The sequence below is a fragment of the Microcebus murinus genome, chromosome 10 (assembly GCF_040939455.1).
Source record: "Microcebus murinus isolate Inina chromosome 10, M.murinus_Inina_mat1.0, whole genome shotgun sequence".
Lineage (NCBI taxonomy): Eukaryota > Metazoa > Chordata > Mammalia > Primates > Cheirogaleidae > Microcebus > Microcebus murinus.
In genome coordinates, this window is record NC_134113.1 from 45,236,166 (window position 1) to 45,466,435 (window position 230,270).

The 230,270-nt window shown below is 38.7% G+C and overlaps 2 protein-coding genes and 1 long non-coding RNA gene across 7 annotated transcripts; 1 reads left to right on the forward strand and 2 right to left on the reverse strand.

Annotated features, from left to right (window-relative positions):
- Positions 1 to 28,290: 28,290 nt before the first annotated feature.
- MYRFL (myelin regulatory factor like) lies at positions 28,291 to 142,166 on the reverse strand. The gene is made up of 28 exons (XM_012788736.2): positions 142,121 to 142,166; positions 131,523 to 131,633; positions 130,967 to 131,162; positions 121,363 to 121,385; positions 115,891 to 115,981; positions 100,016 to 100,083; positions 99,651 to 99,915; positions 98,800 to 98,891; positions 92,641 to 92,791; positions 87,596 to 87,791; positions 85,202 to 85,278; positions 83,756 to 83,866; positions 81,747 to 81,837; positions 75,174 to 75,374; positions 67,907 to 68,015; positions 67,035 to 67,144; positions 51,276 to 51,439; positions 50,225 to 50,288; positions 45,949 to 46,034; positions 43,089 to 43,163; positions 42,958 to 43,010; positions 42,655 to 42,831; positions 34,661 to 34,723; positions 33,947 to 34,034; positions 31,726 to 31,800; positions 29,076 to 29,196; positions 28,674 to 28,748; positions 28,291 to 28,556 (listed from the first exon to the last, which is right to left on the reverse strand). Exons 1-28 carry the CDS (start codon positions 142,164 to 142,166, stop codon positions 28,470 to 28,472), a joined length of 3,066 nt encoding a protein of 1,021 aa, XP_012644190.2. The 3' UTR covers positions 28,291 to 28,469.
- On the reverse strand, positions 138,809 to 203,919 carry RAB3IP (RAB3A interacting protein). 5 transcript variants are annotated; one of them, XM_012788729.2, is made up of 11 exons: positions 203,698 to 203,919; positions 187,718 to 187,993; positions 186,611 to 186,869; positions 171,868 to 171,963; positions 162,008 to 162,085; positions 160,877 to 161,080; positions 157,686 to 157,814; positions 156,252 to 156,364; positions 154,423 to 154,522; positions 154,264 to 154,333; positions 138,809 to 152,024 (listed from the first exon to the last, which is right to left on the reverse strand). In XM_012788729.2, exons 2-11 carry the CDS (start codon positions 187,966 to 187,968, stop codon positions 151,942 to 151,944), a joined length of 1,383 nt encoding a protein of 460 aa, XP_012644183.1. In that variant the 5' UTR covers positions 187,969 to 187,993; positions 203,698 to 203,919; the 3' UTR covers positions 138,809 to 151,941. The 5 variants fall into 5 exon arrangements, with proteins under 5 accessions (XP_012644183.1, XP_012644184.1, XP_012644185.1 ...); XM_012788730.3 differs by lacking the exon at positions 203,698 to 203,919 and adding an exon at positions 202,829 to 203,330; XM_012788731.3 differs by lacking the exon at positions 203,698 to 203,919 and adding an exon at positions 189,612 to 189,696.
- A 94-nt stretch (positions 203,920 to 204,013) lies between these two features.
- Positions 204,014 to 221,470, forward strand: LOC142873277 (uncharacterized). Its single transcript, XR_012921327.1, has 3 exons — positions 204,014 to 204,168; positions 212,659 to 212,816; positions 220,700 to 221,470. It is a non-coding gene; the product is annotated as an uncharacterized LOC142873277 (long non-coding RNA).
- The last annotated feature ends 8,800 nt before the right edge of the window (positions 221,471 to 230,270 follow it).

A 230,270-nucleotide genomic window follows, 5' to 3' on the forward strand; every position in this document is an offset into this window, starting at 1 on the left:
CAGCCCAGGGAAAAGACAATGTTTCTATATAATGAATTGGGCATTTTTCTGGCAACATAGTAAAAAGAGAAGAAGTTTGGAATTACAAAAACCTGAATTTGAATCCTCCTGCTCTGTCTCTTCGCAGCTAAACAAATATGTAAAAATTACTTAACCTTTTTAGTTTTCTCATGAGCAAAAAATAGGGATGATCCTAATTTTATAGGGGTTTTGAGAAAATTAAATAAGATATAGATAAGGTATATTATATAATGATAAAATATATTTACAATGATAATAGCTGTTACTGAACAAATATTTGCTAAGCACTTTACTTGAATTCTCTTTTATCCCTAGTACTTACCTCATAGTACTTAGAACAGTGGCTAGCACAAAAAGTACTCAAACAGTGTTAGCTATTATCATATAAGTATCCCTATTTTACAGATGAGGAAATTGGGGCTTACAGAGGTTAAATAACTTGCCCAAATACACATACCTAGTAAGTGGCAGAACCAAAATCAAACACAAATTCAACCTCCATATTCTATGCCCAGGGTAGTTTCTGGCACCCAGCAGCGCTCAAAATACGACAATCTCTGCTCCCCTCCCACCCACCACACATCTTCTACTTTCCTCCCTCAGGAGTAGTTAGCAATGAAGAGTTCCATAAAGGCCTTCAAGCGTGGACAGAACTGTTAGAGAAGAGAGCATCTAAGTGTTCCTCTTTACACACAGAAAAACACACACACACACACACACACACACACACACACACACACACACACACACACACCCCTTACAGATATTTCTGTCAAATGTGGAGGGCAGGCCATAATTATCATAACTGGTCCTAAACTGACACAACCAAATGTATCCAGGTTACTCTGAACCTTTATGACAAACAGCAAACCTTCATGACAAATAGTGGGTTTCATAAGCTGCATTTAAAACAGATATAATTTACATGAAAAGATACTGAATCCCTTCCTTACTTTCCCTTAAAGTAACAGGAAAACTCCATTATAGTGCCTGACAATTACTACCTATTTAATACAAAATTGGGCAGAATCTAGGTTGCCGAATCTTGGGCAGTCACTGGAATTTTATTTTAAACAAAATAAACCCAAGGAATAAAGAAGCTTAAGTATTCTGGGGAGAGGATAAATCATTTGAAATAGACATATGGGAGCTCGAAACATTTTTTCCCTCTCTCTTTGTGCAATTTATTTCCCAAGGAAGATTTCACTCAGATGGAGTAATATGTTTTCTGAGAGAGTCCAGGAATTCTCTTGGGGTCTCTTGAGGATCTGGTTGAAGGTACAGTGATTAAGTAACTCAGCCTAGATGAAGAGCCAAAAGTTTTCTATCCACTTTTCCCAGGCTCTGTTCCCTGTTTCCTCCATTCCCCCAGATCTTCAAATTTCTAACACTAGCACATGGATTTTCGGGGACTATACTAACCAGAGATGGAAAAGATTTATATTACAAGGTATATTACAAAGATCTTGGGCTTCCAGCCAGGCACAGAAAAGACTTCTGAAAAGTGTGGAAACATGCAGACCCAGGCAACAAATAGAAATCCTCAGACACAGTGTGGAGTGATTCCTGGCTAGATTTATGGAGACTTCACCCATGCTCTCAGAAAAGGGCTGGAGTCTCTAACAAAGACTAATGCTAAAGGGAAATTGCTGAGGACACACACACACACACACACACACACACACACACACGGAACAGGAAAAATAATACGGAGAAGAAAACGGAGATGGTTGAAATTGGATGTAGTTCATATTAATGAGATATATACTAGGCAAGACTTGAAGGAATTGCATGACAAGTTATGAAATAAATCTAAAATAAAATAAATCTGAAAGAAAATACAGAATCTATTTTTCAGTGTGGGTATAAAAACTCAGCTGGGGACAATTATTTAAAAGAACTTATATAACAAATCCTTTCTATCTCTGATTAAGACACTCCCTTTTCTCCTAAATTGGAGCTCCATAAACAATGAAGGGTGTGTGTGTGTGTGTGTGTGTGTGTACATGTGTGTTTCTGTGTGTGTTGAATTGCTATCTAGATAAATGTGTACTACGTGTCATATTGATTTCCTGGTAATTCAACACTAATTCCTGGTAAAGCATACTGGGAAATTCCAGACTTATGAATGCCTCTTTGGAAGGTCGAAATCAAGATGTGCAGAAATCCAACTGTATTTCAAACAATTCCTGGATTCTTTTTAAAATTGGGAAACAGAGCTTCTGCATTGCTTTTTCTAATCTTTGAGCAAGTATCTTTCATTAAATTGCTAGCATTTTAAGAATTTGACCTAATCCGTCATGCAGGAAATGTGACAAGTGTTACCACTACAATTCTCCAGAGGTTAAAGAGAATGCACTCAATAGATCAGTGGTGAAAGTGACATAAATACTGAATCTCATGCCTCATGGTTTAGTGAGGAGTCCGTTACATGTGATCATTTTCTTGCCTCTAGAAATCAGAAATAAACTGTGCTTCACTTAACTTTAAAGCCTGTTTTCTTTAACAATAATAAAAGGATGTTGTACTATCAGATTTTTTTCACACAGCACCAAATCATTTAGTCAATTCAGTGACAAAAAAAGAGACAATCTAATTCATCTGGCATTAAATAAGCAAAAATACTCTAAATTTGGATCCGTTAGCTGCAATATGCGAAGGAAAGTACTTTTTTCACCTGAGTACTCTCACCCATTTCCTTAATTCCATGCAATTTTATTTTTGTTCATTTTAAACTACAGCTAATGGATATGAGTAATACCAATACTACTGCTAAGAAGTAACAATAGTAAACATGAGCCTGTGCCCATCCAGGCTCTTTCCCTATAGTAATGGGTATTATTATAATTCCCATTTTATGAGGAAATGGGCTTAGAGTGTGTTAAGTAAATTGCCCAATGTCACAACACTGCTAGTGTAAGTGGAAGAAGAGGTTCCCAAGTTCAAATCTTTATGGTAAGCTAACCCTCTGCTCTAATTAAACAGTTTATTGTATTATGAAGCCTCTCATGCTTACCTGCATTTCAGTAAGGACTTCATTAGCGTGCAAACTCCATGAGGGCAGAGACTTGGTCTACTTTTTTCATAACCTCATCCCAGTGCTCAAGAGGTAATGGATGCCCCATAATCAGGGCCAGCTTCACACAAGACCCCCACTGAAAGGGTTCCACACTTGGATTTAATGCTCTGTAGTCTCTGTCTTGAGATTCTTAATAATTCTATCTTTGAACTTGTGTTTTGTAGATGAAATCTGATGGAGCAGTTGGGGCACAGCTTGGCACTCAGAGCCTCCGCTAAAGTGGGGTCCCACCTCCCACCACTTTTGTGCCCTGCCGCCTCGCTGGGTTCTTCGGCTGCTCATTCCCCCGACTCATGGTGATCTGCCTGGCAACCAGGTCACGTGGGGGGGGGGGACGCTGACTGGCCAGAGTCTGGGCGTGGAAGAGAGAAGGGTGGCCGCTGGGTGCACGAGCCAGGTGGCATCTTGCGGAGGGGCGTGGCAGCGGCTGTCCACCCTCGATGGACAGCACCACAGCGCCTCCAGTGGGCGCAAGCCTCTCACCCATGCCCGGTGCGGTGCCGCGTGCATCTTGGTGAGAAGGTTGCGGTGCCTGGGAGCATTGACTTGTCCCCAGCCTTTGCAGGACACATCAGGTATGATGAAAGTTTCGTGTTTCAGTACCCAAACAGCACTTTTACCGCTACTTTTTGTATGGGGGCCACATATTTTCATTTTGCAAAGGGCTCTACAAATTATGTAGTAGCTGGTCCTGTCAATAATTATGTATTAGGTTAATAATTTGTATTATTGGAGATCAAAACTTTCAGGTCTCAAAGGACCAAGGCACCGAGATGCAGAAACAGTGGAATCTTGGAATGGGAAATTTGCATTCAAATGGTATTCCTAAGGGAAAATGGATAAGAAAATATTCTATACTCAAGGACTTCTTGCCCATTGGCACTGGAACCAGCCACCTAAGTACATGGAGGTCAAATCTCCCACAGGAGAACCTCCACCTGTGTAAACAAAGTTGGCCTGTAGACATTTATTGTTTAGCCAATAAAGTATTTAAAAGAATCAGTTGGTTGCTTTTGGTATAAGCGTGCTGCTTTCTAGTTGGGCCCATTTCCTAGAACCCCCTATCGTCTCTCCATTTGGCTGCTTCTCACGTCGCTTCCACTTAGGAGTGTGAAGCCTGGAGCCTGGAACATTTGTGTTCTACTCCTGTTAGATCTGCCACCTCCCTTTTAAGGCTATGGTTCTATGAATATGTAATAAAGACAGGTCGTAAATACCATGATGTCTCTGAGAGGAGTAACTATTATAACTCTCATGGGGTGTGATATTTTTACATACCTTTCTGCCCTACCAGACTGTGGACTTTTTTTTTCTTTAGGACACACATATTAGTCATGGTAGTCTAACTGCTGAAACAAACAAGTCTCAACTCTCAGTGGCTTAACCCAATAAAGGGTTGGGGTTTTTTTTTGCTGCTGTTTGTTTTTGTTTTGCTTTGATTTGTTTTTTCCACACATGTCATAGTCCAATAGGAGTGTCAGTCAGGGGTGGTTTATTCCACACAATCATTCAGGGATTCAGGCTCTCCTATCCTCACAATTCCTTATCCCTGAGGGTCTTGGAGTCTTCCACTGTTTCATTAGCATTTGGCTGGCAGATAAGGAAAAAGAGAGCCCATGGGGGCTTGTGACAGAGGTGTTTATAAGTCAGGACTGGAAATGACAGACACCATCTCTACTCACATCCTACTGGCCCAGACCCCATAATAGGACACAACATAATTGCAGGGGAGGTTACCAGCCCTCATCAACTTTACTTTCTAGTGAAGTCTTCACTGCTATTCAGATCGACACAGGATTTATATAGGCCATGTCAGCTAATGGTCTGCTTTTGAGCTTAACCATCTACATTTGAACTTTGTTCTGCCATAAGTTAAATCCCACCCTGCAACTTTACTGGCTGTGTGACTCTGGGGGCAACTTACTAAACCTTCTCTTAGCCTGCTTCCATTTAGCTATGTGTCTAAAAAGAACAGGAAACAGGGTTTGGCACTACACTAATATTGTCTCTGTTACATCAAAGATGATCTGGTGTTTTCTTTGTATATGTGATGGCTGCCACCTAGGAAGTACTCAATAGTTATTTGCCAAATGAATAAAGTAAATGAGGTGAGTTAAATAAGATGGGCTGGATTCCTGTAGTAAAAGGAAAGTTCTGATCTGGGTAGATTTGAAATAAGAGGAGTGTTATATGGAGAAAATGAGAACTCAAGGAGTGACTAGAATTGTTGATTTGTCTTCTTTCCCAGTGGCTAAGTGGATAAAGCGTCTTCTCTAACTCAATTACTTTTCCCCTTTTAGTAAATTGCTTCTTTCCCTATTAGATTCCTTTCTGCTTATATTTGTCCATTCTCCAAAGGATAGACTAAAGGTTTTCCAAATTCTGATCCTGCTTTATCAGTAGTGTTATCAATTGCCTTAAAAACACTTCTACCCTGAAAGTCATTATTTAGCAGAGCATAATAAACTTCATTTTGGCTTTGGAATGAAACAAATGACACACAGACATACACTTCAATGACACATCTTCCATAAAATAAGCAGTCCCCTAAACAGAGAGAATACAAATGCCATACCCATTAGTATAGTAGCAGATATTCATCTCCATCCCCAAACCTCAATGTGCCAGCATTATTCCCCTTGCATTTCCTCATTTCCTTTAAATCAATTTTATTTTTTCTTTCAGCTCCCATTCCATCTGGTGGAAAGTTTTGTTTTAGTCCTCATTGATGCCTGAATCTGCTCCCAGAATAAGATCAGAAAGCAAGAGAATTCTTGGGACCCAGAACCAAGAGAAGGGTCTCTAATCTCCAGTTTGTCCTAGTTCCCCTTGAGTTTCATATCATCCCAACCTGAGTACAGAAACTCTCCACTTTCCTACCATGCCTGTGGGTAGAGTGTCTTTGCCTGCACTCAGTATTTAAGAGGTCTAACCTCCCAAAGACACTACATGGCCACCCCATACGAGGTCTTGCCTTACATGGAGGTGTTTAGGGAGCTAAGGTTGGGAGTTATTGGTGGTGAAGAATACAATCAATGACTACTAGTAATGTTTGGTGCCACTGCCTTTATTCGTGTTCCAACATCATCAATTTTACCCAGATTGCTTTTACAATGCCAGTGTGAATGTCAACGTAGTTACTATCCACAGGTGAACCCCAGATAAATTAATCTTGCTGAAGGATACTTTAGGAAGACAAATTCAATAGCACCTAATAATCTAAGTAAAAGCTATATAATGTTAAAGCAGGGAAACCTAATGCTGATTAGAATGGGGTGAGCTCCAGCCCAACGTACAAGAAGCCTAAGGAACCTTTAACCCAACACCTAAACTGGGATTCCTCCAGTCCAGTACTCCCGCTTGCTTTTCTACTTGCTTTTCTGCTCTATTTCATTCACCTGCTGTAACAATTATATTTATGTATTTACACTACATTATTGTTACCTAATCTAATTATAGTTGTCAGTTCTAAATATGAAAGTAGTATGAACAGACAAGAAATTCAGACCTTACTTTAACCCACAAAATAAATATGACCAATTCCCAAAGAATTAAACTTGGGTTTCTCAACAACATTGTGTTTTAATCTTTACCACATGTTGTGTAAAAGTCTCACTAAGAAAGATTTCACACCCCAGTCACTCGGTAGTAATAATAACAATCACAATACCTTATCTATGTAGCTAAGCAACCAGCCAGCTGGTCATCATCACAGCTCACTGTGATAGAGGTAGAGTAAATTATTATTAATCCCATTTTGCAGAAGGGCACACTGAGAAATTATGTGGCTTGCCTCTGGCTTCATATTATGAAGAGACAAAAATGGAATCATAACTCAGGCCATTGTCTAAAGCCTTTAATCCTTTCTGTTTTCTGCTTACATGCATCTTGACTCTGTTAAGTTACATTGGTTTATTTTCCCACTTGCTCAAGGACAACATCTTAAATGAACATCTGGATACAATATTCTTTCCATAAACTCCTCAGAATTTATTTATTTAAATGAAAAATTTTTGTCAACAATTAACCCTTTAGACCACCTCTCAGCAAAGAAAAGGCAGAGCTGTAACAGGTTTGGAAGAGACATTTTTAGTAACCAGAGAATAGGAGTTATTTTATGTCATTCTACAAGATGAGTCATGTGCAAGATTCAAGACAAACCATTGGAACAACTTTAATCTGTCTCCAAGCTCCAGCCATTTCCAGAATCCAGAAAGAAGAAGGAGTCAGCCACTGAGGCCATATATTTATTTGATAACCCTGATCAGGCATCCACAGATTGGAGAAGATCCAGGAAGTCTAGGATTCCAACGTACCTGCAGGGCCAGGCACAGACCTGGAGTCTGAGCACAGGAGGGAGGCCAAGGGCGTATCAGTCCTCTGAAGGAGAGGAGGGCAGGAGGGCAATGTAGGAATCCACAAGTAGGTCTAAAAACAGGCTGTATTCATAGGGGATGGGACAACTGGATACCAGGATGAGTGGCACAACAGGAAAATGGCTCAAGCCAAGATCTTTGTCTTGAGTTCTTTATATTCTGTTAGGAAAGATTTGACATAGCTGGCAGGTGTAGTAACCAGGATTGCACCTTAGGCAGTCTGGCTCCAGGGTCCCTGGGCACTTAACAGTCCAAGGCATAATTGGTAAAGGCCTTAAGTGAGGTCCCAATTGAATGGTACATGGGGCCAGAGGGAGGGAGGGAGAGAGGCAGACCTCATTTTGCTGGGAGAGAATAAGGAAAGCTTTAGGGAGTAAGTAAGGCTTCCCAGAGAGGTACAATTGAACTAGGCTTGGCGATTGGGTAAATTTTTAATAAATGGAGAATAAAATGTGAATGACAGAAAAAAAGAAAACACCCAAAATGATTAAGGCAAAATGGAAACGTTTTAGTTTATATGCCTGAAAAATCTAGAGGGGTAGGTCTGGCTTTGAGCTGACCTTGATCAGGGCTCTCTGACTGCATCTTCAGGACCTGATTTTAAATCGTCTCTTAGCTCTGCTTTCAGCCATGTTGGCTCCTCCTTCCAGCCACTCCTTTCCTCCTGGCAGCAAGATGGCTGCAGCAGGCCAAGGGCAGGGCAGACGGTCGGTCCACAGAACATTCTCAACCATTGCACCAGACTTTCTCCCTAGGCAAAGGAGCTGAGACTGAATCTTGACAGAAGGAGTTTTTGTGTGGAAGTAATAAAGCAATTGTGTGTATGTTTCTGTACCTCAATATTAGAAGATCTATATTCTGTAGTCTGAATTTACCTTTATACTTGCTCGAATCTCAAGCTACTATGGCCTGCGTGGGTATATGGGTTAGTGGGAACTGAACTTTTTGACCAGGAAACAATCTACAAATGGTACATCAACTCCAAATGATTTCAGAAACCCTTATGCCAAGAGAAACCACAGTTAGAACCATTGGATGGGGAACTGGGGACCTGTCAGTGAACACTGGAGTGGCTCTATTAACAAGGCAAATGAAGTAATCTGGACTGGTGCTAAATTTGCAGGCAAAACAATACAGCAAATTGCTTGAGAATTTAGATTTGATGAGGTAAAAAAATAAAATAAAACCTATGCGAGGCAGAATTTTGTAGTGGCCACTTTCTTATTTTTTATACACTGCTTACTTAATAAAGCCAAATTAGTCAACCTAAAGGTTTTTCATGGCCCTAATTGTTTTTCTTCAGTTGTGTAGTAGTTTTTGTTTAATCTACAGAGAGGAGCAACCAATCTACCAAAATTTATTTATTCCACAAATAGGGAGTCACATAAACGCATGAGGACTCTGCCAAGTCCTGAAAACACAGTCCCTGACCTCTGGTGGGAATAAACAAAGGAGGAAAGACTAACTGGTCACTGTGGAACCTCAGTTAAGAGCAACTTCAAAAGCTTAATTTAGAATCTCAGAGCACGCCTTTCTCCTTACTGTAATAAAAGCCTGTCATCTGGCACTATATGATTAATTTCTTTAAATGGCAACCGAACAGAATCCAGCACCCATTCCTGAACAAATTGTATTCTCTTTATTGTATAAGTTAGAACTGGAATATATTTGTAATCCTGGCTGTTTCAGGATCTCTGCTACCATTTTGTTCATGAAGAGTTTCATGGAGGGTGATGGCTGAGAATCTGGCTCTGGACTCAAGAGGTCTGGATTTGGTTCCCAGCTCCATTACGGTTGTATAAGAATAGCAAGTACCTTACCTCTCTGAGCCTCAGTTTATCCAAAGATGAAATGATGATTACAAGAGTATCCAATTTATAGGGTATTTTGGGAGGGTTATTAAATAATATGGAGGATATCAGAGTATGTCACCTCAAAATCTGCCACTTTGGTGTAAAGATTATTTGAAGTATAGGGCAGTTAAGGCACAGCAGACAAATAAAAAAGCTCTCTACACTCCCCCTATTTGTCTAAAAGAGGGGAATAAATTTCCCTTCATGCAGTGCCCCCTTCCCCTCCCTCATACCTGGAAGGGCAGAATGACTCAATAGCCAGATAGCTCTAGACTCTGGCCAGTTCAGAGACAGAGGAATCTGCACAATAAATCTTACTATTCATGAAACAACCCTTGTTTCCACCACACATTTACCTTTCCCAAATGTACTGCTCATAGAAGTACAAACGCCTTAGCCTCCCCCTTGTCACATCTCCACAATTTATCTCTTTTTGTTAAAATGATATATAAGCATCCGAGTCTGACTGCCTCTTTGGGATTGTCACCTCATTTCTGTGAGGACCCCCCATATGCATATGAAATGATGCTTTTTCTCCTATTACTTTGTATGTTGTCAGTTTATTTTGCAGGGCCTCAGTCACTGAACCTAAGGGTAGAGGAAAAAGCTTCTCCCCAACCCCCCCTCACAACTATCACATATGCAAAAAGTTTTGTTTATATCTTTGCATAGTACCTGTTCAATAAATGTTGGTAATTTCTTCATGCTCAAGAAATACAAAATATTGGAAGGTACAAGCATGATCCTACATTCATTTCTGGCTAATGCTACTTTTTCCAAAAATGGCCTCTAAGTTATCTTCATCTGCCTGTGAAGAAAATTATTATTATCTTTTCCATAATATTCACATTTAACATGTATTGGGAGCTTAGTGTATGCCAAGCCACCAGGATGTTGTAGGCACTATTACAATCCCTGTTTTACAGATGAAGAAACCAAAATTCAGAAATGTAAAATAACTTCCCCAAGATTACCCAGCTTGCATTGTTACCATGATGTTATATTACCTTCCTAGTGATGGAGTTGAAGACTAGGTGTAGAAGAAAAGATAAGAAAAGAGGTGAAGGAAAAGAATTCATAGAAATAGTCTCTTGATGAACAATATCTTGTATTTAGCAGGTATTTAAATATTTGCTGAATGAATGATTGATATAAAATAAAACTGAATGAATTGCCAAGGCGGCCAGTTCTTCCCTTGGCCACACCCCTTTAGCCATTTCAATATTATCAGAAAGGGCCAACCTTTCATCTCACCCAGAACTTTGCAAATATTGATTTCCCATCCATTTAACTTTAAGGCATTTGCAATCAGGGAATCACATGAAATTGCTTTGTGTCACATTATGTTTTACATTTTTCTCTTCCTCTTCCCCCTATATAACCTAGATGCTAGACCAGCTGGCTGAGTAGATTAAAATCTTTTTCTGCTCCACAGTTAATGCAGTTCTGTGGCTTTGTTCTACAATCAAGGCCGGATGGAGTGTTTGTGCAGTGAAATCTCTTGGAACAAAATGTGATCGCTCTTGCAACCGTTTTGCCCCAAAGCACATTCATAAGTAAGTAAATTCCACTCTGTTCCTTTCAAATTCTTGTCTCCATCAGCCAAGCACAGAGCTCTGGAAGATTAGATTATTTTAAAACTATTTGAATGTCATTTGCTGACACCATATGCTAATATTCCTGGGCCAAAGGGTTCAGGTTCATTCGGATTAAGGACTTCCATTAGCAGCTAAGTAAAGTCTTTTCTGTCCTTGACCCTGTAATTAAGATAAATGAGGCTGTGACCCTGGACTGCAATCTGAGGAACCTATATAAATGTCACTAAAGGGCCCCAAGGGACTTCCAGTTCTCTGGAGAGTTGTTATGTACAAGAAACTACTTTGCTTATGATCTACAGGCTTAAGTGAGATCTCCCTTAGACCAAAGTTTGGTAAGATAAACTTTGTTAGAAATGATTGCAGTTTTAGATAGCTGAGCTAGGTCATCCCAAAAGGTAGTGTGGTCACTCCTGCATGTCCTTGGAGTGGGGAAAGGATGATCATGTGGGCAGTATCACTGTTAGAACTGGGCAACTAGGTCCCTTGCTCTGGCTTTGCTCTGGCCAAATCCCCCTCCACAGGGTGAGAAGTCCATAAAACCATGGAGATCTGTTCACCCCGAGGTCAACCCCTCACCCTCAGGCTATCTTCAGCAAATGGCCTGTAGCAAGTGCTCGGTCCTGCTTGGTCCTCCTTGGTTCTATCCTCCCAAGGGCAGCCATTGCCATATGTGCATCCTGAGGGCTGAAAGATGGCCAAGGGGTGGCTGTTGAGCAGGCAGGGACTGAGACAGACTTTGGACTTGGTGGCTAGGAGGCTTCGTGCATGCCCACATAGCCCTTGATGTGAATGAAGGTTAGAGCCATCAGTGAGAAGAGAAGGGGGGTAAGACACAAGCCTGAGCCATCCATTTGTACTTTTGCCCTGGGCTCTGCAAATGCCAGGAATAGACCTGAAAAGAGAAAAGGGAGTAAGTTAGTTCAATCACCTCAAATTTGAAAACTAATTAATTTGATTTTGTTAGTGTACCAGGACATGCTATCTCTCTGTTGGTTAGACACATGCAAACCCACATATAAGTGATGCACAAGCCAAGGGCAGGTCATTTGCAGTCAGAACCAAAGCTGCCATGCTGACCCAGACGTCCATGTCAGTTGATCAAATGCTTGCTCCCTATAGGAAACTCTGTAGGGAAAGCCAGATTACAATGAGAAGTTTTCTTGACAAATATGCAGAGCAAGGGGAGTTAGGGCAAGTTCCATGCATCAGGTTGGTATACGGAGATAGCCATCTCTAGTATATGGATACTCCTACCAAGAGGACCCAATGCTTATAAAGCCAGCTTATTATCATCTTCTCCTAAGAACAATGCTAAACACTCACTGACAATTATTTGATCTTTGGATCCTCTGTAGGCCGTTCCAATTTGGCTTCTGGATCACAAATTCTATCTTCAAATGATGAGTAAAACATTTCTTCTTCCTTTTAGATAAGTTTGAATGCACTTACTTCTGCTTTATTTTTTTCTGCTTGAAAATCATGCCTTTTAAAAGTTTCAGAAAAGAAAAGTTTCAGAAAATGAAAAGTTTCAGAAAGAAAATCCTAATTCATGCTATACTGGACTAAATATTAATATTAATACCAGTAAGAAGGCTGGAAGAAATCTAGTCTTCGTTGGCCATGAGAAGCCTGACAACTTTGAAAATCTTTTGCATGTTATTCCCATCCTTAGTAGGAGCATAAAACAGGAAAACTGAAACAGGAAAATGTTCAGTTTTTATTAAAATTACTTACCAGCATTTTCTATCCATGTTTTTCACTTATGATCTGGAATAACTCGCATTGATTATTATAGATGATGTTTTTTCTATATCCAGGGTTTGAAAGTGAAAATGCAATAGCAGTGGTCTTTTTCAAGCTTCTCCTCATACCTTCCCTGCCAATTCTTCCATCCTTTGTTACCTTTTATATTTCTCTAGCCATAAGGAAACAGAAGGGAGATTCTGGAGTGTTTCTCATCCTCACAGAAATTAAAAATAAAGTTTGGCAAATAACATTTATCAAATGATATCTTCTTATATATCCCCATCTCAAACTTTAAAATCTGTTCTGATGTGTATACTCAAAGCCTTAATAGAATCAGAGATGGTTAAATAAAAGTGCAGAGAAGACCAAGGTGTGTGTGTGTGTGTGTGTGTGTGTGTTTGTGTGTACATGCTTTGACTCCCTTTGTGCTTGGTACCTCTGTGTGTACGTGTGTGTTTGCATGTGTTTTGATTTCCTTTGTGCTCAGTTCTTCTGAGGATCTGTGATAGAGGTTGGAATGCAACTACAGGTAGGTGCTTGACTTTACTCAAATAGTGACAAGAAAAGGGGGAGGAGGACACAGCCAAAGACAGTCTGATGGCTCTAAATTTTGTGGGTCAAATAGTGTATTTCTGAATGAAATAAATGTTTTAGTTTGTACAAATGTGTATGGCATATTTATGAAGAAGACAAAAAACCCCAACTATGATGATGTCCACATCCACACTATGGTAAGACTCAATAGCACAAAACATCTAAAGATCTCAGTAAACTCTTTCTAGATAATCCCATGCTCAAGCTTGCCTCTTGCCTGTATGTATGTTGTTCTCTCTTCTCTCCATCTCTGAATCCTACTTATGAATCATGGGTCAATAATGAGCCCTCACATTTTGCTGCTCAGTGAGGTTGAGCAGAAGCCAGAGAGAATCAATGTAGATGAATATGCTTCCAGAGGAGATGCGGGTAGTAGAGATGTCCATTGACCACAGTGCCCGGCAAATTCTGGTCATTGGCCTAATGAAATAAGTAATTGTGCCTGATGAAAAAAGTCCCAACAGATGCAGAAAACAGAGCCCAGAAAACAACAACAATAATAAGCACTTATAAAAAATATAATTATAATTCTAGGCTCCACTATGAATGATATTTATATAGTCAGAATAACAAAAACACAAAATTAGAATTGTTACAAAATTTTGAAATAAAAATATTGGAGAATGGGGCGGGAAGTAGGAAAGCTAAAATCCTCCTCTACTTTAATGTCTAAAATTGATGAATAATAGCAGCATGTGCATATTATTTATAAAAATAGATCCAGTACAATAATGAAGAGCTACAACAATAGAAAAGAGTTGTCTCTGGAGAGTAGGAGGGTATGCATGAGAGAACTGTAGTTTCAGTGATAAGCTTACTAGTCCTATTCAACTTTGGAAACCATGTGCATGTATTGCTCTGATAAAACAACATTTTTAATTGAACTTTGTCCAACTCCATAAATCAATGCATTGGGAAGTCAGTCAGTATTATTAATTTCTCATTTCCTGTGGAAAGGCAAAGAACCACAGCATCTTCCACCTTGCACACCTTGCAACTTGGAGCCCTTTATCCCATGTAATCCAAAAACACTGTATCTGGGGCAGTGAATTCCTCTGGGCTGTGGAGACTATGAAGGTTTATTCTCAACATTTCTGGGTTTTCTGCAGACACAGGCTTCACACACAGGAGGTATTGTGGATAGTATCATTTAAGGAGGAATTTGTGTAATAACATTGAAATAATTTGCAATAAGAGACAAACATTTGCAATAAGAAGCTTAGTTTTTAAGGGAATATATTCCTTAAATTACCACCAATGACCGTAACTTTGGGTTCTAAATGAGGATGAAAATACAAAATAGCAAAAACGTTAAAACAACTCTTGGTTTTTTAAGACAGGTAATAGCCCCTTGAGAGTTTATACAATTCCTCTCTCAAATTCATTTGTGCTTCTTTATTGTTTATTTGCACATACTTAGCTTCACGTAAGTAATGACAGATTTTTATTTCTCTCTGTGCTTATCTCTTAGTTACACACCAGATGCCTTACCTGAAACTTGAAGATCAAGAAGAGGCTGCTCCAAACTAAAGTACCAACACTCAGAGCCAGAGCCTTCTCCGAAGACAAAGGCTTTTACATCTAGCTGAAATAGAGAACTGCAAAACGCAGCAGGAGAGCCGGCAGCTGACAGTGTGCCCCAGCCCCTGGGCCCAGGGCAATCAAATTCCTCACCATCCTTGGGGACAGAAATGTGAGCAGCAATAACTTCAGCCAGGTAAACTATGCTGCTTTTAAAACGAACAATCTCTGTATGGGGCTGGAAGCTCAAACCCCAGGGCCAGCCACACCAAGCCCTGGGACTTTAAGAGCCCTCCTGTCCCCGCATGGCAGACCCAGGTGCCTCTTTAACCAGTCCTGCAGCACCTTTGGCTCAGCTATCGCCGCCTTCTCTTTCATTCCACATGCCCAGACTTCTCCTGGGACAAATGGGAAAAGAAGATAAAGTTTGGTGGCTACCAGAGTCAGTAGAGTCAAATGAAACATTGCCCATGGAACTGTCGGAAAGATCCGAGGACTATTACAGACCTGGAGTGGCAGTAAGCGTGGTGACAACATTCATACTCACATAATGGAATAGAAATCAGAGGGTCTGCGTTCAGTTGTCAGCTGTGCTATTTCCCAGCCTATAATATTAGTCTAATCACAGACTAGCAAATATCTCTTACATAGCGAAAGCTCCATAATTGTTTGTTAATGAATGTTGAAAGCATTTAAGCTTTTTGGGCCTCAGTGGCTGTATATTTTTAAATAAGGAGGTTGAAATATATGATTGGTATTAATGCTAGTCACTAATATTTATTGAACACTTAATATGTGCTGGGCACTGTTGAGAATTAATTAAATCTATTAATTGTCATAAAACCCATATTATATACATGTATTTTGTACTCCTCACAAAGCCCATATTATCTCTTTTTAACATATAAGGAAATCAAAGCACAAAGACGTTAAGTAACTGGCCCGAAGTCACACATTTGGTAAGAGGCAGAACCAGGATTCAAAACTCCAAAGTCCATGTGTTTTCTTACCATGTTTTTGTCAACTTCTAGCTTATACTATAATAATTATTCACATTTGTTTACTGTTGCTATCAATGAGAAGAGCTTAATCTCTAATTCTATATATACTGCCTGTATTACTTGTTATAGGATTGGTCCTCTATGTATCCACCAATACCTGAGCCTCCAAACATCACTGAAAAGCTTGTATTTACAATTCAAATAAGAGAAACCAGAAATTTTATACCTACTTGCAGATGGTATGAAGTGGAGAGGGATAGCAGATATGTTGGCTGGAGGAATCACCACCCTAAACATGCTAACGAGCAACAGAAAGGAGCAGATGTAACAAGATACGAGGAACAGAAATAAATCCAGCGGTATACTGATGAACGAGCTCTCTGAAAACAAAAGCCCTGCTGTGTAGCATTTCCCTGAGAAATGTCATGGTCCAACATGTATGCAGAGGAGGCCACGGTTTTGTGGGAGAAGAAAACACAGGACTTGGATTCAGATGACTCATGAGGGTTGAGTGGGATGACATAAGAAACGCTTGGCAAACTCTAAAGTCTTGCTTCTCCAGAGTGGGCCCACAGGCCAGCATCCTCATCATCCAGGAGTTTGTTAGAAAGGGAAATGCTCAGGCCCCAGCATGCGTCTCCTGACACAGAGCCTGCATTGCAACAAGATCCCTAGGCGAGTTGTATGCACACTAACGTGCGAGAGGCCCTGTTCTAAGGGACTCAGCAAATGTTGTGATTTTGGACTCTGTTTTCCTTTCATATTCTGCCAAGGAAATATAACATGGCCAAATTTAAAGAACTGGGCCCCTCTCAGAGGTTTCCGTAATCCTCCTTCCCCGGGTCCTAACGAGCTCACCAGGTGTGGGGGAACAGATGCCAACCATGTGACTGAGGGAGTTATTCCTGGAGAGCAGTTCCCTTTGCTCAGGAAAGGGCTGCTTGAGAAAGGCATTGCCTTGTAAAATCCCTCCTCATCCTTGAGGGAGGAGAACCAATAAAATGCAAATCTACATGTACAAAACTGTTTCAGCCCTGGGAGAGGCTGTTAAATTTGAGACTGAGAGTAAGTGAATTTTAATTGTTTCTGCTCAGAGAGCCTGGGAACAACAGCTAAAGGAGGCAACTCAGAGTGGGAGGGTTCCTTATCATAAATTTGTCTTTTATTAGATCCCCTTTATGTATGAAAGACACATAATAGGTGCTTCACAAATACCTGTTAGACTGAGTTGAACACCATCAGCTTCCTAACTACAAAAAGGTCTTTAATATAATCAAGAGCCTGAAAAGGCACCAGGAGGTGGATAGTTAGAATGTAAGAACTTCTTCACTTTCAGCTAGCTTAACTTCATGTTATGCGCATAGACACATACACACGCCATTGTTCCTTTTTTCCACTGTAATTATCATTTTCTCCACTTCCCATTCCCCTGATCAAAAATTAATCATGGGAACACATATATTTTTGTAATCTGTCAAAGTGTCATAACAGAAATGGAATGATTCCATTTGTAAATCACTATTTACAAAAAAAGAATTCTTTGCATCTCCAAAGTGTCTTACATAGATGTCCTAAATTTGGTTTAAGAAACAGTCTATTCCAGAAAGTATATGACTAAGACATGAGTACAAAACTAAAACTTATTAATGAAGTATTAGCACACAGACCTAAATAATTGTGCATTGTTCTGAAACTTCAAAGGTCAGAGATCTGTACTGAGGAGAAGTGGGTCAGGGGAGAGAAAAATCTTCCAGTTAGAGAGGATGCAACTGGAAAATATTCCAGTTGGGTTTGTGTGCTCCTCAGGAGTAGTGGTATTTTAAGTTTTTTGTTTGTTTGTTTGGTTGATTGGTTGGTTGGTTGGTTTGGCTCTTGCTACAAAAGAAGAAAGAAGCAAGCATGTTAGAAGGGCATAGTGCTCTCCTTTTGAGAATTAGCTGCTGAACACCCAGCTGTCTGGGTGTAAGATATAGAGTTGCCTGGCTCACCAAGATTTGCCAAAGCCCAGAAACATGGGAGCTAAGGTAGAGGTATACATGTCCTGGGGTACATTTGCTTTTCCAAAAGGTCCAATAGGAGTTGCTTTTACTCTCCCTCAGAGGTAGGATTATGTAAAGAACTATTTGATAACATTGGAAAATTTGTCAGAAGGTGCCCATATAGTCACTTGTACTTGGTCATATTTTGTTCTAAAATCTATATTCACCTAGGATTCAAGTTTCTAGGGTCTTCTTACATGAACTATCAAGGGGATCATCCTAGGGGAAGCAAAAAGAGGTCCATGGCTCGGCTCTTTCACAAAAACAGCTGCTGGGAAGGAGTATTTATAATACAGTAGAGTCCAGTTTTCAGACTATCCCCTGATCCAAGCAGCATGAATTCCATCAAGGCTGAATCCTAGAAGAGGCTGCCAACTAAGAGCTGCCTTAACACAGGCCCCGTGGAGGATGGGCACTGACACCATTGGACCCAGCCCTTGCGTGCCGGGGATGGCAGATGCAGCCCTCAACACAGGCTTGGCAGAGGCTGCCAAGTCATGGACCCTGACGGCCAGTAACAGGAAGACCCTGAGCAGCTATTTGTGACAGTTTTGGTAAGTGTCAATGAGTGAGCCACTAAGTTTGGCAGTGGTAGTGACCAAAGATAACTTCCTAAGGAGCCACGAAAGAGAGAAAGAGAAGAAGGTTAACTGTCACATCACAACCAATGACAGACTCTCTGGGACTCTCAGAATTATTTTAGGTGGGATTTGAGAGCTTTGGGATGAGAGGGGAGGATGAGTCCTACAGAGCAGGTCACGACAGAGACAAATTTTGCAACTTGAGCTTTACAATTCTGTGATTGTATTAATGAGGTTTTCCTTTCCTTTCCTCATGCTAAGTCTGATGGAATATGGGAAACAAAGGATAGAATAGAAAAGCCTACGTTTGTGGAGCATGAGCTACCCATCTGACATTCAGCTTTCCATACTTACAGAAGCCCCAGACAGGACACTTAATAACAAGAGCCAGCATTCCATTAGCAGCAGTTAGCACTCGAACCTCAGTCAGGACTCGAAGTCGCAGCCATCTGAACTACTGCCGAAGCCTCTGCAGGGGCCAGGGAGCCACACGTCTGCCCCAGGCATAGGGGCCACACGTCTGCCCCAGGCATAGGGGCCACACGTCTGCCCCAGGCATAGGTCCACCCTTCTCCAACTGCGTTTCCCTTTGAACTTTTCCCCACAGAATTTTCACTCTTTCTTCCTTCTTCATTAACAGATAGCAGTGTAGCAGCCAAGGTCTGTGGTTCAGATTTTCTTCCACGACGTTCTCTTTTTGGACCACCACTACACACGTTTTCTTTAAAATAATCAGTTAGTGCTATTAAAACAAATCCTTGAAAGTCAAGGATCTAGACTAGATCTATTTGTGATGCTCAAGAAAGTGAGACTGTGCCATTCCACAGCGGACAGAATAGCGCTGAGGAAACCACTTGAGATGTGAAAAGTCTTCAGCTTAAGACCTTACAATGGTCACCTCCTAGCTGCACAGCCTCACAAAGCCGCTTACCCTAAGTCTTTGTGGAATGTGGGTAATAATAATTTCTGCCTCTCAGAAATATGAAGCTCAAATGAGATAAAAAGACTGTACTGAAGGTTCATATAATTTTCTTCCCTCCCATACACCCTCCTTAGAGGATCTATCCACCACCACCCCAGCCTGAGAGGGGCAGCCCGACGGACTGCATGACCCTTTCACCCAGCAACAGCTGACTAAAGCCCAGGTGAGTAGCTGAGCTAGGCTAAACCAGTCGGATTCTCATTCATGTGAATTTAAAATTTGAAAGACTAAGTCATTTAGCCCTGGTGAACCAAGCTGGAAGTTGATAGAGTTTTGGGGTAGCCATAATGAGTGCAAGAAAAGTTGGTCTGAAGAAAGAAGAATGAAGCCGCCTTGCAAAGAGAAGCAGGGAAGGTGTCATGTGATCCCCTAAAGCTGCGATTCCCAACCCCCAGATTGAGGACCGGCACCCATCTGTGGCCTGTGTAGGAACCAGGCTGCACAGCAGGAGATGAGCAGCAGGCAAGCAAGTGAAGCTTCATCTGTATTTATAGCTGTCCCCATTGCTCGTATCATCACATAAGCTAGTGTCACATCAGCAGCGGCATTAGATTCTCATAGGAGTGCGAACCCTACTGTAAACTGCACATGCGGGAGATCTAGGTTGCATGCTTCTTATGAGAACCGAATGCCTTACGATCTGAGGCGGAGCTGAGGCGGTGATGCTAGCACTGGGGAGCGGCTGCAAATACAGATTATCATTAGCAGAGAGGTTTGACTGCACAATAAATGTAATGCGCTTGAATCATCCCCAAACCATCCCTACCCCCATTCCATGGAAAAATTGTCTTCCATGAAACCAGTCCCTAGTGCCAAAATGGTTGGGGACCACCACCCTCAAGAGAAAGAGAGATGATGGGATTCACTTATGGTGACTATCTAGTTCCCATTAAGGTTGGTTATACCTCCCACATTTGTTATGTAATTCTTCTATATTCTTATATAATAAGCCTACTATTCATTAATTACTTTGAGGTTTAGTTCCTTACCAAAAAAAAATCAGAGAGAAACAATTGTAAAATTGTAAAATGGAAAGCACCATACAAATATGACATCAGTTTTTTTTTTAATTTTTTTTAAATTTTTTTTATTTCAGCATATTATGGGAGTACAGATTTAAGGTTTCAATAAATGTCCATTTCCCCTCCTCCCCCCACAAGTCTGTCCAGCATGACCATCCCCCAGATGGTGCACATCTCACTCATTATATATGTATATACCCGCCTCCCTCCCCCCTCCCACCTGCCCAATACCCTATTACTGTAGTACCTATGTGACCACTTAGGTGCTATTCAGTTAATACCAATTTGCTGGGGAGTATATGTGGTGCTTGTTTTTCCACTGTTGGGAAACTTCACTTAATAGTATGGGTTCCAGCTCTAACCAGGAAAATATAAGATGTGCTATGTCACCATTGTTTCTTAGAGCTGAATAGTACTCCATGGTATACATATACCACATTTTATTAATCCACTCTTGGATTGATGGGCACTTGGGCTGTTTCCACAGCCTTGCAATTATGAATTGTGCTGCTATAAACATTTGAGTGCAGGTGTCTTTTTTGTAGAGTGTCACTGGATCTTTTATGACATCAGTTTTGTCTTTGATTTTCACTTAGGATTTAGAAGCTATTAGGTGAAGGAGGAAGAAGTCAACATCCTGGCCTTCCAGCCAAGTGCAGTTCCATGTGCCACCTCCCAAACCCTGAATAATAACCAACACCTTCATAAACAAGGTATCAGGATCAGGAATCAGTCAGCTGGGCATCCTGTGTGGAAAGTGTTTAAAGAGTCTTGACAAGGGCTAATATTCATCAGAATTGTTTTGGCTATGTGGCAGAATCCAAATTCAATCTAGCTAAAGCAAAATAGAAATGTATTAGTCCACCTAACTGCCCATGGGGACATAACTGGCTTGGAAACCTGTCCTCACATCTCAGCTCTGCTTTCCTTTATGTTGGCTTCATTCCCTGGCAGGTAGTTCACCATAGTGGCAAAGGGGTCCCCAGAAGCCCCAGGCTTATTCCTACCCGCTTAATAATTCCCACAGAGAGCCCCTCTTTGCTTATCCTTTCAGTCAGACTCCCAGGGCTGGTTCTGATTGGCCTAACTGGGGTCACATGCTTACCCCTAAACCAATCACTATTGCCAAGGGAATGCCTCAGTCATGAGTTCTTCTGCAGAGTGAAGGGAAGCTATCAGCCTCACTTGATTCATAGAGATTGAGAGCCAAGGCAGGATAGTCCACTGAAAGAACAATCAGGGCGCTGCTACCAAGAGAAAGGGGAAGAAATGCTGAGAGGACTTTTCTCCCAGCCTTTCCCACCAAGAGCACCTGAGACTTAAAAATGAGAAGTAAACTTTCTTTCAAAAGGAAAGCCTTTTATAATAAAAATGGGCAGAGTGACCAAAAGACTTGTAGCCCTTGCTCAATGCACAGATTTTTTTCTCCATGGCAGCACAAAGAGGGAACAGTACCTGTTGATGAATCAGTCACTGTCCCAAGGCACAGCCTCCCCACCCACAGGCTCGTGGCCAGCTCACTGAGTCATCCCGGGCCCCACCCAGCTGTTTTGCTTTTCCCACAGTTTCCTTGACTCTCCTGGGACAGATGGCTGGCTCTTGGAGCTCAGGAAAGGAACTGGTGTCTTTCAGAAACAAGAATACTTCTCCTCTAAGAAGGTCAGCTCTCGGAGGAGCTGGCTAAGGTGGGTGGGGGTGGAAATTACTCACTTTGCAATTCCTAGTGAACTTAAAATCAGATTCCTTCTCACAAAAAAACCTGATTCATATGTAACTTATACCTTTATCCTTTTCTCTGTTTAACAGAAACCCCAAAACTCTTATCATTTTTTTAGACCTAGATAGCTCAGATGTCTCTTTCTGCTTAAAGCCTCCCCTTTCCTGCCTTCCATCCTCTTTCTCACTTGCTGGGGAGGCAGCATGTATAACCTCTTCCCTGCACTCCTACGGCGCGGGCCAGGGCCACAGCTACAGGCTGTTCCAGTTGTGTGACGGCTCACGGTGTGGCGGTCTGGCTAGTTCATGATGTCTCAAAAAAGGTCAGGAAGGACGCCCACTTCTTTTGTACCCTAGCACCATGTACAGAGTCTGGCCCATAGAAAGTCCTCTACAAAGTTTGTTAAGACAGCGAATGAATGAATGAATAAGTGAATAAAAATGAACAAACTATTACAGAGCTCAGGGGCTGAATATGTAAAGGACCATTTATATTGGATTCTGGAGGTTTTTTTTTTTTTTTTTTTTGGTTGGTTGGTTGGTTGGGTTTTTTTTAAATACCTCCAAGAAGTGACTAAGCCTTTTTCTTTTTAACACAATCTTGAATAGCTTCTCTGTAGGTGATTCCAGATAATTGTAGAGGCCTCAAGGCCACATGTGTCCCTCCAGATTCCTGAGTGTGGCCCCTCAACTGAATCCAAACTTCATAGAACAAATCCAGAGATTTGTTCTGGAAATTTTGGATTCAGTCAAAAGGCCACAATCAAGGATCCAGAGCCACATGTGGCCCCAAGGCCACTGGTTCCCCATCCTGGGAAGAATGTCCACACTTAAAAGGAAAGCTTTTTTAGTAATGGAACAGGATGTCTGGTCTTAGAGCTTCCAACTCTCATCAGGGGAAATACTGCAGCAGCCTAATTACTGACATAATGCATTCAATGTTTGGAGATAATATGAAACATTCATTACATGCCTTACAACTAATCTGCAATTAATTTAAATACTTATGCAGTTGTGCTGAACAGAATTAAATGCAGCAGTATAAATATAAATAATGAATAATAAGCTGTAGCTATCAGCATTCTGGAATCCTCTAATAGAAAGACAATAGGCCATTTGATTTTCCAGTTTCTATGGGAAGTCATGTAGAGGTGTTTTAAATGTGCTTGGGAAAGAAGATAATAATCTATTATTCTAAATAATAATAATACAATAATTATCCTATTATTCCAAATAGTAGCAATAAAAAAAATCACAGTGAGAGAGGAATTCAAGTCTGTTTCAGTGTGCCATCTTGTCATACTCCATACTGTATGGTGCTTTCCATTTTACAATTTTACAAGGAAAATGTTTCTATTTATCCACTTTTCACTTAATAAATGTTAATTGAACCTAAATTAATAAAATCAAACTAAATTTAAATGCATCAATAAAACATTATTCTGCACTTGGCAAAAACAAATAAATAAATAGATGTTAATTGATCATCTATTATATGTCAGGCAACATGTTTTCCAGGTAAGGAAGATGGTAGATAGAAATGTAATTAACTCACCCTAGGCATAATGAGCTGAAACTCATTAAATAAAGAGAATTTCCAACTACTCATTCAAAATAATGTCTTCCCAGAGACCATTCTTAATGAATCCTTTATTCATACAGCATCTTCCACTTTACAAAGAAATTTCACACAAATATCTCATTTAATGTTCACAAAAACCCTTAGTGATGGTCAGGACTATTACGAATCCAATTTTTCAATTGGGAAAATGAAACCCATAGGCGTTAAGGTAGTTATTTGAGACCACGACCATGACAAGTTATTGAGCCAGGACTATGCTTAAGTCTGCTGGCCCTGAGTTTAGTTCTCTTCCCAGTTATTTTTGCATTTAAACAGTAGGTCAGACTGGTGCAGCTAAAAATGGCTTGAGAACTCAGCTCTGGCAAAGATGTATGATCAGAATGTTTCTAAAATATGATCTCATTTTATATTTGTGTGGAGCCATAAAGAAATTGAAGGATTGAGACTGTGATCCTTGGCACCCATCCCTTCTCCAATTATGTGTCTTAAGAACTGACAACCACTTTCCCATTCACAGAATTCAACCAAAAAGAGATGGAGTTTGCATGCTTAACACTGTGGGTACATTGGAAGTCTCTGGGGCTGCCTTTCTACAAGCTTTAAACAACTGCTGATCAAAAATGATTCTAAATCCTTGGATGCTTCCTCAGAGCTCAACTGGCTCTTTAGAATCAGACACAAAAATCAATGGCACATGCCCTTGAAGAAATGAAAGCCAAAGCACCTTTAGCTTTGCCAAGTAAAGATTTCACCGAAGTGTTTCCCAGAGTGAGGTGGATACTGGGCATTCTTAAGTGAGCTGTTCAGCTCTGGCACGATATAAGGGAGATGTAACTGAGTGGCTGGTGACAGGAGATTCCACTCATCTGTGTCCCTCTGCCCTCCCCCTATTTCGCGTTATGACTAAATGGCCCCTTATAAATCCCATCAGCTTAAGAAGCCTGAAGAAATGTCACTATCAGAGCCATTAGTGTGTTAGTGCCTTCTCAGTGGGTCAGTAGCAGAGTCGCCTCTCACAAACTCCAAAGAGTCAAGAAGAATGGAAATGGTTCTCAAAGGATAAGGGAAGCAGTGCAGCAGAAAGGGATGGAATTTAGCACCAGAAATCCTGTCTCACCTCTTGTCCTTGCTTAACCTTTCTGTGCCTCAGTTTCCTTATCTGCATAATAAGAAAATATGAATAATTACCCTCACTCATAACATCACAGGGTTGCTGTGAGAATCAAATGGGAGGTCTGTGAAAGTTCTTAAACTGCCAACAGAATTCTTTTTTTGCTTTTCTTTTGAAGGTCCTCAGTTTCATGACTCACAATGTATTGTTAGGAATCTGTCACTAAAGTTGAACTCCAAAAATTGTATAGAAAAAATAAACTAAAATAAAAATAGAAAAAGAGGTAGATTATGAGCACTATAGCGTGTTTTTGTTTAAAAAATGCTGGAGAGTTGAACACATGCCAATTGTTTGTTGTAAGTGAATTTTTACAGTTCAGTTGTTTAAAAAAAATTCTTTTTTTTTTTTAATAAATAGGGTCACAGTGTGTCACCCAGGTTGGAGTACAGTGACTTGATCATAGCTCACTGTAATTTCAAACTCCTGGGCTCAAGCAATCTTCCTGCCCCAGCCTCCCAAAGTGCTGCGATTACAGGTGTGAGCTACTGTGCCCAGCTTTCAAAATCTTGTTTGAATAACTTTATTAGAACTATGTCAAACCTAATAGCTTTTCAGATAAAACAAAAAACAAAGAACTCATGAAAACGTTATTGTAATTCTATTTGTTTATGTTGTGTAGTGATTTTATAATACTCTACGATATTTGGGGAATAATTAAATTGATACACAGAATCTGACCTTAAATAGTTGGCAAAGCAGGGAACTAAGATACTTGGAATGACCTTAAGTTAAAAAATGATACATGATGAGCTTAAACTTACGTTATCACAAATGCCATCTGTTGGGAGCACGTGATATTTCAGCCCAGCTTCTGTGGACATTTTTTATGACTTAAAAACAAATAAGCTTTTTAATGTAGAGCAGTTTTAGATTTATAGAAAAATTGCAAAGATAGTAGTAGTATACAAAGTTCCCATAAACCTCATACTCAGTTTCCCCTATTATTAACATCTTATATTAGTATGATATATTTATCACAATTAATGAACCATAATTATTAACTAAAGTCCATACTCAATACTTTAGTTAATACTGTATTCAGATTTCCTTAGTTTTTACCTAAACATCTTTTTCGGTTCCGAGGTCCCATCCAGGATACCACATTACATTTAGTCATCTTGTCTCTTTAAGTTCCTCTTGGTCGTGGCAGTTTCTCAGACTTCATTTTTGATGACCTTGATAGTTGATAGGAGTACTGGTCAGGTATTTTGTAGCATGTCTCTCAGATGGGATTTGTCTGATGTTTTTCTCATGATTAAACTGGGGTTATGAGGTTTGGGTGGAGATACTTACAGACATTTAAATTTACTTGCATTTGGCGATGTTCCAAAGTCAGAAAATTCTCTGGCATAAGGAAAAGACTTTTGGCCTGAAGCAGCATGGTCGACAGTTGACATCTCACAACTGGGAAGTGCTGCAAAGACAAAGAGAGTCTTCCAGCAAAGTCTGTTCTCCCAACAGGCTTAACTAATCCCAGCATGCCACAGATGCCACAGGTCTGTTCCCTATCTTAACTCTTCTCTTTCTGAAGGCTCCCAGCACAATCTCCTGTAGATTTTTCTATGTGAAAAATACTTCCAGTTTTTTAATGCAATTTAATGGGAAAACAGTACTCATTTTATAGAAATCCCCTCATAGGCAATATTACTGAACTAGTAATACATTAGATATCTGAAACTCCTGTACTACCATGAGTATAAGTGCATAAAAACGAACATGGGGTGCATGTGCTGAAAAGAAGTCTTGTTTCTCTGCTGCTGACAAATATTTATTTGGAGAAGAGTCAAATCAGTAGACTCTCTTCCACACCAACAACCTGGGATCCTATTTAAGAATGGGGTAAAACTACAGTATCTAGATCTAAATCATGCTGGGGTAGGCTAATTCTACAACTCAGGAGAACCACATTTGAATTTGAATCTAAGAAACTGGAGGAGTCCTGAAATACTCCTCCCACGAATTAACTGCCTTATTCCATTTTCTACAAAGACTATGCCATTAGTAAAAGGGAAAACAATTTTCAAATATAGAAAACATATAAACCCTATGTGACAGAAATGCATATGCTCTACCTGCAGTTTGGTTTTTATAGTTGATGAAAATGCTTCAATGTAAGTGTATTTAGTTTCTCAATCCCTTTATAATCCCACTGTAATCTTCATAATGATTCTATTCTATGCAAATATAACAATAATGACTCCTATTTATTTAGAATCTGTCTGTGCTTTACATAGTTTATCTCATTTAATCCTGTCTGTTGTAGATACTCACTGTCCTATTATATAAATTGAGGCTTAGGGAAGTTAAATAACTTGCCTGAGAAAACACAGATAGAGTCAGGATTTGAACTCAGCACTGTCTGAGTTTCAGCTCCTAATTACTGGGTTAAACTCCCTTCATGTTAATATGTTTATTTTAAGATGCCTTCTGTAAGAGCAAGGGTGATAATTTTTCTTTTCTTAGTTGCTGAAGTCTCACAATTAATTTTCATCCACACGGCAAATATTTAGTAATATCTGAAAATAAGGAAGAGGAAGATATGATACTACTGCCGATTACCACCGTGCAGGTAAAATATCAAATAGTCTCATCCTAATTGACCCAAGGAACAACAGTAAGATAAGGGAAGGCCAGCCATTCATCACCCCTGTTACCTGGGACTACAGTGCGAGTGGCTTGGCTCTCCATGTTCTAAAATATAGTGTATTAATGGAAAATTTGAGGTATAGCCAGACCAACAAATCAGGAGATGATTGGTATCAAAAAGAGAGTTTGCTACTCACAGTTCCCAAACAAGGGGGCATGATACACCCCAGGGGACCACATGTAACAGCTATAATAGCGCCAGGGGCAATCAGAAGGCAGGAAAGAACTGTGGACAAGAGCCATTATTATGGAGGCGCAGGGCAGGAACCTGCAAGGCAGTGTCAGCAGACCTGGGATTGGCTAGTTTGAATAATTTCAGTGGGCTCTGAGTCATAGGAGTTTCCATCTTCACAAGGGGGCATGTCCTATTCACAGAGAAAGTTCAGTGTCCATCAAGCATTGCAAAACAGAATTGAAACTATTTTTTTAATCCATTTCATTGGCAAGCTACATTCTATACTCTAGTGTATGTGTGTATATAATAAACAGTCACCCACACACACCCCACACACACAACTCCCACACACACCGCATCACACATTCTTGACAGTCTGTTTAATAGGTCCAAGATGAGATGGCCTTTTCATTTTTTCTCAAAAGCTTTAAGACACATTAATACAAAATAGAGCTAGACCTGCTTATTTTGACCTGATAGCTTCCTTAATACCAGAAGCAGTATTTTCAAATCCAACAGTACTGTTTACTCTAGGAAATGTTTTCTTCATAGTCACAGCAAGATCAAATACCACATTATTTCAGGTTTCAACAAACACTTTATTCTCCTCATTAATGTCTCAAAACTGTTGAAAGCCAAAGCCTGAACAAGTCTTTCAGCAATAAGTGTAAATATTTTATGAAAAAGAAGTTGCAAGAGGATATCAGTTTCCGTTAACTGTGTTTCTGAGTATTTTTCTGTGGTAAAGTTCCCAAACTTGAATAAATTAGGTACAATGTCGATAGAAGTAAAAGAAGTAATCTGTGAAGAATATCCCAGCAAAATAGGGATCCGTTGAACAGTCAGCTAAATCCTGTCAGAACAAGAAAAAACACAGAAAGATTAACATAAAAGTTAACAACAGTTAAAGTGATTGATTGATTGGTCCATTTCTTTCTTGCTGAAAAGAAAAAGAAAAAAGCAATCTCACCGGTGCAGCTACACGGAAATGGTATGCGCTGTCAGAGAATCGGGCTACAGGGAGGCTCCAAATGTGCTGAAATCCCTAAATAATGAATGAAAGAGAGTCCATTTCATAACCACATTTCACACTCGCAATTGGAAAGAGTACAGGCTGAGAAAGCATTTCCTCAATGACTGCAGGAGAGGTATCTGGGATAACAGCTTTTAAAAGGTGTCACTAGAACAGTCTGCAGCTTCTTAGGGACACAAGGAAGACGCTGAGGCCAGCCCTGTGACCAGGGCCAGTCAGCAAGGGGAAACGCAGGCATTTAGCTCGTGCATCCCTCTCTTGGTAGGGAACAGAAGCCACAGTTCCAAAGACAATTCTACTGGAACAGGGACAGAATGCTGAGGAGCCAGAAAACGTTACCTGTGTCATCTCCTGGGAGACTTCCCTGTGGCTCTGGATCCCTTTGGCTTCCCTTGTACTATGGAAACATATATTTCCAAGGGTGAGTTTGCACTGGAAGACTATCAATGGCTCTGTTGTGCTTCAAGAGACAAAGGAAAGAAAGGGCAAATTGAAAGCGGTTACCAACTTCTCTTAGGCCACACCTTGGCAAGAAGAAGAACCGATGGGAATGTAACTTGGAAATCCATTCAAAGTTCACAATAGGCATTTAATTACATAAAGCTCACTGATGCCAATAGGCTAGCTCACATCTCATTATTACAAAAAGAAACCCAATCTCAGATGATTAATGGAATAGCATTTGATGGTTTCTAAAACTTAATCTCATGACAATTAAATCATCTCACATTAGAACTTCTTATCGCCATAGATTTTAAGTAATTTTTGGATATATACCTTCTCTTTTGACTGGCAACTGAATTTGCATTTATCTGAAGCTTCCCGGATTGTAGATTATGTAAACTCATGGTCTGAATAGATGTGGTTTGAAACAACAAAGCAAATAAATACAGGTAGGAGTCTAGGAGTGAGTTCCATTAGATATCAACAGCTATCAGAGTAGAAGGCCTTCAATAAAGGATGCTGCTTCTTCTCTGGAAGTTGACTCAATAATTATTATCAAGATGATGAGATCCATCTGCCTTTGGAAACAATCCTTTTGCACAAGTGGTGACAACCTACAATCTCAGTTGAGTATATGTGTTATTTTTAAATCACCCGTATGAGAAAAATTAATCATAAAGTAAAAGGTCTGATTTAGTGGCTCATCCCCCTGAAAGTGATCTTTTGTCTCTACAGGGGATGTAGCATATAATCTTATTTCCTTCCATTGAAAGCTAGAAATGAATAAGAAAATGTTTTTCCAGGTTACTTACAGAGTGTTAGAGATTAGTACGTTTAGCTCATACAAATAGTACATTTAGAGACCAGAATGGTGATTCATGCCTGTAATCCCAGAACACTGGGAGGCTGAGGCAGGAGGTTTGCTTGAGCTCAGAAGTTCGAGACCAGCCTGAGCAAGAGTAAGACATGTCTTGACTAAAAATAGAAAAATTAGCAGGGCATGGTTGCATGTACCTGTAGTCCCAGCTACTTAAGAGGCTAGGGCAGAAGGATCTCTTGAGCCCAGGAGTTTGAGACTGCAGTGAGCTATGATGGTGCCAGGGGGACAGAGCATGACTCTGTCTCAGAAAAAGAAAAGAAAAGAATAGTACATTTAGCTTCTGCTCTGTCTTGAAATAGGGTAGGTTCTGCGTCATAAAATATTAGCTACTAATATTGAAACAAACCTTTCCAAGGCAAGCAGTTGGATTGAGTGTCATTATCTCCTCATAGATACGAAGTTGTTGGGAAAAGGAGTAGGAAGCCTGAGAGAAATGGTGGAAGAGACAGGGGAGTGTGGTGAGTGACAGGAGGAAGGACAGAGCTGGACAAGCGGAGGGAGAGAGCAGGGGACATACGAGAGGGGAAAGAGAGGAAGAAAAGGAAGCAGAGAATAGAGGAAAGTGGAGAGGGGAGAGAAGAAGAGACTAAAATCAGGAGACAAAACCATCTATCTTTATGGTGAGTAGCTCACTGCATGATTTTTTGAGTGAAGTGAGTCAAAAGTCTTAAAGTACCATAATGATTTAACATGTCTGATAAGAATGTTAGAGTTTTGTGATTTTGGAAGAAAGGTAGTCATAATAAAAGCTACCGTTTATTGAGAACCTACTATGTGTTAGGAGAGGGCAATATCCTTACATTGCACCTCACTGGGGAGGCCAGACAGTGATGGTTCAAAGCATGGGCTGGATTTGAAGCCCGGCTCCATCACTTACAAGCTGTGAATTTCAAGATGCATTTTTTGACATGTACTGAAACTCTAAATCCAAGTATTTGTGTCTGAAGCATATAAACTATTAAAAAAAAAAAAATACCCACCTGGGAGGGTTGTTGTGGCTATGGTGAGGATTTATGACCCAGTATTAAAGTGTATGGTGTCTGGCAGATAGTCTGTGCTCAGCAAATGGTTGTCATTAATTTCACTATTATCAACAATAATTCCCAGAGCAGCTCTACATGCTATGGTATAATGTAATACTCATTTTACAAATGAAGAAATGGTAACTCAGAGAAAATAAATGGCTTCTCCAACATCACAGCATGAGTATGTGACAGAACAGTTGAACCCTGGTCTGCCCAATGCAAACCCTGGCTCCTTCGATTTTCTCTCTCCTGAGTGAAAGTCATGGTGTCTGTATTAGCATTGCTACCAGGAACTCACCAAAATGTGCAGTGCCCTCTCCCAACCTGGGGGCCATGTTATTACTCTTGTTCCCATCCCAGTGCAAAGGGAGACTGGGGAAGGCTGCAGCTTGTGAGCATCAAACCAAAGTCACTCCCACTTGGCAGGCTTGAGTGTACAGTTTAGAGCTGCGGTTCCATTCCCTGGGGTAATCCCAGCCCTCATTTTGAGAACCCCTCCCTCAACTGGCCCCAATCTGTCATTAGTTATCATGAACTGATAGCTTTCTACCTCCTAACTTATGGGTCAAATAGTGAAGTCAATTCAGACTTGCTCCTTAAGTATGACAAAAATGAAGTTTTTTTATAGTCATGAACTTACTTTATTTCCAGAGAGAATTTGACATTGGTGGGTGTGTACTTATTAACAGGAATATTGTAATTGTAATTTCCAGACCTAATTATGGGAAAAAAAATAAAACCAAAAATCAAAATATGCAGGAAAGGCTTCAAAAGGCTTTTTGTCATTCATCATATACTATATAAACTGTGAAATAGGGTATAATAAATAATAAATACAGAAAATGGAGTTTATCCTGGTATATATAGTTTTATGTCTTTCGAGATATACCTGTCAAATTTCAGAGTGATCTCTTTCAGGTCTTAATATAAAATATATCACAAAGATTTATAGTATTTTAGAACACACAGAAAAAATAATGGAAAATCAAATCCCATACGCACATAGGAAATGACTTCAGTTTCCTTTAAGGAGATACAGATTTCAGAAGCCAAAGAGGCAAAGGCCACAAACTAACAATCTCCCTGGAAAGGAGGATTGGAAATAATAAATACCAGTTTTTCTACCATAAATCACTCCTTTTTAAGCAACACGAGCAGGAAATATGTACTTTTAGAACCTGAATCTGCTCAAATTTGCATAGTTCTAATTATCATTTAGAAATGGAGAATGCTCCAAGACAGAAGTGCTTATACATGGATTCTCCCCCCAAGAGATACTTGGATAAGAGGGAAGTTTCTTTGATTCATACTGTAATGAAAAATGCCAGCAACAAGGCATGTTGTATCTAACAAAAATTCTCTTTATGACCTTACCATCCTTGAATTATAATGGAAAAACAACTTAAAATCAGATAAATCAGAAAAATGAGAGCTGGTCATTTTAGATTTTCTTTATATAATACTAAACTCAGTTGTTAAAAATGTGAAAGCAAAAATAAAAGAAATCAAAAGGTCTAGTATTTTGCAATGTACAGATCTATCAAAACAAAACATCACATTGTATACCTTGAATATATACGATTTTTACTTGTCAATTATATTTCCATAAAACTGAAAAAAAATGCTTGCTGTGTGCATACCAACTTGAGAACAGTGTTATTTCAGTGAATGGATGTATCAAAAAAATAGAAAGATCTGTGCTGGGATCAGGAGTACTTTGTCAGATGGGGAAGCATAGATAAGTGGAGTTCACTTCCTCCCGATGTCTGCATGCTTCACAACAACCCAGCCGGGTTGATAACATCCCCATCTTATAGCTGAGAACTGGATATGCAAGGAGAATAAACATCTTATCAAAATTCTAGGATCTGAACCTGAATTATCCTGCTGTTCTTCATTATATCACCTTACCACATTAATTGTCTGTCTCTGACACTCACTTATTAGATGGGTAATGTTAAGCAAACTTTTTCAAGCTCACTGAAACTTAACTACAAAATGGGGATGAATAATACCAACCTCATAGGGATGTTGTGCGAATTCAATGAGATAATGAATACAGAGATCATAAACAAATCATAAAGCATCATACAGGTGACTTGTATAACTCAGGACCATCAACTTAAAGCCTAAGTTATACCAGGTTAAAAAAGAAATAAGGCTCAAAAGCCATAGGATTCATGACACCAGTTCAAAATACAGTTCTTGCTTTTAACCTAGCAAGCACCCAATAAATACTTATCAAATTAAGAAAAATAACTCCCATCCTTAATGCCTACAACTTACATATTGTGCTTGCTGAAGCAACTTGCACTCAGCTTCTAGATGTATCATTATCTTGATAGAGGAGATGGGAGATACACTAGAAATGGATGTTGCTGATAACTTTTGGAATATCTGATTTTTTCTTCATAACTGAAAAAGCTAAGATAAGCTATATTTTTTCAGCAATTAAAATAATGATATCCCCTTGTTATTAAAATATACAAACGTCAGCTCATTTATAACTCGGAGCCGTCAGTAACAATGTCTTTCTTGTCTATGAAATTAACTAGCAGCTCTGTGCCTCTGGTATGTGCCCTCAGAGAGGCAGCGCAGAGCTGTTCCCAGGCTTTTTGCTTTGGACTTATCCATTAAATCAGGAGACTGGAATCATTGGGGCCAGGGTTTATTGACATTTGCTAATACCAACCGTTTTATGATTCCCTCGTCCACCATGTAACAAATGTGTTTTCACTTAAGGAGCAATGTAAGCACACATTGATTTTGCCACGTAGCTTTAGCTTTCATTGCAAGCTCAAAACCCAGCGCCCTGTGTAAATTGCAGAAACAACCGGGGCATAATGGGGAGGCTTACCCACCCGCACCGCAGGCTTCTGCTGCAATACCGATGATCTATTATTTGCTGGATTTCCATAATCTGAATAGAACTGATGGTTGTATCAATCCCTGAATTTAGAAGAAATAGAGAAAAGAAAGTAAATCTTCTGCAGGGGATAAATAGGATTGTATTCCAGCACAGTCCCCAAATTATGGGACGTGAAGTAAGAGTTTCCTGGATAGATTCCATTTGCATTCAGATGAAAAAAGGAGGAGGAGAAGGAAGGGGAGAAGATTTGGGGTTTGGGTTTTTTTAGTTATAGTAAATTTTAAGAAAACTAATAAAAATCCAGGCTCCAATAAATAGCCCTCATAACATCCAAAAGAATTTCTGGACCATGGAAGTCCTACTAAATCGAAATTTATTGAAAATGGAATGCAACGTGAAATGCAATCTGTTCCAGAAAACGGAAAACAAACTAAAAATATAGTCAGAATAGAAGAGGTGGGCAGGAAGTTTAAACAGATATTAAAATCTATGGAGAGCAACTGCAACTGGTCCAGTAGTGAGTGGCTGTTTGTAATGCTTCATCAATGTTTAGGCTGGCGTGGATTGTGAAATGTAAACCCATGGACATGCGCGGTGGCGGGCACAGCCATTGTCCCTGTTCCTCACTTCAGTAATGCTTTTACGACTTGCTGCTCTGCCTCACCCCACAAAGCCAAAAAATAGTGTCACTTAAATGTCAACTTACAGTCACTCCTCCAGTCAGGGCTGGTGAGAGCATCTCTTGCCAGGAATGATTTGCGTTTGTATTCTGAAAAGGAAAAAAATGTCTATTAGTCTTGAAGGCTTGTTCAGGATAAGGAAAAACCCCGTGTGTGCCCTAGTTTGTCTCTGTGAGTTGAATGTTCCCCCCGCCCACTTCCCTCTCCCACCTTCCCACCCATCCAACCGCTATCCCATTTCTTAGAGATCTACTTTAGTCTCACCTTCTCCCAATGCCACCTGCTACAGGCTGAACTGAGTCCTCTGTCCACCACCACCAAGTTCCTATGTTAAAATCCTAACCCCCAGCACCTGGGAGTGTGGCTGTGTTTGGAGACAGGGTCTCTAGAGAGGTGATTAAGTTAAAACGAGGCTGTTGGGTGGCCCCTAATCCAATCTGACTGGCGTCCTTATGAGAGCAGGAGATGAGGACACAGGGGAGACACCAGGGGGACAGGTGCACAGAGCACAGACTATGCAAGGGCACAGGAAGAAGGCAGCCATCTGCAAGCCAAACAGAGAGGCCTCAGAAGAAACCGGACCTGCTGACCCTGATCTTGGACTTCCAGCCTCCAGAACTGTGAGAAAACATGTCCGTTGTTTAAGCCACCCAGTCACTGGTATTCTGTTATGGCAGCCCGAGCAAACTAAGGTCCCGTCTGCAATTAGGTCCTGCAGCTCTCCGCTCCCCCCTCTCCAATGCCATAGCGTTTATTACTGAGCCATCTCTGTGGTCACCAACCAGCAGCATATCTGTCACTATACTGAAGGGCGTATTACCTCTGTGTTATTACTTAACTTTTCATGTATTTTTGTTCTTTCTTGACCACTCCTGAATAGGGAACCTCAGTTAACATTTTTGAATCCTCCTATAACTCCTGGCATAATGCCTTGCGCATACTACGGAAACCATTTTTTCTCAGATTAAAGACAATCTAATGGCAGTTTTATTTCTTACCTAGCTTGTGAATTAGTAATATTTTTAATTGAAATAATTAGGTTTGGATTATATGGGTTCTTTTCTATGTACTTAAATGTTGCTCTCTCAGGATTATACATGCTTATGTAGGAAAAAATGAAAAAAAACCATCATCAGGGAATCCCTGTTTGAATACCTCCAGGGACAAAGGACTCACTAACTTCAGGGTAGCCCATTCCTCCGCTGGGCAGTGCTGAGTGCTAGTTTTCCCTTTTACGGAGCCAACATCTACCTTCCTGTTGATCTCCTTTTGATCCTGATATTACCTCTTGAGTGAATATAACAGGTCCTGAAGGCAAATGCTGTGCCCGACCCAAAGCTGGCTTATATGCAATTGCTGGGCAGCAGGGACACACTCATGAGTCATATTTGTTTTTCTGAGTGAAAACAAAAGTCATTAAAAATATAACATTTGGAAAGTATGAAGGAGAAAGGAACAATAATATGGATGTCTGGAAACTGATTTCTGAACTATTCCTGGAGATCCCAGGGGAAAACAAGGAGACACAACAGTTTAGTTAAATAATCCCTTTAGATGAGTTCAGGTACCACAGGGACCTGGTGTCAAGTGTATATTGGTCCCCACTGGTTTTTCAACCCTGCCTACTTCCATGGCCTCTCTGCCGCTTAGTAGACCCTGTTAAAATAGAGAACAGGTTCAAGGGCAATGGAAAGAGTAGATAGAAATGAAGAAAAATAAAAGCAAGACTTTCTCTACAGTTAAATAATGAAATATTAACCTTCTTCATGCAAATGGAGTTTGGGGTCTCTAAGGATAAGCAAAACTTAGCAAATTGAGCATGTCTTCTTGACTGCTTAATAACTTGAATATGAAACATTAAAGGAAATTCTATGGGACTTACATATTTTGCACTGAGGGACAATACAATAGTTACATCTACTATCCACTGACGCCTACTATTCACTGAATATTGTTCTGAGGGCCTTATAACAGTTCAGGAGGGAGGCTATGCCCACTTGGCAGACAAGACAACTGAGGCACTAACAGTCACCCTGTGTGTAAGGAATAGAGAAGGGATTCCAATTTAAGCCATCTCATCCCAGAGTCCACAAATTGCTAACCTGGAAATTTGTGAAACGATATCCATGCAGGAAAAAAGAGAGCTTAAAGCCTAGGGTAAGGACTGAGCTGCAGTCCACTGAAGAGAGGAATTGGGTCACTGGTGCAGGGCCAGAGCAGGCTTCGGGGAAGGGAGCCAGAGGAGTGGTGAGGCCCCCTCATAGCTGAAAAGGCATTTTAAAAGCAATTTGGAAAAAGTAACCATTCAGGTGATTGCTGTTAAGACTATAGGAAAAAAATATGTATCTTTTAAAAGCGGACAGTGAAAGCAATCATTTAGTGGGTTGCTAAACAAACCTAACAAAAGAATTGTGTGAACTTTTGGCAGTCACGTGTTTTTAAATTTGCAGATTTAGATCTATGTTCAAGTTTCTGTATCAAATTTCAGGATAGAATCCAAAAGCGACAGAACACAGTATGTGGGGACAATCAGTCCTAAGCATCTCTGTCCTAGTCAGTACTCCTTGCACAAGGGGGAGGGCTTTGGTCACTTGTCTGCTCACCTGGCCTTATGCTCCTTGAAGACTGTGTCCTGTTCACTGTTGTGTCCCCACAGGGGGCGATGCTGGGCTCACTGGGGGTGCTTATAAACATTTGTGGAAGAATGGAAGGAAGAGAGCCACAAGGCAAGGGGAAGGAAAAGAAGAGGGAAGGCCAACTGATTAACCTCTAGAAAAATGTTTTCTCTTACATACCCAAAGGGAACTTCCCAGAGGGGTGGATGCAGAAGGATGCTGAGAATGAACATGGGACGCTGGGCCCTGCACCCTGGTTGCAGGTGGAGTGAGACCGAACCTGAAGGCAGGTTTCCTGAGTGTCCTGCCCAACACGATGCTTTCCATTAAGAAGAAATGGATCTTGATATATGAGGACTTTCTAGAAAATCGAATATTTATTTCCCTTTACATATATATATACTGCCGAAAGGACTCCAGATTTCTTGGAGTCTAGCTATTCCAATAATAATTTTCAAACACATGTCTCCTACTATTAGTTCTGCTTAAGATTGCTTCCACAGAAGGCTGTAAATTTACAAGGCAAATGAGGCATAAAGAGAAGTAGAAACCAGGACTTCTCTATCCTGTCTGTTTTCTTTTACCTTTTGTTCTACTTGCCTGCTGAATTTTCAGGAAAAGAGCTCATTATAAATCCTGGCAACAGAACTACAGATTTGTCCCACTTCCACAGAACTACATTTTCAGGTTCTGGAGATACGGAACCCTAGGAATAGGATCGAGTATCTGAGGGGATAAGGTATTTTTTTAACAGAATAAAAAAGTGAGGTTGAGAAGAGATAATCTTGAAGATCAGAATTATAAAAGTGATTTTTTCAAAAGCAGGAAATAAATTTTAAATGTCCTACAAAACATCTCCATTTTGTCACTTCTCTGAAGCAGGACTATTTGACTCTGAAAGGCTGGTTATTGAAAAGTCATAAATCCTCCTTTGTCACACAGGGGTAGCTCTCATTTTATAAATACCTTCCAGTAATATTCACTATAAGCTTAATATAGTACATTCCCAGTGGTTTTCATGAAAAGTTGGAGATATATTTCACAATTGGTAGATGAGACCTCCCAATAAACCAAATTAGAAACTTCTGGAGAGTAGATATTTAAGATGCTATCCAACCAAAGCATAGCCCTGTCATAGTAGAAGGTGTATATTGCAGTACTTATAAAACTATGTTGATAGATGAGTCCAATACTGCATCTTGGATATCTTTCTCTTGACCTGATTAAACCAGACTGGTGCCATGAAAAAGCTAACAAGCCCCACCTTTCAATGGCTGAGTCCTTTAACACAGGGATACATTTTCTTTTAGCAATTTGCTCTTCTCAGAGTTCTGGTCTCCAAAGCAAAATGAGCATGAATTTCAGATGCCTTTCTGCTTTGTGATATTTTAAAAACCTTCACCAACTCTCTCATAATCTGTAGACTTCCATAGATTGTTTTCCCCCACAGGCTTTTACTTTTTAATATCTAACGAACTCCTATGTCGACTTAAATCTCTGTGAGATCCATGGATTAAAAGCCCATCCATCACATTCAGCTGGTTCCTCAGAGTGGAAGCTCAATATTCCAAAATACTCGTTTTCCACTTCCTGATTACTCTTACTCAAACCTTTTATTAAGTGGGGGGGAGAGGGGAGATAACCTTTCTGAAAGACACTTTACCCAGATACAATCTACTTAGTCCCAAAAGGAGCATAATGACTTGGGCTCAGCATGTCATAAAAATGCTGATTTCCCTTCACTTATTTTATTGTAGTCTTGCTCCTCAGGGAGGAGGCTCATAAATGTGTTTTTGGGCTTAGTAAACTGCTAGATATTACTCTGCCTCCCACTGAGAGTTTTTCTAAGTTTCTTTTTTAACCATTGAATTTCTTGTTTATTTTTACTTCTTAATTTTTAATTGGTCTTTAATGCCTCAGAAACAGCTGGTTGAAAAGACTAGTTGCCTGGCATTCTCCTCGTTTGTATTTAGGAGCCCCAGTGTTATACACTGCCCTGAACAGAAGGGAGGCATGGACCTGCAGCAAAAAGCCCTTCCTCAGCCCTCCAGAAATATCCCACCTTGGGAACATCTCAATGGCTACAGGCAGACTAAAGAGGGTAAAGAAGAAGGGGCTTTCTGGAACCATAGAGTGGATATTTTCTACATCTTCTAGGTTTGATCTCAGGTCCATTGTACATTCATGTCCAAACAAATGGAGGCAGGTTGGTGGTGGGAAGGAACCCAGGGCAGGGAAACAGGGGACCCAGATTTCAGTTCCAACTTTGCTAGTAACTCAACTGGGGGATCTTAAGCAAGATCCTGTGCCTCCATTTCTTCAGCTGTAAAATGGATAATTTGGTATAAATAAGAGGTTCCCCTGACTTAGGGCCTTTGAAACCCCATGTGATTGCATAGAAGGGTCTCTGGTGTTGTCTGTAGACTTGAAAAGTAACATTTCTCCCATAGATTTATGCTGTTTTTCAAATGTTGCTGTTGGAGTAATAAAGCTTAACTTATTTACATTCTCCCTTTTATATTTAATAAAAGCTTAACTGAATTTATACTTACATTCTTTCTCCCTTTATGTACTTTCTCAATCAAATCATGGTAAAAGTATGTTAATAATCGATTCTCAGAGTGCCACAGGTGTAGCTGCTCTCTGAGATCCTGTAACTCTAAATCCCTCAAAGTTTTCAGGTTTTCTAAAGGTAAGAGAGAATCAAACACTTAAATTCTTTCCATTTTTCTCCAGTTGAAAGAAGGAAGAGGAAACAAGATTCCTAGTGTACAAGGGAGCCTGGTAAGGCAGAACTTAAATTTCATTTTTAGACAGAGAAGCTGCTAGTTCTGTTTAGGTGGATACAGCCTGGCCAGATCTTCTTTCTTTGGGAGTTTCCATAGATAAAGAAACATGAGATGAGCAGACACTCACTGTCACAGAGAATAGAGCAACAAACCTTCATCTGGTTTGGTAAAGGCTGTTCTTCCCAATATAGTCACTTAACAAGGGGATAAGCTCTGAGAAATGTGTCATTAGGCAATTTCGTCATTGTACGAACATCGTAGTACATGTACACAAACCTAGAGGGTATAGCCTACTACACAGCTAGGCTATATGGCATAGCCTATTGCTGTAGGCCACAAACCTGTACAGCATATTACTTACTATACTGAATACTATAAGCAATTGTAACATAATGGTAAGTATTTATGCATCGAAACATGTTTAAACATAGAAAAGGTACGGTAAAAATATAATATAAAAAATTAAAAAATGGTATACCTATAGAGAACACTTACCATGAATAGAGCTTGTAGGGCTGAAAGTTGCTCTGGGTGAGTTGCTCTCAGCAAGTTTGTGGTAAGTCCTTGTGCAAACTTTGAACACTACTGTACACTACTATATACTTTATAAACACTGTTCACTTAGGCTGCACTAAATCTATAAAATATTTTTTCTTCAATAACGAGTTAGCCTTAGCTTACTGTAACTTTTTACTGTATATACTTGTAAATTTTTAAAACCTTTTTGACTCTTGTAATAACAGTCAGCTTAAAACACAAATACAGTGTATAGCTGTACAGAAATATTTTCTTCCTTTTTATATTCTATAAGCTTTTTTCTATTTTAAAATTTTTTATTTTTAAATTTTTTTTTTAAACTAAGACACAAACACACATATCAGCTTAGGCCTACACAGGGTCAGGATCATCAAGACAAGATTGTCGTTAGGCAATACAAATTTTTCAGCTTCATTATAATCTTATGAGACCACCATCGTATGTGTGGTCCATTATTGACTGAAATGTTGTGTGACACATGACTGTATTCCCTTACTCTGAAGGGCTGATGGCTACAGGAGTGAATTCGCTCAAGGCTCAAGAAACCCTTAAAAATGAAGAGTGGACCAGCCCACAGCCTCTTCCTGTTCAGGAGATTTTGTTATCCATACATTTCTCGCAGGTGAGATGCTTCCTTCTGAGGATGGCTCTGATAAGAGGATATCACATGTCCTAGCATAGACCCCCAAGGTAAGAAAAGGGTTTACCAGCCATGAGATTGCATTCGCTTTCACAAGGGATGAGGCTTTGGGGATTTTTGTGATAGTTCTGGATTTTTCCATATTTAAAAATATTGAGAATATGATGACTGAAATTCATTCCTTTCTCCAAAATGAAACTTTATCCTCACTTTATGCATCTGTTCCCAAGTTCAATAAAAAAATTTTCATGAGAAAAATAGTACAAGCACTGCCTCCCATAGGTGTGGGGAAGGAACTCTGTGTGTCTCAGCTTCCTCGTTGGACCAAGATGGGGATAATAACTGCCTATGTTCTGTGTCAGTCACTAGGTTTGCTTACAAATATTCTGGTTCATCTTCTCCAGGTACATGTTAGGTCTGCATTTCTCCATCCATTTTTAAGTTAGACATGACTGACCTGTTTTGGCCAATAAAGTATAAGCAGAGGTGACATGTGTTATACCTAGGCAGAAGCATTAAGCGCCAGTACACAATTTGCCTTGTTCTCTTACTACTGCTACAGAGACTGTGGAAATATGTAATGAGATGGAGTCTCCTTCAGCTGGGTCCTAAATGGCATGATGACCAAGAACTCTCTTTTGGTCCACATTTAATATATAGAGTGAATGAAAATAAATTTTTGCCCCATGAAGCCACTATTATTTGGGAGTTGTTATGACAGCATCCTAATCATACTAATATGTATTCTTATTATTAACATCATCATTAATATTATTTTAGACATTCATTAATATGTGTGTATAGAAGGACATGTCTAAAACAACAATGTATATTTGAAAGAATCATGTATAATCTTACAGAGATAATTATACTTGTAGTCCTTGATCAAGTTTCTATAATTTTTTAACATGAAAATTCTGTTACTTGAAAAACAGCTGTGTGTGTGTATGTGTGTGTGTGTCTAGGTGTAAGAGGAAGATATTCTGAAAGCAAAACACCAACTTTGTGTTGTTTCACTGACTTAAAGCTTTACCCTGAACTCTAAATCAGAGTTTCCAAGGCTCTTACATTTTGCCCTAGTTGGTTTGGGCAGAGAGCCCAGATACCACATCATTTTTAAAATTCTAAATGAGCCAAAAAGTCAATCCACGTGCATGCAATTACTTCACTTGTGCTACTATTACTACCTTTGTTGGCAATGGACAAATGAGGCCCTTCTACTTGGTGAAAACTTTAAGCAGTCAAATCAACCACATTTCCATCCCTGAACATGGAACTCAATATTATAGAGACTTGCCATTTTCTGTATTTGTGTTTTAAAAGAGTTTGCCACCCCAAATAGAAGAGTGAAACCATTAACAGACTATCCAAGTAAATATTGACAGGGAAAAAAGCCTCAGGTTCAATGCTGTAGTTGTTTCTCTTTGAACATCATTTACCTGCCCATCGCCTCTGACGGAACTCCTCCTCGAACTGTCTTTGCACAGGACTTGAAAAGACTCCTTTCATTCCCCAGATGGGGCAGCAATAAGTCTGCTCACATGGCAGGATCTCACAGAAAGTAACTTCAGGTACTCGTAAGGAGGTCTGTGTGGTTGCCAGGGATGTATTAGACGCTGCAAGGCATGAAGCAGAGAGGAGGGAAGCAAGGAGGTTAACCTGAAAGGCTGGTTTCTTCTGTTGACAGTTCACATGAAATGTGGCCTGGGTTTGAGCACCAGTGAGGCATGCAAAGGCCTTACCTGAGGAGGAGGCTGTGGGCGGCAGAGCTGGCTCCTGGGGGCTTGTGAGATTGCTGGAGGAGAACGAAGTGATTAATGAGGGGCCTGCAAGAATAATTCTCCCCAAAGGAATATGACATCTGAACTCTCACCTTGGAGGGAGACTTGAGGCATTTCGGTCTTGATCTTTTAAGCTAAGTATGTAAAGGGAGACTATCGTCAAGGCACTGTCAAAAAAAAACACAAAAAACCACACATTATGTGGCAGATTTGTTTCCAGATATATCTCACACATCCAGCTGGCCAAAGATGTACTCTCAACAGGCCACACAGATGGGAGCAGAGGGGGAGGGGGCGGCCATGGCTGACAGAAACACCATGGAAACCAGCACAGTATGCTTTCTGCCCTGGCGAGAAAAAGCCCCGGGCTTCCTGGAGCTCAGAGGCTCCTGGGGTACTCCACGCTGATAGATTTTTCCACCCAGCAGCCCCCCGGCCCTGGCAAGCTGCCGCAGAAGCGTCTGTCACTAGTGGAAGATTACGGGAGGAAGCGTGTCAATGGCTGCAGGCAGCCCTCTGCGCCTCACAGGAAAGAGTCAGAGCAGGGTTCACGTCCGCCGGCGGAGGGTCATCTGCGTGGTCGCAGCCACGCAGGTTCAGTCAGCTGTGGATGCCAAACCCTTTGGCTGCTTCTCTGACATCTTCCTTCTGGCCGCCTGTCTTTTCAGAGCACAATGCACCAAATTGGGCAGAGGAAGGAAAAGAAATGCAATAAAGCATTCATTTCCACACGGTGTGACTTCAAAATAATGAGGATGTCTTTCCCCACGATTACCAGAACTTATATACCCAAATGGAAGCTTTCCTTAAAGGTTCTGAGCTTGGGGAAGCTATTCCCATCAAGGCGCATGCCTCCAAATACTTAGCACTCTCCTCTTTTGGGGGTGTCTTCAGGGCTCTCTCATAAGCCACACAAGGAAGTCTGATGAGAACTTCACAGTCTCATTTTGTGCTGGGCTTGTCACAGGGTTACCTGACTCCAATTCTTGACAGCTTGACTTCAGACCTGGTTCTCCAAACTCCACTCCTCATTATATTGTTCCCCATCAAAGGTGGTGGCTTTACCGTCAATAAGTGTGCACAAGGAAATGTGCCACACGTTGGAATTCCACTCATAAAGGGTGAGTTCCCAAAGCGTTCTCAGCAGCAGCTGGTTACTGCCCAGCAGGCGCAGCCCAGCCCAGGAGAAGTGACGCTAAGCCCCCAAGATGCCGTCAGGCGGAATTTACAGTGTCACCTTGGTGACTGTTTGCTGTGTGTGGTCCAGTCTCCCCTTCTTTGTGCTCTCACATCTCCCACTCTCCATCTCTTCAGACTAACCCTTAAATACTCTTTCAGATTTGTCTCTGGCATCTGCCTCAATGCATAGCCCAGACACTTGCAGAACCATAGGATGAAATAGGTATCTGCTCCCATATTTGGGAGCAAACTCTGGTTTTGACCCTTCTCAGATATACCACAAGCAAAACAAGATAATAAGCCTAACACCTCTCATTTATGTTCTTAGTGGTCAACAATTTTGAAAATCATAAGATCTGATAAGCACGTTTAAAAAGCAGTCTCTTCACCTTACAATTAGACGTCCCATACCTTTCTGCTGTGCTGGGAATCTATTTCTCTAGAGAATGTTCTAGAGCAGTGGTCCTCAACGTTTTTGGCACCAGGGACCAGTTTCATGAAAGACAGTTTTTCCATGGACCAGGGATGGGGCTGGGGGTGCGTGGGATGGAGTTCAGGTGGTAATACGTGGCCCTTTTCCTAACTGGCCGCGGATTGGTACCAGGCCACGGCCCGGGGGTTGGGAACCACAGCTCTAGAGAACACTCAGTGTGTCTGCTGAAGGTAGAGGTTCTAACACTCCTGAGTTGGGAATCCCAGCAGAAGAAGATAAGCACATTTAGGAAAGTGAGGAAAGTGCAAATTCTGCGTGGTGGCGTCAAATACTTGGACATCTCCCTATAGTGGTCAGTAGCAAGTCAAAAGTGAAAACACTGAGGGGAGAGAAGGGCACAGAGACCCCACTGTCTTCTGTAGAGAGGAAGCTGCGTAGAGCAAGGAACAAGCAGCGCCTTGGCACCATCGATTGCTTTGCCTCTGAGAAAGACTGTCTCACCTAAGATAAGGCCCAGAAGCCAGTTTTAAAAAGCATTTTTTCAGGGATAAACATGGCAGTCACGATATGGAGAGTTAGACAAGAAAGGTGTGTGCAAAGGTCTAGAGAAGACAGACAAGATAAGCAGGGCCCAAGGGCCGGGGGCATCCCAGCAGTAGTGGGATCCCAAAGACCAGAGGCCTGAGGAAGGGCCCTGCGTTCTAGCGAGGCATGATTCCCACCTCTGTGCAGAGGAGGGATGGTGTCAAAAGTTACCTAATTTGCACAGCAAATACTGTCCTCCTTACTTTATTTGTTTGGTTTAACTGCTTAGTAGATTTGGCTACAATTTCATCGTATTGTACGTCTTGGTGTCCGTTGGTAAAAAGTCTTCACTGAAGAATCCAGAAGAATCCTAATAAATATGAGTTGCCAGGGGAGAGTGGATTGTCCCTGATTTCCTGCTCACTCTTTCTCCCAAGTAGATAGAAAGGAAAACAAAGAATCTGAGAACATTATTTGTAAAACTAGGAAAGATGTGCACGTACACACACACACACACACACACACACACACACACACACAGAAGGCACCGTTTGCTGCTAAAACACAGCAGTGGATTGAGAAAAAAATCATCCTTCATCTCACATTTAAGTGCAGAAAGCCTGTGTTCTTTTCTTCAAAAGGTAAGTTTAAAAAGAGTTTCCTCACCTCTGAGCTATCAAAGGTCAGTGCCTGATCTAAAGGGCCTCTTGTCTTCAAAGTAAATAGAAGGTCAGTCCCCAGTTCATATGTGAGGAGAGAAAGATGGAAAGGAAAAAAAAGAGCTTGACATAACACAACATTGAAGTTTTTCTTACCAAAATGTCATCACAGCAATTAGAGTTATAACCAAGGTCTGGAAAACCCAGTTAGGACACAACCGTCTTTTTCCTGAAAAATAAACCTATAAAAAGGTTCAATAATGAGCAATGATAAATTAGTGATTTTTAACTGTGAGAAGCAAGCCTGAAGAATTGCTCCCAGTAGGAATCATTGCTGCTCTCTTGGGATGGATGGTTCCAGAGCTTGCTTCAGTTTACATCTCCCTCCTCCTCTCTCTGGAAACAACATTCTTCCTAAACTTACCTTACATCCCTCCCCTTCCTTGATACTCCGGGCTACAGATTCTCTTTTCCTGATATCCTGCAGGGCAATGGTCTGTGCCATTCATTTGGCACATACTCTTGAAGTTTTATGAGAGAATAAAACCTATGAGATAAGATGCTGTCAGAACTCAGATGTCCATCTCTTTTAACAGGATACTTTTGAAAATCGAAAGATCTTCAAGACATGAAGGAATAAATTCTCATGGAAGAATTTCAGGGATCATGACAAACCATGGAAAATATTTTTAACTCCACTAAGCACTCCTTAATTATTATAACATTGGAAACCAATGTTATAATAATGACAGTTCTGGGCCTGTGTCTTATCTATTCTTATATTCTTTGAACAAATATTTATTGAGCACTATTATGTACAACACTACAAAAGATATGAAAATTCTCTAGGATGTGAGTGAGACAAACTTTGAGTACTGATACATATTGGTGTAAAAACTTGCTTGTGGGGAATGGGCCAAGAGCTCCAGGACAGATAGCTGTGGAATTGGTAGGGAATCTGGCTGAAGAGATAAGAGAGGTTTTCTGCCCACTTAAATAAGGTGCTCCTTAAATATGAGCTTCCTATGAATGCAATAGGGGGTATTCTGTTTGCTTCCTTCTAGGGATACAGGGTAGAATCATGCTTTTGGTCGGAAGGGTATTAGAGTTTGGTGGTAATTAAGAAACAGCTTTAAACTAGTCTTTGATTTAATTTCTTGGGCTGATTATCTGACTAAAGGAAATGCTCTTCAATGTCTCATTGGGGGGAGCTACACCTTTCCTAACAAGTATGCAAACCCTTAGGGCTATTGTAGCTGAGTCATCCATAAGTACAGCTGGAAGCCACTCTGATTACCAAGAAGTCAATGGTTTATACTGTTCCTATGTCTCACTAGACTGTTCTGAGGATGTCCTAAATAGTGTGCTGTACAGAGAATGAACTTGTTGAAATTTATTGAATCGGTTGGACTTAAATAGTATTAGTCTCAGGACAAGCACTTCCCCCTTCAACCTACCCCCTACAGCTGTTGGATTATTTTAAATCTCCATGCTTTTGCTCTAAATCCTTTGACCTAATTTAGGGAAATGGCCTAAGACCTGGAGTCAGACTTGAAGTTGAGTCCTAAAGTTATCTAAATGTCATGATCCTCATTTTCCATATCAATAAAATAGGAATATTAAATAATGCCAGCTTATTTTTCAGAGTTATTGGGTAGAGCCATTCAACAGTGTAATGGTTCTCAAATTCAGGTTTGCATAAACTTACTATGGAGCTTGTTAAAAGTTTAAATGTCCTGGAAAATTCTGGTTCAATAGGTTTTATTTGGTAGGGTGCGGGCTGGAAATTCAGAGGTAGGGAAATTTGGAGGTAGGGTGGGGGCTGGAAATTCGTAAGAGGTAAAATAGTGAAAAGTATTTATCCATGTTTGTTCTTTCCCTCTCTCTCTCCTTCTCCTCCAAATACTCAGTGAATTCTCACTTGAACCCTTCCCACCTCACTCTGATCCCTACATATAAGAGTAATCACCCACCTGCCTCTTAGAGATGGAGAAAGAGAGGAAGGAAGAGAAGCCCTATGTATTGGATGAGAGCGGGAGCAGGAGATCTCAACCTTCTTTCAGAATGAGCACCATGTTGGCCAGCATTGGTAGCTGTGTGGAAGTCGAGGCAGGGCCCAGCCAGGCTTACATTCTAGCAATGCCTATCAACAGCCCACAGCAGGCACTTTGCTCATAAACACCCCATCCAACCCCAAAGTACCACCCACACCCACACCCACACCACCCACACACAAGCATTGCAGTGACCCAGTGAGCCATGGAGGTCCCAAGGAACACAGGACACCTAAGAGCCTGGTGGTGGCATGGCAGAAAAAATCAACCTCACAGAAAGAGCTGAGCTCTCCCACCAAGACAGCACAGAGGGAGCAAACACTTCCGTTATTTGTACTCTGTCAAGCTCCCTGGACAAGTCTGGCATATGGCAAAGTGTGAGAATCACTGAAATAGTGAGTTTGGAAACATTAATAACACTGAACACTTATCCAGGACTTCTTATGTGCCATACACCCTTTTGAGTGCTTTACATATACTAATTTCTTTAATCCTCACAATAATCCTCAACCACCCTATGAGGCAAGTGCTTTTCTCATCCCCATTTTAGAGATGGAAAAAGGGAGGCACAAAAAGGCTGAATTCCTCACCCAAGATCACACAGCTAATAAATCACAAAGCGAGGATTTGAACAACACCAAAAAATTTGGCTCCAGAATCTAGGCTCTTAACCACAATGCTATGCTGCCTCCTTTTTTCTGCCTATGAAGATTAAAAAAAAAAAAAAAAAAAAGGAAACTAAACAACTTAGAGATTATTATTATGATTCAAAAGGTCATAGCTTATCAAATGAACTCCATAGCCTGATGGTCCAGGAAATCGGAGCCTAACTTGTATTTCCAGACTTATCATCCATTTTCTTCCCTACCCAACTCCCACCTAATCCTTTAAGGAAGCCAGTTCCAGCTCCCAGAGCTTTGTTTATGCCATTCTGTCTGAACCTCTCCTGCAGTTCCTTTGCTGTCTGGCCAAAGCCTACTCCTCCTTTAAGTTTCAGCTCTCACAAAACTCCTGCATGCTCTGAGCCTCTGCAACATTTATCACATCCAGGTACAACTGTGCTTTGTATTTTCTTCTAATCTTCCCTGGCTGTGTTGAAATTCCTTGGGAGAAGAGACCGCATCTGACTCATCTTTGCCTCCCACAGGCCTTCTACAGTGACAGCAGGAGGTCTCTGAGTTGAATGGATGCTCTTTAAGTCCTGTGTAAGTCCCCACCATGTGTCCACATGCCCAAGACACTGAACCACTTAATGTTTTTAATTTAAATTGTGAGGCTTCAAGGCCGGGCGCTGTGGCTCACGCCTGTAATCCTAGCTCTTGGGAGGCCGAGGCGGGCGGATTGCTCAAGGTCAGGAGTTCAAAACCAGCCTGAGCAAGAGTGAGACTCCGTCTCTACTATAAATAGAAAGAAATTAATTGGCCAACTGATATGTATATAAAAAAAATTAGCCGGGCATGGTGGCGCATGCCTGTAGTCCCAGCTACCCGGGAGGCTGAGGCAGAAGGATCACTCGAGCCCAGGAGTTTGAGGTTGCTGTGAGCTAGGCTGACGCCACGGCACTCACTCTAGCCTGGGCAACAAAGCGAGACTCTGTCTCAAAAAAAAAAAAATTGTGAGGCTTCAGGGAATATTTGCAGGCTGGGCTCTCCAATCATGCATTCATTTGACAAATATGTCTTGAGTGCCTACTATGTACTAGTTCTCAGCGACACAAGACTGAAGAAGGCAGACACAGGGTATGGTTCTCATGGACCATACATTCTATTAATAGTTAATATTCTGAGATAATTCTCCCTTACTGACGCTTCTCTGTTATGAAGAAGCTGTCCTTCAAGTTCATAAATGATTAACCTTCACTTTTTACTGTAAATGTTATCCTACTTAATAAAAGCTCTCTTTATTCATCAATAAAACTATCATACTTTAACCTTCGCGAGTAAGTGAATACCTGTTATTTCATTTGCATATTTAGTATTCAATATCAAAGGGAAACAGGGGATTTAAGGATTAATTCAAGTTCCTTTGGTATTTTCTGAAGCAAAAGATAAGATGGGGTCATGGCAAACACACAGATCTTGCAGCCTAGGGCCATGTGTATGTGGGAGCCAACGAATTTCATCTGATGAGGCAATATAAACAAAACTGGCAGATAATTATGAAATCGACATGTTCTGTACTCATTTTCCTAAACTTCCGCTCTTTAAAACACCAGTTGACGTCTATCAAAAGGTTAATATTTAAATACTTGTAGTGCATAAGGATGAAAACTAGGGAATATATCAACAAATAAATAAGAAAAAAAATCTCGATCAATTTCTGTAAAAACTTTTTAATAGAAAACGTCATATCTTTTCATCATAAGTTTGTCCATTTACCTTGTTGGGTTTTTTGTGAATGGCTCTTCTTGGAGAAGATGCACTAACAGCTCTGCTAAATTTGCTTTAAAAGAGAGAGAGAATTGGTTACTACTCACAAACCTCTCCAGGAGTGATATGACAAAAGCCCAGGCTGTCACCAACACAGCTGTATGACTTTCTTTTGTAATACAGTGATAATTTGAAAAAGGAAAAGCTAAGGTGATTGAGGGTTTCTTTTGTGGAAAAGAATTTTAGTAAGCATAAATGAATGCACTAAACATTACATTTCTCTTTTTCTCAAAACTAGACCCCAGGAAATGAGCATTTACCTCCTTAAGCAATAAAAAAAATAATGAAGTTTTTTTCCCTGAGGACCAAACATGGTTTTCTAAATTTAGAAATGGCCACCTCTCCTCATTAAAGGAGAAGCTACCCTTTTGCTAAAGTTTAGCACTTCCTATAACAACTGTTATTAAACAGATGCCTCAAGTTTTGTTTATTTTTAAAGTAGCAACAGAGAAAATAAGAAAGTTATCCACTAAGGCAATTATGTTCCAAAATACTCTAAAAGAAAAATAGGGACTTCATTATCAAAAGTAATAATGGTCGTCATTTCATCAAAAAGACCATTTAGGCCGGGCGAGGTGGCTCACGCCTGTAATCCTAGCTCTCTGGGAGGCCAAGGCGGGCGGATTGCTCAAGGTCAGGAGTTCGAAACCAGCCTGAGCAAGAGCGAGACCCCGTCTCTACTATAAATAGAAAGAAATTAATTGGCATATATATATATATATATATATATATATGTAAAATTAGCCAGGCATGGTGGCGGATGCCTGTAGTCCCAGCTACTTGGGAGGCTGAGGCAGAAGGATTACTTGAGCCCAGGAGTTTGAGGTTGCTGTGAGCTAGGCTGACGCCACGGCACTCACTATAGCCTGGGCAACAAGCAAGACTCTGTCTCACAAAAAAAAAAAAAAAAAAAAAAAAAAAAGACCATTTAGATCAATCTCATTTCAGAAAGAGCCCACTCTCTCCTTTTTCCAAATTTCTATGGAGATCTTAGAGGTACCTGATTGAGCTTGCTTCACTGGCTGAGGACTTCCAGCTACTGAGCCGCTTTAGCCTGGCCAGATTTCTGTTCCATATTTCTAACTCTTCTATTCTTTCTTCAAGGTTGTTAGTTAGTTTGCAGAGCTGCTTCACTGCACCTACATTTTCCATAAAGATCTGGTCCTAAAAAGAAAAATCATATGGACTGCATAAATTTACAGTTTGAGACCACCAGGGAGCTGTCCATAGCCCATTCAAAGACAGTTGGAATACACCATTGTAAATGGTTATATGCATACACATCCTCAAGTTCATTCAAGATAAATCTGCAGAGGTTTGAAACTTAAAGAGGTCTTGCCAAACCGCTGGCAGTGTAGTAAAACTGCTTCTGCTCAATTTGCAATAAAATGGAAATATGCCCTTGTAACTCAAAAATGGAGCTGAAGGACACTGTTGAGTTTGGAATCCAAAGATTTATTTTCAGTTGCCATTATGCTATAGTTAAAACTCATAAACAGAAAGAACAGGCTTCTGAATGTTGATTTGTGTGTTCATCACCAGATCTCCGTAAGAAATGACTCCAGCTTTCCCTGGCAAAAGGTGCATCAAATTGCTCAGGTGAAGGAGGAAGAAACACCTGGCTTTTTTCTCTGAATACTGCCACATACTAGTAATAAATGTGAGATCTCAGGCAAAACATAATAACCTCTCTGGGCTTCAGTTTCTTCATCTATAACTGAAAGGATAATTCTTGAGATGTCAATTTCTGCTCAAACATTCCAGGAGCTGTCATGTTCAGTTTATATTTCAGCCTAACTTCCAAGCAAAATTAAAAAACAGAAAGTACATAGTTCTTCCTGTTCAGAAAAAGTCACTGACATTTCAGAAAGAGAAAGAAAGGGGAAACCAACCAAAGCCAGGAGTCCAGGCTGTACCCTTCCTCACCCACACACATCAGTGGTCACATGAACACGTGCATTTACCTCTTAGCCATAGCAAAAACCCTGGAAAGCTCTGGTCAATTCACACCCCAACCCCAAGACTAATCCTCTGCTTTCCCTCTCTCTGTTTATTTGTAAACAAAGTTCAAAATCCCACAGCACTCTCAGAATCTCACAGAGGCTGGTCTACTAATGTAAAGTGATGAGTTCAAGGTCAATAGAAACTGTTTTGTGGTTAAGGGTCAAACCGAGGGCTGTGTGTCTTTGAGATTCTCATCACCCAATCCAAAGCTCTGAGTGTTTCAAACACTGAAAAACAATCACTTAGAACAGCATAGATTTAAGGCTTAGTTTATGCAGTTTAAAGACAGGTATGTCTCATGAAACATTGGCAGACTCTCTTAAATAGATCTAATGCAGTCCTCTGACACCCTGCACTCTCCCATGTCTGAGTCTTTATTGTAATAGTTAGCTCTGATACAAATGGCTTTTTTCAAGGCCAGTTCAAACCTCATTGTACCGAGGATCTCCCCAGAGACCACTGGTCAGAGGGCCCTACTCTCTTATACAATGTCTTCAAAGCAATTTGATCACTTGGCCATTTGTCTTGTGTCAGATATTATGTGTTTGTCTCCCAACCGGGATCGTGAGTTTGTGGAGGGCAGCAATTATGTTGATTCATTTTGTTGATTCATTTGTGTATCTCACCACCATTTAGCACATGCTTTTGCCCATAAGAAATGCTCAGTAAGAATGGATGAAAATGAATTGAAAGGTGCAATGGGTTAGCAGTTTAGGAAAACAGAAAGCCTTCCTATTTGGGGAGCAAAATGCCCAAAAGCTTGATCTTAGAGACCTATGCTTTCTTTAAGAAAACTTACCAGAAAAAAAAAAAAAATCCCCATATTGGCTTCTCAAAAGTAATCAGAAAACCCTATATTATTCCTGAAGTCTTACCAGATATATTTCAAAATCTATCCAAAGAACACAAATTGATAAAGCCACTTGGAGTAGAATTTAGCAATATTGAGCAAAATTATATATGTTTTTATTTTTGAGCCAGTAATCCCACTTCTAGAAATCTAGTCCATAGATCTCCTGGTAAAAGGTAAAAAATAAAAAGATGGACTTCAACTCAAATGTCCATCAATAGGGGAATTGATCATAAACGATGGCACATTGACATAGCAGCAAACCACACAACTATAAAAAGAAATGAAGAATATCTCTATATACCATTATGGAACAAAGTTTAGGATATAATAAAGCAGAGGTGCAAGAGAGTGTGTATAATATGCTACCTTTTTTCTAAGAAAAAGGGAGAATACAAAAATATTTTCATATTTTCTTACATTAAAAAAAATGAAGGATAAGCCAAAACTAATTTAAAATTATTACACATACTGGGAAGAAAAAACAAGGTGGACAAAATGGGTAGAAGCCAAGCTCTCTGAATATACCTTGTTTTATAAATTTGCCTTTAGAACAATGTGAATATTTTAAATAATTATAAAATATAAACCAAACTTGAAAAGTATCCCTTAAAAATGAAAAACAAGATAAAGCAAATGAACCTAACTGGGGATGGAGTTTCTGGTTTAACCTTACAGAGAAGATTTATTTTAAATGACTTCAAAGAACAGTAATTTGACTATTTACTCCTAGAGGAATATATTCTAAAGACAAACACAAAGAAACAAAAATAACCAACAAAGAAATCCTAAACTTTTCAATGATCATATTGTTAGTAATCATAATGATGATTACACATGCACACATACCACACACACACATAATTGGATAAAGCAAATACAAAATTAAGTTAATAGTATTATAAACCAATATTTTTAGCATTTAAGAAAAGAAATATAAAATCAAGACAATAAGTAAAAACCTAGCAAAGCTAAATTTAGATTAGAAATACTGCTGTGAAATCCTGATACATTCTATTTTAAAAAAGAAAAAAACATTTTCTAGCTATGTCTACTAAAACGGACTACTAACGATGAACAACATTCATTGTTGTCTCTAAGTAATAATACCATTCCCACTGAAAGGAACCAGGACCCTTCCAGGTTTGGAATAGGAAATGTATGAAATGAACTTGGAATATCTTATATTGAGAAAACAAGGAAGCTATCACAGAGTATTACAATTTTGTCAAAATGACTCCAGGAGCTCGCTGAAGAAATACCCATTGGCCAAAGATAGGACATCAAAGGACTATCAAAGAATCAAATGTGTTTTAAAAGCATCCAATTTCTATTCAATTTTTAAAATATTTTATTGGCTACATTTAGAGAATATTAGGTGTTCAACTCACTTTTCTGAAAACTTGTAAATAAAGAAAAAAATCAAGTTTTATCCTGCCTGTCCTATACATAATTTACATATTTGATAAGCGAAAGTTCTTCATTTTAGAAGAATTCCAGAGAATTAGTAAAGAAGAAATGACAGAGTGTTACTATTTTCCAACCCCTAAGGAAACATCACCTAGGCAATAATCCTCAATGACTGCTAAAACCATACCCATATATCTGTTTCTTTGTTATATACACACACATGAAAACAATTGGGGAAATTTCAACACCAACTGGATTTGATGATAATACAGAATTACTGTAAGTTTTTATGTGTGATAATAGTATAATGGTTCAGTTTTTAAGTGGCAGTCATTCTCTCTAAAAAAAAAAAATACCGAAGTACCTCCAATGAAATGGTATGATGTTGGAGGTTGCGTTAAACAATCCAGTTGGTGGGGGAGGGTAGTTGGCGAGGGATTTAAATAAAATAAGACTGGACAAGAATTGATAACAGTGAGATCTGAGTGAGGCATACATGGAGCTTCATTACTCTTCTCTCTTATTTTGTGTATGCTTAAATTTTTCATTAAAAATAGTTTTTAAAAAGCACAAAACAGAAATAAAAACTCCTGACAAAAGCCCTTCTAAATGTTCTAATCTCAGTGCAGGTTTTCCTTTACTTCTAAATTTGTTTTAATAAAAATGAACAGAAATCATGAAGATAAAAATAGCCTTCTATGATTCTAAATCATAATAAATGTTACCTGATTATTTACTACGTTTGCTCTGTAGAGAGCCTTGTACTATAATTATAGCTGTGTTGTTTACAGCAGAGCACGCGGCCGGTTGTTATTTGCCCGGCAGTCCAAAACAGATTCCCAGATGGCCTCTCTGACCCCTTCCCACATCCTGCTCCCGGCAGGCAATCTAACAGGCAGTGTGCTGTCAGTTCCACATCCTAAGTCTCCCACATCGACCCATTTCTCTCCATCCTCATTGGCACTACTTATACTTTTTTTTTCTTGGCAACTGGCTGCTTTTTCTTTTGTAAAAATGTTTGATTGCTACATTAACTTATGGGTTAGCCCAAACCAAAGCAGACTATCGAGAATGATGATAAAGTCTACTCTAAACCACAGTAAGTTCTTTCTGCAATGTCTTTCCCGACAGGACTTCCAATACTGCCTCATGCCACACGAGCAATGCCTGCAATTGTCTGGTTACTTGTCAATAATGATAAAAAGCCAGCTCTAATGTCTCCAAATCAAATTTGCTAGCACCATATATCTTCCAGGTCCAACAGGCAAGGAGATAATTCATATGTTTTCTTATTCAAGAGGAAATAAATCTGGAGAGGAAATTTACTACTACCTTCCTGATTATAATTGTGGCTGGCCCTGACTTTATAGATCTAATGAAAATGACCAAAAAGTAAATTTCCGGGACATGTTTTAGGGGATGACTCTTAACTAAAATACTTATGAGTTCTGACTTCTGTCTTCCGTCATCACATTGCAGTCAGTAGCAATATGTTCAAAAATATATTCTAGCATTTTCTAAAAATATCTTTTTCTATGCAAGTGATAAGGTCTGTATGAGCAGTTTTTAACTAGGAATCCAGACTCCATGTAGAGGTTTGGATTCATTAGGGCTGAGATGGGTATAGGCCAGGGCATTTTGAAAAGTTTCCCCATTTGATACCCACCCTTGGTTAAGGACAATTTTGTAACTGAACCTAGTTAATATTCGACTCTGTCAGCTATTAACAGTTTAAATGGGGCCCACTACCTCAGCTGAAACACAATGTAAAAATGATTAAACCAGCTTGCCACCAAAAATTGCTAATGAGACCATGGAGGAAAAAGTGACAACTGCTTCAAATCACCCAAGGATCTTTTACCCAGTGTTTGAAAGAGTTGCTTTGGGGCCAGTATACACATGGACAGAATGAGCATATTTTCTAAATGGACGCATGGGGCAGTTTGGCAATTTTATGTGCACATGAAAACAACAGGGAGGCATTTGTGAAATCAGAGCTATTATCTAGCTTAGAGTGGGTCCCTAATATTCATCTCTCACCATAGTCCCCTTCACGCTCTATGCTCTCATCATCTCTATCCATTCCCTTAACATTGCGCACTTCCTCTAGTCTCTGCACCTAGCACGTGCAGCTGCTTCCACCTGAATCACCTGTCCCGCCTTCCTTACACCTGGTGTCGGATTTACCTATGTTATAAACACCTGGAGAGTGGGCTCACCAGGGACAGGGCTCACATCTCATCCACACTTGGTTCTCCCGCAGAGTTGTAACTCAGTACGTATCTGATGATTAAACCACTTCGGTACGAGCATCGACTATAGTCGATAGCCACAGATGAACCGAGCATCGACTTTAGCCGATGACCATGATATGGCTTTTCTAATTTTTCATTTATCAAAATAAAATTGTGAACATTTAAAAATAACGTAATGAAAACATATATGTATATGTTACCTATTCTGATTTACTTTACAAGTAAAAAGCTGCCTATAAAGTAAAACAAGCTTTCAGTGCTTTCAAGCTTTCCTCATCACACAAGAGCAAGACGGATTCGTGGTCAATGCACAGCACAGACTATCGTGCGGACCGTGAGTGCGGCTGTGGCAAGGTTTCTTGGCCGGTGAGCGCTGCACCGAAGTGGTTAAATGAATGAATATTCTTACGGAGTTGGTTCATGCCATGAGGCATTGAGAGATCGTAGTGCTGCTCTCTAGTGAAATGAAAAGAGGGACCAATTGCCAGTTTATTCTTTTATCCGAGACTTCTGTTGGAAAAGTAAAAAAACTAAGGTCCAAATTCCTTTTCCGTGTTAGAAAATGCACGTAGAAATGTGGGTGAATTAAACAGGCATTAGTGTTTATCACCTTCAGCGCCATCGACTAGTGGTTCGATTATACCCAACAACCCCAGTTTGGTCCTTTCCTTTTCGGGAGAGGACTGGATCAGGAAACAGACGAAATCCCTTAAGTTCCCCCTGCGCCTGCACCCCCACCCGAGGAAGCCTGTGGACTCTGCAGAACACAGCTTGGCAGCTGAAGATAACGAGCCTGCAACATGGAGGCGCTGCGGGGCAGAGGAGTTGATTTCTCTTCTCCTTGGGCATGACAACTTGTCCTCTTTTCAACAACACTGAATGAGGGTAGCTAAGCCCGACGGCAAAGAACGCTTCTCAAAGATGAAATGGGCCCTTATTTCTTTCCCAGTAAGAGAGCATCGCAGACTTGAAAATCTCTCCTTGTGGTGAACGATGCATCTGATGTTGCATGGACTGATGTTTTATAATAAAATCGTGGGAATAAAACAGCCTGTAATTTAAGCATTGTAAAAATCATTGCCAAGGGGAGCAAAACTGTCTTGGCCAATGGGTGTGTCTGGCAATTGTTTGGGCTTTGAATAAACTCAGCTTTAGATCTTTGTCCAAGAGTTTATTTTGTGGAGAGCTCACCAGGCCCTGACAGGGGTTTCAAAGAATAGAATCCCAAAACCAGAAAAGCAGGCTGCTGAGATGGTGTGGAAGCTCAGGCTTCCAGCTGAGTTTTCAATGGGTCCCTGGGGGAGAGGCTTCCCTGCATGGATATTTCTCTTGCAAAGAGTAACTGTTGGGCTCATTTCCCTGGGTGGCACGTTTTGATGTTCTGCCTTCCATGGGAAGGGCATGAAATTCATAAAAGTGCTTAAAATTGTGTGTATTATTGTTGCCCTTGTTTGTTTGCCTTAGAATTCTCGTTTAATTTTTGTTACTTTTGTTTAAGTGCAATCTTCTGTGGAGAGGGCTTGAATCCTTTGACTGAGATGAGTTTTCAGTTAAACTAGCCCCTGTCACAGTTGTAATTATTTAATTTCTTGTCTTCTCAGGTGACCAGTGAGTTCCTTTTGGAGGCAGCAACTTTGTCCTGTGACTCCCCAGAGCCTACTCAGTTCCTACATGGCTCAATATTCAATTAATGAAAAGAATCAATAATTCTGTATTAAGCACCTGTGTGCTATGCTAGACACTCTCCTAAGTGCAGGGATTAAACAATTATATAAAGCAAACAGGGGCCCTGCCCTCATGGAGTGTGTTTTCTAATGGGGGAGATTGACCACCAACAGGTAAACCACAAATAAATAATATAGTTTTAAGTTGTAATTAGCACTGGGAAGAAAGACAACAAGGCATTGAAATAGAAAATAATGGTCACTATCTTAAGCTGCTGCCATAGAGTTGGTATATTAGATTTATTCTGAGAGTAGTGAGAAAGCATAAAATAAGAGTCAAGTGGAAAGTTCTATTCTCATCCTGAAAAAGACCCAAAACAATTCATAGAAGGAGAAACCTAAAGCTAACATGAGAAAGCTAACATGAGAAAGAGATGTGCAACTTTAATGCTAATCAGAGAAAGGCGAATTGAAACAATATGATGCCACTTTACCTCAATCAGGATTGTGAAATTTAGAAAGTCTGATAATGCCAGGTGTTGATGAGGATATAGAGAAACAGCAAGTCTCATGAGCTGCTATTATAAATTACAAATGACCAGCAATTAGGCGGTATTTTGTAAAATTAACTCTGTGTGCCTCCTACACCCCACTCCTGCTGTGCACCCAGGGAGAACCTCCTGTCTCACCTGTCTCCTCCCATTTCCCTACTGGTCCTTTTTGCTCACTTGTTGACACCATGCTTGCCCCATGGTCTCCTACTTGCACCCAATCTTCTCAGCGCTCACATGTCCTCTTCTTGCTCTGCAGGCCCGAACTGGGTGTGTTTCTCAAGGTGTTGCTTTGGTCCTTTTTCCTTCTCATTCTATATGAACTCAAAAGCCCATAGTGCCAGGCAGGTGACAGGAAACAGTGATGTGAGGGCACACGAAGCGCCACCTGAGACAGCCACCCCCAGCACCCTGGACCCTGACTTTCCAATATTTCAAGGGAGGCAGAAATCTGATATCTGTATGAAAATCTCCTAATTTTTAAACATAGGCAAAAAATTTAAAAGTTTTTAAAATACCATGAGGGGAAAAAAAAAATGTCTGCCAGCCAGGCTAAAACCACAGGCTTCCAATCTGTGACCTACGTCCATAATCGTTCCCTTCTTAATTAATATCTTCATCCATGGTGGCAGCTTCCTTTCTGTCCCCATTGCTCTCCCAAACTCCACACTCCAGTCATCTTCCAGACATTTTCATCTGAATGTTCAGTTGACAGCAAGTCAAAATTGAACTTATCTTTCCCCCAGAAAATCACTTCTCCTTCAGACTTTCTTACAATAATAAAACCACTTCTCTCCCTTCCTTTGAGAGTCTACAACTCAGGCATTAACATAAGTCCTTATCAGGAGTGTGCACAATGTACCAGATGCTGTAGTCTCTGGCCTCACAGTCAGATTGTAGAACGTCACAGTCTAGAGGAGACAGACAATGGAAAGAGAGTGACCACACAATGTGATAAATGCTGGAGAAGATGTACTGTACATTCAGAGGCCTAAGGCAGTATAGAAACCAGATCAACCAAGGCATCACAGAATTCATTAATTCATTCTACCAATATCTGTGGAATTCCTACTGCACTCTGGGCCCCTGGAGTAAAAGCCCTCAATAAAGTATTGGAGAAATAGTTTTGAAAACTACAGATTTCTGTGCTCACACAACTAATTGGAGAGATTGGCAAAGAAGTGGGCAAATAAACAAGATATTTCAGTCAGGGACAAATATTCTCCAGACTGCTAGGAACAAGCCCACAGTTTGTTCGCAGCACACAGCCCCGCCCGGCTGAGGGGGCGGATGGGTCTGCCTCGGCCAGAGGGGCAGCTTTTTCTAATTAGTGCAAAGCCACCATACGCCCTCACAGTGGCCCTGAATCTGACAAACAGAACGAAACCAGGTGATGCAGAGACTACTTCAGATGGGCTGGTCAGGGAAGGCCTGGGCAAGGAGACGCAAAGGATGAGATCATCGAAAGAGAGTCTTTAGGGCAGGGAACTCTCCATGAAGCAGCCGGAGGGAGAAACGCACTTGGCAGGTGTGTGAGGAACAGAGCAGAGGGCTGGCGCGGGAGGGCCCAGACAGGAGGTGCCTGTGAGTCTGCACAGGGGAGCGATGGAGCCCCAGGAGAGCGAGGGAAGGCAGCCGTCCAGGGAAACTCGGGGCTTTGGGGAGGACAGGCAGGAGCTTTCAGCGCGGAGCCGGGAGAGAGGCAAAGGCTTCCAGGTTGAGGACACGCACTGTGCTCTGAAAGAGCCGGCTTACTGGAGAAAAGGTGAGAAGGTCGTTGTTCCGTCAGGCTGCACCGAAGGTGTCGTGGGGTTGAGGAGTTGGTGGGAGTGTTAGGAAAGAGAAAGAGAAGATTTGATCCAGATTGTGGGGTGTTGTCACAGTTGGCAGCCAGTGAAGAGCCAACATGGGAAAGGGAGATCCTATGATCGGAGATTTGTTTTGTTTTGGTTTTTAAGGAAGATAATTCTATTGGTGCCTAGCGGGTCAGTTAGGAAGTCATTATAATAGTTAGGGAGAAAAATGGAAGGAATAAAGAGAAGAAAGAAGGGAACTGATACACAAGAGATACCGCCAGAGGAAGAAAAAGAGGAGTGGTGTCTGATTGGATATTGTGGGTGAGAAAAAGGAAGGTTTGAGAGGCCGTCTGTCCTCCCGTGGCCACACCTTCAGTCCCCAATGTCCTCCCTCGCTGGTCTCTCAAGTCCTCCCCTCTCTTTCCCCTGTTGGGGGGCCTTGCCTGGCTCCCTCCTCTGCACTGATGGCAGCCACAGCTTCCCACAGTGTAACCTGGGAATTTATTACCTGTGCAGCTGTCTTATCATCTCCCTCCTAGACTATCGGCTGCTTGAAGACAGGAACCAAGAGTTACTCGCCATTGCATGATTCAAGCAGACATTTCCTGGCACATTATGATTGAAAAAAATAGAATCAATGTGTCAAAAGTAGCTACATATTAAGCCATAGTAGTGTGGTTTACAGTATCCAATCTTAAAAAGAGAAAACCAAAAACTGTCTAAGAAATAATTATTCACAAGACACACCTCATTTTTGCCTAGGCTCAGTTGTGAGTTGCTTTCAGGCAGTTCTTATATTTTATTGGGTAGGATTTTCTTATACCAAGCACACCTAAATAACAATGCTCAAGAAATGTGTAACCACCTGCTCCCAAATAATCACAGAAACAAAAAGTTGCCAAGTAAGACGATGGATGAACAAAGCAAAGGGGCCAACCCCCGACTGGTCTAACTCAGGGTTAGACCATGATGCCCACAGCCTACAGGCCCGATTGCTCTCAGCATCATTCCTGGCTCCTCACTCCACCTCCCTGTCACTGGGCCTTCACTGGGGCATACAGAAACCATGAAGAATTTATAAGAGGCAAATGACCTCAGATCAGAGAAATTTATCTTGCAAAGTCATCTCTCCTGATAAGTGGAGAAAGAAAAACTGCTTGTACCAACTTTGGCAAAGATCACTAATCTCCAACTTTGGCTACATGGACCATCTATAAAGATCCAGACATTCTTTTTCCTATTTTGGCATCAAGTCGCAACACACATGTGGAAATGATAATGATATAGCAATCATGGACAGCAACATTTTGACATTTTCATAAGCATTTCTAGTTTGCATTTTAGCTTCAATGAAAATTTATTTTTGAAAAGGATTAGGAGATGGGAGTGGAATGGAGTGAAGAATGGAGAGACTGTACCTTAATCTAATCGCTTCCAGTTACTGTAGCACATGAAGTGTAAAAAGCCCTGGCAAAGTTTTCCCTAAGACAAGGAACGCTGGAGGTAGCAATCAAAGCCACCACACTGCCCACATGAATGGGCAGGAGGCCAGGAAAGCAAGAAGCTCTCTGGACATTTTGCTTATTTTACAATTAACAAAGAGCATAGGACAGCAGGAGCCACAGTCCCTGCATTCTTAATGAGAAAGAATAAAGGAGATGCTCTGTGAAGCTCTCATGATGTAAAGGAGGGATATCTCAGTGTTGAGAGTTAAACAATTAGGTCATTAAATATTAAATGTCCAATTTCAAATCAAAGTTCAGTTTATCATATCTCAAACAAGAAGCAGTACAATTAGTCAAAGTATGTGCCTAAACTGACAGTTTTGCCATCTTAACAGCAGTCTGTATGTACCAGCAGCAAAGAAGCCTGTAGAGTGAGTATCCATGAAATCACAAAGGGCATTTTCCACAGCTTGTTGAGAATTGAATACTTTTCCTTGCAAGAGGTGGTCCAGCCGGGCATGGTGAGGCATCCCTGTAGTCCCAGCTACTCAGTAGGCTGAGGCAGAAGGATTGCTTAAGGCCAGGAGTTTGACGTTGCTGTGAGCTAGGCTGATGCCACAGCACTCTAGCCCAGGCAACAGAGCAAGACTCTGTCTCAAAAAAAAAAGAAAAAAGGAGGTGGTCCAAAGCCTGGAACAAGTGGTAGTCAGTTGGTGCAAGGTCTGGTGAATACAGTAGATGACAAGATTTTCCAAGTCCAGGCTCGGTAGTTTGAGTAGCATTGTTTGTGCAACATGTAGTCAAGCATTGTCTTGCAAGATGACTGGCCTGTCTCTATCAACTGATCGTGGGTGTTTAATCGCAAGCAACCTCATCATTTTGTCCATTTGGTTGCAGTAGACATCCGCTGTAATCTGTTGACCAGGTTTCATGAAGCTATAGTGGATAATACCAGGGCTGGACCATCACACAGACACCATCAGCTTCTTTTGATGAATATTTGGATTTAGACTGTGTTTCAGCCCATCATCTTTATCCAACCATTGTACCAAACACTTCTGGTTGTCAAAAAGTGTCCATTTTTCATCATGTTACAATATGGTGTAGAAATGGATTCACCTTCATTGTGACAGCAAAGAAAGGCAAGCTTTGAGTTGATTTCTCTTCTGACACGTGTTTAATTCATGTGGAACTCATCTATCCAGCTCCTTTACCTTGCCCATTTGTTTCCAATGGTCCAATATTGTTGGAATAGTAATAGTGACGTCAAACCTTGCTGCCAATTCATACATAGGTTGAGATGGATTCGCTTCCACTACAGCTTTCTGCTCATTATTATCCACCTTGGTCTCAGGTCACCGATGTGGCTCATTTTCAAAATTAAAATCACCAGAACAGAACTTCTCAAACCACTGACATACTGGGTGTTCATTAGCCACATCCTTCCCAAACACTGCTGATATTTTGAGCTGTCTGAACTGCATTGGGTCCACGATGGAACTAATATTCAAAAATAACATGAATTTTTGTCTTATCCATGATTTCACAAAATTGCTCTAAAACAAACTTTGAAAGATAGTCACAATCCAAACCACGCATTTGAAAGACTGAGGATGTACCTTCACAACAAAAATAAAACCAGAAGTGTCAAACTGAAATGTCAGAGATATCAACTGTCAAAATTAGTTAACTTAAGGAAATAAGACATTTCATACTTAATAACCTGATAGCACATGAAGTCCATCTCAGAAGTGAGCCCAAGAATATGGCCAGGCTTCTCCTGCATCATCAAAGTTTGGAGATGTTCACCTGCTTTGGTGTTAACAGATTCTGGAAGTGAGTGTGGCCTTAGTGACATCTCCATAGATTGTATCAATACGAGGTCCTGTTACTTTCCACTCTGGACCCCTGTCAGTTTTATTTATTTATAAACTGAATGCTCCCTTGGCATAGTTTTCTCCTCAGGTAACACATGAACCTAGCTACCTGGATTAGGAATGCCACCCCTACTTTCCCCACTTTCCCACTTTGCCTTCCAGGGAATGACCTTGGGTTGCAGCCTCTCCTAGAAGGAAGGTGACCTTGGAACTCCTGTTGCTAAAAGTGCCAACTGTTCCCATTCAACTCAACTGGAAAATGGGAAGAAACTAGGGAAAACAGGGAGAACTAATTATTTGACTGAATAATGACAGTCATAAGGCCCTAGGAAGACATTATCTACACAGATATTACCTACACATTACCACTCAGGAACACTTCTTTCCTGAGTGTTTTAGGGGAGGGCCACATCAGGAAGTGTTATAGCTGCTACCAGATGGGTAACCCCAAGAGCCCCCATTTAAGTGTCCCCTCCCAAAAAACAACAACTACAACAACAAAAAAAAAAACAAATGAAAGACAGAAAAATAGACCAATGGAATAGAATGAACAGCCCAAAAATAAACTCTCACATATATGATCAAATGATCTTTACAAGAGTGCCGAGATCACTGAATGGGGAAAGGACAGTCTTTTTCAATAAATGGTGTTGGGAAAACTGGATATCCACATGCAAAAAGATGAGGCTGGCTCTAACCTAACACCATATTCAAAAGTTAATTTAAAATGGATCAAAAAACTAAATTTAAGACACAAAACACACAAAGAGATGGTTAATATCACTAATCATTAGGGAAATGTAAATTTAAATTATTAATTAATAATTAATGAAATATCACCTCACACCCATTAGGATGGCTACTATAGGAAAAAAAAAAAGAAAATAACAAGTGTTGGTGAGGATGTGGAGAGATTGGAAGCCTTGGGCACTGTGGGTGGAACATAAAATGATAACAATGGAAAACAATATAGTGGTTCCTCAAAAAATCAAAAATAGAATTACCATATGGTCCAGCAATTCCATTCCCGGGTACATACCTCAAAAAATTGAAGACAGGGCCTCAAAGAGATGTTTGTACACTTACATTCATAGAAACATTATTCACAATGGCTAAATCATGGAAGCCACCCAAGTGTCCATCAATAGATGAATGGATAAGCAAAACGTGGAATAGACATACAATGGAACATTATTCAGCCTTAAAAAGGAAAGAAACTGACACATGCTGCAACATGGATGAACCTTGAGGACATTATGCAACGTGAAATAAGCCAGTCACAAAAAAGACAAATACTATATGATTTCATTTAAATGAGGTATTTAGAGTAGTCAAAATCATAGGAGTAGAAGATGCCTGCTGGGGCCTGGGGAAAGGCGGGTAATGGAAAGTTATTATTTAATGGATACAGAGTTTCAGTTTTACAAGAGGAAAAGAGTTCTAGAGATGGGCGGTGGTGGCTGTACAACATTGTGAATGGATCCAACACCACTGAGTGGTACACTTACAAATGGTTAAGGTTGTAAATTTTATGTTTTGTATATTTTATCACAATAAAAATACTGAAGAATAAATATATAAATAAATTTCTATGATATACCTCTTAAGTGAAGTGCTAGCCTAGGTCTGTAAGAAAGACCAAAGAATTTCTTCTGTTGAATATGTGTTCCTGGGAAGCAGGGTATAATAAATCAAACTTTGCCACTCAGCTCTGCAGCCCAGGGCTGAGCAAGCCTCCCAGACCCGGTTATCTAAGTGTTGTGGTACAACAGCTTGCAGGCAGAAGATGGTGGAGGGGCCCGACATGAAAAGGCACACTCTACTTTGCTACTCCAAGTGTGGCTTGTGACCAGTGGAGTTGGCAAGATTGGCATCACCTGGAGGCGGGTTAGAACTGCAGAATCTCTGGTCTCACCTCACTCTTGCCAAATCAGACTCTGCATTTTAATAAGATCCCCAGTGATGTGTGTGTGCTTCGAAGTTTGGGAAGACAAATTATTACGTAGTCTCCACTCAAACATCTCTCCCCGTGCCTACAAAATCCCTATGTCAACTGGTCTTTCCTCCCAGCATCAAATATAATAATGCAATGTAAAGCAAATCAGCAGCAGAGTGGATCTGCAAACCTTGCAAAAGATGCAGGAGTTCACAGAATCGATGTACGTGGTAGCAAGGAACTATTCACATCACACACACAGCATTGACAAGCCAGGAACTGGCAGATTTAGATCCATTACCAAGTGATGAGAAGCTAATCTACAGGCATGATGACACTCCTTCAAAAGAGAATGATTTGAATATCAAAGAATTAAGACAGGCCTTTGGGAAAAAATTATGAGGCCCGTGAATATTTTGTAAGAAATGACCCACTTTAGGATGATACTGTAAAAGTCAAACATAAGGATTCATCAAAAAATTATTCTCAAAAAAATTCAACACTTTAGTCAATCTTTAATCATTCTAGGAAGGAGCACATTGTATAATTATAATTTAAGTTTATAATTGTATAATTATAACTTAATTATAATTTATATATTTCACAAAATAAGGTACATTTTCGTAGGTTTTAGTTTCATTTTTAAAGATGGAATCTAATCAAAACTTCTCGTCAGTATGTATCGTGATGTGACCCTTCTTTAAGTGCATTCCTGCTACGTAGACTTTCCCAGTCGATGCCAGTTTTCCTCCAACAATAAGACCTGCTGAACTCGAATTCTTACTATTGCATATTCCTTTTTCCTTTTCACTTATGGGACTTCTTTTTGGTGCTTGTGATCACTGTGAGATAATTGATCCCAACCCACGCCATGGCTCAGGGGTTAGATGTTTCAGCCCACTGCCCTCGCACAGAAGGGGGTCTATCCGTGGGGGGACAGGTGTAGCAGTGGACGTCTATTCGGTGATTACCTTATCGACCATGAGGAAGTTCTCCAACTTCTCTCCGTTTTCACAGGTGACATCACCAACCTCTCTTACGGCTCTGGGCAGGATCTCTTGCACCTCCTGGGCAATCATTCCTGCGTAAAAAACACTCCAACAGGTTTAATCAAAGACCTTCCAGGAGAAAATCCTCATAACCCCACATCAGAATGAATCACTGACAGCCACATTTGAAAACAGATATTCATCCCTTTTAAGCTTTTGCTTTGATCTACAATGCATTTGCAAGGAAGGAATTTTGAGCCAAAAACAACTATAGGATTAAAACTCAGAGTTGTATTTTCTCTAGTTTTTTGAGACTCCAGGCCAAATGTTGGAATGGGTGAGTAAATACCTTAAAATCCCAGTTTATAGAAGTAAGGGTGGCGCATTACCTTAATTTCCTTTATTTTCCTGTAAGAGGACTTTGCCCTTAAGTATTCCTTCTTTAGGATTCCTGGATTGCGGTATAAAAATCATCTTGCTTACCCCTTCTCTTAATAGACCTGCCTACCTTGCTACCTTATCTCTCCATCACAGGATGCCGAAGACTGCTCCTCATATAGATTAAGCTGTCATCTGCCCCTGGACACCTATACCATGAGCAAAAGGACTCCAGTGACAAGAAACTATATATCCAAAATCCTCCACCTGCAGCTTGGGGTACAGGAGTGGGGGTATGGAGTAAAGATGACACAGAAATTCTTTAACCTTTTCTGTTCTAGTGGCTATAAGTTGCACAGAGAACCAGTCAGACCAACATGATGTCAAATGCCATAGCATGCTACCTCCAAATGAAGAGGAAATTAAAATTTTAATAGTTGACAATACAAAATTAAAAAGGGAACATGTGTCTGTACCTGTTTGATGGGCAGTGTTTATTCCCATCGCAGATGCAAATTCAGGTTTGTAGTCATATTCAACAATTCTCATTTGGGCTATTCTTCTCAGCTGTTCATTTGTGTCAACCTAATTTAATTAAAGAAGAGCAGATTTCACCCGCTTAGATATTTGCGATTCAAATCGATGCTCAGAGTGACCCAGTGACATCACTGAATTGCTTCTGGACATTTTGCCGGGGATAATTTCTGCAAGTGGATCACAAACCAGGGTACCTAGCTGCTGGTCCTTCCGGACACACACCTCTCCCTTCTCTATGAATCTCCTCCCCCAGCCCACCCTGGTCATCAGGGCAGCCTACTTTGAGAGCATTGCTCTTAGGTAGTAAAAGGCCTTCCCAACTGTCACCAAGTGTTCAAACAAATTTCACTGGGTCTCGGCAAAATGATAACAAGACAATAAAGTGAATTTTCCCCAAAGCTAAATGAGTTTGATCCACATAAGAGGATTAAAGGAGTTCCCTTTAATTTGAGGGTTTTTTTAAAAGTAAATTGATGGTAATAACAGAATTAATTCTTGTTAATTTTATCTGACAAGTAAAAAGTTGGCAGCCCTTGGCAGGTCCCCCAAATTTTCTTTTAGAATATAATTGGATCATGAAACCAATGGGGTCTTAGCAATTAAAAATATACTGCCTGGGCATTCATCTTGTGTTAGAGGAACCAAAAGTGCTTGTTGTTGTTTTAAGAAAACTACTGTCGTGGCTCTCAACTCCTCCCTGACCGGCTCCATGAGGGGCGGGAGAGACCCCACCATCATTTAGGGCTCTCAGTTCTTCACTAGTTTGACTGGTTGTGAAGAAGGTGGCTTGGTGCTTAACCTGGCTAGATGGACTAGCTGTATTTCAGGTACTAATTCGGGAGTATAACTTTGAGCTTACTGTTAACAAAAGTGTAGTTCAATTCATTCATTTGTTTTTTTATTTGACTAACATTTACCAATCAACATATCATGCATTACTAAGTGGTGGGACTTAAAAAATGATTGCCTTTTATAAGTCTGTGGTCTAGCCAGGAAGACAAACACAACACAAATGATTATATTACAACGTAAGAAACGCAGGGCAATGAGGGAATTATGCACAAAGAACCATGGCAGCTCCGAGTTCGTACATAAAATAGCTTAGGGGAGCATAAAGGAAGACGTCCCAGAGACCGGGAAGCCCGACTGAGATCTAGGCTTGTTCCAGTTCCTCAAACATGCTCTGCTCCTTTCACTTCAGGGCTTTTGCACACGCTGTGTTCCCTGACTCAGAAAGCTCTTCCTTATCACTTCCCCTACCTTTGCCTCCCCCAGTCTAAACATCCCTTCCTCCCAGAAGCATCTCTTGACCACCAAGACTGGGAAGGGTCCTTCTGCTTTATGTGCTCATAGCACCTGTTCATCACACTTATCAGACAACTAACAGTGTCAACTTCATTTCCTGTCTTCACCTAGAGGATATGCACTCCATGAAAGTGAGGACATATTTGAGGTTTTCTGTTCATCACCATATCACTGGTTTTCTAGTGCAATTCTTTGCATGTGATAGGTATTCAGCTAATGGTTATTAAATACATGAATAACTTTAAGATAGGCATTAGGGAGAGATGTAGGGTAGAGAGGGGGGTGGAAAGGATGAGACTAAGACAGGAATGCTAGGCAGAGGGACCACCAGGAACCAAGCCCCGAGGCAGCAGATGCCCTGCTGACATCTGCACAACCAAGGCAGAGTTTGGAGTTGCCAGACTGTAAAGGTTACAGCCAGAGCAGGGAGGACCTTGCAGGTCACGCTAGAAAGGAACAGTTGCAATTTCTTGTTGCCCTGTGCATATATCCATCACAGTGAGCTCCTTCACTCATTCAACACATATTTTTTGCGTAGCTATTATATGCCAGATGCTCTCTCCTAGGCACTGGAGATTCAACCAATACATTTTGGTAAAAGTTCCATTCCTGAGTTTAAGGTTTGTGTCATACTCTTCTCAGGACCTGCATAGTGCCCAGCAAAGTATCTGACATATCACAGGCAACCAAAATCTTCAACAGAAAAAAATAAAAATAAGAAGAGGAATAAAGGCAAGAAATGGCAGGCCAATGCCTGACACTAACAGAATTGAAGAAAGGGAGTCTGTCAGGTGCCAGCCTGACTGGCCTTGCACTGCCAGGTCCTCACCCCCAGGCCCCTGGCAGTCCTGCACCCACTTCCCATCTTCCCCTGAGCTCCTGCCCAGCCTGTGTGAGCTCCCACTGGAGAACAAAGTAGAGGCAGCGTCGGTTCCTTTGCTGCAGATAGAAAGCAGAGGAGGGTGTGCCCTCGCCCTGGCTGTCCAGGCTACAAAGAGGGAAAACGGACCCTGGTTTCTAAGTTGGACACTTAAAGGCATTTTGTCAAAGACGTGTCACTAAGCATAGCAATTCGTTTCTCTAGTATTATTATCATTGTCCTTTAGAAGATTTTTGGCCAAAGAAAATATTGAAGGTTAACTTGGAAACCTAAACACTTTATATAACAATGTTCCTTGGGCTAGTCCTAGTGTAATCCTAGCACTCTGGGAGGCCGAGGTGGGAGGATCGTTTTGAGGTCAGGAGTTCGAAACCAGCCTGAGCAAGAGTGAGACCCCATCTCTACTAAAAATAGAAAGAAATTAGCTGGACAACTAAAAATACATAGAAAAAATTAGCCAGGCATGGTGGCACATCCCTGTAGTCCCAGCTACTCAGGAGGCTGAGGCAAGAGGATTGCTTGAGCCAGGAGTTTGAGGTTGCTGTGAGCGAGACTGACACCACAGCACTCTAGCCCAGGCAACAGAGTGAGAAAAAAAATGTTCCTCAAAGAAAATACTGTTCCGAATCCTAATGTTGGCTTTTAGACTTCCCAAAGCTAAATGTCAACAGTCTGTTTGCATGTTCCCTATGTGTACACTTGGCCTAGGGAAAACCTTTGAGGCAAGGGCTGGGTCTTCTTTGAATCCTCCTCAGCAACCCTGCACAGACCAGCACTTACCTGCCACACCTCGCTCATCAACGTCTGTGGAGTAAGAAGCTAGAAACCGAATTTGACTGTCTGATTTGACTTTGCTCACTGGCAGTTTTGGAAAGTTTTGACTCTGAATGCAAACGGCCATCACCTTCATGCTGCCTCACGCTCAAGGTTTCTATATCATTAACTCAAGAATTGCATCACAGGCCGGGCGCGGTGGCTCACGCCTGTAATCCTAGCACTCTGGGAGGCCGAGGCGGGCGGATTGCTCAAGGTCAGGAGTTCGAAACCAGCCTGAGCAAGAGCGAGACCCCGTCTCTACTATAAATAGAAAGAAATTAATTGGCCAACTAATATATATATATAAAAATTAGCCGGGCATGGTGGCACATGCCTGTAGTCCCAGCTACTTGGGAGGCTGAGGCAGAAGGATTACTTGAGCCCAGGAGTTTGAGGTTGCTGTGAGCTAGGCTGACGCCACGGCACTCACTATAGCCTGGGCAACAAGCGAGACTCTGTCTCAAAAAAAAAAAAAAAGAATTGCATCACAGAGAACACCTTCCAGTCCATGGGACTCAGTTGGTTCAGAGAAAGCAGTCTCACTATCCGTCAGTCACCGGGTTGTGGCCACAGCCCCACCTCAGTCAGGCGTCAGGAGCAGCCCGAGTGACAGCTGCTCACCCTGAGCTGAGCAACTTCTGCATTCAGTTCACGGCCCTGAGGGAGACTTTGCATGTTTGACTTTCTCTAGTTCGTCACATGTCCACTTTTGTCTTCAACTAACACATGGCTGGTGCAGTTAAGAGAAAAACAAAACCACCTTTGAGCATTTCATCTTAACTGATTTCCTTCCTGGCTTTTATTTTTAAGTCTCTTGCTGCCTTTTTCAGCCTTCATAGAATTTGACTAATGCATTCAACTCTCAACTTCCTCTTGGTTTTTTTTTTTGCATTGACATTGACATTCTTCCTGTGCCTTGGGGTTTCAGCATGCTCTTTCCATCCTAATTTTGCTCAGTGCCCACCATCAGAGCTGCATTTCCTTCTCCAGTCTACAGTCGCATGAGTAGATGCAATGCTGCTGTCTGGGCAAGTTGAGCTGCTCCTCACTTGGGCCGACCTCATATGTACAGTGTCTCAGTTGCACAGGTTTCAATGGTATCTGTGTTATCTTCTCTATGTCTTGGATCTGTATCCCTGTGAGCACCAAGATCTCCTTTACCGGGACTCAGCAGACACTTATGTGCTTAGCAGCCACAAAGCAACCTGTGTTGCCTTGAGCAAGGAGACACACAGGCAGGGCAAGGCAGCAACCTATATTCACTTTCCTTGATTATAGGATTAGGCAACATATTTGGCCACTGCATTTTGCAACAGCTTGCCCAGAAGCCAGCTTCGGGTAGCATGCATCCTTAAAGAATGAGAAATTGCCTCCAGTTCTGTGCATGCAATCAAATCAAACAAGGGTAAGATTCCAAGAGTATTTGGAAGACTGGCTCTGTTTTTAAAAGTTGGAAAAACTGAGTCAGGGCAGAGTGAAGATGAAGTTCACACATCCATCAGCACCATCATCAATATCGCCATCATCTCTTTCATCTCTGTAATGAATGGGGAATGGGACAGACAAGATTTCTAGGAATATATGTTTCATAAATACAGATAGACCATGCTGGACTCATGCCTGTGACCCCAGTGCTCTGGGAGGCCAAAGTGGGAGAGTCACTTAAGACCAGGAGTTCAAGACCAGCTTGGGCAACATAGTGAGATCCCAGTACTACAAAAAAAAAAAAAAAAAAAAAAATTAAAAATTAGCTGGGTACAGTGGCTCATGCCTGTAGTCCCAGCTACTCTGGAAGCTAAGGCAAGAGGATCAATTCAGCCCAGGTGTTTGAGGCTGCAATGAACTATGATCAAGCCACTGCACTCCAGGCCAGGCAACAGAGCAAGATCCAGTCTCAAAAAAAAAAAAGTGAATAGACCTATTAAGAACAAATATAGTAATATGAAATAATTTAATAAATTTATTACATACAATTTTCATTATGTACAAGTAAAAAACAATACTCATTTGCTGAGCCTTGTACAGCTAAAAATTGCTTCACATATATGAACTTTGAAAAATCCCTTAACATGGGTAAAATGATATATGCATCCCCTGTTCACAGACAACAAAACAGAGGCATAGAACATCTCTGGGCCACAGTTCTTGGGCTGGTGGTTGCCAGAGTCAGGACTAAACTTCTAGCCTTCTACCCACAGAGTGGGATTCTCTTTATTCCATCACACTGCTGTGAGCAAGAAGAGGATACAGAAGTTTCATATTTAAAGCTTAGATTGAGTTGACATTTCATTTATATAGAGAAGGCTTCCTAGAAAAGATCTGAGAAGTTCTAAAGAAACTTGTTATTTAATGCAATATGTTTTCTTCAAACAAAAGAGCAATATCTGAAGACTTTTGGTAAATGGAGTTCCGTGATATGCGTGGTGGTAGCAGGAAGGGTTGTAGAGGATTTTCCCCTCCTCTTCTATTTCATTTACTTTTTTTTTTTTTTTTTTGAGACAGAGTCTCACTCTGTTGCCTGGGCTAGAGTGCCATGGCATCAGCCTTGCTCACAGCAACCTCAAACTCCTGAGCTCAAGCCATTCTTCTGCCTCAGCCTCCCAAGTAGCTGGAACTACAGGCATGTGCCACCATGCCTGGCTAATATTTTTATATATTTCCAGTTGTCTAGCTAATTTCTTTTTAATTTTTAGTAGAGACAGGGTCTCGCTCTTGCTCAGGCTGGTCTTGAACTCCTGACCTCGAGCGATCCTCCCACCTCGGTCTCCCAGAGTGCTAGGATTACAGGCGTGAGCCACCGCGCCCAGGCTCCATTTACTTTTTAACAAGACTTGGTGGGGAACTGTATAGCCAATTTCAAAGATAAATTTGAGTTGATGTGATCTGAATGCAGACTGTTTCTCTCTCTCTGAAGTTCAAAGGCATGCTATCTAGGACCAATATCTGGAAATGTATATGAGAACACTCTAGCTCTGAGTTCCCATTTGGCCAGTAGGTCACAGCTCCTCTAACAGGAACTGCAGCTTCACAATCAGCATAAAAGTCTACAATTACAGCCATCCTTTGGAATCCTCTCGGCAAAAGAGGACATTCCTTGGCTGGTTTAGAAAAACCAGCGCAGATTTGCACTGGGAAAGGAATGCAGTCTGGAAGAAGAGCCAATGAGTAACAGATGAGATCTCCTATTAGCTAAAAAGGAATAAGAAAAGGAGGGGAAATGAGGTTTAAAAACACAATTCTGCCGCAGCCTCAAAAAATGCTTAGAAGTAGTATGAGTGAGATGGGGAGGAAGTGGCAGCAGCAATAAAAGGGAAACAGAATTACACTGTGGAAGAGTTGGAACCAAGAGTGTCCTGGCTAATGAATTCAAATTTTAATCCTAATCCCTTTGGTCTACACAGCAGTTGTAACTTTCCAGGATGATCCAGTACTTACTGTCTCAACTGGTTAAAAAATAAAAAAGACTCAAGGGTGTCAGGCAGTCAGGTGTCACTTCCATCTTACAGAAGAAGACACTGAGTTCGGCAAGGCAAGATAGAGCATTTTATCCGGGGTCACATTGTTGTGGAGAGCCCAGAGCGGAGCAGCAGTCAGTCTCTTCATATCTAGGCCTGATTTCTGATTTCCACCAGCTGACTGTCTCTCCACAGAGGGCCACGGTCTTCCCCTGGGGCCTGGGGGCGATGAAATTGACCATGTACAGACGAGAAGAAGGAGCTTCTCAACTGCTCCTCAGAGCGAGAGGAAGCAGAGGAAGACAGGGGCTGGCAGGGCTGGTGCCAGCGACTCTGGGAGGAAGAGGCTGGAGATGTCCAAGAGAAATATGATCAGGAACTGAACCGAGACAGTGCTCAGAAGATGAGCAGGGAGGTGGAAAGAAAAAGGCGAGCTCTGGCAGTTGACAAAGAGCATGGAAGGAAGGGCAATGGCCTGTGGAAAATAACTCTGAGGCTTGCTGCTTGGGAAGCCAATGACACGCTGTCACTGCACACTGCTCCTGCCAGGTAAACCCATTCCCTCGGGCAGGAACTGCTTTACAACTTCAGCAGAGATGCACAACGGCCCAGCCATCATTTTGAAGCAGTGTGTTCGTCTCACACCAACAGGTGACAGATGCCCGGTGCAAGGTGTGTCAGAGGCCAAGAGCGCCCAGCACCCCTGACTGAGGTGTCAGAGGAGGGGCCCAGGCCTGCCCCCGGGCTCACCTCCTGGATATTGTGCTTTGCCCGGCTGTCAGAGGGATGCATGACTGTCCCCATCACTTTCATGTTGCCACAGACAACCAGGGCTTCGTCCGGTGCATCTGTGTTTATTCCCACTCGACCATGACAGACAACAGATTCTGGAACTTGTCCTCGCTGCCATAATGCATCACTGTCATTTTCAAATTGCCCAGGGTTAGAGGCCTGGAAAAACACAGAAATATATAACAATTAAAATTACAGTATCAGGAAGAGATGATCATGTTAGTTTTCAGAGCAAAGGAAAACAGAATGTTCTCTAAGTCTTTCACATGAGACTCCTACATTGGATGGGACATTCTGACACAGCCAAATAACTCTGGGGCCCCAGAGAGCCGGGAAGGCACCCCCAACCACTCAGCCCCCACTGGCAGGGACTCTGTATGCCGTGGTTTGAAACACCTAATCTCTATCGCATCTATCTGGAATTGAGACTGTGATCAGTTATACTAGGTGGATAATGAAGAAGAAAAACACTAAAAATTATTTTCAGGGATCATAACAAAAATGATTTAAAATCAGAATCTACATCAGAAAATAGTACAAGTTTATTAAAGCTCAGATAAATAAACATACCTTGCATTTAGCTGACCCATTTAAAGTTTCAAAACACTTTTATATTTATATCATACATAATTGATAAGCAAGTGGTAATATAAATATATTTAATACACCTCAACTATTCCCTAACCACAGATGGGACTGAAGGAAGAACAATAACAGCTGTATTTGTTGTCTGCTAATTGATCCTGCAATTCTATGTACTATTGTCCTCATTTTATTGATACTGACACTCCAAAAGGATAAATAAATTACCAAGGGCCAAAAAGCTACTAAGTTCTGGAGCTAGAATTATACTTCCTTTGATTATTAAATAATAATTCTAACTTTGCCTGTTTTATGGTGTTGCCTAAAAGTAGACCTGGCAGTCTTTAAAAAAAAAATACAACTGAAACTATTGAATTAGACAAGGTTCTAGAGATTTTACTCTTAAACAAAATCCTTTGCCAAGGATTTTTCCACCGTATTATCTTTTCTCCAGCTTGCTTCCTTGCAGCCACTGAATATATTTTCAAATATCTTTAAGTAGAGATCTCTAAATCTTTCAAAATCCTCACAACAAAATTAATTTGTTTTTAAAATTATGAGATTTTTCTAAATATGATTTTTGTGTGTTTAAGGCAGGTTGTCACAACTTAGACAAACAGTTGGGACCCTGACCATCTAAAAAGTCAGCACTAATGTAACAACTTCACTTTTTGCCTTTGTGGTGGTGAGTGAGCCACTGCAAGCACAGCAACCAGAATACACACAGATGATCTCTGAAGACTCCTCAGGAAACAGTAATAACAGTTTCCTCAAGGATGGAGACTGGCGATGTAGGAACTGGGTGGGAGGGAAATTCACTTTCCACTCATACTCTCTTGGTATTGAGTGCTTTGCCATATGCACCTGTTACCAATTTTAAAAAATAATTTTAAAAAACCCACAAAGTTTATTTCTTAGTTTGGGTTCAGTTAAGGAACTTTTAGGTATCTTCAACTTCCAGTTTCACTCCCACCTGTCTGAACCCTGAGCTACTTGGAAGACTCAACCATTGACACTTGACGGAAAAGAAAGTGAAAGAATAGAGAGTACCAGGGTGGGAGAGTGGAGGGGAACGGAATATAAAGTAACAACTTTGAACATTATTTTGTGTGAATTCATTTGAACAAAGAGCTTTCCTGCAAGTCCCAAGAGCCCCCTTGGTTGTGAATCGCAAATTGGCTTTGACTCAAATCCTTTTATAGCAAGCAATCAACTAAATCCAAAGGTATTCCATATAAAATGGTGATGTATTTTGCTCTATTCTGAACATAATGAGCCACTTCAAGAAAATAAAAATAAGACAGTGATGGATTTTTTTCTTAATGAGATTTGGGATAATTATTACCATGGTGGTAACTTGGTACTGGAAAAGCAGATATAAGTAGATTCAATTTTTTTGGAACAATTGCAACATTCTCAATTGGTTTTCTTCAGATGAAAACTCACATCCCTAAAATACGTTCAAATCATTTTGGAAAGGGCCACAGATCTACAACGTTCTCGAGATATAGCCCTAGGAAGAGGTCCTCATCGGTAACAGGAAGTGTTGTAAGATCTGTGAACTCATTTCCCTTCTCTGGAATCCAAAATCTTCGTATGTCAAAGCAAGCTAGTATATACTACCTCTTTCTGGAATTATGAGTTTGTATTCACATGTAGCCCAATAATGGTTGATGGACATCAAACACCAAAATTAATTAAAATTTCTAAAATAATTGTATTATTTGTCTCATAGCCTCATATATTTAGGGCAGACCCGAGCCTTCCAGTCTGTTATAACACAAACTGGCTATGTGACCTTGGGGCAGTCGCTTAATCTTTCTGTACCACTGTCCTCCTCTGAAGAATAAAAAAAATCATGTCTTCTTGATGCATCTCACAGAGTTACTGTGTGATTAATTAAAATCATGTGTGTGTGAACAGTTTGCACAAAATGAGGATGAATAGTCCCAAATTCATTCTCAACACACTCGGCTGGGCCCCAGCAGCCACTGTTTAATTTACACTTAATCTGCTCTCTTCAGCAACACACCTGCACAGTTGCAGTTTCCAGGCAAAAAAACACCATGGAAATGGCGCCCCCTGCAGGCACTTGAAATAGGAAACAAGAACTCTAGTAATTTGAGGCCCAGTTTGTTTAAGTTTGGAATGAAAAGTTGGAATTTCTTTGTTTTGCTATTGTTTGGGATTCAAAAGCAGCCATCAAAGAGCTAATAGGGGGCTTGACGGGAGGAAGCTCTTAAGAAATCAAGCTCTTAAGAGATAGCTCTTAAGAAACCAATTTGCACACCTTTTAAAGGGCTACAGAAAATGGGAGTAGAAATGCTCTCTCCTGGTGCAACTCCACGTGTGGTCTGCAGCCCAGCGGCATCGGCATCTCCTGGAAGCTTGCAAGAAATGCATACATACTCTCAGGCATCCCTGACCTAGTGAATCAAAAGCTCAGGATGGGACCCAGGTGTCTGTGTTTTCATAAACTCTCTGGGAAATTCTTATTCATAATACAGTTTGAGGACTACTTTTGATGCCATGTACTCCTGGTCATGAGTTACCCCTTCCACAGCTGACAGAAAGCTCTGATGAGTCCCAGCTACAAAGTGAAACAGACGTTACTCCACAAACTGACTCCTTTGGGTAAATAAAAATTCATCTGATCTCCAGAAGAAAGGTGTGTGTGTGTGTGTGTGTGTGTGTGTGTGTGTGTGTGTGTGTGTGTGTACGCGTGCGTGCATGCACATGTACGCTGGGGGAGAAGGAAGGTAGGTTTGTGGTAAGAAGTGAGCAAGAGCCAGTGAAAACGGAGATGGTGCTTGGGGTGGCTCTGTCCTACCCTCGCCCCTTGCCACCCTTGCAACTGCACCATTATGTAGTCTTCCCCACCCCAAGTGCTGGTTTCCCACCTCATGGCCGTGGGATTTGCAGAGCAGTAAAGGAGGATTCCTTAGGGACATGCCCATTTCTATTCTTCTGGAAGAGAAACTGGAATAATTTACTAGTTTTCAAAATGAGGACACCCTAGAGTGTCTTTGAAAGGCAGACAAAAGTAATCATCCTTCCTGCTTTCAACATAGCACTGCAAGCCAGGTGTAATTAAATGTTTTAGGAGGAAAGTGGAGCTAAAGTAAAGCCCAACCATTAACAAGGGGGAATCTGAAGGAACTCCACTGGGGAATGCTCCCAGAAACAAAGACCTGGAAAATAAATCTGTTCCTTGGAGTAAACTTTAATTTCCTTTAAATTGGTCAATTTATACTACAGGATCATAATAAACTTCTAAAGCTGTTTCGATTGACAACCCAGATAAACAAATACTGGGCCCTGCCTGCCATTCCCTCCCCCAGGAGAATTCTGACAGGCTTGGTGTCCTGGGCCCCTCCTGGAGGCCAGAAACTCATCTAGGTCTAACCCTCGTACAATCACCCTTATCTAATAGCAAAACGTTAATCTCTGACATTTGGAGGAATGGTTCTTAGACCACGAAATGACTCTGGATTTGCTCAAATGAAGTTTGCAATTCTCCATTTAATGTGGTCAGGGCTTATAATGCCTTACTGTCAAATTCTTTCCCCCATCCTTCATTCTGGAGCTAAGAACCAGACCATGGCCTAAGAGGCCACATCTGGCTCTTTTGTAGCACGTAGGCTGGTCTGCCCTCTGCCCCGCCCATATGCATGTACCTGTGTAGGCCCCTCTACAATCTTGGGGGCAGGAAATGTATTCTGTGGACATTTCAAAAACTCACTGATTCAAAGAATAACACTATCTCTTAAATTCAATTTTTCTCTTGGCTGGTTTAAACATGAAACAATGAAACAGACTGAAAATTCTGCATTCATTTTAACTTCTGCGTTTGGGGTTAGAATAAAATAATACCAACTGGCCGGTTAGCTCAGTTGGTTAGAGCGTGGTGCTAATAAAATAATACCAATAAGACATTTGCAGTTGGGAGGATGAAGGGTTTGTGTTAATATCATTACTCTTCTTCTCATTGCTGTTAGAGTAACCTTTGGGTTACCCAGCACACTTATAGGATAGGGTATTCTCTTTAATCAAAAATTATGGCTAGGAGAAAGCTATCGAATCTGGAATACAATCATTTTTTTAAATAAAAATGTAGTGAATAACATGACACCCAAAGTATGCTTAGTAAAATTCAATCTTTTTGGTATTCATACTGAAAATGAATTGCAACAACTTTCAGCTTCCCAGAGTCATCATTATGAGCCAATTATCACTGTGCTCTGGATTCGAGGCAGTGCCCATTAACAGAGAGTTAACAGCGTGCTAGGGAGCGGGGCTCCCTCCCTCTTGTACTGCTGCTGTGTGGGCCTGCACAGCAGCCGTGTTTGGCTTTGCAGGAGCTGCCAGCAGCAAATGGAGAAACCTTGTCGCTAGGTAAATTATTCAAAGTCTGCAGGTGACTAGCAGACTGTCTGACTCAAGCATAAGTTACACGACTCAGGACAGCACCGTCGCACCGTCATGACAGCTAGTCTATGCTAACTCTGAAAAGAATGGCATTAGCTGTCTTTATTCCATCCTAAGAAAAAATAAAAAATAATAAGCAACCTAGGTTTCCAGACTTGACTTTAAATCAGATTTGTTATGCAGCTAGGCAATCCCAGAGCACATCAGGTGAGATGTCAAAGATGGCCCTGACCCCTGCTGAGGGCTGGACAGGCACCTCTGCGATTGGCCTGTGACCAAAGGACAGGGCCCCGCCTGCCTCTGCCCCAGGGGACCTTCCCTCACCGTAGGTTATGCCTTGCTCCACAGAAATGCAGCCTGGGACACGCATGCCCGGCCTTCACCCTGAGATAGCTGAACACGTAAGTGTTTTACCTCATTGCTATCATTACTTCAGCCCCATTAAAACTTTGAGACATAGTCACAGGATTTCCACTAATAGGTGGCTTATTATTTTTAATTGACTATGAGAATTTACAGAGGACCTTTTGTTTCAGAACGGCTCGAGGCAGACAAGGAGAGACTCCACTTCCCCAAATGGGCAGATCTTCTCCCCAGAGCCTCAGGGTAACAGCCACATACGTGGGCGTGCCCATAGCGAATGATGGTCCCTGCTGGAGTTTGCATGTCCTCCCTGTGTCATCTCAAAGACCCATGACAAACAGCCCTTCCCACGGCCGCCAGGCCTGTGGTTACCTGTTACCTCATGCCCCCGGCATTCTCAGAGGCCGCCAGCCTGGCCTCACACAGCTGCGGCTGCAGCTGCCAACAGCTTTATGCTTCTGTGGCTGCCAAGACTTCCCTCCACAGCTGTGACCCATCATTCATTCAGCAAAACGCGCTGAGCCGTTGCTATATGGTAGGCAGTGGCCCAGAAACCTGGGTGTCACCAGTCACTCTGAGGCATGGAATGCCTCCTACCACTTTCCCACCCTGTGGGCTCTGGGGTCAGAGAGAACCAGGTTATTTTCCAGGCTCTATCATTTACAAACCATGTGATCATGGATGAGTTACTTAGCCTCTGAAGCTTCGGTTCCTCTGGGTACAAAGAATATAATGTAAACGTACGACAATGCAAAATGATGTCATGTGTAAATTATTTAGCTCAGTGCCTAGAACATAGAGTATTTCTCAACCTCAGCACCATTTAGGGGAGGTGTAATTTGGGGAGGTGTAATTCTTTGTCATGGGGGTTGTCCTGCACGTTATAAGGTGTTGAGCAGCACCCCTGGTCTTTACCCACTAGATGTCAGTTGTGACAACCAAAAATGTTTCCAGACATTGCCAGATGACTCCTGGGAGACAAAATTGTCCCTGGTTGAGAACTACTATGTAAAAACGAAAATAATAGTTTCTGTTATTACTATCATCATCATCATCATCAAAATAGCATATTTCAAGCATGCCATTGAAAATTCAAATTCTACCTACGAGGGAGAAAAAAGCATGTGGGATCCAGAAAAGTCAGAGAACTGGGCTTACCCTTACAATGATCCTTTCAGAGATGTGGGCAGACAACAGATAGAACTGGTCTTGGTTAGCAGCATACAGTCCAACCACCAACATGAAGTATCTAATTCAGAGATAGCAGACCAATGCCAACACATCAGGGAATGGAGAAATCATTTGAGCAATCAAATACCACCCAACAGTTAATCGACAGTGAATTTAGCTAGATGAGTTTCCTTATTTAAAGATTGCCTTTTCCCTTCTGCTCTAAGTTGTGCGCCCGCCCCCCCAGTGAAACAAGAGAGCAGCTGATTCACTTGCTGTTGTCCTGTGTTGGCCCTTTGCACAGTTGGAGGTGTCTGTGAGCTGTTCTGCAGGCCCCAAAGCAACAGGAAAGCGGCCCCTCCCTGGGGAGACAGCACACTGGGGGCCTGGGCTCAGCACAGACTTCGAGCTACATTGTGGAGGGACATCACAAACAACAGGAAGCCGCCTTAGAGGTCCCTTTGTTCAGAGCCACCCAAGCTACATGACCTAGGCCTTAATGGAGGCGGACCCAGCAGGGTTTGCCCCCACGCTGGATCCTTCCCACCCCAACCTGCTCTCACTGTGTATTCTGAGCCTTCAAAACCCTCAGGTCTTGACTCTTGCCTGAACCTCCCCTCCAATTACTCCCAAGCCAATTTTCATCACTATGATTTGAATTGCTTCTTCATATGTACCACGGATGAGATCATTTTAAGATGAGACCATTGCTTGAAAGTCAAAATAAAAACTATTCCTTTCCAAGAAGCTTCTGCCCCAAGAACTGCATGAAAAAACTTCACCAACTTTCCTCTGTAACACTGTAGATTGTCCAACTCCTAGAGAATAAGAGTTCTCCTCTGCATCTAAAGGAAATCAGTAATACTTGGTATCATTATTAATATTAGCTACCATTGAGAGCTCAAAATGTGTCATGTATTGGACTAAGCAGTGCACCTACATTATTTTATTTAGATCCTCAAAACAACCCTATTAGAGTAGGCTATGTTATTGCCTCTATTTTACAGGACAGGAAAATGCATCTCAGAGAGGGTAAGTTCTGTGCCTAAGGTCACCCAGCTAGTAAATGTCACTATCAAATATTCAAACTCAATTTTGTCCAACTCCAAAACCTATGTTCTAAAGCCAGTTGTTCTCAAACTCGAGCATGCAACAGAATCATCTGGAAGGCTTGTTAAAATACAAATTGCTGAGCCCCATCTCCAGAGTGTTTGATCCAGTAGGTCTTTGATGAGGCCCAAGAACTTGCATTTCTAACAAGCATCCAGATGTTGCTGTCTCTGCTAGTCCCGGGACCACACTTTGAGAATCACAGGTCTAAATCAGAAAGGCAAGGTTTTTTTGTTTTGTTTTGTTTTGTTTTTTTTTGGGGGGGTCTGTTTGTTTTTTAATCAAAAAGGTTGTAGCAGAGCTTCAGGACTCAAAACATTATATGAGCAACTATCATAGCACACAGTTCTGAGAAATGCAGTCAATCCTCAAGTCTTGGATGGCAATGAGACATAAACACGTGGTCACTCTAGAGCTGTAGTCCCCAATCCCCCCCCAGCCACAGCCCAGAACCAGGCCGTGGCCTGTTAAAAAACAGGCCTTACATCATCACCTGAACTCTGAACTCTGCACCACCCCCCATCCCCAACACCCACAACACCCCACCCCTCCCCAGTCCATAAAAAAGTTGTCTTCTATAAAATCAGGCCCTGGTGCCAAAATTATCGGAGACCACTGCGAGAACAATGGAGGGTGTCGAGGCAGGCGCAGTTAGGACTGGCCAGGGGAGTGGGCATGGCAGGGCGTGAGGACGGGAGAGGAAAGACGTCTACAGGTAAAGGACATACGCTCGTGAACTGGGGGAGCCAGAGAAGAGAGGAAAGTGGCGTAGGGAGGCCCAGTGTGCCAGCTGGTAGTGCCAGGAGGATTGGAGACGCCCCAGGAGGGCACACCCTGGTCAGGTAAGGTCCCCAGCCACGCTGCGGTGTACACAGGAAAGCCAGTACCTCTGGTCAGGATTTGGTTTTCCTTTCTTTCTCATGTTATTTGCCGTGGTTTCACTGAAATGTAATCGTCCCAGTGTTACTTTGGTGACCTGGTCGGCCAACAGGTTGATTCTAAAACAAACAGCAGAAATACCAAGAGACGACTGTGAGAGAACACGGAGTCTCTGGTCACATCAAATCCAATCTCAGCCTCTCAGGTATGTCTCGGCCCCAGTCTGCATCACACTGCGGAGGAGAGCTTATTCCAGGCACAGATTATTAATCACCTATCCACAGCAAGGTCAGGAATAGGTGCCAGGCAAGGCCATGGAACAACACAAATGGTGTGACTGAGAAATGCTCTGTTAACAGAGGCGAGAGCCTGGGGTTTCTGACTCAGAAGGGCCCTATGCTCCTTACACCACCGCATTTGAGTTCTTTTTCCACCACTGAGGGGAGAAGAGACATTCCATGCATGCCGCCGCTGCTGTGGCAGCACTCGCCTCCTGACTGAAGCACTTCTCTAGGTTCCTTGTGAATTGCACCTCAGTCACATATTTGCCGTCTAGCCTAGCAGTGAGAGACAGCTTCCCCCAAAGGAGGGCCACACACAGCCTGCCCAGGCAAGGGAGAACTGGATGCACCAGGCGAGTTTAGCGCTGTGTTTGTACAAAGGGCTTATGCTCTGTCCAGGCTGTGGGACCATCTTCTTCTCAGCCCACGTGGGATTGACTCGGGGTCAAAATTCTGAGATGTCTCTCCTCCATACCAGCCAAATCAGTCAAAAAGGAAATTTTACTTCGAGTCATTCTACAGACAGGACTCTGGCTGTGGACTGCCATATTGCTTTGGCTACTACCAGTTGTATGTGCTCTCTGTCTTGGAACCCACTCAGCCATCTATCAATGTATCTTAAAATATAAGAAAAAAAATGAATTGTAAGCACAGCATGGATCCAGACCTTGAAATTAATTCAATCGGCATCATGCTGATTTAAATGAAAAATTAGAAGGAAGATCTAGCCATAATCTATCTCAAGGCACCAAAATTGTTAGTAAAGATGTTAGTAAAATTGTTAGGAATAAGTGATTATAAAAATAATGATTTTTTTGAATGGATCTTTTTATAAATAATTTTTTATAATGATTTCAATGCATTTTGCCAGATTTATTTTTGTTGATAAACATACGTTCATAATATTAACATATTATTACTAATCTGTTTTATAATTTTTTTGTAGAGATGAGGTCTCACTCATCATGTCCAAGCTGGTCTCAAACTCCTGGCCTTAAGCAATCCTCCCACTTCAGCCTTTCAAAGTGATGGGACTACAGACATGAGCCACCACAACCAGTCCACTAATTTATAATAGATTCTACAGTGGATTTCATTTTAAATAGGCAAAATAAATTAGGTGATAGGTCTTCCCAAAACATTCATGAAGGAATTCAGAAAAGAAATTCTTACCTCACAGGATTGAAAACTCTTTTGCTCCTATCTGCTTGTGACTGTTCAATGGCAATTATTTGATTGGTGGCTTCTACCTGTATGGAACAACAAAAAGTAAATGAATTACTTAATAAATTAATTATTTATAAAAATATTAATTAGTAAAGAATATTCAAATACTTAAAAAAAATTCTAAGGCTAGTTCTCCACACTAGGCACTGAGCAGGAGGGGCAAGTTACTGAAAAGATATATAAGACAATGGTCCCTACCTTAAAGCAGTTTACTGTTGGTGAGGAAATAAATAAATACATGTGAAATTAAATGATGAAAACACAAGACAACAGAATATTTCAAGTAAGCGATGAATACAGAGTAGGCTAATAGATGATTAAAACATCAAGAGCGAAACACAGGAGCAAAGCAGCTCATAGGACACATGCATACAGTCATTCATTTATTGAGCATCTACTATGTACAAGGCACTATTCTAGGCATTAGAGATAAGAAGTGAACAAAATTAATAGAACTCCCTGCCTATGAGGAGCTTACATTCTAATATGAAGAAATACATATGATATAGAATACAAATAAATAGAATATATAAAGTGATATTTATTCAGCACCAGCTACATACTCTTCTTCTTGTTCTGAGAATAGTGGCAAGGTCATGTGAGACCAGCCCTACAATAGACAGCCTGTGGGTGTTCACAGTGTAACCATCTTTTTGGAAAGCAATTGGGCAGCCTATATTAAAAATTTTAATAATGTTCACCTCTTTAATGTGTAAATTCCCTTTTGGGAATTTATCCTCATGTAAAGATGAATGTTCACTGTAGTTTTATTAACAATAAAGAGTTAGAAATAGGCCGGGCACTGTGGCTCACGCCTGTAATCCTAGCACTCTAAGAAGCCAAGGCGGGAGGATCGCTCAAGGACAGGAGTTCAAGACCAGCCTGAGCAAGAGCAAGAATCTGTCTCTACTAAAAATAGAAAGAAATTAACTGGACAACTAAAAATATATAGAAAAAATTAGCCCGGCATGGTGGCTCATGCCTGTAGCCCCAGCTACTCAGGATGCTGAGTCAGGAGGATCCCTTGAGCCCAGGAGTTTGAGGTTGCTGTGAGCTAGGCTGACACCATGGCACTCTAGCCAGGGCAACAGAGTGAGACTCTGTCTCAAAAGAAAAAAAGTTAGAAATAAACAAAACTTCTAATAATAAAGGAATTCATATGATACAATCTTACAATGGAAAACTATATCATCTTTTTAAATATTTTATGGAGTTCTTAATATCATGTAATGTTATTTTCACAATATAATATTAGCAATGTGAGATTAATTTTAATAACAGAAAAATTAGGCTATCACATGGTGGATCCCAAAGATGAATGAATTTTATCTCTTCTTCATAAATTTCTATTGGTCCAAAATTTTCACAATGAACTCATATTACTTCCATAATCAAAAAAAAAATTGTTGTTTGTATTTATTTTTGATTTGGTTTGGTTTGGTTTAAGAGCTCAGTTTGGAGCAAGAGCAACTGATGTGTGCAGTAGCCAAGCCATATTTTAGGAGACTCCGTGCCTAACCCCAGGTTAGCCACCAGAATAAAATATGCAGAAAATGAATGCCCCTCCCCGAGGGAACTGGAGACAAGGCAACACTTCAATATATACTTTTTGACTGCTCAGAAGTCATACAAGCTGTGTTCTAAATCTAGGCCCATCATTTACTATCTTGGATGAATTGTGTGATGTTACTGGGCTTCGGTCTCCCCTCTTTTAAACTAAATTAGGGCTTCCTTGTATTTTTTTTTTTAAGTCAGAGACTTTTTTGAGAATCTGGTAAAAACTATCAGTCTACTGCTGGTGAAAATGCACCAGCATCAATAAAAATAAAATAATTAAGAATAAGTTTTGTAAAAGAAGTGCAAGATTTGTATACTGAAGACTACAAAACCATAGTTTGAAACCATGCCGTGCCATTTTCTGAGCCCAGGCTCAAGGAAGTGGCGACTTCTACTTCCTGTGTCTTGGAACACTCACTCTCAGAACCCATCCACCATCGTCTGAGGAAGCACAAGCTATCCCATAGAGAAGTCCACAGGGAAGAAAGCTAAGACCTCCCAGCTAGCCACATTTAAGCTCCAGCGGCCAGCTGGCCCAAACTTGACAGGCATGTGAGTGAGCCATCTTGGAAATGGCCCAGTTGAGCTGCCCCAGCTGTTGACTGCTGAACAGAGATGCATTTTCCTAGCCAAGCCCTGACCATGTTACAGATTTGTGACCCGAATAAAGGACTGTTATTATTTTAAGTCACTAAGTTTGGGGATGGTTTGTTATGAAACAATAGACAACTGGAACACTTAATAATGTTGACTGAAGTAAACTGAACTAAATAAAAGACATACCTTAATTCCAAAAGCTTTCAAGTAAAACATTTCTATTGGCTTTACACCCATTTGGGTTTTAACAAATTTTGGACTTCCCCAAACTTGGACGTGGATGGTTATCTGAAAATGGTTCTTCTTTTGACAAACAAAAGCTTCATCTGCTAGTGAAAAGTTAAATCCCTTGTCTGTTACAACTCTGTAGCCCACATCAGGTCTGTGAAAAGAGACACCAGGAAACCGGTTTTACAAATATTTTCTACACATTTCCTTTCATTAACAATATTAATTGTATAAACATTTCAAGAAAATGTATTGTGAAAAGTGCTTGTTCTATATTTAATCAGCTGATTTCTTGAATTTTTAATAAGGTAATGAAAACAATATTTCAAAGCACAGCTGGCTGTCTCCCAGCTTTTTCTCTTCTCACGAGGAAGAGGTATAATTCTTGCCAAATGGAAGCACTGTTTCCTCAAACTGCCTTTCCCCTGGTGCTTTCTAGACTTTTAACTTGACTCCACAACACAATAGAAAGATGTAGGCTAACAGTTGAACAGTCACATGTTGCAGACTTGTGAAATATCTAGGATAAAATTAATCTCTTTTCTTCTTTAAAAAAAAAAGTCTCTAAATTTCATCAGCAACACCATACTCAAATAATCATTCAGATGACTGAATATTCAGCCTATTGGTGGTCTTGTGAAAAAGCAGAGTGGTCATAATTACTAGGAACAGCTTTTAAACCCAATTAGCCAGAACCAGTCATACTACCAATTGGAAACCTGTTTTCACTAGAGTCTGGTAATTTACTTTTTATTCTCCCGATTAGGTAATAGAACTGAAAACCTACTAGAGTGGTTACTTCTGCAGAAAAGAATGGGATAGTTGTGGGGTGGCTAATCAGACTTTTTGCTTTATTTGTTTTATCCTTGCTATTTTCAGTAGTAATGCTTTGTGTATAAAGGTTGAACATCCCTAATCTGATAATCTGAAAATCTGAAATGCTCCAAATACTCCAAGACCTTTTTGAGTGCCAACATGACGCTCAAAGGAAATGCTTATTGGACCATTTCAGATTTTGGATTATTGAATTAAAAATGCTTAACTGGTAAGTATAATGCAAATATTTCCAAAATCTAAAAAAATCCAAAATCAGAAATACTTCTGGTCCCAAACATTGCAGATAAGCAAAATCCAACCTGTAATCTGTTTAATGAAATACTTTTAAAATGTCAATACAGTCGGAGGCAAGATGGCAGATGAGAAACACCTCCAGCCAGAGTGTCTTTGCAAAAAGGAAAGATTTTAGACAAAAGTGAGGGAGACAAACAGGCAGACAAACATAGATTGGATGAGGGTTGGAAGGAAGGTTGCCTGAACCAACAGGAGACTCCATGGGAAGAGGTATGGAACAGAACTGGAAGGAGAAAGGCAGGGTCTAAATCCTGAGAGGCTTGGGGACCAGCAACAAGAGTAAGTGGAGTGGTTAAATTCCCCTGTCCTGGCTTCTCATACTGTTGGTGGGCTCCAAGCTGCTGGAGAGACCTGCCGACACCAGCCCAGAGATGGCTGCCACCTGAGGTGTGAGCCTCTTGCAGACAGGGCACCAGGCTCCCAGCTCCCTCACCTCCCGACCCTCAGACCCAAGCTGATGAGTGGGTGACATATTGCTTCGTTCTTCCCTTCCTCTCCCCAACCCATGGCTGCCAAGAGAGACACAACCCCATTAAAAAGTGGGCAAAGGACATGAACACAAACTTTTCAAAAGAATACAGATTAATGGCCAAAACACACATGGAAAAATGCTCAACATCTCTAATCATCAGGGAAGTGCAAATCAAACCCACAATGAGATATCATTTAACTCTAGTGAGAATGGCCTTTATCAAAAAGTCCCAAAACAATAAAGGTTGGCATGGATGCGGACAGATATCCTATCTGTCCACATCATATGCTGCTGGTGGGACTGCAAACTAGTACAACTTCTGTGGAAAGTAATATGGAGATACCTCAAAGGGCTACAAATAGAACTACCATTTGATCCAGTAATCATATTACTGGGTATCTCCTCAAAGGAATAAAAGACATTCTATAAAAAAGACATCTGCACGTAAATGTTTATAGCATCACAATTCACAATTGCAAAGATGTGGAAACAACCCAAGTGCCCATCAATACATAGTGGAGTAATAAAATGTGGTATATGTATACCATGGTGTTCTACTCAGTCACAAAAAACAATAGTGATCTAGCACCTCTTGTATTATCCTGAATAGAGCTAGAGTCTATTCTAAGTGAAGTATCACAAGAATGGGAAAAAAAGCACCACATGTACTCACCATCAAATTGATATTAACTGATCAACACATATGTGCACATATAGTAGTAACATTCATCAGGTTTTGGGCAGGTGGGAGTGGGAATGAGAGGATATATTCACACCTAATGGGTGGGGTACAGTGAGCACCACCTGGGGGGAGGACATGTTTGAAGCTCTGACTTGGGTGGGGCGAAGGCAATATATGTAACCTAAACATTTGTACCCCTGTAATATGCTGAAATAAAAAAATATTACAAATAAAATATATTAAATGTGTAACATTATCAAATAGAGAATATAAAAGTTTAAAACCTCTTTGGTGAATTTTTCCTATATATACTAAAGATACAAAGCATAGTTTTTAATTCATCAAGGTTCCTAAATGTGGGGTTTTTTTTCAAAAGAAAGAAGTTCTTTCCCAGGACTACAAGCAGAGGAGGGCAGTACTCACTACTCAACTACTATACAGATCTTTGCAACCTGGGATCTCAGTTTAGATGGCTGTCCTTATAATGAACAACATAGAATTTCTGTACTTTCCTCTAATTCCAGAAACAGAAGATACTAAAAAGTCTCTTGGGAAAAGAGCATTCATGTTTTTTGCAAGTTGAACACCTCTTCAGTGGATCAAGTTACTGGGTCATTGATTACCCTCAAGTAGCCAATCAGTCAAAGGCTCCACAATCACAGTGCCTGCCAGCAGCAAAAAGAAAATCCATGGAATGAAGAATTTGATAACAGTTTAAAGATCACAGTCTTATGCCATCTGGGAACTTTATATTGACCCAGACTTCTAGAATTAATCTGCTAATTTGCTCATCTAAAGACTAGATGGATAGAATTATATAGCTTTTACTACAAGGGTAATAAGAACTGTCTTGGTTGAAAGAAAAGGAAATTTTTTTAAATGATATTCCGTGCTAAACTGTCAAAAACTCTGAAGGAAGAAGGTTAGGCTCATGGCTCAGATATGAGCATTAGCCTAAAATCTAAGGATGTGAGCAGAAGCTTAATCAACCAACAAGAATTATACTGCTAAAGATTATTCTGAACCTTAAACACCAATCTCTGATTATAGAAATCTATTCTATTTACCTAAGAATGGCAATTATGCTTTTGATATCAAAAATTAAGTGTAAAGTCAACTAACCTTACTTTTTAAAAGCTCTTTGATAATAAAGGTTTAAAATATCATTAAAAAAGATTTGATAAATGTTTAATGCCCTAACTTTATTGTTCTTAGGTAATTTAGGGGAATAATATTTTTGTAACAAGTTAGACATAACTATTGAAGAAAAGACAATGATATTTCTGTCTCAGTGATATAAGTAATAAAATCAGGAGGGACCCAATTTTAATCTGGATCAATATTGCCTTCCTTTTTTGCTTAGGAAAAATGAATTATGGCTAAATATCCAACATAAATCTGCTTCTATACTTTTGAGTTGATACCTTCTGTGTTCTTTTTTTCTAGATCTAGGTCTATCTCTGGGGCAGAGATAGGCTGTACAATAAACCTAAATATCTCTTTAAATAAGAAGAGAGAGGACAGTTACCGTGAATACTTGATGAACTTGGTGCATAGAGGCTGGGAGGCATTAAGGGTTTTAATTAAAACAGTGTGCCTGTGTGTGATGGTTTCATACCTCTGTACTCATATTTAAGATAGAACATGGAACAATTCTCAAAAGAAAATCAAATGAAAGTTAAGACTCAAAGCCAAGACGTATGGACCCTTCATTTCTTTTTCTAATTGGATACAGTGGAAAAGACATAAATTCACGACATTTCAGTGATACAATAAGCAATTATCTTCCTTTTGCCTCCTATTAAATATACCAACTCCCAAAGTCTCATTAACTCTATAGATTTTAAGGAAACTATTCCTTCCTTCTAGTCCATACAACATAAAATTCCTAGTGATAAGTTTTACTATATTTGAATTTGGAAAATATCAAGAAGACCTTCAGGTTTATAGCCCAACATTTCTCACTTTGCATTATATTTATAATTTGAAAATCCTATTCTTTAGCCATTAACATTTTTTAGTGTTTCAAGAAGGATTTATAACTAATGAAAATTCTAGAAGATTTAGGTAGGTAAATTATAGCCCAAGGAATAAAGAGAAGGTTTAAAGGATGTTTAAGGGCAATAATGCATGAGTCTACATTTCTTTTTTGAAATGATAATGTCATAAAAATAGGGTGAAACTTTTCCAGTTTTAGGATATATCATATAATTTGATTTTGGTGTCTTAATACAAAGAAACCACCTAGTACGATTGCTGCAGGATATTTTGTCAAAGAACTCGACAATGCTGATCTACAGCACAATGTCGAGGATGGTCATGGGCTAACCATTTAATATGGTCCCAAGAAAAGTATCCTATGATATTGTAAGTTAACTGCAAGATTAATGTCAGTGATTTCGGGAATCTCCATGTTCCAGCTTTTAATTTAAACTGGGCGTGTGATCCCGGAAAGACTTCCTCTCCATTCATCATGGAGTGAGCAAATTATAATGAGATACAATCACCAGTCTGGATTCCTGAAGGGTGGAAACCCATGTCCCAGCTCTTCATTTGTTAGGATGCAAAACATGAGGAGTAAGATACTTTCTCATTCACCCGTCCCTTTGGCCAGGGGTGGCATCAAAGCCCCAGCGTTTGCTTTTAGCCCTGAGATTTAGTATCACCTTTCTCCCCTCACCCTCCAGCCCACCCTAAGGCGTTGCTAAGGCCACTTACAGTTTTTCATAGTGACTGTTTAACAAGCTGTGCCAAGGATCATTCTGGTATGGCTGCCACTTCAGGACGGGAGAGCACTGGTCCATGGGCATCCTGTTCTGTCCCTCACTGTCGTGGTTCTGTACTTCACTGCTGTGGCTCCTACTTGTCACTGCAAAGAAATAGGTGGATTAGAGATTCCTACCAGACTGTTCTCCCCAGACTCACAGACAGCAGCAAGGAGCTACTGAGTGGGCCATACATGGGGCAGAGTGACCACGTGGGAAGTGCCAAGTGCTAGAGAGAGGACATGTGCTGCTGGCCTCAGTTCCTCATCTGGGAAAGCAGCAGCTTGGGGTCCATGATCTCAAAGGGAAGGTGGTGGACACTTGTTGGTAACTTCATCCCCAATGTCTGTCTACCCTACTTCCTGCATAGCTTTTCCCCATGTCCAGTCTATGTGGTTCCGGTGAAGTCCACTCCCACTGCCAGGAGGGCAGGGACTCGGCTGATCAAAGGACATCACTCAGTACTTGCATCAGTGATGGCATCAGATGTGAACGTGCGGCTCAATCCTATCCAAGCAGAGTGGATCTCCGCACTTCAGGAAATGCAGGTTCAAGGATGCTCACTCTTTCCCATGAAGTTTGAACCTGTGACATACATCCCAAGAGCCGCTGGCACCATTTTGGTGAGAGAAAAGCCCAGCTGGGAATGAGGCCCACACAGCAAGCAGAAGGCAGAGTTAACAGTGAAGGGCGCCCAGTCCTGATGATGCGATCGGACTTCTGGGATCCAATCCTAAACTCCTGGGTTACAAGAACCAATAATAGATCCCTTGGTTTTGTTTTTTGTTTGTTTGTTCGTTTTTTATTTTGCTTGTTTGCTCAAGGCAGTCTGAGGTTTTTGGGTTTTTGTTTTTGTTAACTGCAACAGATATATTCTAATTTTTACAGGTCTTTTGTGGCACCAAGATTCTGTGGTTCAACTAGCTTTTGGAACTTAGAGGAGATATTTACTCACTTAAAGTATTACTTCCCTCAACTGCAAAGTAGAAATCAAAATATGTGTTCTGCTATCATGCAACATTACACAAGCAGAGAGAATGAGATTGTAGAAGTGAAAGCACTTTCAGAAGCTAAAACCAAGATAAAGTAACAGAGAAGACCCTGTTAGTGTGCAATATCAATTATATGAAATTGGCACTTTTGTATGTCAAAAATGGTCAAATAAGAGCAATTTCGCATGTGCAACCTACTATTTTTGCATAATCTTTGCAAGCTGTATGTCTTAATTTGAATATGCTTCCTTAACCATACAATTCAACCTTGGAAAATTTTTATGTAAAGTGCCATTGGTATGTTTGCCATTTCTCTCTCCTCCTGACTCCCCTACCATCACTCATGCCTGACCTTAGGAGGGAAAGGGAAATAGTGGGCATTCAAAAGCCCAGGTGCAGGCTGTCAACAATAACATAGAAATAGGACACTGGCTCCTATTGAATGTGTCCACTTAACCTGCAGTTTGGAAAATGCAGGAGAAAGGGGATGGACTGTTTTTTTCTCATCTAACTTTTCCTTTCTTTATGCTTCCATTGAAGATGTCCTAAAATAAATAGAGCTGCGTCAAGTTTCTTTTGATCCCAAATATCACAAAAAAAATCTGTTTTTCATGGGGTATCACTATTAAACGTCACTTAAACAAAACATGCATTCTTTTTGATTTTTATAAAACATCCATTTTGTAAAGATTTCTCAAAATCCAGAACAACTCTTTTCCTACTAAGAACCCTGGAGGTGAGCAATGCAAGGAGCTCCTTGTGCTCTCGCTCCTCCAAAGTTACCTGGTCTAAAATCTTTTCCAAAAGAGAAACTCTTTTATGATTATCCTGCTTACACCAAATTCAGAGAAAGGGAGAAACTAATTCTTCCTTCTTTCCTTCCTCTCTCCTACAATAGAGAGGGTCAAGGAGGGGTTAAGAGCTTGGAGTTCAGGAGGAAGATAGACCTAGGTTTGAACCACAACTCTACACTTCATGGCTCAACAATCTTAGGAAAATGATTTAAGCTCTATGAGCTTCAGTTTCCTCGTCTGCAAAATGGGAGTAATGCTGTGACGTCTGTTAGGGTTGGTGAAGGGGTTCTATGAGGGGTTCAATGTCTGTAAAGTGTACATACAGCACAGTGTCGACCACCAGTAAGATTTTAAACAATAGTGCCTTTGGGTATCATTACTGGCACTGTCATTATCACCTGTGCTTGTTTCAGGTCAAGGGACTCACTTATCCCTAAGAAGCCTTGGGAAATACTTCTGTTCTAGGCCTCCATGTCACTCTATCTGATGTGAAATAACTAACCACGCACTCGACTAAATAGCAGCTAACTCAGGCCCTTTGTGACTCAAGCGTGGCAGCAAGGTCTAGGTGGCCAGGTAAGCAGCCGAAAGCCAGCTCTGCTCCTCCAGACACCGGTGGGGAGGGTGGGCGGGAGGCAGGGGGCATTGTCCTCAAGGACAACGGCATCGCCTGCCCTTTCCTGTCACAGCAGCAAGGATACCAGAGCAGCCACTCCAACAGGCGTGACAGAGCTGTGGCTTCCCTGGGAGACGGCTATCAGCTGGTAAAACCCCGGGGACCAGTAACTGAGATCCCAGGCCCACACTGGCATTCCAGGTGCAAGCCTGAGCCTAATGCTGGGACTTGTTCTTATTCACACTACTAAGAATATCTGCTGCTCTGGTGCTTTCTGCACCACAGGCACCGTCCCGGACACTTCACGGGGTATTTCGTCAATTCCTTAAATCATCTCCAAGGTAAGGATCCTTTAGTTTAATAACTGTCTTTACCGAAGTGTACGATACATGAAGAAGAGTACACAGATCATGAGTGCACAATTGTATACTTCTGCTTAAAACAAATTCTCTGTCACTGCCACTAGATCAAGGAATAGGATGCTTCTGACGCTCCAGGGGACACCCCCACGTCCCCTTCCAATAATTACTGTCTCCTGCCCAAGACTGACCACTATCCTGGAATCTAACACTGTAGACGAGTTACAAAAATGGAATAATACTACAATATGCTGTGTACACTTACATGCTGGCTTCTTTTGCCTAACATTATATTTATGAGATTCAACCATTACTGTTGCAAATGGAAATCCTCTGCTTGTTTTCATTGCCTTGTTGCACTTTATTTTATAAATACACCACTATTTATCATGCTGTCAATGGCCATTGGGGCTATTTTCATTTTGTGGTTATTATACATAATGCTGCCATGGGCATTCTTAAGCATGTCTTTGGACAGGCGTGTGCACACGTTTCTGCCAGGTATGCTCCTGGGTGGAATCATCGGTTGTATTATAGGATATGCTGCAGCGGATACCGCCAAACGTATTTCTGAAGTGGCTAGGAAGTAAAGACTCTTAATCTCACTTAGCAGATGTGGAAACTGAGGTTCAGAGATCTGAAATAACTCTCCCAGCATCACAGCTGTGACGTGGAAGAGATGGGATTCAAACCCTGCTCTTCCCTTCCTGCTAGACTGCAGGTCTCTTGAGAGAATCTAACAGAAGAGAGAAATGTGAAGAAGGCAGCAAATGGCCCAGTCCCAACCTTTTGGAGAAAACTCACAGCTGGAATTTGAATGCCTGTCAAAATATGTTCGTACACCTTAATTTTAAAAAATCTTGGAGATGGGTAGAGTAAAAAATTATGATTCTCATTTGATAATCAAGAAAAGTCAGGTTCTGAGAGTCCCCATTTCCTGGAGAGAAGAGACAGGTGATTTTTCTTACTCCACAGTGTGAATTCATCCAGTGTACCTCGTCGTGGGCCAAAAGCCATGACTCCGGGGCTGGAAAATGTTTTCATATGTGAAGTTTAAAATTTAAGAGTATTGAAGCCTCCCAGGAAGGCAATGAACCTCTTATATTTGGGGTTCAGACCAGGTGGGGCCAGGACCCAGCTAGCAGAAGCCCCTCCACCAGCAGCTTCCTTGCTAAGCAAGATCTTCCATATGCTCACACCAACCCAGTAAGCTACATTGTCAGCCCTATAAACGGGGCTCTTGGAACCCTTGGTCAAAATGTACTACTTGGGAGAAGGTCACCGGAAAAGCCTTCTGGGCTGATTTAGATTAGAACATTTCCAATCAGTCTTACTCCCCCCTGTAAGACTGGCACAAGTTCCTCCTTCATCTACCAATGTGCTGTTTCCCCAGGTCCTTTCTAAAAACCCTAGGCTTGTGCAATATCAAATAAGAGTTATCCACTGGAAAGCTTTTGCTAAAAATATAAACTATAACGAAAATGTGGCATTTGGGTTAACTAAGTCTTTGCTTTTTGTTTGTTTTTGTTTGTTTGTTTGTTCGTTTGTGTTTGGCCCTGGGAACCTGCTAGTTTTCATTGTGGAACGATTGTCTGGAACCAATTATCTTTAGTCAGCTTTTCAGGGACCTTTGAATGGAACTTAAACAAGGAATACAGGATTTCCTATGTGTTGAGACATTTCAGTTACTCTTCCACGGCTGTTCTCTGAAGATGGTGAAAACTCCATGCACTGGCAGCATGAGAACCATCACAGGATGGCGCTTCACTCTGGAATGGCTGGAATGATTTGAGCAACAATCTGATATGGTGAGGAAACTCTTGGAAGGTTTGAGTGACTTGCCCTGTATCCCTTAGTGAGCTGGTGCATCTGTAGGAGAATGAACAGATGGTTCCCTCGTCTGGCTACGAATTTACTCAGCCTTTTATGTTGGAGAATCATGAAGAAGCTAGCTTCAGGCTAGCCGCAGGGAGCCCTAAAGAAATTAGGATAATCTGGCATAGGAAGGTGGATAGAGAGCTCTATTCTGTATTATCCAAAAAGGGGGCTTTCATTAGCATCGTATTTCTGGGGTTGGAAATAGAAAAGTCGAGCAACTGCCAGCCATGCTGGATCCATGTAAAAGGAGAAAGGAAGCAGTTAGAGGTTTCGTTTATACAAGGGCCGGATGCCCAGTGCGATTCTGACACGGCAGTCCCAGGAGATGCTCATGGGTGGGACCTGGCGGAGAGGGTGAGTTGTCGTCCACAGCCCATGCTGGAGCTGACGCCAGATGTCCCTCAAAGCATCAGCTCTAGCTGTGGGGCTGCTAAAGGCAGAGGAACAGCCCCAGCTGGTAAGGCTGAGTTTCCCCCACCCCAGTGTGGCCACTCCAGTGTGGACACACCACGTGTCTCCTTTCAGGGTGGTGTAAACCTCTAGAGTGTTGGGACAATAGTGGGAGGGGGTGCCCAAGAGGGAAATCTTGGACTTCTTGCCAAGCTGACATATCTGAATAGAAGAGATGGGACCCAGCACCCTGAATTCAGGACACTGTACACACTGCCGACATTTTGTTATATACAGCGGATAACAGAATTGGCTTGGAGTATTATCCTTTTTCCTAGTAAGCGCCATAGCATTTAATCTGAAAATTCTGAAGTCCAAGTCTTCAGACTCCGAAAGACCAATGAGTTTGCAATTTCATCAGGTCACGTCAGATGTTATATAAGGCAAAAAACTAGGTAGGCTGATCACCTGGGCATCAGGTTATTCCAATGAAAGACTTCTAAAATGATCATACAAAATTTCAGAGCTCTACTAGACACTCGCCAGTCTGCAGTGAGTATGGGGAACCCTCAACTTTCCACCTTCCTGCTACACTGGAGAAACCCTCCAGAGTCTCGCTTCTCAGAGTGCCTTCCGTGAACCAGCAGGATCGCCACCACCTGGGAGCTGGTTAGACATGCAGACCTCAGGCCCCAGAGATTGCTCGGGAATCTGCATTTACCAGGACGGTCCTCACATGGCTCTGTGCACATTCAAGTGAGAAGGATTGCACTGAACGATGCAGTGGGCACGGCGGCGGGTCTTGAGGGCACTGCCATGCCACACGGCTGCCACAGGCCTGGAGCCTGGGTCCTCTGAGACACATGGTGCCTGAAACCAGAGAGTGGGAACAGCCTCTCTTCCTGGAGCCACCTGTGTGATGTCGCCTGCAGGAAAGACATGTCAAGGAGGAGGAAACAAATTCTCAGATCCTATCATTGCCCATCCATGGGAGAGAAAATTTTCTAGGGCCGCTCAAAGGCTGGTAAGAAGCCCTGAAAGGCTTGGATGGCCTTGACCTTGTCACCAGCCCAGTCTGCTCACTTGGTCTGGAGTGGTGGGCCCACACTCGGCAGTCCCCGGCGTCCTCCAGTGCCTGTGTGTACTTTCTCTTCTTGGTCGGAGGCATTGAGGCTCTAAAATCAAGAAACCAAAATGAATGTTAGAATAATTCCTTGCTCTCCATGTTACATTAAATCAAATTTAATTTCCCAGGTCTCTCTTCTCTTCTTTCCTAAATCTCATTCCAATTAGTTACGGTTCCTTGAGCCCTACTTGTCTGAAACTTAAGGTTTTGGGTTTTTTTTTTTTTATCCCAGCGGATCTGGGAGATTCACCTGCCTGAAAAATACACAGACATTTCAAAGGCAGAAAGGCAGAGGACTCATTGAGACAGAGAAGTTCAGACATAAAATATAGGTATACATTTTACACCTGAAAATTTTTTTTACCTGGAGTTTTACCACAATTTTTGATGGCCTTTACTCTTTTACTACCCTCTATTTCCAGAGAGGGGACTAAAAGGGAGAAAAGAAGGAGAGGAGGGAAGAGAGAGGAGAAGACTATAAGTTACTGCTTAATTGACATTTTTCTAAGAACTCACTCACAATTCCCTTGAATAGTCTAGCTGAGGCTGCATAAGCCAACACTGCATCCTCAATCACCCAGAAGCTTCCTATGTATTAATATTTCTGACACTGTAGCTTTTCTTTAAATGAGGACCTTGGGTTTAGTGGATTTTTAATTAAATGATTATCCGCGCCCAGAACACCGGGGCCTTGCCGTGTCCTATACACGTCTCAACACTGCCATCTCCTGGACAGGCTGGTCACTGCCAGAGGCCGCGCTGGGGCTGGCGGCGGGGGTCTTCCGCAACTCAGCATCTTTCCCTTTACCCAGGGCCGTGGCACAGCGGCTGCTGATGGTGAGGACCACTCATCCCCGGCTGGCAGGACACGGTGTGGCCCAGGGGGGTGGCAGGATGACTGGCGTGTGGGTAGCAGTTGTGAAAGCCGCCGTGGGTTTGGCCAGGCTCGCCCGTTCCCGAGGTGCTCTGCGGCGGGCGCGCGGGCAGCGGGCCAGGTGCGGCGGCTGCTGCGGGGTGCAGGAAAGCAGCCGGAGTCTTCCCCGCGCCGGGCCTCAGGGTCCGGTAGCATGCACCTGGGGGAAGACACAGCGACACGTGCCTCTCTTTCTCACCACCCAGAGTCCAGGAAGAAGAGTAACAGTGCAAGATGTGCGGAAGGTGGGTGGCACTCACCTTTGACCTGAAGAGGACAGTATGCGTCTGATGCAGAATAGGGTGGGGTGTCTGGGAGCTGGCGTTGCCTGGGGATTAGAGACATGCATTGCTCTTTTGTTCCACTCTATTCCATCAATATTTTTATCACAACAGGAGGCAGCCCTCAGTGTACAGCACCCAGTGATGGCTCCAGGTGTTGGGGACACGGGGGCAAAGCCCATCAGACCATGCCCAGTGTCATGCCATGGTTAAGGGAGCGGACTCTGAGTCCCAGCTCTTCCACTTCCTAGCTATGATCCACCGACGAGTACTTAACCTCTCGACGCCTCCATTTCCTCGTCTGCAAAATGGGGATAATTACTATACCTGTCTCACAGCATTGTAAGAACTAAGTAAAATAATGTACACAAAGCCCATAACATAATGCCCCAAACACAGTGAGTGCTCGATAAAGTTTAATTCATATTATGGCTTCTTATAAAAAAAGAAAAGAGAAATATTTAATGTGATGAATATCCCAATTACACTAATTTGATCTTTACAAATTATATAAATGTATTGAATTATCGATGTGCCCTGAAAATATGTATATCTACTATGTATCAATAAAATATTTTTAAAAATTATTGCTGCTTAATATTCTCAATGCACTTATACCAGAAAGATGGTTGTATACACTCTCTGGGCTAAGGCAATGTAAATTGATATCACTCAAGCAATGATTTTCCATCTGTGCTCCAGAGGATCCCAAAGTTTTTAAAAAGAGCTCAGGATTTTTACAAAGGAACATTTTTAAATGGCTGGGGAGAATATAACTTTTTTCTGTTTTATATATTGAAGTGCAAGTAAAATTTCATTTTAAAAAAAATGTATACTACTACTAAAAAAGTGTGACAACTTCTGTCCCAAAAGATCTACAAGTTCCTTAAATTTCAGAATCTCTGTGATTCTACATCCATACATAAGCACCACCACCCTCTACTTGAATCTCTTGCTTGGAGAGTATTCTATCTTATTTTCTTGTTTGATTAAAATTCCAACATAGTACAATGAAGAGAAAAGCTTGCTTTTATCATTTACTAGAAAAGTTATATTTTCTCCTCAAATTGGTTCTTTAGAATTTATTCACTTCCTATTAGTAAGGAAAGGGAGAACACACATTTACCTTCCTCCAGACACACCATCTAAAGGAATATGGAGGCATAAATGCAAAAGGACATCGAGTACATAAGCTGACCACAGCAGACTATATTGCAATAGCATGGCAGCAGACAGAATACAATGGATGGTAGCTGAATTAGTAGAATAGAAAAAGGAAAAACAAAACTGCCTGGAGATGGTGGGCTAGCCAACAAGAAGTTTTCCAATCAAACAAAACTCCATAAAATCTCAGGACACTGAGTCACCGTGATATTCTGAACTCAGGAATAAGGGTAGACCTGAAAACAAAAGGGTTGGCTGAAAGTTTGTGCAGGAAAAACTGGACCCCTAGATCAGCTTCCCTGCCCCGTAAAGCTACCTCCATCACCCAACACTGCTAGAAAGGTTCACTCTCTGGAGAAATGGACCCAGAGAAACTGTGATACAGTTCAACAGGCAGAGTTAAGGCCTTGCGTCAGCTGCTGGGCTGCAAATGGAAGGATTAATAAAAAATCTAAACACTGAACTGTGCGACCCTTCCTCAACTCTGCTTTGCAGATTTCCCACAGTAAGAAATTGGAATATTGTTCCCAAGGAAAACTGAATGTACTCAGGGGGGGAAATGATAATTTGAAGTTACCAGGAAAATAGCCTGTCTCTGCCTGATCACTCTACTAAGAAATTCATCCTTTGAGAATAATGGCTTGCACACAGAACTTCTTAAACAGCAACAAACAAGGAAGGATCAGACATTTTCAGCAAGCCTTTCACATTAAAGACAGAGAACCAACAACCAAATAAATAAGGAATGCGAAAGAATCACAAGGAACTCTTTTACTTCTGATATGACTGGTAAACTCCTTCTAGACCTGACCTTCTCACAGATAAGCACTCTAAACTCAGGAAAAATAAAAGCACAACAAAAATTAGCTAAAGAGGACACTGGAAAGTTGATAAAAGCAAGAAGATTCTGGAGCGGTGATGAAACTTGGAAGTCACTCGTATAGTGAGTTACTCGTTCTCAGCATTTAGCCTGAGGGCTGGTTGAAGTCAAAACCACAGAGCAGCTAAACATCCATTAAAAACCCACAGTCTTTCTGGCCCCAAGAACCAGAAAACAGAGTTGAGGGCAAACATAGCTGCTGAAAAATAAAAAGGGAGTCTTGGAAAAGAAAGATACAGAGAGGGGGAACCCCAGATTCTGTAAATAACTCTGCCCAAGTCTCTTGCTGACTCCTGAGCCCTTGATGTATGGGGCTAACTGCACACAGCCAAAGAAAAAAAGCACTGAACTGAGGAATTGGCCACTTCCCAAGACACAGAGTTTGCAGCTCGAGTCTAAGCAACGTCATCGCCTGCTGAAGCAAAAGTATATATAATCTTAGGAGGAATATGAAAGAATCCAGGTATGCACAATGTCCAGGTACTCAACAAACAAAGAACCAGGAAAAGGTGGCCTGGCCTGGAGGCAAAGAACAATCAATGAACACCAATCTAGAAAGCACCCAGATAGCAGACAAGGATCTTAAAGCAGCCATTATAACTGAGCTGAATATAGTAGAACATGTGCTTGCAAAAAAAAATTTTAAATACAAAATCTCAGCAAAGAAATAGAAACTATAAAAAAAGAAAATAGAAATTCTAGAATTGGAAAAAGTCTAAAAATAAAAATAAAAATTCACTGGGTGGGCTTCACAGCATAACTTGAAGGCAGATCAAGAGACATCATCCAATCTAAAGAACAGGGAGTAAAAAAAAAACACCCAATTTTTAAAAAGAGAGAGAAAAAGAGATTTATGAACCCATGGAGAGGATTATATAAAAAAGATATGTAACTGCATAACAGTAAAAAACTTCACAAATTTGGCAAAAGATATAAATGTATAGGGTCAAGAAGTTCAGCAAATCCCAAGGAAGACAAATACAGAGAAAAACAACACCTCGTTCATCAGATCGCTATAAGCCAAAAATAAAGAGAAACTTTTGAAAGTAGCTAAAGAAAAACAGCACATTAATATAGGGTCATAGTGAGTCAAATAATCACTGATTTCTCATCAAAAGCCCCAGAGGCCAGAAGACAGTGCAAAAACATCTTTAAAGTGCTAGAGGGAAACAGAACTGGCAAGCCAGAATTTGATATCCAATGAAAAGATTCTTCAAGAATGAAAACAACATAAACACATTTTGAAATAAAACTAGGTGAATTTATCAATAAACATAGACAACAAGAAATGTTTGGCCGGGCGCGGTGGCTCACGCCTGTAATCCTAGCTCTCTGGGAGGCCGAGGCGGGCGGATTGCTCGAGGTCAGGAGTTCGAAACCAGCCTGAGCAAGAGCGAGACCCCGTCTCTACTATAAAATAAAAAAAAAAAAAAAAAAAAAAAAAAAAAAAAAAAAGAAATGTTAAAGACAGTTGCTCAGGCTAAAAGGAAATAATACCAGATAGAAACTTGAAACTGTAGGATGGAATGTAGAGAATCAAAAATGGCATATATTTGAATGCAAACTGTTTTTTCTCTTAATTTCTTTAAGATACATATGACTATTTAAAGCAAAAATTATACCATTATATGGAATTTTTAATGCACATAGGTGTAACATGACAACTATAGCATAAAAGATGGGAGTGGGAGATAAATGGAACTATTGAATATATAGTTGAAGGTTTCTACATTTTACATAAAATGGGGCAATATTAACTCATTAAGTAAACTGTGAAAAAGTTAAATAATGCAAAAATGTATAGCTAAGGTATATCTATTGACTTTAGTCAATAGATAAAATGGAATTCTAAAAATTATTCAAATAATAAAAAAAAAGCCAGGAAAAGATTTACAGAGGAATAAAAAACAGAAGGGATCAAAAAGGTCAAATAATAAAAGGGCATACCTAAATACAATAATCCCTCCTTCTGAGGTTTCAGTTACCCACAATCGACTTCAGTCCAAAAATAATAAATGGAAAATTCCAGAAATAAACAATTCATAAGTTTTAAATTGCACACCATTCTGAGTATCATGATGAAATATCACACTGTGAATCATCCCCTTTTCAATCATATCTACACTGTATACACTACCAACCATTCAGTCATTTAGTAGCCTACCTAAAACAGACAGACCACCTGTCACCATATCACAGTGCTTGTGTTCAAGAAACCCTTATTTTACTTAATAATGGCCCCAAAACTCAGGATAAGTGATGTTGGCAATTCAGAAATGCCAAAGAGAAGCTATAAAGGAAAAAACATCATATGCTGAAGTTGCTAAGATCTACTATAAGAACTAATCTTCTATCCATGAAATTGTGAGGAAGGAAAAAGAAATTTATGTATAGTATGTATCAGTGCTATCTACAATTTCAGGCATCCACTGGGGTCTTGGAACATATCCCCCATCGATAAGGGGTTACTACTATACAACAATATCAATAATTACATTAAATGTTAAAAGATTAAACACTCCAATTAAAAGGCAGAGATTATAAGAAGAGATTTAAAAAAAAAATACAAGCCAAGTATCTGCTGCCTTCAGGAAACACATCTAACCTGCAAGGATGCAGTTAGACTAAAGGTAAAGGGGTGGAGAACAATATGTCAAGCAAATGGAAGCCAAAAGAAAGCTGGCGTGGCGGTGCTGATTACAGATACCTTAGTTTTTAAATCAACAAAAGTAATAAAAGACAAAGAAGGTCACTATATAATGGTGAAGGGTGCAGTTCAACAAGAAGACATAACAATTCTAAATATATATGCACCCAACCTTGGTGCACCCAGATTCATAAAGCAAACTCTACTGGATCTAAACAAATGGATAAACAACAACACCATAATAGTCAGAGACTTTAATACCCCACTAACAGCACAGGACAGATCTTCCAAACAGAAAATCAACAAAGAAATAATGGACTTAAACAGAACTCTAGAACAAATGGGCCTGACTGACATTTACAGGACATTATACCCCAAAACCACTGAATATACATTCTTCTCATTAGCTCATGGATCATTCTCTAAGACTGACCATATCCTAGGACATAAAGCATGTCTCAAACAATTTAAAAAAATAGAAATTATACCATGTATCTTTTCAGATAACAATGGAATAAAAGTAGAAATCAACCCTAACAGGAACTCTCACTTCTACACAAAGTCATGGAAACTAAACAAACTTCTGCTGAATAATCACTTCATAAATGAGGAAATCAAGATGGAAATCAAAAGATTCTTTGAACTAAATGACAAAGGAGACACAAGTTATCAAAACCTATGGGACACAGCTAAAGCAGTCCTGAGAGCAAAGTTTATTTCCGTAACTGCCTATATCCAAAAGTCTAAAAGATCACAAATAGACAACCTAATGAATCATCTCTAAGAGCTAGAAAAAGAAGAACAGACCAATCCCAAACCCAGCAGAAGAAGTGAAATCATCAAGATCAAATCAGAACTAAATGAAATTGACAACAGGGAAACCATATGGAAGATTAATAAAACAAAAAGTTGGTTCTTTGAAAAAATAAACAAAATTGACACACCTTTGGCTAGACTAACGAAAAGCAGAAAAGAAAAATCTCTAATTAACTCCATCAGGAACAATAAAGGAGAAATTACAACTGATGCCATGGAGATACAAGATATAATTCATGAATACTACAAAAACCTCTATATACACAAACTGGAAAATGTAGAGGAAATGGACAATTTCTTAGAAACACACAGCCTCCCTAGGCTAAACCAGGAAGAAATAGAATTCCTGAACAGACCAATATCAAGTACTGAAATTCAAACAGCAATAAAAAACCTTCCTAAAAAGAAAATTCCTGGACCAGATGGTTTCACACCTGAATTCTACCACACCTACAAAGAAGAACTAGTGCCTATCCTGCAGAAATTATTCCACAACATTGAGAAGGATGGAATCTCCCCAACACACTTTATGAAGCGAACATAACCCTGATACCAAAACCGGGAAAGGATGCAACAAAAAAGAAAACTACAGACCAATATCCCTTATGAATATAGACGCAAAAATTCTCAATAAAATCCTAGCCAACTGAATCCAGGTGCTTGTCAAGAAAATAATCCATCACAACCTAATAGGCTTCATCCCAGGGATACAGGGAATACATATGCAACATACGCAAATCTATAAATGTAATTCACCATATAAACAGAAGCAAAAACAAAGACCATATGATCCTCTCAATAAACGCAGAAAAAGCATTTGACAAAATTCAACACCATTTTATGATAAGAATGCTCAACAAAATAGTCATAGATGGGGCTTACCTAAAAATGATACAAGCCATATATGACAAACCCACAGCCAATATCATACTGAATGGGGAAAAATTGAAAGCATTCCCACTTAGAACTGGAACAAGACAAAGTTCCCCACTATCTCCACTTCTATTCAACATAGTGCTGGAAGTCCTTGCTACAGCAATCAGACAAGAGAGCAGAATTAAGTGCATCCAAATGGGAGCAAAAGAGATCAAACTCTCACTCTTTGCTGATGACATGATATTATACCTAGAAAACCCCAAGGATTCAACCAAGAGACTCCTTGATCTGATAAATGAATTTGGTAAAGTCTCAGGATACAAAATCAATACACAGAAATCAGAGGCATTCATATACGCCAACAACAGTACAAGTGAGAACCAAATCAAAGACTCAATTCCCTTCAAAATAACAACAAAGAAAATAAAGTACCTAGGAATATATTTAACTAAGGAGGTAAAAGACCTCTACAGAGAGAACTATGAAACACTGAAGAAGGAAATAGCAGAGGATGTAAAAAGGTGGCAGAATATGCCATGCTCATGGGTTGGCAGAATCAACATTGTTAAAATGCCTATACTACCCAAAGTGACCTACAGAGTCAATGCAATCCCTATTAAAATACCATCATCATTTTTCACAGATATAGAAAAAATAATTTTACCCTTTGTATGGAGCAGAGAAGACCCCAAATAGCAAAATCAACCCTAGGCAATAAGAACAAAATAGGAGCTATCAATTTACCAGACCACAAACTATACTACAAGGCTATAGTCATTAAAACAGCTTGGGACTGGCACAAGAACAGGGACATTGACCAGTGGAACAGAACAAAGAACACAGATATAAAACCATTCTCATATAGCCAACTAATCTTTGACAAAGCAGACAAAAACATACACTGGGGAAGAGAATCCTTATTCAATAAATGATGCTGGGAAAATTGGATAACCACATGTAGAAGACAAAAACAAGACCCACACCTTTCACCTCTCATAAAACTCAACTCATGCTTGGTAACAGACTTGAACCTTAGGGGTGAAACTATTAGAATTCTAGTGGAAAACATTGGAAATACTCTTCTAGACATTGGCCTAGGCAAAGAATTTATGAAGAAGACACCAAAGGCAATCACAACAGCAACAAAAATAAATAAATGGGACTTGATCAAATTAAAAAGCTTCCGCACAGGCAAAGAAATTGCCATGACAGCAAACAGACAACCTACAGAATGGGAGAAAATTTTTGCAAGCTACACATCTGATAAAGGGCTGATAACTAGAATCTATTTAGAACTCAGGAAAATCAGCAAGAAAAAATCAAACAACCCTATCAAATATGGGCAAAGGGCATGAACAGAAACTTCTCAAAAGAAGACAGAATAATAGCTAACAAACATATGAAAAAATGCTCAACATCTCTAATCATCAGGCAAATGCAAATCAAAACTGCAATGAGATTATCACCTATCTCCAATAAGAATGGCCTTTATCAAAAAGTCCCCAAACAATAAATGTTGGCTTGGATGCAGAGAGATAGGAACACTCCTACACTCCTGGTGGGACTGCAAACTAGTTCAACCTCTGTGGAAAGCAATATGGAAATACCTTAAAGCGATACAAGAAGATCTACCATTTGATCCAGCAATTCCACTACTGGGCATGTACCCAAAAGATCAAAAGTCACTTTATGAAAAAGACACCTGCACTCGAATGTTTATAGCAGCACAATTCACAATTGCAAAGCTGTGGAAACAACCCAAGTGCCCATCATTTCATGAGTGGATTAATAAAATGTGGTATATGTATACCATGGAATACTACTCAGCTTTAAGAAACAATGGTGATATAGCACCTCTTGTATTTTCCTGGATAGAGCTGGAACCCCTTCTACTAAGTGAAGTATCTCAAGAATGGAAAAACAAGTACCCCATGTACTCACCAGCAAATTTGTATTAACAGATCACCACCTCAGTGGACATATAGGAGTAACATTTATCGGGTGTCGGGCAGGTGGGAGAAGGGAGGAGGGGATGGGTATATACAACCACAATGAGTGAGATGTGCAATGTTTGGGGGATGGTCATGCTTGAAGCTCTGACTCGAGGGGGAAGAGGGACATGGGCAATATACATAACCTTAACATTTGTACCCCCATAATATGCTGAAATTAAAAAAAAAAAAGACTTAATAAAAGAAAAAAGAATTAGAAAAAAACAAACACCTAGCTGTATGTTGCCTGCAAAAAAGCACTCCAAATATGAAGACTCAGATAAGCTGAAAGTTAATGGCAAGAAAAATGTCTATAGGAAGGGAGAAATGGTTTCATGAATAACAGCTAAAATAGACTTTAAAGAGTACTTTGTGGTAAAGAAACTCATTTCATAATAATAAAAGTGTCATTTTTATTAAGAAGGCATAGAAAACATGATTATTTATATGCCTAATAACAGAGCTTCAAAATACATAAAGCAAAAATTGGTGGAACTAAAAGAAGGCATAGACAATTGGACAATCACACAGTTGAAGATTTTAATAATCTTTCATCAACTGATAGAATAAATTGAAGAACCATAAAGTCAGTAAAGACATAGATCATCTGAGGAAAGTCTTTAAAAGGGAAAAATAACTGATGTGTTTTCATATTGAGACAAATTTTCAGTTCTTTTCAGAGAATTTGAGGAAGAAATTAATGATAGCTGCATCAAAGCCAAGCAAAATGTGAAAACAAGACAGTGATTCAAGAAAAACAAAAAGAAAGAAAACATCATCATAGTAAATTACATACGAACACTTAGTGATCATAAGGTAAGCCCTGGATACTGGCCTAACTAAAAACCCTTATACAACTTTATGGCATTGGGAGGCTGGGGGTAGAAGTGAATGTAGGATGTGGTGTAAGAAAATTAAATCCTCTTAGATGATACTAAGTTCTTTAGATATATAAAGCAAGAAAGCAATATAAAAACATCATTGAGAAATAGGGAAGTAGAAAATATCTACCTATAACAGGAGATGGAAAGTGACTACCTCTGGGAAAGCCAAAGGCAAAGGCAAGAGAAGAAGTAGGGCAGGGAATTGCTAGCAATGCTGTATTATATGCCATATAAACAGTATCATTCAACTTCTTAAATTCTGCACATGTATCATCTAAACATTTTTAGTTACAAGTTAAATGTAATTGACTCTGAGATCTCACAGTTTCACATTCAAGGCCCTAGACAGTTATTTACTTACCCTTACAATAGAGGTGTCACTGAATTAAATAATGTTAATAAAAACTGATAATCACAAGCAAATTGTCAATTTACTGGAGAAATATGGCATGGCATATTGTAAACAGGAATGCATGCTCCATCCAGCAGTCCCCTTATGGAGAACCAAAAGTCCCTGTGTAAAATAACAGCAATATGTGTTGGTGGTTTTAATATGAAGCTTTAAACTTTTAAACGCTTTCCTTATAATTTACTCCCCCTTCCAAAATTCACCACAGCTACTACTATATTTCATTGTATTACATACCCTTCCATGCTCAATGCATTTACATATATTTAGAGGAATTTTGCAGTTCGGAGAATTTGAGGAAAGAATTAATGATAGCTATCCTCAAAACCAAGCAAATTGTTAAAATAAGGGCAATGATTAACTTCAAGGAAAACACTGTTTGGGATTGTTTCTGTACTTCTAAACTTCTCCCTACTCACAATCGCCATGTCAGGAATCCCACCAATGCACATTTAACCATTTTTGGCTCTGAACTTGTCTACATGTCAAAGGCATTTTTATAAAGTGGACAGACACAAGAGAGCAAAAGACACCATGGGTCACACCCTGAGTGGCCAACTCTGTCTCTAGCTACGGTAGGAGACAGTTGTGAAGATCAAGAGATTCTTAGCAGCAGTTAAAAAATAGAATAATTTGCTTTCTAAACCCCTTCCTCTCAATCATACAACTTGTATTTTGGAGGATGAATAGAGAAACACAGTCCCCTAGGGGTTGGAAGCTACACAAACCAAAAAAGGAGGCCTACAAAATAGACTCTACCCTCCAGCTGACTGAGGTTTTACATACCTCCATGACATCGGCACGCTGTCCCCAGAGCAGCCCATATTTCTTTCACATCACAACTAGGTGATACGATCAAGTATGCACTGAGTGCCTACTATGCTCGTGACTCTACGAGGCACTGTGCAGGACACACCCACCGCGTGAAGACGTGATCTTCATGTGAATATCCAGGTGGGATACTGACAATTCAACAGTCCAATCTCCAGTTTTCTCCAACGACTCCCCTGGTGCCTTCGCACGCCAACCACCCCTTGCGCAAAGCTCTGCTGCACCTCACAGCGAGCTCAGCTCAGCACAGCGCCTGGTACAGAGTTGGTGCTTACCAAGTGTGAAAGACTGTTGTAAATTACATGTGGCTATCAACATAAATTCATGTATCAAGAGAGGTCTCTCCTGACCACCCAGTCTAAAATGGTAGCTTCCCCCACCCTCAACTTCTCCCTCCTTACCTCACTCTTACTTGTCTTCATCTTACTCAGTGACCTTAGACTACCTGCCCTCGTCTTGCTGTCCCCACTGGAGTGGCATGACAGCGGTGCAGTAGGAGGGTGGGGGGATGGGACTGGCCCACTGCAGGAGCAGGCAATAAGGAAATGCACTGTCTGCAGAGAATTTAAAAACAATACTTAAGTCTATGAAGAGTCAGTCTGTTTTTTATTGTCACCCTGCATCACCAATTCCGAGAAAAGTGCCTGGCGGCCTTGCCAGGGCAGACTGCTCCCACCACACTGCCCTTGGTGAGCTATTCACAGGGATTTCGTCTGTTGTGTTCATTGTTGCATCCCATCCCCCCCCCACTATATAAATGGTATTTATTGAAGATATTCCCTCTAATTTTTCATGTGTATGGTTTATCTTCTCACAGGGACTTTCACATTAAGAGCATGTCTTAATACTCTGTGTGTGTGTGTGTACACATGTATGTAGTGCCCCAGTGGTACGAGTGTGGTAGGTACTTGGTCAAGGTTGGCCAGGGTTTGTGTCCACCGCCTGGAAGGTGGGATGGGAAGATGCCCTGGCAGAAATATTGTCAGTGGATAAGGTAGCCCAGAAAAACCTTTTCATGATAGGACAGCGAGAAACAAGGCAAGGAAGATGCCACTCCTCCCCTCCAGCTCCATGTCGGAAACTGCAAGAACCCCGACCCTCTTGCACCTTTCCCCTGCTGCTTTAGACACAGAGAACTTCCTCTGAGAAACTGCTCTGGGCCAGGTGCCAGGCTAACCCTTTGCCTGTGTTGTCCCATCTAATCTCTACAACGCTCCTATGAAAAGGTACTGTTGTTGACCCTAAGCCACAGGCAATGAAACCAACGCTTGATGAGGTTAAACAATGTACCAAAGATTATCATCTGGCTATTAGTCAGCTAGAGCCAGGTGGCCACCAGAGTGTATCCTTTAAAGAACTGGGTGTTTTAAATACAGACCAACCTAATCACATTAATTATCAGAGGTTGTTTCATTTTGCACAAATATCCTTAGAAACAAGGAGTATCAGCTAATGCTCTAGCCCAGTCTTTCTCTGACTACATCAGTTTAAACCCAGAAGTCAAACCAGTCGATGAACAGAAACCACAGTTAATGAGCTCTTATCACAGAACGACATGTGCTATTTCACTCCCTTCCACTGCTTCACAGTAACAAGCTCATCAGCCCCACTCTGCTGATGGCAGAACCAAGCATGCAGCTGGGAATTGACTCCTAACTCATCTTGTCATCCAACCCCAATAAGCCAGGTCCCAAGTAAAACCCAGTATATGAGATGCTTAAGCTCAACCATTGCAATGAAATAAAACGAAACCTATAGTTGATTCTTTCACAGATGTAATGTGTCCCTAAGGCCCCTCCTGTAGAGTCACTTACTCAGACACCAGTGCTTCCAGCAGCTTCCCTCTTACCCAACATGCAGGACCCCAAGGCCAGCCTGCAGCTCATTGTAATATCTACCCGCACTGAGCATGCTTACTCAAACCAAACTCTATTACTTATGTGGCCTGGGACTTAGGAGGTAGTAAGGAAAGAAGCATGGTTATGTGACCTAAAGCAGGGCTTCTTAGACTATCGTGTGCACATGAACCCCACAGAATCCTGTAAAAAATGGAGATTCTGATTCAGCCTTTTTGGGGCGGGGCCTGAGATGCTACCATTTCTAGCTCCCAGGTGATCCCAATGCCATGCCTCCCTGGACCACATATTGAGTAAAGGAAGGAAGCAGGTGAGCCTCTGGGCGTCTCTCAAGGAAACGAAGCCTGTCTTGAATATTCACTAGTCTGTTTTCCAGAGCCTTCCCTCCTCTACACACACAGACACACACAGACACACATAGACACACACACACACACACACACACACACACACACTTCTTGTCCTTTTACTCTATAGCCTCTAAGGTTTTATGCTGTCCCCTAAACCTCTCACTCCCTCTCTCCAAGCAGCATTCCATGCCTGGACATTTCCCAGTCTGTCCCACACCACAGCTCACCTGTGTACCTAGTAGGCAGCTGGCTGGCTAACCTAGGAAAACAGAGAGGACCTCAGCCTGTTCCTCCTAGGCGACAGCCATCCTGGACTCTACCACACAAGGAAATACTGGGTTAAGGACAATTTTTGGAACACTTCACATGCTGACAGGACTACCCCCCAGCTCTGCATACCAGTTACGTTCACACAAAAAGATGAGAAAGTCCTGAGCAGCGTATCCCAACACTCATACATGAGTGTGTCCCTCCTACAAGGGACCCATGGCCACATAAGTTTGAAGAACACTGCATACCATTTCCCTTCCCTAGTTGTACCTTAATACATCAAAGGCTCTGAGAACTCTTGCAGAAAAGACACTCATTTAATGTTATTTAAGCCAGTGAGTCACAAGTTTACTTATTGATCATGGAACTTTAATTTTTTTCCCCCACAGCATCTCATGAACAAGTTTCCCAGAGAGCATTTAAAGAAATCATTTTTTACAAGGCAAAAAATTCCATCTTTTTATATATTTGAGATCTGAAGATCTGCCTTTGAGATTCAAACTAACTCTCAGCAATGTTGCAGCCTGGTGATCTCTTAAATCATTTAGATAAACAGTTGTCACTGGCATTTTTAAAAGCACAGTTGGTAAGCAACGTAGTAGAGGGGCAGTACCTCATGGTTCCTAGTAAACTCAGGTCTGAATCCCAGCTCTACCACCCCAGGCAAGAAAACCTGCATCCCAGGGCTATTGTGAGCAATGCTCCTAACCTGCACAAAGAGCCTGGTATTTAGAAATACTCCAAACTTGGAGTATTTGAACAGGTTGTACTGATGTAATGATCATTGAACCAGCCCGGCGTCCCTGCGGTCATGGACTGGGCCTGTTTCTGCTTGTTCTTGCTCAGATTTTTATGGCAGCTCCACTTAATTGCACACAGCTGAGCATTTTTTTTATCAAATAATGACAGGTTATCTGATCACAGGACCTTTCTTTAATGAACATGAACTCTGAAATCTTTACAAACTATGGCTCAGATCTATTCTGAGTCACACCTTTTAGTAGATAATTTTAGATGCATTTAATATAGTTCCCTGAGCTTCGCATTACTCCAAAGCATCCCCTAAAATATCAGTTAATCTACAAGTTTCATTTAGAAGGAACGGCATGGGTTCCAGAGCCAGGCCAACTTTAATCTCAGTTTTGCCACTTACTGACCTATGAGAGCTACTTAACTCTCTGCACCTCAGCCTTCTCATCTGTGACATGTGGGTAATATACCTACTTGGCAAAGTTGTTATGAGAATGAAATGTGGTGACATCAAATATGGGCTAGACAAAACCTATATTTCTTAGCTATAAGCACAAGCCATATAAGAAAAATTTAATAAATTGGACATCATCAAAATTAAAACTTTGGTTCTGAGAAAGACACTGTTACAAGAATAAAAACATAAGTTACAAACTGGGAGCAAATATTCACATCTAACAAAGTTCTTACATTCAGTATATTAAAAAAATTTTTCTAAACTCAAAAATAAGAAAATAAACCCAATTTCTTAAAATAGGCAAAAGATCTGAATAGGCATGCCACCAAAGAAAACGTATGAATGGCAAACAAGCACATGAAATGATGTTCAACATCATTAGTCATTAGAAAAATGCACATTAAAAGATAAGACACCACTATAATAAAATTATTTAAAAACTCATAATATCAAGAACTGCTGATGAAGAGAAGCAACTGAATATCTCATACATTGCTAGTGGTAATATAAAACAGTACAGCCACTCCAGAAAATTTAGGGATTTTTATAGCTAAGCTTATACTCACAACATGACCCAGCAGCCTTTGTCCTAAGTGTTTACCATAGAGAAATTAAAAATTTGATCACACAAAAACATGTACATGAATATTTATAGAAGCTTTATTCATAATTTCCCAAAAAATGGAAATAATTCAAATGTCCTTGAATGGGTGAATGGATAAACAAACTATGTTATAACCATTCAAAAGCATCTTTCTCAGAAATAAAAAAGAATGAAATATTAATCAAAGACATTACGCTAAGTGAAAGAAGGCAGACTCAAAAGGTTTATACTGTATAGATTAATTTATGTGACATTCTGGAAAAAGCAAAACTACAGGGACAAAGAACAGATCAGTGGTTACCAGGAGTTAGGGGTGGGTGGTGGGTTTGACCGCAGATGGGCAGCATAAGGGGAATTCTTCAGGTGAGGAAAGTGTTGTGTATCACAATTATAGTAGTGGTTATGTGATTCTATAAATTTGTCAAAACTCACAGAACTTTATACAAAAACATGAATTTTACTATATATAAGTTAAAAAATAGAAAAAGAAAACTGCAGTGGCTATAATAAATCAGAAAGTAAGAGCAGAAATCAATGAGACAGAAAACAAACAAAAAATATACAAATTTAACCAAAAGCTGATTCTTTTAAAAGTTAAGAAAACTGATAAACCTCTTGCCAGATTGATCAAGAAAAAAAGACACAAATTACTAATATCAACAACAGCAAAAGGATCATAACTACAGATCCTACAGACATAAAAAGTGTAATAAGGAAATATGAAGAACTTTATGCCAATGAATTTGACAACTGAGACGAACTGGACAAATTCACTGGAAGACACAAACTACCTAAGCCAGTAACTACCAGTAGATAACCTGAGTAGCTCTATATCTATTAAAGAAACTAAATTTGGTAATGAAGTGAGGAGCAGGTGGAACTTCCCACAAAGAAAACTCTAGGACCAGGTGGCTTCACAGCGAAATTTGTCAAAAATTCATAGAAGAAATAATACCAATTCTGCCCAAGTTCTTTTGGAAAACTAAAGAGGAGGGAACACTTCCTAGGGCATTTAATTAGTTCATAATTTTTAAAACATCAAATGGAGAGCAGTGCTCTCATTACTTACAAGGCCCCCAAATCAAAGTCATTGCCCAGGAACTCTTCCAACAGGCTCGTGTCCAGGGCCGGGTTCTCCAGAGTGCCATTGGCCCCCTGAGCTGCAAAGGCAAATTGAAAATCTTGAGAACCATGAAGATTTCAGGACAGCCAATGGCTAAAAACATTGACAAGTCTTTAAGGGCAAGGACTGTGTCTTTCTTATTGTATCCACAAGGATCTATGGCATAAAAGAGGTAAAAAGTAAAAATTTATTGCACAGATGGATGGTTGAATGGATGGGTGGATGAATATATAGTTAATTTGTTGGTTGGACAAATTATTTCCAGTTAAGTTCAACAGGAAGTTTAATATCTTGTTTCACATGTTTGTTAGACTTCCCAAAATGTAGCACAAGACTTCTGTCCTTTCTTTGGTTTACAAAATGAAAATAAATGTATTAGTTTCTTTCTGATTATCATAAATATGTTAGAATTTTTATATCATAAAACATGTGGATATATTTGTATAAAGAAGACAGAAATATCTTTATTTGCAGATAACATGACTCTATACCTAGCAAACTCAAGACAACTGACAATCAGAAAATTAAATAATGTAGTTGGTTAAAATCAAATATGAAACTACTTGCTGTTTATAATGATAACCATTCAGTCATTCAGATAAACATAATGAGAAAAAAAGATTCCATTCAAAATAATGAAAAGCATAAAATATCTAAATATGTATTTAAGGACAATGTTTTAGCTAAAAACCTCTACGAAGGACCTCAAGAAGAGATTTAAGTAAATCGAAAGACCTACATTGTTCTTAGACTGCAAGACTCAATATTCCAAAAGTCTTATTAGACATTATTTAGGAAGTTTGCCAAACCCACATATTCATTTTCTAAAATTTCCCCAAACAGGAGACAGTCCCTAGCAGCCATATTTGTAACACATAACCCCAACAGCCACCTGAGTCAAGAGAACCAATCGATGGTTGGCCAGTGACCCATTCAGTTATTTCTTCCAAGAATTTGAACTAATAGACTTTAAAGCTGATGGCCAAAATTAAGTCCTACAATAGCTAAGGCAGAGGACTGGAGTAATAGTCTATAAATATTTATGCTACGTTTTCCCAGATCCTGCTTGTTTTTTACCCTTACTGATGCCTGGTTGTGCTACTTTTACTCCAATTACATGACAAACTATATACACCTATAAAACCCTTTTGAATTGGTTTGTGTGCTTCCTAAAATCAAATAATCTACAAGTTAAAGTGTTTTGAAATTCATCTGGAAGAAGAAAAACACAAGAATGGCCAGAAAAATTATGCGGAGTAAATAAGTACAGAGAGACACATGAATGGACACATCAAAGGAACAAAAACAAGCCTGGGATATCCACAGAAATAGTATATATATGTATATATACTCATACTTATGTATGGAATTTTAGTATATGATAAATATATACTTGGACACCAGTGAGGAAATATCAGAAAATTGGCTAGGAATTTAGGGGGAAAAAAAATCTAGATCATTTTCCCACTCAAACATCAAAATTCCAGCTAGAACAAAGATTTCAATGTGAAAAATGAGACCATAGAAAGAAAACATGAGTGAATATTCTTATGATATTGAGATAAACAAGGCTTTTCTAAGCAAGGCATGAGAACCAGAAACCATAAATAAAATGAATGATGAATTTTACTTCATATGTTTTTGAGGGGGAAAGAATTTTTAACATTTCATTTTGAAATAAGTTCAAATCTATAGAGAAACTACAAGAAAACAGATGTACCAATAATTAACATTGTACTACATTTGCATTAGCATTCTCTCTCCCACCTTGTCATACACAAACACACACACATGCATACATAAATACATATATACATTCTCTCTCATACACACATGCACACACACATGCACATCCACATAAAACATAAAAACACACACACACATATATACACATAATCTCCAATTATATCCCTCTGAACCACTTGGGAATAAGTTGCCTTGATCCCTGAATATTTCAGTGTATATTCCTAAGTACAAAAGCATTACTTTCACTACCACAAATCAATTATAAAAATCAGGAAAACTAATATTGGTAGAGTTTTATTATATAGCCTGCATTCCATCTTCAAATTTTGCCAATCGTTCCAATAATGTCTTTTATCTCAATTTTTTTTTTCTGGTTCAGAATCAAATCCAGGATAACATAATGCGTAGAGTTGTCATGTCTTTTTAGATTTTTTGAAGAGCACAGACTAGTTGTTTTATAGATGTCTCTTAATTTTGGTTTGCCTCGTATTTTCTCACAGTTAAATTCAAGTTATGTACGCTTGGCAAGACTTTTACATAAGTAATATTGTGTCCTCTTCTCAGTGCCTTAAATCAGGAGGATAAAAATGTCCTGTTACGATTGTGATCCCTTGGTTAAGATACTGTCAGCCAGCTTTCCCCACTGTAAAGTTGCTACTTTTCCTTTTGTAATTTGTGGGGAGATACTTTGAGATTGTACAAATATTCTTTTCTCATCAAATTTTTACTCAGTAGTTTTAACATCCTTTGATGGTCATAAGTATTTTAATATAAGAGAAAATCGAGAGCCAGGAGCAGTGGCTCACGCCTGTAATCCCAGCTACTCAGGAGGCTGAGATGCAGCCAGCCTGGGCATCATAGTGCCACTCCATCTCTAAAAAATAAAAATTACAAAAAAAATTAGCCTGGCATAGAGTGAGCACCTGTAGCCCTACCTACTCAGGAGTCTAAGGAAACAGGATCGTTTGAGCCCAGGAGTTCAAGGCTGCAGTGAGCTACAATTATGCCATTGCACTCCAGCCTAAGTGACAGAGCATCTAAAAGAATTTTTTTTAAAATGAAAAACAAACTGTGAAGTATTTTAAATACATATTAAAAAGAGTCAAGATCCTTAATATACAAAATGCTCTTTAAAATCAATGAGTACTCACAATACCACAATAGAAAAAGTATAAGACATTAAAAAAATGGCAGTTTATAAAATAAGAAAGCTTAAACTTTACTAATAAATGGAATTTAAAGAGAAAAAAAATTGCCTATCAAACTGGCACACATTCAAAGAATTAATAAAACCCACTGTTAATGATAATGGAAATAAGAGGACCCTCTTATGCACTACTGATAGGGGTATAAATAAAATAATCTTTCTCAGTTTTTATGGAAGATTTAGCCATAATATTACTAGAAGAAAACAGGAATATATGTCTGTAGCCTAAGTGACAGAGCATATAAAAGCATTGGGGTATGCTCCACCCATTTCCCTCTTAACTCATGTCACCAGAGTGGATGATGTGTCTTCTCCACTGTTTTCATAAATCTAGAGCATAGAGACGAAAAGCCTCCAAATTCTTTTTATGACGCCAGCATAAAACATGAGGACTATTGGTATGCAGAACAGAGAGGTTAAGTATTGCATATTTAAGTTGTACCTGGAAAACCATGCACAAAATTTATTAAGACCTCATTAAATGATCTATCATCTATTTCAGATTTTAGCAAGATGAAAGAAAAGATGGCTGTCAGGACAAGATGGCTGTCAAACCATGATGGGAACATCAAAAAATATATAAATTTAGCTACATAAAAATTGAATTTTTTTCAGACCACATAAAAAGCAGGTTGAGAGCAAATACCAGCCCTAAGGTTTCAAAATGTCTTAATGATTGCCTATATCCTGCTCACTAGAAAAAATTCATGAGAACAAATATCATAGCTGTCTTATTCATGACTGTAACCTCATAGTTGACAGTCAAAAAATATTTGTTGAATGAATGAATGAATATATTCACTAGCAAGGACTGAGCTGATGATCCCTGAGTAAAGAGGCAACGTGAGTGGGCATATGCTCTCTATTCTGTACAGCCTCCGCTACCCCATCCCTTCTGCCTTCCCTGAGTGGAGGATGCATTAGCACCCAACAACAAGGGGCCTGAAATCAGTTCCCTTCAGAGCCCTCTGACAGTGTGTGTCTTACCGAAGCAGTTTGAGTGGCACGAAAACCTCCCACCCAACATATAATTACCAAATAATTGTATAGGAGATTGTCCCATACAATTGTCCCATTGTAGATTCTGATCACCTCTAGCTGGTAATCAATAGCCAATATCTGGAGGTCAACATCCAACAGTTAAACTAAGGCAAGCAGTTTATTTATGCTAAATCCACAAATCCCCAGAGGGGGGCCAGTTCTGCTGAAGGCAACATGCTCTCCAAGCAGCCACGGATGAACAAATGCACTCAAATCCATCATTTAGAAGGGTGTCAAGGACACTACCTGGTGGGGATACTATTTTTGGCAACTTCCAAGCTCCATTTGGTGCGGCACACTTTGTTGTGTAAAATGCTTTGTTTTTCTAGAGGACTATAATATTCCCATCTACAGGATCTGAAACAACTGGTGTTGGGGGGTTTTCCCAACAGGGGAAAGCCAAAATGTTTTTCTTTCATCTTGCTAAAATCTGAAATAGATGATAGATCATTTAATGAGGTCTTAATAAATTTTGTGCATGGTTTTCCAGGTACAACTTAAATATGCAATACTTCACCTCTCTGTTCTGCATACCAATAGTCCTCATGTTTTATGCTGGCGTCATAAAAAGAATTTGGAGGCTTTTCGTCTCTATGCTCTAGATTTATGAAAACAGTGGAGAAGACACATCATCCACTCTGGTGACACAAGCTAAGAGGGAAATGGGTGGAGCATACCCCAAGTACCTCCTGGATTCATAGGTGAAAGAAATATCTAGAAATTGAGATGGTCAGAAATGACCTCCTAGTGGGGTTTAGTCTTGAGCTAGGCTTTGAAGAAAGGTGGGACAAGACACATTCATTCTTTCATTGCTTCAACCACTGTTTACTGACTACCTACCTTGTGCCAAGCACCTACCTTGTGCCAAGCACTGCACAAGGTCCTGGGGTCACAGCTGTAGAAAAGACACAAGAACTCCTTAGGGGCTTGTATGCTCAGGGAGGGAAAGGGGGCGCCCATGGGCTAGGGCGGGACACACATGACATAAGAGAAACAATAAATCAACATGGTATTTTCAGAGAGTGATGAAAATAAAACAGGTATAAGGGACTATGGCGGAGGGAGCTTCTTTGGGTGTGGAGTGTCTCTCAGGAAGGAGCCAGCCTCGTGGAGATCAAGGGTGGAGCAGGCCAGGCCCAGATTCTGGGGACTGGACAGAATTGGGAGTGTTTGCGAAATGAATCGTCCATTGGGGTATCGTGCAGGAGCACGGGAGTAGGACAGGAGGGCAGAGCCAGGGGAAGCCCTTGGAAAGTGACATGATATGCTTTACGTTTTTAAAGGTCATTCTGGTTGCTCTGTGGGAAAGGATTATAAGGGGACAAGAACAAAAGGAGATCAAATTGAACACTCCTACAGTTGTCCAAGGACACTCAGAGTTTGGATTTCTTCCTCTGAGCCAAGCAAAAGAATAAGCGTTTTACCTGCAGGATCTTGTTCCAGCTTCCTAACAGCCACAGGAGGTGGACATCAATGTTATTTCCAGTTTACAGGAAAGGCCAAGAGATTATGCAGGTTAACTAGCTTGCTCCGAATCACACAGCTTGTAAGTGACACACAGGGAAGCCAACCCGGGTCTGTCCTGATCTCTGAACATGATGCTCTCACCACCCCACACCACTCCACTGCTTGCCCCGTGTACACACACACACACACACACACACACACACACACACACACACCGGCCCCAAATGCCAGCCAACTGTGCAGAGGACTGACTCGCTGCTGCTGCTTTGGGCAAGCCAATTGCTAAGGGAAGCAGATGGAGGGAAGAATCTGTTTAGTTTCCCAGTGAAGCCCCTGCTGGTGTCCCATCTGCTTTATACAGCACCCTGCACACACACACACACACACACACACACACACACACACACTCACTCACTCAAGTCCCCAGGGAGAAAGAGGAGGTGGGCCACAGCTCCCAGCACCTGCCCGACTTGGCTTGTCCAAACACCTTAGTGAATAAGGAGAGGTGGTCCTCGCAGTAGCTGGCTTTCTCTAGGACTCCAGAATCACATCTGTGTTTTCCAAACCCAAAGGAAATTACTCAACAAGATAAATCCATGGCGTCAGATGAAATTGTTTTCAGGAGGTTTTCCACACACAGAGCAACTCTCAAATGGCTCTTAAAATAAATCTCATGCTTTTAAAAATAATCACTTTGCTATAAATGTCTTAAACACTTGTTTATAACACCCAAGCCTGCAAAGAGTGCATCCCTGGCCATCCCATCCGGTGTCGGGGAGGCTCCGTCTCAAACCTCGATTCCACTCCTTTCTGTCGTGGCTGGTAAGGGCTGCTACAGTCCTGCTCACAAAAGAAGACACTGCCCAGGCCACTTGGGAGTGTCAGAGAAGCTTCCCCTTTATTGCTCTTGTAAAGCAAGACCCTTCGTTACCCTAGTTGAGCCACAATCAGTTCGGAGTTAGAGGAGTAAGGGTGGCATTTTTTCCAGAGACGTTACCAATCATTAAGTGACTAATTATTTCTTTCACTTATTTTTATGCATTTACCTGGTGTCCACTCTGTGTCTAGGAATAAAATCAGGGACAAGCTCGTAGTCCAGTGAGAGGGATAAGAAAATCGGCTACCGCAGGGCGAGGTGTTAAGCGATGATGAACTATACTTGGATACTATGGGAGCCAGGGGCAAGCCAAGGACTTCTACAGGTGACATTTAAGAGGACTTTTTAAGTTCATTAGGTGAAAGAAGATGATAAACATTGTAGGAATAGAAAAAGACATGTGCAAATGAATTCAAATAACCAGCAGCAGGACTCCTGTGGATACGTGCCGATGGCCTGGTCACGCAGGAGGCAGGTGAAGAACTTGGCAGAGACTGAGAGCAACACCCTGCAGGGATCCCATTAAATGTGCTTTTATTTCAACCCCTGTAGCAATTACATGTTATATGTCTATCTGTCTCCTGCTCAACTCTAAGCCCTTCTAGAGCAGAAATTGTCTTTTATTACACAGATCCTAAGCATCTAGGACAGGACCTAGAACATGATAATTATTCACTAATTATTGAATTTGTTGGACAGGTAAATAAAGTTTTGAATGAATAAATGTGATTATTAGTGGTGGAAAGTGTATCACAGTAAGAAATTTATCTTGAAAGTTATGAAGTCATTGAAAAATTTTAAACAGAGAAGTGACATGATCAGATTTATAATTTTGAAAGGTCATTCAGCTTGCAGTTGGGAGATTTACACCTTGGCAATTGGCAAACACTACCAGTCAGAGCTGCTGTTTTTTTCCCTCAGAGAGTTGGTTATTAAACATTTACCAGCACATCATTGTATGTGAGTAGTATTGGGGAGGATAAACCACTAGATTTTGTGACTGACTAGAAGGAACCTGGGTGACTTCTCTGTCCCTGGCTTGGTTGGTCGTGCTGGTGCCTTGAGATAGGAAATATGAGAGAGTTGGGTGTGGAGGAGGGAAGGAGCATGAGGAGTTTATCTGCTTGGGGCCATGCACTCTTTTATATTCTTGGAAATAGAAGTGAGCCACAGGGCATTGCCCCCAGGAAAATCTCCTTAATGGAATCCTGGGAATCTCCCAGTCTCCTTGTTCCGGTAGCCTTACATTGATCCAGGAAGAATCTAATCAGTTCTTTCCAGCAGAGTAACATGACCCATTGTTGGAAATAGTGGCAGAATTAGAAGTCTGTCTCTGGACTTTAACATGATATGAATCACCTAGAATTTATGTGCCTGATAATTGAGAGATAAAATAAAAATTAACCTTTATTCAACTGGAGTAAATAAATTGTTCAAGCACATTGTGTAACAGGATGTCAACTCCCACAATGATTTTCTATAAGGGTCACAAAAGCAAAATTCTAGAAAAGATTGTGAAAACCATGGCTGCTGGACTCTGAGAACAGCAGAAGACATCAGGAGCCTACAAGTACCTACCAAGAACTAGCTGTGCAGAGCGACTTCATTTTCTTTGCTATTCAACTGGCCGATTGGCAGATTAGAAGACTCTCAATGGAAACGTGTTTCTTGATGTCAGTTAGGCACTAAACGAAATTGCTCATTCATTTAACATTCAATAAATATGTGATGAAGTGCCGTGTGCCAGGCCCTGGGGAGACAGCAGAGAGCAGCGCTCAGTCTCGCCAAGCCTCCAAGGCAGGCAGGCGAGCACAGACCGGTAACCAGGCAGCAACAACATGGCGTGATAAGTCAGACCCCAGGAGACACTCAGGAGGGGCTCCTAACTCAATTAGCGAGTGGGGAAGAGCGGTCAAAAGTGGCCATATTTGTAGCTAAGGTAGAGGGAATTATATTAGAATTAGATGAGTATGTACCTGCACTGTCTCCAGAATGCCAACCTGGAGAAAATCCTAAAATTTAGTATAAAGTGACTCTGCTTTTGTCCTTCTCAATAACATTATTGGTAATTTGGATAAATATAGAAAAGGCAAACGGGCCAAGTATGTAGACAGCCTGAAAGAGGTGGGCAAGGCACAACATAGTACGGAAGTGTCAGAATCCAATCTTGACTGACTGGACTGATGGCTGACCCTGGCAAAATAAATTCAGTAGGTTAAGCATATGGCTTTTCGTTGACTATTCTAATTATGTAAATATAATATGAGGAAACTTGATCTATGAATGAGTAGATGATGAAGAAATAGGTCTTTGAGTTGTGTTATCATGAGGAAGTATTGTAAAGACAAAGAATAATAATAAAATTGCAATAATAAAGTTACCGAGTACAGAACTAGGATGGTGAGGTCCTAGTTCCTCCATGCACAGGTCAGATCTTGATGATGTGGGAGCCAGGCCAAAAAGAAGGGTGGGGTATACAGAGGAGATCCAACAGGGAGCAAAAGAATGATAAGCCAAGACATTTGAGAGACGGCCAACGGAGAAGAAGAAGAAGAATACTTGGTAAGTTTAGTGAACACTTATTATGTATCGATACTGTGCTAAGAATTTTACATTTACTTTCTCATTTAACCCTTATAACAATTTTATTCTATCAGATAGGTACTATTATTATCCCCATTTTTCAGAGAAACAAAGAGTCTTAACTTCAGTATTGCCCAAGTTGCAATAACACAGTTGTTATTTCAGGGGCTCAGGCGTTTTCTGCTATTAAAACAATGTTTGCTATGTGCCAGGCCCTAGGCACTGGGGCTACAGGAATGAAGGAGACATCATTCCTTCCTTCCTTCCTTCCAGTTGTCCACTGGAGACAGAAAAGGCATTGATCACATGCTTTAAAAGGTGAAGTGCAGAGTACTGTGGAAATACACAGGGAACCCCTGAGGGAATGATGCCAAAGCCAGGACCATGAGTGAATAGCAGTTAACCCAGTAAACAAGGGAGGGAAGGGTGTTCCAGAAGGAGGGAGCCCTGTGTGGCCTGGAGATAAGAAGAGCATGTAATTTGGGAAACAGCAGGCCTGGCAGACCTGGGTTAAATTCCAGTTTTACTTAACATTTCTGGGTCTATTTCCTCATCAGGAAAAAGGAGTTGGGTTTCACCACCTTAGAGGATTGCTTGCAGGCTAAACATGGTAACATGTATAATGCCAGTACTGGTGCTTGGCACACCATAAATGTGCTTCCCTTTCTCATTCCTTCCTGCCCCTGGCCCTCACTCCCCATAAGACAGGACTCAGGGCAGATCAATTCCATCAAAGCAGGGGGTTTAGGAAAAGGCCAGAAAGATGGAAACTTGCTGGCTGTGTCCTGGAGAGGAGGTGGGGTTGGGTAGCCAGTGGCCAGCTTGTGAGAGATCCCCACATGGTGGCTAGGGGAAAGGGAGGGGGAAGATAGAAGGGAGGAGATGTCCCCAAAGACTGACCACGTGTACTTATTTTTCTCACATCCAGCCCTAGAACATGGAAGCTAATAATGCAATACATGTCTTTACCTGCTTTTTCCTGTGGAAAGGCAGAGTGGTGCACAGATGGAAAGAGCATTGGACTTGGAACGGGAAGACAAAGGTCTTGCCACCATCTCTGATAATTATCGCTGTGATTTTAGACACATCTGTCAACTTTCTAAGGTTCAATTTTTTTTATGTGTGAACGACCAATGAGTTGATGGAAATAAAATTGAGTTTGTAAAATGTCAAACTCTATAAACAGGCACAATACCAATGGAAGAGTAAGAAGGAAACTTTCAAGTTGGGTTATTAATAGAAATGAACTGACAAAATAAATACATGGAAAAATTGGTAGCTCTTGATGGATTTTTGTCTTTTCCAACATTCTCATAAAACTCCAGCAAAGGGAGAGACAAGTCCTGAGCATTGTCTCTCAGACCTGACCTCCCCACCACTAGCAAAGGTTATTCCAGATCCTCACACAGAAACCTGTCTCTCCCAGGGGAGGGCAGCAGACTTTTGTCTTTGTCTTATGCTTATGCAGATAAAAAGACCTAATGGTAGTTCTTCAAATGCTTTTTGAGGCACAACACTTGAGATGCACGAATAATAGATTTTAAAGTGTCCCTCTTCTGATCGACTGGAATTAGCCTACTCATGTTAACAGCTAGATCTTACTCTTTTATATTCACACAGAAAAAAAAAAAATCATTCCAAAGGACATTTACTCTCTAAAGAAGAGCCTTGACTAGCTGTTACCTTCTGGAATCATAATATTTTCTAGTCCTTTTTGCCTCTTCCTGCATGTAGAACATTTTATGTTATTTATCAATAGATTTGTTTGAAAGCAACAAGCATCCATAAAGACAAGGGAAGACAAAACAGAATCATTGCCTCCACTCTTTGCATGTAGAGAATCCACCACATACAGAGAATGCATATGGGAACAAGGACAGTAAAATTCCGAACAAGATACTCTAATCTGATCTTGCACTCTTTTAATACATACGATACAGAAATATCTATTGAAATTATAAAACTGCTTCCCATACATGCTTTTATGAACTTTGAAAAATATGGGTTATATTGTATAGGATGTTAAGTAATAATATATTCTTTTGACTCTTTTTGGATTTACAAATCTTTACTTATTGACTATCCATGAACAAAACAAATTAATTAACCAATTAATTAATTAAAGGAGTTGAACCCTTTTAAGGAAGTAGAGAATTTGGTTTAGTTATAAGCCTAAAAGCCAGCTTCCCCAAACCGTGCCAATGCATGGTCAAATGAGCTATTTGAGGTCAGTGGCTACACAAGGTCAACAGATAACATTTTTCTGCATGAATTTTACATTACCTGAGCCTTTCCTTCAAGACAATGGACAGATTTAAGAACTGGTTCTTTTACAGTGAGCGTTACAAAGCATAGGTAAAACAAAACACAAAAAAAAGTTCTCTCTTTAAAATGAATTTTCAGTCTCTCAACTTCAGAACTTCTTATAGATGTACTGTAAAATTAGCACAAAATGCTTTACACTGTCTAAGAACAGGACAATAATAACAATGTATCCCTTTCAGCTTTGATTCTCTCCCCAAACAAGGAATGCCAACTAAACTGTGAAAATATGGTATTAAGTTTCACAGTTCTGTGTTTGCTGAAAAATGTTGATTTCAAAATCAGCATGGAAAAGCTGAATCTTCTGCAATAAAAGGAAATACTCAGTACTTTGTCCTTTGTTGCTTGGCAACTAAGGGCTATAAATGGATTTTATGATTATAAAGGCTCTGGAATTAATGTGAACATGTAAAAGTTGTAATAACTCCCTGGAGACAGGACTGTTTCTTTGAAAAAGAAACATATAGATCTACGTATGTAGCTTGTACTTGTTCTTGTTTCAAAATAAATAAGGCAAGCAATTTGGAAATATTCACATTTGCAAATATTATAATAAAAATCACCACTATTTACTTCATCATTTCAGAATTTTATCATTAATATTCACAACCCTAAGAACTAGGTGTTATTATCCCCATTCGACAGATGGAGAAAACTGAAATTTTAAAAGGTTAAGTAATTAACACAAGATCACCCAACTAAGAAGCAAAGAAACCAGGACTCAAAGTCAGGCCTGCCTGAATCAAGGCTTATGCCATTAGCCAGCACACGGTAGAGATTCCTAAGAAGCACATTTCTCAGTTCCTAATATTTGAGGCTGTTGGCAGCTTTAACCCTATGAGAGTGACACTAATTCCAACTATCAAGTTATATAATGTTCTCCTTAGAACACATCATTTCCTACTGTTATACATGAGACCTGTTTCTTATATTGCTAATACCAGGGTATCAACATTTGTATGACATCTTGCTGGACTTTTGTCCTGAGTCGGGTTACCCAAAATGACAAGATTAAGAGTTAATATTGTTTTTCTACAGATTATAAAAAAAATTTTTTTAAAGAGCTAATATTTTCTATTACACTTCTAAGCAAACCTAGCTGCCTAAATTCTCTCTGTAGAATTTTTTTATTCACAGAGCAGTACTACAGACTAGTGTTGGTGTTCTTATAGCTTTGATTTCTTCAATATTAGTGGCCTTATCTTTTACATTTCTGTAGCTGTCTGCTCCATGAACAGAAACTATTACCTTTTTACCACTAACACCTCATCTTATTGTTGCTGGAGTTGGGCTTTACCAAAAAATGCCAGGTGGCAATAAAGTACCAAATGCTGGCAGTCCAGAGTAATTTTACAGGCAAATTGTCAAAAAAAAAAATCCCTGGTTGTCTTAACAAAAGCCATAAGTTCAATAGCCACCTCCATAGATGTTCCCTTGTAACCTGTCTAGAAGACAGTGTGTACAGTAGGTAGGAACACAGACCTTCAGAGTCATTCTGTCCAAATCTAAGCTCTGATACATAATAGCTGTGTTACCTTGGGCAAGGTACACAACTTCTCTGAATCTCAGTTTTCTCATCTGTAAAATGATGACAACATTATCTACCTGTTCATTGTGTTGTGCAAATTAAGAATTAATACAGTCAATGGTCTTAGTACAATGTCTGAGTACAATGTCTACCATTCATTAAATGGTAGTGGTTTTCTTACTAATCACAGGCTGCTTTCGGGAGCCCTTTAATAAGAATAAATATTTTTCTTAATTATAGAATACATACTATTTCACTAGGCAATTACTATATGTCAGGCATTATGTGGAGTATGACTTCATCATACTTAATTCTCACTCCTCTCCTATGAGGCAGGCATTATCGTCATTTGATAAAAAGGTCCAGTCATTTGCTAAGGCAACATTATAAGTGTGTGATAGCAGTGGGAAATTTGGGTACAATTCTACACTCTAACTACTATGTCACTCATCACCACATATGCAGGGAGGAATGGGAGCTCAAAGTTAATGTGCATGATTTACAATGGTGTCCAATTTCCAGAGCTGATGTGGGTGGCCTGGTAAATGCAGCCTCAGATGGGAAAGATGCTGTAGTCAGACAATCCCCAGTATCATTCCCACAATCCCAGGTCCTTCACTGTGTTTCCAGGTGTTTGGCCTCTCTACTTTTGCTCAAGACAACAGCTTCCACTCCTTGACTTGACTCCTGACATTTCTTCATGACTTCCAAGTACTGACCCTGACTCTGAGCTCAGCTTGTGACCCAGTTAGAGTCACAGCTGAACCTCTCCCCTGTAGACTTGGTTTCCAATCTTCTCTATCCCCAGTTAGTATCTCTGCTGTGTTTTCACTGAGCACCATACCATGTCCATTACCTCCCTGCCAATGAAGACTTCCTTTTAAGGAGAAATAGAGTTACCATAACAGAGGAAAATCACTACTATGAGTACCAGATACAGGAGAAATCTACATAGAATACATTGATGGGGAGCCGTGACTTCCTCCCTAAAGTTGATTCTGATATTAAACTATCTGCAGGGAAAGGACCATAAACTGAGCTACTATGTATAATACAATAAAGAACCCCTGCTTTCCACAAGAAGTATTGGTGGAAAATCTCATTTATTTGATACATACTTAATGAACATTTTTTGAGTAACAACTACACATAAGACACTAAACCTTCAAAAATGAGTGAGACAAAGTCAAGTCCTTACCTGGAAGTACTCACTGTCTTCTGGGCAGACAGACATGTAAACATATAAATTAAACCTTACTGTGAGGAGTGCTAGTCTAAAGGTGTAGACAAAGTGCTGGAGAAGCATGGGGGATTTTGCTCCTAAATGTGCCCAGAGAAGTTTGCTAGATGAAAAGCAGCACAATAGGCAGAAGGCACAGTCACAGACCTATGCTCTGAAAAGGCAGAGTGTATTCAAGAAACCATGAAAAGCTCGGTGTAGCTGGTCTATAGATAATAATAATAATATTGATAATAATAATGATGACAACAAACACATGGTAATCCAGGTACTATTTTTGAGCCTCACGTATACTGAATCATTGAACTTACACAATAACTTTATTGGTACTAATATTATCCCAATTTTCTAGATATAGAACTGAGGCTGTATCAATAAAGAGACTAAATAGCTCACCCAAGATCACACAGCTAGCAAGGGGCAGCGTGGAGATTAGAATTCTGCCTGAAGCATGCTCTTAACCACTACACCCAGCTGCCTCTCATGCATGTGAATACGGGGGAGTCCCTGGAGACAAAGCTCCCTGGAATGTTACATCGGGACCCTTATTCCAAGTTCAGGCAATGGAGATACAACAGAAATGTGTAAGCAGTGGCTTATATGAGCCACTAGCAATGTGGAAGGTGGTCAGCCCAGGGAGAGAAGGTAGGAGGCTCTTGCAAGAGATGAACATCCAAAGGAGAGGTTGCAGCCGAAAGATGTTTCTGAGGTTGAAGCAACAGAATTTGGTAAATGAATAGCTGTAGAGTATAGGCGGAGTCATCAAGGGTGACATGCTGGTTTCTAATTTAGGAGGTTTGTTGGGGAGTGAAGGGAATTCAGGAGGCAGCAAAGATTAGAGTCAGGAAGGGGAAGGATAGTGAGTTCCAGTTTGAATGAACCGATCTGGGGAAGCTGAGGGACACCCAGGACATTCAGCAGCTGTAAATGTATGCGGAGGTCTGGAACTTGGCGATAGGGTCTGGGATATGCCAATCCAGGGGAATCCAGGGGTTAGCTTCCGGCACTCACCTAGAAAGAGTTTCAGAAACAGGTCTCTGGGGCAGACCAGGAGGAGGGTGAATGACCGAGAGAGCCTGAGAGGAAACAGAGAGGCTGGATGAGAGCCAGAAGTGAAGATGCCGGGGAAGCGAATAGGAGAGCGTCGCTATGAGTAAACAGTGGGCCACAGTGACAGAGCCCAGAGAGGACTCCAGGAGGATGAGGGCTGAAGATTTTTAACATGTCTCACAATTAGAAGAAACTTCACAAGAGTAAAGGGAGGCAGATGCCAAATTAAAGTGGGTTGAAAAGAGAATAGGAATTGAGGAATGAAGGCAGTGGGTATTTCTCAGAGTTTGGTGATGAGAGGGGAAAGGACAGTGAGTGTTTGCAGGTGGTGTTGAGTCAAGGGAAGAGATGTTGAACCCCCTTGCTGACCCACCATCACCTTGATTTCTCTATTATCCCCAAGTAATTGTATTACCCTCTCCTTTCCCTTGTATTGACTTTTACGTCAATCTCCAAGGTATCTCTTAGTGTAAGCTATTCCCAGAATCTTTTTAGAAGCAGACTAGGCAAAACTAACCTGTAATGTTGATCCATTGCCGGGTGGTTCCTCCCATCAAACTGGGCACGAGCTCAACCCCTGGAAGCATCTCTTCGAGTGCCTCTGGTGGGGGGTTTTCAGCAACAGTCCCTGGGGATAGAAGGAAGCCCAGAGCCAGGGAAATAATCACCTGCTCCCGGTCAGGTGAACTTCTCAACGAGAAGTCATCTGGTTTTCTATCCTCACCAGTGAAACTGGGAATAGACTTTCAAGAATTCACTCCCTTTTTTGTTATAATATTGCTTTGGAATACATGTTTGTCAATATTTTTCCGGCTCAGACACTAATTTTTTCATCACTGCTTCTAATCATACTGTTAAATCACCCATTCCCATCCTTTAACAACATTTTGAGTAGAATGTACGTTTCTAGACTCTTTAATTGAGATGTGCCCTAGCCCTGACTGCGAGCTTGCCCTTTCTCTCATGAACTGCTCTGGGCTCTGGCTCCTCCAGGAGGGGGCAGGTAAGAGAAGCAGCCAATGGCCTGGGACCACAGCAGTGATCCTAACCTCTCCTGGGCCATGGACCTCACTGAAAACTATGGCGCCTTTCCCTGTAAGTGTGAGCATACAGAAACACATATTTCCATAACCCAATTCAGAGGGTTAAAGTGCCCCCTGAATCTTATCTCAGGTTAAGTACTCTGGGCACAGAGCAACTTTTTCTAAGTAAAAATAAATAAATAAACACAAATTAATATTAGGCAGAAGTGATGGTGAAAGTCTACAGATTGATTTTTTATATATATAAACTTCCTATCAGGTAATTTGGCAATACTGACCAAAGACCTAAAATTTGTAAAAATTCCTATCTGCCAATACTTCAATTTTAGGGAGATTCATCCAAAAAAGTAAACAAGAATTTTGGAGGAAAATTCCATCACAATACATGTATAACAGGTAAAAATCTAGAACCAAATTCAATGTCCAACAATAAGAAATGGTTAAATTACGGGGCATCGCAAATAGAGGTGGTTTTTCTCTCTCACATGTTCCCAGGGCCTGAAAATGGGAGCAGTGTCCTCCTTCCTCTTCATTACTGTTTTAAAACTGATTTTCTTCCTCTCTTCTTCACAAGCGTCAGTTCATTTGAGGCATATGCCAAATGACCAGCCACCTCCTGGTAGTGGCATTTGCGAACCTTGTAGTCACTATCCCTTTTTCCTTGAACACCTCAGCATCTGGTTTCTCTATTCCTCTCACCAACACTCTTACCATCGCTGCTGGTTGCTTCGACGTCCACACAATAATACCCCGGCCTCTCAGGGTCTTAAACTCCCCCACTCTGACTGTATTTTCTCCACCTCACCTCGGCCACCTTCTCTCATGACACTTTCCTAGACGTCAGCGTCGCCACCAGTAACAGCAACACTCTGTAAAATCTGCCTAGAAGATTTTCTTTTTCACTCTCTGTAGTGAGATGAAAAGTGGTACCCAAAAGGTGTGTCCATCCAGAACTGGTAAATGTGGCCTTATTTGGAAAAATGTAATAAAGTTAAGGATCTTACAATGAGATTATCCAGGATTAGGGTGGGCCCTCAATCCCATGACAAGTGTCTTTAGAAGAGAAGGGGAGAAGAGCCCCACAGAGAACAAGGTGATGTGAAGATGAGGCAGAGATCGGAGCGATGCACCCACAAGTCCAGGCACACAAAGGGTTGCCAGCCACCCAAGAAGCCGGGAGAGAGGCGTGGAAAAGATCCACCCCTGGAGCCTTCAGAGTTAGCACAGCCCCGCCACCATCTTGATTTCAGACTTCTGGCCTCCAGACCTATGAGAGAATAAATTTCTGTAGTCTTAAGTCACCAAGTTTGTGGTAATTTATTATGGCAGCCCTAGGAAGTTAATATGCTCGCTAAGATAACTTTATAACTCACTCTCCCTCTTCCAGTCCTCAAACAATCCCCACCACACTCCCACCGCCAGCTCCCTCTTAGGGCACCTCAGACTTCACAGGTAAAGCAGAAGTAATCTATCTCAGGTTCCCACCCTGACATGTTTACCAAACCACCTCCATCTGTTCCAGATATTCCACCTTTTGTCTTATGATGACAGAGTACATGTGTGTTCCTGCTACCTAAGGACACACCCTCTCCAGGTGGCCTGGGTCCCATCCTTGCCCACCTTCCCAAGTTTCCCCTCCCACAATTATCCTCCTGTCGCTTCTGCATCATGCATTTATTCCTTCATACTGAATCATTTCCATCAGCAAACCACGCTTTTGCATCTCCCATGCTAAATTCAAAACCAATTATAGAATAAAAACTCTCTCACCTCTGCACCCCTTCAGCCATTTCTCTGTTGCTGGAACAGCAAAGCTTCTCAAAAGCATTATCAGTTCTAGCCCCTCACCTTCCATTCTCTCTTCAACCCTGTCAACCAGGCTTTCTCCTTCACTGCAGGGAAACCACTTGTCAAGTTCACACACAACCTTCTTTTCCCCAAATGCTATGCTCAATTAGCTGGTATTTCAGAAACATTTGGGACATTTGGCCATATGTCTTCCTGCAACACTTTTCTTTCCTAGTTCAGCACCACACTCTCCTAGCTTTCCTCCTGCCTCGCTTAATATTCCTTTGCTAATTGCTCTCACTTGGATCCATAAATGTTACTGTGGTCTTTTCCTCTCTTTATACTACTACCTTCTTGGTAGTCTCATCTAGTCTCAGGGACTTTAAACACCATTTATATGCCGGTGACTCCCAAATTGACATAAGCATTTATATGCTGGTGGCTCTCAAATTGACCTTCCTTAGTTTCATATTCGATGACCAACTGCCTCCTCATGATTTCTGTTTGGTTGTCTAAAAGATATTGCAAATGTAAGATGTCTCAAATGAATTCATAATTACACACACACAACTTCCTTACCGTTTCCACATCTAAATGCATGGTACCACCATCCATGAGTTGTTGACGCCAACACCTAGGCATCATCCTTAACTGATTCCTCTTTATTCCTCATCCCCACATCCCATTGGTCCGCAAGCCCTCTTGACTTTTGCCTTAAAACCCACCACTGGTTTCCCATCATGCTGAGAATGAAACTCCAGACTCTAATGTCATCTCCTACCATCTTCTCCATCGTAACTCACTGCACTCCAGCCACTTCGACCTCGCTGTTCCTTGCCCACCCCACTATTCCAAGGGCAGTGACTTTGTGCTGGTGCTCTCTTTGTCTGGAATGTTCTCTCTCCAGACTGATGCATGACTTGCTGCTGGTCATTCCTCAGGTCTCAGTTGAAGGTCACCTTCTCAGAAACCCTTCCTGATTGCCTTAGCTCAAGCAACTCACTCTCCCTCCCTCCATCAGACTGTCTCTACACCATCACCTGGTTTTATTTTCTTCATAATTAATAATTTTTTTGAAATCATCTTTTTATCTACCTCGCTATTGTCTTCTGCCTTCAGCTAGGAAACGAACTGCTATAAGGCAAGGCATCTGCTTGTTCATCAGTGAATCCCTGGCCATCAGGACAGTAGCTGGCTAATGACAGACACTCAAATATTTTTTGATTGTGTGAAAGTTGATCATTACAAATTGGGTCTTTCTTGTCATACGCAACTAAAAGAGTGTCGAGACCCCAGGAGCAAAAAGCACTCTGGGAACATAACATTGCTGAAGAACGTAATTCTCTGCAAGCCTGGTTGCTAAAACTCCCTGCTGTAACTTGAAACCCCAGACTAGCTTCACCCCCTCCGTCACTCACCAATCAGCCCCAAACTTTACTGGTGCCAGTGAACTTTCTCAAAGGGCGATCCATAACATTACTCCTTTTCATAAAACCTCCAACCTCCTCTTTGTTCTTCGGACATACCAAAGGCCACTCAGTCTATATAAATTTCCCAAATTGCAATTTTTCTCTCCCCAAATAAAACATTAAATTTAGAGATTCATCTCTACATTTTTATTTTGACTTCAACAATTGGCTGATTGAATAAGCAAAGGAAGGAATAAGTGATGGCCTTGTAGCCACTTACTATCTGGATGACCCTTAAGTAAGTTACTTAACCTCTATTGGACTTTTGTTTTTCATGGAAGGATAAAAATGCCCCACAGAGCTGCTATGATGGTAAATGGAGAAAATGATAAGAAAGTATTAATAACAATGAGAATAATAACAACTAACGATGATTGGCCTCTCTATGCCAGGCATCGTGCTTCACAACCACATTTTGAAATAATATGATTATCCCCATCTTATGAATCAGGAAAGTAAGGCCTGCAGAGGTCTAGTTATCCACAGTCCTGGAGGCAATCAAAGGCAGAGCCAGGATTCACACCAGGATGACTGCCTGACCCATGTTCCTGAGTACTATCCTACACGCAGTACGTGATAAGTGCTGACAAATAACAGTTAGTATCATTCTTTACTGGGTTGCAGATCCAGGGTTGGCAAACATTTCTGTAAAGAGCCAGATAGTAAATATTTTAGGTTTTGCAGGCCATATGGTCTCCGTTGCAACTCTGCCATCACAGCATCAAAGCAGCCATTGATGATACGTAAATGAATAGGTGCATTCCAATAAAACTTTATTTGCAAAAGCAGGCTGCAGGCCAGATTTGGCCTGTGGCCCATAGTTTACTGCCCCTTGCTGAAGATGAATAACTAATGATAAGAGATGTTCACTCTATGTTCTGTGAAAAATTCTATTACTGAAGAGTACAAATAGTATAATCCCATTTTCGTTTTAAAAAACATACAAGATCAACACTGAACATAGTAATCACTCAATGGTGAGATTACTAGTGATAACTATCTTCTCTCAGGTTATCTGTATTTTTCAAAATTGCCCATATGTTAAATGTTTAGCTTCCAAGACATTGCAGAGTCTTCTGGAAATTCAGTCTTAAATTCAAAGTTAAAAAGACAACAAGATCAGTAACACCAGAGAAGGTGAGAGGAGCCTCCTCTCAGGAGGATTTGTCTGGGTGATTTTGCTCCAGAGCTCTCCAAAGATGGAAATAAACTCAGTAGGTTGCAAATGCAGCTTGTGCACAGGCGACCAAGGTCAGATCTGATCCCGTTAAGGCACACTTTAACTTTTAATTAAGTGGCCTTCACCTTGGGGATCCCAGCATGAAAAAAGAAAAATATTTCTTCTTGGTGGCACCAAGCCAACAGCCTCTCTGTTCTGGATTCTTCATGCCAAGGAAACATAGTCTCTAATCACTTGTCAACAGCAGATAGAAATATTCAGGTAGTCCTAAATTGCTTGCATGATCTAGCTGGTTCTTCCTCTCCTTGACGTGTTCTGTCCCCAATCTCCTGGAAAGTCCACCCAGAAGCAGAGGCTGCCTCATAGATAAACAACGAGCTCCTGCTTCTGTGGAATAATGTCAGAGATGCGGGAAGCAATGTGATGTTTAATATTCCACCATTAGAGATTAACCAAACCTGCCCTTGGAGGAGGTAACATTTCTGCTTCATTTGGGCACAACAGCTTCAATTTTCTATGCAACCACTTGGAATATGAGACTCTGTAGAGATGCGAGGCAGTGTTAGTTAGATCTGTTTGCCATTTGCTCATTCTGTGCAAGCTCAGATTTTATTGGGACAGAAGTAAGAGGGCATAAGCGCACCAGTTGTCTAAGAGAGTGAGAAAGCTGTGGTCCCAAAGAGAAAGAAAGACAGAAAACTAAGAGACCGGCCTGAGGCCAGAGATACTCCTTACCTGCAAGCCAGCCTCGCCCAGGGCTAGCCCTGGCACTGGCCACCCTCGGTCCCCTGCACTGCATGCAGCTGTCAGAGCCTCTGGTTCTTCTCTTGGGATTTCAGAAACATCAGCTTATCAGAGTGGATTTCACATTTTGAAGAAGTAATATACAGGGAGCACTTAAGGCATTTATCATATTATCTCTGGTAATAATGGCATCTGAGGCTTTGCACCAACTGGCGACACTTTGCCTCAACTGCCTCTGTTTGTTCTACTCACTGGATCATTCTGCTACTGGAGTTATCCTTCTTCATACATTTTAACGTGCTCCGTGCCCCAAACCTAGTTAGAATTCAGTAACTGTTGAATGGAATCATCTTTTGCACTGTTCCTTCATTTATTCATTCTATAAATACCACTAACTGCCTACTATATACCAATACCACAGAGGCAATTTTTCCAGGCTACATCTGTCTTCTACTCAACAATTCTGCGTAACCTCCCTGGAAGCCTTTCTAGATCAGCCCCATCTGGGTTGGGCACTTCAGTCACTGCTTTCCTGCTTCAGTGACTTCAGCATTTCCCCCATTTTCCTAAACACTGGGCACTGGACAGCTCGTGGACAGCCTATGTTTTTGCCTTCCCTGCATCCCTACTGCCTTCTTCTGATAATAGCTACCTGGAGAATTTGAATCTTAAGCAGAGGGACAGGAGCAGAAAATGTTCAAAGCTTGTTTGGCAGCAGCTGCCCGAATGGACTGTTCTTCCTCACGGAGCTCAGGAGCTACCTGGGCCCCTGCCCTTCCAGGGGTTCTAGGAGCCACCCCCACAAACGTTAACAAGCGAGCCAGAGTTTCAGTCTGCCAGTTTCCTTCTTGTGCTTTGACTTGTGATCTACTATTAGTATGTAGTTTTTCCCACTCTGCTCAATCTGGGCAGGAATCTCCTCTTTGCTTTCATGCTAAGCCAATAAGCTTTTGAGAACCTGCATCATGATATTATAAAGAGGATGAGTAAATAGCGTCTCTCCAGTTCAAAACATTTGCTCTTTAGGGATTAAATATAATGAACAATATTCTTTTCAAATCAGTTTTAACAAACTATTCTAAAAAGCTTGGAAACAAAGGATGAGCCCTCTGATATCAAAGTAGTCCAAAAAAAACACCTTTTTTTTTTTTTAGGGAAACAAATTAAGACTCTAAGTTTACAACTATCAGAGATAATTAAAAGAAAATAAGGAATGATATTTACTGTACTTTATTTTTATATTCCTTTTGATCCAGGGGGTTATTGTAAGAATTAAATGGCATGATGTAAAGTGAATAGCACAGTGCTTGGCACATGGTAAATACTCAGTAAGTGTTGTTATTAATCTAGTTCAAACTTGAGGTGAAATTGACAATGTTTCTAAGTTAACTTAAAACTTAGCAAATGTTAAAGGTTATAGATTTTGAAAGATAAAATTATGACTGTCATACAAATATAATATGAATGCATGTCAAAAATTTTATTTAACTACTTAATGAAGATGTTACAACTATTTCAAAGCAGAATTCAAACATCAGATATAGATAATAAACAGATAGAAATGCAAAACTGGCTTTTACTGAAACTATTGATCCCCTAGGATATAATTCATTTGCATATCTATGGATAAAAATCATTTGCATTGATATCAGTTATTTATAATTTATAGAATTTTAAAATAGCTCTAACACAATGAAAGGTGCAAACCCCACAGGATTCAATAGCCCAGCATGGTATGATCTGGGCATAGTTTTCTATGGAAGATATCCAGTTATGCTTTTAATCTACCTCAAAGTCTTTTACAGTTTTTCTTGACACCTGGATCTTAAGCAGAAGCACTTTGCTGAATTAAACCCATTCTCCTTTACTTAAGATAAACTTCTTCCTGATTATAACATTATACATTCCAATTATGAAGCATTTAGATAATAAAGTATAAAAAAATCCTCATAATCCTACCACTCAGAGGTAGCTACTATTAATACATAATGCATATTCAGTTTTTCTCTATGTATTTGTATGTGCATATATGCAAATATATTAACTGTTTTCAAATCCGTTTTATTAATAATAAATATTCTAGAAAGTTATCTATACATATATACAATTACATTATAAACTCCAAGTTGTAATCCACTTTTCTCTTCTATATTATCAACATTTTTCCTTGTCATCATCATTTTTAATAGCTACAAAATATTCTGTCATCTAGAAGAACCATAATTAACTAATCCACCATTATTAGAAATTTAGGTTGCAACCAATTTTTAGTTATTATAAATAAAGTAATGTGCCTCTCTTCTGACAACCTTTCTCTTGCAGCTGTCCAATTTCACAGAAAAAGCCAAACATTTCACATGGTATCTGAGTTTCCAGAGGATGTCGAGATCCCTAGAGTGCCTGACCTGCCTCTTGCTCGTTAGCTAAAGACTTATGTACTGCATCGGTGGCAGACAGGGGATTTGAAATAGAATAGGAATTACCAGCTACCCTTATTTTCCTGAGACACACCATAAAGATTTAACCGTATCTGAAAATTTAAAATAAAAACTAAGGTCATCAGGAGCTTTGACAATCTATATTGTCAATCCTGATACTTTTTAATATAAAAATGTTTATAAGGAAAAATACAGTATGTAGGGTTTAGTATCTTAGAATATAGAGTGTGAGAAAATGGAGAAAAATAGCTTTGGGGTGATTTAAAATTTTCCAAAACTGTTTTTGATTTTCATTTTATGATTTTGAATTCATTTTATGATTTTCGTTTTATAGGAGATTGTTTTTGATTTTGTTTTTTTATTTCATTTTATGATTTTGAATTCATTTTATGATTTTCGTTTTATAGAAGATTGTTTTTGATTAGAAACAGTGACATATTAACAGGAACATGACATGCACCACTGGCCCTTCTCATTAGAATGTCATCTGTAGTTTTGCTGTACTCAATCCTAGGAAGGTTTGAAAAGGTCTAGAGAAAGGAAATCCTTAAAATCTAAAGGAAAAGCTTCAAAGCCCTACAAGCTACCATTTAAAGGAGGTGGTTGCTGGACTTGGCACAGAGTGGGTGCCAAATATTTGCTGAATAGTAGAGGGAATGAAAAATTGACAACTAGATGTGTGGTTTTCATGGGGAGGGAATCGCTTAAGCTCATGGTTTCATTTTTTATTTGTAAAGTCTACCACCTTTCCCAACTATTCATTCAAAGATAATGTAAGAGAAACACTGAGCATTTTATTTTCTTTTCAAGGAGAACAGACTTCTCCCCTGTCCAAAAGTCTTCAAATGGAGCCATAGAGTTTGGTTTGGATTAAGAAAATATAACAATAATAATAATCAGATATTGCAACAAGCAACAGAGGGGACTTGTGGAAACCTTATCCATAGAGAGGTCTGAAAAATTATACAAAAAAGAAGAGAATAGGGATCCCATAGGTATAATACTGTAGCTCTTTCCAAAAAACAGAAGATAGACCAGATTAGATTTTCAGGTCTTCCCTAGCACTGAAAAGAAAGAAAGTGAACTTTTTGCACATATAAAATAAAGTGGTAATTTCTCTAAAACAGACTCAACTTTAGCTTGCAGCTTGCTACCTACTGCTCAAATGAAAATTACACACCATGTAAAATCAGGCAGTAACAAGCAAGCAGCATTGGTGTGTCTATTATGTGTCAAGCATGACCCAGGTAGACAACACCAACTTGGCCACTGCCAGAGACACACTTAGTGGGACAGATCAGAGGCCTCAGATAATGTGATCACTCTCTCCATCGTATGTTCCTCCTCACCACCGCTGGCAAAATCTAAGCCACGGAAACCACCCCATTCATTGTGTTGGCTCTTCCCAACAGTGACTTAGACTCTCACTATTTCTTTGGTCTGACCTGTCCCTCTTTGGTGTTCGGCACTGTTTAGTATTCAATTCATTCCACTCAACCTTTAAACATTTACTATTTGTCAGGAACTCATAAAGCACTAGAAATACCAAAAGCACTTTCTCAACATGCTGCTGAGTGCTCTCCGGATTCTGCAAATAAGCCAGTCTGCCCTCAATTCTTCTAGTACTTTCTCCTGGGAAATGCCTTGAAATGCGTGAAAGCTATGGCCACGTTTCCCCTGACGTGGAATCTGAGCATGGCTGGCTGACAAGGAACTGAGGCACACTGATGTGGAGTCCCCACGGCACACCTGAAAGGCGCCACAAGAGGACAAGTCCTTACCAACATTTTCAACAAACCCGCTGTTGGACTGTCGAGCCAATTCAGTTAAATCAACCCATAGTTCATATGAGTACGGAGCTGTACTGCCATTTTAGGTTTTCAGAAGGAAGAAAACCTGTGTAACCACGGCCTGTAGCATCACCTCTCCGTTGGGAAAAAGATATTCAAGCTCAAAAACAAGTCATAGTTCAGTTACACATTTTTAAAGCACTGTGAAAAACAAGAAGATGGTCACGGGGTTGTGTTCCTTTGCTGTTTTAGGCTGTTTTGCTTTTAATTATATTAAGAAAACAAAATGTTTTAAGTACAAAAATCACATTTTTCTTGTGCTATATTCAGTAATTTTAGAGATAAGACACATCTGTAATTTTTTAAAACGTAGGGAATTAGAAGGAATAAAATCTAGCACAGGACAGGGACAAGAAATAGTAATAGTTCGTTTAACAACCAAGCTGTAAGATGGAAATCCTGTATTTTGGTAAATCACTATCCATACTATTGATTTTTGCTACCACTGTAGCAAATAAACCTCCACTTCCAGTTTCAGGAGAGTTATCTAAGTATGACAGCATTCCTTTCAAGACAAAGTTTAAGTGAATTCAGAAAAGGTGAAACCATGACAGTGAGCATTTCTCCAAAACAGCAACCACGTGTTGGAAACTGGCCTCTTACCTTCAAAGAACTGCTGCAGGGCCTCGTTTTCGCCTACCACGTCCATGGTGCTGTGGTCCTAATCCTGCTTCCTCATAAAACAAGGGTTATCAGACCGCAGGAAGTAAGTGCTGTCCTCTCCACTCAAAGCCTATGAATGTTCTTGAAAAATCTTCATTTTCTTTTCATTGGAGCAGAGCATATCTTCAGCCATCAAACGGTGCTCAGAAGGATGGTTGAGTTCCCAAATGTGATTATAATACCAGAAGGAGATGCAACTGTGCAGGGGGAAGAAATCCTGAAGGGGGAAGTGGTAGCAAATCCATCTATCTTCATGTAGGGAGCTGTTTCTACCCTGCCTTTCGTCTTTAAGGACCTTTGTCCTTAGTGACACATGCAATTACATAAGTGGGCAATAAATACATAGTCTTATCTCTTACTTGTCCTTTTACACCAATATATTTATATCTCCACCTTTATCAACCAGATCCATTTAGCCATCACCAAGCAAAGCTACAGTTATTTTTTTAACCTATAGAAAGGGGGCAAATCAATATAACCACTTTTATTGATAGCTAGAAGAGCAGGTAATTTAAAAAGGCTTGTGATAATGAAAAGTCAGAATTTGTTAAGTATTTCCAAACTTACAGCAAAAACTTACATTCCTCAACACACACCTAGTCTACTTCCTCCAGAGCTTATTTTATTTCAAAGTATAAATGATAAAGTATGAGAAATCCCTCTAGCAAGCAAAAACTGCATTACCAATTTAATAATCCTTACAACTGAGTATATGGTTCACCACTAGCTGGTCTCACTCCCAAATGTAAAGCTATACCTAAATAAATGTTTTGTTTTCACTGCTTAGCTATCGTTTATTTAATAACAGCCTAAGAAAAATACAATTAAGAAATTAAACTATACTTTCAGCCCCTTCCTTTTCTTTTTCCCAACTTTTTATTTTGAAAAAAATTATGAAGCTACAGAAAAATTGAAAGGATTATACCATGAAATACTCATATACTATTGATCTAGACTTACCAATTATTATCATCTTGACACTGTTCTTTTCCTGTCTGAACATAAACACATCATTTCTTTGGCTGAGCCATTTGAAAATAAGTTGCTGACATCTTGACATGTTCACCCCTAAATAACCCGTGCATGTTTCCTAACAATAAGGCCATTCTCCCACACAATATCACTATTACACCAAAGAAATGTAATATTAATTTAATAGTATCATCTCATAAATAATTTCTACCATTCCCCAAAATATCTTTTATGACTTTTTTTTCTGATTAAGGATCCAGTGAATGTTAACGCACTGCCTTGGTTATGTCTTTTAAAAATATAGAACAGTTCCCTTGTCATTTTGGTTGGTTTGTTTGCTTTTCATGATTTTGACCTTTTTTTACAGTCTAGGCCCATCGTCTTGTAGGATATCTAACTTTCTGAATTTGTCTATTGTTTCATTATTAGAATTAATATAGGTGATGTGGTATACTTCCAAACAAGTATTTTTAAAATTTCACACATATATAGTGTTCCTTGCAAATAAACAAACTAAGCTTAGATAAATAAAAGGAGGTTTAGGAGCCTCTTTTGAAGGTCACATTGAGCCCAAGATCCTTAAGGATAAGTCATCTAGTTGCTTAAACAAATGAATTTTCAATTTGTTTCAAATCAACTGTGTGAAGCTGACTGCTGGGTGCAGGAAATAAAAAAAATGAGTAAGTAATAGTCGCTGTTCTCCATAAGCTCAAACCTAGGGCATGAGAAAATCATAAGTAACTATAACTCAAGGCAGACTGGTAAGAGCTGGGCAAAATGTCTCAAAAGAACAGAGAAAGGAAAGAGTAATTTAACCTGGAAGGATCTGGAAAGGTGCCTCAAAGAACAGGAGTTTCAAGAGACAAACAATGGGTATGTCTTTCTAAACATGAGCAATGGCTTGGTGGTGAAAATGGCTTGGCACAGGTGCACAGACTGTGTGACTGGTACAGTGAGGGAGGACATTGGAAAATAGGCTGAAGAAGGATGGTGGTAGGTTTTTTAATTTTAATTTTTAATTTTTATGGATACATAATAGTTGTGCATATGAATGGGGTACACATGATATTTTGATACAAGCATACAATGTGTAATGATCAAATCTGGGTAATTGGGATATCCATTCCCTCAAACATTAATCATTTCTTTGTATTGGGAACATTCCAAATCTCCTCCTTTATTTTGAAATATACAAAAATTATTATTAACTATAGTCGTCTTATTGTACTACTGAGCACAGGCTGTTATTCCTTCTCTGTAACTGTGTTTTTGTGCCATTGATCAACTCCGCTTTATTCCCCCCTCCCAATACCCTTTCCATCCTCTATTAAGGACTGTCCTATTAACTACCTAATGGTGGTAGATTTTTAATATAATTTGATTCTGTGCATATTTATTTTACATGTATCTATTGATGGTTTCTATTTGGGTGGGCATGGGGCATGATATGATTACATCTAAAACTCAGAAAGATAGCTGTGTTTAAATGTGTTGTCTAGGCCAGCAACTAAAGATATTAATAGAAGAATTAAGAAGCTACTGCAAGAATCCAGGTAGGCAGTAATAAAGCCTGAACCAAGAACTGGCTACTGACTGGATTTAAGAGCAAGGATGAAGCCAATGTGCTCTTTTGAAGGATTTGTGTGCCTAAAACATGTAGCCTCTGGCTAAGCCTAGACTCCAAGGCCAGCTCCCAGCCAAGTTTTCTGGAGGCCCTTGTAAGTCATCATACTATAAACCACTGCCAAATGATGATTCTGGATCCTACCCAACGGTTCACCCAGAGACTTCCTGTTCTCAGCAGCAGAGTAATGAGTGACAGGAAACATCACAGAGAAAGAAATTAGATTTCATTTAATGGCCTGAGATGCTAAGGTTTGTTCAAATTAGGGTCCCAAGCTCAAACACTTCAAGGCCAGCATGTAGGTGAGTAAAATGGGTCACAATAAGCAAAAGCCAACCATGTGGGCATATTGAGAACTGACAATTGCCCCTTAGCCGTGGTGTCAAGGAGACAACCAGGGGTGGTGGGGCAGAGAGCAAGCTGGGGAGTGCGTGCTTTGCCAAAGGGTGCAGCCACCCCGGAGGCGGAGGTCTCAGCTTCACCCAAGTGTTCTCATTCAAGAACTCTGGCTCAGTGTTGTCAAAGTGGCCAATTTTAAAACAGAAGCTTGAAATGCAGATCTTCATTTTGAATTTCTTCATTTTTAATTGTCGGCAACTAATTCGTTTAAAAACAAAACAAACAAGCAGAAAAATAAACCAAAAAGTTGTCAAATAGCACACGTGTGAAAGCACGCCTGAGCCCGCAGGCCTCAGGATGCAACTGCGGCGTTAGAGGCTACAGTATCACCACCAACGGGGTCTGAGGAAAGTCAAGGAAATTGAAAAGGAAGTTGTTGGGAGGACTGGAAAATATGTCTGTATTAATTTGAGTCCAGAGCTCTCAAAGTACAATCCAGCCGGGGGCAAGTGGAATTTATTAATAGGTGGAAATTTCTTCCTGTCAGTGAATAATAAGTATTCTAATTCCCTTGTTTATGGTCTTTACATCCCCTTACATTTGCTAGTTCTCTTGTCCCCATTGTGCACAGATTCGGTGGAGATTCATTCTTTTTAAGAGTAATCTGAATTGTAGTTTGGGTTTGTTTTGGTATTGACATTTCCTAGAGAACTCTGATAGATAAAAGCTGAGTTGCCGTGGGGCGTGGTTACAATTGGGGATGTGGTGACAGGAACCTTGTCTCTTCTCAAGACTGTCCCTGAGACCTAGAGCTTCAGGGTCTGGCGCTCACACACAGTTTCTTCCAGAAGTAACTCTGAAGTAAAACTGTGTGTGAAGTTGCATGCCGTTGCAAAGCTGCCTTTAGGAAGGGTTCTCCATAGTTTGGAAAATTTGTGCTTCTCCTGTGGTATTGTCTCTGTCTCTCTTTCTAATTTTCATGAATTTTTTTAAAGCTGATTTTTATTATTTCTCTGTTAACAACTACCACTGTGAAAACTTGAAGACTTTCTGTTGAGTTTGGAATTTTTTCCTAAGTGCAATGGGAAGCCACTACAAGGCATCTAACAGGGAAGTGACATTACCTGATTTTTATTTTACAAAGATCACTTTGGCTGCTGTGTCGGTGTTTGCAGGAGGGCAGGAGTGGGTGCAAGGACACCAGGTAAGAGGATACTGCAGGAGTCGGGGTGAAAGAGGATAATGGAACAGTAGTAGTGAACATGGAGGGAAATAGACAAATTTAAGATATGTTTTGGACAGTTGGTAGAATTTGCCCATGGATTGGATTGGGGTGATAGTGGTGGAAATAAAGGAACCAAGAAAAAGCCCTGGAATTTTGCTTGTGCAACTGGATAAGAGTTTGGCCGTGTTAGGTTAGTGATGCCCATTCGAAATCCATGTGGAGGGGCCGAGTAGGCAAACAGGTATGAGTCTGGAGCCAAGTGAGGGATATGCCAAGGGTGGGGATGTAGATTATAGGCAATTGATATTTAGTTTTTAAAACGAAGGGCGTGGATGGAATGATCTAAAGAATATTTAAATAAAGAGAAGGGGGCCTAGGCAAAACTGTGGGGATTCCAGTATTTAAAGTCAGAGCTGAGAATGAGCTGCCAAAGGAAACTGCAAAGTTGTGACTAGAGCTATCAACAGCAAACTAAATCCCCAATCATGGCTTACCAAGATCTCTTTGATCTGACCCCTGCCTGCCTCTCCAGTCTTTTCTTGTCATTCTTCCCACCACCAACCATACTCCTCACCATTTTTTAAATATGTCAAGTCTGTTTCTTCATCGGGGCGCTCTGTGCTAGCTTTAGAATGCTCTCCCTGCTCTCTCCTCTTCACAGGACTGGGCCTTTTCAAAGCCCAGCATAAAGCATCACCTCCTAAAATGCAGCCTTTCTGACCACCCAATCTGAAGTAGACATCTATTCCCTCTCTGCACATTTCCTCATTGTAAGTATCTGATACTTACACCCAACCTGATACTACAAATGCAGTGAATGAGATTTATAAATTTTCTAATATACCATCTTTGCATTCCTGGGATAAATGCCACTTGGCCAGTATGTTAGATTCAGTTTGCTTTTGCATGTATGTTAAGGACTAGAATGGACCTATAATTTTCCTTTCTTGCAGTGTCCCTGATTTTACTATCAAGGTTACATTGGTGTCAATGTAGGAGACACCTTACTCCATTCTCTCAAAAAAATTTTATATTAGAATAATCAATTAAAATTTGATAAAACCATCTAAGCCTAGTTTTTTCTTAGTGGAAAAATTTTTAGCTTCTTCTTTTAATAGTAAAAAATAGTATTGCTCAGGATTCTGGTTTTTTTCTCAATCAAAACTTTTGCTAGGGCCGGGCACGGTGGCTCACGCCTGTAATCCTAGCTCTCTGGGAGGCCGAGGCGGGTGGATTGCTCAAGGTCAGGAGTTCGAAATCAGCCTGAGCAAGAGCTAGACCCCGTCTCTACTATAAATAGAAATAAATTAATTGGCCAACTAATATATATAGAAAAACTTAGCCGGGCAGGGTGGTGCATGCCTGTAGTCCCAGCTACTCGGGAGGCTGAGGCAGGAGGATTGCTTGAGCCCAGGAGTTTGAGGTTGCTGTGAGCTAGGCTGACGCCACGGCACTCACTCTAGCCTAGGCAACAAAGCGAGACTCTGTCTCAAGAAAAAAAAAAAAACTTTTGCTAGGATGTTTTCCATTTTGCCTAAATTTTCAAGTTTATTGGCATGTTGTTTATAATATTTTTATCTGTTTAATATCTGCAGCATCTGTAGATATACTGGTTTTCATTCCCAATATTGGTTATCTGTGTATTTTTCCTCCATGATAAACTTGCCAGAAATTTTTGTCTTTTGCTAATCTTTTCAAAGAGTCAACTAATAGCTTTGTAATCTATTAGATTCTTGTTTTCTATTTATTCCTGCTCTTATCTCCTTCAACTTTACCTTTATTGCATTTTATTCTTATGTACCTTAATTGGACACTTAGCTCATTTTAAAAAGGACTTAAAATTTATAAAATTTCTCTTGATGCATAACTTTCTTTGCATCCTATCAGTTTTAATATTCATTATTCAGCCCTTAGAGTTATTTCTATTATTTTCAGTTTTCTTACTGCCTTTTTAGTGAATCCAATTTTTAGTATTATGTAGTGCCCATCTCAATCCCTAATTTTTTTTTATTTATTATTTATATTGCATTTGGTTTTTTAAAATTTATTCAGGATATTATGGGGATACAAACATTTTGGTTACATGAAATGCATTTGCCCCACCCCAGCCAGGGCTACAAGTGTGTCCCTCCCCCATACAGTGTGTTCTGCTTCCATTAGTTGTGGATTTACCCCACACCCCACACCCGGACTGGCACCCAATGAGTATTACTACTATGTGAACCCCTTAGTGTTGGTCAGTTAGTACCAACTTGATGGCAAGTACATGTGGTGAATGTTTTCCCATCCTTGTGATACCTCACTTCAAAAGATGGGCTCAATCTCTATCCATGATAATGTAAGAGGTGCTGGATCAGCATTGTTTTTTTTTTGTAGTTCAGTAGTATTCCATGGTATACATATACCACATTTTATTAATGAACTCATGTATTGATGGGCACTTGGGTGGTTTCCATATCTTTGCAATTGTGAATTGTGCTGCTATAAACATTAGAGTGTAAATGTCTTTATTACAGAATGTCTTTTTTTCCTTTGGATAAATGGCCAGTAGTGGGACTGCTGGATCAAATGGTATTTCTATTTTTAGCTCTTGGAGGTATCTCCAAATTACTTTGCACAGGGTTTGCACTAATTTGTAGTCCCACCAGCAGTGTAACAGTGTTCTAATCTCTCCACATCCACACCAGCATTTATTATTTTGGAACTTTTTGATAAGGGCCATTCTCACTGGAGTTAAGTGATATTTCACTGAAGTTTTGATTTGCATTTCCCTAATGATAAGAGATGTTGAGCACTTTTTTATCTGTTTGTTGGCCATTAGTCTGTCTTCCTTTGAAAAGTTTCTGTTCATCTCCTTTGCCCATTTATTGATGAGGTTGATTTTTTCTTATTAATTTTCTTAAATTCTATATAGATTCTTGTTATCAGTCCTTTAATGACAACCCCTAATGTTTTTTCTCTTAATCCACACTAGTTTTCTTGTGGTATTTTCCTGATATCTTTTTTCCTTCTTTTATCTTCAACCTTTCCATGATTTTATGCTTTATGTATAAATACATTTTTAATCCAATTTGACTATCTTTTCACAAAATAAACTGATGAGTCTATCTTGTCATCTTACACCATTTCACCTTTTTTATTTCTATGTTACACTATTTTTCGACTTGGTCATTCTTTTTGTATGCCTCACTTTTAAATAAATATCTTGGGCCTGGCGCAGTGGCTCACGCCTGTAATCCTAGCATGAGAGGTCGAAGCAGGAGGATCACTTGAGCTCAGGATTCAAGACCAACCTGAGCAAGACCAAGACCCCCGTCTCTACTAAAGATACAAAGAAATTAGCTGGACAACTAAAAATACATAGAAAAAAAAAATTAGCCGGGCATGGTGGCGCATGCCTGTAGTCCCAGCTACTCTGAAGGCTGAGGCAGGAAGATCCCTTGAGCCCAGGAGTTTGAGGTTGCTGTGAGCTAGGCTGATGCCACGGCACTCTAGCCCAGGCAACAGAGTGAGACTCTGTCTTAATAAATAAATAAGTAAGTAAATAACTCTATTTTCCCCCTAACAATACGAACTCTAATATCCTCATGCTCTCTGGTCTCTGTCCACTGTACCACTTGTGTTGGTAACGTAAAGAATTTTAGTTCTGGATTATTATGGATATACACTCTGTTCTTTACTGTCTTTAGTCCTAATTTTAACTCTAAGCCATCAACAAACTTTCCCTAAGTATATGGCCATCTTTCTTTCAAATCTCAGTTATCTCCTGGATTTGTTTCTTTTTAATACTTTTCTCTAAAAGTATTTTTAATTTGTTACTTTGTGTGGATAATCTTCTAAAGTCTTGAAATATTTTTATCATGCCCTCACATTAGGATAACTTTATCAGGACATTAAATTTCAAATTCAAACTTTTTTCATGTTCAATTTCAGATTCTTGAGCTGGGCAAAGTAATGATGGTTTTTACCATACCATATTCAAATGTCCTTTTGTCTGTGGGCTCCCGTCCAGCTTCATGGCTGAGTACTCTACACGTAAAGTTGACCAAACCTCTCTGAACAGGACTGAAAAAAAGTCATCCTCAGAAAACCAGCTCTCTCATATATTGCTGTTGTCAATATAAACTGGTTCAACTCTTCTTAGAGGTCAATCTAGCAATGCAGATCAACATTGTAAGATACATGTACATGGCTCAACAATTTTACTTCTAGGAAACAATCCAACAATGTTCAAAGAAGTACACATAAGGATACTCATCACAGCATTATAGTATGAAAAAATATTGAAAATAACCTAATCTCCAAACACAATTAGTTAAATTATGTTAAAATTCCATAATCAACATACAGTGATAAGGATGTACAGGTTTATCAGCAGGGGAAAAACTATTTTTTAAAAAAGCAAGAAAGTCTTGTTTCAGAAATATGCATATATAGGTAGAAAATATCTGAAGGGTTAAAGGCCATTCTCCAAAAATATTAACAGTAGCTTTCTCTAGATGCAGATATTGAAGTGATTTCTCATTTCCTCTTTTTGTTTTTCTATACTTATTTCTACCATGAACCTCTTTGCTTTTATAAATAATTTTAATAGTAGTTTCTCCCCAGTATAATTCAATGGAAATCAAACGGGGGGGGGGGGCGGGGGGGAGGGGCAGGGCAAAAACCTACCTAATGGGTACAATGAACACTATCTGGGTGACAAGCATACTTATAACCCTGACTCAAGCATTACAAAAGCAATTCATGTACCAAAAACATCTGTACCCCTGTAATATTTTGAAATTTAAAAAAAAATAGTTTCTCCCCGTGAGTCAGTTTTACAGTTTGGAACTAACAGATCAAGTGGTTCCATTGTCAGTGTATATACCATTCTTTCAACCCACATCCTTTCAAATCTCCCTGACACATATCAAACTCATTTATCTTTATATCCCTCCAATGCCACTGGAGTGCTCAATACATAGATATCATCAAGATATTCAAGAATACATCCCTGGGATAAACTGTGACTGCTTTCTATCTATTATATTTAACAAATCACCATAATAAAGGGATTCTTTAAATTACAAGGAGCACAATGATTAAAACATTAACTTTCAAACTTTTTAGCAGAAGTCTCTCTTTAAATAAAATCTTTTTTAAAGCCCAATATACAAAACAGACAAAAATGGAACAATTTTAGTGGTGGAAAGTATAGAAGTTGAGTCTTGTCCTCCCAGCCTTCTTCCTTGCCTCTTACAAGGAAGCTGCTATGCAGTTTGAAAATTACTATTTAATACATTCTGCTGACCCTAAATGCCATGTCAGAGCTAAAAAACACACACACCTTCAATCTAACATTTATTTATTTAGTTTTCTTTTTGCAACTATAAATTACAATCACTAGTACACCTGTGATCCTTAATAGTGTGTCCAACTAAAGAATAAGCAAACACAGTGTAAGTCAGTTTAAAAGAAATCATAGTATTTCTTAGAGTAATTTGCAAAAGGGGTAAAGTTTTGGGCCCACTCCTTGGAAATAAATATCAAGTAACCATAAAAATATTCAGCTATTTTTCAGTTATTCAGGGAGGTTCATGCATGGTCCCACGCAGAGCATCAGAGTTCTTCTTTGAAATATCCCAACTTTGCCAATGACATCTCTTTCCTCAACTGCATAACTTCCCAAAACATCTGATCAACTATACAAACAGAAAAGAGAAAGACATTTAAATCATAAAATACCATCTTAATTACTTTTAATAGTTTGCTGAAATTTTAAGATTAACTGATGCCAATTAGGCATATCCTGATGATGTACCTAATGCCCATTCTTTTGATATTTCATACAAACTTTTCCATGTACTTGTGAGCATCCCAGTAAATAAGCAAGATTTACCAGTTTTGTAAAAATTATTTCTTAGAGACATCAAAACAATCATCTTAGCCCCAAAAGGGTAGACATTTCAGTGTCCTGAGTAAATGGCAATGCTATTGCTTTCATAAGTGAGTATACTCAGCTCATCATTCAAGAATTATTACCTAACTTATGAATCTTCTTGCTCTAGTTTGCTTTTTACTTGGCCATTTTACTCTTCACTAACACTAGCAGAGCATGAGCAAGAAACCAAGAAAACAAGAGACAATCCAGAAAACTCAATATTCTTTGTAATAACATGGAAAAGTTTTTATGTATGGCTCAAATTAGAAATAAAAATAAATGTAGTGGATATGTAAATTTCAATTATCTATACTTTTGTAAGTTCCCACTCTAAGTGAAAAAAGTTAGCTCTATACTTCAGATAATAAAAGGTCTTCATTTGATTTATGATCAGATTAGTTTCATGTAGATCAGTAGTTCTCAACCAGGAGATATTTGCCTCTCAGGAATTTGGCAATGCCTGGAAACATTTTTCACTGTCACATATGGGGGTTGCTACTGACATCTAATTAGTAGAGGCCAGGATGCTGTTAAACATCCCACAGTGCAAAGACAGCCCCTCCCACAAAGAAAATAACCAGCTCGAAATAGCAATAGTTTCAAGGTTAAAAATCCTGCTTTAGATTTAGCCATCATAAATCCTTTTTTGGTGCAAGGCTTATACAATAAACAGATTTTAAAATTAATACTTGTTTACTAAAAACCTACACAGTACATAATGTATACTAAATACCGTGAAGCGGAAGAGTGATAGAAACCAGAGAAGATATACCACTTTTACTGCCATCATCCTCACCACCACTTCATGACACTTTCTTTCTCGTTTCATAAAGTAAATTGTTTTTCAGGCTTCCCTACAAACTTTTTATTTTAACAAGGAGAAAAATATGCTTGACAATTTAACATAAATCATCAGTTCTTCAGTTTAAAACATATTATTCACTAACAGGTATTCAAAAAGATTTCAATTTTATTATAATCACAAAAAGTATTACTGAGTTTAAAAGACTACTTTTATGTTATCCAGCCTTTTAAAACTCAACATAAATTAGAGACAGGATTCATCCCTATTCTTTTAGGCATTAAAATACAATTATATAGGATTCTAAATAAATATGACTGTTTCTAACATTCCAGTGCTTGAGAAAGGCTAAATTAAGTTTTTATCAGTCTATTTTTTTGATAGAATTAAGATTCACTGATTTATACGATTGAAAGATAGTAGGCTTCTAATAGATTTTAAGCACAAGAATATTCAGTGACTAAAAAAAAACATAACCAGGAAAATTTCCCACAGCTTCAAATACGAAACTGGCACAGACTTGTCTCTAGCCCAGCATTTGCTATTTCTGTTTTAAAATAATCACGTGTACTCAAGAAATGCTGCTTTGGAGCTGTCAGGCCATATTAGGTTTTATGCCTGATATTTAAGACATTCAACTATAAAACCATACAAAACTGTATTAAAAATATTAACACACTTGCATGAGGTTGGCTCTCCAGGATATGTCGTCTGCATATTTCTGCTGATTTAGAATACAATGATATTTATTCCATTCAGAATTATCTTCATGACTGCTTTATTAATTCACACATGAAAGCAGAAAATACGCGAAAAACTCATTCTTCACTCCTTCATGGTTTCCATCAATTAAAATAAATCTGACCACTTCTAGAATTTGCTCATTTTAATCTCTTAAGGAGTAAATTCAATGAGCTTTGTACTCTCCTTACACTTACTGTCTGGTTTATCACATATCCCTTTGAGTTAAAATGGTCTGGCTTAAAATTCAAAATTAAGGGTAAAATGAGGCAAATAAAATGATTAAATACAATATTTTTTAAAAGAAACATTTGTTCTCGAATTCCATATACATTTTATTAGAATTATAAAAGGAAATCTATGCAAATGTACCAATGTTTATTTGACCATTACTATATGTCCTATACTTTTTGCTGAACTTTTATGTAAATATTTACAATAAATTAAGAACACTCACCATCCTGCTGTTTCACGAGTCCCTGCTGAATATATCGAATGTATGTAAAAAAGTTACATACAGAAGTGATCTAGACAAAAAGGAAAAAAAAAAGTCATGAATAGTTAAATGTCTCAAATGAAAGCAAGCTTTATTAAGACTCATGATTAAGTCACTTACCCTGTATCTGCAAAAAGGAGAAATATAATAATAGTTGCTTGAGTCCCCTAATTTAATTCTGTGTTTACAGGATTTACTCTGGCCAGTGAGAGCACATTTTCTGTGAAATAATGATAAATTTTAGTTATTTTAAAATTAAAAGCACTTGCCCCTACCTTCTATAGAAGTTGTCTATTCATTCACTTAAGATAAAATATCTGAGAATCCACTTGGGTTTACTTGACATAGACCTTAAAGGTACGAAAACTGCTATCATTGATTTAATTCTCCATTTTTAGGGTTGAAGGATCAGGATAAAACTACTTGGGTGTTTGTAGAATTTAAGAATGTGAATCCTTTCCCTAAAATGCTGAGGCCACTGTCCTACAGGTGCCACACAGGGGAGTGAGGTGCATGTGTGGCTCATAAAGCAAATATATGACTAGGTAACCTCCACAGTCACCTACAGTCACCTAATACCAATATTCTATAATTTTGTTGGGAATGTAATATGCATAACAGGAAGCAGGAAGAACCACACAACTCCCACAAGAGGCTTTAACACACACCTATTTAGTTAATCTCAACCAGTCTTTTCCTGTTCTGGCTTCCAAATAACCCTAACAGGAGTCAATTATTGCATTCTCTAATCTCTCTCTCTCTCTGGCTTTCCAGTCCCCATATTGATCTGGCTGTTAACCACATAATCCTTTGCACTTGGATGTCGAGTGTGGATAATATCAAGTGGATAATGAGAAAAAAGCAAGTGAGTGCAAAGGGTTAATAAGTAGCTTCTTCATAAGCTTTCCAAGTCTTTATTTTCTTTTCTCTCTCTTTTTTTTTTCTTTTTAGAGATAAGGTCTTACTCTGTCACCCAGGCTGGTATGATCCTAGCTCACTGCAACCTCAAACTCCTGGGGTCAAGCAATCCTCCTGCCTCAGGGATTACAGGTGCACACCACCAAGCCTAGCTAATGTTTACATTTTTTGTAGAGACAGTCTCACTATGTTGCCCAGGCTGGTCTCAAACTCCTGGCCTCATGTGATCCTCCCACCACAACCTCCCAAAGTGCTGGGATTATAGGCATGAGCCACTGCACTCAGCCCCCAAGTCATTTTTTAAACAGAAACCAAAGCACAACTGTGCCTTGGTTTTAGGCAAACCTTCACCTTTTCCAGAGGTTTTAGGTACTGTTGAGTTCAGTCTTTTCTCCTCATAAGACTGACTGGATGGAAAAAGGCCTGCCCTGCTATAAAATGTGGGAGTCTTATTTCTGAAGATTTATTCCCAAATTCCCAAATATCTCTCACATATGAAAGTCAGAATTGATTATTTATCAAAGTGAGATTCCTTTATAATAATAATATGAAAGGAGAAGACTAGCCAGGTCTTCTGGGTACCCTGTTCTCATGCTTGATAAGACTTGGTCTAACTCATTATCTCCCCAAACTATTTTTGATGACAACCCTCAGAAAGAAATATTTTACATAGAAATTCAGTATATATGGCTACACACATAAGGATAATAAACAAAAGTTCTGCTTATGACCCACTGAACTGATTTCATGACCCACTAATGAGTCATGATATGGAGCTAAAAAAAAACGTATTTTGAATCTCGTCTACGTGGATTCCTATCACATATGTACATTTTTTGTAATTAAAAGGGTTCTCCTCTGACACTAAATTTGAAATTCTATATCCAACACTGTCTGAGGATTTGTCTTTGGGCCATACAGACTCTAAATAGCAATCTGAAGAGATTTTAAACTAGAAAAACTAAGTAACTGCAATACATAAAACTTCAAAAACTCAGAATCTTCCATAAGTTATGGATGTGGAAACCTACTTTGGTCCTCCACACTCAACTGCAGAAGCTTTCACAAATCGAATAGGTTGTAATCCCACTGGTTCAATGCTTAGAGTATTGTTTTCCACAGCCTCCAGAACAGCTGAAGCCAACTTTAAAAAAATAAAAAGTATTAGATGCTGTGCTAGCAGAAAAATATCAAAATTATATTCTACAGTAAACTAATTTATAAGTTATTCTTCCATGTTCCATTAACATGACCTTATGCAATGAAAAAGGAAGAAATCATGTAATCTTGGTCTGATTTCTTTTAGAATTCAAACACTGTTATGAAAGGCAATTCAGTTAGAGTGAAATAAACTTTTCTCATTATCTGGAAGAGGATTAAAGGCATTAATTCCAATGGCTGTTCACTCCTTACCCACAATTAACATCTATTGTTAATGGTACTTCAAAATGAATATCCTAAAACTTTATTCTACTAAATGTATGCAATATTTTTTAATATTGGTCATTTGCAACAGCAATATATACTAATTATAACTATATATTTTCTAAACTTTTATTTAGGTACACAAAAGTGAGTCTACAAAAGAATTAACTGAATTATCAAATATTATATGCCCAGATGGGGAAGGTAGCAACTGATAAACAACAGATGAAACAGGCAAACTTCTGCAGTCTGGCAAGATTACCATTACTGAATGGCCTACCTGAAAGCAAGTACAAAGCCACAACAAACAACACATATTCATATCAAAAGCATTGTAATGTTCATCTTAACTTCCCTTTATAAGCAATGGTATAATTAAATACTTGAAAGACTTAACATAAGATTCTTAATATTAACATTTCTTAAACATTAACAGAACATTTGTAGACAAACCTTTCACATGTAAGAACAAATTTAAATTATGACTTCAAATTTGTTTTTTGTTTTTTTTTTAGACACAGGGTCTCCCTCTGTCACCCAGGCTGGAGTGCAGTGTTACAATGACTTTATATAGTGCCTTAAAATTTTTAAAAGTTTTTGTATCTACTAATCTACTTCATTTTATCCTCTTAACCCTGTGGCATAGACAAAAAGGTGTTATTTTTCCTCTTTTAAAGATAAAGAAACTAAATATAATTTGTTATCATGTAGATAAACTCAACAAACGTCTTTAACAGAATGAATTGAGATCTTCCCCTACACCGAACCTTGGACTGAGAATCAAGAAATAAACCCTATCCCCTGTACATATTTAACACTTCACTCCAAGGCAATACACATTCTTGTGTGAATGGAGAAAGAAAGATGTTCAGTAACTGAATACCAAGAAATTAATGTGATCCTAATATGGAATAGAGAAAATGGTAAAATATGATAATTTATAATAACTTATTTAGGCAAGAATACTGAAAAATATGTAATGATTTAGTAAAAAGCACATAAGCTATAATACATTCCTATTAAAATGAAAAAAAAATTACCTCACTTTTTGAGAATGTTAAACATGGAAAGATATCTTCCTGATAGATTTTGTCTAAGAAAGGACACGTTCTGTCCATTGTGGGCTCATCCTTCCAAGATCTGAATTCATTATACAGAGATAAATCAGCCTAGCAAACAAACCAAAAGAAAACACAAAAAAACTTGTTTAAAAGTACAAACACAAAACCACTTTATACAACCAAAACCTAATTGAAACATTATTGAAAAAAAATGTTCTTCATTTAAAAATAATAAACTGAACTGTTATAATTACCTAGTAGTAATTTTTCTTTTAAAAGAAATGACTCTCAAATGGCTAACTGGCCCTTTTCAATGTATCTACTGTCTTGTCTAATGTTGCTACCCATAATCCTCACTAGCAACCCTGGCCCCCTCAAAATGTTCGAGCTACTCTTAAGACACAGGTGCAAACTGTTTTGAATACAAAAAACAAGTCTTTTCTAAAAATAAAGTAATTTGGAGCCAAGTTAATTAAATAAAGTGTTTGAATAAACTGAAACTAAATTGTAAAACCTAATTTGGGATAAAAAATGACAGTGGTTGTTCTTCTATTACCTGAAGGCAGTCCCAAAAGAACTGACAAAATAATGTCTATTATATAAGCAACAAGATTAGAAGAAGCACACATATAGCCTCCTACATAGACTATTGTAAAATGTGACATTTACTTAGATATTTTGGCCTATTTTGGGCATCAAGTAACTACCATATGAGGTATCAAAAATAATCTATCACTGGTACCCATCTTCTTATTCACTCCTCCAATTGTCCCTCCCTTTCCCTCCTACCTAATAAAGTTTCCCTATGTATTCCTCCCTACAGATCCTCAGATTCCCTCAGCCTAGCTCAATGCCATCTGCTGGAATACAAAGATGAACCTCCATTAGGCACCCAAACACAGAGCAGTCTCCCTTGTCCTCTTATAGCTCTAAGCTACTCTTGTCAACTGAATGACATACTGACTACAACTACAGCCTGCCCCTAAGACAGCTTAATCAGATGTGCAAGTAGTCTATGTGAAAGTAACAAAAGGCTGAGTGTATCCAAGCTTCCCTATATACTTTCTTTTAAGGTGTATAATGGCAATCTCAATGTGAGTTTTTTTTTTCCCTTCCCAATTCATAAATTCCTTGAATCAAAGCCAAAGGCAAAAGAAGATAAGCAATACTTAAATTTTCAAATCGTTTTCTTGGTAAAGTTTACTGAGAAAATGGACATAACTCCCAAAGTAGGTAAGCAGTATTGTAAGGAAAGATTCTAGTTTAAAGGCAGTAATTTAAGCCATTTATTAAAAGCTGACTCTGCCAGGAACTATGTATGGTAAGCACTTTATAAACATTTAATCTTCACAACTCTGCAAGATAGATATTATGATCCCCTTTTGTAATTTGCTCAAGTTTATAAAGCAAGAAAGCAATAAAGTTTAAATTTAAATCTAAGTGGCTTAATCCCAAAGCCTTGATTGCATATGTGTGTCTGTATGCAAGCATGTAATGTTTTTAAAATGTACAGAAAATATAATGTTGCTAATGTTATGCCTGAGTGCCCCAGCACATTTTCTACAAAAGCATGAACATGTTTCATTTTCTTTCAGATTGTTATATTCTTTTCTAAGACTTACACAGGTCAAATTTGTGTTTCCTTTGTCTAATAAGACTTTTTGACAAGTTTTTCATGAAACATCAGACTATAAGATATACCTGGAAAGCAAAAGGTTATTATTTTGAAGTTAATAAGCTCCCTATTCATACTTTAAAGGATTTCAAAAAATTAAAAATGAAGTTTTAAAATATTCCATGAGAAAAACATTGAAATTTTTTTTAGTGTCAGCAATAGGAAAAAAATACATATTTATATATAATGAGTGGGAAACAATAGCAAAAATGCAAGTTGTACAAGCAATTTCAAATGCTATTTAAATTCAAAGAAGTTAGAAGTTATGACTAAAAATTTCCTAAATATTTAACAGAAACCAGTATGAATTTTAGATTTTGTTATATTCAGATTTGACCAAGTACTGAAACTTCTCACTAGCATCTTTTTCATTAATAACTAATCAAAATGCAATTGAATTAAAATAGGTTATTCAATTTAATAAACTCCTGGCTTCCATACAAAATTTAACAAGTTTACACAGCTTCTTCAAGATTAATGGTAAACTTGAATTCAACAATGTAAAATATAGCTTTTAAGAAAAAACAGGAGGCCTGGTGCATTGGCTCACGCCTGTAATCCTAACACTCTAGGAGGCCAAGGTAGGAGGATTACTTGAGGTCAGGAGTTCGAAACCAGCCTGAACAAGAATGAGAACCCCTATCTCTACAAAAAATAGAAAAATTAGCCATGTATGGTGATGCATGCCTGAATCCCAGCTACTTGGGTGGCTGAGGCAGGATAATCATTTGAGCCCAGGAGTTTTAGGTTGCAGAGAGCTGTGATGATGCCACTGCACTCTAGCCAGGGTGACAGAATGAGACTCTGTCTCAAAAAAAAAAATAAAATAAAAATAAAATAAAAAAGAAAAGAAAAAAACAGGATAGTGCTCCATGAATTATTAATCAATCCCCTTGGAAATGCATTCTCATATTGTACAATGACTAAATTTTAAAAAATTTATAATTATACATTTTTTACTCTAAACAGCTTGAAATATTTACACATTGTCTCAGTTATCTTTTAAAATGATAAGCCTACCCTATGTTTTGTTGCTTAATTATCTAAATTAACTGTAGGATTCCTTTACCAATATAAAATTCTGCTTCTGTCAGAATGTAAATAAAAGCAATGCACCAATCTTCAAGAAAAATCACCTTATTTTCACACATTTCTTATATTCATATTTTTTAAGAGCACTCTAGCAATAAATTTTGACTATGCAGATCATTAAAGCCTCTCAATCTCCTTTATACAACTCATGACAGTTTGCTCCCTTAATGAAATATCGAGATTAAGAAACTTACCAAGTTTCCAGCAGGTACTCCAAGGTCAGCCAGGCAGAGAATGGAATTGAAGAATCCCTGAAAGCAGCCAGCTCTAGACAAAGCCTCCCCCATCTTAACATCGTATATTTTGTACTAAAAATTTTGCTGGCAAAATGATAACTGACACCTCAGTGATGAGAATTAACAAGTATCAACAGAGTCAGAGGGGACAGTCCTTGACGAGTTACCTCTTTGCTGTCTTTTACAATTGGCTGTATCACATTGAGGTCCTGATGACTGCCACTCATAGCACTGCTTGTACTTTTATTTCTTGTGTGCCCCTTTTTAAAAGGTGTCTTTCCACCTGGTAGAGGCTCTTGCATAGGTGATGTTGGAGAACTGGATAATACAAGTGTCTTCAATGCAGCCACTTCAGCTTGAAGTACATCAATCTAGAAAGTAAATCAACATAGTCATATATACTATGTTTTATTATAAATATGACAGAAATAGCTAAATGTCAGTAATTTTTTCAAAATACTTTCAAAGATGGGGAAAAATTTTAACCTATATTTCCTGTTTAATAATAAAGAAAAAGTGAAAAGCAAGTGTTTCCATAGAGTTTGCGTTCTGCTACTATTCACAATGTCAAATGAAATTTTTTTTTTTTTTTTGAGACAGAGTCTCGCTTTGTTGCCCAGGCTAGAGTGAGTGCCATGGCGTCAGCCTAGCTCACAGCAACCTCAAACTCCTGGGCTCAAGCAATCCTTCTGCCTCAGCCTCCCTGGTAGCTGGGACTACAGGCATGTGCCACCATGCCCATCTAATTTTTTATATATATATCAGTTGGCCAATTGATTTCTTTCTATTTATAGTAGAGACGGGGTCTCGCTCTTGCTCAGGCTGGTTTTGAACTCCTGACCTTGAGCAATCCGCCCGCCTCGGCCTCCCAAGAGCTAGGATTACAGGCGTGAGCCACAGCGCCCGGCCTAAAATTTTTAAAATTATCAAAATATCTAACATTTATGTGAATTTTTTAAATCTTCAAAATATAAGTTTATGATTAGCTGCAATAGCTCACTCTTAAAATAGTAAAATCAATTAACATTTAGGTGGCTTCTCTCAAGGAATTAAGAAAATAAATATTAACTTTAAAATGGGATTATATAATCCTTTTGATACGTGATTTACAAGCTTTAAAATATTTGGTTCTAATATAAAACAATTATTTTCTTCTTTTTATTTTTCTGTAGTTTCCAAATCTAAAATAAATACTACTTTTACATCAGAACAAAATCCAATAGATGTTAAGGTATTTTTTAAAACAGTAACCACTGATTTCTTTAAATTTTATACTAGTAAAAGCAGCAAAAACTTACTTTCCCTTGTGCTTCTTTTAGCTGTTTTTCTGCTGTTGCCTGCTTGACATTTGCTTCTCTCACCATTTTATGAGCTTCCTGAAAAGTGAACAACTCAAATTATAGGAACAAAGTATTTAGCATTGATTTTCAAAAATCTTTCACCAAGTGTCCATGATGAAATCAAAGTTATACCACCAAAAGTTAGACTGAAAATAAATATTTGATGTCAACTACAGACATAGCAGTTGACAGCAGATAGACAAACTATTAGAAATTAGGAACAGGTACCTTCTTTTAGTACCTATTACCACTGAGTCAGCCAAGTTGAGTTCAATCATTCTGATCGGTACTTGTGTAAGGATTGTAATTGTGATGAAGGAAAACAGACAGTGATCCACATGTCAAAGCCAACTTCCTTTGCAGTTAGGTTTTCATAATTTGGTCACTATATATTCATATTGGCAAATGAATTGGCATATTGGCCTATTTATTGGCATAAAGGGCCAAATAAAAATATTAACACATCAATAACAATGCAGTTTACAGGAATGGCAGGCATCCAATAAAAACATTCACAAAACATTAAGTGACAATTTTGTGCAGAGTAGAGCAATCCATTTTCCTAAAAAGGAAATCAGAGTTTACCTTTGATAGAGTCTCAATTTTTTACTACCACAAACATGAAATTCTAGGTATTTAATTCCCTTCTATTCATCAAACATTTAATCATGACATCTCTTTGTGAGGTACTGTACTTGGTGCTGATTATATACTTAAAAAAAGATAAAGTCTCTGGCTCTTAAGGAGCTTACATTCTGATTACATTCCAATAATCAAAGTTATTAGGGCAGGAATTGTAGATTTTATTCTCAGTACAATATGAAGCCTTACCTTATGTTTAATGAAGAAAGTGACATGATCTTACTTGTATTTTAAAAAAATTATGCTGCTGTATAAAATAATCCCTATAAGAGATTAAGAATGGATTGAAGGGTACTTGAGATAATCCCCTGAGATGTAAGAATTTGTATTTTAGAACTTCAATTTACAGTTTATTGGAGGGAAGGAAGAAAGGAAATGAGCCTCAAAAATATTTAACAAATAATTTGACAATGGCACCCTCACTAGGTCTGTCAACTGGTGGTAGAGTGAAATGCATATTTCATTGTTCATAAATTTTCACTGTATTCTTTATATCTCTAGTAGAAGAGTCACCTAAAATCCCACCTCACTTTTCTGGGTTTACTTCTCCTGGATCTTGGCCCCTAGTTCTTCACTATTTCGGTAGCTCTCTCATTCCTTTAAACACATTAATTTGTTTATGTCTTGTTTAAAGCTGCTTTCACACTGTAACAGCAGAGACTACTTATGGCCCTCAAATCCAAAAATACATACTATTTGGCCCTTTATAGAAAAAAGATTGCTGATTCCTGGAATAGAAGATACTTATATCATTTTTAGCTTCAGAAGAACAGAGTGATGGAAAAATTTTGAAACTTTTTTTGAATATATCTTTTGATATTGTCTGTCAATTTGTCAAAATCCTATGCATTATCTTTTTAGATATTGCTTCTGCCCCAGTCTAGCTCTCTTCTTTCCCTTTGGAACTCCAATTACAGTACATGCATTCATATAATTTTCTTTGTATTCTTTTAACATATCCATCACCTCATAGTTACTTTTTTGTGTGGTGGTGGTAGTGGTGGTAGTGGTGAGAACACTTAAGATCTTGCTACTTTCTTAGCAAATTTCAAGTACACAATAAAATCAACATGCTGTATATTAGATCTTCAGAATTTATTCACCTTGCATAACTGAAACTTTGTACCACTGACCAACATCTCCCATTTCTCCCACCTCCGAACCCCTGGAAACCACCAATCTACTCTGTGTTTCTATGAATTCAACTATTTTAGATTCCATATGTAAATAAGATCACGCAGCATTTGTCTTTCCATATCTGGCTTATTTCACTCAACATAATATCCTCCAGGTTCATTCATGTTGTCAGAAATGGCAGGATTTCCTTAAAGCTGAAACACACACACACACACACACACACACACACACACACACACTTTAGCCAGTCATCCATCAATGGACATTTGTTTCCATATTTTGGCTATTGTGAGTAATGTTGAAATGAACATGGAAGTACAGCTATCTCAAGATACTGATTTTATTTCCTTTGGATGTATACCCACAAGTACAATTGCTGGATCATGGGATAGTTCTATTTTTAACTTTTTGAAGAAAAACCTCCATAATGTTTTCCATAATAATTGTACCAATTTGCATTCCCACTAACAGGTTAAAAGAGTTCCTTTGTCCACATCCTTGCTAACACTTGTTTTTTTGTAGTTTGATAATAGCCATTCAAACAGGTGTGAGGTGATATTTCACTGGTGTTGTGATTTGCGTTTACCTGATGATTAGTGATGCTCAGCATGTTTTCATATACCTGCTGGCTATTTCTACGTCTTCTTAGGAGAAATGTGTATTCAGTTTCCCGTTTACTAGAGATTGTTACTGAGTTCCTTACATATGTTGGATATTAACCCTTTATCAGATATGTGGCTTGCAAATATTTTCTCCCATTCAGTAGGTTGCCTTTTCATTTTGCTGACTGCTTGCTATGCAGAAGGTTTTTAGTTTGATGCAATCCCACTTGTCTATTTTTGCTTTTGTTGCTTGTGGTTTTAGTATCATATCTAAAAAAAATCAATGCTCAAACCAATGTCAAAAAGCTTTTTCCTTGTTTCTTTCTAGGAGTTTTATAGTTTCAGGTCTTACATTTAAGTCTTTAATCCAATTTGAATTGATTTTTTGTTTATGGTGTGAGATAAGGCCCAATTTCATTCACCTGCATGTGGATATACTATTTTACTAGCACATTTATTAAAGAGACTATTCTCTCCCCATTGAGTGCTCTTGACACCCTTGTCAAAGATCAATTGACTATAAAGGTGTGGACTTATTTCTGGGCTCTCTATTCTGTTCCATTGGTCTATATATCTGTTTTTTTTTTCTTTTTAAAATTTTTCTTTATTTAAATTTCAGAATATTATGGGGGTACAAACATTTTGGTTACATATGTTGCCCAAGCCAGACCTACAAGTGTGCCCAATACAACACAGTTTTGATTACTGTAGCTTTGTAATATACTTTGAAATCCCCAAGTGTGATGCATCCAGCTTTATTTTTCTTGCTCAAGATTGATTTGGCTATTTAGGTCTTTTGTGGTTCCCTATGAATTTTAGGATTGTTTTTTCTATATCTGTAAAGAATGCCATTGGGATTTTGATAGACATTGCACTGTATTTATAGATCACTTTGGATACCATAGACATTTTACCAATACTCTTTCAATCAATGAACACAAATGTCTTTCCATCTATGTCTTCTTTAATTCCCTTCTTCAGTGTATTATAATTTTCAGTGTTCAAGTCTTTCCACCTCTTTGGTTAAGTTTTTTATTCTTTTTGACATTTTTGCAAATGGGATTGTTGTCTTAATTTCCTTTTCAGATAGCTCATTGTTTGTGTACAGAAACATCACTGATTTCTGTATCCTACAACTTTCCTAAATGCTATCACATCACCTGCAAACAGAGATCATTTTACTTTTACCTTTCCAATTTGGTTGCCTTTTATTTATTGTCTAATTTCTCTGGCTAGGAGTTCTACTGTGTTGAATAGAAGTGGTGAACACTCAATACCCTTCCCTTGTACCAGATCTTAGAGATTTTAGAGGCTTGCATTTTCCCCCATTGATTATGATGGTAGATATGGGTTTTTCATATATAATCTTTACTGTCTTGAGGTAAGTTCTTTCTATGTCACCTATACCTTTGTTGCGAGTTTTTATAATGAATGGATGTAAAATTCTGTAAAATGTTTTTTGTATCTATTGAGATGATCATGTGCTATATATCATTTCTATTATTATGGTGTATCATAGTGATTGATTTGCCTATGTTGAACCATCCTTGCATACCAGAAATAAATCCCATTTGGTCATAGTGTGTAATCCTTTTAATGTGTTACTGAATTCGGTTTGCTAGTATTTTATTGATGATTTTTGCATCTATGTTCATCAGGGATATTTACCTATAGTTTTTTGTGATGTCTTTCTGGCTTTGGTACCAGGATGATACTGGCCTCATAAAATGAGATTGGAAGTGTTCTCTATTTTTGGAAGACTTTAAGATAGAATTCACCTGTGAAGCTATTTAGTCTTGGGCTTTTCTTTGTTGGGATGTTTTTGATTACTGACTCAATCTCTTTATTTGTCATTGGTCTATTCAGGCTTTCTGTTTCTTCTTGATTCATTTTGCTAGGTTGTGTGTTTCTAGGAATTTGTCCATTTCTTCTAGATTATCTAATTTATTGGTATATAATTGTTCATAAATGTCCCTTATAATCCTTTTTTATTTCTGAAGCACCCATTGTAATTTCTCCTCTTTCCTTTCTGATTTTTGTCTTCTTTTTTTCTTGATTAGTCTAGCTAAGAGTGTGTTGGGTTTGTTTTTTTTTCCAAAAACCAATTGTTAGTTTTGTTGATATTTTGTATTTTCCTATCCTCTATATCTACTCTAAGTGATTTTGATTTTCTTAAATTTAACACCTGTTTTATGACCTAACATGGACTATCCTGCAACGTTTTATGTGCACTTAGAAAGAATGTATATTCTTTTGCTTTTGTGTGGAAAGTTCTATATATGTCTGGTAGGTCAATTTGGTCTACAGTGTTATTCAACTCTGCTGTTTCTCTATTGATTTTCTGTCCATTTAGAAATCTACCCCTTAGAGCAGGGGTCCTCAAACTTTTTAAACAGGGGGCCAGTTCACTGTCCCTCAGACCATTGGAGGGCTGGACTATAGTTTAAAAAAAACTATGAACAAATTCCTATGCACACTGCACATATCTTATTTTGAAGTAAAAAAACAAATGGGCAAAAACACCTGCATGTGGCCCATAGGCTGTAGTTTGAGGATGCCTGCCTTAGAGAGAATGGGGTATTAAAGTTCCCTACTATTATTGTATTGCTATTTCTCCTTTAAGATCTGTTAATGTTTGCTTTATATATTCAGGTGCTCTGATGTTGGATGCATATATACAATCATGCAACATATAGTATTTCAGTCAACAATGGACTGAATTTACAATGCTGATCCCATGCAATTATTAGACAATATTTTTACTGTATCTTTTCTATGTTTATATACACAAATATTTACTACTGTGTTACAATTGCCTACAGCATGCAGTACACTAACATGATGTACAGGTATGTAGCTTAGTAGTAATAGGCAGTATCATATAGCCTGATGTTTAACAGACCATACCCTCTAAGTCTGTGTAAGTATACTCTATGATGTTCACATAAGGGCAAGATTACAGAACAAAACTTCCTAACAACGTATTTCTCAAAATATATCCCTGTCATTAATGCAAGACTACATTTATGATTGTTTTGTCTTCCTGTTGAAGAGACCCCTTTGTCATTATATAATGATATTCTTTGTTGTCAGAGTTTTGACTTAATGTCTATCTTGTCTGATATAATTGTTCTCTTTTGGTTACCAATTTCATGGAAATATGTCTTCACCACTTCATTTTCACCCTATATTTAAACCTATCTAAAGTGATTCTCTTGTAGACAGCATACAGTTTTTTTTTCAATCCACTCAGCCACTCTATGCCTTTTGACAGAGGAGTTTAGTTCATTTACATCTAAAGTAATCACTGAAAGGTAAGGACTTAAGTCCACCATTTTATTAATTTTTTGTTTTATAGTTTTCTTATTCTTCTCTTATCTTTCATTGTGGTATGATGATTTTTTGTGGTGATATAACTTTAATTCCTTTGTCTTTTGTGTTCTCTACAAAAGCTGTTCTTTTGTGGTGACCATGGGGTTCACATTGAACATTTTACAGTTAGAGTAGTCTGTTTTAAGCTAATAATTTTAATCACATGCAGATAATCTAAACTTTGCTTCCCTCCCACACGCATTTTATGTAATATCAGATTTTATTTCTATAGTTCTCTATTGTGTTTCCATTAACAAATTTGTGTGGTTATGATTATTCTTAATTATATTTGTCTTATAATTTATATAGTAATGCTAAAAATTTCATATAATTTTTATGTCACAAAACATTCTTCTTTTGATATTTTCTCTAACCATTTAAAAATGTAAAAACCGTTATTAGCTCATAGGCTGCACAAAAGTAAATATAAGCTGGTTTCACCCTGTAGGATGTAGTTTGCAGACCTCTGATCTATATGCATTTATGTGTATACACTTACAAACTTGGAAAACAGAATTTTTTTCTACCTGGTGATGATTCAAATGAAGTTTTTTTTTTCTCTCTTTTTCAAAAATAATGTTTTAGTGCAACATCTTCAGATTAATTTGCCAAAACAATGTGTTAGTATTAGGGAAGATGGAAAATTGCTAATTTTCTGGAAAAAACTTCACATAACTGGCAATGGAACCAGAAACCGAGTATAATGATTTAATAGAGGGATAGATGTACTTCTTATATATGAATTAATGTATCTGTGAGTTAGCAGCAGCATTATAACTAATTTTAAGAATGGAACTCAGACCAGACCTTCATCTGGATCATATATTGTTAAAACAAGATTTTCAAAGCCAAGTAGCATTCAATCACACTCCTCTCACTAAGTATATACAAGTGTGTATAACTGATATTTTAAAGAGAATAAAATATTTTTGTATCATAAAAATTTTTCAGCATTTTTATTATCTCGCCTTTTAAAACTTTTCTGTTTTATAATATATATACTACATTAGTATGTATGTTAGAAAATACATATAATTTATAATTATGTATGTGAACGTAGAACAGTGCCTAGCACATAGGTAACTCTCAAAAAACATTAGGTATCATCACTGTAATGGACGTTTTTCTTTTACTGAACAGGTACAGGACCTAAACTTTTGGCATCTATTGATTAAGGTAAGAAATGATGGTGGCTTGGAAGATGATTTGCTTCATGTTCTAGAGGTAATATAAGATCTTACTGATAATTTGAGTATGGGATGAAGAAATGATCTGCCTCCATGCTGACTCTTTTTCTGTGGCTTGCTACAAACAGAAATGTCATTTATTATTTTGATAGTATATAAAGCAAGAGTTAGGATCATGAACTTGAGTACCAGCATTGTTCGTTAGCTTTTTTTATGCCTCATTTTTCGTGCCAGATAAAATAATTATCTACCCTCAATGCTTCATCATATTGTTGAGAGAAAACTAGGCACATAATAGACGTTTACTAAAACTGCCTGTGAAAACTTAAAAATCTTAAGGCTTTTTTTCTCCACGTTAAATGTAGACTACTTTATAAAGCATTCTTTCGACTTACTTAATTTTATGTTATCTTAAAATTGAAGTATTAATATAGAAATACATAACTTTGGAGATCTTCAAAAGCATTTGATACTTTTAAAACTCAACTTTGTTGTATACAAAGTATAACTACATTCAAGATTATACATCATACATAATAATAAACTCCTAATTTGAATTTACATGTTAAGTTTACCAAAAGTGTGCAAATTGAGTTTATTCAGAACAATCTTTAATTCTCAAAAAATTATGCATAAACACAAAATGTAAAAAAAAAAAATCTTTCCATACAACAGTGGTAAACAGATCATGAAGGCACAATTAAGACTCAGAAAAACTTTTAGCATTTTTTCCACAATTCATAAATAATTAGTTTGACTACAAATTTCTTCAATACTGGAATCACTTTTAATCTAGGAATCAATGTACTTTCTTTCCCAAAAAGCATTCATAGTGTCAAGGCTATTAGCCACTGTTGATTTCAGGATAGGTTATAGATCAAAAAACTGTATTTTTTAGATATTTTTCCACTAATTGCACAAACTATATGTCTGGCCCTTCATATCCTGCGACAGAGAGGGAAAAGTTTTTGTTTCTTCTTCTTCTTCATCTAACAGAACATACATACATGTGCAGATGGCTGAAACTAAGCAGGGCTAAAATTAAATATAAGCAGGCAGGAAATCAAAATTAACATAAGTAGCTTAATATATTTTTTTCTTATCTAATATCCATATACCATTACAAAATTTTCTTCTAGCCAGATAATACTGGAAGAAAAATCTCATGTATCTGTATATTCTTTTACATATAAAATATAACAAATCACACAGCTCCCTACTGTAGATCCTTAACTTTCACTCTTCCCAACCTTAAATTTATTTTCCTCTCATCTCTGATGGCTAGCTAAACTAAAGAAATAAATAAAGTTTTAAAATGTTCATGAAAGAAAATGATCCAGAAAAGAGGACAAAGGGCATGGAGCAGAGAGGGCACAGGAAAGCCTCTATGCGGCTAAAGATACCATTGCAATGTTACTTGTAATGATAAAAATAATGGAACATGCATCTGATAAATTATGATTATCATTAGTGACTCTGTAGTAAAATAAAGTGTTATTTCAAAAAAAAATACAAAATTATTAGAATTATAATTATGTAAGAAAATATGCATACCTCTAAAATTGGAAGATATACTGCATAAATAAAAATAATAAAAAGTGATGAAATTTTCCTGTATAATTTATTATTATTTTAAGAGTTTTAAGAACAAATCTTTGGGGAAAGAAGAACATATTGCTAAGTGATAATGGCATTAGTCATTCCAGTAACACATCAATACTTTTGTTCAGACTTCTAAAGACTCAAGATCTTAATCCAAAGAAGATACTTTAAGGCAATGGTTCTTAATGATGGAAGTACTATCCTCTCTTAACTCGCCAGAAATATTTTTAAGTTGTCTAAATGATTACGGAGTATTATTAGCACATTCTGGGCAAAGCCTCGCATGATGGTTAATTTTATGTGTCAATGTGACTGAATCACAGGGTGCCCAAATATTTGGCCAAATATTATATTGGGTGTTTCTGGATGAGATTAACATTTAAATCAGTACACTGAGTAAAGCACACTGCCCTCTATAATATGGGTGGGCCTCGTCCAATTAGTTGAAGGCCTGAAGAGAAAAAAAAGCTGACCCTCCCCTTAGTAATGGAATTCTCTCTGCCTTAGTCTCAAACTGAAATATCAGCTCTTTTTGGTTCCCAGGCCTTCAAAGTCAGACAGGAACTACACCATGAATTCTCCAGCTTGTTGACTCACCCTGCAGCTCCCAGGACTTGCCAGCATGCATAATCACGTGAACCAATTCCCTACAATAATGAGTGCCCCCTACCCCACTCACTCTCTATGTATGTATTAACATATGTATGTATGTATATGTGTACGTACATACCCTATTGGTTCTGTTTCTTTGGAGAACCCTGACTAATATACCAAGGATACTAAATATCCTACAATGTCAGTGTCATCCCTATTGAGAAACAGTGCTCTAGTGGGTAGAAATTTTGGTCCTCGTGGCAGGCTGAAAATAAAGAGGAACACCTTCCAACAAGCAGGTGTGCCTTCTAACATTTTGCAAATCACCCCATATCAGATGACTACCTCAAGTGTTTGCCCTCCCAGTTATAGTCATATAAAGTTACTGTAAAGCAGCCTGTAAATATATGGTACAATTAAAATCAAAAGTAAAATTTACCTCCTTTCTTTCCACACATATATTTTTAAATAATCTGATACTGGTAGCCCACAGTGTTTTTTTTTTTTTCTTTTCACATCATTTTAAATTGTAGAATACATTGCTTCAAGATTTGGTTTTATCTTTTGCTTAGAGGATATGCATGAAGCTAAGCATATCTTTTTCAAGATTCCCTCAAAAAACAATTCTTTCAATACATAAAAATTAAGATGTTGCTGTTGGCCAAGATATAAACAGACCAACCTCAAATAGACTAGCTGTCAGTTCTTCCAATTCCTGTCCAAGTTGATCTCGTACTTTTGAAAGCCTCTCACATTCTTCATCTTTTAACTTCAGTTCCTATGAGAAATTGATAATTTTATTTTGGATCTCCATCGTTTGAAGTCAAATACAGCAAACTATATCATCTTTACCAATAAAATCACAAAATATTACGTCTTCCTACAATGTTCTCATTGAAAATATTTATCTAGCACTTGCTATGTAGAAAATAAGCAAGTCTAAAATTACAAATAATACCAATAACATTAAATTTTCATATTTCTTTCATAAAATATCTGAAGATTAAATATGAATATATATTACATATAAAAATGGACAATAAAATGACTTCATTCTTGTTTCCTTTAAATTTTCTCTGAACCTATTTATTTCCATCAAGCAAGGAACTTCTTCAATTGTGCTTTTAAATTTCAAAAAAAAGTTCAGTGATTTTTTTCATGTTTACTTTAAAAGCTATTACTTATAGATAACTTCATGTACCGTACTACAACAAATCTAAAATTTCCATCAAACTATACCTATTTAACACTACAAGCAGAGGTAAAGATGCATATTTGTATTTAAAATCAAGAACCATGCTGATGACAAAAATCACATCCTACATTTATACATGACTTCTCTACAGGTCACAGATATTTAAATATTCCTTCATTAAGATGTCAAAATATGCAATTTTATATGTTAAAGTAGCCTTAAATTAATCTTTCAAACATAGAGATAAAAAAAGCCAAGCTCCCTATATATTAGTCATAATTACATAAATAAAATAATGAGTTAGTTGTGTTGTAATTGTAGTAGCAACGTAGTTTTTTAATTTCCCCAAAGACAATTCCTAAAAACTCAAATACACACCAACTATCTGAAGACCCCAATGATCATATCTTTAACAGAACTAGGAAAAACAGAATCCCTACAAATCTCAGAATTTAAGAGAATATGGCTAAACTGCCCGTAATATATGATCAGTAGATGAGCAGAAGGAAGCAACAGGAAGTGAAAGGGGGACTACAGAGGTACCCTAGAATGCATCAAAACCCCCAAATCACTAACAAATACTCCACAAGCACAGAATGCTATCCTTGGATAAAACTGGATAACAAATCTGAGAATAAATAGAGTAAAAGGGAAAGGTTTTTACAGGCCCTGATTCACAGGTGAGTACAAAAACCTGTATAGCCAGCCATATAGGCAGAAAATAGTGCTATGAGGCTCTAAACTCTCAAGCATGTCAGAAGTATTCAGCAAAGAATCCTCTCCAGAAGGACAGTTTCTTACCCTAAGGGAAAAATTCTTAAGAGTATGAAGCCAAACTACAGGACAGAAATAATGAAGACAGGGAGAGAGAAGATTATATATAAGAGGAGGAAAAGGGTGGCAAGGTTCCAAAGGCAACAGATCACAGAAAGTACTATAAAGAGAAAATACATATCTTATGATGGAATGCTAAGGCTGTAAAGCTCTAAGAAACACTGCACTAGAAGAAAAAAACCTTCTGGAACAAAGCTTACCTTTAAGAGACGAAAGTGGCCACACAGATACACCAATAACACCACAGAAGAAAGCCCTTCAAAAATAAACTGAGAAAGCTATCCATCCTGGCTTATCCAACTCCTTCACAAGAATTCATCCTAATAGCTCAGGAAAATCAAACTCATTTAAGCATAGGCAACAAAAAACAAATATGTAAAGTTACCATAAAAAAAAAAAAGTTAAACACAAAGCCAAGTCACCTACAAGGAAAAGAAAATCATATTGTATTAAAATTCAACACCAACATTTTACAATAGAAACAATGAAGTAACATTTTTAAGGTAGTCAAGGAGAAAAAAAGTGAGCTGAGTCTTTTATACCCAGCCAAAATGTCCTTCAAGTGTACGGCCACAGAAAGTTACAAACCTGTAAGAGCTTAGCAAATCTCTCTCCCATAAGCCTGCCTAAGTAATGGAGTAGAGAATAAGTTTCAGACAACTAAGAAAAACTGAAGAAGCTTAAAGGTTAAAAACTGAGGTGAGAAGAAAATAAATCTAATTGTAATAGAACTACAACTAAAAGATGGGGATATCAAGAAAGTAAGAAAACAAGCCACAGACTCAGAGCAAATATTTACAAATGACATATCTGATAAATGACTTATATAAAATATATAAAGAACTCTTAAAACTCAACAGTAAGAAAAGAACAACCTGATTTAAAAAATGGGAAAATGACCAAAACAAACACTTCACCAGAGAAGATATAGAAATGATAAGCATGTGAAAAGATGCTCAACATCATATCTCATTAAGGAACTACAAATTAAAACACTAATGAGATACCACTACACACCTATTAAAATGGCCAAAATCCAGAACATTGGTAACACCAAATGGTAGCAAGGATGCAGAGCAATAGGAACTCTCATTCATTGCTGGTAGAATGTAAAATGGTGCAGTCACTTTGGAAGACAGTTTGTTGGTTTCTTACAAAGCTAAACATACTCTTACCATACAATCCAGCAATCATATTCTTCGGAATTTACCTAAGTGAGCTGAAAACTCACATCCACACAAAAACCTACACACAGAGAAATTTATAGCAGTTTTCCTCATAATTTCCAAAATTTATAAGCAACAAAGATGTCCTTAAGTAGGTAAATGGGTAAACTGTGGTACATCCAGGCAATGAAATATTATTCAGTACTAAAAGAAAATGAGCTATCAAGCCATGAAGACATACAGAGAAACATTAAATGTATATTCCTAGTGAAAGAAGCCAATCTGAAAAGGCTACATATTGTATGATTACAATTGTGGAAAAGGCAAGATTATGGAGATGATAAAAAGATTAGTGGTTGCCAGGGTTTGTGGAGAGAAAGGGACAAACAGGCAGAGCAAAGACTATCTGTGAGCTTAAAGACATACTATCTGAAAATACACAAGGAAGAAAAAAGATTAAGAAATGAAGAAAGCTTACAAGATCTATGGGGTATTATCAAAAGAGCAAATATTTGGGTTATTGGAGTTCAAGAGGGAATAGAAAAAGTCAAAGAAGTAGAAGGCTTATCTAAAGAAATAACAACAGAAAAGTTTCCAAACCTAGAGGATACAAATATCCAGGTAGAGGAAGGTCAAAGGTCACCAATCAGATTAAACTAAGACTACCATAAAACATATAATACAGTCAAACTTTCAAGAGTCAAAGACAAAGAGAGGATTCTGAAAGAGAAAAGAAACAAATAACTTATAAGGAAATTCCATATGACTGGCAGCAGACTTGCAGCAGAAACTTTACAGGCCAGGAAAAAGTGGATGGATATACTTGGAGTGCTGAAGGAAAAAAACTATAGCCAAAAATACTGCACACCTATCAAAGCCATCCTTCAGAAATGAAGGAAAGATAAAGATTTTCCCAAACAAAGCTGAGAGAATTCACCACCATCAGATCTTCCAAGAAATGTTAAAGGGAGTTCTTTAATCTGAAAGAAAAGAACACAATATGTAACAAAAAAACATCTGAAAAGTATAAAACTCACTGGCAAAAGAAAGTACACAAATTCAGAATAATATGGTAATCATGGTATATGAACCATTTCTATCTTTAGTATGAAGACTAAAAGAGACAAAACCATTAAAAATAATAACTATAATAAATGGTTAAGAGATAGGCAATATAAAAAGATATAAATTGTGACATCAAAAATTCAAAACATGGAAAGAGAATGGAGTTAACGTGTACACATATTTTTTGTTTCGTTCTTTTCTTTGTGATCAAAGTTAAGTTGTTATCAGTTTAAAATATGTTGTTTAATTGTAAGATGTCTTTTGTAACCCTTGTGATAACCATAAAGCAAAAGCCAATAGTAGATACACCAAAGATAAAAAGCAAGGTGTCAAAACATACTATTAGAGAAAATCACTTAACCACAAAGAAGACAATAAGGAAGAAAGGATCTACAAAACTAGAAAAGTAACAAAATGGCAATACTAAATTCTTACCTGTTAACAATTATCTTGAATGTAAGTGATTAAAATCTCCAATTAAAAGACACAAGGTGACTAAATGAAAAAGCAAGACCCAACTATATGCCGCCTGCAAGAAACTCACTTCCCTGTAAGGACAGGCATAGACTGAAAGTAAACGGATGGAAAAAGATATTCCATGCAAATATAAGATCAAAATAGCAGGATTAGCTATATTTGTATCGGATACAATAGATTTAAAGCCAAAAACTGTAAAAAGACACCAGGCCATTATATAATGATAAAGGGATCAATACATCAAGAGGATATAACAATTGTAAATATATATGCACCCAACATTGGAATACCTAAAATATATAAAGTAAATATTAATAAAACTAAAGGCAGAGAGTGATTGCAATACAATAATAGTAAAGGTCTTCAACACCTCACTTTCAGCAACAGACACATCATCCAGGCAGAAAATCAACAAAGAAATACCTGAGTTTAACTGCACTGTGGACCAAATGTACCTAACAGACATTTATAGACTGTTCCATCCAACAGTTACAGAATACACATTTCTTTTCAACAGTACATGAAACATTCTCCAGGCTAGACCATATGTTAGGCCACAAAACAAGTCTCAACAAATTTTTTAAAGCTGATATCACATCAGATATCTTTTTTAACTACAATGGAATAAAACTAGAAATCAGTAACAGGAAAAACTTTGTAAACTATACAAATACATGCAAATCATACAACATGCTCCTGAACAACCTATGTGTCAATGAAGAAATTAAAAAGGAAATTTAAAAATTTCTTGAGACAAATGAAAATGGAAACACGACATACCAAAACCGATAGGATATAGCAAAAGCAGTTCTAAGAGGAAAGTTTATAGCAATAAACATCTACATCAAAAAAGTAGAAAGATCTAAAATAAAATAAAAATTCCAACTCAAGTAAGTAGAAAAATAAGAACAACCTAAACTCAAAATTAGTAAAAGAAAAAAATAATAAAAGAGAAATAAATGAAATAGAGACTAAAAAAAATACAAAAGATGTACAAAACGAAGAGCTGGTTCTTTAAAAGGATAAATGAAATCAACAAACCTTTAGCTAGACTAAGAAAAAAAAGACATGACTAAATAGATGAAAAAGAAGACATTACAACTAATACCACAAAAATACAAAGGATCATAACAGACTATTATGAACAACTATAGGCCAACAAATTGGAAAACCTAAAATTGGTATCTTCCTGGACATGTACAACCTGACAAAAAACAAATCACCAAGAAACAGAAAATATGAATAGACCAATAATGAGTAACAACATTGAATCGGCAATAAAAAGTCTTCCATCAAAGAAAAAGTCAGGACCTGATGGCTTTACTGCTGAATTCTACCCAACATTTATAGCAAAATTAATACCACTTTTTCTCTATTCCAAAAAATTGAAAGGAACAGAATTCTTCTGGACTCATTCCTGGAGGCCGGCATTATTACCCTAATACCAAAACCAGATGAGGATACAACAAAAACAAAACCACAGGCCAATATCCCTGAAGAACATAAATGCAAAAATCCTAAACAAAATACAAGCAAACCAAACTTCGACAGCACGTTGGAAAGATCATTCATCTCAATCAAGTGAAATTCATCAGAAGGATGCAAGGATGGTTCAACATATGCAAATCAATAAATGTCTTATATCACATTCACAGAATCAAAGACAAAAACCATATGATCATTTCAATAGATGCAGGAAAAAGCATTTGATAAAATTCAACACCCCTTCATGACAAAAACTCTTAACCAATTAGGTATAGATGGAACATATCACAACACAATAAAGGCCATATAGGACAAACCCACAGCTAACATAATACTGATAATACTGAACGAAGAAAGTTGAATACTTTTCCTCTAAGATCTGGAAAGTGACAAGGATGCCACTTTCACCACTTCTATTCAACATAGTTCTAGAAGTCCTAGCAAGAGCAATTAGGCAATAGAAAGAATAAATTGCATCCAAATTAGAAAATAGAAAGTTAAATTATCCTTGATTGCAGATGAAATGATCTTATATATAGAAAACCCTAAAGACTGCACCCAGAAACTACTAGATTAACAAATTCAGTATAGTTGCAGAATAACAAAATCAACATACAAAAATTTGTGCTTCTATACACTAACAAAGAACTATCTGGAAAAAAAAGTCAAGAAAACAATCCCATTTATAATAGCTTCAAAAAAACTAAAAATGTAGGAGCAAATTTAACCAAAGAGGTTAAAAATCTTTATAATGAAAACTATAAAACATTAATGAAAGTAACTCAAAATAACGCACATACATGGAAAGATATCCTGTGTTCATGGACTGGAAGAATTTATATTGTTAAAATATCCATACAGCCAAAAACAATCTACAGATACAATGTAATGCCTATCAAAATACCAATGATACTCTTCAGAGAAACAGAAAAAAACACCTAAAATTTGTATGGAAGCACAAAAGACCCCAAATAGCCAAAGCAATCTTGAGGAAAAGGAACAAAGCTAGAGACATAACACTACCTGACTTTAAAATACACTACAAAGCTGTAATAACCAAAACATCATGATACTGGCATAAAAACAGACACACAGACCAATGGAACAGAATAGAGGACCCAGAAATAAATCCATGCATTTGCAGCCAAATGACTGTCAACAAAGGTGCCAAAAACACACACTGGGGAAAGGACAGTCTCTTCAATAAATGGTGCTGAAATAACTGAATAAACACATGCAGAAGAATGAAATTAGACCCCTCTATCTCTCACCATATACAAAAATCAACTCAAAATGGATTAAAGACTTAAATGTAATACCCAAAACTATAAAACTACTAGAAGAAAACATAGGGAATGCTTCATGACATTGGTCTGGGGAAGGATTTTAGAGATAAGACTCAAAAGCACAAGCAACAAAAGCAAAAATACACAAATGGGATTACATCAAACTAAAAAGCTTCTGTACAGCAAATGAAACAATCAACAGAGCAAAGAAACCATCTACAGAATGAGAGAAAATATTTGCAAACTATGCATCTGACAAGGGATTAATAACCAGAATATTTAAGAAAGTTAACAACTCAATAGCAAAAAAAATAAAAATAAATAAACTGATTTTTAAAATGGGCAAAAGACCTGAATAAACATTTCTTAAAAGAAGACATAAAATGGCCAACAGGTATATGAAAAAATGCTCAGTATCACCAATCATCAGGGAAAACATAAATCAAAACCACAATGAGGTATGTAATCAACCCAGTTAGTGGCTGCTATCAAAAAGACAAACAACGACAACAATAACAAATGCTGGTGAGGATATGGAGAAAAGGAAACTCTTACACAGTGTTGATAGAATATAAATTATTATAGCCATTACAGACAACAGTATTGAGGTTCCTCAAAAAATTAAAAATAAAATGATATTTCAACAACCCCACTACTGGGTATATATCCAAAAGAAATAAAATCAGTACATCAAAGAGATATCTGCACTCCCAAGTTTACTGCAGCACCATTCACAATAGCCAAGATATGGAATACACCTAAGTGCCCATCAAGTAATGAATGGATTTTTCAAAGTGTGGTATATATACATACAATAGAATACTATTCAGCCATAAACAAGAATGAAATCGTGTCATTTGCAGCAGCATAGATAATCCTAGAGGACATTATGTTAAGTGAAATAAGCCAAGTATAGAAGGAGAAATACCACACAATCTCACTCATACGTGGAATCTAAAAAAGTTGATCACATAAAAGTAGAAAGTAGAACAGTAGTTATCACAGGCTGGCAAGGGTAGGAAGGAAAGTAGGGGGAGAGGAGGGAGGAGGAGGAAGGAATGGGAAGAGGTTGGTGAACAAGTATAAAGTTACAGTTAGATAGGAGAACTAAGGTGTTCTATTGCACAATAGGGTAAATACAGTTAATAATAATGCATTATACATTGCAAAATAGCTAGAAGAAAAATTTTAAATGCCCTCACCACAAAGAAGTGGTAAATGTTTAAGATGATGGATATGCTAATTACCCTGATTTGATCATTACACAACGTATACATATATCAAAACACCACACTGTACCCCATAAAAATGTATAGTTATCATGTGTCAATTAAAAATAAAATAAAACTTTATGGATCCAGGCACAGTAGGTTGCACCCATAATCCTAGCACTTTGGGAGGCCAAGGCAAGAGGATAGCATGGGCTCAGGAGTTCAAGACCAGCCTGGGCAATGTAGTGAGACCTCATCTCTACAAAAAATTAAAAAACTAGCTGGGCATGGTGGGGCATACCTGTAGTCCCAGCTAGTTAAGAGGCTAAGGCAGGAGGACTGCTTGAGCCCAGAAATTTGAGGCTACCATGAACTATAATAGGGCCACTGTACTCCAGCCTGAGCAGCAGAGTGAGAACCTGTGTCTAAAAAATAAAATGAAACATTTTAAAAAATGGTAACTTGGACAGTATGATTATGTTTAAAAAAAACTAGAGAGAGAGAAAACAGTAATCACTGCCAATTTTTAGGCAAGAGATATGGATTCAGTGTGGTAGTATTGCAGAAAACAGATTTGAGACATAAAGTCAGCTCGCTTTCCATAGCTGCAAGTTCTCCATCTATGGGTTCCACATCTGCAGATTCAACCAACCACAGACTGAAATATTTGGGGAAAAAACAATAAAAAGGAATATGAATTTTAAAAAGCAGTGTAACAACTACTTACATAGCATTTACATTATATTGGTTACTAAAATCTAGAGATGATTTGAAATATATATGAGGATGTACATAGCATATATGCAAATACTACACCATATTATATAAGGGAATTGAGTGTGTGTGGATTTTATTATTTAGTATCCATGGGGGAAGGGGACCAGGTAAAGGGGCTGGAGGGCGGGGAGGGCCTGAAACCAATCCCCTGCAGATACTGAGGGACAACTGTATTTAGAACACAGAATACCAAGACTCTATGATCAAGTGTATTTCATCAAATTTAAGACTTCATCTTTTTTTATTATTTTTATAGATATAGGGGGTACAAGTGCAATTTTGTTACATGGATATACTGTGTGGCAGTGAAGGCTGGGCTTTTTGTGTGACCATCACCCGAATGGTGTATGGAGTACTCATAAGGTAATTTCTCATCCCACACTCCCCTCCCATCCTCCCACATCACCAATGTCTATTATTCCACTCTCTATAGGAGACTTCATCATAATTCTAAGATGAACGTTTTACACATCAAGAAAGAAAAAAATGCTGCTAATGAAACTATGATATAATGCTTTTTTTTTCCACTTAGAATTTTCATTTTAAACCGTCAGGGAGAACTCTTTTATAAACTGATGGAGACACAGATTTTTATCATTTGTTACTGGGGTTTTTTTGTTCCTTTCTTTTTGTTTTGATGTCATATTGTATTGAGATCCTTTTGAAGATACTTAACCCAGTCATTAAGATCAAATATAGCACCCAACTGACATTATTCAATTAAATTAATAACATGGACAGCCAAGAACAGGTTCACATACAAGTAGGCAATGACAACTGTCACAATTATTGCCTAGCTGACCGCAATTTTAAAACTCATGATTTCAGAGATATTCATGGAAAAAATGTACAACTCAGAATCAATGAAACATTACCACGTATACATGTTTTTTCTCCCAAACTAGTAAACTCCGTAAGGGCAGGGTTATACCTAATTTATTTTTGCCTCCGTCACAACATAGTACAATGCTGTGAGTGCTTTGGTTATTCAAAAAATATTTGTTAATAAAAGAGCATAGTAAATGTTTGCAAACATTGTTGGCTATAGTTAGAGTCAATGCTGAACATGGATTTGGTACAGATATTTCTGGGTGACTTTCTCTGGCTGCAAGCTATCCTACTGGACTTTATTTTCTAAGTTATTTCATTCTCTTTTAAGGAAAAATAAAAGTTGAAAATATTACACCATTAGATTTCACCCTTTAGGGAATGTAAGAATCAACAGGGCAGTTTGTTGAAAATGTATATCCCTAAACCTCAACACAATAATTTTGTTTCAGTAGATCTGAGGTAAAGTGCAAGGATCTATTAATACATTTTAATAAGAATGTACTAAAACTCACCTTCCACCTGAGAATTGCACAAAAAGCTATTCTTCAGCAACAACGTGTGGAAAGCCAAAAAGCTAAAGCACTATATTATAATCTCTGGCATCCCTGCATCTGAAAATCAGTGACCACATGTGCCCCCCCCCCATATATAATATGTATTTGTTGCTGGTGGATGCTTGTTCAGTCAGAGACTACAGTTTCTAGCCCACCACACATCCAAATATCAGCATAAAACAGGTTCACACCACTGGAATGTGAGCAAAAGTGTTGTGTATCAATTCCAAGCCAAGAATTTTTAGAAGCAGCTGTGCTTTTTCTAAGCTTTCTTTTCTTTTGTCTGATTGGTTGGTTATATACAGATAATAAAACCCTAAGAGATTATAAGGGCCCAAAACAGACAAAACACAGATCCATGAATTATTTTGCAGAAAACTGCCTATCAACTGTGAACATCTGGTTTGGAATGTAAATGAATAAAAATAAACTTCTCTTAGGTTAAGTCACAAAAATTTTGAGGTTGCTTGAAAGCTGCTAGCTTCAACCTAACTAATGTATATGAATGTATATTCATATACCAATATAACTTCATACTCCTGTATGTATTCATTTAATCAACAAAATGTATTTAGAATCCATTATATGCTCAAGATATAATCATGAGGAAAAACAGGTGCAATTGTTATCCTTATGAAGCTCAAAATTACTGAAGCATGTGTGTTTAAGTGTAGGTTTAAGCAGGTTATTTGAATGGGGTAGGGTCGACAATCAAATAATACAAATAAAAAAAATAGAATTTTCACTTCCAATCAAGATAGATTAACAGGAATCAGATTTACCACCCACCTGATATAACTAAAAACCTGAAAAAAATATATGAAACAACAATTTAAAGACATGGACAATAGGCAACAAAAGAGTGATCCTCCGGAAATAGGAAACAAATAAGGTAAGCCCTAGATTTGTCCCATCTTATTATCTGATGAAATGAAAGATTTATGAGACATAAGTTATTGAACTGTTTTCCATATGTTAAAGAAGCTAGAGGTAAGACTAAGCATGTTAAGCATAGCAAGCACAATATAAAAAAGATCCAAATCAAACTTTCAGAGATAAAAACTACAATACCTAGATTAGATAAAAACTACAATACCTAGATTAAAAAATACACTGTGTATTAACAAATTAGATATTTCAGAAGAAAATAATGGTGACATTGAAGACACAGTAGAAACTATCCACAATGAAACAGAGAGGAAAAAAATGACTAAAAAATAAATGATATAACACCTGTGAGCTGTGGGACAACTGAAAGCAGTCTAATGTACATGTCATAGGAACCCAGGTGAGGAGATATAGACAAGGAATGTAAAACTTTTTGAAGAAATAATAGCAAAATTTCCCAAATTTTATGACAACTAACAACTTATAGATTCAAGAAGCTCAACAAATCACAAGCACAAGAAATCTTAAGAAAACTATACCAAGGCAAACCACAATCAAATTGCTTATAAAACCAATGACAGAAGACTTTCATAAGCAGCCAGAGAGAAAAGTTCTCACATATGAAGGGAAGAATGACAGGAGACTTCTTGTGAGAAACAATGCATGCTGAAAGACACTGAAACAACATCTTTACATTATTATGAGAAAAAACTATCAACATAAAATTCTTTACCTAGGGAAAATATCTTCCAAAAAACAAAAGTGAAAATAAACCTTTTTAGATATACAAAAGCTAAAAGAATTTTTAACCAGCAAACACACAAAATAAAAATGTTAAAGGATATCCTCCAAAAAGGAGGAAAATGATACTAGCTGGAAATGTGGATCCACAAAAAAGAATGAATAGCACCAGAAAAGTTAGCTACATGGCTATCTATGTGAACAAAGACAGGCCAGGTATGGTGGCTCATGCCTATAATTCCAGCACTTTGGGAGGCCAAAGTGAGAGGATAGCTTGAGACCAGGAGTTCAAGATGAGCCTGGACAACATAGTCAGATATCGTCTCTACAAAAAGTAAAAATAAAAAAATTAGCTTGGCATGATAGCACATGCCTGTAATGCCAGCTACTTGGGAGGCTGAGGGAGGAAGATCACTTAAGCCAGGGAGTTCAAGAGTCCAGTGAGCTGTGATCACACCACTGCACTCCAGCCTGGGTGACAGAGCGAGACCCTGTCTCTAAAAAAAATTAAAAATTTTAAAACTTTTAAGAAAAAGAAATATAAAGATTCTGTCTAAATCCCTTTAAAAGATAGTCAACTGTTTAATGCAAAAATAATGTTTTACGGAGTTTAAAACGCATGAAAAGTAAAATATATTACAACCATTACACAATGGCTAGGAAGGGAAAAACAGAAGTACACTCTTGCAAGGTTCTTGCAGTGTATGTGAAGTATTAATAATACAGTATCCCTGGAAGGCAGACAATGAGAAGTTAAAAATGTATAGTATAAACCCTAAAGCAATCACTAAATTATATAAGTACCGCGCGCTAACAGATTGCGCCACTGGAGCTTATTCAATCACTAAATTATATAACACAAGAAAGACACACAGCTAATAAGCCAAAGGAAATTAAATGAAATCATAAAAAAATTGAATTAATCCAAAGGAAGGTATAAAGGGGGGGGGGGAAGAAACAGATGGGACAAATTGAAAACAAGATGGGACAAACTGATGGGACAATAGTAAGATGGTAGATTTAAACCAAACCATATTAATATCACTTTAAATGTAAATGGTCTAAACATACCCATTAAAAAGCAGAGATTATTAGAAAATATTATAAAACAAGACCTAATTATACACTGCCTATAAGAATTTCACTTTAAATAGGAAGACACAAATAGCTCAAAAGTAAAAGAATGGAATATGGCACCTCTCTGTCCTCTCTTAAAAGAATAGCACACTAAAGAGAATAGCTGTTGACTTAGTTTTGATTTACAAGTTGTCATAATTCAAGAAACATTTTCATATTCAAGAGTTTTTTTCAAGCCTAAAGATTTAAGTAAATATTAATACTATCTTATACTCTTCATAATAAAATTCACCATATTATGTGTTCACACATCATTTTCATTTCAATTATCTCAACAGTATCCCTAAACACAGCAAATTAAAGATTTCAAGAGAAATTTCCAACTGAACTAGGAGATAATCTGTTCTAATCAATAAATAACCTCATGTGTTTTCAAAGATGAATACATATGCTTAACAGTTCACCTCTATATAATGTGATTTCACTAAAATACTGTGTGTTAAGACAACAGTCTGAGCCAAATGCCAGAATCAAAATGCAATCATATCTCACCACATCCCTTCTCTTTGGGAAAAGATCAAAAAGATTATTGATTTTTCTTCCTGATGAAATGTATTTTAACAAAAAATGTTAATATATGTGCATGGCTGTTTAACCATTAGCCATTCACTGAATCATTTATAAAGATATATATATATACATATATATATATATATTAGGCATTGTACTATATTATGCTAGGCACCGGGAATTAAAAAGATGAATGTACTATGCTACTGAGAGACAAGTATGGTAGGGACAGTGTGGGAACATACATTTGTGAAATGTCATAATATGCTAGAAATTACATCCATAAAATGTTTGCCCTATCTTCTCAATTTTCTAAATATGAATTGGTATTTCACCTAGATTGTCTATAGTGATATCCCATTTCCCTTCTGCTATTGATAATTGTCTTCTGTGGTTCTTTTTCTTCGTCTGTCTTGACAGAGGTTTGTCGATTTTATTACTCTTTTTAAATAGCCAGCATTTTGTTTCATTCATTGTCTCTATCTTTTTTCTCAATTTCATTGACTACTTCTCTTACCTCTATTATTTTCTTCCTTCTACTTGCTCTGGTTTTATTTTGCTTTTCTTTTTTAGGTTCTTAAAATAGGAGCTTAGATTGTTCACTTGAGACTTTTCCTGTTTTCTGTCCAGTCTACAATCCTCTACTCTACCAGATGAGCTATTGAAAGGTGTGCTCCTGTTTTCTAATGTACGCATGTCATCCTATAAATTTACCTCCAAAATTTAATTATAGTCTCAGAAAAAGAATAAGATATGGCCACAAATTTGGAAATAAATAGCAGAAATTTAAAAGTCGACCAAATGGGAAACAGAACAATTTACCAAGAAAATTCTCTGAGGCAAGATACAGAAAATACTCAAACTCAGCTGAATAACAAAGATGATGTTACTAAAACAATTCCTCAAAATGACTTGGACTGAGTAACTTCAAGTCAATGACCATCAAGTCAACTACATATAAGAAAGGGAAATCCACTCAAGGAATATAACTTGCTAAATTTGCATTACAGATAACACAAGCAAACAATGTAGGGGACACAGAAGAGTTTCAGAATCTCATTTTTCGAGTTAGTACTCTTTAATGAACTTCCTAGCTACCCAGCCCATTTCATAGATTGCTAAATGTTGCCCAGTAGGAACTGAGGCTGGGCATATGTGAAGGATAAGTGTAGAACTGTAACGACTTCATTTGTGAGTTAACAGACCCCATGGAGAAATACTAATTTCTAAAATAATATATAGAAGAATAAAATATCTCTTTTTCTTACCCTCTGAGCTTTTGCGAGTTCTTCTTTTAATCGTTCATAGCCCTTTTCTCTAACTTCCAAAACAGATGGGCTTCGTAAACGGGACAGACTATCGGTACTCAACCCAAAAATATCATCACTGCCATCACAAGCCTCTGTTACAGTAGCACCCTGTAAAAACTCCCTCTCTGCATTACAGTTGTCCTTTCTTGTAGTTAATTTAGTTAACCCAGCTGTGACTCCAGAGGTAGAACAAGGTGCTGGGTCTGTAACATGAATGCTGCAAAGGAGAGAAACATTTTTCAGAAAACATCATCATATACTCAAATAGAACTGGCATAAACACACAGCTCTGGAACTGCACCATCCAATTTGGTAGCCTCTGTATTTAATTAATAGTATATCCTCAATCATACCAGCCATATTTCAAGTGCTCAATAGGCACATATGGCTAATGACTATCCTTCACATTAGATAGCACTGAAACAGAACATTTTTTTTTAATTTTTTATTTTTTCATATTACGGGGGTACAAATATTGTTAGGGTTATATATATTGCCCCTGCCATTTCTCCCCATGTCCACCCCTCTCCCCCCCCCGAAACAGAACATTTTCATCACAGAAAGTTCTACTGTATAGTGCTATTCAAGAACAGGGGTTGACAAATTGCAGCCTGCAGGCTAAACCAAGCCTGCCACCTGTTTTTATAATGCCCATAAGACAAGAATGGTTTTTGCATTTTCAAATGATTGGAAAGAGATGAAAATAATATTTTTGGCATGTGGAAATTATATGATATTCAAAATTCTGTGTTCATATATAAAGTTTATTGGAACACAGCCACACTCATTCATTTACATACTGCTTATGGCTGCTTTCATACTCTAAAGGCTGAGTTGAAAATTGCAATAGAGACTCTATGGCCTGCAAAGCCTAAAATATTTACTATCTGGTCCTTCACATAAATGTTTGCCAACCCCTGCTCTAGAACATTAACATGTATTTCTCTACATGGGCAAGTATATGTTATTCAAATTTTCTAAAATAGTAAAACTTAACATAAGGTAACCAAGCAAACTATTTTTTAGAAACAATAATCCAAAATAAATATTTTAATGATCCCTTACCTGATACCGGATATTTCTGCACAATTTAAACGTCTGGGGGATGAATACACAGGTTGTGTAGGAAGTTCAGAAACATCTAATGCATTAGCCTGGATAGGGGTAGAGCATAAAGCTGAAGGATGTGGCCGGTAGATTACACTTGGTGAGGTAGTCTGCTCCTGAGTCCCAGAATCACACACACCAAGAAGGTCTGGAGAAGTAGGTGAAGCAAGGTTTACTTCATGGAAGCCTTCCAAGGGGTCATTAGCCATAGCAAAAGCCTCATCATAAGACAACCTATGTTAAAACAAAAAGTATATAATCATTTTTAGATAGTGATATTTAAAACTAAATTAAGATATATAAATAATATGTGTTTAAGTCCATTATAAAATATAAGCTTACAATAAGAGACAGTAAAAAAAGGAAAAAAAAACCATAATCATTTAACATTTATTAAGTAACCTCAGAGTATAACTACTACAAAAGGGAAACAATTTGATTTGGAAGAGACTTGAAAGTGACACCTAACGCTATAAAAGTGAGTATAATATGTATGAGGAATGAATAAAAATGTTTAATATTTTTATTTTAAAATTATTATTTAAATGTTCACATTAAACTCATTTCTCTCATTGGGTATACTATTTAAATATGAAAATAACATGTTATAAATATAATCTAAAAGTACAATCTTAGAGTCAATAACAATTGTTATGCTATGAAACTCTTAAAACAATTTTTTTAATTTGACAGATAACATTGCATATATTTATTATGTACAACATGTCTCAAGGTATATACACATTGTAAAATGGTTAACTCTAGCTAATTAACAAATGCATTATCTCACACAGTTATTTTTGTTGTAATGAGAGCACTAAACATCTACCCTGTGTGTTTTTTCAAGAATATATCAACATTAACTACAGTTGCCCTGCTATATAACAGATCTCTTGAATTTATATTTAACTTTGCTATCATATGAGACCCTGGTTAGAATAAGTAGAAAAAGCAGTAAAGATATATACATACACACACACTCAGAATGAAACAGACCTTAGTTCAACTACTTGTTCTCTGCTGCCTCATACTAGCTATCTGAATTTGCATGAGTCAGTGTTTTTAATCTTTTTTATTTTGAAGTTATTTTAAATTTACATTAGAATTAGAGCTCCAGTACACCTTTCACCCAGATTATGAAATTGTTAACATTTTTAAGCCCCTTGAAAATAAGTTTCAGACATGATATCCATTATCCCTTAATTCCTCAGTGTATACATATAATAGGACTATCCAGAAAGTATCCAGCCATTTTTAATACATTTTTCATAGTCTATGGCTAGATACTATCCATCTATCTATCTATCTCCCCTAAGTACAAGGACATTCTCCTATCTAACCACAAAACCATCTAATCTCAAAATCTGGAAGTTAACATTGATCAAAACTACCATCTAATTAACAGGCCCCATTCAGATCTGATTGTCCCAATAATGTCCTTTATAGGTCTAGGACCAATCCTGGATAATGTCTTTCATTTCTGTAAGCTTTAAATTTCTCCTGTGATGGGATGAAAATGGTGATAACAGTGTTCCCTCCCTTGTTCTTGTTGCTATGAAGATTAAAGGAGACAATCAATGTAAAATATTTTGTAGAGTACTATGCACCTGGCACAGAGTATGGCCTCAATAAACATTTATTATCACTGTCATCCATTAATAATAACATGTATGCTTCAGTTTCTCCAGAAGCAAAAGATACTTCATATAACTACTGAATTACATCACAAAGTTTACTAAAAACTAAGAATTGTACCACCTTAAGTTTTCCACTTGAAGAATCTAAAGCTAAAAGAAATTGTATAAATCCTTTATTGATTTTCCACTGTCTACAGAATGAAATCCAAACTTACTAGACTAAAAAATAAGGTCTTCTGGGAGGCAGAGGCGGGAGGATCATTTGAGCTCAGGAGGTTGAGACCAGCCTGAGCAAGAGTGAGACTCCATCTCTACTAAAAAAAATAGAAAGAAATTAGCTAGACAACTACTATATATATATATATATATATATATATATATACACACACACACACACATATATACATACATATATATATATGTGTATATATATACACATACATATATAAATAAATTAGCCAGGCATGGTGGTGCATGCCTGTAGTCCCAGTTACCCAGGATGCTGAGGATAGAGGATCACTTGAGCCCAGGAGTTTGAGGTTGCTGTGAGCTAGGCTGGGCAACAGAGACTCTTATCTCAAAAAATATAAAAATAAAAATAAAAATAAAAAATAAGGTCTTCTATGATCTGAACCCAATCTCTCTTACTAATTTTTTTCCTATCTATAATAGTACTTTGATAATTGTAAATGATACCTTTCCAGAACTTCAAAATTCCCAAACATGAGCACCAATACAGGATATAATTTCTTCCATAAAATGCAGAAATATTCATTCATTTATTAAACTAACTGAAAAATTTAACCCTCTCATATCCCTAATAACAAGTGTTAAAAATAAGACAAGTAGAGAACATAAAGGTTGCAGTAAAATTGGGAAACTCCATATTTACATATTCTTTCAAAATTATATATACTTCTAATATACTTCTCTACAGCTTGACGGTTCACTGAATCCTAAGATGTAAAAGCATTTGCATTTCTGGAGATACAAAATGATACAAATCCTCTGAGGGAAAATTTAGCACTATCTAGCAAAATGACATAGTCATTAAACCTATGCCCCAGGATGCCACTCTTAGGGCTTTATCCCAAAGATAAGCTGTCAAAATGAAAAAGAAAAGATACATTTATAAGACAAGTAGCACTATTTGTAAAAGCAAAAGACTGATTTAATGAACTAGGATACACCCTCATAATGAAGCCCTACACAGCTGTAAAAAGAAATGAATAATATCTACATACTGCTATGAAGTGACCTTGAGAATACACTCCTAAGTTTAAAAAAACAGGATAAATAACTGTGTATAGTAAGCTATCTTTTATCTAAGAAAGGAAAATGAGTATACAAATTTATATGTATATATGTATTTATATGTATATATACCTATTCTTAGAAATGGAAGGATTAACCAAAAACTAATAAAAATGGTTATTTGTAGGAGAGAGAGAACAGGTAGAGTGAAAGCTAGACTTTTCTGAATGTATATTGCTTTACAGATTTTAATTTGAGCTTGAAACCACATAAGTGATATAACAAAATTAAACTTTAAAAAAGAATCCCTAAAAATAAAGTAAATAAATCTGTGTACTGAGATAGTAGTTTAATGACCAATAGAAAAGAACTATTTTAAATGATTTTAAAATGTAGTAATATATATTCCTAATGGAAAGTATTCTAAAAACAAAAGGAAGTGAAAAAAATCACAAACTATTTTCAGTGATAATAATAGTAGCAATGTTGATACAAAAGTATTAAATATAATAAGATAAAGCAAGTAAGTTATGCCAATGTCATCTGGAACCAAGATTTTCAGCATATATAGAAAAAAGATATAAATATAAAATCAAAGAAGTTAAAATTCCAGAGTGTGCAACCAGAAATATCAGAAAAAACTTACCATTAAAAAAAATTCCTAACTCCATCCAATGCAAAAGTGTAGCAACACTGACCGATTTAGAAGCAAAGAGTACCCATGTTCTAAGAGTAATACCACTTCCTACGAAAAAGAACATGGGCTCCTTGGAAAAATGACTGATTCAAGGCCCGGGGCAGAAACATACAAAAGGACCCTGGAACATCCTGTTATACCAGGAAGCAAGTAAGCTATCAGAGACTACTGGAGTCATATCAAAAGGACTCCCACTAACAAAAGATGGTACAATCTGAACATCAAAAAGGATAATATCTGCAAAGAACTGAAACCCAAATATTTTTAAATCCATTAATTCACAATGACACCAAAAATAAAACAAACAAACAACAAAAACCTCACTGGTCCCCTTGGATCAGCACTGTGGAATCAATTCATTATTTTCAAAACTGGTAAATAAATGGAAAGAATGAAGTATTAACCCTGACCTTTAGGAAGATAAGTAGTTCATGAAGAGCAGGAGGGTGGGTGTGGGATAAAAACTTACCTATTGGGTACAATGAACATTATACTGATGATGGGCACACCAAAAGCCCTGACTTAAGCATTACACAAGATATCCATGTAACAAAATCACTTGTACCCCCTTAATATTTTGAAAAAACAAAAAAAATAAATAGTTCATAAGAAAAAGTTCTTTTTTAAAAAAACTCCATTTAGCAAAAATAACTTTGCAATCCTAATGAAATAATAGGTCTAGAGGCAATAATTATCAATAACTATTAAACCCATAAGGTAAAAAACCTGTTTGAGGACCTTTTTAATGAATCAGAAAGATAGCATCTGAACTAACTGATCACATCTCATCAAAAAAAGGGAGACAATCAAACATTATGTGTATTATGTAGTAAATAAGAAATGAACACCACCACCATTCATAAAGCATTCTTGCCTCCCTAAGGAAAAAAAAGGAACTCAAACCAATCAAGCCTCTTGATTCATCAGTTTATAGTAAATATAGAGAAAGGAACATGTTAAATACCACCACAGAGACAAAAACAGCAAAATCTAGACTTTGGGAAACTCTAGTAGACAAACCAATTGGTCTTTCCAATAAGTAAACTGAAAAAAAAAAAAAAGAGGAAGAGGTAATTTATAGATTTAAAAAGAGACTTAAGAGACAAAACTGAACACAATGTGTGAGTCTTGTTTGAATTCTTATTTGAATAAAACAACTGTAAGAACAAATGATGTTGTTAGGAATTACATTTAATTTTAGGGGTAATACAGTCATGTAAAAAAATCCGTATCTTTTAAGGATACACACTGAAGTATTTATGGATGAAATAAGAAGATTTTTTATATTTGCTTCAAAATAATTCAGGGGAAGAGAGAGGGACTGGGAAGCTGAGCCATCAATATACCAAACCCCAATCACACAGGAAGATAAGGTAGCTTCTCCCATAATAACAGCGAATATTTATTGAACATTTACTAAATATTAGGTACTATTCCCATACATTTATTGTTGAGAAAACTGCAGCTGAGAGCAGCCAGAACTAAAACATATGCCTGTCCGACTCCAGAGTTCAACCTCTTAACCACCAGGACATACAACTGCCACCATAATTGCTTTGTCATTCCATTGTTAGACCATTCTACCAAAAATGTTTTGATTAAAATCTATCATCCCTGCAACATCGACCCTATTTTTCCCATATATAAACACAACATTTTGGCCATTTTTTCAGCAAGTATTTACCAAGGACCTACTAGGCACCAAAAGATGGTGAAAGCAGATGAAAAATCTATTCTGCCTTCCAACAGGCTCAATGAAGTACAAGAGAAAGACAACTAGAGACAATGATACACTGTGAGAAATGCTACAGAAGATACAAAGGGTATTCAGAGACCACATAAGAACAAGAAAAGCAGAAGCAAAGGACTCTTAGAATAAAAGCCAAAGAACAGACCCAAACAAGAAATAGAAAATAATGAGAAAGACAAAGCCCTTGGAAAGGCCTTCCAGGAATGTCTAGGTGATAAAGCATTTACGGAAATAGAAATATTTTCGGGATGTCAGCGGTCTAGAGGTTGGGGACCACCGCTTTATAACATTTAGGACAGCACCTCTGAGCAGTGCCTCTAACCTACAATGTTTCCATTCTGGAAGAAACATTTAAATATTGTTTTAACTCAAGTCACTTCTGAAAAGGAGATTATTTTAAGATTAAATTTAGTCCCCTTTTCAGCATGTAAAATTTCCATAAAATGTAATTTAGCTAGTAATGAGCTGCCAATCTCACTGGTCTGAAAAATCTTTCGTTCTTTAAAATACATGGAAGTTTAAGGGTTTATTTCATATCTAAGGTCTTCATATGAGTAAAATAAACTGCTATTTTTAAGCAGTCATACTCTTTGCATTAAACAATGAGTGACTGGAAAAGAACTAATTTCAATTAGAGATTATCCCAACTTATAAACTAAACTTGTGAAGGATCACTACCAATATGTGAAAAAAACCACATTAAATTTTTATGGGTAAATTACCAACGCAACTTGGCTGGCCCTATTAGTCAGCTCCAAGTAATAAAGCTGATTTCCAATCATAAGAAAATGTTGATCAAAACAATTTGCTTCTGATCCCTCATATGCATTTCATGTTATTTTTTTGTTTCTGGACATTATCACAGTAAAAACAACAGCCAATCTTTACTGAAAGTTAACTATGTGTCAGATAGTGGTGCTAAGAATTTCATATATATTAACTCATTTTATGAATGCCTAGAAAAATCCTAATAACTTCTTACAAAATTATTTTTTCTAATTAAAATGAATATTCTAATTGAAAACAAAATGCATCCCTAGAACAACTCAAGAAAGTAGGATAAATTATTGGTAAAATATTTCCAATGAAACATCTGAAGTACATGAATAAAGTGGAAATAACATCATTTAACTGAAAGCTAGGAACTCAATTTAACTCAGTAGTCCAAAAGAACAAATAAAATACATTTTCCCACAAAAGTACATTCCCCCTATTTGACTTACCTTGACAAACAGGAAACAGGATTTACTTTTAGCAAAAAAAAGTTAAAGATGTGATTTTTATCTTTTTCTGTATCAACTAAATATATGTAAAAATTAAATAGTTTAAATTCTATATTTACTAAAATTCCTCAAAGCATTATACTTTGGAAAGTAAATCATTTCTAACACAGGAAGATGTAGTATGGCATCACAACAGGGCAGAAATAGCAGTAGCTGAAGAAGAAAGCTAAGGTTCTAATTTATACCTATGAACATGGGCAGGTCATTTAACTTCTCCGAGACCAAATATCTTCATCTATTTCATGCTGGAATTGTTTCCAATAATTCTGGATGATAAAACAGTGAGTTCATCTGTCTACTAGAAGGAAGGCCAATGGGATGACTCAACCAGTATTCGCTACCTCTCCAAAAAGCTTGTATTCTGGAATCAGGCTCAAATCTTAGCTTGACCAGTTACTAATAATGTGATCCTAGAGATTTAATTCTCAATTTCTCTGAAAAATGTAGATAATTACCATACCTATCTCATAAAGTTGTCATGGAAATTAAGTCAGAAATATACATAAGGGCTTAGCACCGTATCTGGCACTTGGCAATTAAAATTAGTTATTATAATGATCTCTAAGGCATTTTCTGAATAATATTTGCCAAATATTATCATACTGTATCAGCACAAACACCATCAATAAGAACAAAAAACAATGGTTGTCTTATTTGGTTTAAATATGTATTAAAAATTAAAAGCTTTTTGTTCTGAATGTTATTCCTCAACAAAGCAAACATGTATACATTATACTGTAATTCTTTTTTACTCTTATTATCACAATAATAAATGTTCCAAGGCAGGTCAAAAGAAAAGGTTTAAGGATTATGTAAGTATTATTTTCCTCCTTCAATTTATTCAGAGACTGCTGGGAGATGGGGGGCAGGGAGGGAGGTCCAGATGCTTTCGCAATTCCCAAATGACTTCTTAATTTAGCGTGCATTATGGAAGAAATTGTTCCTGACATTAAAAATTTGATTGCTACTTCAGTAACAGATAATGAAGTGTTATAAATTCCATCAATTAGTTCGCTTCTTTAAAAACCTTCAACATATACTACAAATATTTATTAAATACATTTATTTATGCATATATATGATAAATTACATTTATTCCTCTTGGAATGGAAGAATGATTGCCAGCTTCTACTCCTCAGGGCAAAATCCTGGTGCTAAGTTCTAAGAATACAGGTACAAATGGAGTAGGGATGGCACACAGCCTATTATGAGCCAGTACATGACTACCCTGAGGCCTATGGGGAAGGAAGAAGAGAGCAGAGAATGTTTTAAGGAAAAGTCAGTAGGATTTTAAATGCTGAATACAATCCCAATAGAAAGCCAAGGTGATAGGACAGTCAGAAAACAAGGGTCTGGCACTAAGGAAACAAAATAGAGTGACAGAAAATCTGACTGGTTAGGCAGACATGTGACCATTAAAAGACTCCTTTATGGCACATGCCTATGCTCATTCAAGCCCAGGAGTTCCAGGCTGCATTGAGCTATGAATGCACGACTGCACTCCAGCCCAGGTGACAAAACAAGACCCCATCTCTCAAAAAAAAAAAAAATCACATAAAATAAAAATTTAAAATAAATTAAAAAGTGGGGAAACCAGGTGTGGTGGCATGCACTTGTATGCCCAGGAGGCTGTGGTGGAAGGTTCGCTTGAGTCCAGGAGTTCAAGGCTACAGTGAACTGTGATCATGTCACTGCACTCCAGCCTGGACCACAATGTAAGACCTTCTCCCTCTCTCTCTCTCTCTTTTTTTTTTTTTTTTTTAGAGACAGGTTTTGCTATGTTGCCCAGGCTGGTCTTGAATTCCTGGCCTCAAGCGATTCTCCCATCTCAGCCTCCCAAAGTGCTGGGATTACAGGCATGAGCCACCATGCCCAGTTCCCTTTTTTTTTTTTTCAAACCTCCTTTAACATGGGAAATGTTGCTTGGATTTTATCCTGAAGAGATGGTGAGGTCTACATTTTAGAAAGTATATTTTAATGTAGTCATTAAAGAATCTGCAATAACATTTCTAAATATGCCAGGTTGTACATTCAAATATTGAGGAAATATACTGTAGTCACTAGAAAAATAAGAACTTTACTAGAGAGACGGCTACACAAGAGATTATGAAGGTCTGATCTAATGCTAAGGTCATACACTGGGAATGGAAGGGATGGAGACATATATATAGTGTTTCCATATATATAGAAAACACTCATAATAGCTTCATTTATATTTATACATACACACACAATTATTCTAGTTAATCCTCACAGTATCCCTTTGAAATGATTTTTTTTCTTTTTTTTTTTTTGAGACAGTGTCTCACTCTGCCACCCTGGGAAGAATGCAGAGGCCTCATCACAGCTCAGTGAAACCTCAAATTCTGGGGCTCAAGCGATCCTCCTGCCTCAACCTTCCAAGTAGCTGGACCACAGGCACACACCATGACACCCAAAACCCAGCTAATTTTTCTATTTTTAGTAAAGACAGCGTCTCACTCTTGCTCAGGCTGGTCTTGAACTCCTGAACTCAAGCAGTCCTCCCACCTTGGCCTCCCAGAGTGCTAGCAGTACAGGTGTGAGCCACCATACCCACCCTGAAATGATTTGTATCCCTTTTTTACAGATATAGAAACCTAGACTCAAGATTAAATAATTTAATTAAGATCAAAGGCCAATTAATAACAGCCCTAGGAATCACACCCTGGTGTGTATGACTCCAATACCTAACTCCACTACACCTGAGACATGCTTAGAAAGTAGAATGGGGGAGAAAATGAAAATAAAGGTTAGATCAAGACAAAAGCTAAGAAGTGAACAATCCAAACAGAAGAATACTCTTTAATCTCTGAACCCATGTCTTCCTTTCAGAAAGAGAAAGTGAAGTTTCTCTAAAGCACTACTATTGAAATGAGCATTTGCTATTGCCTTGTGTCCTTTCTATTCTTTTTCCCTACATTATTTTTGCTATCATTATTTCCTCCTCTATTTTGCCGCTATGCTGTGATTTAAAATACTTATTCAATTGCTTCTCGACCTTTTGGCTAACATCAAATGTAAAATACTTATTCAGCTCCTTAGAGGACTTGGGGGGGGGGGGGGAGCATACAAATCAAAATAAACAGAAGCTTGATTTTACTGTAAAAGTCCTATTCCTGTGTATTAAAAAAAAGTAGATATTTAATACCAAGGATTTAGTGTTAATTTTTAAAAATTTGTGATAGTAATGTAGTTAACTGCCCTTAATTTTTTTAGAAATATATACTTAAATATTTACAGATGAAATTATAAAATTTTTAAAAATTTGTAATAGTAATGCAGTTAACTGCCCTTTTTAGAAATAACACTTAAATATTTATAGATGAAATTATAAAATGCCTGCAATTTGCTTCGAAATGTAACACAAGAAAGAGAAAGTGGACAGGTCAGGACTGACCATTGTTTATAGATATTGGGCTAGGTGATGGAAACTTTCACATTCATTATACTATTGTGTCTACTTATTTGAAATTCTCCATAATTAGAATGTTCTCAAAAAAAGCTCCAAGATTTATTCTAATACTATATAAGGAAGAAAAAACAAAACAAAAAGTATATATATAAACCATTTTTTCATTAACTTTCATTATAATTTTAAGGTTAGCTTTCCAAACTAACATTTTGCTTATACCAAAAACATCACATTACATTTTAAGAAGCATTCTACGTTTATAAGTGGAAATGCAATTAATAACCCGAGGGAAAAAATTAGCCAAATGGTCAATCAAGCAACACAATCTCCCCATTTTTATTAAAACAGATCACAGATGAATTTCCACAGTACTTGAATATACAACCTGACATATTAAGAGGCATCAGTTATTACAGATTCTTATATTGAGAGTATTCAGAAAATGCTCTGACTTTATGGGTTACCAGTATTACATAGTATTTAATTACAAATTCTTGGAACAGAAATACAAAAAAAAATGTTTTTCAAATTTCTTTTTCTTAATAGTAGAAGCCACTTTATCTTGTATACGCTCTTAAGAACATATGTCAACTAAACTAATTCAACAGGCACTGAAGTATATGCATTGATTGGATAAACAACGAGAGGCTTTAGAAAAGGAATGAAAAGCAAAGCAGTCAAGAGTGGAGACAGTTATTTGTGGTTCAGCTTTGTTGGAAAATACAGAAATAAAACAGTAAGTACCTTGAGAGAATATCAAAACTGGAGAAATTACATTTTTTAAGTCTGAGGAAACCTGAGCATTTTATCTGACTAGTTTCAGACAAACTTCCTTCCAGTTCAGACTCTGTCATTCACTAACCATATAAACTTGTGCAAGTCACTTAATCTCTCTGAGCCTCAGTTTCCACATCTATAATGATAGTGATATTATCTCCCCTGCCTACATTTAAGAAAATCAAATGGCTTATCAATATAAAAATGTTATACAGACTGTGAAGCACAGTTCAAATATATGGTTTTATAAAAATCTAAGAAAGAAAGAATAAGTGATGGGGGAAAATAGCAAGTGTATACTGAGGGATTTGTCCTATAAATTAGAAGGGATTCTTATTTATCTGAGATAAAAGGTAAGAAAGAGGAAAATGAGTATTTCTGAGGTATATAGTTCAAATATGATTCTCTTCCCAACAGGGAATTAATTAATGCACATTTACTGTTTTTCAAACTTATTTTGGTTGTTCTTTTATACTTTATTCTGATCTGTCAACCAGAGCCCCAAAATAAATATTTAATACTATTACTCTTACCTGGAATTCGCTTACTTAATTGGTTCTAAGCTATCATTCATATGCTCCTTCATGCTCCTAGGGCACTCTCATATTCTTGAACAGAGTTTCTTTATACTAAATTGTCAATTCAAATACTTAACTGTGTATGTAGTCACACCCACCAGTGGAATTTCATGAACTTCCACTTTGCTCATTTACAATCCTGTTGTCAAACTAAAGCAGCAAAACTCTCATAAACTTGAACTATTTCAGTAATTTTCATTCTTTTTCCTCTAAGTAATCTTAGCTTATAGCTATTTAATTTTGTGTCACCTACATTCTAAGATAAATCAGGATTAGTTTTGCCACCTTTGTCTAATCATGACTATATACAATTTAAGCTTATAAACATACATCATTTAGTTGTAAGTTGAAAAAGAAAGAAGGGAAAACAGAGAAAGTTAGCGCTGTTTTAAGCATCCCCCCCCTCTTCTTCCCTAGTCCCCTCAATTCTCACTCAGAACACTCATTTCAAGTTCTACTGCTAGATCAATTTCATACATTCGAACATTTTTCAACTGATCAGCCATCATCAAACCCAGCATGGTATCTCCCAGGCCCAATGCTATATAATGGGGTAAGCCCTGCCCTCAAAGCACTTGTGGACCAGAGGAAGACACCACCTTGTCAATAAATATATTTCTAGTGCCCTAGAAGCAGTTATAATACAATGCAAATATCAAAACTAAGAAGTACCAAAATACAGGCGTATACTTGATGCTACAGAAGCATAAAAGGAAAAAAAAAAAAAAAAGTACTACCTGGTACAACTAAGGATAGTTAGTACAAAAAAAGAGAAACTAACCAGAAAGGAGTTTTTTTCAAAAGCTCAGACATTTTACTTTTAGGATCATCAAGTGTATAGTAATTTACCGCCCTTTACTACCTTTTGTTGAAATACATGTTAACCAGAATTATACTGCACAAAATTTTAGTTTGAAAAAGTGTACTCCCTCAGAATATCCTCAAAGCCTTCCCTCATTACTTCAACACACAAATATTTCCACCTACTACTCATCCTTCCTTCCCACCGCTCAACAATTCTAGCAATCTGTCTTATTTGGCACTCATTAAAGTATATACATAAATTCATGCCTATAATCCTGGCACTTTGGGAGGCCAAGTTAGGAGGATTACTTGAGACCAGCAGTTTGAGACCAGCCTGGGCAATGTAGTGAGACTCCATCTCTACAAAAAATTTTTAAAAATTAGCCAGGTATAGTCGTGTGCACCTGTAGTCCTAGTTACTTGGGAGGCTGAGGCAGGAGGGTCACTTGAGCCCAGGAGTTTGAGGTTCAGTGAGCTATGATGTCATCAAGGCACTCCAGCACGGGGAACAGAGTGAGACCCTGTCTCAAAAAAATATATACACACACACACACACACATATACACACACATATACATATTATATGTATATACATATTCTATAACATATATACATATTATATAATATATATATATAAAGTGCCTTTTGGAGAACTTATAAAAGATATGGGAATAATTATATGGTCCTACCTTCCAGACTACTATGAATACTTTCCTTTAACCCCCACTGTCACTTGCACAGTAGATGCTCAAAGAGTATTTTTAAAAATCTCTGGTGACACAATGAGAATTACATATTACATTAATACTATGCATCTAATAAAAGCTAAATTAAAAAAAAATTCTTCAGTATTACAACCTACACATGAAGAAGTGGTAATATAGTGATTAAGAGCAAACAATTCCTCAGCATTACACTTGTATGTGAAGAAGGGATAGAGTAGTGGTTAAGAGCACAAACACAGAAGACAAACTGCCTGACTTCTAATCTATATCTGTCACTTAAACAACTGTGTGACCTTGGGCAAACTACATAACCTCTCAGGGCCTCAATTTTCTCAACAATAAAATAGGGATAAAATATCACCTATCTCCTATTTCACTGTGAGAGTAAATGAGTTAGAATAGTGCTTAGACCAGGACTTGCACATGATAAGCACTGGACTTGAGAGCAGTAGTAGCACTGGTAGTATTACCATCATCGGAAAACTTGGAAATTTTTTAACCAGAAATAAAAATGATGATACCTTTCATCTGTGTGCCTCCTTATAGTTAAAAAGCTCTTTTACAGAAGGTGTAGACCAGGAACCTTAAGAGTTCCTCTTTGGACAGTCATACACAGTTTTTAATCCTGGCTCTGCCATTAGCCAGCTATATGACCACTGACAAGTAACTACAGGCAAATGATTCCAACTTTCAATTTTATGAGCCTCAATTTCCTGATTTGTAAAATTTGATAAACCACCTATATTACAGAAATGTCCTGAAGAATAAAGAGTAAGGTACCTAAACCAACAAGCACACTGTCAAGTTAACGTTTGTTCCTTCTCCCCGCCCATACATCTCACATGGACTATCTCATTAAACCCTCATCCCACCATTATGAAGTTCATATTAGGTTGAAACATACAAAAAAACAGCAGAATACTGGCAATTTCTTATGTTTCGACCTAATACTATTTCCATTTACAAATGGAGAAAATAGCTCAGAGATCAAATGATTTATTCAAGGCTATATGCCTTGAATAGTAAGTGATGGAACTGAAAGTTAAATAATTTTTTATTCAGCCGGCTCACTACTTTGTTCAGTGAGTCCTGCTTAGGAGGGGAAAATAACATGTACTAACCTATAAAACATGGAAGACTACTGTAACCTACAAGTTTTTGTTTTGCTATCTTCAAAAATGAGGAGGGAGCCAGATATCTAAGACCCTTTTGATTTTAAAAGTTATTTGTAGAGCATCTATGTTTGTGTTGGGGAGGATTAGGGGAAATCAGAGGTAAAGAATATTAAAGGAAGCATAACTACACTGATTCAAAAAGTAAAACTGGATCTAATTAGAAATTCCACTAATTAGAAATTCCACAAAACGTTAAACATCAAATATTCATCCTGGTAAAAAGTTAGAGGTATTTAACAATACAGATAACTTGTTTGCCAAACACACAAGGAACAGTTATAATAAACACTTTGGTACACAAAGATATGCGTTAATATACATTACAGTAACAGAAAAAAAATTAAGGGCTTTTCTTCTAATAGTAAGACACTACTTTAGTAAAATTGTATAACTGCTAAATTTACTGCTATAAATTCCACAAGGACAAAGCATTTGATCACATAAACCATAATTGGAATACAATGTCTGTCCACACATGAAAAGTTCTATCAAAATGCACAGTACTAGTAAATAAATAACAAATGGTAACAGAACAAGGCCCCATAAAACTGGTGAAATATTTAACAGTATCAAATATGTACTATGATTGGTCTACAGTCCTAGTCTGCTTCTTTTCTCCTTGATTTGTCATTCACCATTTTTAAAAAAAAAACTGCATGAGCAACAAAATAAGGATAATAAATAGAAACCGGCTCTTTCAACAGATTTACAATGGAACAGTTTTGTTTTAATCCTCTTATTAGCCTCTCCTCCAATCATGCAATGATCCCACAGCAAGAGATTACAACGCTTTCCCCGCCCGCCCCACCCTCCTCGCCCCCACTGAAAGAAAGGAGTTGGGGGGAAAACAGAAGAGTGTATAACAGGTGGCCCCCGAATTGGCAACATTTCCACGAAACTAAACTGCCTCTCAGGAATCAGTATTAATTCAGCGCTCTTATTTTTCCAGACCTTACCCTTTAGCCACTATAGATAAATGTTTTTTCAATCCCGTAACAACTGGCAACTCTTCACGTGCTGCGGATTCCACCTAGCATCATCACTCCTTGAGCCACTAGGCTGGCTGGGCGGTCGGGGCGAGTTGTCAACGCCGGGCGGGCAGTGTCACTGCAATTGCGTCTGTGCACACGTCTCAAGTCCCCCAAACAAAAGTCCGGCTGAACTGAGCCGCCTCCCACAGCGCGACTCCGGGCGCTCGCGCGTTCCCACCCGGTTTCGCCGAAACCTCCCGAGGGTGACCTCTACGCCTCGGCGCGGGGCCTCGCGCGTCGCCGACTGAGCCGCGGGCGCGAAGGCACCCCGGGCCCACAGCTACCCTCCACTCCGCACCACCGCCCGGGGCGTCCCGCGCTGCGACTGGCTTCCGACTTGTTTGGGAACTCTCTTTTCCCCCCCTCCGCAATCCCGGGCCCCCGCTCCGGGCTGCGCTCGCCCGCCGCCAGGTAGCCCGGCCGCGGCTCACCGCGCCGGGTGCTCAGGGCCGCGCAGTTAATGAGTAACGCGCCCGTGCCCGGAAAGGGGGACCGGGGAGGAGCCGCCGCCCGACGCCCACCAGCGGCCCGGGGGGGAGCCCGACGGAGCCGCGCTGCCGAGCCGTCCACATCCCGCCGCTGGGGGTCCCGGAGCCCTCGTGCCCAGCCGGGGAGCGCGCTAGCCCGGCCGAGGGAGCCCCTGCCGGGTCCCCGCGCGCCGCACCCTCAGCCGCGCCGGCACCTGCACCTGCCGCCGCCGCCCCTCCCGGCCGGCTCACGGGAGGCGGGCGCGCGGGCGCTGAGGGGGGCGGTGCTCCACACCTCGGGCCTCTCCCTCGCGCCGCCGCACTCACCTGACGAACCCACTGCGGCCGCCGCCCGCTCTCAGAGGCGCTCGCAGAGCCGCGCTGCCCCGAAGCAGCGAGAGGCAGAGGACGACTGCGGGCCGAGGCCGCTACACTCCGCCGCGGCGGGCGCACTGCGCTGGGAGCCGCCACGGGAACGCGGGACTGCGCCTGCGCTGGGAGCCGGGCCGGGGGCCCGGAGCCGGGAGCGGCTGGTCCCCGCGGAGGGAAGGCGGGGCTGGGGGCGGGGCCGGGCAAGGGCAGGGCGGGGCCGGCGTGGGGCCGGAGGGGCCGACGCGCTTCCGCGCCCCCTGGCGCCAGACTGGACTCGTCGCAGGTGCTGCGGCGCGGGCCCCAGGTTCCTACGCGGGCGGTTTCCCTGGGAACCGGCGCTAGCGGGCCCTGAGAGGTGCTTCGGGGGCTGGAGAGGCGGCCTGGGGTTAACTTCGAGCATGTTGGGCTGGCTAGGAGCGGGAAGAGGTACGTTTTCCGTGAGTTGAGGACTTCTGGAACCGTCCTAAGACTCAGCGTCCATATATACCTTACAAACGTGTGTGTGTGTGTGTGTGTGTGTGTGTGTGTGTGTGTGTGTTTGAGGAAGTCCCATGGAACCTAGATCCCATCATTCCAGCACCTGCCAGAGCATTCTAGAATGTTGTTTCTGTATCTACCATCTCTCATCTTTTGTGTCAACAGTTTTATCAAACTTTCACCCCCACTTTAGGTCCCCCAGGTAGGAAAGGTGAAAATACAGAAAGAACGAAGCTCCTAAAATTCTGACAAAAAAAAGAGGCAATCACGGTATGTGTCTCTGGGTTTAGTAAAAGAGACCTTCAATTTACGTGATACACGTATTGAATAGGACCATCATGCTGTGTATAGATCACATCTATTAGAAGCAGTAAAGTATGCTATTGGAATCAAAAATCTTGGGTTGGAATGGGCCACCTATTAGCTGTGTGACCTTGGTCAAGTTAATCTCTAATAGACCCAATTTTCTCATTAATAAATGTGTATAAAATTCGTTCACTGAGCTCTGAGTAGTTGAGAGTTTAAATGGCTTAATACTTATCAACAGTGCATTGCATGACAGAGCGTGCCTAATGAATATTTGCTATTATTAATAACATTACTATTATCATCTGCCTATAATCTCACCAGTTTTTTTATTCATTTAAACCCCATATCCAATATGTCACCAAGTCCTACCTATTCTAATTCCCAAATCATTCTCAAATCTATCTCATCTCATATTCATTGCCACTAGATATGACCTTTCTCATTATGGACTCCTAACCATTCTCCCTAACAACATGTAGTTGGTCATTCATTCATAAAACATTCATTGCACTAAATATGCCTACTGCTAGACATGGGGACAGTAAAACCATTACAAAGTCCTCGCCATCCCAGGATTCAAACATAGGGAGACAAGTATGTCAATAATAACTAAGTGAAATAAATAAATTCAACACACAGCAAACCACTTGGGCTCCCCAGTCTTGCCATACTCTCATACATCCCTGTCTTTCCATATGCCATTCTTTTTTCTTGTTATCTCATGATCCCATACCTTTTCCTTACCTAGCTAATTCCTTATTATCCTTCATTATTCATTCCAGTCATCAATTCCATTGTGAGCCCTTCCCTGTTGTTTACCACCTATCCCTAAGCCACTCACCCCAATATGGGATAGGTGCCCCTGGGACCTTTGCTCCCACAGCACCTTATTTCTTTCTAAAACTTATCACAAAGAATTATAATTGTAGTTTTATTTCTCCATTTTCCTAATTAGAGCTTCTTGCGAACGGGCACAAGGCCTGACATGCAGTAGGACTGGTTTGATAAATGCAGAATGAGTGAATGACAGACTTGCAGAGTGCATTGTCTTGGTATATGAATGTTTAAAGGACACATCCTATGATACATTCTACATAAGACCTAAGACATCATGCATCTACAGGAAATAGTAAGCAATAGCCATATGTCTGAATCCTGCATTGGTCTATTTACAAATCACCTACTATCTACAAGTCTCTTTGGAACATACTTAGAAGTGTTTTCTCTTGAGTACTTAACCTGCTAGCACAATTTGAGAAGAGTGATAGGTAGTTACATATAACAACACTTCAGTGTCCTTGCAGTAAGATAGATTACAGAATGTTAGACATTCAGAATCCCAGCCTACAAAATATACAAAGTGCTGTGAGCATCCTAAGTTAGATTGCTTATCCATATATCAAAGGGACAGACACTATAAAACTTCAAAGATATAAATTTTATAGTGTCAAGTTTGCCCTTTTTTCCCCTTTGTTAAAAAATAAATTATACAATTATATAAAATACAACACATAAAATAAGATTGATTTTTTTTTAAATCTTGTCTTTCCTGTTTATATGTGGGGCCAGAAAACAAAGGAAATGAGTGCAAAGATACGGAAATTTTAAGTTGAACAAATCATTCTAAGGTTGTTACCCTTAGTTATAACTTTTATTGCTTGTTTGCCCATTTTGATTTCAAAGGAAATGCATATTTACCTGGTACTTTCCAGTTTCTAACTGACTTCAGATTAATTATCTCATGATCCTTTACAAAAAACAATTTGACATAGGTGAAAAAGTGTTTATTCTTCATCTTTATAGATGGAAAGCTTAGACCATCAAAGTTAGGGCCCTGATCTTTAGAATGATGATTAATATCTTACAACAAATGAAGTTCAAACTCTTTAAAAGGCATATTGGACTTTCATGTCCAGGACTATGGCAGACAAGAGACTCTGGCTGATTCTCCCACCAAAAGCAATTCAAAGTGCTGGATAAAATATATAAAACATTTATCAAACATATATCAATGAGCTGGCAAGAACATAAAAACCATCAAGGGCAAAAACTGGGTAAAAGTGGGAACCCAGACGGTAAATAATAACAATCCAAAATTAAAAAAGAATAAATAAAGTTACAGGGAACTTTTTAGTTCTAGTTACAGGGGAAAATGTACCAAAAATAGTCTATCATTTTCTTGTCTAGCAAAATGGTTATTTGTGGGCCAGTGCTTGCTTTCCCATAAAATTTTGCTTTTGTAACTCCTGTACAAAAGCAGAGCTATCTCTAAAGTGTCTTTCATTAGATCAGTTATGGAAAGCTCTGCATTTCAAACCCCTTTTCTAATGTTGGAATAATCAACTGGGAGAAATTGGATGGCTGATAGAAAGGGTTAACAGAGAATTTAGACTCCAAAAAGTATGATTCCCTTCAAGCAAATCATTTTAACAAGCTATATACATATAAGAAAATGTTTGGGGAATTGATTTAGATACAGTTTATCATACTACATGCAAATTACTATCAATTGAAATATTTCTTTATTGTTTCTCTATGCCAGGTACATAAAAAAAATAGTCATCAGTAAAAAGGAAGAGAAGGAGAAATGAAACACAATGAGAGGACTTCCTGGCTTCTCCTTAAGTGTTTCAGTTCCAGCTTCCAGTCTATTCTTGAGGCTTCCTTTATCCCCTCCCATAGGCTCTGTGGGAAATACTTGCATCCTGAAAATAATTCCTCCATTTTGCTTAACATATCTTTGAATGGATTTCTGTTACTGGCCACCAGAGAATTATTCTAAACAACATATTTTCATGGAGGCATTGATTTCTGCAGCAGTTAAAAAACTCAAAGTAACAGTAGCTAAAACAAAACAAAATGTATTCCACTCACATAAGTGCAGGTGGTCTGGGGTTGGTACCGTGGCTCTCTAATCAGCAGGAACACGGGCTCCTTCTGTTATGTGGCTTCACCATCCTGAAATGCAGCTTCTACCTTATGATCCATGATGACAGTTCAAGCTCCAGCCATCACATCCTTTTTCCAGCCAGCGAAATGGAGGTAGAGGCAGAAGAGGACACAACCCTCTATTCAATGACACTTGCAGAAATTGTATACATCACTACATTTATACCCTGTCAGTCAAGTGTCGTCTCTTGGGTAGCTGTGTGCCCAGCTAAAAATCAGTGGTTCTAATACTACTAAAGAAAGGGAGAACAGATATTGGAAATAAATAATAGTCTCTAGCTCATGATAATAAGTGAGACGTAGGATGAGAGAAATGGTGATGGGATAGAATATACAAATAGAACAAATACAACGAAAGAAGTGTGTTCAGAGATAGCAAGCAATGCAGATTAGTTGGCACATGTGACAAGTGCAGGTGAATAGATAAACCTGGAAAGATACGCAAGAGCCAGAATGTGGAAAGATCATAAATGTCAGACTGAAGAATGTGGAATTTGGTAGAAGAGAGTTACTGAAAGATTTTTGAATTGGAAAGTGAAATGATGCAAACAATGTTTTGGGAAGATTAATGTGATGGCAGTATCTAGAATGTACTTGAAGAGGGTAACTACAGACAAGGAAATAAAATGGGAAGCTACTATGAGATAGTGCCTATATTGCAGTCAAAACAGAAAAGAGGAAACATTTCAAAAGATGTATTTGTCTAATGCAATAAGTGATTAGACATTTAACACCTCCCTGCCCCCGCACACACACACACACACACACACACACACACACACACACACATACACAGTGCATACTCAGCATTCATTATACTTTCTGAGATCGGCACAGTAATTTTACTTGAGGAAACACCTTTCCATCATATTCAGTCCATGTGATTCAAGTGGAACTGAATTCCCCCAACTCCAGGGGTAAGCATGTGACCCAAGCTTGACCAATCACAGAATCCTCCTGATCTCTGTCACTGGTTCATTGAGAAGCAAATGATTCAAGCAGGGCCAAAAAGAATCAATTCTGGTACTTTGAGGACATTTTCAGGAAAAGTGAGTCTCTATTTCTGTGAGGACTGCTGAGATCAAATGTAGGCCTCAGGCTTCCAGCAACAACCTTGCCCCCAATGGAGAATGTGCCTGAGAATAGAAATAACATGGAGAAGGCAGATCTTTAAGACAAGAAAACCAAGGGTGGGTTCTGATGACATCATTTGACTTCCCCAAGCAAGCTGTAACTGAAGCCAGAGACCCTAGACTTTTTGGTTATATAAACTAGTAATTTTCTCTTTGCTGAAGCCCATTTATGTTGGGTTTTCTGCTACTTGCAACTGAATATACAGAAATAAAGGTGAGAAAAGAGTCAGTGATAATTCCAAGTTTTAAATACAGTATCATCTACCTATGCCATACATAGTACATATACAAACCTGACTTGACTCTCAAATTTTATCTGTTCAAAAAAATCAAATCTATATTCAAAGAGAAGATGTTTGATATGATTGGGAATATTCACAATAATGTCATAAAAGCTCTGAAAATGCAGAGTCATAAATTACTGGAGCTGGCAGAGACCTTTAAGTCATCTCTCCTCACCACCTATTTTCACAAATGAGAAAACTGAGACCCACGAAGATTTATCCAAAGTTACAGAGCTAATATGTGCCAAAGCTGGGTCTTGAACAGAGGTCTTTGGAAAACTAGTCTGTATATTTCCATTCTATTATCCTGATACTTCAAAACAGGACACCTAAAACAGTTCTCAAATATGTTTGAAATACATATAATACAAATACAGACAACTTCCCATGAAGCAACTATTCTAAACAGACCATATTCATTTTGAAAGCATGGGAGTGCCAGCGACACTCACCACATTCCTGTGAGGATAGATGGTCTTTCTGCACAGTGTAGCTGAGGTGCATGTCATTGTATATTAAGTGAAACCAACCATGCTGTGTTAACCTAATAACTGGACCTGGATAGATGCCTGAGCCAAAAGCAACCTTGTGTGGTTAGACTGAGTATGAGAAAGGTCAACTTTCTGAAATGGCATGAAGCTCTCCACAATAGAGATCCTTCATTCTGTCAAATGAAATCAACCCAGTCAGTTCCCCCTCTTTGAAAACATGAATGCTAAGTGTGCACAGAAAGAGTGGTTCATTCAAGTTCAGCTGGAAACCCAAATAAAGATAAACTATCCTTCATGAGGCCTACTATTCATCTTCATTATAGAAAAACTAGAACCCACATATTATATAACATCTATCTCTATATCTTTGCAATAATCCCTTTATGCATTAATTCTTTTATTTATTGAGTGTCCTTTATATGCCAGATACTTTTCAGATGCTGGGAATATGACAGAATAAGACAATGTTTCTCCCCTTTTTGGCTCTTACAGTCTAGCAGAGGAGACAGTCAATAGAGGAGTAAATATATAATATAATGTTTAGTAATGATATATGTTATGAAGAAAAATGGAGCAGAACTCATTACTGCATGAGAACTTTGTTACATAGCTAAATGTGGCTATAAGGTGGGTTGAAAAATGTAGTCTCTGAATGTAGATTAACAGTCATCTGCCCAAGAAGAAGGGAAAACAAGAAATCTGCCACACAAAAAAAATGCTGAATGTAGAAACAGGAAAGAAGAAACATTTTGATATATCTAACACATTCACAAATTAACAAACAATCCACCTTTTGGGTAAATTGTTCTGATGGGTATATTTGCCTGGTTAGTCACATAAACATATAGATAACTTGCATTTGTTGGGTTACTTTGGGGGAGTCTGAGACTTTTTGTCTTTCAGAATTCAGCCTATTTTGATGTTGACATTCATCAATATTTATTGTGTATCATTAGTGTACTAAATAATACTCAACTGAACAGATCATGGGATATTTCTGAGATTAGAAAAAAATGTTTCTCCATTCTCCAAGGAAAATATCCCCACCTCAGTACCTCCTTCGTTGCTGCATATTTTATCTCAGCCAGTCATTTTTTAATTGACAGATAAAATTGTATTTATTTACTGTTTAACATCTAACTTATAAAAACAGTCTAACTTATAAAAACAATATCTATTCTGTTATATATACTAGGAGTTCTCACATGAATACTCGTGCCTTTGTATATCATTCAATTACTATTTTTGAATGGCTATGTACAAGATTCAATTGGTGAACCAGTAGCATCAGAATCACCTGAAAAGCTTGTTTAACCCAGGTCTTATGAATCAGAACCTTTGCGGATTAGGCCCACCTGGAATTTTTTTAAAAACAGTGGAAGCAATTCTTATGACACTAATCTTTAAGAATCAACAGTAAAGAATTCAGGAAAGTAAAGCAGAAAAATCCTCAAACTACAATATAGTTGGGATAACATAACATATACATAAAACAGTGATTTTTTTAAATGTCTTCCAAAGAGAAAATATAACATCCTCTATTCCTCCTCCTCTCAGAAATGACCCAGTAGCAAGGATAATGACACTAATGCAAAATCCATTTGCACTGAAAACAGGAGACACCTGAAACTCTTTACACTATTTGTGATATACAGTGAGAGGCAGGAATATTTTGGTTAAAGATATAAATGGCTACAGACCACAGAAAACATCAACAAAGCACATTCACAAAAGTAAATGACTTCCCTTAGAGACAAAACCAACAATCTTTCATTTCAAACAAGGGAATCCAGAGTGTGGATTAGCAACAGTGCCTTCCTGCAACCTGGTTAATTATAAAAGAGTAGGAGGTAAGGTACAGTTGAAACAGGAATCATTCCGACCTGCCATATACGCAGGAAGCATTGTGTTGGTGAGGCAAAATGGAAGAAAACAGACTGCAATGTGAGCAGCCCTGCAATGGCCAATTTCTCTGAGTTAGAAGTAGAAGATAAAGAAACTCATCTACCCAACCTTTGCCTGGTGAGGAGGAGCCCTATTAGGCTGAATCATGGTCCAGGCCTCTCAGCAGAAACCTTCTGCACATCTTGGAAACATCTCCTTTGAATCTGAATAATCAGTGAAAAAGTAATCAGCTGGGTACAGTGGCATGCGCCTATAGTCACAGCTACTTGGGAGGCTGAGGCGAGAGAATCTTTTGAGCCCAAGAGTTTGAGGCCAGCCCAGGCAACATAGTGAAACTCCCATCTCAAAAAACAAAAAATAATCACTCAAAAACCAGCATACAAAGATACCATATGAAAAAAGAAAGGATGGCATAGGAGAAAATGGCAAGTTAAAATTTTCATCCAAAAAAAGAGTTGCCATTAAGCAAAGGAAATTTTGGCCAAACATAATTTATGATTATAAATTTTAAAAGTGTACAATTGTTGCTTTAAAACAGGAGCAGAGAGTAGATACTAAAGCTCATGGAATATATGGAAAATTTGGAAGAAGATAATTACAGTGTCAAAAACTGAGAGATTCATTTCTAGCATTAAAAATAACTTTTCAAATCTACAAGAAAAAGAAAATACCCCAACAGAAAAATTGGCAAAGGAACAGATAATTGATGGAAGAGAAAATCCAGAATTTTAACAAGCATATGAAGAAATATTCAAGCTCATTATTAAGCTGGATAATGTCAAATGTTAGTGAGGCTATAGGAGTACAGGACCCCTCATGAACTGCCAAGAGGAGTGCAAACTTTGTATGAACTATGACCCAGCAAGTCTACTACTGGGTATATTTAATACATCTCAAATAAATTTTCATAAGGGGTCATTTCAGGGTTATTTGTGGTCGGGGGGAGTTGGAAGCACTCTGGGGGTCTATCAGCAGGAGAGCAAATGGGTAAAAAGAAGTGGTAGATGCACACCACTTAGTATTGGGTTAGTGTCCTCCTGAGAAACAGAACCAATAGGAGACAGATATATAGATAGATATAAGAGAGAGAAAAAAAGTTATTATAAGGAATTGGCTCACATGATTTTGGAGCTTGAGAAGTCCCAAGATCTGCAGATGGTAAGCTGGAGACCCAGGAGAACCAATGGTGTAGTTATAGACTCTGAGGGCTGAGAACCAGGATTGCTGATGGTGTAAGTTCCAGTCTGAAAGCTGGCAGGCTTGTTACCCAGGAAGAGCCAATATTTCAGGATGAGTACAATGGTAGTAAAAGTTCATGTAGTCAGGCAGGAAGAATTGTCTCTTACTCAGTCTTTTTGTTCTATTCAGGTCTTTACTCGATTGGATGAAGCCTACCCACATTCAAGAGGGCAACCTGCTTTACTCAGTCCACTGATTCAAATGTTAATGTCATCCAGAAACACCCTCACAAAGATACCAAGAATGATGTTTGCTGAAACTTCTGGGCAACCCATGGCCTAATCAAGGTGACACATAAAATTAACCATTACAAATATTATGCTACAGTTAGAAACAACTAATGAGAGGGCCACAAAGTAACATGGATGGATCTTAAAAATATAATTCTAAGTTTGAAAAAATGTGGATATATGGTCAAGACAACACATGTACATTTAAAAGTGCATACAAAACAGGCACAGTTTAGTCCCAGGCCTATAATCCCAGCTACTCAGGAGACTGAGGTAGAAGGATTGTTTAAGCACAGGAGTTTGAGGCCAGCCTGGGCAACATAGCAAGAACCCCCCTACCCACATCTCTAAAGAAAATTCTTTTTTAAATTTTAAATAGTGCATACATAAAAACAATACATATTTTACAAAAATACAAATACATGCAAATAAAAATATTCATCTTATGAATATTAATGTACCAAACAACATAGCATTAAATTTATAAAGCAAAACTATAGCAAATTCAAAGAGAAATCAACAGAAGACCTGAATAGTTAATTTATCTCTCTCTCCTAGAACAGATCAAGTGGTCAAAAATAAAATAAATAAGAAAAGAGAAGGTCTAAATAACACAATTAACAAGATTAATTATTACCTTGTAACAATTACATTGTATACATACATTTATATATTTATAAATTTAAATAAATATATGAGCAAGAATAAGAATACAGTTTAATATATGTACCCATGGACTATTCACAAAATTGACTAGGTGTCAAAGGGTACTTCAGATGGGCCTAGAGATTTTGCCTACAAATAGGCAAGGAGAATGCTCCTTTATTCTTTGCCCCCTTTAACTACAGCAGGCTTCTCTTTTGTTTCCTTTTCATATTGAACTTTTAGCTTTGAAAAAAAGTGTTTTTTTGTTTTTTTTTGTTTTTGAGACAGAGTCTCGCTTTGTTGTCCAGGCTAGAGTGAGTGCCGTGGCGTCAGCCTAGCTCACAGCAACCTCAAACTCCTGGGCTCGAGTGATCCTTCTGCCTCAGCCTCCCGAGTAGCTGGGACTACAGGCATGCGCCACTATGCCCGGCTAATTTTATATATATATATCAGTTGGCCAATTAATTTCTTTCTATTTATAGTAGAGACGGGGTCTCGCTCTTGCTCAGGCTGGTTTTGAACTCCTGACCTTGAGCAATCCGCCCGCCTCGGCCTCCCAAGAGCTAGGATTACAGGCGTGAGCCACAGCGCCCGGCCTGAAAAAAAGTTTTAAAACCATTTTGACACATACATACACTTACCCAAGGATGTAAAAATGTTTATTTTATTTTTAATTTAAGATCTATATCTCATGTGCCAAATATATAAAATAGAATGCTGCAAAGCAGCAGTATCCAGTAGCTGATCTAACTGATCCTAATTAGCTAGAACACAGAGACATTGCAGGGGCTATCTCTGACAGTAAGGAATTTGAGAAGTTTGGTATAAACATGGATGTTTAGGTGGGGTACCTGCAATGAAAGAGGGGAGAAATGCATCAATACAAATTGGTCTGCTGTTCCTTGCATCATTCATTGGGTGTGTTTGCGATTTGAGCTTTGTAAGAAAGGTTATTTTCCTGGTGTAAGAATAGAAGTTATCATGGTTGTCAACATTCTTCATGCCAGTGCTCTTAACTATCACCAGTTTGGACAAAGACAAAGCAGTGTATGCAGTTTGGGTTTATTTTAATGCAGCCAGAAGGCTAGGTTATGGGAACTTGTTAAAGAGATGTTTTGAGGTCAAGAACTTTGGAGAATTAAAGAGCTCTCAGAGGCACAACTTATTCAACATGTAGGGGCCCAAGAGATTGTGCTTTCTTGCTGTTCTGATGAAACATCTGAATATACTGAACTTGAAACCACAGGGGAAAACAAGAGCTTTTGTTTCAAGAAGTAAAAATCTCAGCCTTAAACCAGGCAGTAGCCCTGAACTTAATGGAATTAAAGATTTTGAGGAGTTGCTATACTATTTTGGTAGAAATAAAGTCCAAATTTAAGAAGACATAGTTTGATGAACATGAACCATGCTTTAAGTTTCTACAGCTGTTTTTGGTGTGCAAACCTTAAGATGTGTTTGAATTACCAAGTATCTCTTCTATCTGTGCAGCTTGGTTGCAAGAGGAATTTAATTTCACAGACTAAAGGAACTGTGCTATCAAAAAAGACAAAATTTAATTAGAATTTGAGAAGTGGCATATGAATCACAAAATTATTCTAAATTTCAGTCTGCTTGGCTCTCCTTCATGAAACTGCTGAAATCCAGGCTTATAGCAACCATATCATCAGTAACAAAAATCTGGAGTAGAAATTCAGCTATACATTGCTTAAATACAGACCAGACATCTCAAGAATTATTTAGTCACATAGATAACTATATTGTCATTGACATAATCAAAATTAATCAACAACTTTCTGTTTTAAGTATCTTTCAGGACCAAAAATACTCTGACATAATCCCTGTGTGAAATAATTCTTGCCAAATAAGCAGACACTTTTGGCTGCAAGGAATGGGCATCTGTCCCCAATTCAATGCTAGCAATGCCAACTCAGGGCCCAAATGAATCAAATAATTGTAGAATCTGACCTTGAGGCAAAGATCTGGAAACAGCGTTAGAAATATCTGAATATTGCTTAGCCTGTTTTTTTTATAAGGAGTAAATGAACAATAGAAACTCTTAATTGGTCTGTCCCTAGGGATCCTGAAATTTCCACCATATCATAATTACAAGGCTTCAAGTAAAACCTTGCCAAGAGATATGAGTCATCCCTAGTTTTGGTAGGCTATGTGTGCTTTTTTATTAACAGATGACTAAGTTTTGAAGGACTCTTTTTATATTATTCTAAAAATCTGTAATTTTGAACATCATTAGGAGAGACAGGCCACATGCATACAGATTTCTGATTATCCCTAAAATATGGAAATTACTATTCTAAAGAATTAGAGAGGACTTCTGGTGTGAACATGACTGAGTATATTAGTATTTTCTTTTTCTACCTTTGGAAACCATTGAAGAGCTAAAAGGACACAAACAAAACCCCACCCCCAAAATTCACAAAGCTTCTTTTTCTTTTGCAGATTAGAATATAAATATACCATCCAGATTCTAAAACATGTATAAGAATTGACAAAAACAGCTGAGGTTGAGCAAAAATTGTGTGGGAGAAATTAGAAAGAAAAAACAAAGACCAATCTCAGCAACAGGAAGGTTTAGCTAGACAATGGTAGCAAAAGTATAACTCCTGAAGGTAATAAATACACCCTGAGTCACAGAAACATTATCCTTTCTTTGCCAAAGGAGGTGTGGGAACTGGGGCAAGTCATGCTGGCAACAAAAGCCCCTCATATCCAGTTTGATTCAAAAAGACAGTGCAAGTGAGGTTGCACAAACAATCACACAGATAAGCCATATTGGCAGGAAGCAATCTGTTCGTGTAGCAGCAGAGAAGTGAGTCTATACTTAGTGAAAAACAGTTCCTTCTTACCCTTACACTCACCTATACTGGAAACTCTTGCAAATAGCTGGTCCAGGAAAACCCACTTGACTCAAGGATGAGAAATAAGAAAGAAAGTAGTATACCACCAAAATAAAAAACTATAACAAAATTTTAGAAAAAGGAGCAAAACCTAGTAGATAAAGAACATTTTACAAGTAAAATGAAGCTATGGAAGTTGCATTTTTTGAAAATATCTTTTCCAGGATTAGAAAAAAAATGAGATAATCACCCCCATAGAAAGAAAGCCATACAGCAGAAATGCAGGAATTCAAGGAAGATGCAGTGAAATAACAGGAGGTGATGAAATGCAAGATGGAAGAATTCAGAAAAGAAGTAGTAAAAAAATTTTTAAAAAAAACCATCACAAAAATAAAGACAAAATGAGAAAGGAAGTAAGAAATAAAAGAAACTTAAGAAATATAAAGGGAAAGAATCAGAAAAACAAGTAAAATGAAAAAAATATATAGTTGAAAATGATTAGAAACAAAATAATATATACAGAAAACAGGCTAAGGAAGTTTTTTGTAAACTTGTAATTGGTGCCCACTAGGAAAAGATTCAAAGTAATGGAACAAGCAAATACTTAATGATATAATTGAAGAAAACTTTTTTCTGTTTTAAAATAAAGTGCATCTTTTTATTGAAAAGATACTTTACATGCCAAGGACATCTTACCTGGTATACCTACCGATTACAAAGAAAAAGAAATAATCCTTTGGAGAGGTAAAATACTCAAGTCACTTATAAAAGGAAGATGTCAATCTGACCTTAGATTTCTGCATAGCAACATTCATTCCAAAAACACTGTGAAGCAACATATACAAGACACTCAAGTAGAGAAAGTTGACACAAAGCCTTTATGTCTGGCCAAACTGTCTTTCAAGTATAAGGACTACAAACAAAGAGATAAAAATATACAAAAGCTCAGATAGTGTTGTTCCTATTAGCTCTTCTTAAGAAAACTTCTAAAAGATGAATTTTGGCAACAAAAGACAATTTAGTACAAACTACAGCAAAAGGTCTGCTTGTGATTATTGTCTCATTAACTAATGAAATCCTTCCTTTGTGCCTTCTGGAATTCATCTATCATCAGCCAAATCTTTTGTACCCTCAACCTCTTCTCTGAACTTCACCTCATTGCTGTGGAAAACTAGCTCTCCCCTGAAGACAGCACTTCCCCTGTAGCCATCTTATGTAGTGGTTGTGCCCCCATGCCCCACCCTGTAGTCCTCATATATCTGGGCCTACGTTTAGGGAAGGGCACCTCTTTGCTCCTCATTGCTACTTTCAGACTTTTCTCACTCCCTTTCCTAAAATTCTCTGGTATTAAATCTCATGTTATCTGATTAATTCACCTCAAAATGTTCATTTTTACTGTCATCCAGACTACACCTGGGTCGGTTTCACACATTTCTCCATGATATTAGCTGCAGTCTGATAATCTCTCACTTTAGTCCTAATTCCTGGTGATTTTAACAACTATTCTAGGTGATCTTCCTACCACATAGTTTCTCAGGTTTTTGAACTTCTCTGCTCAAATGACCTTGTTCTCCGCCATACCTCAGTCACTCACCTTTATGTTCATGCTCTAGTTTGGGTCATTATTCCTTTCTTTGCAATTTATTCCCTTTAGTACCCCAGCAATCCTTTGAGCCCAAATCAGGGGGGGAAATGACATATATACAAAGTTATTTATTACAGCAGTATTCTTGATAAAAGAATATTGTAAATATTGCAAATGTACATCCTTAAAGGCCTGGTTAAAAATTGATTTGAGGAAGAGAAAAGTTACTTGAACCAGGAAACAGAGACGATGGGGAGAGAGCTGCCTGACAAGAGCTGTCACCTTCAGACACGGGGTGCAGTCAGCCTGGGGTGACTTAGCAAGGGAGGAGCTACGCAAAGAAATATCCAACCTCTTTCTTCTCCCTCTCTTCTGTTTTCTGCCATTGACTCAGAAATTGAATAATAATTATTAGATTGCTTCTTTTAGGCCACTTTGAGAAGATGTAGGTATCAAACAGCTGCTGCTATTAGGCAGCATAGAAGTATCACATACAGTACTATCTGAGATCCATGTCAACCCCTGGCTAAGGAAGTAGCTGGCAACCTGGGGGTCTCTGGATGTCATTATGGAGCTCATTGAGCTATTTTCAACATATCAAAATATATCACATAGAAATTGTACATCTATCCTTGGCAAGACTGCACAGCAAACTAAAATGCCATGTTTTCTAGGTTTAAGTTGGTGCAGTATAAACTCATGCTGATCAGAAGTGTGATAGGTGGTTTTATACAACTTTGATTAATAAAGAAAGGGGCAGCATTTTAAAGAAAAATGGCCCCAAGTGCAGATTCCAAGAATAGAGAAAGAAGTTCCAGGCCTTTCTCAATTTTAAAGAGTCACTGAATCTAGGCAGTACCATTTATAATTTTATGAAATTTTTTTACCACTAAAAACCACAAAATATATTCCATTATTAGGATATCATAACTAAAAGATACATGTGGCAATTTGTTCACCTGTAATTATTGTCTAATTCTCCAGGTTTAATGTGTTAAATAATCAATAAAGTGGTATAACATGTTTGCATCAAGAATATTAAATAATATATAAAATATAAATATTGTTCTGGTTCTGAATTTAGTGGTCAGATTAGTTTTCTTTTTAAGATTCTAGAAGCATTCTTTGGTTCACTCAACATTACTAGTCAAGCATAATGTAACCTAGCATTAAGGGCTAGGTTACATTAATAATTTTGTCTTTTCTCTTTAGTCTGATCAATTTCTTAAATAGTTTCATGCCGAATTTGCTTTTTAATTTAAAGCAAAGCTAACTATGTTATTAAGTTCTCTGAGAACAAAATCAAAGTCACTAGCATAAAGAATATTTTGTGTTCTATAATACAATTACTGTCTCAAGCAGTTAGTTGCCTTTTAAAATAAAATGAAGGGATTTAGTAAAGTCAGGAAAATTTGAAGATTTCGGAAATGTCATAGTTAGCCATTTTAGGGTAATAGGGGAAGGATGCCAGTGTAATCTTCAAGGGCTTAGCAATGTGTTGCAGACAGAGGAGAAAGAGCTGCCTACAACATAGAAAAAGCAGATGGAGTTCCTTTTGCTCCCCATAAGGGATCATTAAGTTCAAAACTGTCAAGGTGTCAAAGCATTAACAAGACAAAAACATAAGATAAAAGTGTTTTCCTCCAAAACAAGCCTGAAAACTGAGGTATTTTTTGATGTAGAGGACATGTAAAATCTCCTGTGTGATGGTGTTTTCTTATCAATGAACACTTCAAACATCTTGTCAGGGAATGCACAGTGTCACCTGTCTCCCCAAGGTTTCACCCCTTAGCCATTGCCTGACTAATTTCACCTGTATAGATGACAGGGCTCAGGAAACCCTGGCTGGGCAAAGTCAGAATTCACAGAATTTCATTTCTTTATTTATTCAAGACAATTATTCAATGACAGAATAACTCAAATGGAAAGGCTTTGGGCATATGCAAAACTGAAAAATAATCTCCTTTCAGGGTTGAGAGCCTCCTGAGAGAGTAGTATATCTTATCGATGTCACAGACAGACATTTGAAAAGCCAGATCCCAGTCAGAAGCATAAACTCAGAGCTGCCAGACCCAGGGGCAAAATGCAGCAGGGCACAATTAATGCAGCCACAAGGATTAGATCAGTAGAGCTCTAGGCAGATGTGGTGGCTAATTTTAAATAAGACCTTTCTTTTCAAATTATTCTTAGCACTTTTTGTCCCCCCAGTTGTGCTAGAATGAGAAATTGGGGGGACAACCTGAATGCCCATCAGTAAAGGAAATGGCAAAATAAATTACGGCATATGCATTCTCTTGAATCTTATCTTGGGCATTTGTTCAAAAGAATGAGTTTGATCTCAAAATACTGACATGGAAAAATAGCTATCTTTAAAAAAACAAAAAGCAAATAGAACAATGTGTATTATAGTCCATTTTTGCAAAATTTCCATTTTGTAGAAGTGTATTGGATGCAATCTTTGTGCACTTTCTCAGATTTCTTCTACTGCCTCATTTTTTCTAAAAGTAACCCCCACACCCTTCTTGCACGCTCACCACAACCACTGCCTTTGCTGAGCTCACTGAGCTGGCGGGAGTTCGAGTTGGATCCCTGGGCCTGCACAGCCCTCACTCCCAACGTGCTGAACCCTGGCAGCATGAAGTTGTCACTCCATTTCTAGATTTGGATACAATGCCACACTATGGAGCAGGAATTGGCTTCCTGTATGGCTGCCAAGGGCTGGAAATATGGGTGTTACCTCACTGTGGGGAGAAATTGGCCAATGGGAAATGAGAGGCAAGGGGGGTCCGAGGAGAAAAATTCCTTCCCCTTTCTCCCTGCAGTGGACTACTCTGAAGCGTGGTTTCTTCTTGCAGCTTTTCCAGAGAAGTCCTTTATGCTGAGTGAACCCACCTGCCAAGCATCTGCTGTGACTGCCAGACCCATGATGACACGGTGGCCAGTGCAGTTAGGCACATCACATTGCTTTGCATATTTTTTGCCTCGCCTTCATTTTTTTTTGTCACCCTCACCATCCTCATTTGCATTTCCCAAACAAAGTGGCTGGAAATTAATCTTTGACTCTGGTTCTCCTGTCTAGAAGACCCAGGCAAAGATCACACGCCAACTAGATATTAAGGCTATATATAAAATGTTAGTGAATGTATATACACATGCATACATCTAAGCCTTTGTAAATGCATAGAAATGTGAGAAGGATATACATCAGACCTTACAGTGGTCTGCCCTTGCTGCACACATTTTTTTTTATTGAATATGCTTCGTTTTTGTATATTTAACTAAGCAATAACTTAAAATCATAAATCCTGCCATATTAATAAAACTAGTATGTTTCTCTACTTTGCTCCTTTGCTGGCTTTGGTATATCATTAAATCATTGCATTTCTCAGGCAAAATCAGTATATAATATTTCCAAACTTTTTTATCTGGGTATGACAGTTGATCATTCACCACACTCACACACAGGCACCCCCATGCATACTTCTTCCTTATTGGCAGACCCCAGCTTTGTTTGTAATCACCCTTTTAATTCTTCCTCTTGCTTTCTTGGAATCCAAAGGGACAAGTCAAAAGAATGCAGAGAAATAGAACTGTAATATCATCAAATCAATGTATTAAGTTACTGTGGGGACTCTTACCCTTAAAGTCTTGATTTATGAGATAATTAATGTACTCACACTTTAAATTGGGTATTTTATTAATTGCCTTTAAAAGTATCCTCTGTGTGTGTGTATATATATATACACACACACACATTTTACACATATAATAGTGTATAATATATATACAAACATGCAAACATACATACATTCTGGTGTCATATATCTCACCAGGGACTAAGCAGTGATATTTGTCTTACTTATCATATTCTCAGCTCCTAACCTGCACCTGCATACAGTGGGAGCTCAAAAAGCATTTCTTGAATTGAACCAATTGGGTTCGTTTACCTCAATCTACAATTTACATATCACACATCTGGTGGGAGGTTAAGTAATAATAGGGAAGGGAACATACACAAAATCTGACTCACCTCTCATTCAGAAAGCTTAAGGCTATCAGTAAAGTTAACACACAAAATTTGTCACCAAACCGCATTCTTTAAATCGCTATCATATTACAGTGCCCAAAGGATAGCAACAAATTGCAGTGAGAATGAAAGCTCAGATTCCAGTTACCATATTATTTCTAGATATAACCAGTTAAACACAACTTAAAAAGAATTCTGTTCTCGATCAGGTAATCCTAGTGCTTGAAGAATATCAGTAAGATATCAAGACTTGTCAACAGAATTTGACAAGTTGCCAACAAAGAATTAAGGTTGGTGGTGGGAGTAGCAGTTACAAGTGAGAGCTACTATTCTGTGACCTAGATTAAGGCCAATGTCCTAAACTTGGTCTAAGACTCCCTTTAAGTAGCTCCAGAACTGCAATAACAAAATTTGGCCAACTTTGAATTACAGACATGAATGGAGAAAGGAGTTGACATAGGCAAATGATATTCATTTGTGCAATATTTATTATCCTGGGTCTATGTGCCAGAAAAATGTTCTCAATGCTAGGAATTCAGCAGTGAAGAAAAGGGACAAAAATCCTCACCCACATGGAGTTTATTGTCTAGTATTGGGGACAAGTGTGTTGGGAGGAACAGCAATCAAAAATATCAAAAATTCAGCCGGGCGCGGTGGGTCACGCCTGTAATCCTAGCACTCTGGGAGGCCGAGGCGGGCGGATTGCTCAAGGTCAGGAGTTCAAAACCAGCCTGAGCAAGAGCGAGACCCCGTCTCTACTATAAATAGAAAGAAATTAATTGGGCAACTAATATATATATAGAAAAAATTAGCCGAGCATGGTGGCACATGCCTGTAGTCCCAGCTACTCAGGAGGCTGAGGCTTGAGCCCAGGAGTGTGAGGTTGCTGTGAGCTAGGCTGACGCCACGGCACTCACTCTAGCCTGGGCAACAAAGTGAGACCCTGTCTCAAAAAAAAATATATCAAAAATTCATTTTAGCTCTTAGTTTCCTAGCAAGGCCAGCTCTGGAGAAAAAAAAAAATTGTCAAATCAGTGAAGTTCTGTCACCTCCTTCCCCATGGCTCTCTCTTTCTAGTCTCCTCTGGTTCCTTTTGCATCACGTTTAGTAGCCTGCCTGCTCCCACCCTTCCCCAAACAACTTACTCTGGCCGAGTCTGGTCAGTGGGATCTCAAGCTCTTAAGACGGGGTCTGCTAATCTGTTTTCTTTTTTCTTTTTTCCCCAAAACACTGTCCAAATGGTTCAGAGGATCAGCCAGCCTGCTTCAGTCATCCTTCTCCTCCTTGTAACCACCCATCAGAATTTACCCAGTTCATGTCTTTGTCCCCAGGACTTGTCCACTACATTCCAACGCAGTACTACTTCAAGATACTGTGGCATTTTATTTTAATAACTTCATAATGCTAATAGTCTCTGATAGTTGCAGAGTGCTTTTGTATTTACTGAGACATTGCACGTATACTAACCATCTTATTCACACTACGACCCCATGAGATAGGCAGAACAGGTTTTATTTTCCTCTCTTTACTACTGAAGAGACTTTTTACTGCTTCACCTCCAAGAAGTGAAGTCATTTGCCCAGGCTCGTCCAGCTGAGGAAGAGCAGAGTCAGTAGGAGCATCCTCCTAACTCCTTAATGGTGTCGTCTCCCCTGTACTTTTGTGCTGTTTTCTTGGCGTTAGAATTTTAATTATCATGCTAACATTGAATTATAATAACTTTAGTGGTGGAAATAACAAGCTCCAGAGTGGGCTGGTGGAAAAGAACTCCTGGGGCTGGTGCGTCTTTGGTATCTTAAACCAACCAGATAGATTTTCTTTCCACCTTCAGGTAGAGCCAATGTTGTCAGAATCACTATCAAGTCATAGATACATTACTGATTAGACCAAGTAATACAGCCTGTGGGCCAGTCTTTTTTGGCAGCGGGGGTACTTTCTGTCCCTTCAAGTGCAGCCGCCACCTCCTGCTCTCTGCACATGGACTGTTTGGAGCCAGCTTCACCCCCTGCACCCCACAAACGTGCATCCACTCAGGAGTCAGCATCCAGATCATCCCACTCTTCCTCCACTCCTCCCCAGTAAAGTGACTGGGGAACTTGTCTGAAGCAAAGCAATTTTGAGAAAAAAAGAGGTGCTATTAATACCAGGACAATAGTGTAAACAAGGACAGTCATGAGTGAACCAGGATCCTACTTACCTCCACCAAATAAGGGGTGAAAACTTTGTTAACAGAAGAATTCATAGAATTATAGTTTGTTTTTTCCTTCTTGGTGTGCTCTTGACAAACGTGTCAGCACATACAAATGTATCTTACTTCACACAAAAGAAGTCCTGAAAATTTGCATGTTACATAAATGAAATTTCAAATATATGGGAAAAAATTTTTTTCATAAAACACTTTCCTAATCTCTCATGTAAGGCTGTAAAAATTAAATTTCTATAACAGTCTCTTAATACATAGAAATATATGTTGAATAGTGGGATATTTAATTTCCACAGAAAGCCCATGGAACAGTTTAATATGGAACACAACCATATGGGAATCTGCACATGGGAATCAAGGCATCACACTTGAACAGATATTACTGCCCACTTACCAACAAAATCTTTATTCATATAGTTTGCTTAATTTCTTAATATTGTAAAGTAACATATGCTCACTGTGAAAAGAATTTTGAAAAATAATAGAAAAGTAGAAAGCAGGGGAAAAAATCACCCATAATCCTCACTTCACCAATAACCATTATTAGCATTCCGATATCTTTTTTCAAGTATTTGTATTTATACAAACTATTTTTTACTTAGTTGTGATCACACTATATATAAAATGCATCCTACTTTTCGCTTAAATTGTATTACACATATCTTGCCATGCCATTATAGATTATTTTTAAACACAATTTAAAATAACTGCACAATAAATCTATTATGTGTGATCTTATTTACTTAACTATCACCAGTTTGTAGGGCAGTTAGGTTGTTTCCAACTTCTTCTTATTATAAATAATGCCACAATGAACACTTTATACTAAAAGCTTTTTCTGTAGTTCACATTGTTTCCAAAGCTAGTTTCCAGAAATTGAAATTATTTAAAAACATATGAACATATTTAAGGTTCTTGTTGCATATTAAAAATTGCCTTCCAACAGGTTTTTATCCAGTTTACATACTCCTCAACAATGAATATGACCGTCATCAGCACTGAATATTTTCATATGTGAAATATAATGTTCGTTTTTTGTATTTCTTTGATTTCTAGTCAAGGGGCTGGCTTAGCGGTTTTCTGTATATTAGCTAACTAATTGTATTTTTTATTCTACGAATTGTTTGTTATTATCATTTGTATAACATAATTGTTACTAAAAGTACAAATTATATTGGCTGGGCGTGGTGGCTCAGGCCTGTAATCCTAGCTCTCTGGGAGGCCAAGGCGGACGGATTGCTCAAGGTCAGGAGTTCAAAACCAGCCTGAGCAAGAGCGAGACCCCGTCTCTACTATAAATAGAAAGAAATTAATTGGCCAACTGATATGTATATAAAAAATTAGCCGGGCATGGTGGCGCATGCCTGTAGTCCCAGCTACTCGGGAGGCTGAGGCAGAAGGATCGCTCGAGCCCAGGAGTTTGAGGTTGCTGTGAGCTAGGCTGATGCCACGGCACTCACTCTAGCCTGGACAACAAAGCGAGACTCTGTCTCAAAAAAAAAACAAAAAAACAAAAAACAAAAAAAAGTACAAATTATAAATATCTATAACATACCTTAAAGAGTTATTTACATTCAGACTTGATTAAAATTAAAAGATCCATTAAGAAATATTATATAAAGTATAGAGTGAGAAAAATATATAATTTTTTATAGACAGAACTTAAAACATAAGTATATAAGCAACAAAATAAGGATATTTAGTGGGATCTATTAATAAATAATTAATAAATATTAATTATTAATTATAATTATTAATTATAATCTATAAATTAATATTAATTTCCATCCTTATCAAAAATTGGCAAAACCCTGAGCCTTGAAGGCAGTTCAGGCAATGTTCTCAGTCCTGGTCAGCATATATTATATTCTACATCCATAGTCTAAGTTTCCCGATTACCTTCCTCTGTGTTTTAATGTTTAGTCATTTCATGCCTCCTGATGTAGAAGCTGAAATAGATATGATTGCCATCTTTACAGATAAGAAAACAGGGGTTCAGAGAGACATGTGACTTGCTCCAAGTCACACAGCTAGTAAGGAGTCAAACCCTTTCTGATTCAAAACTCTCATGTCCATTCCACTAACATGCCTTTACCTGAAGTCAGACGTTTAAAGGCATTTAAGAAAAGGAAGAAGAAAGGGACCTACAAATTTTATTAAAATACTTAGCCATTAAGTATTAGAGCTATCTTAGCCAGACTGCACTGAGCACCAAGTAACATGAAAGCATTGATTTCATACACTCTAGATTTTACTTTTCAATTTTTATAAGAATTCCTACTTATCCATAACCTGATTTTTTTAAGTACTATTTTACCTGAGAAGCAGTATAGCACAGTGGGTAAGAGTACAGGCTCTGAAATCCATCTGCCAAAATTTTAAGCCCAGTTTTGCTGTTTGTTACCTGTGTAACCCAGAATGTTACTCAACGGCTATGTGCTCTCAGTTTCCTCATCTGTAAAAAGAAGAGGATAATAATAATAATACTTGCCACATGGAGTTTTAGAGAAGGGTAAATGAGTTAATACATGCAAAACATATGACATGGTGCCTGGCAGGAGGAAAACATCTGAATAATGTTAATTGTTGTTACTGTCGTTATATGTATTAATTCATTTACCCTCATGACACCCCTATGACCCTATGACAACCCTACTGTGATCCCCCTTTTACTCATGAGAAAATAGAAGTTATGCTAATTATAAAAACATAACGTAAGACACTATTCAAACCTTAAAAAAAAAGGATATCTGGCTATAGGTGTGAACTAGATTTGAAAAACACAATACATCAATGAAATATAAAAAGTTAAGAGAAATAAATCACATTTTGTATCACAACCAAAATTATACAACATTAGACACTAACATAAAGCTTTTTTGTCAACACTGTGCAATAAATATTGTAGGGATTTTTAAATGGTTTTATTTGTATCATGAAGAAGAGTTGGAAAAAAACTACCTCTAACCTAAAGGAGTAATAGGGATGCTGACAGATGTTATATTCATTCTCCTTTGTACTATTTAAATACCACTTATCCTATTCTTGATGGGCTTGAATGCTTCGCTTCAGATGCCTATGACTCATATTTGTAAATAATTAATACATGTATTAAAAACGTATTTTGTGCATCAATCTATACTTTATTTTTGAATGAAATGTGTACATACACCAAACACTTTTCTTGAAAAAATATGTCAATCTTTATTGGGAACAACCACGCATCAAAATCCTAGAGGAATTTTAGTCACTATAGAGGGATCCTAGTCACTATAGCTAAAATATGTCATTGAGTACGGTCCTTAAGAAATAAGACATTGGAAGGAATACTTAAACCTACCTTCTTCCTCCTCTTTCCCCAATAAAGGGGAAGAAGACCTTAACTGAGGATGTCTCTGCTGTGGCGGAGGAACCTCAGGGCTTGGCTCAGAGAAGCAAGTAACTGGAGGGGGCTGAAGATTGTTGCAAATGTGAAGACCTAGAAGAATCTAGAATTTGCCAGTGAATAGCAATGTGAATGTGAGAAGCTTAGAGAAAGAGGAGGTGGTGATCAGTGAGGAAAGAGGAAAATACCAATATGGTAAATTATGAGAGGAGTGGATATAGACAGAGAAACAAAATGACATGAAAGTCACAGCAGGTAGGTTAGATTCACCTATTTCAAAAGGAAATAAAACTACCAAAGAGATCCCTGGGCTGTGGCGGAAATAAATAAAATGGCTTTTTCTAAGGACACTCAACCATTAAGTGTGAGCCAAAAGGTATAAAGTATGGGAAAAACAAAAAGCTTCTTAGATAGCGTATAGTAGATTATAATAATTACATATGCCACTAGATAACAAGCAATCTACTAATCTACATATGTAAACGTGACCTGCAATTGCTCTGGCTTTTAATCTACTGGAGTGATTCAATCACCAGGGCATCCATAGTTGCAAATCTGCAGAAGCAAATGTTATCATCAAACAGCCTTGCTGCACTGCTGGATGCGTCCTGCATATTTCTTGTGCCCTTTAGCTTCCTAGATTCACTTCAGCCATCCTAGAGATCATTCAGTTTCAAGTTAGTATTGAGTCTCCCTGAGAAGTGAAATAAATACTGTATAGAGAGAAAGGAAGATTCAGGAGGATGGAAATAGAGAATGGGAAGACTGTAATATCATCCCAGCTGACAATGATTCATTGGTATGTCTGTCTCCCCATCTTCACAGTGAATTCCTTGAAGGCAGGGATTAAGTCTTATTCACCTGTGTGTCCCCAGCTTCTAAGACTGGCACATAGCTATTATCTTTTTGTTGAATGAAGAAACAAAATGCTATAATATATTTTTTTCCTTTTTTTTTTTTTTTGATTTTGAGACAGAGTCTCACTCTGTTGCCCCGGCTAGAGTGCCATGGCATCAGCCTAGCTCACAGCAACCTCAAACTCCTGGGCTCAAGTGATCCTCCAGCCTCAGCCTCCCAAGTAGCTGGGCCTACAGGCATGCGTCACCATGCCCAGCTAATTTTTCTATATATTTTTAGTTAGCCAATTAATTTCTTTCTATTTTTAGTAGAGATGGGTTCTCGCTCTTACTCAGGCTGGTTTCTAACTCCTGACCTTGAGCGATCCTCCCACCTCGGCCTTTTTTACCTTCTGAAACTTTTCACCTAACAAAACTTTCTGACTTATGAAACTTTCTTAAAGGCTATAAAGTAAAATAGAATACAAATACAAAACAATAGAATTGTTTTGTGCTCAAAAATCCCTTCAGCCCCTGAGATAGTCAATGGAAATTTATGTAATCTGACTGTTTATGATGTCACAAAACTTCACAGTTGGACACAGACTAGAGGATGGGCCTACCAATTAGAAGAGGCAGAGGGACATAAAAGTGATAAATTAATATGAATTAACTTAAAAGTTATTAAAAATTCACATGTCTTGGAATTAACCCTAAAGTCATATATCTTAATTTAGAGTCCATGGATCCTTAGCAAGTCCAAGGATGAACTTCAGGAAGCATATGTATGAACCACACACACACACACACACACACACACACACACACAAAAGACTAAGGTATATGAATGAATACGTGCGTTTTGGAAGTGAGGTGATCCATAGGTCTCATTAGATTCTCAAAGGGGTCTATCATTCAACAATAATGTAATTTATTACTTAGAAGGGATATTTGCAGAAGTATAAAAGAAATACAATAAGGATGTTCAGCATGGCATTAAGAGAGTAGAAAATTGGAAATGGTCTAAATAGATTTCTATCAGGCAGTGGTGAGCACATATATAAACCATATGTGATATGCAGCATATGGATCCTGGCACATTTTTGAGAGAAAGGAGGTTACTGCACAGCATGTGTAGTATGGTCTCATTTATGAAAATAATACTGATGTGTATCTAGGCATAGAATATGTCTAGGCACAGAAAGACAGTCACCAAATGTTAACAGCTATTGACGATTGGTAAAATTTGGGATGTTTTTGTCCTTCCTGTTTACACTTTTCTAATTTGTTTGAATCTTTACAGTGAGTATGTTGTCATTTTAACAAAACAATAATAGTATTTTTAAGATTTGAAGGGGTTATTATAGAGAAATGTAAGGAAGGCGGAACCAGTTGGTAAGTAATAGAAACTTGAAAATCATTTACCTTAAGGTTGGCACTAAGGCAACCACTGCTGCCCTCCAAGTAGACAACAGAGCAGAATGAATCATAGACAAGGCTGACCCAGTGTGGCAGTTCTATGTCCTAGTTTAAACGTTTTCAAAGGGAAGTGACAACTGGCCTTGGAAGCTCCTGGCTCCAGCTAGCTCATTGTGGACTTGTTTTTCTGTGAGGACAGAGCTCTGTAATGAGGATAAAACCATGTGTAAGAAGCGGAGGTAATTGCACATTGTTACTTATAGTTACACCAGTCAGCCTGGTATGTGGCACAACCAGTTCCTGGAAGAACTCAAGCTGCTCATCATCTGAATCAGATTAGAATCTTCTTTCCTCCTAAGGGGACAAAGACCTATTTAGGGTCTTATGTTTGAAATGTGAAATGTTCATTTGTGAGATTCAGACCCTTCTCAGAAAGACAATGTTTCAATGTACACTTGTCATGAGTAAGTGCTGTGCCTTTCAATATTTCTTTTTTTTTTTTTTTTTGAGACAGTCTCACTCTGTCATCTGGGTTAGAGTGCCGTGACGTCCGCCT

Coding starts and splice junctions, on each gene's coding strand:
- MYRFL (XM_012788736.2), bottom strand. CDS start 142,166: ATGGACGTGGTAGGCGAAAACGAGGCCCTGCAGCAGTTCTTTGAAG. Junction 87,792..92,640: donor AACAGTCACTATGAAAAACT/GTAAGTGGCCTT, acceptor CTCTTTTCACAG/ACCTGATGTGGGCTACAGAG. Junction 51,440..67,034: donor ACTTCCTCATGGTCGATAAG/GTAATCACCGAA, acceptor TTTTCTTTTTAG/GACCAGATCTTTATGGAAAA.
- RAB3IP (XM_012788729.2), bottom strand. CDS start 187,968: ATGGCTAATGACCCCTTGGAAGGCTTCCATGAAGTAAACCTTGCTTCA. Junction 171,964..186,610: donor AACTCGCAAAAGCTCAGAGG/GTAAGAAAAAGA, acceptor AATTTCTCATAG/GAACTGAAGTTAAAAGATGA. Junction 152,025..154,263: donor ACTCGTGAAACAGCAGGATG/GTGAGTGTTCTT, acceptor CTGTTTGTATAG/TTGATCAGATGTTTTGGGAA.